This window comes from Heterodontus francisci, chromosome 15 (assembly GCF_036365525.1).
Source record: "Heterodontus francisci isolate sHetFra1 chromosome 15, sHetFra1.hap1, whole genome shotgun sequence".
In the NCBI taxonomy this organism is placed as follows: domain Eukaryota; kingdom Metazoa; phylum Chordata; class Chondrichthyes; order Heterodontiformes; family Heterodontidae; genus Heterodontus; species Heterodontus francisci.
This window is the reverse complement of record NC_090385.1, coordinates 70,653,443-70,941,800: the sequence shown is the minus strand read 5'-3', so window position 1 is coordinate 70,941,800 and position 288,358 is coordinate 70,653,443. Positions and strand designations below refer to the sequence as shown.

General features: G+C 43.4%; 1 long non-coding RNA gene across 2 annotated transcripts; it reads right to left on the bottom strand.

Annotated features, from left to right (window-relative positions):
• Window positions 1-96,252: 96,252 nt before the first annotated feature.
• Window positions 96,253-276,775, bottom strand: LOC137377728 (uncharacterized). Of its 2 annotated transcripts, none has more exons than XR_010976475.1 (6): window positions 276,470-276,775; window positions 183,155-183,278; window positions 177,843-178,005; window positions 175,324-175,481; window positions 100,841-100,994; window positions 96,253-100,729 (listed from the first exon to the last, which is right to left on the bottom strand). It is a non-coding gene; the product is annotated as an uncharacterized lncRNA (long non-coding RNA). The 2 variants fall into 2 exon arrangements; XR_010976474.1 differs by having other exon boundaries at window positions 177,852-178,005.
• Window positions 276,776-288,358: the final 11,583 nt, after the last annotated feature.

The following is a 288,358-nucleotide window of genomic DNA, read 5'->3' as shown; positions in this document are numbered from 1 at the left end:
AAGGCATGGTGATCAATAGTTGAGCAATTAAATTTGGGAAGGCTCAAGAGGCTGGAATTAATGAGTCCTAAAGTCATTTATGGCATAGTAGGAAGCCATTCGGCCCATTGAGTCCATGCTGGCTCTCTGTGGAGAACTACAGTCAGTCTCACTCCCCTCTCAATCCCATCAGCCGTGTAAGTTTATTTCCTTCAAGTGCTCATCAAACTTCTTTTTGAAATTGTTGATTGTTTCCACTTCCACTACCCTTGAGGGCAGTGAGTTCCAGGTCATTACCGCTCGCTGTGTAAAAAGATCTTGTCCATATTCCCCCTGCATCTATTGCCCAAAACCTTCAGACTGTGTTCTGAGTCCTTGTACCATCAGTTAATGGGAACAGTTTTTCCTTGACGCACTGATCTAAGCCTGTTATAATCTTGTACACCTCTATCAAATCTCCCCTCAATCTCCTTTGCTCCAGGGAGAACAACCCCAGCTTTTCCAACCCAACCTTGTCACCAGAATCCCCCTGGAACCATTCTGGTAAATCTCCTCTGCACCCTCTGAAAGGAGCTTCGTATCTTTCCTAAAGCAGGTGGCTAGAACTGGATGATATACTCTAGTTGCTCTAGTTGGAGCCTAACCAGAGCTTTATAATGGTCCAGCATAACCTCCCTGTTTTTGTACTCTATGCCACCATTTATGATGCCTCCATTTATGAAGCCCAAGATCCTCTATGCTTTGCTAACCTCGCTCTCAATATGTCCTCCCACCTTCAAACATCAATGCACATGCACTTCCATGTCCCTCAATTCCTGCACACTCTTTAGAACTGCACCAATCAGTCTATATTGTCTCATCCTATCCCTTCTGCAAAAATGTATCACCTCACACTTGCCTGCATTAAATTCCATCTTCCACTTGTCTGCCCATTCTGCTATTTATGTCCAGTTGCAGGTGGCTTGTATCATCCTCAGTTTGCCACTCCTCCATATTTGGTATCATCGGAAATCTTTGAAAAGCTACACTGTCTGTCAAGATCCACATCATTTATATACAGCAAAAAAAGCAGTAGTCCCAGCACTAACCCTTGGAAAACACCACTGTCTACCATCCTCCAGTCTGAAAAACAACCATTTACCACGACTTGCTGTTTTCAGTCCTGAAGCCAATTTTTTTATCCAATTGGCCACTGACCTTCCTATTTGATGTGCCTTAATTTTGTTAACCAGCCTTTGATGTGGTACTTTATCAAATACTTTCTTGAAATCCAAATAGAGAAGATCCACCACATTCCCTTCATCAACGTTCTCTGTTACTTCATAAAATTCAATTAGATTAGTCAAATATGATCTACCTTTTACAAATCTGTGCTGGCTATCCTTAATTAACTCAAACTTCTCCAAGTGCCTGTTGATTTCCTTTCCCTGATTATTGTTTTGAAACCCTTACCCACCACTACTGTTAAACTAACTGACCTGTAGTTACTAGGACAGTCCTTACACCCTTTCTTGAATAAGAGTGTCACATTTGCAACCCTCCAGTCCTCTGGCACCTCCCCATAACTAGGTAAAACTGAAAGATTATGGCAAGTCCTTACACTATCTCCATCCCCACTTCCTTTAGCAACCTGGGATGCAAGCCATCCAGACTAGGTGACTTATCTACCCTAAGCATAGCCAGCCTTTCCAGTACCTCCTTCCTCTCAATTTTTATCCTATCCATTGCCTCTATTATCTCTACTTCTACCGATATTTTGTCAGAGACCTCTTCCTTAGTAAACACCAATACAAAGTACTCAATAAGTAATCTAGCCTTACTCTGTACCTTTAAGCATATATTACCCTCTTTGTCCCTAATATGTCATACTCCACCTCTTACTACCAGCTTACTATTTACATGCAGGTAGAAGAGTTTTGTGTGCCCTATTATGTTGTCAGTATTATTTCCCTCTTTATTTCCCCTCTCAACTTAATGTATTTGGCCTGGTTCTCACTTGAAGAATTCACCTGACAAGCATCATACATCCTCTTTTTTTGTTTTATCATAATCTCTATCTTACTTGTCATCCAAGGAGATCTGTTTTTGGTTTCCCTTCCTTCCACCCTTGTTGGAATGTACCAAGCCTGCACCTGAAGAATCGCTTCCTAAAAGATAACCCATTGTTCCATTAGTTTTCCCTGTCAGACTTTGGTTCAATTTTATCCGAGCTAGATCCCTTCTCATCGCATTGAAATTAGTTCTCTTACAATCTAGCTGTTCTACCTTACATTATTCCTTGCTTTTCTGCATTACAAGTCTAAACCTTATGATATGATGATCACTCTTATACAAGTGCTCCTTCACAGACACTTGGTCCACCTGGTCTACCTCATTTCCCAGCAATAGATCCAACAATGCCTCCTTTCTAGTTGGGCTGAGAGCATACTGATCAAGGAAGTTCTCGTGAACACAATCCAGAAATTCCTCCCCCTCCTTTCCCGAATCAATATTTGGATAATTCAAGTCCCTCAATATCACCAAATTATAGCTTTTGCACCGGTCTGTGATTTTCCTACAGATTTTCTCCTCTATCTCTCCCTCACCATTTGGAGGCCTATAGAATACCCTTAGTAGTGTGATTATACAGTTTTTGCTTCTCAACTCTAACCAAATAGATTCTGTCCTTGCCCGCTCAAGGATATCCAACACTAAAATGTCTTCCCTAATCAGTACTGTCACCTCACCTCCCATTTTTTCTTCTCTAATTTTTCTGAACGCTTTATATCCTTACATAATAAGCACCCAGTCATCACCATTTTTAGCCAGGTTTCCATTATTACCACAACATCATATTCCCATACTACTATTTGTGCTTGTAACTCAGCAATCTTATTCACCACACTTTGCGCATTTACATACATGCATTCTAATTCTGGCTTTACACTCCTTGTAGCTCTTCTCAGTCTGCTTCTATCTAATTTGGAACTACTTCTTTCTTTAGTACTGTCCAACATTCTCACATTATGTACCTTATTCCTCTTTTCTACTTCTATATACTGGTGCCCATCCCTCTGTCAATTTAGTTTAAACTCTCCCCCAGTCCCAGTCCTGTAGAGGTGCAACTTGCCCCTTGTGAATAGGTGCCTTCTGCCCCGGAATTGGTCCCAATGCCCCAAGCATCTGAAGCCCTCCCTCCTGCTCCATGCTTCAAGAACACATCGATCCTCCCTATTTCTTCTCATGGTAGCACATGGGCATGGGCATAATCCAGAGATTACTACTTTCAAGGTCCTTTAAATTCCTCTTTAAATTCCTCCCTAGCTTCTGAAAATCTGACCATAGGACCTCAATACCTGCCCTTATCATGTCGTTGGTCCCAACGTATGCCACAGCTCCTGGCTCACTCCCTTCCTCCTGCGGAATATCCTGCACACTCTCTGTGATGTCCTTTACCCTGGCACCACGGAAGCAACACACCAGCAGGACTGATGATGATGGTTACAGAAATGCCTGCCTGTCCCCTGACTATGGAATCTCCTATAATGACTGCATTTCTACATTCTGCTGTTCCCTCCTGTACAGTCCTTTGCTCATTAGTGCATGGTGTGGACTGCACTCTTTCAGAGTACCATCACTCCGAGCATTCTCCAATACTGAGTGTCTGTTTGACAGTGGGACACACCACAAAGACTCCTGCACTTCCTGCCTCTTCCTAATCTTCCAGATGGCCACCCACCAAGTACCTTGATCTCATTCTACCTGTGGTTTGACCACCTCCTGGAAAGTACGATTCAGGAAACTCGCCTGCTCCCTGATGCTCCACAGTGACTCCAGCTGCCCCTCAAGCTCCGAAATCCTGAGCTTGAGCTGAAACAACTGGAGACACATGCTACTCACGTGGTTGCCCAGGACATGTGAACTGCCCTGGAGTTCCCACATGGCACAGGAATTGCAAGCAACAGGTTGTAGCTACCCAACCATGAGCTAAAAAAAACCTCTAACCCCTCTTTTAGAATCTAGTTGGTATCTTGTTTAAACCATCAATTTTCATTAATACCTCTAGACATGCTCTGAACTACTCTTATTAATTCACTCACTGTTATACTCACCCTGATTGAGGTTATTAATTTTCCAGTTCCTAATTTAGAAGAATGCCCTAGTTTAGAGAGAGAAAAAGATAAATACTCACCAACCAATTACTTACTTGCTTTCCTGTGACATCACACTTTGTTTATTTTTCTTTGCTTCCTCACACAGTGCCCTGTCTCTGCCGTTGCTTTATCGCAGCTGTGCGCTCAGACCTTCAACTGTTCTCATCGTGCAAATATGTCAGAGCATTGTGAGGTTGAAGGAGATTACAGAGATAGGAAGGGGCTAGGTCATGGATGGATTTGAAAGCAAGGATTAGAATTTTAAAATTGAAACTTTGCTTAACTGGGAACCAGTGTACGTCAGCAAGTACAGGGGTGATGGGTGAATGGGACTTAGTGTGAATAAGGGCACAGGCAGCGGAGTTTTGGATGACCTCAAGCCTCTTACCGTATACTAAACTCACCTAAACCTCACTCCAGTCTGAAGGCATTGTGGTAAACAATCACAATGACAATGTGGTAAACAGAAAAAGAATGATAAAAAACAGAAACATTGCTTTCAGGAATGAAAATTTTGGAAGGTTTTTGTCTAATTTCACAGACAGCATTTTAACTTGGAGACTGTTAGACTCACACAGGAAGCTTGTACAGTGTATACTCACACATTGATCACTCCAAGATAACCATCCAATCAAAAAAATATATGAATTATCTCAGATCACTGCAGAGAAGTTTTCTCTGAAAGGAATGCAATCCTGGATCCTTTATCACTGCATTTCTGATCAATATGGCATTGCCAATGCCCAATCTACCACTTTTTGATGTGCATTTAGAGCCATCATCCATATCCCCACGTTGGCAAACGTAGCTGCAACGTTTCGAAGGCGCGATGCCAGGTTTCGCAATCACAGACGACACAAGGGAAAAGGACTTACTTCTACACTATGGAGGTGAACAATTAGATGATATCTTTGAGATATTTACTCCTGAGCAAAATGACTACGACTTAGCAAGAAATGCACTGATGACCTACTTTGCACCTAAGAAAAATGCCATATACGACACCATTGTCTTCCGACATACTAAGCAAGAAACAAATGAGACAATTGACCAATATTGCATGCAATTGAGGCAAGTAGCAACCAAATGTGACTTCAGTGATGTTGAACATATCAACTGAGAAATCAAATCACAAATAATCGAAGGCTGGCCCTCTAGTCAATTATGCCAAAAAGCACTCGATAAAGACAAAAAGCTGTCAGAATGGTTGGAGATAGCAAGATCAATATTGCTCTCAGAGTCCAGAGCTACTGAAGTCGAGGCTAACAGTTACTACCACACTCCAAGTTCAACTCCTGTGAACACTGTTCATTGCTCACATACCAGGAAACCACCTGCAAATCAAAAACAGCCGTCTCACAAACAGAGCTGTGACTTATCCAAAGAATGTTTCCATTGTAGCGGTGCTTATCCCACATCGGACAGAGTGTCCTGTTATTGGTAAACAGTGTAAAGCCTGTGTAAAACCTTACCATATTGTTCGTGTTTGTCGCTCATCAACAAAATCAACTATTCAGAAGAATGTCACCTATGTGAACCACAGCAAAATGGCACAAGAATGCAACTAATGTACAGGCAGATGTCCCTGAACATACATTTGAGCTCTATCTCAGAAACATCAAAGTTCCAAGTGTGACAGTGACCACTGGCTGCTCGGATGTCGATGCTCTCATAGGTACAAGTGCGCCTATCAATGTCATGGGAGACAAAACATTCAACCAACTTCAGGATTGCCCCATTCTCTGCAAACCAGAGAACACAAAGATTTTCCCTTAAAACAGTAATAAACCACTGAAAATCCTCGGAACTTTTGAAATGCCAGTCTCACTCAAAGGCACTAGAATGAAAGCTGTATTCTAAATCATATCTGGAGAATGTGACACGCATATCAGTTTCCGCACAGCAAAAGATCTGCACATGATTGCAGTTACATACACAATTCCTTGAGATAACAAAAACATTCTCGAGCTGTATGCTGATCACTGGTATCGGCAAGCTGAAAGGTGTTACATACAAGCTGCATGTCGACCTTAATGTGACCCCAGTTGCGCTTCAACGGTGACGAATACCATTTCATGTCAGGAAACAGACAGAGAAGGAATTTCAATGTCTACTTGACCTTGACATTATTGAGAAAGTTGGGGATGAGCCTACCCCATGGGTCTCACCCATACAAGTCATTAGAAAAACCAAGAGCGAGAACCAGATTAGATTCTGTGTAGATATGCAATCACCAAACCAAACCATACAACGAAAAAGACACTTGACACCCACAATTGATGACATCATAGAGAAAGTGAAAGGTGCTAAACACTTTGCTAAACTTGACTTCAATGCAGGTTACCATCAAATCGAGCTTGCAGAAGAATCAAGATATCTTACTGTATTCTCCACTCACATCAGAATTTTCCGATACAAGAGGCTCAACTTTGGAGTCAGCTTACCAGCTGAGGTATTTCAGCACTTGATTTAATCTGCACTTCAAGGACTTGAAAGCATGTTGAACATCAGTGATAACATTCTCATCTATGGCCGCTCTGAAAAGGAACTCGAGACATGCCGACCTGCATGCCGACAATGTTTTAGAGAATGTAACCTCACCTTGAACAAAGACAAATGATTGATGAGAGAAGGGCGGTGGATGTTGTCTATATGGACTTCAGTAAAGCCTTTGACAAGGTCCCGCATGGCAGACTGGTGCAAAAGGTGAAGTCACACGGGATCAGAGGTGAGCTGGCAAGATGGATACAGAACTGGCTCAGTCACAGAAGACAGAGGGTAACAGTGGAAGGGTGCTTTTCTGAATGGAGGGATGTGACTAGTGGTGTTCCGCAGGGATCAGTGCTGGGACCTTTGCTGTTTGTCGTATATATAAATGATTTGGAGGAAAATGTAGCTGGTCTGATTAGTAAGTTTGCGGACGACACAAAGGTTGGTGGAGTTGCGGATAATGATGAGGATTGTCAGAGGATACAGCAGGATATAGATCGGTTGGAGACTTGGGTGGAGAAATGGCAGATGGAGATTAATCCGGACAAATGTGAGGTAATGCATTTTGGAAGGTCTAATGCAGGTGGGAGGTATACAGTAAATGGCAGAACCCTTAGGAGTATTGACAGGCAGAGAGATCTGAGCGTAACAGTAACAGTAACAGGTCCACAGGTCACTGAAAGTGGCAACGCAGGTGGATAAGGTAGTCAAGAAGGCATGCTTGCCTTCATTGGTCGGGGCATAGAGTATAAAAATTGGCAAGTCATGTTGCAGATGTACAGAACTTTAGTTAGGCCACACTTAGAATATTGCGTGCAATTCTGGTCGCCACACTACCAGAAGGACGTGGAGGCTTTGGAGAGGGTACAGAGGAGGTTTACCAGGATGTTGCCTGGTCTGGAGGGCATTAGTTATGAGGAGAGGTTAGAAAAACTCGAATTATTTTCACTGGAACGATGGAGGTGGAGGGGCGACATGATAGAAATTTACAAAGTTATGAGCGGCATGGACAGAATGGATAGTCAGAAGCTTTTTCCCAGGGTGTAAGAGTCAGTTAGCAGGGGACATAGGTTTAAGTGCGAGGGGCAAAGTTTAGAGGGGATGTGCAAGGCACGTTTTTTACACAGAGGGTGGTGAGTGCCTGGAACTTGCTGCCAGGGGAGGTGGTGGAAGCAGATACGATAGTGACGTTTAAGAGACATCTTGACAAATATATGAATAGGAAGGGAATAGAGGGATATGGGCCCCAGAAGTGCAGAAGGTGTTAGTTTAGGCAGGCATCAAGATCGGCGCAGGCTTGGAGGGCCGAATGGCCTGTTCCTGTGCTGTACTGTTCTTTGTTCTTTGTTCAATGAAAGCAAAATTGAATTCTTCATTCATGTGTTCAGTGATGAAGGAGTCTCACCAGATTCAGGAAAGTTGAAGCCATTGCAAGCACTACAGATCCTACTAACATGCAAGAAGTCCCGAGTTTCATTCCTGATCGCGCTATGCTATCTCTCCCCCTACGCAATCTGACAAAAGAGATCACCAATTGGGAATGGACTAAATCACACAAACCTGTGGTATAAGCAAGTTTCACAAATGTTTATTTTGACCCTGAGGAAAACAAACCAGCTGGTGATGGATGCAAGCCCAGTTGGCCGAGGTGTAATTCTCACACAGAAAGACAAGACAGGTAACCCATCAATTGTTGTGATGGCAAGCAGATCGTTAAGGCCTGTAGAGCAACATTATTTGCAAACAGAGAGATAAGCGTTCTCACTCATATGGGGTATCTTACACGTTCATTTCTACTATATGGAAGCGAGTTCAAAGTAATAACCGATCATAGACCACTAGTGAGCATGTTCAATAATCCACATAGCAAAACATCTATTCAAATAGAACATTGGCTACTCAAATTTCAAGAGTACAAGTTCCATGCTGAGTATCAGCCAGGCAAGCTTAACCCAGCAGGCTACCATTTGCGACATCTGTTGCTGACAGTCAGTCCTACTTGTTGTGAGGAAAAGGTTGCTGAACAACATCCTAATTACATAAGCCTAAATGCAGTGTCAAAGTTGCTAAAACTAGCCGACACCAAAGCAGCAAGGAAACAAGATGAGGCTTTGCAATTATGTGTGAAGGCTTTCGAATCACGAAACTGGAAAGACACGATCAGGAAAGCGTCAGCAAACAAAATAACTCACACACTACAAGGTCTTCACAATGTTCGCCATTGCAACCACATATGATCATGTATTACGCAACAAATTGTCATTCCACACTCACTGAGGGAATGTGTTGTCGATATCGCACATGAAGGACACCAAGGAATGGTTAAGACCAAGCAACTCTTTAGGGAAAAGTTATGGTACCCAGGAATTGACCGCATGGTAGAGCACAAAATCAATCCATGTTTACCATGTCAAGCAACCACAATGTCAAATCTTCATGATCCTCTCAAGATGTCTAAACTACCACCAGGACCATGGATTAACATTAATGTTGTCTTCACAGATTTGCCCACAGGTGAACACCTACTTGCTGTCACTTATGACTACAGCAGATTTTCAATTGTGGAATTAGTTATGTCAACTTCAACAAAAGCAATTATCCCAAAGCTTGACCACATCTCCTTCACACCCTGCCTCCTGTTAGGACTCCATTCTATTCTCCCAGTTTCTCCATCTCTGACGCATCTGCTCTGATGATGCAACCTAACACAACAGCGCCTTTGATATGTCTTCCTTTTTCCTCAACTGAGGATTCCCCCCACTATGGTTGACAGGGCCTTCAACTGTGTCTGGCCCATTTCTCACACTTCTGTCCTCACGCCTTCCCCTCCCTCACAGTACCGCGACAGGATTTCCCTTGACCTCACTTTCCACCCCACCAGCCTCCACATCCAGAGGATTATCCTCCGCCATTTCCACCATCTCCAGCACGATGCCACCACCAAACACATCTTCCCCCCACCCCCTGTCAGCATTCCGAAGGGATTGTTCCTTCCGCGACACCCTGGTCCACTCTTCCATTACCCCCGACATCTCATCCCCTTCCCATGTAATCACAGGAGGTGTAATACCTGTCCTTTCACCTCCTCTCTCCTCACTATCCATGGACCCAAACACTCCTTTCAGTTGAAGCAGCGATTTACTTGTACCTTTTTCAATTTAGTATACTGTATTCACTGCTCACAATGCGGTCTCCTCTACGTTGAGGAGACCAAATGCAGATTGGGTGGCCGCTTTGCTGAACACCTCCTCTCAGTCCGTAAGCATGACCCTGAGCTCCCAGTTGCTTGCCATTCCAACACTCCCTCCTGCTCTCATGCCAACATTTCTGTCTTTGGCCTGCTCCAGTGTTCCAGTGAACATCAATACAAGCCTGAGGAGCAGCACCTGATCTTTCAACTAGGTACGCTACAGCCTTGCAGATTGAACATTACATTCAATAACTTCAGAGCATGATTGGCCCTTTTTCAATATTTTATTTTTTAACCATGTGCCTGTTTTTCATTTAGTCATGTAGCTGCTCATTATTCCATTATTAACAGTCTCTTTGGACTAATGCTTTGACTTTCACCACAAGCATTAACACATGCTTTGCCGTCGTCCCAGGACAGCTTTGTCATTTCATCACCCTCTGCCCTATCAAACACCTTCTCCTTTGTTCTCTCCCCTACCCCACTCCCCTTCACTTGCTTAAAACCTAATTCTTTTCTAACATTTGCCAGTTCTGATGAAAGGTCACAGACCTGACACGTTAACTTTGATTATCTTTCCACAGATGCTGCCAGACCTGCTGAGTTTATCCAGCACTTTTTGTTTCTAACCAGATCTTTGTTTTGTTTGGAATCCCTCAAATGGTAAGAAGTGACAATGGATCCCCATTCAACAGTGATGCATTCAGCAAATTCGCATACTACCTGACGATCACTCATAGAAAAATCACACCCTGTTGGTCAAGAACTGATGGAGAAGTTGAAAGATTTATGCAAACCTTCAAATAAGTGATATGTACAGCTACAACTGAGAACAAATCATAGAAGCAAGAGCTATATCACTTTCTTCATAATTACAGAGCGACACCTCACTGAACTACTGGAAAACCTCCAGCTCCACTCATCTTTGCACATCCTATGTGCACATGTCTACCTAAGCTACACTGTGGAGCTAATGATCACCATGTATGCAAACGCAATTGAGAACAGTAGGATCGAAGGAAAGTACATGCAGATCAAAACATGAAACTTAGAGCAACACTGCTTAAGCCAGGAGATAAAGTACTTGTGAAATGTGATGGTCATATTGGAAAGGAAACAACCCCTTATGACATCCAACCATTTGTTGTGACCAACACTAAACATAAGAAAAGCATAATTCTTCAAAACACTGAAAACACCACTTGCAAGCATTGAATCCGATTCTGACATGGACACCTCAAATAAAGAACATAAAACAAATGAGACTACATCTGATGTCAGACGATAGCCTACTGATGAGAGAAAATGTCGATCATACATTAGTGACTAGGTTACAAGACTATTTATGTTTAAGTTTATTGTTTACAGCTTTAGAAACAATCCATGAAACCTGTTCTGTCTCTCATTTACTAAGAAGGGGAAGGATGTCTTGTTGTACTGTTTTAAAATTGTATTTGCATTGTGCATTGTGTACTCTAGAGGCTGCTGTAGAACACACAAGCTAGCAAAGAGAAAGTGAAACTAAGACAGAATAAAAGGAGAAGCCTTTATGTTCAGCTGCTGTGGTCTTTGTCTCTTTGTCTTTGCCTCATACTTAATACTAAACTCAGCTAAACCTGTCTCCAGTCCCGAGGAATTCTTTTTGGTTATGGTACATCTCAGTTTATTTTATTCCTTCATGGGATGTGAGCATCACCGACAAGGTGATCATCCCTACTTGCCGTTGAGAAGGTGGTGATGAGCTGCCTTCTTGAACCGCGGCAGTCCATCAGTTCCAGGAAGGCAGTTCCAGGTTTTTGACCCAGTGACCGTGAAGGAATGGTGATATGATTCCAAGTCAGGATGGTGTGTGACTTGGAAGAGAGCAGCAGGTGGTGGTTTTCCCATGCGTCTTCTGCCCTTGACCTTCTAGGTGGTAGATGTCATGGGTTTGGGAGGTGCTGTTGAAGGAGCTGAGCTGTTGAGTGAGTTTCTGCAGTACATCTTGTTTATGGTACACTCTGGTGTCACTGTGGTGGAGGGAGTAAATATTTATGGTGGAGGATGGGTTGCCAATCAAGCAGGCAGCTTTGTCCTGGATGGTGTCAAGCTTCTTGAGTGTTGTTGAAGCTGCACTCATCCAGGCAAATGGAGATTATTCCATTACACTCTTGACTTGTGCTTTGTAGATGGTGGACAGGCTTTGGGGAATCAGGAGATGAGTTACTCACCACAGGATTCCCAGTCTTTGACCTGCTTTTGTTTCCCACTGCAAACAATAGAACCTAAGCAATTAAAAATGAGGACATTACATGTATGTGGAGATATATTTATTGACTGCAAGTAAAGTTTCCAAAGCAACCCAAAAATATTGGTTATGTTTGTGCTCCATTGGAAGTTCGAGGAGAACATGTTTGATTGGCATGTTGCCCTCATTTTGTAAGGTTTAATCATTGAAATAATCTCTCTTGATGTGGAAATATTTCAAAAGAATGTTCTGAGCAACACACTGTGCTTCTGGACCTCACTCAGGGATTCTGAAAAGCTGACATCCTTTTGAAAATAATTGTGTGGTCTCCTGCGCACATCCATAATTAAAAATGTCAGCAAAAAATATCCAGTAGGCTTCGTAAATGAAGTTGACAAATTTAAGCCATAGTCTAAATTCTGTTCAATTTTTGTAGAACAAACAATTCGTAATGATTCATATTAAAACCTGAACCACACACTGAAGAAAATTTCGTTTATTAAGCAGCTCAGGAAATGGGAAGTCAAGCCCCAAGTTGTTTCCACACATAATCCACACATATTTCCATATTTTCAACTTTGTTCTCTGCAGTGCTCAACAATGGGCACTGAAGGATAAGAACAATTTATTTGATCAACCACGACTTTTCATACTCTTGGCTTGTAATGTATAGAATTTCTGACATCAACATAATTGAATATGTTCTGATTGGCACAGACCCAGAAAAGAAAAAATAGGAGTAAATGCAAAGTTTCTTCTCAAATGATCTTTACAATCTGACATCACTGGAAATAATTTTAAAGAGAAAAGAATGATGGGGAGAGTGAAAATCCGAGCAAATGCATGACCAAAAATTACACACGTATAATGATTGGCTATTGGCAGCTATTTCTTTAAATATTTGTTTATGGGATTTGAGCATCAGTGCAAGGCTAGCAGTTGTGAACTGCTTCAGTCCATCTGGTGTAGGTACACCCACAGTGCTGTTCGGAAGGGAGTTCCAGGATTTTGACCCAGTGACAGTGAAAGAATTCTGATGTAGTTCCAAGTCAGGATGATGTGTGACTTGGAGGGGAACTTGCAAGTGGTGGTGTTCCCATGCATCTGCTGCCCTTGTCCTTCTAGGTGATAGAGGTCGTGGATTTCGAAGGTCACTTACAAAGGAGCTTTGGTGAGTTGCTGCAGTGCCTCTTGCATATGGTACACACTGCCACTACTGTGCGCCGATGGTTGAGGGAGTGAATGCATAAGGTGGTGGATGGGGTGCTGATCAAGCGGACTGCTTTGTCCTGAATGGTGTCAAGTTTCTTGAGTATTGTTGGAACTGCAGTCATCTAGGTTAGTGGACAATATTCCATCTCACTCCTGTCTTGTGCCTTGTTGATAATGGACAGGCTTTGGGGAGTTTGGAGGTGAGTTATTCGCTGCAGAATTCCCAATCTCTGACCTGCTCTTATAGCCATAGTATTTATATGGTTGGTCCAGTTCAGTTTCTGGTCAACAGTAGCTCCCAGGATGTTGATGGTGGGGGATTCAGCGATAATAATGCTATTGAATGTCAGTGGCAGATGATTAGAATCTCTTTTGTTGGAGATGGTCATTGCCTGGCACTTGTGTGGCACAAATATTATTTGCCATTTATGAGCTCAAGCCTGATTGTTGTCCAGATCTTGCACCATGCAAACACAAACTGCTTCAATATCTGAGGAACTGTGAATGGTACTGAACACTGTGCAATTAGGAATAGTATTGTGTTGCTTGGTCTAACGTATCGGCAAAAAACTGGTTAAGAAGTTTGTATTTTTGGGTGATAAGCCATTCAAACACTTCCAAATTAATGACAATGCCAAACTCCATCAAGGTGTAGAGAAAAAGCATCAAGGAGTTATTAAATTTGCTAAGGGCAAAATAATTTCACACGTTTGATGAACACCTCACTGTCAGCGGTAGCTCCTAATAATTTGCCAAATTGCTCTCAGCAGTGAAGCTGAACGCAAGTTACAAGCTGTCAGACATCTTTGCTAGCTGCAAAACTCATATTTTGTCTCAGCTGTTGGACAAAATTAAGGAAGGTAGGATTTACTCTGTTCAACTTAATAGGTCAAAACGTATTGCTGGACTGGAACAGCAACTTGAAAATCTAGAAACGAAGCTTCAATGAGAAATGATTCCTGCTCAAGGACATTATGCTTTACCCCCTTTGGCTTCTGTCACAAAATGATGTGTCTTGCAGATCTGGCAACCTCTTAGCTTCATCTCAGTTAGTAAATATTGCACAGATATGACTGATCAATGACAGCAAGAAGAAAATCTTTAGAAGATGTTGGCCTGCTCAGTGATTTTTATTTAGTTTGTTATAATATGATGTATTTTTTTTTAAGAGATACAGCACTGAAACAGGCCCTTCGGCCCACTGAGTCTGTGCCGACCAACAACCACCCATTTACACTAATCCTACATTAATCCCATATTCCTTACCACATCGCCACCATTCTCCTACCACCTACCTACACTAGGGGCAATTTACTATGGCCAATTTACTCATCAACCTGCAAGTCTTTGGCTGTGGGAGGAAACCGGAGCACCCGACGGAAACCCACGCGGTCACAGGGAAAACTTGCAAACTCCGCACAGGCAGTACCCAAGAACCGAACCCGGGTCGCTGCAGCTGTGAGGCTGCTAGGCTCAATATTTCCATTTAAGACATTAGCCAATATCTTGACTCTTTGCCAGTTTGGTATGTTGTGCCAGGAATGTTTTGAATGACCAAACCAAAAAGGAAGAGGCCTATGGCATGTAGAGGCATTGAAATGCAATGCAGAAAGCACTGGTGTCATTATAAAAATGAACCTTGCTGCATTTTGTTTGAAGAAAAAAAAGCCACAGTAATACAGAGAAGACCAATGTTGGCTGTCATAACATAAAGACCCAAATTACATTGTCTAATTTAAGACACTTTGAAACATTAGCAGTGGAACTCACAGGAATGGCTTCTGCTATGATTATTGAGTCTCTCTCGGATGTGAGAAAGTTCTCAAGTGGTGAAGACTTGAAGCCAAATAAGAGGTAAGAGGAACTGGAAAAATATCTGATTGAGTTAGTAAAAGAATGCAAGCTTGCATTTATATAGCACCTTTCATGAGTTCATGCAATCCAAAGTGCTTCACAACTAATGAAGATGTAGTCACAGCTATAATAGAGGGAAACATAACAGCTAATTTTCACACAGCAAGCTCTCACATTCAATCATGAAATAATGACCAGAGCATCTGTTCTAGTGATGTTGGTTGAAGGATGTTAGCCAAGACATGAGCACAACTCCCTCCTCTTCTTCAAATAGTGCCATGGGATCTTTTACATCTACTAGGAGGACAAATGGGACAAACAATTTAATGTATGATCTGAAAGTTGGCACCTCTGACAGTGCAACACTCCCACAGTACTGCACTGAAGCTTCAGCTGAGATTATGCACTCTGGAATGCAGCTTCATCTCATAACTTCCCAATTCAGAGGCAAGAGTGCGGCCATTGAGATAAGGCTGACACATGCTCTAAGTGTCTACCACCATTTTTAATTATGTTAGCAACAGGTGATCAAGAAGATTTCAAATGACTAAGTGCATTTCAGGAGCAGGATCTTAAGTGTGGGAAACTCAACAAATATAGAGGATTGCAGTATGCCATTTAATCTGAGTCTGGCCATATCACATCTGAGTTGGATGTTGTCATCCGATGAAGAAAGTTCGCCAGCACTAATATCCTATACTTCAATGAACACTAAAAAAAACTATCAGCTATCAACAGTCTTATGTGTACCTTGCACTTCTTGGGCTGAATTTTATTGGGGAACTCGGCGGCACACCCGCATTCGCTGGCTGCTGCTGAGCCCCCACAATATTAATTGCGGGGGCTTATTTCCATACAGGCCGTGCGCAGCCCCCCATCTCCCCACCCCCCCCATATTACATGGGGAGAGACAGGACATTCGGCGCAGCGAGAGTTTCTGACAGTTGTGCAGCAGGTGCTGGGGCCCTATTTTAAGCGCCCCCAGCTCCTGCTTCCTAACAGCTGTCAAAGAATACTTACCTGACTGCTGAAAAGAGGGGCTGCTGTCAATCTGGCAGCAAAGCAGCAAGTGCTGCAGAAATCCAGCAGGTCAGGCAGCATCTGTAGAGAGAGAAACAGAGTTAACTTGTCCAAGTTCACAGACCTGAAAATTAACTCTGCTTCTCTCTTCACAAATGTTGCCTGACCTGTTGAATGACCCCAGCACTTTCTGTTTTGCTGCCACATACTTACTCTGCTGTGTCCCAGTGTCCTGTGAAGTTAAAATCCTCTTCTTCCACTCAAGTGTAACATTCCTTCTTGTAGGCATGCCGCACCTGGGTGAATAATCATAAATTTGCACATACCAGGACGTGAGACATAAATAGACCATAAAAGGTATTACAGAGGCTTACAGAGAACACACTGACACAAATGGGAATGCACGGGTGTCACAGCAATGTAAAGAAATCTTTCACTGAATGTTCCTCACCAACATATGTGTCTTTTTCTCTGTGCGAATGATGTGTACCAGCATGTAGCGCCAATGTCACATCCCTTTGCACCATTGGCCCTTCAGGAGAGCCAACATATGCAATAACATCATTGCCATGCCACCATTACTCATGAGCATCTCCACGGATGCAATGACATGGACATTGGCTCTGTCAGCTGCTGCCTCTAATGGTTTACACGGGGATGTTGCAGATGTGGACTGGTGCACAGCAGGTGAGTGAGGGTGATGTGTGGCTTGCGGAGCTCATGTCATTTCCTATGGAGCAGACAGCCTCTGTCTGATAAGCCACTTCTGTACATCCCTAGCTCACTGCTAGCCCTGCGTGCAGAGCCTGGATGCCATCTGCCCTCCCATGCGTCTTTCATGTTGTAGGTCCTCAGCGTCCTCATATCTCTCCGCTGCAACAGTGGTGGAGTCTCTCACTGGTGTCAGGAGCCATGTCTGCAAAGGATAGCCCTTATCTCCAAAAGCCACCCCTCTATCTGGGCCAGTTCAGTGAACAGCGGGGGCAGCCGGGACTGGTGCAAGACCCAGGAGTCATGGCAGCTGCCTGAAAAGCGGTCACACATTCGCAGCAAGCATCTGCGGTGATCACATGCCAGCTTCACCTAGATTGAGAGGGCTCCTTTAATGGTGACGTCTGCAGGTGGTAGCCTGGCAGGAGGCCTGATAGCCACATGAGTGCAGTCTATGAACATTACAACCTATGGTTCTCCAGCAATGGTGCCAGAACCAATGGCCCTCTGGGCCTGGTTGTGAGAGTCCATCCTGAAGCAGACATCCTCACTGGCCCTCCGGTGCAGGGCATTGGTGACCTCCCTGATGCAGGGGTGCACTGCTGACTGTGTGACCCCACAAAGGTCTCTGGTGGGCCCCTAAAAAGGTGCAGCGGCGTCAGATTTGAAGATCACTGCCACTATGAGGAAAAACGACATTGGATGTCCACTGGAGCCCACGGGCTGCAGGTCATCTTTGAGCAGGGCACAGAGACGTGTCAGCACCCTCTCCGCATGCGCAATCACCTTTGACGCTGGTGCTCTGACATCCGATGGCATGTCATGTGGGGCCTGTAGATGCACGGCAAACATAATGGCGAGCTCCCTTTGGGGCTGCTGCTCATAACCAGGGGCGTCTACATGGATCACACCTGCTAGTTGATATTGCCTCTTGCGCATACCGATCCTCACGAACAAAGGATCACACAATGTAGGATGAGTCATGCCTATTTCTATGTGATAAATAAAGTTGAACTCTTAATGTATTCGATTGTTCCTAACAAGGCATGGATTGATTTTGTTGGGTACTTCAGCTGCTTTCCTGGATAAACTATGTGGCATACCATGGCATTGCCCATCTTGGCTAACACTCAGTATGGCACAGCATGACCACATCAAGATCTTACCAGCTGAATCGATTGCCCTCACCATCCATACAACCTTAATGTTCCTGCCCTTTCTTGCACCCTCCCCACAGGGTCTCTCATGTTCCATTGGTCCCTCACAAACATAGAGCGTACACTGTTAACGGAGGGATGGTACACAGTACCTCCCTTCATGTCAGCAGTGCTTTCCCACCAGTAATCCCAGACCCTTTCCCTTTAAGAATGCAGAGTGAGACCCCTGTGTATCCCCCCACTTCCAGTATGCAGAATGAGACCCCTGTAATGCCCCTCTGCCACCTCCCTTTAGGTATGCAGAGTGAGACCTTTGAAAAAAAACTTACCTTCCTCTGCGAAACCTTCTGCCTCTGTGGACCCACAGCTTTTTCAATCGTGAACGGGACAGCACGTGACAGCCACCCGTTCATCGAAAAATCAGGAAATGTCAATGGAGAGGCGGTGGGCTGCATAATCAGCAAAGGTAAGTACCATTTACCATATGCTAATTGTGGTGCCACTGCTATGCGGCAGCAGGAGGGGGGGGCGCAACACCAAGGTCTCACCACCAATAATACGCGGCAGGCCCTTCTTGACATCACAGGTCAAGACAAGCCTCTCACCCCAACATTTTACCGGTCCCCACTCCGCAACCCGTAGCGTCGAGGGGCCGATAAAATTCAGCCCCTCGTAAGTGTCATATTTACCTCTTGTAACACATTCTGTATCACCCTATCATGCCACACTAATATCACTGTTTAGCATATATTTCAATTCTTTTGATATGACTACAAGAACAAGCACAGAGACAATGAATGTGGGCATTTTCTCAGTGTAGTGTGGCTATTTGCATCATATGTGCACATTCTCCATTTATCCAGGATTGTGTTTAGTATCAAGAATATTTTGAAATAAGCTATCCATTTAACTTCTTTCTATGATGATGTAGCTTTGTAATAAAACAGAAATAATATTGATGAAAGGTCACAGACGTGAAACGTTGGGCTGGATTTTACCTTAGGCAGATGGGAATTCGCCACCGACGTAAAAGCCGGCCTTAACTTTCTAAAGTTACACTTAACTAAGAGCCGGCAGCTTTTAGTATCAGCAGCGCCACTGGAAACGGTGGCCACTGCTGGGACTGCAGCCCAGCCGATGACATGGAGCCAGGAGCAAAGGTAAGTTGGGCATGACGCGCCGGGGGGATTGGTCGTGCCCTGGTGAGGCTAGGGTGGTCATTTGTGGGGGGAGGAGGCGTCTTGGGTCCCAGGGGTATGTTGGGAGGTGGGACAGCCCTCAATCGGGCATCCTGTGCCCGACTGCCATGACACCCCCCCCCCGGCGCGCGGAAAGGCTGGCAGCTATCGCTGGGCAGCCTTTCACGTCCCCAGCATGTCTGCTTGCCGTGGGTAAAATACCCGTGGAGGTGGGCAAGGGTCCTTAAATGGCCGTTAAGTGGCCACTTAAGAGCCTTGACTGGCCTTGGGCGGGCAGGCCATTTCCCCTATCCCCCCTGCCCGACTGCCTTAAAGTTTGCCAGAGGCGGGAGCAGGGCAGGAAGGCCTCCTGGCGCCTCCTGCTCAATTTTACGCCACCCCCATCCGCCCCCATGCCACCATCCGACACGCTGGGGGTGCGTAAAATTCAGCCTGTTAACTCTGTTTCTCTCTTCACAGATGCTTCCAGGCCTGCTGAATATTTCCAGCAGTTTCTGTTTTTATTTCAGATTTCCAGTATCCACAGTATTTTTCTTTTATATTATTGAGTTTATGTTTCACAGTTCCTTCAACTAAAAGCTTGCAAGTTTGATTAAAACTTATTAGTACTTAATTGTAGGCTCCTTATGCAGAATATATTTCTATGAAAATGGGCAGCTGACTTTCTAACACGTTATTGTGTCATGCAGGCACACAACCTCAGCCAACTGGACCCAATTATTCAAATAAACTGAACATTCTGACTCATTTTGGCAGAAATCGAAGCACATGTTGTAAACCTATTCTGCATGATAGTCATTGTGCAACAAGAACTTGTAATATTTCAGTATGTAACAGAAAATCAACGAGAACAAAATGATGAAGCTGTAAAGACACAGCTATATTTGTAATATTTTAATAATAGCGAAATTAGTAAGATACAGTGAAATGCACAGAAGAAAGTGACCTGAATTGAGAGTAATTGTATTTAATTATGAACATCTAACTTTGATCGAATTTAAAGCATCTCAGTTTTGAAATGACTTGTCTCTTAAATAAAAAGCTGGCACACATGAATAATGAACCAAAATCTCTCAAAGCTGCTGTCCATCATGCTGATAGTTCTGCACAGAGGAGTTAATATCCCTCTACATGCGCACTGCTATTTTTATTTGCCCCATCTGCAAGTTCCCACTGTCTCATTACTTTTTTAATCACCTCTACTTATTCTTCTCCTCTACCTCCTGTTCAGTATGTACAATTTTCATTTGAAATGCCTTTAGATGTGAAAGACATGAATAAACTGTAAGCAGTTGCCATGACTCAGGTTTGCATGTGGAGTTGGATTACAAACGTTATATTATTTTAATCTTTTGAAGCTAATAGTTGATGGTCAACTTGAAAATTTAAAGCCAGGATTTTCCACTGTGGTGGAATCCAGCCTAAAGTTGCTGGGGAGAGAATTGTGCCCACTCTTTTCTTGTGCCCCTGCCCCCAGAAGATTTTCCCAGGTTTGGGTATACTACCACCAACAGAGAGCCAGTCTGGTAAAGGGGGCCAATGGAAAATGATAACAGCAGGTGTATCCTTGCAGATGATCTTCATGGATGGCCCTGTAAAACAAATGAGCAAAATCCTTTAAAAATACCACCTCCCTTCACTGCCATAGTAACCATAGATATCAGAAACACAATAATAGACTGCAAATGATGCGCAATACATCAAATGACTTGTTTCCATCATTTGTCTTTAATCTGAAGGCCACTGCCGATATAAGGGCAAACATATTCTACATTTTCCTGTCACTTCCGGCAGAAAGTCCTGGAACTGGCAGGAGGGTACAGGAAAATAGAGGATTGGTTCCATGACTGATTTCCTGCTCCCATCGTCTTGAATTATGCCACTGAGTGGTCATAATTTCATCAGCTAATCCTGCCCTTAGTTTCTGACAATTCAATAATCAGTGTAAGGTGCTCCTGGTTATGTAATATGTGGATGTAGTAAAGTCACCTAATGGTCAGAAGTGAGTTCCTGCCATTATGAATGACAGATTAACAAGCGTGTTCAATCCCTGACAGGATAACAGAGAGATGGGATGTGTCCATTTTACCTGATGGTTGAATGGTGTTTATACAATCTTTTGTGGCCTAATGGATTGAATAGTGGCTGCTTCATTACATCCTGCTAGTTCACTCATGAATATGTGCCTAGACACTGGACTGATCATGATATCGGTCTCAGACTTCACAAAGATAAGTCTTTCAAAGTCAAAACTGAAACCCAATTATGTCAATCATATATTCAAAAATTCATTCATACTGATTTCTTGAAAGCAAAGTTTTTATTTCATGGAATGTAGATTTAAACCACTTCTTTTTCAAGCATACTCTCTGTCATGAGATTCTTTATTTATCTTAAGCAGCACAATGACGTATGTAGATCCCAGTTCCTTGAAGATCTCAGGAGTGTTTATTAACAGCTAAACTAGTACATACAATACAGAGCAAATTTCTACAGAACCTTTGTCCAGAGTATTACAGTGCGGAGTGAGCATGGCTTCTAGTTACATGACTACAACCTGGTTCTTAGCTCATTAGCATACTGAGTTCTTAAAGAGACATCACTCTTAAAGCGATTATAGAACACTCTCTGTCACAGCTGCTGTTCCTTGCAAGCAAATAGCAGTGCAATTGTCCCAAAGTAGGTATTTTTATTGTGTGAAAATTCACAATGAGAAGAGAAAAGAAAACATGAAAAAAAACCTTGTATGTGAAAAGGGAAGAGGAAGGAAGAGGAAAATATTTTCAGAAGAGTCAGGGTGAGGAACTGTACAATTTCCAATCCATCAGAAAAAAAAAGGATTACCTGATAATGGCTAAAATTTCCTTTGCTACACACAAATTAATAATCTGCTGCTACAATGCTGTTTATTTATTTATTTAGAGATACAGCATTTGGCCCACCGAGTCTGTGCCAACCATCAATCATGCATTTATACTAATCCTACATTCCTACCACATCCCTATACTCAGGACAATTTATAATGGCCAATTTATCTATCAACCTGCAAGTCTTTGACTGTGGGAGGAAACCGGAGCACCCGACGAAAACCCACACAGTCACAGGGAGAACTTGCAAACTCCGCACAAGCAAGACCCAGAATTGAACCCGGGTCACTGGAGCTGTGAGGCTGTAGTGCTAACCACTGCGCCACTGTGCAACCCTATCTCTTCAATTAGTTCTGATGCATGTTGTGTTTGTTCCATGGTTTTGAAGGTACCAAATTTTCTTTTCAAAATATCGTGGTAGGGTAGTCTACTCCCCCATCCTCTGCATCACTAAAGGGAGTGACCATATCATTTGTGAAATATGTTGTTAGAAATAGTACTGAGAGAGGTATTTGACCCGATTCATTCAGCATTAATAAAATCAATTTTCAGCTTTTAAAAATTTAAATCTTTGTTTTTCTGCTTTTTTGTGCTAATCAAAGTGAAGCATGTTACTAATTAGGAATGAAATACTTTTCCATTAAAAGTATCATGCGTCAGCAGCAAGCACTCTAGTCATTCGGCATAGCTAATTGTATAGTAAAGCTAGCTACACTTTGCCAGAGTTCCATTGTCACTATCGAAACACTGCCTTATTTCATACACTAGCCATCCAACAGATTTAACCCAAGGTCCCAGAGTTGAATGTTGAGTGTCTCATGTATTGTATCAATCCATTTACTCACACTTTAAGCCAATCTTAGCCACTTTCCCAATGGGGCCCGAAGGAGAACTACTGCTCTTCCTGGCTCCACAAAGGAAAGATTACCACTTACTTCCAAGGGCTTCTTCAACTTTCTGACAACTGCTGACCTGTCTCCAGTGCTTCTCACTCATGTTTGGGTTAAATGTAACCAGTGTTCTCTTGATGTAATGGGACCCTAATTTGCATAAATTTACAAGGCTCCCACCTGAGGATAGGGAGCTAGGAAAGAAACTAGAGAAAGATGTGAGTTCAGGGCTAGGGCAGTGGGGAGCATTTTAGGAAGTTTGGCCAGGTGGACTAGTGGGTAGGAGGGATGCAGCAGAGGCAGGTGTTCGGATGGTCTCGATCTCAGTGACAGTTCCAAGATATTTGCGCTCCTCTAATTCTGGCCTTTAGTGCATCCCTGATTTTAATCGCTCCATCAGGAGCACCTTCAGTTGCCTAGGCCCCAAGCTTTGGAATACCCTCCCTACATCTCTCCTCCTCTCCACCTTGCTTTCCCCCTTTAAGACACTCCTTAAAACCTACCTCTTTAACCAAGCTTTTGGTCATTTGATCTAATAGCTCTTTTTGTGGCTCAGTGTCATATTTTGTTTTATAATGCTCCTGTAAAACATCTTGGGATGTTTTATTACGTTAAAGACACTATATAAATATAAGTTGTTGTTGTTTGACAAGTTGAATTTGAGTTTAATGTGAACATCCAGCAAATTCATAAAAACAATCAGGAGGTTGAGGATGAACTGCCATTTTCACAAGGCTATTAAAGTGCAAATTCTCCAGCAACTTGTGGCATTATGCAATTCACTGGAGTATCTCTCCCTTGTCACAAGTTCCTGCGCAATTTATAAATTAATAATGGTCAGCACCATTAAGATTACCATCATTTTATAAACAAATTCTGGGCCTTTGTTTTTGAATGCACCCACAGAGCTGGATTTTGTTGGGGCGGCAGCAGAGGCCCTGAAAATGGACTGGTAGGCTGGCAACAGCCCCACCTCAGCCATTTAGGGGAGCCTGGCTGGATTCCATGCCAATTTAGCAGCTAATGAGTTGCTGCTGGGGATCCCAACCCTTTAAGGGACAAGGGTCCACCTGAAAGAGCTGCCGGCCAATCAAAGGGCAAGCAACTCCTCAGTCCCAGCAGTGCCACCAGGTGCAGTGGCCATTGTTGGGACTGCACCTAGATGAGAGAAGCAGCGACGGACGTCGGCCTTGCAGCAAGGGTAAATGGGGTCAGGGGGTTGGTTGGTGAGGGCGGGGGAGGTGTTGCATGGGGGCAGCCATTGCTGCTTGTGGCCCCTCCGTGCGCCACAGGGTAGCCAATTAGGTACCCCCACCCACCAAGCCCACAGGGAGGCTACCAGGGTTCATCAGAGTCTCCCCACGTGGTGGAGGGCCCACCCGCCATTGGTAAAATTTCAGCCGCAGTGGAAAGAGGTCCGTATTTGGCCACTTAAGAGGCATAATCGACCCTCTGAGCAGGACGGCCATCCTCCACCTTCTTCGCCGCTGACAAAATACCATGGCAACAGGAAGGCAATGGGCATTCATCCCTGCCCTCCCTCCTGATTTTTCGCCCCCCGCTACTTACTATCCGGCTCCTTCAGGCCCCATAAAATTCAGCCCACAATGTCACTACACAAAGCAGTCAGAGCAGACAGAGCAGTTCTTCCCCTATAGTGAGAGCCAAAGAATGTAATCTATAACCCTACTTGTAAATAATCAGGTTAGACACTCGTAGGATATAAATCATGTCGTACAGCTTCTTATTATGTATCTCCATATTCCCTTCTGTTGGCCTGTGAAGATTGTGTTGCCATCGTGTTACCTCTTGACTTTCAAATAGGGTTTTCAGCTGAGGCAATAAAAACAAAGCACCAGTTAAGACTGCAGGTGAAAACTAGTTTTCTGAAAATTTCCCGAGAAATTATAGACTTTTCTGGATGATACAGAACCTATCCATCTCAGCAACTAATTGGTATTGTACAACACATGCTGCGGTCACTCCAGTGTCAGTAGAGAGCAACAGTTATTAAATGTGTTCTTGGCTAACAAATTGTAATTAAAATAATGGATACTTGGAAGGGATTTGAAGACAGTAATCACTGGAGGGGTTCAGATATCATCCAAAACCACAAGTGCAAAGGACAAGCAGTTAATAACTGCTATCTGAACCTGCAGATTAAACTATAGCTTTCATATTGCTCTACGGTATCTACTTGTTTTTATATTTGGCAAGGGTACGAAGGGATATAGAACGAAGGCAGGTAGATAGAGTTAAGATATCGATCAACCATGATCTATTTGAATAGCGGGACAGGCTTGAGGGGCTGAATAGCCAATCCCATTCCTATGTTTCTATTAAACACTAATGGCAGTATTTAATGGAGGTGACTGGAGTCTCGCCTGCCGGCTGAAGAGCTGGCAAAAGCCCCTCGTCGCCTCTTTGCGGGAAGGCCCGTCACATCACATGCCATCAGGCACTTAACTGGGTAGCAGCAGGTTTTCGCCGGGATTAAGGACCCCAGGGACAGAAGATCCGCTTGCTGAGAGCTGCTGGCCAATCAGAGGCTCTTTTACTGAGCAACGCCACCGTGGAGGTGGTGGCTGCTGCTGCTGGTAATGCACCCACCTGAGGCCGAGGATTGTCGAGGGACCCAGGCCACAGGTGAGTGTTGGTGGGAGGAGTTTCATGAGGTGGAGATGGCGGGGGAGGGTGTGTAAGGGGGGTGGCAGCAGCAAGAGTAGGGGATGGCTCTGAGAAGGCCCCCACCCCCCAAATCTCCTGATGACAAGCCTCTTGATCACGCACTGTGCCTATTAATGAGGGCCACCCCCCCCGGGAGCCAGCAAGCAACCCGCAGGGGTTTTTTGTCATGCTCCCCATGTGGCGACAGGTCCGCCTACCGCTGGGCTAACAGGAGGAGGCCCTTAATTGGGCATTAATTGCCTCAACTGGTGGTGGGGCTGGATGGCTGTCCACGGGCCTTCCCACCACAGACTTAATTGGGGTGGAAGCGGGAAGGTGGCAGGATCTCCACCCACAACCATCCCGCCCAATTAAATGCTCTCCCCATCTTCAAACTCGCCATGAGGGAGCACATTAAATCCTGCCCTAGCTTTTCCTCTATGACATTGCTTATGGATGGTTTGGGGTCTGGATCTTTGCTTTTGAGTTTTAGTAATTAAACTGCCCTGTCTCTTTAAGGGCGCAACTCAGGTTCATCCTGCGGTTTAAGTGGATCAATTGGCAGTTAATTGTGGTCACCAGAAGTTTCTCGCGGAAAATAACTATTTGGCTTCTTTCTGGTTGGAGAGGCCAGTTACCCCAGTTCCATTTTCATCTGTTATCATTTGTACAAAATGCGACTTCTGGACAGTGAAATATACATTCAAAGCCTCTCTATGTAAATAGATGTATTCATTTTATGGGGTGATTTTATTTAGTCTTGGACGCATTGGCGAGGCCCATCATTATGCTTCACCTCATCATTTGACAACATTCAGACTGAAGGATGTATAATTATATTGCACTTTCCACCTGTTCACTGAGAGATTTGAAAAATGGGGCATTCAAGCAAGTTCTTTGGCTGCAGCATTTGGTTGCATAGCACCTGTTTTTTCAGTGCTATGGGTGCCTTTGCTGTTCTAAAATGGCATCCGTGTCATGCATGCATGCTTCCAATTTTGGTCACACCGGACGCCATCTTAGGTAGGGTGTGAGCACAAATGCAGGGAGCTTGCATCGCAAAATTGCAGAGTCGGAAAATTATGACGACAGTCAGTGTGTGACATTGATTTGACTCTAACAGTGCCATTTTGGAGCTCAGTGCTCCAGCTAACACACTCTCTTAATGTCATACAGCTGAACATGCATTCAGCAGTATGGAGGAAGCTCTCCTGTACCCCTGCAACTAAAGGGATCATCAAATACTTTCAGATTAGTTGCTGATTAATTTCTACTGGCTGCTGCTGATTTTGTGGAAATGTTTGGAGATTTGTATTGTTATTTGAAATTGCTAAAGTCGAGAAAAAGTGGTATTGCAGGTGCTGAAGGCATTGGTCCCGACTTCAAGGGTTCTGAATAAAACATGCTGCATTAATTTGCAAATCCCTTGGCCTCCAGCATGACAGGGAGAATGAGCAGAGGTACCACAGAGGAGGACAAGCTGCCAGAAGAGGAAAGAGGAGGAGAGGGAGAAGTATTCTCAGCAGGAAGCCATATTGGGCGCAGGGTGTTCAGGGAGCAATTGCCCTACCTCAGCCTCAGTGAGGAACAGTGTGTCAGAGGTCAGACATCTCACTTCATTAAGAAGCTGTCCACTGAAATCTGCCACCTGCAGCAGCCACAGCCAAAGTCCCACAACAGGACGGGGATGGCAATTTCAGTGGCAGTGGACTTATCTGTAGCTGTGAACCTTTATGCATCTGGCTCCTTCTGGACTGGAGCAGGCAACATTTGCAACATCTTCCAGCTCTCTGCCCAGTTGCATAAGGGAGGTCACTGAGGCTCTACATGCAAAGAGGGCTGAATGCATTTCATTCCCTCTGGACAGAGAGAAGCAGGCAGAGCAAGCATGCACCTTCGCTAGGATTGCGGGCTTCCCCAGGCTGTAGGGTGCCATTAACTGCACAGATGTTGCTTTGCAGGTGTGGCATGTGAACTCTGAGAAGTACTGCAACCAAAAGGCTTACTGTGTCCTCAAGCTGGTGTGCGACCATACATAGCAAATCATGCAGGTCAATGCCTGGTATCCTGGCAGCAGTCAGGATGCCTTCATTCTGCTTCCATCTGCTGTACCCTCTGCATTTGAACCACTATAACAAACCAGAGGGTGGCTACTGGGCAACAAGGACCACCCACTGACTACATGGATCATGACTCCGGTGCTCAACCCATGTGAGCGGCATGCATATAACGAAAAGCATGCTGCTGCACGAAATGCGCTCGAGCATTGGGGTGCTTAAGCAATGCTTCCGCTGCCTGAACTGTTCCAGTGGCGTCCTGCAGTGCTTGGCAGAGAGCGTCTCAAGATTTATTGTGATCTGCTGCATGCTCATGTGGGCACACCTCTTGCCATCAAGGATAAGGTGACCAGCTGAGGAGGAAGAGGAAGAGGAGGGGGCAATCAACACACCTCCATTCTGGTCGGGTTGTCTGTCATCAATTCATCTGACAGTGGTGCCAGTGAGCACAACCCAACTCCCCATTCACCAAGAGTCACACGCCTTCCCTTTCCTCTGATTCTATCACAGCATTCCTCTTTGCCACAGTGCTGAAAAAAAAAGCCACCAGAAAACATTCAAAACCAACTTTGTAAATCAAACCATCCAACATTCCATACACAAATCAGCTCTTCACCCTTGTGCATTCCCTTAGTGTCTGTCTAGCGGGTGCCTTTCTCTATTCTCGTGCTCCTATGCAGTGCTACTCCAGTTGTTGCATCATGGATAGTGGAAGGCTGCTGATTTTCAGTGGAGGAGACTGCAGATGGCCTTGCAGGACGACCTCAAGCAGCTTTGGGTCTAGAAGGCCCAGCTTCTGACTGCACCAGCTCAACATGGGCAGCAGCAGTCTGAGCTGGCTGGCTGACAGGCAACAGCAAAGGCACTGACAGAGTGGCAGTGGTGGGAACACGAATGTTGTCATCTTAAGAGGGGGCAGCATGGTGTGCTCCATGGTGCCACTGCTAATCTCACCAGGTGGCACCTCATTAATCTTAGTAACCTGTAGGAAGACAGATTGCTGGACTGCTGTGAAGTCCTGCAAGCCCCTTTGCACATTGATATCTGCAACTACGATGGTAGCCGTGTCAGCTGACTTTGCATTACAGATGACTGAATTTCCACTGTAGCACCCAGATGTTGGGTAGCTTCTGCTTATGTTGCAATGGAAGCTGAGAGATCAGCCATCATTGTTGGGTTCACAAGTCTTCTCGCTGTCTTCCTGTTCTTCCATCTCTTGCTCTTCCACCACTGCCTGTCCAGGTTGCAGTTTTTGGTTATCTGAAAGGAGAAAGACACAAGCGTAGGGTCGTGGTGAGGGGAGAGGGAAAGCAATAGGTGCATGCTTACACCATGTACAGCTTGTAAATCAGAAGATATTGTAGGATGAGGGAAAAGTGGAATATGAGAAGGTGGATTAGATATGAGGATACCATCATCTTCAATGGTTTCAGCCCCTCTGGCCTCAGTCATGGCCACTATAATGATGGCGAGCACCATCTCCTCCAGTGGGGTGAGCACATGCAACCATGTCTGTTCCCTGCCAGTTAGGTACTGCTACCTCCAGTTATGCATCACTTTGCCCTGCAAGAGAGAAGGAAGTGTGTCAGTGAGTGCAGTACAAAGTGTTTGGTTGATGTGGCTGTCATAGTTGAATAGTTGGCAATGTGTGCAAGCTGTGAGATGTGGGTGTGAGGCTTGCAGCAGTGCTCAATGTAAGAGGGTGAGGTGAAGCTATGAATGTGAGGTATGAGTCATGATTGATAGAGATTGTTGGTAGATGAGTGAATTGTGTGGTGGTGGATTGAGCAATGGCAGAAGCTACTGGTCAGTTTTAAGAATATGGCATTTGGTGATGAGCTCATTGCTTTGACCATTTGCGTGAGCTCATTAACTTCTTGTGGCACTGCATCCAGGTCCTCAGGGGTACACTGTTTGCATTGACCACAATGAATATCTACTCCCATTCCTTGCCTTCTTAGAGTTTGTCTGGAGGGCTTCCTGGCCCTGTGGATAGAGAACATTTCTCCTGCTTTCCGCTTCCTGCACCAAGATCTCCAGTGCTGCACCAGAGAAACTTGGAGCACGCTCTCTGCCCTGTTGCACTGTAGTCAATGTTCTTCCAGCTCAGAATGTCTTTCGACACTTCTAGCACCTGCTCCAACCAGCATGTGCCTCCCCTTTAAGATGTGCAGGCTGACTTTAAGTAGTGTGAGCTTCACATGAACTTGAGCTCCCTGCTGAGGTGTACAGCTAGTCAGCAGCTTGCGCGTTTCTTTGGTGCAGCACTGTAGGTCTTGGTGCAGGAAGCGGAGAGCAGGAGAAATGACGACATGCTATAATCATATAAGGCAGCATTAAGTTTGCGCTATGTCTGCATCAGACATGTGCCCATTTTCGCAGGCTATCGAATTTTGCCCGCATTAACTCTAATTATGGCTTGTCTTTTATTGTACTTTTGTTGTAAAATGTAACTTTTTATGGAGAGAGGATTGTTTTGTCTAGTTATTGGATTTCTTTTGGGAAATCATGATGTCATAAATTTTGGAAAGCACAAACTCAAAGCAGTAACTTCTTGTACAGCTCACTGGATTACTAATTATACCAATAAATTCCAAAAGCTCCCTTCTAAATGGAAACATTCTATCACGGCAGAATAAAATCTGTCGTGACAACTGCAGCAAGGTGAGGAGTTCTTTTTGGATTTCTTTACAATGTTTATACTGTTGGTACAGGTGGAATTTCTACTTCTGCATTATATGCTTGTCATCCATATGATAAATTATATCCATAAAACCTTCTAATGACACACAGCCAACTTCATCCTAACTGTGAATCACATACTCCTTTATGGCAAGGGATATGGCTCCATAGGGAGCTACAACCTTTAGCTGCCTCAACTCGGTTTTTTATAACTGAGGCTGGAAAGTGACTCAGTGGGCTATTTGACTGTGGGGTTTATCAGACCAAAAATGTGAATCAACCATCAATTGACATCTCTGTGCTTCCAGAAGCAGTTACTGGATATTGATCAGGATCCCCAAATAATGCATCTTCTTCTTTACCTGAGAATACTAAGAGCAAGACTACACCTTCTTCTGGCAGGGCAGGGATCCTGAAGAACCAAGACAGCATGGAGTGGGCTTCGCCATCAGAAACTCCTTGCTCAGCATGATAGAGCCTCCCTCAAATGGCTCGGAACGCATACTGTCCATCCGACTGCTCACCACCTCTGGCCCAGTACACCTACTCAGCATCTATGCTCCAACACTCTGCTCCCCACCTGAAGCTAAAGATCAGTTCTACGAGGAACTCCATAACATCATTAGCAGCATCCCCAACACCGAACACCTATTCCTGCTGGGGGATTTTAATGCCAGTGTTGGGGCCGACCATGACTCATGGCCTTCCTGCCTTGGGCGCTATGGCGTTGGAAGGATGAATGAGAACGGTCAGAGACTGCTTGAGTTGTGTACCTGTCATAACCTCTGCATCACCAACTCATTCTTTCACACTAAACCCTGTCACCAGGTTTCATGGAGGCACCCAAGATCACGTCGTTGGCACCAGCTAGACCTCATTGTCACAAGGCGAGCCGCCTTAAACAGTGTTCAAATCACACACAGCTTCCACAGTGCGGACTGTGACACCGATCACTCCCTGGTGTGCAGCAAGGTTAGACTCAGACCAAAGAAGTTGCATCATTCCATGCAGAAGGGCCACCCGCGCATCAACACAAGCAGAATTTCTCACCCACAGCTGTTACAAAAATTTCTAAATTCACTTGTGTCAGCCCTTCAAAACACTCCCACAGGGGATGCTGAGACCAAGTGGGCCCACATCAGAGACGCCATCTATTAGTCAGCTTTGACCACCTATGGCAAAAGTGCGAAGAGAAATGCAGACTGGTTTCAATCTCATAATGAAGAGCTGGAACCTGTCATAGCCACTAAGCGCATTGCACTGTTGAACTACAAGAAAGCCCCCAGCAAGTTAATATCCATAGCACTTAAAGCAGCCAGAAGCACTGCACAAAGAACAGCCAGGCGCTGCGCAAACGACTACTGGCAACACCTATGCAGTCATATTCAGCTGGCCTCAGACACCGGAAACATCAGAGGAATGTATGATGGCATTAAGAGAGGTCTTGGGCCAACCATCAAGAAGATCGCCCCCCTCAAATATAAATCAGGAGACATAATCACTGACCAATGAAAACAAATGGACCGCTGGGTTGAGCACTACCTAGAACTGTACTCCAGGGAGAATGTTGTCACTGAGACTGCCCTCAAGGCAGCCCAGCCTCTACCAGTCATGGATGAGCTGGACATACAGCCAACCAAATCGGAACTCAGTGATGCCATTGATTCTCTAGTCAGCGGAAAAGCCCCTGGGAAGGAAAGCATTACCCCTGAAATAATTAAGAGTGCCAAGCCTGCTATACTCTCAGCACTACATGAACTGCTATGCCTGTGCTGGGACGAGGGAGCAGTACCTCAGGACATGCGCGATGCCAATATCATCACCCTCTATAAAAACAAAGGTGACCGAGGTGACTGCAACAACTACCGTGGAATCTCCCTGCTCAGCATAGTGGGGAAAGTCTTTGCACGAGTCGCTCTAAACAGGCTCCAGAAGCTGGCTGAGCGCATCTACCCTGAGGCACAGTGTGGCTTTCGTGCAGAGAGATCGACCGTTGACATGCTGTTCTCCCTTCGTCAGATACAGGAGAAATGCCACAAACAACAGATGCCCCTCTACATTGCTTTCATTGATCTCACCAAAGCCTTTGACCTCGTCAGCAGACGTGGTCTCTTCAGACTACTAGAAAAGATTGGATGCCCACCAAAGTTACTAAGTATCATCACCTCATTCCATGACAATATGAAAGGCACAATTCAACATGGTGGCTCCTCATCAGAGCCCTTTCATATCCTGAGTGGCGTGAAACAGGGCTGTGTTCTCGCACCCAAACTTTTTGGGATTTTCTTCTCCCTACTGCTTTCACATGCGTTCAAGTCCTCGGAAGAAGGAATTTTCCTCCACACAAGATCAGGGGGCAGGTTGTTCAACCTTGCCCGTCTAAGAGTGAAGTCCAAAGTACGGAAAGTCCTCATCAGGGAACTCCTCTTTGCTGACGATGCTGCTTTAACATCTCACACTGAAGAGTGCCTGCAGAATCTCATCGACAGGTTTGCGGCTGCCTGCAATGAATTTGGCCTAACCATCAGCCTCAAGAAAACGAACATCATGGGGCAGGACGTCAGAAATGCTCCATCTATCAATATTGGTGACCACGCTCTGGAAGTGGTTCAACAGTTCACCTACCTAGGCTCAACTATCAACAGTAACCTGTCTCCAGATGCAGAAATCAACAAGCGCATGGGAAAGGCTTCCACTGCTATGTCCAGACTGGCCAAGAGAGTGTGGGAAAATGGTGCACTGACACGGAACACAAAAGTCCGAGTGTATCAAGCCTGTGTCCTCAATACCTTGCTCTATGGCAGCGAGGCCTGGACAACGTATGTCAGCCAAGAGCGATGTCTCAATTCATTCCATCTTCGCTGCCTCCGGAGAATACTTAGCATCAGGTGGCAGGACCGTATCTCCAACACAGAAGTCCTTGAGGCGGCCAACATCCCCAGCTTATACACACTATTGAGTCAGCGGCGCTTGAGATGACTTGGCCATGTGAGCCCCATGGAAGATAGCAGGATCCCCAAAGACACAATGTACAGCGAGCTCGCCACTGGTATCAGACCCATCGGCCGTCCATCTCTCCGCTTTAAAGACGTCTGCAAACGCGACATGAAATCCTGTGACATTGATCACAAGTCGTGGGAGTCAGTTGCCAGCGTTCGCCAGAGCTGGCGGACAGCCATAAAGGCGGGGCTAAAGTGTGGCGAGTCGAAGAGACTTAATAGTTGGCAGGAAAAAAGACAGAGGCGCAAGGGAAGAGCCAACTGTGTAACAGCCCCGACAATCAAATTTTTCTGCAGCACCTGTGGAAGAGCCTGTCACTCTAGAATTGGCCTTTATAGCCACTCCAGGTGCTGCTCCACACACCACTGACCACCTCCAGGCACTTACCCATTGCCTCTCGAGATAAGGAGGCCAAAGAAAGACTAATGACAATTCCACTATCATTTTTGACAGAAATTTGCTAACTCCGCTGATGTCAGAATTTAAAATCAGGTCCTTCTTCGTCTGCATGGTTCGTTGTCTCACCGCACAATGAATTTACCCACCATGCCAATTGAAGTTGTGAGTTGAAGTTTGGATATCAGATATTAGCACGGAATTTCCTGGAAGAGCACATTATATGATACACACCGTAAATCTCACCATATCAAACCCCTTCCTCTCTCTGTAGCCTCCTCCAGCCCAACAATAACCCTCCAAGAACTCAGCTCTCCTCCAAGTCCGGCCTCTTGTGCATCCCTGATTTTCAGCACTCCTCCATTGGCAGCAATGCTTTCGGTTGCCTCGGTCCTAAGCTCTGAAATTCCCTCCCTAAATCTCTCCACCTCGCTACCTCTCTCTCCTCCTTTAAGATGTTCCTTGAAACTTACCTCTTTGACCAATCTTTTGATCACCTATCCCAATATGTGGCTCAGTGTACCAAATTCTGTTTGATAGCATTCCTGTGAAGCACCTTGGTAGTTTAACTACAAAAAAGTTGCGATATAAATGCAAGCCATTGTTGTTGTAATCCTTATGCCAACATTTCCAGGAATACCGATTTGACTACGGCACATGAATGACAGATCAGGGATCTCATTTGCGCAGCCAATGTTTTACCTTCACAGACCAACCACATGGCACGAGATAAGGCTGAAAACAGGCACCTTGGGCTGAAATTTTACTTACTTGACCCGCTGGGATCAGGGGGGGTGGGGCTGGGGGAGGGGCAGTGGTCCAAAAGTCATGTGAAACCCAGAAGTCAGTATTTCCCTACACACCGTGGAGTTTTACCACAGCGTGTGCATGTGACCAATGTGTCTATTGGTCAGTTCCCTACCTGGAAGCTAAGTCTGATTGAGTGGCTTGGCTTCCAGTTGGGTAGGGAGCCAGTTGGTGAAGACTGCAGGACCAGGTAAGCCCACGCCAGGTGGATGATAGGGCAGGCTGTGGGTGGAGTGGAGAATGTGAACTTGGAACGAGGAAAGGTGAGTTGATAAGAAGACGGGGGTGGGACCAATCGGGTTGGCTGCCAATTCCAAGGTGTTGGGGGAGTGGGGGGATGTTGGGAGTTTTGGTGGTGGGAGGTTAGTGTGGGGGATTGAAGACCTGGGCAGCAGAGGTCGGGGTCCTGGGGAGGATCTCGGAGGCCTAGGCGGGTAGAATCAGAGGCCTGGTGGGGGGTACGGAGGTCTAGCGGAGTGGGGAGGTCGGAGGTGTGGACAGGGGGAAGCAGAGGCCTGTTGGTGAGGATCAGAGGTCTAGCGGGTGCAGTCAAAGGCCTGCAGGGCAGATAAGAGGCCTTATATGGGGAGGTTGGATGCCTGGTTGGTGGAGGGATTTGATGGGAGGGCTCGTGGGAAGGTCAGCGGAGATGGGTGCCCGGTGGTGGGGGTTCTTCAGGCAGGCACACTGGATCCAGGAGGTAGGTGTAAAGGCACTCAGCGCCTGGATCCACCAAGTCCTCATCTGGATTTTGCTGCCAGGTACCCCAAAGCTCAGGCAACCTGGCCGATCAGAGTTAAAGCTGAAAAGCTGAATGACAATAAGGTTCGCATCCAGATTATTATTATTTAAATTACCAATCCGCCACTTTTGAGTCTACCTACCCACCTTCCCGCCTCAGTTAAAGTTGTAAATGGGTAAGATGGAGATGGTTTTGGGTCAGGAATCTGATTTTTAAAATGTTACCTTTTGACCCAAACCTGCCCATTTTATAACATTCAAATTGGCCCCATACGTCAGAGAGAGGCTTGACATTGGGAGGTTCATGAACTCCACGTACTGAAATCAGCTTAAATCAATTTTAAAAAGCTAATTTTAGTTAAAAATTGTGATAAAGCATTATACAGTCAAATTTCCGTTTCGGCACATCCTCTTTTCCACAGATATGTCACAGAGTAAGGAAAAGGCGAAGGTAACGGCCATGAGCTTTAAGGATGTGGACTTGCAGGCCTCCCGCAATGAGGTAGAAAGAATGGCTAATGGGGGGATCCAGGGGGATGGCTGTCTATGATTTATGGTGCTGCATAATTAATAGCAAAACTCACTGACACCATTATTCCTGGAGCTTCTACAATGAAATGTTACTATTGATGTGTTTCCAGGATGTCCTAGGCCATTATTTTAGAAAGTAGTTAACCTCGTCAGTTAGCAATGATCTTGCAATGAACAGAACTTACTAATATCAATGAAATAGTGCTTGATTCTTGTGCACCGTTATGTTAAGATGCTACCACTGCAGCTTGTCAACAGAAATTTATGGGAAAAGAGCATTCTTAATCAAGGTGTAAAGATGAACTGTGCAGCTTGCACATTTTTTGTTGCTGAAATCATCTGTTTCATATGTGATGTCTCGCACAGAGAGGAAATCGTTGTTACTCTGACAGGTCATGCTGTGTATTGACATGTTTCCCCTTCAGACACTTCCAATTCTAACCAGCTCATCACATATTGAACATCATTGGGTGAATGTTTCCATCTTGTCAGACTAGGTATAAGAGTCTGATCACTTAGGTCAACACACTGGCAGACACACATTAGTTATTCAATTATAATCATCCCATCTGTGGTAACACTTTAGAGTGGCATAGTTATTCTTGCATTAACCATACTCTCAGAGTAATTACCTCAAACTTACATTTTGCAGATAGTTAATCAAAGTAATAATGTGTAACAAAATACCATTAGTAAAAATGTTTAAGGGCTCAACCTGACTAAATCAGCACAACATACAATCCTGCTCCATTTTCTGTGCAAGATAGATATGCTCCTTAATGCTCAGTTGCCATATATTTCCTGTCACTGACATTTTTAGAATGAATCAGATTCATTATGAAATATAATGTGATCTTGAAAAGAGTTTTTAAAATCGATTTCTGGTCAACCAACCTATTACACTACATTTTAGAATTTATTAAAGGGGCAGGCAGAGATAACACAAAACAAGTCACATGTTACGTATTCACATAAGGCAATGAGGACCTAAGGAGAAAGCTGCAGTAAATATGCAACATAGTTCAGAGTAAAAGTGCAGGACATAGGTCCATCTTGCAGCATTAACTTCACATTGTGTTTTTTTAAAAAACAGAATGAATATTGACATCACTGTTTCAGTCAATGAGTTAGAGGTGGGGTGGGACTTACAGCAGGAATTGTAGCAAACAGTATCATTTCACAGCACAGTCTAATTAAACAGAATCTCTCAGCACTACAGAAAACTAAACTCATGACCAATGTCTCAATAAAAGCAGAATTATTTCTCCAGCAAAATGTAGTAAGTGGACAAGCCTTACGTAACACAAATTACGTGCATTAAATAATCCCAGTTATTTACATTAATGCGGTGTTCAGCTGTGATTGACAGGGAAATACCCAGTCATCTTCATTCTGGCCAGGATTTGTGGTGTTACTAAATGTAGCCTTTTTAAAAATAGTTCACTACCATTAAGGAAGCAGGAGTGATGCAAAATGCCACTATCCTTCACAAAATTCCAACGGAGAAAAGTAACTGATATTTGTATATTTTTCTTCTTTTTCTTTTTTTCTTTGGCCTCCTTGTCTCAAGAGACAATGGGTAAGTGCCTAGAGGTGATCAGTGGTTTGTGGAGCAGCACCTGGAGTGGCTATAAAGGCGAGTTTTAGAGTGACAGACTCTTCCACAGGCGCTGCAGATAAAATTGGTAGTCGGGGCTGTTACACAGTTGGCTCTCTCCTTGTACTTCTGTCCTTTTTCCTGCCAACTGCTAAGTCTCTTTGACTCGCCACTCTTTAGCCCCTTTATGGCTGTCCACCAGCTCTGGTGATCACTGGCAACTGACTCCCATGACTTGTGATCAATGTCACAGGACTTGATGTCGCGTTTGCAGACATCTTTAAAGCGGAGACATGGACAGCCGGTGGGTCTGATACCAGTGATGAGCTCGCTGTACACTGCATCCTTGGGGATCCTACCATCTTCCATGCAGCTCACATGACCAAGCCATCTCAAGCACCACTGGCTCAGTAGGGTGCATATGCTGGGGATGTTGGCTGCCTCGAGGACTTCTGCATCGGAGATGCGGTCCGGCTACCTGATGCCAAGGATTCTCCGGAGGCAGCGAAGATGGAATGAGTTGAGACTATATTTGCATATAGTTAAACAGAAATGGTTAGCAGTTAACTTTACCATTGATTACCTTTAAATGTATACTCTGAATATTATTTGAAGTAGGGTTCGGGATATTGATCATTCATAGGGCTATTTTATGTTACCATGGCAGAACTCAAGGAAGTTTTGTCAATCCTGTGAGGATGACCATGAGTAGACTTTGGGAAGGTGTCAATGATATACTCAAGACCTGATCAAAAGAGTTGCAGATGAGAGACTAAAGTAACTATCAAATTCACAAATGAAACAATCTGCCTGATTAACTAGCTAAGTTGTGTACTGTAACATAATGATGTAGGTCTCGATATTAGCAGGGGCTGAGGGGCTGGTTACATAAGGGGCAGGGGGATGGGGGAAGGTGGGGCGGTGGTGTGTGGGCTAGCAGACATAGTGGAGCTTTCGACAGAGTACCCAAAAGTCCGTGTTTTCCCACATGTTGTGGAGTTTTAGATCCTCATCATGCGTTTTTTGTCATTGACTGGTTCCCCACCTGGAGGGCAGCCTGATTCACAAACATGGCTTCAGAGCAGGCTGCAGGAGAGAGTTGGTCCAATCTATGACCACAGTGGGAGGGGGAGAGGGAGAGGGGGATCTTATCTGGAGGGGCAAGGGTGTGATCCCTGACTTGGTGGGGTGGGGGGGTGGTATTGAGGGGTGGTGGGCGATCTGATCCTGGGGGATCCAATCCCTGATTCTAGGAGGAGGGGCTGTCCAATCCCTGACCCCAGAGTCCAATATTACGGGACTTTGTATGAGGCAGTGGGTGTCTGATGTGAGGGAGGAGCTTGCAGGGCCAGGCAGAAGCACTCCTGCTCCTCCTAGCCCACAAGCAATGGTATAAAGGCACTTGCCATCTCCCCAAAGCTGACCTTGCCGCCCAACAGCTGTTAAGTTTTCCGAGGCTGGGAAACACAGCCACCAAATGTAAACTCTGCAAATCAAGTTAAATCTGAGGCTGTCATCCTCAGTAATATAATTAATTTTCCAACCTGCCTCCTGGGAGCGGGGTGGCTGCCCATTCCATGTTCTGCCTCTGTCAAACCTGGTAATGGGCAGGTTGGGGTTGGGTTTGAGATTTAACTTCTGACCTGATCCCAACCCACCTATTTATGGCTGTTAAAATTCCACCTGGACAACTGGTTGAAGCATAAGGTCTCAGTGATCTCCTATCCATTTCTCTCTCTCGGTATGAGATATTGGCAATTCGGTGCAGGATCTGTAAATTAGCTCATTATTGGAGCTTTCTGTGTTTCATCACAAATTGATTTTTAGGTTTCTTCATAATATCACCTTTTTTATATAAGATCATTTGTTAAAATAATCTGTATCATAAGAACAGAAGTGCATAAGAATTTTTAAGAGGAAATGTCCATTGTACCCAAACACGTTCATTTTCCGCAAGCCTTGTGATAATATCCCTTGATCCTTCATCTCTGAAGAAGCAGAATGCATTTCCTCTTGAACTTTTATCTATCTTCTCTCTGCCTTTATTTGCTTTGCCAAACTTTCCCAAAAGTACATTCAACGTCTCCGAACTTTTCAATTTTTAACTTGCATTCTCTGGGATTCAAATTCTTTGTGTACAATTTGAATGGATCAATTTTTGTCAATTCCCTTAATTATCTTTTTAAATTTAAATGAGGACATCTCAAAGTGCCTCTTCCAAAGAAACAAGCTAAGCTTCCTTAATTTTTTCACCACCTTTGCTGAGACATTACCACAGCTATTAAATGCCTTTGTGGAAATTTGTCAAATGCTGTCTGAAAATACAAGTATATGTTTTTTTCGCCTAGTTTCTATTTAGTTAATATGCTTGTATACTGGCTGATATTGTAAAAGGTTTAATAATAATTTCATAGAATTAAAAAGATCAGTGGTTCAACTCTGTCTTGCACCGATAAGGCTTCACTCATGCACACCCATCCTTGTCCCTCGACATCATGTATCGATCACTTTCAACCTTGCCACTTTTTTGAAATTTTTCGGCTTTCCAAAATCCTTGACAACTTTCTATTTTTTATTTGTATTTTAAGTGAACTTTTACCCCAGCATTTGAAATGTACCAAGGAAAATGATACGCACGTGTTCAAATACTTCTTTTTTTGGTAATTTATTGCACTAAAATATAAAGCATGTATCTCCTGAATCATGCTTAATAGCATTTGGAATTTGGTAAATTGCTTTTTTAAATTCTTACATGGAATGTGGGTGTCACTGGCAAGGCCAACATTTTGTTGCCCATCCCTAATTGCTCTTGACAATTGAGTAGCTTGCTAGGCCATTTCAGAGGGCAGTTAAGAGTCAACCACATTGCTTTGGGTCTGGAGTCACATGTCGGCCAGACCAGGTAAGGACAGCAGATTTCCTTCTCCAGAGGACATGAGTGAACCAGATGAGTTTTTACGACAATTGATGATAGTTTCATTGCACGATTACTGAGACTAGCTTCCAATTCCAGATTTTAAAAATTAATTAAATGTGTTAATTAATTGAATTTAAATTCCACCAGCTGCCTGAGTGGGATTTGAACCCATGTCCCCAGGGTATTATAGTAAAAGCAAAATACAGCAGATACTGGAAATCTGAAATAAAAACGAGTTAACATTTCAGGTCAGTTCTGGTGAAGGGTCTGCTTCTCTCTCCACAGATGCTGCCAGACATGCTGAGTATTTCCAGCATTTCTTGTTTTTATTCCCAGGATATTAGCCTGGGCCACTGTATTACTAGTCCAGTGGCATTACCATTATGCCCCCGCCTCCCCAATAATTCCTTCCGAAAAATACATCTGGGCTGTTAGAAAAAAATGAAGAGGGTCATTTTAAATTGTTCACTAGTTAATTTGCATGAGGATAGTTGAAGTTAACACTACTGGTAAATTAACATATCAAAAACAGAAGGTGGTCTTCGAATGGTTTACCATATTACATATTCATAGTACTGTGTCATTCTACTCAAATAGCCCTAACAGCAACAGTCAAGATTAACCTGTCATTTGTTATCTTCTCAAAATGAAGCTCTATCTTTTGCAGAAAAAATCTATTCCATGTTATTATTCGCTTCAGATGCTTCCTTGCAGATTGAGTCCTTTCATGACAGCTAACTGAACTCATGAAACTATGGAAAAGCTGTAAAATATTAACTTTCAAAAAATCACTTCCAGTTTTGGAAACGTGAAATAAATCTTCAAAAAGTAATACATGTCCATCAACCAGCATAATACTAGGGTAAGGTATGTGAGAAATTTGAACTCTCTACATATTCCAATGTCAGATATTGGCTATAAAAACCATCATTGGAAATGCACTCAAGTGCATCTTTCCCATTGCATATTTAATGGTGACCTTATTCTATTTAGTTGCAGCAATGCCTTTGAATAAAGCTTTTGTCTACAAACTGGATCTCCACTAAAGTTGACAAGTTATTGCTTCTGGACTCATTTAGTCCCAGAATTCATTTGTACTGCAAATGTCCTCTAAAGTCAATTTGATGTCAATGCAACTGTAATATAAATCTGGAGTGATACTGGGTACCCTTTTAAATACTTTAAACAGGGGTTATGTTGACACAATCTGTAACCTCATGGCCCGGCACATCCCCCACTCTACTATTACCATCAAGCCAGGAGACCAACCCTGGTTCAATGAAGCATGCAGGAGGGCATGCCAGGAGTAGCACCAGGCATACCTCAAAATGAGGTGTCAACCTGGTGAAGCTACAACACAGGACTATCTGCGTGCCAAACTGCGTAAGCAGCATGCGATAGACAGAGCTAAGCGATCCCATAACCAACGGATCAGATCGAAGCTCTGCAGTCCTGCCACATCCAGCCGTGAATGGTGGTGGACAATTAAACAACTAACTGGAGGAGGTGGCTCCACAAATATCCCCATCCTCAATGATGGGGGAGCCCAGCACATCAGTCCGAAAGATAAGGCTGAAGCGTTTGCAACAATCTTCAGCCAGAAGTTCCGAGTTGATGATCCATCTCGGCCTCCTCCTGAAGTCCCCAGCATCACAGATGCCAGAATTCAGCCAATTCGATTCACTCCGCGTGATATCAAGGAACAACTGAAGGCACTGGATACTGCAAAGGCTATGGGCCCTGACAATATTCCGGCAATAGTGCTGAAGACCTGTGCTCCAGAACTTGCCGCGCCCCTAGCCAAGCTGTTCCAGTACAGCTACAACACTGGCATCTACCCTGCAATGTGGAAAATTGCCCAGGTATGTCCTGTACACAAAAAGCAGAACAAGTCCAATCCGGTCAATTACCGCCCCATCAGCCTGCTCCCATCCATCAGTAAAGTGATGGAAGGTGTCATCAACAGTGCCATCAAGCGGCACTTGCTTAGCAATAACCTGCTCAGTGACGCTCAGTTTGGGTTCCGCCAGGGTCACTCAGCTCCTGATCTCATTACAGCCTTGTAATGACCTCATTACAACCCTCTGCTGGCTGGAGTCATACCGAGCACAAAGGAAGATGGTTGTGGTTGTTGGAGGTCAATCATCTGAGCTCCAGGACAGCACTGCAGGAGTTCCTCAGGGTCGTGTCCTAGGCCCGACCATCTTCAGCTGCTTCATCAATGACCTTTCTTCAATCATCAGGTCAGAAGTGGGGATGTTCGCTGATGATTGCACAATGTTCAGCACCATTCGTGACTCCTCAGATACTGAAGCAATCCATGTAGAAATGCAGCAAGACCTGGACAATATCCAGGCTTGGGCTGATAAGTGGCAAGTAACATTCACACCACACAAGTGCAGGCAATGACCATCTCCAACAAGAGAGAATCTAACCATCTCCCCTTGACATTCAACAGCATTACCATCGCTGAATCCCCACTATCAACATCCTAGGAGCTACCATTGACCAGAAACTGAAATGGAGTAGCCATATAAATACCGTGGCTACAAGAGCAGGTCAGAGGCTAGGAATCCTGAGACGAGTAACTCACCTCCTGACTCCCCAAAGCCTGTCCACCATCTACAAGGCACAAGTCAGGAGTGTGATGGAATACTCTCCACTTGCCTGGATGGGTGCAGCTCCAACAACACTGAAGAAGCTCGACACCATCCAGGACAAAGCAGCCCGCTTGATTGGCACCCCATCTACAAACATTCACTCCCTCCACCACCGACGCACAGTGGCGTGTACCATCTACAAGATGCACTGCAGCAATGCACCAAGGCTCCTTAGACAGCACCTTCCAAACCCATGACCTCTACAACTAGAAAGACAAGGGCAGCAAATACATGGGAACACCACCACCTGCAAGTTCCCCTCCAAGTCACACACTATCCTGACTTGGAACTATATCGCCGTTCCTTCATTGTCGCTGGGTCAAAATCCTGGAACTCCCTTCCTAACAGCACTGTGGGTATATCTACCCCAAATGGACTGCAGCGGTTGAAGAAGGCAGCTCACCATCACCTTCTAAAGGGCAATTAGGGATGGGCAATAAATGCTGGCCTGGCCAGCGATGCCCACATCCCATGAATGAATAAAAAAAAAAATAAGTAGGAAGAGGGATGAAGTCCTGAAAGCAGAGTTTAGGGAGTTACGAAAGAAATTAAAAAGCAGTAATCTCATGATTACTGCTGGTGCCATGTGCGACTGAGCATAGGAATAGGAGGACTGAGCGATTGAACACGTGGCTGGAGAATTGGTGCAGGAGGGACGGCATCAGATTTCTGAGGCATTGGGACCTGTTCTGGGGCAGGTGGAACCTGTACAAGATGGATGGATTGCACCTTAGCAGGATTGGGTCTAACATGCACTCAGGGAGATTTGCTCGTGCTGTTGGAGAGGGTTTAAACTAGATTGGGGCAGGGAGCTGGGAACCTGAGAGGGAGCTCAGATTGGAGGGAAGCAAAACTGGTAACAAGAAGTAGAAAAGTAGTACGCAAAATTAGAAGACAGACAAAATGAAGGCAAACATGAAATAAGATGAGAATGAGGAATAATAAAAGTTAAGGGCACTCTATCTGAATGCATGCAGCATTCACAACAAGGTAGATGATTAAAGCACAAATAGAGGTCCATGGATATGATTTAATTACAGAGATGTGGTTACAGGGTGACAAGAACTGGAAACTGAATATTCAAGGATATCCGTCATTTATGAAGGATAGGCAGAGCGGAAAAGGAGGTGGTATTGCTGTTAATAAGGGCCAAGATCAGTATATTAGTGGGAGAGGATCTTAGATCAAAGGAGTAAAATGTAGAATCAGTTAGGGTGGAGCTAAGAGACAGCAAGGGGCAGCAACCACTGGTGGGTGTTGTTTATAGGCCACCATACTGTAGTGGTAATGTTGGGCAGGGTATAAATCAGGAAATTAGAGGTGTAGCATTGGCAATACAGTAATAATGGGTGACTTCAATTTACATATAGACTAGATAAACCTAATTAGCACAAATACTGTGAAGGATGAATTCCTGGGGTGTGTACGAGATGAGTTTCTGGAGCAGCATGGTGAGGAACCAACAAGAGTTCGAGCTATTTTAAATTTAGTATTCCTCTTCCTCTTTGGCCTCCTTGACTCGAGAGACAATGGGTAAGCGCCTGGAGGTGGTCAGTGGTTTGTGAAGCAGTGCCTGGAGTGGCTATAAAGGCCAATTCTAGAGTGACAGCCTCTTCCACAGGTGCTGCAGATAAAATTGGTTGTCGGGGCTGTTACACAGTTGGCTGTCCCATTGCACTTCTGTCTTTTATCCTGCCAATTACTAAGTCTCTTTGACTCACCACACTCGAGCCCCGCCTTTATGGCTGCCCGCCAGCTCTGGCGATCGCTGGCAACTGACTCCCACGACTTGTGAGCAATGTCACAGGACTTCATGTCGCGTTTGCAGATGTCTTTAAAGCGGAGACATGGACGGCTGGTGGGTCTGATACCAATGACGAGCTCACTGTACAATGTGTCCTTCAGGATCCTGCCATCTTCCATGTGGCTCACATGGCCAAGCCATCTCAAGCGCCGCTGGCTCAGTAGGGTGTATATGCTGGGGATGCTGGCCACCTTGAGGACTTCTGTGTTGGAGATACGGTCCTGCCACCTGATGCCAAGGATTCTCCGGAGGCAGCGAAGATGGAATGAATTGAGACGTCGCTCTTGGCTGACATACGTTGTCCAGGCCTCACTGCCATAGAGCAAGGTACTGAGGACACAGGCTTGATACACTCGGACTTTTGTGTTCCGTGTCAGTGCACCATTTTCCCACACTCTCTTGGCCAGTCTGGACATAGCAGTTGAAACCTTTCCCATGCGCTTGTTGATTTCTGCATCGAGAAACAGGTTACTGGTGATAGTTGAGCCTAGGTAGGTGAAATCTTGAACTACTTCCAGAGTGTGGTCGCCAATATTGATGGATGGAGCATTTCTGATGATCTGTCCCATGATGTTCGTTTTCTTGAGGCTGATGGTTTTGCCAAATTTGTTGCAGGCAGCCGCAATCCTGTCGATGAGTCTCTGCAGACACTCTTCAGTGTGAGATGTTAGTGCAGCATCGTCAGCAAAGAGGAGTTCCCTGATGAGGATTTTCCGTACTTTGGTCTTCGCTCTTAGACGGGCCTGTTATTTTGACATCAGTTGGAGGGAAATTGCTGGAATCTGTTAGAAAAGGAAGTAATAATTGAACATTTGGCAAATAATGATATGATTGTGAAGAGTCAATGTGGATTTATGACAGGGAAATTACGTTTGACAAACCTGTTGGAAATTTTTGAGGATGTTATTGGAGCGTAAAGGATAACGAGTGCATGTGGTGTATTTCAGAAAGCTTTTGTTAAGGTCCCACACAGGAGATTAGTAAATAAAATTAGAGCACATGGGATCGGGGGTAAAATATTGCTATGAATTGAGAATCGGTTAACAGACAGAAAGCAAAGTAGGAATAAACAGGTCATTTTCAGGATGGCAGGCTATTATTGGTGGGGTATCACAAGGATTCGTGCTTGGACCACAGCTGTTCACAATCTATATAAATGATTTGGTTGTAGGCACCAAATGTAATTTTTCCAAATTTGCTAATGACACAAAACTCGGTGGGAATGTAAGTTGTGAGGAAGTTGCAAGGAGGCTTCAAGGTGATTTGGACAGGCTAAGTGAATGGGCAAGAACATGGCAGTTGGAATATAATGTGAATAAGTGTGAAGTGATCCACTTTGGTAGAAAAAACAAAAATGCAGAGTATTTCTTAAATGGTGAGAGGTTTGGAAGTATTGATGTCCAAAGGGACCTGGGTGTCCTTCTTCATGAGTCACTAAAAGCTAGTATGCAAGTGCAGCAAGCAATTAGGAAGGCAAATGGTATGTTGGCCTTTATTGCAAGGGGGTTTGAGTACAGGAGTTAAAATGTCTTGCTGCAATTTTATAGACCTTTGGTGACACTGCACCTGAAATACTGTATATAAATTTTGTTTCCTTATCTAAGGAAGGGTATACTTGCCATGGAGGGAGTGCAATGAAGATTCACTCAATTGATTCCTGGGATGGCTTGATTGTCTTATGAGGAGAGAGTGCAGAAACTGGGCCTCTATTCTCTAGAGTTTCGAAGAATGAGAGCTGATCTCATTGAAACTTGCAAAATTCTTACGCAGTCTCAGAATAAGGGGTAGGCCATTTAAGACTGAGATAAGGAGGAATGTATTTACTCAGAGAGAGGTGAAACTTTGGAATTCTCTACCCCAGAGAGGTGTGGAAGCTCAATCTGAGCATGTTCAAGACAGAAATCAATAGATTTCAGGATACTAATGACATCAAGGGATATGGGGATAGTGGGGAAAAACAGCGTAGAGGTAAATGATCAGCCATGATCTATCTGAATGACAGAGCAGGCTTGATAGGCTGAATCACCTACTCTTGCTCCTATTTCCTATGTCCCTATGTTTCTATGATGTTGATGTTCTGAGAGACTTAGTTGTACTCATACAAGGAACACAGAAAGTTAGCATGCAGGTACAGCAAGCAATTAGAAAGGCAAATGGCATGTTGGCCTTTCTTGCAACAGGATTGGCATACAAGAATAAGGAAATCTTGCTAAAATTGTGTGGGGCATTGATGAAACCACACTTGAAGCACTGTGTGCAGTTTCGGTCTCCATATTTAAGGAAGGCTATACTTGCATTGGAGGCAGTACAGCGAAGATTCACTAGATTGATTCCTGGGATAGAGGGTTGTCCTATGATGAGCAGCAGAGTAAATTGGGCTTATACTCTCTGCAATTTAGAAGAATGAGAGGTGATCTTATTAAAATATGCAAAATTCTGAAAGGGCTTGACAGGGTAGATACTGAGAGGTTGTTTCCCCTTGCTGGGGAATCTATAGCACAGAGGTGCAGTCTCAGGATAAGGAGTTGTTCATTTCGGATTGAGATGGGCACGAATTTTTTCATTCACAGGTTTGTGAATCTTTGGAATTCTCTACCGCTGAGAGTTGTGAAACTTCATCTTTATTCAAGGCTGAGATAGACAGATTTTTGGTCTCTCAGGAAAGCAGGTGGGAAAATAGGTTTGAGGCAGAAGATCAGCTATGATGATATTAAATGATGGAGCTGGCTCGAGGGACCATATGGTCCACTCCAGTTCCTATTTCTTTTGTTCTTATATTGTAGATATGTATTTATCAGCATAAGAGCTGAAAGAATAAGGGGAGTCACACAATTCCAGGGATGAACTCACCAAGCAATGACAACATCATCTTGTAGAATTGGTTGAATGCACATGTTTGGTGCAAAAGGTCATGAAGTAACTAGAATTATTTCTGTCTTCAGCCTTTTGGCCAGTCTGTTAATGACTTCACTAAGATATGATAGCTTGAAAACAATGTCAGAAACCTGGGGAAACTACACATTAGGTAAATTTTATGATTCAGAATGCTTGGAAAATCATGCAGCCCACAAAATAGATACACTGATCATCACTTCCAACATTCCAATATGTGCTCCTGTTGACCAAACTCTGCACTGAGACCAGCAAATCATAAAATTTACCCCATCATCTCAGGGAAACCCCACCCCCCTCCACTCCCCCCACTCTCCCGCCATTAATTTTAAGCCAAGGTACTGAGCCATTCCTGGCAAAGGATGTAGTTCTGATTAACTTTCTCTGACAATTACAGATGGTACACCTACTGATTACTGGTTAGCCATTTGTGAGTTAATGTTCATGGATCAGGTATAACCTTTCCCCTCCACTCCGAAAATCATTCTTGAGGTAAACAGACCTAACATGCAATAAGTCACTCAGTTACTTTACTTTTATTGGTTTAAGTGCATATTAAGCAGCACTTAATGGGTAACATGAAAGTTTGTTCAGTATTAACTGGATTTGCATGTGACGTTAGCTACACACGACTAAAGGTGGATGGACCTTGGTCGTTTTCTCATCCAATAATTCCTATATAAAAAGAGGGCTTAACATTTAGCAGCTAAATAAGGGCCTACTTATAATTAGAGAATGTTTTTATGTTGCATCTCTTACTCCCAGTAAATGACATTTGAACAAATAGCTGAAATTATATGCCACTAAGGACTGAATTCATAGCATGAGATAATATATTTCAGTCATATTCTAAGCAATTGTTTTAATAAATCAGGTAGGTGTTTAAACTGGGCAGGTAACATCCCTGATAATGCAGTCAATGTGTAGTATGGTACTCAACCACCCAGATGAGGAAGAGTGTCCAAGGGTGGACAATCGGTCTGTTCCAAATTAACAGATCTTAGCAGCGTAACAGTGATGGCACATAATTTCCTTCTGCTCTGGGTTGAGGATTGTGTACAGCAGAGTTCTGTTCATTAGAAGTATAGCCTATTGAATGAAGTACCAGAGGGTTACTGGTGCTGATAGGACAATATTGCAACATGTTACATGTGGAGAAAGCTGGGGGTGGGGGGAGGGGGTTGATTAGGGGAACGAGGGAGATGCAGCCATACTACTATAGTGATATTCTACTTAGAACATTGAGCATAACTTGTTCACAAGAGTCCCTGACCCAATGCTAACATCAAATAGAGTGCAGGACACAGGTGCATACTGTCATGAAGACACCGCCTGCCAAAAATGAGGCATATTAATTTCCTCATATGAACATTAATTTTAAACTGTTGCTGGAAGGAAGAGATGACTTGTTTAAAGAGATCAGCAGTGGCTGGAAAACATTTTTGCATGCTAAGAGATGGTGCCTGGAGACAATAGAATGACTCCCTGATCCAATTAACCCAAATGGATTTTGACCACCAGACATTGAATGTGTAAGAAAGCCAGCATTCCAGGGTGACTGCTAAGATGGAGACTCCACAAATGCAGGAGCTTGTTAAAACAGCTAGTCACATGACTAACCTGCTGGCCCAGGTTTTGTTTCAACTGCTCACAGCACAGTTTGGGTCAGACTGCAACTGAACTTGAAAGGAGAGAGCCGCTTTCCTGGCTAGCTCTCTCTGTCTCATGAATTTCCAGATCGACTGAAGACACTTAAACCTTAAGAGAGAAGACTCCTACATCGAAACAAGTTTGAAAGCGTCCACTGGGCCCCAACGAAACGGCAAACCTGCAATCAAAAACTCAAAGGACAGTAAATAAATCCTGGCTATTGCTTCAAACTTTCCCCTTTATTCTTTCTATTTTTCTGTCTCTATTTGTATGTGTGTTTACCGCGTATGCATGTTAGCATGGGTGCGTCACATATTCATAGTCGTTTTAACCGAATTAGAGTTTTAAGGTTAATAAACTTCTGCCTTTCATGTTTAAATCTAAGAAAACCTGTCTGGTTGATTTATTTGCCTTACAATTGGAGAACAGTGAATAAGGGTTCACTGAGGGGGAGCTAAAAACACGGTGATTAAACCAAGCAAAGGTTGAGAGGGAACCCCTAGATCCATTTCTCACCTGGTTGTAACAATACAAACAACAATATTCTGAGATAGACAAATTAGCATTCACCCACCTTCAGCCACACGTAATTAGAGAGGCATTATCATTCAGCTTGCAAGTTATTTGCTTATTACTTTCTACTGACTGTACTGGAGTTTGTGGAAGAGCTGGCTATTTGGAGGAGTTGCTTACAGTTGGTGAAGTCTGCCATGAGTGGTGTTGTATGTGGGCAAGACATTGGTAGCTACCTTAAGGGCTCTGGGCACACTGCTTGATACCACTCATGGGTGGCGTAGAAACTGTTCCCTTGGGCCGGCAGTAAGAGAGGGAGATAGTGCAAAGGCAGCAAAGAAGAGGACAAGCTGCTTGCAGAGGGAAGGGGTGGCAGGAACATACTATCATCTTCGATGATCTCAGACCTGCAGCTTGTCACTGCCTCAGTGATGGCCACGCCAATAATGGCGTTCACTGTCTCCTTCATGGGGGTGACCATTTGCAACATGTGCCCAACCCTGCAGTTTAGCTGCGGCTGCTTATTATGGACCACTTTGTCCTTCAAGAGAGAGGGAAGTGTGTCAGTGAGTGGGTGCAATGTGTTTGGGTGATGTGCCTGCTACAGTTAAATAGCTGGCAGTGTGTGCAAGCTGTGAGGTCTGAGTTTGTGGCTCGCAGTTGTGCTAAATGGGTGTGGATGAGATGAGGCTATGAATGTGAGGTAGCAATCACAGTTGATGGTGGTTTTTGATAGGCGAGTTAAGGGCGTGTGGTGAATTGAGTATTGTGTGAGGATATGATATTTAAAGATGCAGTCAGTGACCTTGAGCACTTATGTGAGGTCATTAAACATCTTTCTGCATTGTAATCGGGTGCTTCGAGCTAGACAGCTTATGCTGACTGTAAGGCTGCCTGCTCCCACTGCCTTCTTAGTGTCTATCTGGAAGGACTCCTGGTCCCTGGAGGGAAGACGACCTCTCTCCTCCTCTGCCAAGGCCTCCAGCACTGCATTGGAAAATCTTGGAGCACACCCTCTGGCCTGCTGTGCCATTTCTGTAGTTTCTTCCTGCTGTTTAACAATGACTTGGCAGACACAGAGACTCCAGACGCAAACTGAGGATAATGGGTGTGAAAAACACCACTTTATCAAGATGGCATAGAAATGAGCAACATCCAAACTCATTGTGTAACAATGTCAATGCCATCAAAAACTATTTATGAAAACACAATGGGAGAGAAACCTGGGTGACCTGACAGAAACCAAGGGCTGGATTTTGTAGTCCCACCACCGGGGTGGGCATGGTAAATGGCGGCCATCTCCCATGGGACGCTTACTGCCGTGCCGCTGCAATTCTGTAGCGGGCCACTTTATATATTCACTCTTGGGTCGGGGGTGTGGTGGGGGGAGGAATGAACTCTGCATGCTGATGGTTGGGGGCGGGGAAGGGTGAACTCTGCACTCTGTGTATAGTGAGGCATGGGAAGGGGGTAACTCTGCACTTTGTTCAACAGTCTGCAGGGCTTGCAGCCTTTTTAAAATGGTGCCAGCACTTGCTTCCGCATCGACGACGGCGTGAATGGCATCGCCAAAACCCTCCCCACTACGTGATAGGGCGGGGCGACCTCTGTGAATATGTAAAGTGGCCATCCGTTGCAGAATCGTGTCATGTCCAGCAGCGCTGGTCTCATGGGGGACAACCACTATTTTCCACGCCTGCGGTACAACTACAAAATCCAGCCCACTGTCTTCAGTCAGTTGAGAGGTGAAAAGTGGGAACTGCCCCTTTCATTTCCCACCTGTCTGTAACAGTGTTCAATAAATTCTATCAGGCAGATTTACTGGTTCTGTGCATTGCAGGCTTTCTATTCACCTGATATGTAGCAAAGTTGTCTTAAATTTCCAGGCTTCTAATTAGAGATTTATAGTGAGTTCCTGGCCTGGAATGGTCCTCTTATTGACCAGTATTGAGTGAAACTACAGCACCTCGTTGACATCAGCAGCTATTTAAAGGAGAGGTGATTTTTTTCCCCCTGCTGCCAAAAGATGATCAGAACCAAGAAATAATTACTCAAAACCGCCAAAGGATCTCACGTTTAATTCTGGGGAATTTTTCTTTCATAAAACGTCCTACTTAAAGGTATCCACCCCACAGAAGAGCCACCAGGAGTGCATGGGAGAAGATAGTACAAAGAATCAGCACTATGACCAACATTCAGATGACCAACGAACAGATGAAAAAGGAAGTTGCCAGAGTCAGATAATCTGCCAAACCAAGATTATGCAGCATTTCCCCACACAAAGTAGGCAGGCAAAGAATGCATATCATAAATGTTACGGACAAGTGGGAGATGGTGCAGGTGATTTCAGCTTTTCACATCTCAAATAGCTAACTAGCTGCATATAGTGGGCTGAATTTTACAGCCTCCACCAACGTCGGGAGTCATGGCAGGGTTGTGGGGGGGGGATGGTCGGTAATTACCTCTGGCAGAGGCCTGCCATGGGCCTTGACACTGAGAAGGCCCGGCCCGATATTGCCAGCAGCGGCGAGGCCTCGTGGTGGCACCCCCCCCGCCCCCATCACACAGTGACGGAAGCCAAATTTGCATATGTTAAGTAATTTTAAGGAAGGAATAAATAACTTACCTGCTCCCGTCGTCCATTCTGGTATGATATTGGTGCTGGTGTCCGGGGATCCGAGGCAGAACACTGGTGGGGAAGGAGGAGCAGGTAAGTTTTTCAGTGCGGGAGGGGGGGGAGTGGCAACAGAGTCATGTTATTGGTGTAGAGAATGGTGTGAAGGGGTAAAGTTTAAAGTTTCTGAACTTTGGGGGGAATGGTCAGGTGCACAAGGTAAGTGTTTTGGAGGGGTGAGAGGGCAGGTAATTATTTCCATGGTTATTGCGTGGGTGGGTGGTCAGCATAAATGTATTTAACTTTTTAATTTCACTGCAGCTTTAAAAATTTAAATTAAATGGAAGGGCTCAAATCCCTTTAAAAATGGTGTCAGTGCCTGTGCAAAGGCTGCTGACGCCATTGCCGGGCACGGACAGCCTGCCTGCTCCATGTCATCGGGGTGGGTGCTTCTCATAGGTTAAAAAGGAAAGATAAGTATTTATTTTACACAATAACTGAAAAATGTTTGCGATATCACCCACTCACACATTCATCCACACACATACAACAAAAGATGGAGAGGGTAGAGTGGTAGCATGCAGTTAGAGTCCAATCGTGATAAAAGCGTTCACTGTTTTAAGAAAACCATGAGAAGGTTTTCAGGAAGAATTTGTTCAATGATGCAGGACTGTAAGTTCTTTTGTCTTATAAAAGATAAAGTGTTGCAGGCTCCTTATGGTTAAGCCTTAATCCAAAGTTTATGGTGGAAATCCTGATTCATTTTCACAGGTGGGGGAGTTTCAAAGTCATCTTGCAATTTCTCTGCTGTAATAGTTAAAGATGTTATCAGCAGAGCTGCTGCTTCATTGGAACTGTCTCACAGATGTTCTGGCTGGAAAAGACCTTCTGTGGCTATTCTGCTGTGCTGCCCCTCTCTCTCAACAGAGATACCTGTTAAGGTAGAAACTTGTCAGATTGGGATGCTGCTCAGGTGACTAAGGGCTCTCTCCCCGGGATGATTTATATAATGTTCCAGGATATGGGAACCATTGTTCCATGATGACATCTGAATGTGGTTCATTCTGATAAATAGGGGTGTTACTTCAAACCTAGTGTTTTAATCTTAGCTGTGGAGTCAGTCTATCTACAACAGACTTTGTTAGCTCCATTCCTGCAGATAGGATTTGTTTGCATGGAATGAGCTGTATTACATTTCAATGTGTTTTCCCCAAAGCTAATTCAGATGTGGATAATGGGTTTCATCTTCAACAGATAAATCTGTTTATTGACAATACAGAAAGGGTCACCTGACCTCTACTCCATTTTGTCTGTGGCACAAATGTGTCTATTTTCTTGTGGTTCAGTTCAACAGTTAACTTTTATTTCATATTTCCTGCAGTTCATTTCATATTTCCTAACTGTTCCTTCATTAGAGTGACACAAAGAGTTTCCTTTCACTTTGACTGAAGGCACTCAGAGAACTGTATAGCTCTTCCATAGCTTCACTTGCATATCAATTCACTGCCAATTCACGATTGGGGAATATAATAGCAACAACACTTGTTATTATATTGTGTTTTTAATACAAAGAAAACAACACAAGGCACTTTATGAGTGAAATGACTGAATGCTTGGTTGAAAAAATGGATTTTAAAAGATAGAGATTGAGAGAGAGGTGGAGAGGGTTAGGAAAGGAATGTTGGAGAGTAAGACTGAGATGGTTGATGGCACAGCCACCAGAGAGGCTTTAAACTAAATAGTGGGAGGGAGGGATCACATGAGGGGAGATATGGTAAGTTAAAGAGAAAGCACAAGGCAATAGGGCAGGGTGGCAATTTGGGTGATGATAACCAGAGAGTGGAAGGAATGAGCCGGAGCATATAAACTAAAGAGTGCACCATCAGGTAAGGCCAAAGTTTGAAAGAATGGAAAAAAGACAGAATTAAAGGCTCTGCATCTGAATGCATGCAGCATTCATAAAAAAAGGATGAATTGATAGCACAAATTGAAATAAATATGTATGACCTGATAGCCATTTCAGAGATGTGGTTGCAAGGTGGCCAGGGCTGGGACCTAAATATTCAAGGGTATTTGACATTTCGGAAGGACAGGGAGCTCAGAAAAGGTGGTGGGGTGTGTTAATTAAGGATGACATTAGTACAAGTAGTGAGAGATGCCCTTAATTCAGAAGATGAAGATGCAGAATCAGTTCAGGTAGAGATAAGAAATAGCAAAGATAAGAAGTCACTTGTAGGAGTAGTTTATAAGCCCCCTAACAGTAGCTACACTGCAGGACAGAGTATACAGGAAGAAATAATGGGGGCTTGTAAGAAAGGTAAAGCAATAATCATGGGTGATTTTAATCTTCATATAGATTGGACAAATCAGATTGACAAAGGTAGATGGCAGATGTGTTCATAGAGTGTATTCGAGACAACTTCCTAGAGCAGTACATTCTAGTGCCAACCAAGGAACAAGCTATTTTAGACCTGGTAATGTGCTATGAGATAGGATTAATTAATTACCTCATAGTAAAGGAACCTTTAGGCAAGTGATCATAACATGCTAGAATTTCACATTCAGTTTGAGGCTGAGAAGTGTTGGTCTAAGACTAGTGCCTTAAACTTAAATAAAGGCGATTATAAGGGTATGAGGACAGAGTTGACTAATGTGAATTGGGAAAATAGATTAAAATGTAACACAGTGGAGGAACAGTGGCAGACATTTAAGGAGATATTTCATACCTCTCAGCAAATACATATTCCTTCGAGAAAGAATGACTCTATGAGAAGGATACACCATCCATGGCTAAACACGGAGGTTAAGAATAGTATCAAATTGAAAGAAAACGTGTACAATACTGTGAAGATTAGTGGTTGGTCAGAAGGTTGGACAGATTTTAGAAACCAGCAAAGAATGACTAAATAAAGAGGGAGAAATTAGAGAAAGATAGCTAGAAATATGAAAACAGATTGTAAGCATTTCTACAAGTATATAACAAGTAAAAGAGTAACTAAAGTGACACTGGTCCTTTAGAGGGTGAAATTGGGGAATCAATAATGGGAAACACGAAATAGCGGAAGCGTTGAACAGGTACTTTGTGTCTGACTTCACTGTAGAAGACACAAAAAACATCCCAAGAATACTTAAAAATTAAGAGGTAAAAGGGAGGGAGGAACATAAAACAATCAGAATAACTGGGGAAAAGGTACTGGGAAAACTATGAGAACTAAAGGCTGACAAGTCCCCTGGACCTGATGGCTTGCATCCTAGGGTCTTTAAAAAAAGTGGCTGCCGAGCTAGTAGATGCATTGGTTGTGATTTTCCAAAAATCCCTAGATTCTGGAAAGGTGCCAGCATATTGGAAAATCATAAAGATAACACCTCTAGTCAAGAAAAGAAGGAACTAGAAAGCAGGAAAGTGTAGGCCAGTTAGCCTAACATCTGTCATTATTAAGTTGGTAATAGCAAGACATTTAGAAACCATAATACAATCAGACAGAGCCAACAGAGCCAACAGGAGCAAGGATGTCTTGCTGCAATTATACAAGGCCTTGGTGAGACCACATCTGGAGTATTGTGTGCAGTTTTGGTCTCCTTATCTGAGGAAGGATGTTCTTGCTATAGAAGGAGTGCAGCGAAGGTTCAGCAGACTGATTCCTGGGATGGCAGGACTGACGTATGAAGAGAGATTGGTTCGATTAGGCTTATATTCACTAGAGTTTAGAAAAATGAGAGGGGATCTCATAGAAACCTACAAAATTCTAACAGGACTGGACAGACTAGATGCAGGAAGGATGTTTCCGATGGCAGGGGAGTCCAGGACCAGGGGTCACAGTCTAAGGATAAGGGATAAGCCATTTAGGACTGAGATGAGGAGGGATTTCTTCACCCAGAGAGTGGTGAATCTGTGGAATTCTCTACCACAGAAATCAGTTGAGGCCAAATCATTAAATGTATTCAAGAAAGAGTTAGATATAGTTCTTAGGGCTAAAAGGATCAAGGGATATGAGGAGAAATCGGGAACAGGGTACTGAGTTTGGATGATCAGCCATGATCATATTGAATGCTCAAAGGGCCGAATGGCCTACTCCTGCTCCTATTTTCTATGTTTCTATGTTTCGAACATAGTTTTGTGAAAGGGAAATCGTGTTTGACTAATTTATTAGAATTCTTTGAAGAAGCAACATGCAAGGTGAATAAAGGGGAACCTGTAGATGTGGTGTAATTGGATTTCCAAAAGGTATTCAGTAAGGGTTACGACACAAAATAAGAGTTTATGGTGTAGGGGTAACATGTTAGCATGGATAGAGGATTGGGTAGCTGACAAAAAACAGAGAGATAACGGGTCATTTTCAGGTTGGCAAGCAATTATTAGCGGAATACCACAGGGATCAGTGCTGGGGCCTCAGCTATTTACAATCTAAAGCAATGACTTAGGAACATAGGAGCAGGAGTAGGCCATTCAGCCCATCGGGCCATTCCGCCATTCAATATGATCATGGCTGATCATCCGCTTCAATGCCTTTTTCCCACAGTATCCTCATGTTCCCTTATGTCATTTCTATTTCGAAATCTGTCAATCTCTGTTTTAAACATACTCAATGACTGAGCTTCCACAGCCCTCTGAGGTAGAGAATTCCAAAGATTCACAACTCTCTGAGTAAAGAAATTTCTCCTCATCTCTGTCTTTAGTGGCTTCCCCCTTATTTTGAAATTGTGTCCCTTGGTTCTAGACTCCACAACCAGGGGAAACATCTTACCTGCATATACCCTGTCTATCCATTTAAATATTTTGTAGGTTTCAATGAAATCACCTCTCATTCTTCAAATGTCTACAGAACACAGGCCCAGTTTCCCCAATCTCTCTTCATAGGACAGTCCTGCCATCCCGGGAACAAGTCTGGTGAACCATCATTGCACTCCCTCTATGGCAATAATATCCTTCCTTGGTTGGAGGGACTGAATGTATGGTTGCTAAATTTGCTGATGACACAAAGATAGGTAGGAAAGTAAGCTGTCAAGAGGACATAAAGAGTCTACAAAGGGACTTAGATAGGTTAAATGAGTGAACAAAAATTTGACAGATGGAGTAAATTGTGGAAAAATGTGAAATTGTCCATGTTGGCAGGAAGAATAGAAAAGCAGTATATTATTTGAATGGAGAGGGAATGCAGAACTCTCCAGTACAGAGAGATCTGGGTGTCCTGGTACATAAATAACAAGTTGGTATGCAGGTACAGCATGTGATTAGAAAGACAAGCCCACAGTGTCTGTGCAAAACTACCTGCATGTGGTTATTTCCTGCTGTCAGCTGGGTGGGGAAGGGGAGGGGAGGTGGATCTTAGGTGCATACCAGCAATGGAGGTGATATCTGTATCTTGATATTCCGAGAGGCCATTGTCTATGAGAGTTGTTGTGGACAGAGGGCTGCATTTTAAGAGCCCGCTGCCGAAATAAGGGACGGACGTAAAAAAATTGCGGCCTGCCTGCACGAGCACCGCGTCATGGAGCCACTGCGTGTTCAAACGCGGCGGCTCATTTGCATGGCCACGGCGCCTGCCCCCATGATGACATGGAGGGGGCGGGCAAGCCGTTGCTGACAGTGGAGTCGGGCACCAATGTGCAGGCGCCAGCGCCATTTTTAAACGGTTTATAACCCTCAATGGATATTTAAAATGTAAAGGGCCAGGTAAGTTAAATTTCCACAAAACAAAATTAAATGGCCTTTACCCATTCCCCCCCACCCCCGACCCTGTCCCCCAATGGCATTTCCAAACATTCATGCCCTATTTCCTCCCCCCGGAATTGGAATATTGAGAATTTGACCTTCCCCCACCCCTCCCCTTGCAAAGTTCGGCAACTTTGCCTTTACCCTTTCCCATCACCACCCCCCTCCAATCTATCCGCATCGTTGTTACCCCACTCCCCACCGAAAAGAAATCCTCGTCCCCTCTCCCCACAGTTGTCGCACCACGTTTCCCCAAAGGGGGATTCGAAGGCACGGCATTGTCGGTCACCCGAATGAAGATCGGGACAGCAATCAAGGAGGTGATGGGACCCTCATTAAATCAGTTATGTAAATTAGTTTACATATTGAAATGGATGCCCTGTTGCCGAACGGCGGGGCGGCTGCCACAAGACCTCAGTGCCGCTGCCAAGATTGGCACAGGGCCTGCCATTGTTGAGGTCGGTGGTGACCCTCTGCCGCATCAATCTTCATTGCCCTGTCCCCATCCGCCACTGTTCCAGACTGCGGAGGGGCTTTAAAATCCAGCCCACAGTGTCTGATGCACTCCATGTTTCTACCACCCATGAGCTCCACACTCTGGTCCACACCACAACTGGTTACATTTTACTTATAAACAGAAATGCAAGAGATATTAAAAATGCCTTACAACATAACAGAAGTACAAGAGATATCCAAGTACCTTACAAAGGAGAGCACAACTGTAATTGAGTCTGGAGGTGACAAAGCCATGTGTAACAGACTCAATGGCAGATGGACTAGGTTAGGTGTGGAGACAGAGGCTAGCACTGTTATAGAAGTGAATGTGAGTGTATGTCGGATTTCAAGTTTAGTTCACGGTCAAACAGGACCTCAGGGTTGTGACTCTTTTGGTTCCGACTGAGGAAATGTTCAATGAGAAAAATGAAGTCAGTGGCAAAAGAGCAGAGTTTGTTGCAGGGACCAAACCCAACAGGTACATGGTTCAGTTATGTGTTCCATAAAATACTGTCAGGCAACCTGTCTCAAATTTACTGCTGGCCCATTGCAAGTTCTCACACACCTTATTGGCCTTCCATTGTTGGTCATAGATACCTATAGGCAGTATAGATACCCATAGGATACCATAGTACAACAGTTTTACTTTTAGAAGTCTTCAAGCCACTGCAGTTGATGCAGCTTCCAGTTAGATACCAAGCTGCAACCAGAGAAGGTTTATGCCAGAGCCAGTTTATGGACGCAACCTTCTTCATAGATCTTCCTGTTCTTCAGAACTTTTCACAAGAGTATCTGTACAATAATTTTCTCTGTGATATCAGTAAAAATGATGTAGTTCCTTCTCTTATTACTCTAAGTAGTCCCACCATGGTCTGACTGGGGAAATGCAGAAGAGATTCAAGAAATATTAGCTGAAGAACAGCAATTGTAAACCTGCCTGTAAAGAAAATGAATTGTAAAGCATTTCGTAAATAATGGGTTCTGTGCAGGCTCACAGCAGAACAGTTGTCCACATCTGACTTCAATCCACACGCAAAAGAAAGAAAAATCCATGCAAATTCTTCAATTCAGGAACATTTAAGCCCCAGCAAGTGCTCAGGTACAGCTTCTAAAAATGTTATTCTCCTCTAAAAAAAAACTGTCTAAAACTATGTTATGATTTCACTATTATTAAATATAACAAGTTAATCATTAATCAGTTCTGAATAATTAGGCTTTCATGATGAATGCTCCTCATGCCTGATTTGTCCTTGATAAATATAATATTTAACCATAATAAATACAATACTTATAAAATATGTTTTAAAAATACAACATTAAGTGTACAGCTATTCAGAAGTCATCAGAAGAAATTCATTACACAGATTAAATCTTCTACTTTGTCACAAAATGTATGCTGAATAGGATTAATTAGCCTTGATCATTATTTTGTTAAATAATACGCATGCCTTACTCTTTACATTTCCAACATATTTTAGTTAAATTTTCTCAAGTTAAAATTCAAAATATCTTTTCGAAATATTAGCATTCAAAGACAGAAAAGGAACTTTTCCAAATTTGGACTTCTGTCAGGGCGCCTTGCCCACTGAGAACAAATTCTGGGCCTGGATTTTCCGTTAGGTTGCGTTGGTTCTTTCGGCGCAATTCTCCTGAAATTGGCCAAACCAGCGCAAAAGATTGAGGAATTTCATTCGCCAATTAATCCAGTGCAAATTGAGTTTCCGCAATCTGTTGTGCTAGTTTAAGAAACATTGTGCTTGAAGCTAGCCCTGCCCACACAAATCAACCACGTCCCTGGATCAAATTAAGCAGTGTGGCAAGTTTCTTTTCATTTTACCCATTTGTGGGCATTCGAGGAGGCTCTTAAAATTAAACATAGGATACTAATAGGTACCTTTTAAAATCTTATAAATATTAAAAATTATTTAATTCATTAAGAAATTGACTACTGTACTCCAATGAAACTAATAAAAGATTCTGTATAGTATTTTTAAGTCATTTTCAGTTATTTAAAATCAGGTTACTTACTAGTCATGGACTAGTCACAGATTAAAGATGCATATTTTTTGTGATAAACCCAGTTTTAGCTGTCGTAATAAAACTGCACCAGGGTATCACTCTTAAATGCATCAAGGATTTTTTTAATGCAAAAAATCATGTTCAAAAACACTGCCCGATTGTGCTGGTACATGGAAGAGTTTACAATTGACGATATGCAAATGAGTTTGAGCATAAACTTGAGCAAAAAAAAAATCACTTCTGAAAACTAGCGCAATTTTGAATGGCATTTGCACCTGCATTGCCAATTGTGTCCAAAACAGAAACTCTACCCCTAGTGTCGGAAAGTTGGATGAGCTTGTATTTTCAGCTTGTGCTCTCAGTGGTCAAGACTCTCTGCCAGAAGCACAAAGTCAAAGTATAGGCCTTTCCATGTGTTTGTATGATAATGCTTTGTTAAGTTAGCAGGTTAACGTTTCTGTTCAAATAGCCGAGAATGTCATTCAAGCATGTTTCGCATGATACAATCATAAAGTCATAATGGCACAGAAGGAGATCATTCAACCCATCGAGTCCATGCCAGCTCTCTGCAGAGCAATCCAATCATTCTCATTCCCCGGCTCTACCCCATATCCCTATAAGTTTATTTTCCTCAAGTTCCCATCCAATTTCCTTTTGAAATCATTCATCCACCTCCTCATAGGCAGCCAATTCCAGGTCATTACCACTTTCTGCATAAAAAAGTTCTTCCTCACAGACCTCCTGCATCTCTTGCCCAAAACCTTAAATTTGTATCCCCTAACCCTAACCCTAACGTACCATCAGCTAATTGGAATAGCTTTTCTTTATCTGCTCTACCAAGCCTGTCAGAATCTTGTACACCTCTATCAAATCTCCCCTCAATCTCCTTTGCTCCAAGGAGAACAACTCCAGTTTCTCCAACCTAACCTTGTAGCTAAAATCCCACATCCCTGGAACCATTCTGGTAAATCTCCTCTGCATCCTCTCAAGGACCGGAACTGGATGCAATACCCTAGTTAGGGCTTAACCTTAGCTTTATAAAGTTTCAGCATAACCTCTCTGCTTTTGTACTCAATACCTCTATTTATGAAGCCCAAGATCCACAAAGATCTTAGCAATCATTTATAGGCTATAATTTCTTGACATATAGCACTTTGTTCACAAATTTCTGACACTTGAATGAAACTTTGAAGATTTGTTGATGTCAGGAAATCAGCTTTTTACTGTTTTTATTGATCTCTGGATTGATACATGGGATCAGATTGTCTGCATACTATCTGGTAAAACATATAAAGAACAAAACACAAGTTTTTTGAAAATTTGGTGTCAGCAGTTGTGCATCTCACCTTGATGATATAACTTTCCTTGCCATTAGGGTCTATAAACTGCAACTTGGGTGTCGTGCTTTACATCTGAAGCTGCTGCCAGTTATGCTGCTAATAAGACTGTTAATTAGCAGTCACCAGTGCCTGTGATCTAGGTCTTCCATTGGGCACTAATTTGCCTCATGGTGCCATTCAGATGAGCATTAAAAACAACAGAACACAGAAAGGGAAACAAAACTCCTATCGACTCTACAAGTTTCAAAAAAGGTATGATCCCTCACTGGTGTAAATGTCGGCTGGGTGCATACTAGATGCCTTCACAGCCCCAATAATGGCCATAAAAATGTTTGTGATGGCTGAACCAGTTGTGGTTCTTGTAAATAACAAAGAGCTGATACCGAGACACTTACAGGCTGTACAGTACTAGATGGGAAGGAATCTTATTTGTTTCCTTACACTTCCGTGACACACCTCTGGATGTTTTCCACTTTAAGGATGTTATATAAATGCAAATCATTGCAGTTTGCTGTTACCGGGTGAAAGCAGCGCCATAGGCTGGGAGAACCCATTTGTTCTACATTAACAAAGCACTTCCTATAGCCCTTGGAAAACTAACACCTCATTTTCTCAGAAAAAGAATTGACTTCTTTTTTTGTAAGATAGTTAGACATGTGTTGATGTGCACAGAGAGGAAGATATCATGCCTCTTACAAACAAACAAGAGAGAATGAGATCAATGCCATTTCACAGGAACATTGCCTTTGAATATTGGGAAATACCTTGGTAACCATTGGCTTCAGTTACTAACCATACTTTTCCTATAAGTTGCAAGGCAGCATCAGTACTACAAATAACAAGGAATAGTTATCACAGCCCCATTTCAACATTTCAACAATAAGAGTATTTGCTGCTTGGGCAATCACATCAGATTTCTCCTTGAATATCCCCTTGTTCTTATCACCTGCTCATCTTTAGTATTTTACATGCTGATGCTTCTCTTGATTGTTATATTATGGAACACATAGAACATCACTGCTATCATCTCTTGGGTGTACTGTAAGGCGTCTGACTGTTTCCTGATTGACTGTGGCAGGAGAATTGTTGTTTCAGGATTGTAAAACACTGCTCGTGAACATCCTAGTTTTGGCACAGACCTCACCATATTTTTCCTCAGCTTTCTGGTTGTCTCAACAATTTGTCTTACACAATGTTGAAAAGAAGAGTTAGAATTCCTCAGCAGCTATATTTGCAGCATGGTATCTGCTTGGAGCAGGTCTTGAATGCTGGATGTTGAAGAATGGAAGGGACTTTGTAGCTCCCAGGATACCGAACATTAATGTGGAGGATAGCAGGTTGGCATCACACACTATCTGTACACTAACTGAGTAATATCCTCTTCTATTTTTGCATGACATGGTTTAGGCTCATGGACCTTTTAAATGGGTGGTTTTGTGAAACCACTGATATTCTGTATCCTTGAAATACTGTTAATGTTCTAGAAGCCTCGCTGCCTGGATCCACAATGCTCCATCCCTATGCCAAAGAACACATAGTGATGTGCATGCCTTAGCATTGGATGGTTTGTTGGATAAAGTTGGTTTGGAATGGTTGTTTTGTGGTTGCTTTTATTTAAGCATTACAGCCAAGAGGAAGCTGTGATGGTCAATATCAGAGAGAAGGTAAGGTGTGTGACTGGTATAGAATGGGGATTTGGGGTTTTGTTCAGTGGCATCATAGCTGATGAGGAGATCTCAGACAGCCCGGCTGGGAAATGGATGTTTTGATTGTCTGGTCCCTTCCTCTTTCTCCTCCTTTTCCTCCTGCTCCTTCTCTTCCTCCTGATCCTTCTCTTCCTTGTGCTCCTGAGCTGCTTGCCATATCCCTGCTGGCAAGGGCTGTGTGCTCATGTATGACGATGATCAGAACAACTGGTGAGTACTGCAGGGCTCCTCCAGATTGGTCCAGGCAGTGGAGATGTTCCTTGCACACCCCAATGGTCTGCTCAGTGATGTTTCATGTGGCAGCATGACTTTCATCATATACTTGCCACTCAAGTGCGATTGGATTGAACACCAGTGTCATAAGCCAGGTGGTCAGTGATAGTCCTTGTCACCCAGCAGACATCTTCTGGTTTGACGTGGCAGCTCAAATACTGAGGGAACGCTGGAGTGACACAGAATGAAGGCATATGTCTGCTGCCAGGATAGCATGATGCGCTGAGCATGGTTGCACACCAACTGCACATTCAGGGAGTGGAAGTCTTTGCACTTGTGGTGCATCTTTACATTTGGATGTTGTGCCTGCAAAGCATCATGTGTGCAGTCACTGCCACCCTGCACCACGAAGAAAGCCACTATCCCAACGAAGCCACCTACAAGCTCCCCCTGCTTCTCTATGGTCAGAGAGAACACATCGTACTCCCCTGACCTGGCGCAAAGAGATTCAGACACCTCTCTTATACAGCAGTGGATGGCAAACTGGGAGATGTTACAGATGTCACCTGCTTCAGCCTGGAATGATCTCAACGTGAAGAAATTGATGGCTATGGTCCTTTCACTGGCACTGACAGCATCGTTGTTGCTCTGCTGTGAGGCTGCAGGTTTGCCTGCCAGAGGTGGCAGATTTCCATGAGCATCATGGCTCCCACAAGCCAAAAGACTTGCAGGTTGACAGGTAAATTGGCCATTATAAATTGCCACTAGTATAGGTAGGTGGTAGGGAAATATAGGGACAGGTGGGGATGTTTGGTAGGAATATAGGATTAGTATAAATGGGTGGTTGATGTTCGGCACAGTCTCGGTGGGCCGAAGGGCCTGTTTCAGTGCTGTTTCTCTAATCTAATCTAATCATCTTCATAAAACGGAGACAATGCACATACTGTTCCTGGTTTAGGTTGGAGATAAGAGAATTACTCCCAGAAGATGCCGGGTGGATAAGGCCTCCTCCTGAGAGCCTTTCTCCTGCTCCTCCTCATCCCTCTGTTAGCAACTTGTCCTCTCTGTGCTGCCTCTGCTCCATTTCCCTTTTATGCCACAGGCCAAGTGAAATAATGACCACCCATGACTGGGAGCAAGTGAACATACGAATTTGGAGCAGAGGTAGGACACTCGGCCCCTCGAGCTTGCTCTACCATTCTACAAGATCATGGCTGATCTGATTGTAACCTCAACTCCACATTCCCACCTATCCCCAATAACCTTTCACCCTGGTCTGACAATGACCCTTGAAGTTAGAACCAAGACCTTATCCAGGTGCAGCATCACTGCCTCTCAACATCACTAACTTCAGCAATTCTGCAAACCACCAAACACCTCTGCAAACTCAGACAGAGCCAGCGCAAACAAATCAGCAACTAACCTGAGAGTGGTTGATGATGACTTTAAATAGCACAGCGGTGGGGGGGTGGGGGGATCTATTCCTTCCTGCTGCTGAATGCATCTTCAGCTGTGCGTGTTTAAGAGAGGGTGTCAGCTTCAGCAACGAGATCAAAACTGGCAGTGCTGGCATAAAATCAGCTTAACACGCTGGCTGGCGTCACAATCTGCCTACTCTGCATTCTTCTGGTGCATGCTCCTAATGTCCACGCTACTGACCTTCCCAAAATGGCATCCAGCATGAGTCACGCCAGAAGTGAGGGCACATGGCACGGACATTATTTTGGAACCACTAAAATGAGATTTGTATTCAAATATAATTTTGTTCCACTCTAATCATTATCTGTAACAACAATTTCTATTTAAATAGTACCTTTAACATATTAATGTGCTCCCTTCCCAGGAGTTCATCAAACAAAATTTGATGCTGAGCTACCAAAGGAGATATTAGGGCCAATGATCCAAAGTTTGGCCAAAGAGGTAGGTTTTAATGAATGTCTTAAAGCTGGTAAGAGGGGTAGAGGGGTGATGTGGTTTGGGGAGGGAATTCCAGAGCTTCAGGTCTTGGCAGCTGAAGCCCTGTGCCACGTGGAACACGGCTCCTCCATGCTCTGTGACAGTGACAAGAGGATGTTTGGCAGGCCTGCCAATTTACCAAACATCTCGGTGTACATGCTGAGCAGCATTCTCCTGTACACCGCCTCATTGAAATCCTCATCGGAGTCCACTGCAGCAGAACTAATCTGTGACCTAGCCTTCTGGTGAGCTGGCACATGAACAATCTTTTCCCCTTGGCTTTGCCGTAAGCCACATTTTCCTGGTGGCTCACCACATGCAGATCCTGACTCCATACTAGCCTCTAAGGTACACACAGTGCCAGTATCTGAGCTGGTGGCTACGACTGTAAAATCAAGTGACAGTGCTTCTTTATCTGAGGTCCGTAGCAGCTCACACGCCTCCCCATGAGGCTGCAGTGGCAGGCCAGGCAGCAGTTCTTGGGCATCTGAAATCAGAAATGCAGAAGGAGGAGGTTGGGATGAAGGAAGCAGGGTGGGGTAGAAAGCAAGGTGTCGATGATCACACCATATGCAGCTTTCACTTCATGCCAGAGAGCAGTATGAGGGTAAGATGGGTTTTGAGAAAGGGCAAAAGGCAGAAACATACCTATACCCTGAATGTTCTTGGTGACATTGAATGCAACAGGCTCTGTCACAGCCAACCCCATGATGCTGAGCACTCTCCTCCACAGAGCTCAGGTGATGCAGTGTGCTTGTCCCTTACTGGTTCAGCTCTGCTGCCTCTTATTATGGGGCACCTTGTCCTGCGAGGGAGAAGGAAGAATGTCAGTGATTCTGCTGTAGTATGTTTGGGTGATGTGCATGCCATAGCTGAATAGCTGGAAATATATGAAGCAGTGGGAGGTGGATATGAAGCTGGCAGCATTGGTACATTGGTGAGGTGGAGTATCTAAATGCGAAGAATAAGTCCTGAATGCTGATGGGTGAGTGAAGGGTTGGTGGTGCAATGTATGGAAGTTGTCCTGTGAAAATGCATTCACTGACCTTGACCACACGTGTGAGGTCATTGATCCTCTTGCGGCACTGCAGCCAGGTCCTCAAAGCCAGACTTTGGGAATTGACCTCCCAGGCCACCTGCTCCCATTCCCTTCTCAGGGTTTGCTTTGAGGACCTCCTGGCCCCATGTGGAAACATTGCTTCTGTCCTCCTTCACACCTACTGTACTAAGGCTTACAGTGTCAAATCAGAAAACCTGGAACCCCTCTGTCTTGCTTGCTGCTTCATTTGGTGTGCTTCTCCATGTTGCCACTTCCTTCACAGACAGTCAGATGCAGCTTCTGTTTAATGAATGCAGCTCCCCTTTCAGAGAGATGTGCAGGTTAGTTGAAACATGTGCTAGCTGTGCACGCTGCTGGCCTTCTGTTGAATATGCAGCCAATCAGCAGTGCATTCACCACTGTGCTGCACGCTGAAATCATTGAAATGAGAAGGCAGCACGATGTTTACATGCTACCTGCCTCAATGGGACCAGGCACGGAGTGATCATGAATTGCAACTCTCACACCTGAAAATTGGAATGCTTGAATCTTTTTCCCCTTGTGCCATGAAGGCTTTTGTTAGAATCATTGAAATTACAGCACAGAAGGAGGCCAAAGCATATAATAACTCTTCAGGTGGAACTATCTACTGTTAGAATGACTTTGCAGTACACAGGTAATTACAGTTACAATTCTTTGCTTACGAGTATACCGGTCTTAGCCAAGTCATTTGGTAGAGGCAGAATGATGGGAGGTTTAATCAACTTTCAGAACTCAATTGGCTAATGGCTGGTTACAGAAGAATGTGTTGAGAGAGGCTTGGCTGGCTGCCACCTGAGTTGCAGATTATGTGGTGTGAGGGTGACAAAGTTATGAAGCAATATTTAGACAAAATAAGATTTTAAAAACCCATCTATGTAGATTGAGAATTTCTTTAATGAGTGCATGTTAACCCAATTCTAAATTACATAATCATTGATATGCATTTGCTTGGTTCAGTTACACTGCAACACTTCAGAAAAGATGAAATGTATCAGATCATTTTAATAAGAGTCAATAAATTGGTCGGAGATCAGATACGCAAATTAAATTTTTCGAACATTGCAATGGTCAATAGCAATTTAAAAGTCCATCATTCAGGAAAAACTATTTGCATAGTTTGCCCCGAAACAATGAGGTAGATTTTCAGTTCAGTGCCTGGGCACAAAATTGGCCTTCCAGATCGGCTACCTGTTATATGATTTCCATTGGTCCACAAATGCAGTTTTATGCTCTTCAACAAAATGAAAATATACCCCAGTCTTTCTTCAACCCAATAATAGCATAAACAGGAATGTTTGAACATGATTGGTAGCTACAAACTCCACAATTGTCCTATTCAGTAATAAATGGCCACACTAGAGCAAATGATAACACTTAATCTATAAACAGTTGGCATGTTGAAAGTCCCCACGTTACACTTGCCAATGCCAATCACCATGAAAAAAAATGCAACCAATCAATTATCAATATGAATTGAAAACTTTAGTTGAGTGTGGAGGTTTTAAAGCACCAAACTGAAGGTTATTTTTTACTCTTCCCTCGCACCCCCTCCCCCTCGCACCCTCGACCTCCCCACCCCCTCCTCCCATGCACTCCCTTCCCCCTCCCCCTCACATCCCCCGGTCCCCCTTCCCCCCCGCACCCCCTTCCCCCTCCCCCCTTGCAACCCCTCCCTCCTCACACCCCCTCCCCCCTTCCCTCTCCCTCCATGAAATCACACAGTTTACTTGTAAGGGCCCCTGCTCAGGGAGAGGAGCTAACAACCTCACTGCCTTGTGGGCGTCTCGGGAGAGAGCAAGGCTAAGGGAGTAAACCCTAACAGAAAATCTGGAGCGGAACCCCTAAGGCGGTCATGTGTCACCTTTGGCATGTTTCCAGCAGTTCCTGCAGCCATATCGGTGCCAAACGTCATGCTGTGCACTCCTTTAGACCCCACTAGGAAGGCCGAGAGAGAGACTTTGACGCTTGGGCAACTCACAACCTCCATACATTCCACCCAGGCATGCGCCATGGACAGGTCACTCCATAGTCGCCTCACAGCGACCAATACAACATGGAAGGCAGCAGTTACGGATTATAAGTCCAGCTCAATTGGCATAGAGATTGGGCGCCACGGGCTGCCTTTGTCAGTGGGAAAGGTCATCGCATCTCACTGGACAGCTACCGCCCACCTCAAACCGTGCAGCCCCCGGTCAGAAAGGTTCTGTCCTGCCACAGTCCACCTGCTTCAATGGATGATTGGAGCTCAGGGTCATTGCCCGACAACTGGACTGTAACACCACACCAAACAGCACAACAAAAAAAGGAAAGAAGGTACCAGCCCTTCGTTTTGCAAGCTGGAACGTCAGAACTATATGTTCTGACCTGTCGGAAGACCTTACACAAATCAATGACTCTCGGAAGCCTGCCATCATTAACAATGAGCTTAGTAGACTCAATGTGGGAATTGCAGCACTTCAGGAGACATGCCTCCCAACGAGCGGATCTGTAAGAGAACTAGACTACTCCTTCTACTGGCAGGGTAGGAATCTTGAAGAACCAAGACAGCATGGAGTGGTCTTCGCCATCAGAAACCCTTTGCTCAGCATGATAGAGCCTCCTTCAAATGGCTCGGAACGACTGCTCACTGCCTCTGGCCCAGTATACCTACTCAGCATCCATGCTCCAACACTCTGCTCCCTACGTGAAGTTAAAGACCAGTTCTACAAGGAACTTCATAATATCATTAGTAGCATTCCTAATTCCGAACATTTGTTCCTGCTGGGGGACTTTAATCCCAGGGTTGGGGCCAACCATGACTCATGGCCCTCCTGCCTTGGGTGCTATGGCATTGGAAGGATGAATGAGAATGGGCAGAGACTGATGGAGTTGTGTACCTATCACAACCTCTGCATCACCAACTCGTTCTTTCATACTAAACCCTGCCACCAGGTTTCATGGAGACACCCAAGATCACATGATTGGCACCAACTGGACCTCATCATCACAAGGCGAGCCTTGGTAAACAGTGTCCAAATCACACGCAGCTTCCACAGTGCGGACTGCGACACCGACCACTCCCTGGTGTGCAGCAAGGTTAGACTCAAACCAAAGAAGCTACATCACTCCAAGCAGAAGGGCCACCTGCACATCAGCACTAACAGAATTTCTTATCCACAGCTGTTACATAAATTTCTAAATTCACTTGAAAAAGCCCTTTAAGACACTCCTGCAGGGGATGCAGAAACGAAGTGAGCCCACATCAGAGACGCCATCTCTGCAATGACCACCTTTGGCAAATGTGAGAAGCAGAATGCAGACTGGTTTCAATCTCACTTTGAAGAGCTGGAACCTGTCAAAGCCACTAAGCATGCTGCACTGTTGAACTACAAGAAAGCCCCCAGTGAATTAACATCCATAGCACTTAAAGTAGCCAGAAGCGCAGCACAAAGAACAGCCAGGCGCTGTGCAAATGACTACTGGCAACACCTGTGCAGTCGTATTCAGCTGGCCTCTGACACCAGAAACATCAAAGGAATGTATGATGGCATTAAGAGAGCTTTTGGGCCAACCATCAAGAAGATTGCCCCCCTCAAGTCTAAATCAGGGGACACAATCACTGACCAACACAAGCAAATGGACTGCTGGGTGGAGCACTACCTAGAACTGTACTCCAGGGAAAATGTTGTCACTGGTACTGCCCTCAATGTAGCCCAGTCTCTGCCAGTCATGGATGAGCTGGACGAACTGCCAACAAAATCGGAATTCAGTGATGCCATTGATTCTCTAGCCAGTGGAAAAGCCCCTGGAAAGGACAGCATTACCCCTGAAATTATCAAGAGAGCCAAGCCTGCTATACTCTCAGCACTCCATGAACTGCTTTGCCTGGGCAGGGATGAGGGAGCAGTGCATGCGCAATGCCAATGTCATCACCCTCTATAAGAACAACGGTGACCGCGGTGACTGCAACAATGGAATCTCCCTGCTCAGCATAGTGGGGAAAGTCTTCGCTCGAGTCGTTTTAAACAGACTCCAGAAGCTGGCTGAGCGTATCTACCCTGAGGCACAGCGTGGCTTTCGAGCAGAGAGATCCACCATTGACATGCAGTTCTCCCTTCCCCAGCTACAGGAGAAATGCCGTGAACAACAGATGCCCCTCGACGTTGCTTTCATAGATCTCACCAAAGCCTTTGACCTCGTCAGCAGACGTGATTTTTTCAGACAACTAGCAAAGATCGGATGTCCACCAAAGCTACTAAGTATCGTCACCTCATTCCATGACAAAATGAAAGGCACGATTCAGCATAGCGATGCTTAATCAGACCCCTTTCCTATCCTGAGTGGCATGAAACAGGGCTGTGTTCTCGCACCTGCACTGTTTGGGATCTTCTTCTCACTGCTGCTCTCACATGCGTTCAAGTCTTCGGAAGAAGGAATTTTCCTCCACACAAGATCAGATGGCAGGTTGTTCAACCTTGCCCGTCTTAGAGCGAAGACCAAAGTATGGAAAGTCCTCGTCAGGGAACTCCTCTTTGCTGACAATGCTGCATTAATATCCCACACAGAAGAGTGTCTGCAGAGACTCATCGACAGGATTGCGGCTGCCTGCAAAGAATTTAGCCTAACCATCAGCCTCAAGAAAATGAACATCATGGGACAGGATGTAGAAATGCTCCATCCATCAATACCGGCGACCACGCTCTGGAAGTGGTTCAAGAGTTCACCTACCTAGGCTCAACTATCACCAGTAACCTGCCTCTCGATACAGAAATCAACAAGCACATGGGAAAGGCTTCCACTGCTATGTCCAGACTGGCCAAGAAGGTGTTGGAAAATGGCGCACTGACACGGAACACAAAACTCCGAGTGTTTCAAGCCTGTGTCCTCAGTACTTTGCTCTATGACAGCAAGGCCTGGACAACGTATGTCAGTCAAGAGCGCCGTCTCAACTCATTCCATCTTTGCTGCCTCCGGAGAATCCTTGGCATCAGGTGGCAGGACCATATGTCCAATGCAGAAGTCCTCGAGGCGGTCAACATCCCCAGCATATATATCCGACTGAGCCAGTGGCGCTTGAGATGGCTTGGCCATGTGAGCCGCATGGAAGATGGCAGGATCTCCAAGGACGCATTGTACAGGGAGCTCGTGAGTGGCATCAGACCCACCGGCCGTCCATGTCTCCGCTTTAAAGACATCTGTAAACGCGACATGAAGTCCTGTGACATTGACCACAAGTCGTGGGAGTCAGTTGCCAGTGATTGCCAGAGCTGGCGGGCAGCGTAAAGGCGGGGCTAAAGAGTGGTGAGTCGAAGAGGCTTAGCAGTTGGCAGGGAAAGAGACAGAAGTGCAAGGAGAGAGCCAACTGCATAACAACCCCAACAACCAATTTTATCTGCAGCGCCTGTGCAAGAGTCTGCCACTCTAGAATTGGCCTTTATAGACACTCCAGGCACTGCTTCACAAACCACTGACCACCTCCAGGCGCTTACCCCCTCTCTCTCAAGACAAGGAGGCCAAAGAAGAAGCGTGTGGAGGCTTTAAAGCACCAAACTGAAGGTTACTTTTTACTCTGGTACTGACAAATAAGAGAACGTTCCCAAGAAGAACATTACATTCTGAGATGCTTGTTTGAGGAGTCCCACAAAAAAGTCATTGAAATTCTGCATGTCCACAATGATCTAAAAGGAATGCTTTAAAAAAAACTCAACATGTTGTGCCTTTTGTTACCAAAATGTTACAAGAATTTATCTCTGTTTTGTACCATGAAGTTATCTTGCAAATATTTGAATCTCCACAAAGAGCCATAAATTAAAAATTGCTTGCCCAAAGGCAGATTAGAACACTAAATTATAATGCTGCTTCACAAGATATAAACCTCTATTTACTTTTCTTGGTGGAGCCTGAGGTTGTCATTCAGCAAACATTTCATTTAGGTCATGGATTCAGAGCTAAGAATGAAGCAGATAGATTTGTATTATGTACTCTCATACTCTGGATTGGTTGAGACCTTATTGCCTTCAGCAAAGTGATAATTGCATTCTAATTTATAATTCAAATCTGAATCTCTACAGATCAATTAGGGATATTTTGATTGAAAAATTAGATTCTACTTCACTCAGAGTTGTTTGATAGGAGTGTGAAGATGATAGGAGATTACTGACATTCACAGCAGTCATCAAAGAATAATCTAGTTAGCATCGAAAAACAATAAGACAGATAATCAGCCAGCAATACCAAAAGTTTTAATGCAAATAATTGCTTACCCTTTTTATTATGTAAAATGTAAAATTCGTGTTGGCTAATTTTTCAGACCAAATGTGATGTTTTAAGAAAATTATGAAGAATCTAGTTGATCATTTAGCATGGTCATTTTAATTAGCTTTATTTTGTATTTCTCCTGTCTGCTGATGTCCTCGATATCATTTTGCGACAGGACAAGTGAACTTCCAAACTACCAATAGCATTTAGTTTTAGTGCTGTAGCAGTGATTAGCCAATAAGGAGCTGTGTATATAGAGACATTAAGACATTTCCAGCTGTTTCTCAAGGTGAAATGTTCAAGCATTCCAGCCTAGCTTCAAAATGAGTACTACTCAATTAGAGACAGGACATTGTTCATCTCCAAACCCAGGTCTGAGGTATGGACTGCAAGCAGTTCAATTCCAACACCAAATATAGGTTTACAACAATTCGCTGTGTATTGTATTCGGCCAAGTCCAAACACAAGAGGAGGAGGCCAGCCAGCCTGACCAAACAGGCGTGGCTGCAAGTTGCAGAGGCAGTAAAGAGCAGCAGGAGTGTGGTGCCCAGTGTAGTATAAGGATGTAAAGGGTTAATACTAAAGACAGTGATATTTACCTGGCAGGGGAGAGACCATGATCCTGCTTTGATCCTGCAGGTAGTGTTTCTGTGTTTTTAGGGTTTTTTGGGGGGGAGTTTCAGTGCATTTTCTTGTCATTTCGCCCTTTAGGATTGGGGATCTCCCGATGTTGTTGTTTTCCTGTTGGTTGGTTGGGGTTTTAGTGCCTGTCCTAGGAAAGCTTCGAGCAAAAAAATGGCTTCAACCAACACCAAAGCTTCAGGCCAGGGGGTGCATAACACTATTAGGGTGGCGGTGAAAGATAGCAAAGGAGGTGCACCCATAGACCGTGCCTTCTTCATTAAGAAAATCCTGATTGAATGCTGTGGATTCCAAGCTGAGGACATCTTCTGCCTGCAAGACTTCCCAAGCAGTGGATATTTCGATGTGACATTCAAGAATGTGGCGGCACAGTGGCGCAGTGGTGAGCACCGCAGCCTCACAGCTCCAGCGACCCGGGTTCAATTCTGGGTACTGCCTGTGTGGAGTTTGCAAGTTCTCCCTGTGTCTGCGTGGGTTTCCTTCGGGTGCTCCGGTTTCCTCCCACATGCCAAAGACTTGCAGGTTGATAGGTAAATTGGCCATTATAAATTGCCCCTAGTATAGGTAGGTGGTAGGGAATATAGGGACAGGTGGGGATTGTGGTAGGAATATGGGATTAGTGTAGGATTAGTATAAATGGGTGGTTGATGGTCGGCACAGACTCGGTGGGCCGAAGGGCCTGTTTTAGTGCTGTATCTCTAAACTAAACTAAGATGCATCAAGTTCCTGAAGGTGCTCAAGAAGAGAGGCACTGCTGTCGATCCTCATGGCGGAGTCACTCTTCACGCTGCCGTCGCAACAGAACCGAGTGGTGACAATCCATCTCTACAACCCCCATGTTCCTGTCGTCGATGTGTTCACCTTCCTCGCCAGGTACGTTGAGGCAGCTGGCAGCAGCACTGAGGTCAAGAACCCTTTGGGATTTGAACCTGCAAGCGGCAGGTCAAGGACACCTTGGAGTTCGACGCCAACGGAGCTATCCTCCATCCTCCCTCCAGCTTTGCTATCAGGGGAAGTCGAGGCGTCTTGGTCTACGTGGGGCAGCTCAGAGTTTGTCGGACCTGTGGCAAATCTGGTCATATGGTGGCCAACTGTAGCACAGTTGTCTACCAGAACACAAAGGACTGTAAGCTGAATAAGTGCTGCAACCTGTGTGGTGGGGCAGACCACTTCTACATGACCGGCCCCAAGTGCTGCCTCAGTTACGCACATGTGGCAAGGTCCAAGGAGAGGCTGGACGTAGGAACGGTGAACACACTTCATGCAGCAAAGGAGACCAACAACCCTCCCCACAGTGAGGACAGTCCATCTGAGAAGGAGAGGAAAGGGGAGGAAGTTGCAACCAACGACCCAACACCTATCCTGTGCCCAGAAACCCCTCTTCAACAGATAGAATCAATGAAGGAGCAGGCAGCAGTGGGACAATCAGATGAGTGGTAAGTGGTCAAAAGGAAAACCACAAAGAAGAAGCCCCCAAAAAAGGAACAGGTCACCATCCCCAAACCAGTCGCACGAGAGGCTACTGTCTGAGACAGACTATGGCAGCTGCTTCTCATCAGACAAGGAAGGGCCAGAAAGATGGCACATGCAAAAGAAGTGGCAGAATGCAAAGGAGCTGGAAGAGAATGCCCCCCCGGTTCCGAGCACTGGAAGCAGTGCTGAACCCAGCGAGATGCCCAGCACACCACAGCTCCAGGAGACCAAGAGCAGCGAAGCGTCCAGCGCACTCCAGCTCCAGGAAGCCGGGAGCAGAAACATCCTTGAGGAGGAACAGAGGGGAAAGACACCACTGGGACTAGTAAGGACACATGCTGTAACAAGCAACACCCAGCTTTAAATGAGTATAAAGATTGCTTCCATTAACATGCGTAGCGTTAAATCCACTCCGCAAAGTGTTTTGACCTTGGGTTACCTTGCCAAGTTCAAAGCCGACCTACTGTTTCTGCAGGAGTGTGGGATACCACACCTCAGCACCTACAGACAATGGTTGTGATGGTGGTCGTACAGGCCATCGATCTGGTCGGGGGAAATGATTCCCATTCCTCCGGCCTGGGTATTCTGCTGCAGGGAGGCAACTTCACCATCTCCGAAGTTAGGGAGGTGGTGGGCAGTCGCCTCCTCATAGCAAACGTAACGTAAAACAATTCTCCACTACGGTTAATCAACGTGTACGCCCTAGTCCAATACAACGAGCGGCTGACCGTCGTCCAGCAGCTCCCACGGCTGCTGGTGATTTCCAGGCCGGTCATTTTAGGCGGTGACTTCAACTACATTATTGATGCAACTGGACGATCCAGCAGTGACGACAGAAAACTGGACGCTACATCCAGATTCCGAATTGAAACAGTAAAAGATGCCAATCTACACAACATCTTCAGTAGCCCTGCAGATGGAGCACAGCGTAGTTATACCTGGTCAAGACCGGACGGGTCTGCTTGTTCCAGGACTGATGTCCTGTTTGTGTCCAGTGCTTTCATGGTCAGATACACTGACATCGTCGGTGTTCTTTGCTGACCACTGCTTCTTACTGGCCGACTGTCACTTACAGGATGACCAGCGGGTTGGCAGGAGTACATAGAAGTAGCACTGCTGACTGCAGAGAACATTGAGGAACTCAAAAAGGATTACAAAGGTTGGAGAACCGTGAAACCCCTCTTTGTGTCTCCGATGCACTGGTGGGAAGCGATCAAGGTGAATATGAAGAGGTTCTTTATCCTCAAAGGTGTTCAGAAGGTGAAAGAGAGAAACAAAGGGAAATGTCCCGACTCCAGAAAAGAATGCAGAATCTGCTCTGAGGACGAGGTTGAGGTCAAGGAGGATCTCCAAGAGATGAAGAGCCAGCAGGCCTTGCTCTTTGCCACGGAAGCCTCCAAGATCATCTTCCAGACCAGAGTCTGCTCCGTTGAGCAGGATGAGACGTCCTCGCGTTTCTTCTTCCAAAAGGTACAGAGAGAGAGCTCTGTGATCAGCAGACTGAAGGAAGAGGACAGCTCGATAACGTCATTGCAGTCTGATATACTAAAGATTAGCAAATCCTTTTATGCTGGGCTATACGACGGGATGCCCACGAGCAGCACAGCCTCCCAGTCCTTCCTGTCTTCTATCACTGAGGTCTTAGATGACTGTATGCAGGAGAGTCTGGACAAACTGTTAACTCTGGACGAGACGACAAAGGCCATCAGGTCCTTCAAGACGAGTAAAACTCCCGGAAGCGACAGCTTACCGGTTGAGCTGTATTGGACTCTGTGGGACAGGATCGGCCCAGACCTGCTGGAAGTGCACAAGAGTATGCTTCTGGCTGGCAGCATGTCAGAATCCATGAGGAAAGGCATCATCACCCTTATCTACAAGCGGAAGATGGAGAGGGCGGAAATGAGAAATTGGTGACCCATCTTACTGCTTAATGTATACTTCAAGATTCTGTCCAAAGTCATCGCCAGTTGGGTCAAGTCTGCTCTGGAGTTAGTGATTCACCCTGACCAGACCTGTACTGTACCCGGCAGGAATATCTCTGATAGCCTCGAGCTACTCAGGGATACGATCGCCTATGTACGGGATGGGGGGTGGTCACCTTCCTCATCAGCTTGGACCAGGAGAAGGCTTTTGACAGGATACTGCACACATACATGATGGATATGCTCTCCAAAATGGGGTTTGGGGAGGGAATCTGCAATTGTATCAAACAGCTCCACACAAACATCAGTAGCGAAGTCTTAATCAATGGGTGGGAATCAGAAAGTCTCCCAATCAAATTTGGAGTCAGGCAGGGCTGTCCTCTCTCCCCTGTCTGTTTGCTGTATCAAACCTTTTGCTAAGTCCTTTAGGATGGATGCCGACATAAGAGGGGTGACAATCCCAGGCAGCAGAAGCACTCAGGTCAAAGCCTTCCTATACATGGATGACATCGCTATCTTCTGCTCGACTCTGCTGTCCGTTTGCAGGTTGATGAGAATCTGTAACCATTTCAAACTGGCCTCAGGTGCCAAGTAGATCATGGCAAGAGCAAGGACATTTTCTTTGGGAACTGGACTAATCGATCCTTTGTCCCCTTCAACTTCAGGTCAGATTACCTGAAGGTGCTGGGGATATGGTTTGAAGGGGCCGGGGCATGCGTCGAAACCTGGAAGGAGTGAGTAGCCATGGTAAACTATAAATTGAGCATGTGGGAGGAGCGTTCTCTCTCCAATGTGGGTAAGAACCTGGTCATCAGGTGCAAGGCGCTCACGTTGTTACTGTATGTGGCGCAGGTCTGGCCCATACCCCAGTCCTGCGCCGTGGTGGTCACCTGAGCCATTTTCCGTTTTATCTGGAGATCCAAAGTGGACCATATCCAGAGGGACACAATGTTCAAACCTCTAGATAAAGGGGAAAAAAATGTACCCAACATCACCCTCATCCTGATGGCCACCTTTGTGTGTGGCTGCATCTAGCTGTGCATAGAACCCCAGTACGCCAACACCAAGTGTCACTACGTGTTGAGGTTCTATCTGTCCCCGGTATTGCGAAGGATGGGTCTGGCCACATTGCCACGCATCCAGTTGGACCGTGCCATACCCCACCAATCCTTCATGGAAAAGTTTGTGCAGAAAAACACCTTTGACCATCTATCCATCAGGCAGTGGTCTGCACGCAATGTCCTCAAGGCCCTATGGGAAAAGGAGATGGTGGATCCTGTCGGATGGTTCCCCGAGCAGATTGCCAAAGTCATTTGGAAGAATACATCATCGCCAGAACTTTCAAACAAGCACCAAGATGTAGCTTGGCTGGTGGTGAGAAGGGCCCTCCCCATCAGATCCTTCCAGCACGCCCGGAATCTCACCACCTCCGCACGCTGCCCTCGAGGTGGCTGTGGTGGGGAAGAGAATATTGCCCACCTCCTTCTGGAATGTGCCTTTGCAAAGCAGGGAAAGAGATGCCGTGGTTTTTGTCGAGGTTCATCCCGAGCAGCTCTGTAACTCAGGAGTCTGTGCTCTACAGATTGTCCCCAGGGACGCACACCGAGATAAACATCAACTGCTGCTGGTGAAAGACGTTCTTTGGTCTGCCCGAAACTTGCTGATCTTCCAGTGCAAAGAGTTGTCCACGACCGAGTGTTGCAGACTGGCACATTCCAAGGTCCAGGCCTACATGCTGAGAGATGCACTAAAGCTTGGGGCAGCCGCCGCAAAAGCTCAATGGAGTAAAGCCACTGTGCAGGTTTCTCCCACCATCGTGAACCGAGGGGCTAGAACCAGTTTAAACCACCTCGGGCTGTGTGCACCAAAATGTTTTTTTGCTATGGAATGCCAATGTACATTGCATTTAAAATGGAATGGCAAGGATTGTGGAGCACTTCATGTTTTTCTGTATCAAAGAAATCTGATCTCTATTGTACTTGAACTGTTATGAAGTGTTTTATACTGTATTTTTGCAAATGTTTATGAATTAAGTATATTTTTGGAAACAAAAATACTAAAGACAGAGAGAGAGCCCTCCCACTGTACAAACAATGATGTAACAGTCACATGAGATAGGCTTGAGAAGAAGATATATCAGCATGAAGGATGCTAGCTTAGGTTTCTTGCAGAGAGTGTGCATAGTAACTGTAAATAATAAAGAGTTGTTTGTTAACCTATATCGGAGTCCAAGACTTTCTCTAGAACACCCTGCAATGCTACCAATACAAACCCAACAACACAAACATCGTGGCAGTGGTAAACAACGGTAAACAGCGGTGAACGTGACCAGGAGAATTTGAAGATCTGTTTACCTTTGGAAGAAACAAGAGAGGTTGAAAGATAAATACAGGCCTGGTACAATAAGCAAACTACTTACTTGCAGAAGAGGCCTTGGAGAGCTGTGCAGCTGTGGCAAGTCAGAGCATAGAAATGCAGGCTGCACCACAGAACACAGCGTGGTGGCCTGCAAGTAGAATCCAGCGATCGGTAGTTGTGGTACTTTTCTAAAGGCATTGTGCTCAGAAAGTTAAAAAAAAATGGGGAAAAACCCAATCCTTCATTCGGGATGAACGCATGGTCAAAGAGCAGGAAACCTGCAAAATGTGCGGGGACTCCTGAGAAGCTTGGGAAACACCCCAATAAGCAGGGACACCTCCATTAAGGCAAGCAGGCCTTAAAAGAAACAAACTGCATTTCTCAAAGAAAGGGGAAAACACGAGAAAAGCCTATTAAAAGATCGGGGAACTCTCGAATACAGCTGCGACACCTGCATTAGGGCAACAAAGCCTGAAAAAAAAACAAGCAGAATTTCTTAAAGGGGAAGACCTTAAAAAGTCTGTTAATTGGGAATTCCGGAGAGTTTCTAGAATCAAGAGGGACCCAATCAAATTCAAAATTGGCTATTATGGAGAAAAAGCTTCCAAGGGTTTATAATTGCTTCGCAACTCCGTACAAAATCTGAAGTTGAACAAGTGAAGACCCTTCTTTATTCAATAGGTGCAATTGTGGACAACGTAATTGTCCAACAAGGGATCAACGAGGCTACCGATAAATTCGAAGGGGTGCTCCAAGCTTTTGAAAAATATTTTAATCTCTGTACCAATACAATCTTGGAAACAGCCAAATTTAATAAGCGGGCACAGATGATTGGTGAATCTGTAGACTCCTATAATAATGACCTTCATAGATTGGCAGAAGGTTGCAAATACGATGAATTAAAGGCAGAACTAATCAGAGACAGGATAGTCGTCAGCATAGCCTTGTCAGACCTGTTGCAATCCAAGGAAGACCTTACACTGGAAAAGGCCATTCAAATTGTAAGAAAAGCTGAAGTTCACAAACAGAATCAGGACATCCTACGAGCTGAAGACAAGTCGTGGATGAGAAGGAATTTAATGCCCGTCCAACTGGTTAAGCCAAAGCCATGGAGACACTTTGAGGAACAGAAAAAATATACAGGTGAGAAGGCGCATGACATAGCAAAACCTTGCCAATATTGTGGAGCCAAGAAGACCCACAGACAAGAGCAGTGTCCAGCAAGTAATGCTGAGTGTTTTAATTGTGGAAAAACTGGACACTATGGGAAGATGTGCCACAGCAAAATTTCTGTGCTTAAAGGTACAAAACAGAAGACCTTCACACAAAGCGCAGTGAATCAAGTATACCAATACCCACAAGAGAAAGAACCAGGAGAGTTATTGGGAGAAATCAGTAATCCAGACCAAGATTTCTGGACAGCAGACATCTATGTGAATGGACACTTCATGAATTTTAAGCCTGACACAGGGGCTAGCATCAGGGTATTGTCTGACCAACAGCCATGGGTGAAGAGACATTATTTGCAACTGACAGATATGCAGTTGCATGGTCCAGGAGGGACACAACTACGAGTAAACTGCAAATTCCGAGCAACTCTTCAGCATAAAGGCAGAAAGGCAGACAACCATAGAGACCGTATATGCCTTACACAATCAAGAATTTTCTTTACTGAGCAGGAATGCATACTTACAACTGCAGTTGATTGAGAAGGTAGCTGAAGTCAAGCAAACAAGTATAAACAATTCCTTCCAATTGTCAGCCGATGCATTATCGAGGGCAACTGTAGATCATCCATCACCAGAACAGCGCGAACCGCTGTAAACTAACCAATTTCCAACTGGACCTTGACAAAGTCTAGGGATGGATTTATTCATTGTTGGTGGGAAGTCATATATCATCATTATCGACTACTTTTCCAAGTGGATAGAAGTCCGATGATTACATCCTACAACCACCAAGGTAATTATTAGAATCCTTACGGACATCTTCGTGTGACATATGGGATTTCAGATGAAATATTATCAGGCAATGGACAATGGTTCGCAAACAAATGTTTTACCCAGTTTGCCATGAAGATGGGCTTTCAGCATCTTCCGAGCTCACTGAGGTATCCACAGTCCAATGGCAAGGCAGAACGAGGTGTGCGAACCATAAAATCTTTACTCAAGAAAAATGAAGATCTTCCTATCTTACTCCTAGTTTATCATTCAACGTCACTGCTGTGTGGATTATCACCAGCTGAATTACTAATGGGAAGAGCACAGCTTCCAGTATTGCCTCAACAATTAATGCCTGGAATGAAGACTTAAGACTACAAGAAAGTTCAAGAAAGAGAAAACTCCTATAGAAGGAAACAAACCTGGAGTTATAATAGATTTCGAGCGAGAAGCTTTCCCAAATTAAACAATGGTCAAAAAGTTTGGATAAGTGACCAGGAACGAAAAGGTACAGGAATCTATAAGCATGATGACTATCGGTGATTGTATGTGATATGAATGAATGAAGGGAAGATATGAAGGGATCGGAGGAATATCATTCCTATTCCACAAAAACAATAGCCAATAATTCATCTGCAAGATCCAGATGAAGATGAACAAACCCAAACCGAACGAAATATTACAACCTGTCGAAACGAAAAACCAAGTCAGCAACCCAGACTTCCTACAAAGACTACTGATCATCCCAGACAGATTACAATCAGATCAGGGAGAGTTGTCAAATCTCCAATGAGACTGAATATGTAAAATCAGAGACTTGCGGGGAGAGAGAGTAGTAGAGAAGTCATAAATGTAGATATGTTTGGAAAAATCTTGGATAAAGCCTTAGGGGAGATGTAGCATAAGGATATAAAAGGTTAATACCACAGATAGTGAGAAAGACCCCTCCACTGTACAAGTGATGATGTAAGAGTCACCTGAGATAAGCTTGAGAAAAAGTCATAGCAGCACGAAGTATGTTAGCTTAGGTGACTTGCGGAGAGTGTATATAGTAACTAAATAATAGAGTTGTTAGTTAACCTTTACGGAGTCTAAGACTTTCTTTAGTGCTTCTAACACAAACCCAACAATGCAAGGCAACAACGGATCCAGTGCAGAAAAAGGTTTAATGAACTCATGTAGTTCAGCAAGGTGAAAGTCCTATAATTCTCATCAGGCAGCCATCACTCTCTCACCATCCTAGCATTATCCTGCACAGCACTCCTCTGCCTGACACACCTTCCTGTCACACACATTCCTTTCTCACCAGCATCCTCCTCAAATCTCCAGCTCAATAGAAAACACTCAAACTTTTCCTCACCCCATTGCCCTCTCACACCCATTCTTCATAGTCACCCTCCGCAAATGTTCTCCGTCCATCCTCAGTAATCAGTTCACTTCTCACACTCATAACTCTTTGCCTTTTCTCATTTCAGGAGAAGAGACTCCACAACTCCAGGAAGAGGGAGAGAACCAGGGGTGGAGCTGCAGCCATTACCACCCTGATTGTGATGGAGGAGGAAGCACTTGAGATTGGCAGGGTGGCACGAGTACTGGTCATTTGTGATGGAGAGACAGGTGTGGCCCAGAGACCTGGTGAGAGCATTAGATGAAGCACTGCTACTTGGCACTTAATTGTCACTCATGTTGAATTGATGCCTCCAATAGATTAAATGTCATGAGCTGCATAATTCTAACTTTGAACCCTACTTCACCTAGGTTCAGCACTAAACCATGTCTTTCATCTCCCACAGGTGCATCGTGGGTCTTGATGAAGGAAAGGAGGGAGACGCCTGAGAAGTCCTCAGAGAAGGACCAGCACTCTGAGGATGCACGATCACATGACCCTTTTTCACCTTCCACCAGCACAGATGTACACACATCAGTGGGTCCAGCATTATAGATAGATATGGTGGTATATGGTGAGGAGCACATCACATGTGAGCAGGAGGAGGTGCTGGAGACCGGGACATTAGTGGAGAGTCCCAGTTGGAGGATGCAGGACTCTCCAATTTCTGCTCAGCTGGACCCAGACGTTTAGCCTCAGAGGTCAAACACTAAAACGGTACTTGCGGAGCAGCAACAGGAAATGTGTGTGCTTCTGTCAACATTTCCAGAGGCAATGTGCACCTTTGCACAGAAAATGGAGGAGTTCATCTTTAGCATGAGTGCCTTGATGTCTCAGGCATTTGTGCTGATGACCCCCTCCACTGAAAGAGTGGCCGTCCTCATGGAGGGTCAGATGCAGCAGGCCACCGAGTGCATGCTCCCCCTAAACAATTGCCTGTACGCTCTGGCTAACAATTTACAGAGGATCGAGCAAAGCATTGCCAAACGCCACACTGACATGCAGAAAAGAGCTCTTCCACTCTGTGCTAGCAGAGATGTGAAGCTGGGCCATGAGAGGGAAGATGGAGAAAGGGCACATGAAAGTGTGGACTCTGCTCAAGGTGCTCCCACTTCTCATTCCCCCCAACCCCTTCTGACAGAGGCCCACATGCTGCTTTCTGCCCCGATGACTGAGTTTGTCCTGGACTCACTGTGGCTTGCTTGTATCTGCGTTGACAGTAGCGAACGCTGATGTTCTCAAGTTATGCTAGTAATCCCCTTCCTTTTAATTTTCACATGCTCCCTGTGCATATAAAATGCTCACAGGGAGGTAGATCTGTAGAACCATTAACTCGGCTACTCACCAATAGGTGACTGATTCATGGTTGCAAAAGGAGAATCATCACTGTGAGATGATGCTTAATTGTTTGCAGCAAGGCCAATAGGAATGATTCCCTCTTTTTCAGCAGAGTGCTAAGATAGTGTCGTCACCTTTGTATATTGCTCCATCAAAAAAGGCAGAGCACAAATCTAAATAATGACCTTCAGGACCCTCAGTGAAATAGCACACAATGTATGGGAAAAAATCTTTAATTTCATGTAAGCTGTAGAGCACAATTCTAGCAGAGCACATGATTTCCTTTCTGATATGGACTGGTAAATTTCAGACTGCTGGCCATCCAGCAGGGTGGCCAACAACTGCCGCATGGCAAGAGAAGAACTTCATGAGCTGCTTCTTCACAAGGAAGTGGTCTCACATGCACCACTCCACAAATCTCCTCAAAGGAATGGTGCATTGCCAGAATATAGGCAGGTTCCATCAGCCAAGTTGTCGCCTGACATGAATCCAGCTGTTGTTCCAGAGACTTGAGCAAAAACCTAGCCTGACATTTCTGCAGTACAGGGGGGAACGCTGCACTGTCGGAGATGCTGTCCTTCAGATGAGATGTTAAATTGAGGCCCCTGTGTGCCCTCTCAGGTGAATGTAAAAGACCCCATGACTCTATCTTGTCATCATATTACTACTGTTTGTGGGACCTTGCTTTACACAAATTTGCTGCTGCATTTCCCTACATTATAACAATGACTACTCTTGAAAAGTACCTCATTGGCTGTAAAGCACTTTGGGGCATCCTAAAGTCATGAGAGGACAACAGTTTAACATTTGGATTAATTCTATGCCTTCTATGAAGATACGGAGAATCAAGTAGACACTTACCTTGGCATTTTTCCTGATGCCACTAAGCTTACTCTGCATTGTTCTGCAACTATCACCCATACAGTGAGGAGCTGGGATTGAATAAAACGTAAACTTCAGTACCAATAAGGGTCGACCTCCTTTGCTGTATCGTTTGTAGCCACACCTCTCTCAGAAAAGGAGGATGTTTTTAATCATTGTCATTTGCAGTTGGACAATGGGTCTGCTGTTATCATGTTTTTTCCTATCCTGTCTTTGGCTCATATTGATTGTTTGCATTTAAGGCTGAACAAATATGTACAAATAGAAATTTGCAGGCAAAATAGAAATTATTGTTGAGAAAAGATGAGTTTCTGCTTTATTAGTGTTTTATGGAATTTCTAAGACAGCCTGATTGGTAAATAAAGAAATAGTATTATGTTGTCAAATTGTACGCAAATTTAGTAAAGTTTAAAGCAAAGTCAGTGAGGAGAAGAAAATAACAACAGATTCAGAGATAATTGTAGAAGCAAAGAACTAGAGTGTTTTCTCACTTTTAGGTCTCACTGTGTGACCCTCAATCTAGCCAGCAAGGCTCAGTTTTGCAGATTTCTGCTAATGTCACAGTGAGGTCAGCCATGAGGTACATGAAAGCAGCCCAGAGCGAGTTTCCCTTCACTTTCTCTCTGTCACTCTAAAGAAACACCTCACCCCCATTTGGTACATAATGGAATGAAACTTTAAAACTCACCGTTCGGGAACTCGGGCACAGGCTAAAGTTTATTCTTCAATGACACAATTCTTTCAAATCCCAAATCCCAGCAAATCATTACAGCTGGAACAGGCCATTCGGCCCTCCAAGCCTGCGCCGATCTTGATGCCTGACTAAACTAAAACCTTCTGCACTTCCGGGGTCCGTATCCCTCTATTCCCATCCTATTCATGTATTTGTCAAGATGCCTCTTAAACGTCTCTATGGTACCTGCTTCCACCACCTTCCCCGCAACAAGTTCCAGGCACCACCACCCTCTGTGTAAAGAACTTGCCTCGCACATCCCCTCTAAACTTTGCCCCTCTCACCTTAAACCTATGTCCCCTAGTAACTGACTCTTCCACCCTGGGAAAAAGCTTCTGACTATCCACTCTGTCCATGCCGCTTATAACTTTGTAAACCTCTATCATGTCGCCCTTCCACCTCCGTCGTTCCAGTGAAAACAATCCGAGTTTATCCAACCTCTCCTCATAGCTAATGCCCTGCAGACCAGGCAACATCCTGGGAAACCTCTTCTATACCCTCTCCAAAGCCTCCACGTCCTTCTGGTAGTGTGGCGACCAGAATTGCATGCAATATTCTAAGTGTGGTCTAACTAAAGTTCTGTACAGCTGCAGCATGACTTGCCTATTTTTATACTCTATGCCCCGACCGATGAAGGCAAGCATGCCATATGCCTTCTTGACTACCTTATCCACCTGCGTTGCCACCTTCAGTGACCTGTGGACCTGTACACCCAGATCTCTCTGCCTGTCAATACTCCTAAGGGTTCTGCCATTTACTGCATACTTCCCACCTGCATTAGACCTTCCAAAATGCATTACCTCACATTTGTCCGAATTAAACTCCATCTGCCATTTCTCCGCCCAAGTCTCCAACCGATCTATCATTCGAGCATCCTAATTTTCCTATCATAGATAACATCCAGCTACATTTTGATTTTCTGCTTTCTGCTTTCTAAGAGTTTTTATAAATTGTGGAGAGAAGGTGTAGCTCACGTTTACCCGCAGCCCAGGTGCAAATACTCAAACTGTTACAAAATTATCACTTTATGGGTACTTGTACTATTCAAAAGCAGCCTTAAAATGCTTTTTACTGAAGATGGTGATCATTAATTTACAAACTAAGCAACATTGAACTGAGATCTGTATTTTACTATAGGTATTAGCCCTGTGCTCGCTGACCTACGTTCGCTTCCGGTCAAGCAACATCTTAATTTAAAAATTCTCATCCTTGTTTTCAAATCCCTCCATGACTTTGCCCCTCCCTATCTCTGAAATCTCCTCCCACACCACAACCTTCCAAGATATCTGCGCTCTTCTAATTCTGGCCTTTTGAGCATGCCCGATTTTAATCACCCTACCATTGGTCATGGTGCTTTCAGTTGCCTAGGATCTAAGCTCTGGAATTCCCTCTCCTCCCATCTATTTCAGCTTCCCCTTTTAAGAAAATCCTTAAAACTTAGCTCTTTGATCAAGCCTTTGGTTATCTGACCTAATATCTCCTTATGTGGCTGGGTGTCATATTTTGTTTTATAATGATCCTATGAGGAGACTTGAGACATTTTACTAAGTTAAAGGCACCGTATAAATATAAGTTGTTCTTGCTGTTATTGTTGAGAGTGAATTTAGGTGATTTTTTTGAATCTCCAGTTCGGGCAGTATTAATGACAATTGTAGTATTCCAACCACAGCTCTGCTTGAAATCAGTTCAATCAGCCAAGACATCCTCGCTGGGACCACCTTGACCATTTATGGTTCATTAGCACATCCAACAATCCATTTATTAAATGAGCCATAGGGAACTCTTGCAAGCTTTTTAAATTTGAATTTGCTGTGCATAACTATTTGTGTACACAAATTAAATTATTGGAACTTTTTGATCCAATTACAATCATTCTTTAGGCAAAATATATATTTAATTAAATAGTTTGGTCAACCTATTCTTACTGAAATCTTGCCCACCTTCACTTCGTTGACTATGCATGTCAATCATTAGTTGGGCAAAGGTGCAAGTGTTCTTGCTGACCCAGTAGAATTGACCTCTGTAACTTTGAAGCATTTAAGAAAAAGAAAGGAGGCAGAAGCGTGATGACATGAAACAGAAAGATATGTCAAGATTCAATATAAAACTGTCTCTGTCTCTGAAACTCTCATCTGAGGACTTCTTAACTGAAAGGCTACAACATCAAACCACCACCAGATTTGTTATTTTAATACTTTATTTGCAAGAATATATCATGAATTAAGACCACTTCCATTGTTCTGCAGGTTGCTATGTTGCTAGTTCATAACATTCAAGATTTCGCAATAAATAGACAATCTTTATAATTATATATTAAAAATTAGACTACATTTTGAGCACTGTAAAAGGTTATTGCACCTTCAGTAAAATCAGCAAAATTAAGACAAGTTTATTTGCCATTGGAGTTGATATAATTACTTCTGATCATTTTTCTTTCAAAAATATTCTTATTTTAACAGTTGCAATCTACTGATATGTATATATGATGATTAATTGGTTAAGGTTGAATACACTGCAATTTCTCATCTCAGTGTTCCCCCAGGAGGCGACATGCCTGTCTGACTTGATGCCTACAGTCAATGTCACTTTGTGATCAGTTAACAGCAGACTTAGTGCTGATATGGTGCACCACTGGGAGATGAACAGCTAACCGCTCTGTTGAAGGAACTATTGCCAACCATGGCAAGTAGATTTTAGTGACAAGCAGCCATGGGATATGATCCTTTGACCATTTGATTGATGAGTCATCAGTATAGCCTGTAGGCCTCCCCTCTTATACTCTTAACTCTGGCCTGAACCTATTCGGTAGGGAAAAATAGTCAAGGTTCACAACTCAGTACACTCGGTATTCTTTTAAGAGTATTATATCACCAATAACTTGCAAACATCAGTACCTTGCTTCCTTCAAGTTAAGATAATACTCACAAATGCTGTCCCACAATTTCTGAACTGCACTCACCCTGTCGATCACTCAGAGGAGTACGTTCCCATCTGTGCGGATGATCAATCCCACCTGCAGTTACCTTGCAGGTCGCTGCTCTTGTCCTTGAACACACATTTCTTATAGTATAAACATCCTTTTTCTCCTTCTTTGGCCTCCTTGTCTCGAGAGACAATGGGTAAGCGCCTGGAGGTGGTCAGTGGTTTGTGCAGCAGCGCCTGGAGTGGCTATAAAGGCCAATTCTAGAGTGACAGGCTCTTCCACAGGTGCTGCAGATAAAATTGTTTGTCGGGGCTGTTACACATTTGGTTCTCTCCTTGTGCTTCTGTCTTTTTTCCTGCCAAATGCTAAGTCTCTTCGACTCTCCAAGCTTTAGCCCTGCCTTAATGGTTGCCCGCCAGCTCTGGCGATCGCTGGCAACTGACTCCTATGACTTGTGGTCAATGTCATAGGACTTCATGTTGCGTCTGCAGACGTCTTTAAAGCGGAGCCATGGACGGCCGGTGGGTCTGGTACCAGTGACGAGCTCGCAGTACATGTGTCCTTGGGGATCCTGCCATCTTCCATGCGGCTCACATGGCCAAGCCTTCTCAGGCGCCGCTGGCTTAGTAGGGTGTATATGCTGGGGATGTTGGCTGCCTCGAGGACTTCTGTGTTGGTAGTACGGTCCTGCCACCTGATGCCAAGGATTCTCCGGAGGCAGTGAAGATGGAATGAATTTAGACGTCACTCTTGGCTGACGTACGTTGTCCAGGCCTCGCTGCCGTAGAGCAAGGTACTGAGGACACAGGCTTGATACACTTGGACTTTTATGTTCTGTGTCAGTGCGCCATTTTCCCACACTCTCATGGCCAGTCTGGACATAGCAGAGGAAGCCTTTCCCATGCGCCTGTTTAATTCTGCATCGAGAGACAGGTTACTGGTGATAGTTGAGCCTAGGTATGTGAACTCTTGAACCACTTCGAGAGTGTGGTCGCCGATATTGATAGATGGGGCATTTCTGATGTCCTGTCCCAAGATGTTCGTTTTCTTGAGGCTGATGGTTAGGCCAAATTCATTGCAGGCAGCCGCAAACCTGTTGATGAGTCTCTGCAGACACTCTTCTGCAGCATCGTCAGCAAAGAGGAGTTCCCTGATGAGGACTTTCCGTACTTTGGTCTTCGCTTTTAGACGGGCAAGGTTGAACAACCTGCCACCTGATCTTGTGTGGAGGAAAATTCTTTCTTCTGAGGACTTAAATGCATGTGAGAGCAGCAAGGAGAAGAAGATCCCAAACAGTATAAACATCACACCCATGATAATGGTTGATGCAAATCTCTCCCGCCTTTGATTGTAACTTCTTAAATCTTGCAACAATTCGATATCCTGGATTTATGAATTATCCATTAACATATGAAAGTGTTTTGATGGGGGAGAATCTGGTTTATCAGCATCATCAGATTGGTGAATGAGTTTCACCCTAATGAGACAGTTTTTGGGATTAGCACTTCCAAGGGATGTGTTTGTCCACCCAAACATACAGAAACCCACAGCTCATTAGCTTGCAAATGCTACTTACATTTTGGCAATACAAGCTCAATGGTTGAGGTCAGTCACTTAAACCTTGATAGCTGCATGCCATAGCGTTGTCTGATTGCACCAGCTATCTCTTGACTAGTATATTCATGAAGTCACTCAATTGTGTCTGTGTCTCTAGATGAATCATTTCTTATCAGCTCCCAGTTTAAGAGTTCAGTTAAAAGTCCTGTTGGTTCCTGGGATACGAAACTTGCCCCATTTCTGACAATTGTCAAATTACAAATTGCCTTCGCAGTACAGCCACTTGATCCTTTAATGTGCATTTACTTTAAATTAAATGCGCTCTTGCTGTAAGACTGGCTACAAGTCACTTAGCTTCCAAGCTGTGATTATTAAAGTGTAAAAGCAAGAAAAGACCAGTGGAATGGTAACAATATATATTGTTTTGTTAAGGGCCAGGAAATGTGCTGCCATTTTTGTTAAAAAGGTGACATTCAGGCCTTTGATGGTTGGCTGAATTTTGACTGCATGAAATCACCCAAATCTTGTTTGATAAAGAGAAACTGTAGTCAGTAATTTTAATGCCTTAAAGATTCCTCATCATATTTATCCTGTCATTTTTTTTGAAATGATTGATATTGAGGTTCCCATATTCACCCATCACAGGGCTGAGACCTGAGACACCAGATCAATTCAATCGGCTGGATTTTACCAGTCCCCCAATGTCAGGTCTTGGTGGGGGCCTGGAAAAATACCTCCGGGAGAGGCCCACCATGGGCCTCGACACCGGGAAGGCCCCACCTCACATTACCGGTGGCGGAAAGACCACGTGGCGGCGCCCCTGCAGCTCGGCGCTGGGAACAAAACTAAAATATGATAATCTATTTATATGAATTAATTACTACATATCTCATTGCAACGGCCTTCCCGCTGCGATATTCCGGCTAGTCGCCGGAACTCCTGCGCCTTTGAATCTCCGGTCAGAGATGTGAGGCAGAACATAGATTGGGAAGGGGGTGCAGGTAAGTTGTCAGGGTAAGTTGGGGGGGACGGGGAAAATTCTTGTGATTGGTGAAAGGGATGGTGGGAAGGGGTTGAAGGTTAAAGGTTATAACTTTGGGGGGGAGATCGGGATCGCAATGTTAGTTTTTTTGGGGGGAGAGAGCAATTAACAAATTGTCTAGTCATTGGGGGCTGGGAGAGGGGTTTGCAACTTTTATTACATTTCCCACTTTAATTTTTAAACTGCTGTAACTTTAAAAATTTAAGTTACACTGAAGGGCTGGAAGCACTTTAAAAATGGCACAACGCCTATGCAGTGGCGCCGAACACTGTTGCCGGGGATGGAGCGCCCGCCCCCTCCATGTTTTTTTAAATTTTTTTATTTTTTGTTTTAGAGATACAGCACCGAAACAGGCCCTTCGGCCCAACGAGTCTGTGCCGACCATCAACCACCCATTTATACTAATCCTACACTAATTCCATATTCCTACCACATCCCCACCTGTCCCTATATTTCCCTACCACCTACCTATACTAGGGGCAATTTATAATGGCCAATTTACCTATCAACCATGTCATCGGGGGTGGGCCAACTTTCCCAGCCATGTAAATGAGCCACCGTGCTAAATATTGCGGCGGCTCCATGGAACAATTCTCGCGTGTATGCTGCTCTTGAAGCTTGCCGAGATCGGTGGTGAGCTGGAAAAATTCAGCCCAATATCTCTTCTGTGCACTATTAACAGATTTGGCAACACGGTAACAGTTGTTGTCCAGTATATGGTATGACACAAGGATACAATAGGATATTTTTCAGGCTGGAGGAATGTTTGTACTGGAGTTCCCCAGAGATCAGTGTTGGGACCCTTGCTTTTCCTGATATATATTAATAACCTAGACCTTGGTGTACAGGGCACAATTTCAAAGTTTGAAGATGATACGAAACTTGGAAGCATTGTGTACTGTGAGGAGGATAGTGTAAAACTTCAAAAGGACATAGACAAGTTGGTGGAATGGGCAGACAGGTGGCAGATGAAGTTCAATGCAGAGAAATGTGAAGTGATGCATTTTGGTAGGAAGAACATGGAGAGACAGTATAAAATAAAGAATACAATTCTAAAGTGGGTGCAGGAGCAGAGGGACCTAGGTGTATATGTGCATAAGTCATTGAAGGTGGCAGGACGGGTTGAGACAGCGGTTAATAAAGCATACAGTATCCTGGGCTTTATTAATAGGAGCATCGAGTACAAGAGCAAGGAAGTTATGTTGAACTTGTATAAGACATTAGTTCGGCCTCAGCTGGAGTATTGCGTTCAATTCTGGGCACCGCACTTTAGGAAAGACGTGAGGGCATTGGAGAGAGTACAGAAAAGATACACGAGAATGGTTCCAGGGATGAGAAATTTCAGTTATGAAGATAGATTGGAGAAGTTAGGACTGTTTTGCTTGGAGAAGAGAAGGCTGAGAGGTGATTTGATAGAGGTATTCAAAATCATGAAGAGTCTGGACAGAGTGAATAGAGAGAAACTGTTCCCACTCATGAACGGATCAAGAACGAGAGGGCACAGATTTAAAGTATTTGGTAAAAGAAGCAAAAGTGACATGAGGAATAACTTTTTCATGCAGCGAATGGTTAAGGTCTGGAATGTGCTGTCTGAGAGTGTGGTGGAGGCAGGTTCAATTGAAGCATTCGAGAGGGAATTAGACAGTTATATGAAAAGGCAGAATGAGCGGGGTTATGGGGAGAAGGCAGGGGAATGGAACTGAGGAAATTGCTCTTTCAGAGAGCCGGTGCGGACACGATGGGCCAAATGGCTTCCTTCTGTGCTGCAACAATTCGGTGATTCAGTGATTCTTTTCAATTTAGTGGAACATTCCTGTTTTAGTCTGTTGTTGGATAATGTTTAAAATGCTTGATAGCTGAATGATTGACTTGCAAACGCTAAAATGACAACACCCTGAAGCAGAAGTGGCCAATATTCTTTTTCTGATCAAGTGAGCTTGGCACACGAGTCTTGCTGTGTATGTTTAATACATTTCCTCCCCGATTTACCTCAAAGTACCTTTGTATCGCTGAATGATGATGTCCTCACATTTACTATTATCTGAAGTTGAAGTAGTAAAAGCTGTACTTCCATTGCATTAGAGAAGACCAGGTTTAATCAGCTCGACAGTTATCAACTCAGAATCAGAATCACTGAAAAAACGTTAAGGGCTGATTAGATTTGTCTTGATTTCATTATATCTGTTGTGTAGGGTTGGATTCTGTTCTCCCCAGGGGTCGGGTTCCGTGGCACGGGGGGAGAGGCGCCAGAAGATGGCTCCGGATGAGGCCTGTCACAGACCTCAAAGCTGTGAGGGCCTGGCCTGATCCTCCCAGCAGTGGCGAGGCTCCGTGGTGCACCCCCCGCTGTGATCTTGAGGGCCCCCCACGATCTTTGGCACGGCGGCCAGCACTATAGTGCCTTCAGATCCCCATCCAGGGAAACGCGTGCCACAATGGTGGGGAGGGGGAGTGAAGGTAAGTTTGTCAGTGCAGGCGGTGGGGGGACAAGGACAAATAAACATAATGGGTGTAGGGGATGATGGGAATGCTTGAACCTTAAACTTTGTGCAGTTTGGGATGGAAGGTCAGGTGTAAAAGATCATTGTTTGGGGGGAAGGGCAAATAGTTACTGTAATTGTTATTGGGGGAGTGGGAAAGGGGCGTTAGAAATGTATTCATTTAAATTTGGGGGGGGTAGGACTTTAAACATTTAGATTGGGCGGCAGGGCTGGCTGCCCTTTAAAATTGACGCCAGCACCTGCGCACAGGCAGCTGACTCATTGCCGGAGACGGAATGCCTGCCCCCAACAATGGATGTGGGGCGGGGTGTGGTTGGGCCCCCAAACTATTTAAATGAGCTGCCGTGCTTGAGATTGCGGCGGCTCTTTGGCGTGCGTCCCGCATGGGTGGGCTGCCATTTTTTGAGCTCACCGCCGAGATCTATGGCAGGCTCTTAATATCCAGTCCATAATATTTAATTTCTTCCTGCCTTTCAGAATTCATTGCTTATTAAATGTCCTGTTATCATCTCATTAATTACAGTTAATTCTCTCTCTGGAATTTAATATGTTAAAATATGTTACAAATATTCTTTGGCCTCCTTGTCTTGGGAGACAATGGGTAAATGCCTGGAGGTGGTCAGTGGTTTGTGAAGCAGCGCCTGGAGTGGCTATAAAGGCCAATTCTAGAGTGACAGGTGCCACAGATAAGATTGGTTGTTGGGGCTGTTACACAGTTGGCTCTCTCCTTGCGCTTCTGTCTTTTTTCCTGCCAACTGCGAAGTCTCTTTGACTTGCCAGACTTTATCCCTGCCTTTATGGCTGCCCGCCAGCTCTGGCGATCGTTGGCAACTGACTCCCACGACTTGTGATCAATCTCACAGGACTTCATGTCGCATTTGCAGACGTCTTTAAAGCGGAGCCATGGACGGCCGGTGGGTCTGATACCAGTGATGAGCTCGCAGTACAAAGTGTCCTTGGGGATCCTGCCATCTTCCATGCGGCTCACACGATCAAGCCATCTCAAGTGCCGCTGGCTCAGTAGGGTGCATATGCTGGGGATGTTGGCCACCTCGAGGACTTCTGTGTTGGAGATATGGTCCTGCCACCTGATGCCAAGGATTCTCCGGAGGCAGTGAAGATGGAATGAATTGAGACATCACTCTTGGCTGGCATACTTTGTCCAGGCCTCGCTGGCGTAGAGCAAGGTACTGAGGACACAGGCCTGATACAGTCAAACTTTTATGTTCCGTGTCAGTGCACCATTTTCCCACACTCTCTTGGCCAAACATTGATCTCACAGTATATACACTGTCCAATGTGAAATGAAACTTCATAGTTAAGGAAAATAGCTTGCGAATACATGGAGTATGGTATGTTGCTCACTTACAAATCGAGGGCTGATTTAATTTTTAAACTTATTAATAGCATAAGGATAACATTGGCAGGAATTTCCCTTGGTCCGTCAATGGGAAAAATTACTGCCCATCATCTTTTTATGTTTTTATATCTCTAGCTTTTTTCTTTCTGACATGTTGTCTCCTTGTATTACTTGTTCTGTGTGCTGTGCATTGCCTTGCACCTGCTGGACAATATCTCACTTGACTACAGAAGGTTGAAGCACAAGACTCACTTCAAATCAGACTAAATGTTCAAATATCCAGAAAAAAATGCCTTTGCAGCCAATTAACTAATTAAGCAAAGTACTAAAATCTGCAGAAAGACAATTTACCTGCTTTTCTACACTGTGCAGTTATTCTAAGCCAACAGATTCCCTTCCAGTCTGATTTCAGGACAACTGATGCCAGAGGTAGGCTGATATTTGCACAAAGTACTTGAAAAGAATGTATCAAAAATATTGATCTGGGATTATTGTGTATAGTTAAGGAGGGGGAGGAATTCAATGACAAAATTGAAGACATGACATGTGAGCTCCTTATCTCTTCTGCAGGCGAATGTGTCTAAGTTAATTAATGCGTGTTTGAATAGCAGTTAAGGACACTGTTTGTGTTGTCTTGCCAAATTAAGATAATTAAGATCAGGTTGCACAGTTGATGGAGGATAACCTTTCGTCCTGCTCTTCAGATGTCCAGCTGTTCCTGCACTTGACAAATACACAGAAGTTGCTAAAGTGATATAATGGTTTATGAATGAATTAACTATATATATTTATCTATCACTTTTGCAATAAGTCATTATTTGAATATACGTGTCTATATATATAGAAATTGTTCTTTGTGCTAATGGAAAGTTAAAAAAGCTACATAATTAATTAACAATGTGAAAGATTTGAGCAACTGCAAGAGGATATTTGCTTGAAAGAACTGCATAATAACTAGTGTCAATGGCAACCGATTTATTGAAAGTACTATGTGATATGAAGTTGGAAGAATTACATGTGTATACATTTACGTTCCTCAAATTGAAAGTGCAAACAGTGGAACATTATTAATTCCAATTATATGGTATTGACCAGATGAAATGCAGCTTCTCACCATTGCCCTGTTATACATAGAAATTACAATATGAAAATAAGCCATTCAGCCCAACCAGTTCATTCGGTGTTTACTCTCCAAACAGTCATCACCTTTATCTGTCTCATTTCCATATCCCCTTTCCTTCATCCACCAAACAAATTTACATGGTACTGCATTCATTCTAGGATGATCTAGAGCCAGATCACCAAGATGTTAATAAACACTTTTGCAAGCCCTGGTGCATCGATTTGCCAATGACCATTTTGGTTAGTAAAGAGGCAGATGCGGAGGTATCTACTGCACAGGCACTTGCTGCTACCATCAATCAGAGAACTGGTACCTGAAGGGAGAGCAACTATCTGTTGTGGCCTGTAACTCTTCTGCATCTCCATGCAGGCCTGCCACAATGTTAACCCATGGGGGTGGTGCTATGAAATGGCTCAGAGGACAAGCCTGTTTGCAAGCAACTCATGTAACACCATCTTGATTTCCATAACCATCAAGATGTGTTTGTGTTGGGCTGTCCATCACTTGTCTTCAAGCTCATGTCTGCACTTAGGGTTCTATTTCCTTTCATTTTTTACTGGCCATTTAAGCCTATGTGCCTTTCAGCCTTGGAAAAGGTTGTTACTGGGTTGAGATGCCTTTTATAGCTTTACAAAAACGTTGTCAGTTTTTACATTCCCTCTGTTTGTAGAAATCCCTTTTAATTGTCCCCAATTATTAAACTGGCTATTTATACTTGATCTATTATGTGGGATTTGTACTAATTTGCAATCATTTAGCACTGACCGAGGCCTGAAAATGGAAATTAGCCCCAAAGCCAATAAGCCTAACCCTCCTTAAGAGATAGATTTCTCTATGTAAAATAATTCTTTTCTAAAATATGGAATTCCTGGTAAGTGGAATTGAAGGCTAGTCTCAGTAATGGTGCCATGGAATTATCATCGACTGTCGTAAAAACCCATCTGGTTCCCGAATGTCCTTTAAGGAAGGAAATCTGCTGTCCTTACCTGGTCTGGTTTACATGTGACTCCACACCCACAGCAATGTGGTTGACTCTTAACTGCCCTCTGAAATGGCCTAGCAAGCCATTCAGTTGTCAACGGCAATTAGGGATGGGCAACAAATGCTGGCCTTTGCCAGCAACACCCACATCCCATGAAAGGATTTAAAAAAGCAAGTACTTTTATGTATGAAAGAGTTTTTTTAAGTACTAGTTCCCAATTACTAAAATGACCATATGCTGATTTCTTCAAATGTCAGGTGCGCTACTTATTCTTTTCACACATTTTGGTTTTATTTTTGAAATTGCTGTCAGGGATGACCACAGAATTAAAGTATGAATTTGGAGTGGGGCATCATCCTGAAAGACATGAATTAAGACAACTTGCATCACTTTGGATCCAGATAATATCAGGCAGCAAAACTAGTAACAATGTTTGAAGGGTTAGCATCCAAGGAACCCTCACGGTATAGAGACTTATTAAGATCATAACCTTATCTCCCTTTAAATCCTCTTAACAAGAGCTGTAAAATAAAGTTTTTAAATACTCTTCGGCTATTTCTTATCCAATATCGCAACACAAAAAATTCTGTGTCAAGATGGTTACTCGTTTCCACCGTTATTGCAGGTACTGCAATGGTATCTTCAATAGCGGCACAGTGGTGCAGTGGTTAGCATCACAGCTCCAGCGACCTGGGTTCAGTTCTGGGTACTGCCTGTGCGGAGTTTGCAAGTTCTCCCTGTGACTGCGTGGGTTTCTGCTGGGTGCTCCGGTTTCCTCCCACAGCCAAAGACTTGCAGGTTGATAGGTAAATTGGCCATTTTAAATTGCCCCTAGTGTGGGTAGGTGGTAGGAGAATGGTGGGGATGTGGTACAGAATATGGGGTTAATGCAGGATTAGTATAAATGGGTGGTTGTTGGTCGGCACAAACTCGGTGGGCCGAAGGGCCTGTTTCAGTGCTATATCTCTAAATAAAATGTTTAAAAATCGTATGAATGTCTGCACTGCCATTGATTTTCTCCATTCTTAGTGGATTAGATTGTGCATTGTCTGAAGTGTATCCAAACTAATGGCACTGATTCTGTGTATTCTGGCAAAGCCAACATTTATTGCCCATCCCTAATTGCCTTTGAGAAGGTGGTGGTGAGCTACCTTCTTGAACTTCTGTAGTCTATGTGGTGAAAGTACTCCCACAGTGCTGTTGTGTAGGAAGTTCCAGGATTTTGGCACAGTGACCGTGAAGGAATAGCAATATATTTCCAAGTCAGGATGGTGTGTGATTTGGAGGGGAAATTGAAGGTAACGGTGTTCCCATGTGCCTGCTGTCCTTGCCCTTCTATGTGGTAGAGCTTGTGAGTGTAGAATGTGCTATTGAAGGAGGCTCGACGAGTTGTTGTAGTGCATCTTGTGGAATAAACACACTGCATCCACATTGTGCCAGTGGTAGATGGGGTGAATTTGCTGCTGATCAAGTGGGCTGTTTTGGCCTGGAAGATATCTAGCTTCTTGCATGTTGCAGCTGCACTCATATAGGCAAATGGAAAGTATTCCATCATACTCCTGACTTGTGCTTTGTAGGTGGTGGATAGTCTTTGGGGAGTCCGAAGGTGAGTTACTCTCCACAGAATGCCTAGCTTCTGACCTGCTCTTGAAGCCACAGTCTTTATTTGGCTGGTTCAGTTAAGTTTCTGGTCAATGGTGACCCCCAGGATGTTGCTGGTGGGGGTTTTGACAATGGTGATGCCATTGAATGCCATGGGAAGGTGATTAGTCTCTCTCGTGTTGGAGATGGTTATTGACTAGCATTTGGGTGGGAATGTTACTTGGCATTTATCAGCCCAAGCCTGGCTCTTGTCTAGGTCTTTCTGCATGCAGACATGAGCTGCTTCATTACCTAAAAATTACAATTGGATCTGAGCACTGTGTAAACATCAGCAAACATCCCCATGTCTGCCCTTATGATGAAGCAAAGGTAACTGTTGATACAGCTGAAGGTGGTTGACCTGAGGATACTGTCCTGAGGAAGTCCTGCAGCTTTGTCCTCGGGCTGGGATATTTGGCCTCCAACAACCACAACCATCTTTCTTTCTGTGAGATATGACTCCCGCCAGTGGAGAATTTTACCCCTGATCTGCATGGACTTCTATTTTACTAGGGCTCATTGGTGCCACAGTTGGTTGCCTTGATGTTAAGGGCAGTCACACTCACTTATTTTATCCCAAGGCTGTAAAAATTTCTGGAGCTGAGTGGTCCTGGCAGATCCCAAACTGAGTACATTGCTGGTGAATAAATGTCTGGTCTGTGGGACAGCTGTCCCAATTCTGCCAGAAGTCCCCAGATGTTAGTAAGGAGTACTTTGCAGAGTCAACTGGATGTGCCTTTTTGGCATCTTCGAATTTGATGATTGGTGGCCCAACCGGTTTTATTCTTATTGTACTGGTTTGACACAACTGAGTGGCTTGCTTGGTTATTTCAGAGAGAAGTTACATAAGTCACATAAAAGACATTATTGAACCAGCTGAGTTTTTACAACAATCCATTAGCTTCGTGGTCACTATTACTGACAGCAGCTTTTTATTCTAGACTTATTTACTTAACCAAATTCAAATTCACAAACTGGCATAGCGAGATTTGAAATAACATCCCTGGATTATTAGTCCAGATGTCTGGATTACTAGTCCAGTAACATAATCACTATGCTACTGTTCAGATTGTCTTACTGATAAGCAATTGGTTGGTACTGAGCATTCTTTTTTAAATCCACCATATCGCTGACTTTGCCTATCGAAGGGTTCAGGAGTATTAACTGAACCTTAGTTCTTTACTATATAGTTGTTGCATTCAGGATCTATAGGTTATTTCTGGACCTATCCAATACTCTTGATGATACATAGCTATTGATATTTGTACCCTGTCTTAGCAACTTTGCACACCATCTTGTTGATGGCAGCTACCATTTGGTCATCGTGATCTGCAGATCGAACGTGAATGTGTTGTCTATTGCAAACATCAATTAATAGATAATAAGAAAGTTACAATCTAACTGAATTGAGAAGTTCAAGTAACATCAAACTGCGAAAGGAAATCTTAACTGCTTTAACATTAAAAAAAAGAACATAAGAACTAGGAGCAGGAGTAGGCAATTCAGCCCCTCGAGCCTGCTCCGCCATTCAATACGATCATTCCATGCGATTCAATATGATCTGGAAGTTACATCACATGCAATATATTTCTTAGCTTACAGTGGGTTGTAAAGATAGAAGTCAAGTTAGAACTTAGGGCAGAAATGGAGTTTTCTGCCAATTGACCAGTTGGAGTCTTGCACACTGTTGCTGCTTTGCTCATTGATACTGTTTAATTAAAACAGGACAGTTGGTTAGCAATTATTTTCTTTTTTCTATCATTGCTAATATTTATAACACATACCAATATTTCTGTTTATCATGATCTGTCTGCCTCACCAGTTTTGGTCATTATCCTATGTCTGAAAGCTGTGTCAGCTAAGCAAGCAAAGGATGAGTTACACCACAGAACTCCCATTGGCAAATTCTTGTTTTCCTTCTTTCTTCCTTATTGAGTGTTGCAACTCTTAAGGGTTAACATATTTATCTTTCCCTTGACAGAAGAAAAGCATGTTAATGAACATGCTGTTATAATAAAAGATCATCCGATATTTCTTGAAGTGCTTCCTTTCCATCGTGAATTCCTGGAATAAACTGATAACTAAGATTAATCCAGTTTGATGCTTCCACAAGGGTATTAAAACTGCATGTGACATCATTACCACAGGTTTACAGTGAAATCATCTGTAGTTGATTGCAGAAAAATTATAACTCAATTAATTAAATATTATTTGCATTTCCCGATCCTTGTTTAAGCAGTGCTCCTTTTGGATTAGAACATAATTAATTTTTTACTGAGAAATGTGTTGTATTGAAAGATGATAGGAAAGGGTAAAATATAGAGGGCTCAATATGACAAGTGATTTCGGTGGTCAAGTCACACCCAGAAGGTCGTGGATTTGAGCTCTAAGGTTACCTGTCGTTCCAATTCACTTTCACTGGTTGACTGAGCTTTGTCAGTTGTCAGCTTTGTTATTGGATGAAGCATCATGTGCAGTAAAGCTACTGACCTGGAATATTTTGTGTTGCCTGACCTATGGCTGCTGCTGGCTGACCACCTGGAGAGATTTGTAATAAAGACCATCTAGCCTTCTCATGAGGAGAAAGATGCATAATGCAGAGGGCACCTTTTGGAAGAAAAAGTGTTCAAATTGCCATAACAAGAAGAATGTAAGTACTCCAGAGTAGAAGGCTTCTGATAACTTGTGGCAATTGATAGTTGTCTGGGTGATACCATATAGTGTTTTATTCCTGAAAATGGCACTGCTAAACCAACTCAATCCTCTCCCAAAATCACAAGCTTGATTGTGACATCATGAAATTTAATGTATAAAATTAGCTAATAAACTGACAGCATTTCTTTTATTTTATAAGACTTAGAATGAGTTGCCTGTCCTCCTGAGTTGAACGATCATTCCACTCTTTAAAATATTTCATGAAATAAACTATTCTTATCAACAAATATATTACCATGATAAACATTGGAGGAGTTTGGTATGTCCCATTTTTAGTTCGATTTTCCTGAATAAAAGTTCCTCACTGCAAATTTAACTCTGCATCACATTTTATGTGGTATCCAACAACAGGGAAATTTTTATGCTTTGTTCCCCTGTCTACTTGCGCAAAACCAATTTGTATCACAACAAAAGTATCGTTGGTAGCAGTTACTTGAATATACTACATTAATAGCATTATCATCATCTTCATGTAATTTCTATTTTTCATTGTAGTGTATTGAAATTTCTTCAACGTTCTGTGATAGACTATAATTTCTCTTTCTCTTTCACTATTTGTTATCTTTACAATTTGAACACTATTTCTAATACAAATTAATTGTAAATCCAACTGGTTTAGACTCTATTTAGACTCTAAACTTTGCTCTATTGATTAATATGTCAAGGTGCTTTCATAGATAACATCAACACAGGACAGCTTCTCCTATTTGTCCTCTAAATCATAGCAATGTTGAAGGTGCAAGAAATCCACAGTATCTCTAATGTATTCTTCATTTTTTATCCTTTGTATTACTTAAGAACAGCTACTTATTCTATAGATTTGATTTTAATAACAAATCTTAAAATATTCAGTTTAAGTTTTATATATCCAATGTCCATTTTTAAAAGGGTTGACATGCCCGTGGGACTAAGGCTATAATCAAACTACTAACCAACTACCCATTGAAACGTATTGGGTTCAGCACAGTTTAGCACAGTGTTCCATATAATGCCGCCGAAAGCAATAGATGATAACAGCTTGTGTGTCAGTGCTGAATAACTGCTCTGGGTAATTTTACATCATGAACACTTTGATTTTCTTTTCCCTCTATTTTACAGATATCAGACGTGATTGTTGAAGGCTTACATTCGATGGTGATGCAGGCCTTCAGTGCATCGAAGTTAAAACGTCCATTTTCACTTCTTCAGGCTGGCCCTTTTATATTGCCAAAAAAAAGATACATGTAACCTTATTTCTCATTCAAGGCAAACCTAACCTCACAGGCCAGGCATGATTTTTCGACCTAAAAGCTGAATTCAGTGATTGTAACTGTTCTTTCATCTTGTTGCCTTACCCAGGCACCTTCGGTGGATACTATCTTGTCAATAATAATGCTTTTATTACTGCAGTGACATAGTATCAGAGTATATTGTTGAAGATCTGGATATGTCAGACCAGTTTATGTTTGATGCCTGCACACTCTGCCAGTTTCTGAAATATTCATTATGGAGTAGTTTTATGAGGTCATTGAATTTAAAATTTGACCTATGGAGGTAGCTCTGTACTGAATTGAATATAGGATAGTGAAATGGATAAAATACAATTTTAGGTCAGTAGACAGCTGAATGAAATGGGTGAACTGTGTCAAAGTAAAAACATGAAGAAATAGATGAATCATACGAGGTAAAACATATGCTGAGATGATAGATTAATGGAAATGAACAATCAAATTAGCAACAAAAGTGTGTGTAAATATGTGGTTGAATCCGAAGCAGACCTCTGCATGAAATTTGGACAGAGCTGCACACAGACACATTTTAAGAACTAATTTTAAAGGTGTTCCTGCATCTGTGATTGATGTAAACATCTAACCTTGCTTCATACTGCAATAGGTGATTTTGCACTCATTCAGGCGAAGAGTCGTAGCTCATGTTTTAATCTGCTGTCTATCATTGACTTAGTACAACACCTACTGCAATATTTGTTAAAACAACAAATACCACATATTTTCCTATTACAGTGCAAGTTTTACCCATCTGGGTGACAGAACAGAATTTTCACTTTGGGCACAATTGGCAATTCCAACACAAATTGCGCCCAAAGTTGGGCCTAATTTGAAAAGTGATTTCCCCATGCCTCTTTGATGAAACATATTTGCATATTCGCAAAGGCAAAACCTTCCATGAACCAGCGGAATCAGGCAGCATTTTAAAACATTATTTTTTTTAAAGATTTTATTTTAAATAGTAGTTTTGATATATTTAAGTGTGGTAATTTGGTGCATATCAATTAATACAGCTAAAGATGGGTTTAATGCAAAAAAAAACATTTTTAATCACAGTGTCAATCCACCACCTGTGAGTGACCTGAATTTAGATTGCTGAAAATGACTTTAAAACTATTTTCTAGTTAGATTGGGGTATAGTAGTCAGTTCCTTAGCAAAACAAAAAAAAATCCAAACATAACTATCAGTATCTTGCACCCAAAGAATCCAGCTCAATATTTGGAGCTTCCTTAAAGGTCTGCAAATGAGCTTAATTAGCGGAAACTTCCAAAAGTGACTAATTCACCCTGGGGGTGTGGCTAACTTTGTGGGTGGGGCCTGTTTCCAGTACAGTTTTTTAAAATCTAGCTTAATAGATCATGGAAACTCAAGTTGCGCTGAATGCAATTTGCACTTCAAATTCTGCAATCCTTTGCACTGGTTACACCAATATCGGGTGAGTTATGCCAAAAATGTGCAATCAAATGGAAACTCCAGACTGCTGTATCTATTTTAACACATTACCTTAATCAAAAGTTCAGCACATGTTGAGTATGTATTTCATTTAGCACAAATTTGATCTAGGTGCAGGTTAGGTATATATACCTCAACATAGATTTAGCCCTTTCAATGTATATTTTAATCATTTTCAGAATATATTTTACCTTTTTCACTGTACTGCTTATTAATAAATCATACATTTGCTTCTGAAGTGTCACCTGTACAACAGGGAATTACTAAATAGGACTATGCATTTTCCTCACTGCAATATATTTCCTTCGTTTGCTGCATTCTCTCCTCTTCTTAGTGTCAGGCAAATCTCTCGACCTGCCAAGACTGAAGCACACATGATTTAGCCCATGAACATTAAAACTTAAAATTGCAAGCCCCTGATTAGAAAGACATTTGCATAGTAACCGACCATCTCTTTCCCATCTCTTTGTCTTTCAACACACCATTAATATATTGTTTGCTTTTGCTCCATGACCTTTTGGTCAGCTATGTGGCCTGGTCCAATCTAGACCTCCTTTGTTATCTCTTGCCACTCCCCCACCTCACTTGCTTATAACCTGTGACTTTTCTAATATTTGTCAGTTCCGATGAAGGGTCACTGACCCGAAACGTTAACTCTGCTTCTCTTTCCACAGATGCTGCCAGACCTGCTGAGTGGTTCCAGCATTTCTTGTTTTTATCTCTTTCCCATGGAACTGAACCTTGTGAAAACATGTGAACCTCAAAGAGAGACTAGTCTCCTAAATGAACATGGTTTAAGAAGAACACTGGGCCTCAATGAACAGCAAGACTACTTACAATCAAGTGAGCTTGAAGCACAGTAAACAAGAAACTCTACTGATATTGCCTCAAACCCCTCTATACTATATTTTCCTCTCCTCTTTTCTGTCCCTATTTGCATGTGTATATCGCATGTGCATGCTAATATGGGCGCATCGTATATCCATAGGCATCAACCATATTAGAGTTTAAGTCTAAGTTTTAATAAATGTCACTTTTCTCCTTTAAACCTGAGAAAACCTGGTGTGTTGGTTTCTTTGCCTTATAATTGGAAAGCTGTGAACAAGGATTCACAAAAAGGCAAGCTCAAAACACAATGTGTTTAGAAAGTACCCCGTTACAATAAGACCAGGTGAAGACAGTAACAGACCCCTAGACACCTTTCTCACCTGGTCGTAACAGAAATTTGGGTGCTAGCATCTGGGATTTTACCCACAGACCAATGAGAGAAATTGGAAGTGGGAAGCCAAATTGTTCCCAATCAAAAAGAGCAACATTTCAAAGCAGGTTTCCTTGTGGTTGTGTGTGATTGAAAACGAGCATGTCTGCAACTGAAGCAAGTAGCTCTCCAAGCCAGGGTGAAGTAACTTGGAATAAGTTAAAAGCACTGTCTATGGAGAAGTTGAGGAAAATGGCTGTGTGGGATCACTGTATGTGGCAAGGCTAGGAAATCTGAACTCCTAAGGCTACTGGCCAACCATTTTTCCGTTGAATCTGAAGAAGCAGAAGCAGTGTTAGAAGTAGACCCAGACAGTGTACTGCTAGCAAAGATACAATTGGAACAAAAGAAACTTGAATTAGAAGACAGGAAAAGAGAAAGAGAGAGACAGGAAAAAGAGAGAGAGAGTGCCTTCCAAAAGGAGCATGAAGAGAATGAAAGGCAGGAGAGAGAGAGAGAAATAATATTCCGGAAATAATGCAAAAAGTTGAAGTGGCTTGAGCTAGCTAGGGCGTGACAGATTAACCCTAGTGAAAGCATGGCTAATATGGAGGAGCAGAATTCAGGGCTGGGTACAAGATTGCTAAAGCTCACTCAATTAATTCTAAAATTCAATGAGGAAGATGTGGAAGTATTTTACGTGTCTTTTGAGAAATTGGCAAAGCAGCTAAAATGGCCAGCTGAGACCTGGTCTCTCTTATTGCAAAACAAACACACTGGTTTATTCCTTGTTGCCAGATGAGAATTCATCAAATTATGCACTGACCAAAAATGCTATCCTCGGGGCATATGAATCAGTACCCGATGCCTATCGCCAAAAGTTTAGAACCCTCAAAAAGCAAGCCAGTCAAACTTATCTGCAGTTTGAAAGAAGTAAGCAGCTGGCCTTTGACCAGTGGCTGAGGGTTTTAAAAATATAGCTCAGTTATGAGATTCTCAGAGAAATAATCCTGTTAGAGGAATTTAAAAACTCTCCCTCACTTTCAATAAAGACCCATGTAGAGGAGCAGTGGGTTCAGTGAGCCTGGCAAGCGGCTGTACAGGCCGATGAGTTGCTTTAATTTATAAGTCGGTTTCCCGGGAAAATCTTTCCTAATCACTCCCACAAATCCAAAAAGGACAAAGGGTAGAAAGGTGACATCCACCCAGGCAGTCCTGGGAGACAAAGGAAAGCAGAAGACATGGGGGCTTTCTTTCAGCCAAAAAGGAAGGTGAGTTGGACCCGGAGACCTGTGTGTTTCCATTGTAACAAGGCAGGGTATTTAAAAGCTGACTGCTGGAAATTAAAGGGGAAACCGGAAGGGTTAATCAGGGCACACCTGCTCAGTGAAGACAGAACCCTGATGGAAAACACTGAACAAGTTGTGGCTTTAACTGCAGTAAGAGTGCAACCCAGAAAGCTTACGACAGCCAGTGCAGGCAAACTTAATAGGGTTCCTGAGGGTTATCAGAGTTTTGTATTTGAAGGGAAAGTAAGCCCATATTCATCGAGTGGGTCAAGCAAGCCCATAGTGATTCTCAGGGACACAGGGGCCACCAGATCCCTTTTACTGGGAAAAGGCCTAATGTTTTCCCCAGCTAGTGAAGTGAACACCAGAATGGTGGTGAATGGTATTGGAGGGCAGTGTATGCTTGTACCTGTACACCAGGTGCACCTGGGGTGCGACCTAGTTTTGGGGACGATGACCATAGGGATTGTCCTTAGTTTGCCTGTGGGCGGGTTGACCTGCTCCTCGGTAATGATCTGGTGGGGGTGAAAGTGGTAGCCCCCCCATTAGTGAAAGAAAGACTGTAGGGCGGCACAGTGGCGCAGTGGTTAGCACCACAACCTCACAGTTCCAGGGACCTGGGTTCAATTCTGGGTACTGACTGTGCGGAGTTTGTAAATTTTCCCTGTAACTGCGTGGGTTTTCGTCGGGTGCTCCGGTTTCCTCCCACAGCCAAAGACTTGCAGGTGATAGGTAAATTGGCCATTGTAAATTGCCTCTAGTGTAGGTAGGTGGTAGGGAATATGGGATTACTGTAGGGTTAGTATAAATGGGTGGTTGTTGGTCGGCACAGACTTGGTGGGCCGACGGGCCTGTTTCAGTGCTGTATCTCTAAATAAAATAAATAAAGGAAATCAGAGACACAGGGCAGTGGCAGGAGACAGTCCCCTGCAGAGTCCCAGAATGTGTAGTGGGTCAGGCCATGATCAAACTAGCTTCCCCAGAGGAGACTGCATTGGCATTGCAGGCAGATGACCATGAGGTTTGCCTGACCAAGACTTTCTTTGGAAAGTTAGGAGACCGAGGGAATTAATTAAATGTTTTTTCCCTAGCTGAAGCTCAGTGAGCTGACCCAGTATTGCAAGAGTTAGCACAGGCTGCCCAGTCTGAAAGTGAAGCAGAGGGAGTCCCTGATTACTACTATATAAAGAATGAGGCACTGATGAGGAAATGGACTTCTCTTCACAGACCTGAGGGCAAGGAGTGGACAGTAGTGCAGCAGTTCATGGTGCCACAGAGGTACCAGGGAGAGATATTAAGAAGGGCCCACAAGACTACAGTGGCTGTACATGCTGGTATACGAGACCAAAGCCCGCATAAGGCAGCAATTTGACTGGCCAAAACTCCACAAAGATGTAGTGGAGTACTTCAGGAGTTGCCACATGTGCCAAGTTGAGGGGAAACCCCAACCTGCAGTGAAACCTGCACCCCTAAGTCCTGTTAGGAAGACCCTCCAGCAGAGGGCTGGTGAACTGTAAGGGACCCCTGCCGAGAACAAAAGGGGACAGGCAGGCACACAGCTGGCAAAGGTTTAGAAAGAGAAGGTGAAAAAGTGACTAAGTGGGCAGGTTAACAGAAGTCCAGGAAAAATCCTGGATGCCAACTCCTACTGTCTGGTCAACCAACCCTAAAAAATATGAAAAGTTAGACCCCACATCCTCCAATGTGAATGTAGACCCGAGAAGCATCCCACAAGAGTGGCAAACATCTTTTACAGGAACCTGCAAAGACATACAGAGACCTCTAGGGGGCAGAGAAACCATGAAGGTGATGCCTCACCTAGTTGAAGTGCCACAGGAGCGTGCAGCAAAGCCTGCACAAATACCTACAGCTGGAGTGTCCCAGAGAACAAAGAGGAGAGTAACAAAGAATCCTCCCCCACAGTCAGAGGACCAGAAAGACATTTGCATGGTAACCGACAGTGTTGGAATAATGGGGACCCAGTCATTGCTTCCCCAATACACTAAAGATGTGGTCAGACCAGTTTTGGTCATAAAACTGACTGACGGTTGGAGGTTTTGAATTTGCAGAAAGGCATATGCTCCCAGTTGGAAGAGAACCTTCTCTCCTGTCCTGCCTGGCTCCATTTCTTTTCCACAGAACTGAATCATGTGAAAACACTTTTGTTTTTCAATCATGGGATGTGGGCATCGCTGGCCAGGTCAGTATTTATTGCCCATCCGTAACTGTCCTTGAGGAGGTGGTGGTGAGTTGCCCTCTTGAACTGCTGCAGTCCATTTGGGGTAGGTATACCCACAGTGCTGTTAGGAAGGGAGTTCCAGGATTTTGACCCAATGACAGTGAAGGAACGGCGATATAGTTCCAACTCAGGATGGTGTGTGACTTGGAGGGGAACTTGCAGGTGGTGGTGTTCCCATGCATTTGCTCTCCTTGTCCTTCTCGTTGGTAGAGGTCGTGGGTTTGGAAGGTGCTGTCTAAGGAGCCTTGGTGCATTGCTGCAGTGCATCTTGTAGATGGTACACACTGCTGCCACTGTGCGTCGGTGGTGGAGGGAGTGAATGTTTGTAGATGGGATGCCAATCAAGCGGGCTGCTTTGTCCTGGATGGTGTCGAGCTTCTTGAGTGTTGTTGGAGCTGCACCCATCCAGGCAAGTGGAGAGTATTCCATCACACTCCTGTCTTGTGCCTTGTAGATGGTGGTCAGGCTTTGGGGAGTCAGGAGGTGAGTTACTCACCTCAGGATTCCTAGCCTTTGACCTGCTCTTGTAGCCACGGTATTTATATGGCTACTCCAGTTCAGTTTCTGGTCAATGGTAGCCCCTAGGATGTTGATAGTGGGGGATTCAGCAATGGTAATGTCGTTGAATGTCAAGGGGAGATGGTTAGATTCTCTCTTGTTGGAGATGGTCATTGCCTGGCACTTGTGTGACGCGAATGTTACTTGCCACTTATCAGCCCAAGCCTGGATATTGTCCAGGTCTTGCTGCATTTCTACATGGACTGCTTCAGTATCTGAAGAGTCACGAATGGTGCTGAACATTGGGCAATCATCAGCGAACATCCCCACTTCTGACCTTATGATTGAAGGAAGGTCATTGATGAAGCAGCTGAAGATGGTTGGCCCTAGACACTATCCTGAGGAGCTCCTGTAGTGATATCCTGGAGCTGAGATGATTGACCTCCAACAACCACAACCATCTTCCTTTGCGCTAGGTATGATTCCAGCCAGCGGAGGGTTTTCCCTCTGATTTCCATTGACCTCAGTTTTGCTAGGGCTCCTTGATGCCATACTCGGTCAAATGCTGCTTTGATGTCAAGGGCAGTCACTCTCACCTCACCTCTTGAGTTCAGCTCTTTTGTCCATGTTTGAACCAAGGCTGTAATGAGGTCAGGAGCTAAGTGGCCCTGGCGGAACCCAAACTGAGCGTCAGTGAGCAGGTTATTGCTAAGCAAGTGCCACTTGATGGCACTGTTGATGACACCTTCCATCACTCGACTGATGCTTGAGAGTAGGCTGATGGGGCGTAAATTGGCTGGGTTGGACTTGTCCTGCTTTTTGTGTACAGGACATACCTGGGCAATTTTCCACATTGCCGGGTAGATGCCAGTGTTGTAGCTGTACTGGAACTGCTTGGCTGGGGGCGCGGCATGAACCTCAAAGAGAGAAAAGTCTCCTAAGTGAACATGGTTTAAGAAGAACACTGGGTCCTAATGAACAGCAAGACTACTTACAATCAAATGAGCTCAAAGCACAGAAAACAAGAAACTCTACAGATATTGCCTCAAACCCCTCTCTACTATATTTTCCTCTCCTCTTTTCTGTCTCTATTTGCATGTGCATATCATGTGTGCATGCTAGCGTGGGTGCATCATATATCCGTAGATGTCAACTTTATTAGAGATTAAATCTAAGTTTTAATAAATTTCACTTTTCTCCTTTAAACCTGAGAAAACCTGGTGTGTTGGTTTCTTTGCCTTATAATTGGAAAGCTGTGAACAAGGATTCACAAAAAGGCGAGCTCAAAACACAGTGTGTTTAAAATAATGCCCTGTTACAATAAGACTAGGTGAAGACAGTAACAGACCCCTAGACACCTTTCTCACCTCGTTGTAACATTAGCATGTGGCATTTTTGCATCTGCTTTTTATTTCAGTGTACGTTTTTCAATTTCAGAATCGGTTTCCTCAATATTGTAGCCAATATAGAAGTTAGCTACAAGTCCTGAACTTCTAATTGAAAAATGCCTCACACTATCTGGTTTAGAAAGAGATAGTCAACATTGAAAATTATAAGTTTAGTTGGGAAGGAAATGAACACTCTCAAACAGGGCAGTAAAATGAGATCAGTTCTAACAAAAAGTTCTCCAGCAGGCAATATGAGATGGCCTGAGTCTTTTGATGTATGTTTTCCTGGGAACTGGTATGTGGAATTGAGGGAGTGGGGGGGGGGGGGGGGGTGATTTATTATAATTCAATAACAATTCCTTCTGTACGCCTTTGTATCAAGGCATCATGCCTTTTCTATACTCACTGTCATCACAATATTAAGGCTGCTGGATAGGAATGGATGAATTTTGGAATATAAATTACAATATGAATTATTCAAATGGTTTTAATGTAATGCTTAGAGGGCACAACAGTTTTTAATATATTATTGGTTCAATTGATAGTTTGAGAACATGTAAAAATGAGCAATTGATGTAATGCCTTTTTACCAATTTATCATAGTTGTACAATTAAAATTGTTGTGCAATACTTTTAATCGAACTGAGGCTTTCTAAACTAAAGGAATTGCTAAGTTGCTAACTGTCATGCTAGGTCCCCACCTGCCAAGAATGAGGCACATTAATTTTGTCATGAACACTGATTTTAAACTATTACTGGAATGAAGAAAGGACTTATTAAACAGATCAGCCGTGGCTGGAAAAGACATTTGCATGTTAACAGACAGTGCTTGGAAGGACAAAGGACCATTCCTTGACACATTCAACCCACAATGGACCTTAATCACCAGGTATTGTGTGTAAGAGGAGCATTCCAGAGACTGCTAAGGTGATACAATCCAAGATGTGGTCAAACCAGTTAGTCACATGACTAACCTGCTTGGCAACCTGGGTTTTTCTGAATTGTACAAACAGTTTGAATTCAAAGTGTCTGTTTGCTCCTGGACTGAGAAGATTTCTCCTGTCTGCTCCCATCTCTTTCTCACAAACCTACGAATTCAGTGAAGACACATGAACCCCAAGAGAGAAAAGTCTCCTGCAGTGAACAAGGTTTAAAAAGAATACTGAGCGCCAATGAAAAGCAAGATCTACCTATAATCAAGGACTCTACAGTGAACTCGAAGAACCATAACAAAATCTCTTCAGATATTGCCTCAAACTTTTCCACTTTATTTTTTTCTTCTGCTCTTTTCTGTCTCTATTTGCATGTGTGTATTGTGTATCATGCTAGTGTGGGTGCACTGTGTATCCGTAGGCATCAACCAAATTAGAGTTTAAGTTTAAATTTAATACATTTCAACTTCTTTAAAACTAAGAAAACCTGTCTGTGCTGGTTTCTTTGCCTTATAATTGGAAAGTGGTGCACAAGGAAGCTAAAAACACAGTGTGTTTAAAATAAAACCCTGTTACAGTAAGACCAGGTGAAGGCTGCAAGGAACCCTAGACCTCTTTCTCATCGGGTTGTAACACTAACTGTTAGAATTTTCCAGAAAAAGTATAAATTGTGATTTATAAATAAAAATACAATTTCCTGTGGATTTATGCTAAATGTAACATGGAATAACCAAGGGCTTTGGCATTCATATTCCAGAACAATGATTCAAACAAAGTTAGAGAACAAGGAAACAAATTCTCTTTTGTAAAAGAGCTACCATAACTTAAAGAAAAACAAAGTATTCACACTGGTTTTGGACATCAGCTGAAGTTATTAAAACATTCTGCTCCTTTAAGAGAATTAGGTGTTGTGATAAATGTTTCTTTTGATTAGTCTAAAAACATCAGATGGTCAAAGCAATGAAGAAAGGGCTTTTAACAATAGGTATTTTTTTGTGCAACTATAAAATCAAGCTTGTAATAAGTAGAAGAATGCCTAAGTATTATGTGTGATCAAGTGCATTGTACTGATGTGAAAATTGAACCTTGCACGCTGAAGTAAGAGGAAAACTGGAGGTGTTTGGATTATGGAGTCACAGATGTACATAACAAGTAATTGGAGAAATATAACAAAGAAGGTTTTTGAACTATGTCATAGTCCTATCGTTTTTTTTTCTCCGGAAATATGCAGTTTGCATTTAAGGCTTGCAAAGAATCAGTATTGCTTTAAGAAGCAGCAAGCCTCAGGAGTTATAGGAAGGTGCATTTTTGTTGCCTTGGTACAATCATTTGGAGACTGCAATTCAAAGGGTGCATTCAAAGGGAAATTAAAGACGCATGCGATAAAGGAACATCTGTAATTATGGGTGACTTAAACCGTATATAGATTGGGCAAATCAAATTAGTCATAATACCATAGAGGAAGAATTCATGGAGTGTATACGGGATGGTTTTCTGGACCAATACATTGAGGAACCAACTAGAGAACAGGCTATCCTAGATTGTGTAATGAGAGAGGAATAATTGACAATCTAGTTATGCGAGACCCCTTGGGGATGAGCGACCATAATATGATAGAATTCTTCATCAAGATGGACAGTGACGTAGTTGATTCTGAGACTAGGGTCCTGAATCTTAATAAAAGAAACTAAGAAGGTATGAGGCATGAGTTGGCTATGATGGATTGGGAAATGTTACTTAAAGGGATGACGGTGGATAGGCAATGGCAAACATTAGGGAGCCAGTGGGTGTCGTTTATTTGGACTTTCAGAAGGCTTTGAACAAAGTTCCACATAAGAGATTAGCATGTAAAATTAAAGAGCATGGGATTGGGGGTAGTGTATTGCGATGGATACAAAATTGGTTGGGAGACAGGAAACAAAGAGTAGGAATAAATGGGTCTTTTTCCGAATGGCAGGCAGTAACTAGTGAGGTACCACAGGGATTGGTGCTAGGACCCCAGCTATTCACAATATATTTTAATGATTTCGATGAGGGAATTAAATGTAATATCTCCAAATTTGCTGATGACACAAAACTGGGTGGGAGGGTGAGTTGTGAGGAGGATGCAGAGAGACTTCAGGGTGATTTGGAAGAGCTGAGTGAGTGGGCAAATGCATGGCAGATGCAGTATAATGTGGATAAATGTTAGGTTATCCACTTTGGTAGCAAAAACAGGAAGGTAGATTATTATCTGAACGGCTATAAACTGAGGGGAAGATACAATGAGACCTGGTGTTCTTGTATACCAGTCGCTGAAGGTAAGCATGCAGGTGCAACAGGCAGTAAAAAAGGCAAATGGTATGTTGGCCTTCATAGCGAGAGGATTCGAGAACAGGAGCAGGGATGTCTTGCTGCAATTATACAGTGCCTTGGTGAGGCCACACCTGGAATATTGTGTGCAGTTTTGGTCTCCTTATCTGAGGAAATATGTTCTTGCTATAGAGGGAGTGCAGCAAAGGTTTACCAGACTGATTCCTGGGATGGGGGGATTGACGTATGAGGAGAGATTGAGTTGGTTCGGATTATATTCACTGGAGTTCAGAAGAGTGAGGAGCGCTCTCATAGAAACCTATAAAATTCGAACAGGACTTGACAGGGTAGATGCAGGAAGGATGTTCCCGATGGTGGGGGAGTCTAGAACTAGGGGTCATAGTCTAAGGATACGGGGTAAACCTTTCAGGACTGAGATGAGGAGAAATTATTTCACCCAGAGAGTGGTGAGCCTGTGGAATTTGCTACCATAGGAAGCAATTGAGGCCAAAACATTGTATGTTTTCAAGAAGGAGTTAGATATAGCTCTTGGGGCGAAAGGGATCAAAGGATATGGGGAGAAAGCGGGAACAGGTTCCTGTGTTGGATGATCAGCCATGATCATAATGAATGGTGGAGCAGGCTCGAAAGGCCGAATGGCCTACTCCTGCTCCTATTTTCTATGTTTCTATCTTTCTACCATGGAAACAGCCACTGGGATTGAGTATCAAGCGATACATTTGTTATAATTCAATTTTGAACTGGCTTTTTAGTTGAAGACAATTTGTACTGACAGAACACACAGACAGACAGCTGTGGTGTTTAGCACCTGAAAAAACAGCTCTCAGTCATTTAAACTGAAGGAATAGGATTTTAGTTTGTTTAATTATGATTATCGCTCAAAATTCTAAAAAAAAAGTCAAGCCAAAACGGAGATCTCTGGTAATTTGAACTGAAGGAAGGGAAGTTAGACTGTGACAATCTTTTATCTACCAAAAACTCTAAAGCCAAATTGATTCATTTAAAAAGTGTTTGCAAGTTGTTAATTGTTGAAATTTGCAGAAGGAAGGAAAGCGTCACATACTGCTGGAATTTGACTAAGGACTGTTACACTGTGGAAGAACCTTTTATCCCCATCGGACGGCTATGAGGACTTCAAGCAACATTGGACTGCAAATTTGCAAGGACTCTAATTTTTTCTATTTCAAATGTTGTTTATTTCTTCACAGTGTTTAAGAATTTAGTTTTTGTGATTAAACAGTTAATTTGTTGATTTAAGGACACCTGGTTTGGTTAGCCTCATTCAGCGGTTAATAGATAGTGCAGTTTGGCTGGGTCTTCTTTAATTTGGAAAGTTTAGAATGATATGTTAGGCAATCTGTGGAGTGACAGGGTTGAATTAACAGTGTGTTTCTCCCACCACAATCAGAATCGTATATTTTAATTGAGGGCTTTGACTGGAGCGCTCGGTCTTAACAACCAGTACAAAAAAAAGAGATAAATGACCAGGCTGATGATGGAAGAAGACTTAATTGTGGATACAATATTCAGCAGTCACAGAAAGTTGGGGGTGTGGATGGTAGTGGATCAAATAAGGATGTGGCTAAATGAAGAAACTGGGGCATATGTTACTTCAAGGGCTGGTACAATCCATCTCTGTTGAAACTGGAAAGTATGGAGTGCCCTGATTACCAACCTGTATATTGAAAAAGGCATGAAGGGACGGAAAGTGGTGATAGTGAAGCTCAAACAGTTTGCGAGTGTCATCCCAGAAAGTGACTCAATACTTACAATAAAGCATTTTCACTTTCACGACTGATACTGGATTGTTTCACATCCAATATAGCAGGCTTCTGCCAGACAGAGAAAGAAAGGGAAGAAAGTGCAGGAAATTCTCGAGCAAGATAGGTTGTGGAAAGGAAAAAGAGAGAAGACAAGATAAAAGAGAAAGATTGCATCAATTAGTATTAGATTTTTGCAGGAATTATGGGCTTCAGAGGTACAAGTTACTTTGCAACACAGAATTATGGAAATTCCATAATGGAAGCTCCAGACGAGTTAAATTTGGTACATGCATTCAAAGACAAATGTCTCTGAGCTCAGTGATGTGCCTCTAATTTCTATGCATTGTGACCTAACTGCTTGAGTTGGAAACTGAGAGGTGTGATAGTTATAGGTATTTTATATTTGCCAAAGCTTACACAGTATTCAGTCCAAATGGCTAGACTGAATTAAATTCAAAGTCCCGCATTGTTATCTGTTACAATCTAAAATACTGCTTCTTTTTATGTGGAGGTCTTTTCCTGTTTCTAGTCACATTTTGTGCCAAAGGTGATGTCTTTTTCTTGATTAACTGATGCCTGTCAGCACCTAATGAAAGGTGCTTTGGAAACCTGGTCCGGATGGCTTGCATCCCAGGTTGCTAAAGGAAGTGAGGGTGGAGACAGTGGAAGGGCTTGCCCTAATCTTCCAATCTTCTCTGGGTATGGGGGAGGTGCTAACGGATTGTAGAGTGGGAAATGTGACACCCTTATTCAAGAAAGGATGTAGGACATTCCAAGCAACTACAGGCCGATCAGTTTAACATCAGTGGTGGGTAAGGATTTAGAAACAATAATCAGGGAAAAATCAAAAACTGTTCTTTGAAAAACTGTAACTGATGGTACAAGGATGACGGTTTTGGGCAAGAGATGCAGGGGGAATGTGAGGAAGAACTTTCTTATGCAGCGACCTGGAACTTGCTTCCCATGAGGGTGGTGATGATTTCAAAAGGAAACTGGATGGGCACTTGAAGGAAATAAATTTGCAGGGCTATGGGAATCGAGTGCGGCATTGGGACTGACTGGATTGCTCTGCAGAGAGCCAGTATGAACTTGATGGGCAGAATGGCCTCCTTCTATGCCATAAATGACTCTATGACCTTTCATTGCTTATCCCTCATTGGTGATCTAGCATAAAAGGACTATTTTATCAGAATTCTGTTTATTCTTCAGAAGAATTAAACTATGTCAATCTGCATCGTAATTTAAAATGTGTGCCCATACATTTATTTGCTTCCTCAGATTAGTGGGAGGGGTTACTGAATGGTCCAGTGAATTTGTTATATTCACTAAATGATTCTTTACTAATTGAATGCAATAAGTACAGGCTCTAACCTTTGACCATTAATTAGGTATGTGTTCATTTGGAATGTGTCAAGGTAATTAGTTTTGGATGGTGTAAAAACAGTGAATATAGGTCAACAATTAGACTCAGTCATATTGACTCTGTGACTTTGGAGTCCTTGAAAAACTGAAAGATCAAAGTATCATCTGGATTCTAAAGTACTAATAGCTAATCATTGCTTTGTTCCAAAGCATCATTGTTAATGAGGACAGCTGGAGAGCGTGTAAAAAAAACCTAATTGGACATCTTTTCTAATTTAATACAAAACAAACTTCCTAAGTAATTAAAAAGCATATATATGTCATAAAATTTAAACATTTGTGTATGATTTCTCAATAATTTTGAATCAATGATATAGAAATGAATATCATTGCACATCAATGATATGTGACATAATGGGTTTTTTGAGGAGAGGGATAATAACATTAGATTTGAAGGAGCAGGGGACAGTAGCTGAGGCAAGAGAACCAATAACAATATCATTTAACATGAGAGACAGGAAGGAAATCTGGGTGTTCAGCAGTTTATTGGCAATAGGGTTGAGGGAGCAAGAGGTGGGTCTCGTGGAGAAGATGGGCTCAGAGAAGGCATGAGGAGATAAAAGGAGAGAAGCTAGATAATGAGGCAAAGTCAATGCTCAGACAGAGGGGAACCTCAGAGGAAGTTTGGCCCAGTTGGCTAGTGGAAGGGAGAAGGTGGCAGAGGCAGCTGATCAGATGGTCTCAATCTTAGTGACAAAGAAGTCCATGAACTCTTCATACTTATCAATGAAGGTGATAGGAAGAGGGGTTTATGAAGATGGTTTGCATTAGAGAAAAGAAGGTGGGGGTTATGTTTGCATTCCAGGATGATTCTGAAATAATGAGGAATTTTGACAGATGAGAGCAGGACCCCACCATAGTGCATTATGTGTTTCAGCAAGATCTGGTGGTGAATGGCCAAACCAGTTGCCTGCCATCTCTGTTTAAGTCTGCATCTCTTGGACTTAAGGGAGCAGTGATGAGGACCATAGTAGGGGGAATAGCCAGGGTGAGAGAGAGCAATGTGTTTTTGGGTTCTGGGTCTTTATAGTTTGAAGTGAGAGTGTGGTTGAGCAGATCGGTAACTGCAGAAATGTTATGGTGAATGGAGAGTCAAGGACTAGACAGTTGGGACCTTTATCCACCCATTCCCCCAAAGAATTAGCGGGAACATTGGTTGCACCAGAGAAAGATGGGTGGTTGGGGTTGCTGCTTGTAAGGAGGCAGTAATGAGTGCCTCACTGGGCCCTGAGGAGGATGATGGAAGAAGATTTGCTCTGGATAATATTCAGAAGTTAAAGAAAGTTGGGGTTATCGATGGTAGTAGGGAATGTGTAGGCTTTTCAAAAAAAGAGTCAAGCTTAGATTAGTGGCAGGAGAGTAAGAAGGTTGAGGAGTGCTGTAGAGATGGGGTAGGGGTTTGGGAGGGCTGAGTGCCTGAGAGGAAAGAAAAAAAGGAGAGATGACAATTGGATAGAAATGTTCCCCACACACCTAGGGGTCTGCACGCTTTTGAATCTGCTAACCTGCATTCAAGTGTTTAGCCTACAATGTGTGAGGGTGCACTTCATATTAGGCAAACAGAAATTCTGCATATGTGGATTTCTCAGTATTTTGATTTGGAGACATTTAATCATGCAAGTGATTATGCTATGTCCAGACTGGCCAAGAGAGTGTGGGAAAATGGCGCACTGACACGGAACACAAAAGTCCGAGTGTATCAGGCCTGTGTCCTCAGTACCTTGCTCTATGGCAGCGAGGCCTGGACAACGTATGTCAGCCAAGAGCAACATCTCAATTCATTCCATCTTCGCTGCCTCCGGAGAATACTTGGCATCAGGTGGCAGGACCGTATCTCCAACACAGAAGTCCTCGAGGCGGCCAACATCCCCAGCTTATACACACTACTGAGTCAGCGGCGCTTGAGATGGCTTGGCCATGTGAGCCACATGGAAGATGGCAGGATCCCCAAAGACACATTGTACAGTGAGCTTGCCACTGGTATCAGACCCACCGGCCGTCCATGTCTCCGCTTTAAAAACGTCTGCAAACGCGACATGAAATCCTGTGACATTGATCACAAGTCATGGGAGTCAGTTGCCAGAGTTCGCCAGAGCTGGCGGGCAGCCATAAAGACGGGGCTAAAGTGTGGCGAGTCGAAGAGACTTAGTAGTTGGCAGGAAAAAAGACAGAGGCGCAAGGGGAGAGCCAACTGTGTAACAGCCCCGACAAACAAATTTCTCTGCACCTGTGGAAGAGGCTGTCACTCTAGAATTGGCCTTTATAGCCACTCCAGGCGCTGCTTCACAAGCCACTGACCACCTCCAGGCGCTTATCCATTGTCTCTCGAGATAAGGAGGCCAAAGAAGAAGATTTAGAGTCATAGAGTCATTTACGGAAGGAGGCCATTCAACCCATCAAGTCCATGCTGGCTCACCATGGAGTAGTCCCACTCCCCCACTTGATTCCCGAAGCTCTGAAAGTTTATTTCTTTCAGTGGCCATCAAATTTCATTTTGAAGTCATTGATTGCCTTCGCATCCACCATCTTTGTGGGCAGCGAGTTCCAGGTTATTACCACCTGCTGCGTAAAAAAGTTCTTCCTCATATGCCCCCTGCATCACTAGCCCAAAACCTTCAATCTGTGTCCCCTTGTCCTTGTGTAATTAGTTAATGGGAACAGTTTTTCCTTGTCTAACTTATCTAAGCCTGTCATAATCTTGTGCACCTCTATTAAATCTCCCCTCAATCTCCTGTGCTCTAAGGAGAACAACCCCAGCTTTTCTAACCTAACCTTGTGACAAAAATCCCTCATCCTTGGAACCATTCTGGTAAATCTTCTCTGCACCCTCTCAAGCACCCTTACATCCTTCCTAAAGTGTAGTGACCAGAACTGGATGCAGTACTCCAGTTGGGGCCTAAGCAGAGCTTTATAAAGGTTCCTTTTAATTCCTTGCTTTTTTCCTTATGCCTCTATTTATGAAGCCCCAAATCCCACATGCTTTGCTAACCACTCTCTCAATATGACCCCGCCATCTTAAAGATCATTGCACATGCACCCCCAGGTCCCTTTGTTCCTGCACACTCTTTAGAACGGTGTCATTAAGTCTGTATTGCCTCACCCTATCCCTTCTGCCAAAATGCATCACCTCACACTTCTTTGTATTAAATTCCATCTGCCACTTGTCTGCCCATTCTGCTAGCCTATCTATGCCATGTTGCAAAAGGTTCATATCATCCCCATTGTTTGCCAAACGTCCAAGTTTGGTGTTATTGGCAAATTTTGAGATTCTACTCTGTATTCCAAGATCCAAGTCTCATTTATTTATAGCAAAAAAAGCAGTGATCTCAGCTCTGACCCTTGGGTAACGCCACTGTCTACCATCCTCCAGTCTGAAAAACAACCATTTACCATGACTCGCAGTTTTCTGTCCTTAAGCCATTTTTTTTATCCAATTGGACACTATTCCATGAGCTTTAATTTTGTTAACTACGCTTTTACGCTATCCATTCCCTCTACTCTGTCCACTTCTACCGATATTTTGTCAGATTCCTCTTCCTTAGTACATACCAATACAAAGTATTCACAGAAGAGCACAACAATTTTCTTTAGACAAAATAAATGTGATTGCGACTGAATGACACCATCTTAGAAATATTCTACCACTTATATGGTCTGATGAAATGAAGTAGCACACTATCTTTTTGTTTCTCATGAAACGACTAAAGCCACTTCCTGGATGTGCAACTTTAACACCAGATGAATTCAGAGTGCTTTGACAGTAGAAAACCATTTGATGCTTTGCTGCGTCGTATTGATTTGGGGTGGGGAGTGAGATCAGGGATGAAAGGTGTCCCCGAAAAGTGGCTACTTAAGCTTCTTGCAAGTATTTTACAATTAGTTTTACAATGCTCGCATATCTGATATATTTCCCATATCATTCAATCCCAGCAAAAAGAAATGAGTCTGCCATCTGAGCTGCTACTTTGCATCAGTTCTATGATACTGGAAAAATAATGTTTATTCCATATCCAAACTACCATGAATTTGAACTAACCACCCATCCCTTCAAGGATTTTTTTGAATCCTTTTTTCTGCATCACCAATAACAAAGCCACCCAAGTTCAAGTGGCAAATTGTCTTACTCCGAATGAAAAGTGAAAATGCAATTCTCTAAATAAAGCTGCAACTTCAATTATCACAGTTAAGGACTTCACTGAATAATTACAATAAAAACATAATTGTGGATGTTTCAGAAACTTGCACCAGGCCATATCTACATTCTCCACAGTGCACCTACACTTCACTGCTATTCAAAATTAAATCACCAGTAGTCCTATCAATTAAAACAAATTTAGGACAAATCCCATCAGCGGGTACATGTTAACTGACAGTTCTGCTGTTAAGGAAGTGTAATTTGCAAAAGTTTTAAATGGAGCACAGAATGATTGCGAGCATGCTGATGTGATGTTGGCAGATGAAAGGTGCTAACGCTCCAGATACCTCAAGTAATGCAAGTACACTACCCACTGGGTTGGTAAAAATAATTCTAATGTTGCTGTTAAATGCATAGGAAATGCTATGGCTATTACTGGCAGTCCTTTTGTTAAAGCACTTCAGGCAATGGTGTTAGATGTCAAGGGAGTTATCTTGATCTGTTACCAGCAAACACTATCAATCAGAAACCACAGATGTGTAGGTTTTACTCAATGCCTTTGAATACGAGAAATTAGCATTTTACCAATCTGCTGTGCATATGAGCTCTGGGCAAACATCCAAATCTGAGATCCCTCCCCAAGGATTTATTTTATTCAATGCCTTCTCTCAAATATTTATTGCCTCCTTTACATCGAAGATAATTCTCTGCTTTGACCACTTTGAAACTAAATAAAGGCATACGCATTAGATTTTTATTTGCAGGATATATGTTATTATACTGTGAAAAGCATCTTTGACACCTAAACCATGTCCTTGTTGGTCAGATAAGACTCAAAAATAATCAGTTTATTTTTGATAATGGAAATGAATAATGCAATGAACCTGGTGTGGTAAACAACACCCAATTTTAAAATGGGTATAAAGATTGCTTCGATTAACGTGCGCAGCGTTAAATCCACTGCATGATGTGTTTTGACTTTGGACTACCTCGCCAAGATCAAAGCCAACCTGCTGTTTCTACAGGAGAGTGGAATCCCGCAACTCAGGACTTACAGGCAATGGTCGCGATGGTGGTCCCATGGGCCATCGATCTGGTCCGGGGGAAATGATTCACGTTTCTTCAGCCTGGGTATTCTGCTGCGGGGAGGCGCAGGAGGAGATGAGCCAGCAGGCCTCGTTCTTTGCCACGGAGGCTTCCAGTCCAGAGTCCGCTCCATTGAGCAGGATGAGATGTGCTCGCGCTTCTTCTTCCAAAAGGTACAGAGAGAGAGCTCTGTGATCAGCATCCTGAAGGAAGAGGATGGCTCGGTAATGTCTTCGCAGTCTGACATACTAAGGATTAGAAAATCCTTTTATGATGGGCTGTACAACGTGAAGCCCATGAACAGCATGGCCTCCCAGTCCTTCCTGTTATCTATCATGGAGGTCTTAGCTGACAACATACGGAACAGTCTGGACAAACCGGAAGCGACGGCTTACCGGTTGAGTTGTATTCAGCTCTGTGGGACTGGATCGGTCCAGACCAGCTGGAAGTATACAAGAGTATGCTTCTGGCCGGCAGCATGTCAGAATACATGAGGAAAGGCATCATCACCCTCATCTATAAGCAAAAGGTGGAGAGGGTGGAAATTAGAAATTGGTGGCCCATCTCACTGCTTAATGTAGACTACAGGATTCTGTCCAAAGTCATCGTCAGGCTGGTCAAGTCTGCTCTGGAATTGGTGATTCATCTTGCCCAGACCTGCACTATACCTGGCAGGAAGATCTCTGATAGTCTCGCACTACTCAGGGATACGATCGCCTATGTATGGGACAGGAGGGTGGACACCTGCCTCATCCGCTTGGACCAGGAGAAGGTTTTTGACAGGATATCACACATCTACATGCTGGATGTGCTCTCCAAAATAGGGTTTGGGGATGGAATCCATAATTGGATCAAACTGCTCTACACAAACATCAGTAGTGCAGTCTCAATCAATGAGTGAAAATCAGAAAGTTTCCCGATCAAATCTGGAGTCAGACAGGGCTGTCCTCTCTCTCCTGTCTTGTTTGTTTGCTGTATTGAACCTTTTGCTGAGTCCATTAGGAAGGATGCAGGCATAAGAGGAGTGGCAATCCCAGGCAGCGGAGACACTCAGGTCAAAGCCTCCCTGTACATGGATGACATCACTATCTTCTGCTCGGATCTGCTGTTTGTTTGCAGACTGATGAACATCTACGACCAGTTTGAACTGGCCTCATGACCCAAAGTTATTCGCAGCAAGAGATTGGTCATGTTCTTTGTGAACTGGGCCGACTGATCCCTTGTCCCCTTCACCATCAGGTCAGACTACCTGAAAGTGCCAAGGATGCGGTTCGGTAGGGCTGGTGCATGCGCCAAAACCTGGAAGGAGCAAGTAGCCATGGTACACCATAAACTGAGCATGTGTGAGCAGTGTTCTGTCTCCATTGCGGGTAAGAACTTGGGCATCAGGTGCGAGGCGATCACGTTGTTGATGTATGTGGCGCAGATCTGGCCCATACCCCACTCTTGCACCATGGCGGTCACCCGAGCCATTTTCTGCTTTATCAGAGGATGCAAAATGGGCCGGGTCCGGAGGGACACGATGATCAAACCTCTGGATAAAGGCGGAAAAAACAAACCCAACGTCGCCCTCATCCTGATGACCACCTTCGTGTGCGGCTGTATCAAGCTGTGTGTAGAACCCCAGTACGCAAACACCAAGTGTCACTACGTGCTGAGGTTCTATCTGTCCCCAGTGTTGCGAAGGATGGGTCTGTTCACATTTCCGCCAAATGCTCCATCCAGTTGGACCGTGCCATACCCCACCTATCCTTCATGGAAAAGTTTGTGCAGAAAAAACATCTTTGACCAACAATCTATCAGGCAGTGGTCTGCACGGAATGTCCTCAAGGCCCTACGGGAAAAGGAAATGGTGGTTCCTGTCGGATGGTTACCTGAGTAGACTGCCAAAGTCATTTGGCAGAATGCCTCATCACCAGAACTTTCAAACAAGCACCAAGTTGTAGCTTGGCTGGTGGTGAGAAGGGCCCTCCCTGTCAGATCCTTCCTGCATGCCTGGAATCTCACCACCTCCACACGCTGCACTCGAGGTGGCTGTGGTGGGGAAGAGACTGTTGCCCACCTCCTCTGGAATGTGCCTTTGCAAAGCAGGTGTGGAAAGAGATGCAGTGTTTTTGTTGAGGTTCATCCCAAGCAACTCTGTAACGCAGGAGTCTGTGCTCTACAGACTGTTCCCAGGGACGCACACCGAGATAAACTGCTGCTGGAGGATCATCAATTCGGTGAAAGATGCTCTTTGGTCTGCCTGAAACTTGCTGGTCTTCCAACGCAAAGAGTTGTCCCCGGCCAAGTTTTGCAGACTGGCACATTCCAAGGTCCAGGACTACGTGCTGAGGGACGCACTAAAGCTTGGGGCAGTCACAGCAAGGGCTCAATGGGGAAAGACTACTGTGTAAGGTCCTCCCGCCATAGTGAACTGAGGGGCTGGACCCATGGGAAACCCCTCGGGCTATATACACCAAATATGGGTTTGCTGTAAAATGTAAATGGCATGTAAAATGGAATGGAAGGGTTGTGAAGCAACTCATTGCTGTTTTGGAGAAAACTGATTTCCTTTGCACTTTCTGAAATGTCAACTTGGTGCTGTTTTGAACTGTTTTGTAATTTATTTTTTTTACAGATTTTTATGAATAAAGTATATTTTTGGGGAAAAAAATGCAATGAACCAAACAGAATATTCCTCTGAGTATACACTCGTACCAAATTTGCTTACACTAGAAAATTTTATGCATTTGATTAAGCACCAGACAGAATATCAGCTGAGCAAAATGGTAAAGAAGTTGAACCAAACTCTGCTATTGTCCTATATTGCATTACAGTGGTTAGCACCGCAGCCTCACAGCTCCAGAGACCAGGGTTCAATTCTGGGTACTGCCTGTGCGGAGTTTGCAAGTTCTCCCTGTGACTGCGTGGGTTTTCGCCGGGTGCTCTGGTTTCCTCCCACAGACAAAGACTTGCCGGTTGATAGGTAAATTGGCCATTATAAATTGCCCCTAGTATAGGTAGGTGGTAGTGGGGATGTGGTAGGAATATGGGATTAATGTAGGATTAGTATAAATGGGTGGTTGATGGTCGGCACAGACTCGGTAGGCCGAAGGGCCTGTTTCAGTGCTGTATCTCTAAATAAAATAAATATGCCAGAGGAAGTTCCTGAATGCATATCAGTAAGGGATTACAGGAAATATGCAAGTATGAAATAATGGACAGCAGAACCACTAGCAATATTATTATGATGATTTGAACATACACAGAAATCATTTTAGTGTGTATTGTGGCGAGGGGTTACCTGCAGACAAGGAGACTTACTGTACTGTTTGTTATATATTAATCCCTATGGTATATCTTGATCGGTTATATAGGTTTGCTTGGTCAACCTACATTTAGTACAATTTCATGGAGTTGTACAGGCATTTTAAGTCAATGTGGTTGCCAGTTTTACAATGCTGGATGTTTTAGCCTGACACAGAGGTGCCAAGTCATAATAGTATACAGGCTTATTCTTTGTTATGGATAGGTGAGGGATGATAGGGATGACTCTCCCTTATTAACCTCTTGACTGACTGAAGACGGCATGTTTTTTTTTTAAAGTGTTTGAGCTCCTGAGTGCTTTAATTGTCAGGAACAGACAAATGACTGGTTTTCTCCTAAGTTTTAAAAGAAAGATAAATGTTTATTGTTCAACACCCGAATATATGCAACTACATCTACTCTCTCATACAGATGCACACACTTTCAAGAAAAAAATTGCAATTATAAAAGTAGCATGTGTATAAGTCTTATGATTTTAAGCATTCTCTGTTACACATGCTTTTTCTTGGGGTGAAGACTTGAAACGATGGTGGCCTGTAATCCTTTTGTTTTCCACTGAAGAAAAACTCTTGAGGTTTCGGAGGACAGATTCTCTGCTGTTTTATATTCACAGTAGCATATTTCCCTTGTTATATTCCAATCAAGGAGTATGGTATGATTCTGCAGGTGGAGAGTTCAAGGCAACTCCACTCTCTGCCTATATGTGGCTTCAGGCTGGTGGTCTTAGGCAGGGTCCTTTCCCTTTGTTGGCATATATGTTTCTGTCTGTCTACTCAGAATATGCCTTATTAAAACCCTTTATCAGAAACCTAGTTTCTACCATGTGACCAGAGCATCGCTTTCCATTGTCCTTGTAAATAGTTTTTGATGGTTAGACCATTATTAGACAATGGAGTCTGGGTATTACTCATCCATATACCATCTTGATAAAATAGAGATTTTCACACCCATTTTCTGGATTTCAATCTTGAAGTCGATGAATCTGCAGCAGTATTGTGAACCCAGTTTTTTTTTTAATTAGTTGGAGAAATGCAGCCATTACCACACGAATGGCCATTTGCATTTTGATGATTTCTGAAAGAAATGTCCAGAAAGGTCAATTACATTTTAATGACTTTGCCAAGCTTTGTCCAGACATGAAAATTAGCTTGGGGTTCTTGCAGTTCCATGTGTATTGGCAGGAAAGAAAAGGTCACCTGACCTCTCAACTCCATTTTGTTTTACAGGAAAATGTCCATTTCAGGTTCATATTTATAGTTCATAAGCTCAAAGGAAGATGGTTCTGGTTGTTGGAGGTCAATCATTCCAGCTCCAGGAAGTCACTGCATGAGTTCCTCTGGGTAGTGTCCTAGGCCCAATCATATTCAGCTGCTCCATCAATGAGCTTCCTTCAATCATAAGGTCAGAAGTGGGGATGTTCGCTGATGATTGCATAATGTTCAGCATCATTGGCGACTCTTCAGATACTGAAGCAGTCCGTGTAGAACTGCAGCATGACCTGGACAATATCCAGGCTTGGGCTGATAAGTGGCAAGTAACATTTGTGCCACACAAATGCCAGGCAATGACCATCTCTAACAAGAGTGAATCTAACCATCTCCCCTTGACATTCAATGGCATTATGATCACTGAATCCCCCACTATCAACATCCTGGGGGTTACCATTGACCAGAAACTGAACTGGAGTATAAATACTGTGGCTACAAGAGTAGGTCAGAGGCTAGGAATCCTGCAGCGAGTAACTCACCTCCTGACTCCCCAAAGCCTGTCCACCATCTGCAAGGCACAAGTCATGCCTGAATGGGTGCAGCTCCAACAACACTCAAGAAGCTCGACACCATCCAGGACAAAGCAGCCTGCTTGATTGGCATCCCATCCACAAACATTCACTCCCTTCCTACAGTGGCAGCAGTGTGTACCATCTACAAGATGCACTGCAGCAATGCACCAAAGCTCCTAAGACAGCACCTTCCAAACCCACGACCTCTACCACCTAGGAGGACAAGGACAGCAGTTGCATGGGAACACCACCACCTGCAAGTTGCCCTCCAAGCCACATACCATTCTGACTTGGAACCATATCGCCATTCCTTCCCTGTCGCAGGGTCAAGATCCTGGAATTCCCTTCCTAACAGCACTGTGGGCGTACCGATTGCAGCAGTTCAAGAAGGCAGCTCACCACCACCTTCTCAAGGGCAATTAGGTATGGGTAATAAATGCAGTCCTAGCTAGCGATGCCCACATCCCATGAATGAATAAATAAAAAAAAGTTTGTATTGCGTGAGCATGACAACTTGTCATGAAGTCAGTTAATGGCTCTTAGTCAAAATGAATGCTATTTGTTGCTGATGTGGATTAATCATGTACCTATTTTTACATTAAATATGGATCAACAGAAAAAGAGTAAAGAAGGGGAGTTTTCTGAAATCGATGCAAGCACTGACAGGTAAGCCACTGGCCCAACATGCATGGAAGAGTGATGAGGTGGTTTCTGTCACCAAACCTGGTTAAGAAAATATTGAGCCAAGAAAACATCAGGAAAGTATAAAGTAAGCATAAAGCATTATGTTGTAAAAATAAATGATCAGTTGTCAACAAAGCACTAAAGTGTGAGTGAAGAATATATGAAGCAGAGTGACAGGTGACGACCAGGCACATGCTGAATTTTTGGCAAAACTGAAGATGTGATAGGCATCTTTGTGCTTATATGGCATGTAGCTTTGTGCTCATTTAGCACCTTCTTGTTGTTTTATTGTTTCAACTTAAGACAATTGAGAACCAGCCTGAATATAGAAGGTTCCGAGTGGAAGTGAAAAAAACAAATAAGAGAAGCAAAAAGAGTATATGAGAAGAGACTTGTGGCTAACATAAAAGGGAATCTAAAAGTCTTCTATCAGCATATAATTAGTTAAAGGGTGGTAAAAGGAGGGGTGGGCTATTAGGGACCTAATTTATGCATGGAGGCAGAGGGCATGGCTGAGGTATTAAATGAGTACTTTGCATCAGCCTTTACCAAGGAAGAAGATGCTGCCCAAATTATGGTGAAAGAGGAGGCAGTTGAGACACTGGATGGGCTAAAATTTGATAAAGAGGAGGTATTATATTGGCTGGCTGTACTTAAAGTTGATAAGTTACCAGGACAGGATGAGATGCATCCAAGGATACTGAGGGAAGTAAGGATGGAAATTGCAGAAGCACTGGCCATAATCTTCCAATCCTCCTTAGATACAGGGGTAGTGCCAGAGGACTAGAGAATTTCAAATGTTACACCCTTGTTCAAAAATGGGTGTAAGGACAAGCCCAAGCTACTAAAGGCCAGTCAGTTAACCTCAGTGATGGGAAAGCTTTGATAAACAATAATTGAGGACAAAATGAATAGACACTTGGACAAATGTTGGTCAATTAAGGAAAGACAGCATGGATTCATTAAGGGAAAATAGTGTTTAACTAACTTGCTTGAGTTTTTGATGAGGTAACAGAGATGGAGTAATGAGGGTAATGTTGTTGATGTGGTGTACATGGACTTCCAAAAGGCATTTGATAAAGTGCCACATAACAGGCTTGTTGGCAAAGTTAAAGCCCATGGATAAAATGGTCAGTAGTAGTAAAGATACAAAATTGGCTGTGTGACAGGAAACAGAGTAGATGTGAAAGTTTGTTTTTTGGACTGCAGGGAAGTATATAGTGGGGTTCCCCAGGGGTCGGTGTTGGTATCACAGCTTTGCTTGATATATATTAATGACCTAGACTTGGGTGTACAGGGCACAATTTAAAAATTTGCAGATAACACAAAACTTGGAAGTATTGTGAACTGTGAGGAGGATAGCGATAAACTTTGAGAGGACATGGACAGGCTGATGGAATGGGCAGACAAGTGGTGAATGAAATTTAATGCAGAAAAGCATGAAGTGAATCATTTTGGTGGCAAGAATGAGGAGAGGCAATATAAAATAAAGGGTACAATTCTATAGGGGTGCAGGATCAGAAGGGCCTGGGGGTATATGTGTACAAATCATTGAAAGTTGCAGGGCAGGTTGAGAAAGTGGTTAATAAAGCATGTGCGATCTTGGGCTTTATAAATAGGCGCATAGAGTGCAAAAACAAGGAAGTATGATAAATCGGCATAAAGCATTAGTTCGGCCTCAACTCTTGTGTCCAGTTCTGGGCACCACGGTTTTGGAAGTCTGGTAAAGCATTGGAAAGGGTGCAGAAAAGATTCATAAGAATTGTTCCAGGGATGAGGAACTTCAGTTACATGGATAGGTTGGAGAAGCTGGGCCTGCTGTCCTTGGAGAAGAGACGATTAAGAGGAAATTAGATAGAAGTGTTCAATCGAGGCCTTCAAAAGAGAACTGGATAATTATCTGAAGAGAAAAGGTTTGCAGCACTAAGGGGAAAAGGCAGGGAAGTGGAACTAGGTGAGTTACCTTTGCAGAGAGCCAGCATGGACGCAATAGGCTGAATGGCCTCCTTCTGTGCTGTAACCATTCTATGATAACTTAATCACCCTGGGACAGTACAAAATAACTAGTTCTCATATACTGATTGTAGAAGGATCATAAAAGATATAGGCCTGGAACTGGGGAAGGAGCATACCATGTAGATGAGGCACGTGCAGCAGCTGGTCTACCTACAAATCATGAAGAGATCTTCATTGATTTAAAACACGTTTAAGCAGCTTTTTAGCATGTGATTATTTCATAGTTCTATGAGCTATTGATTGTAAGTTTTTAAAAGAACAGAGCCAGAACACAGATTGTTGATGTATTTTTTGGGAGAAAAATGACTAATATTTAATAGTTTAATTTGTGAAGTACATGTCTAGCTATATACGACATAAGCAAAATCAGTAGGATGGATTTTAACTCCCATTGCCTGGCAGAAACCATTTGAGTCATACAAACAGAACAGTTGAGTGTGTGCTGACTCTGTGCAAGAGCAGCTCACCTAGTCCCACTCCCCTGCCTTTTCCCTATGGCCCTGCAATTTCTTTCTCTTCAGGTCATTCTCCTGTTCTCTTTTAAAGGCCTCAATTGGTACAGATTAATTTCAAAGTGGCCCACTTACTTTTTTTTCCCACTCCTTGGCTATCTTAAAATCAGGGGACTGAGGTTCTCAACTGATTTAGGTGGGAGCCTGATTAACTTATACTATTCAGGGTCCTGTTATGTAGATAGGATCCTCATGCCATTTTTATAGTCTGCCGGATGAGCATCTACCATGGACACTCCACTCAGTTGAATCTCTCGGACTAGAAGTGGAGGCTTTCTGAGGTAAGTCATGTCATATTTTTATAGGGCCAGGAGGAGCAAGAGTGCTTCTCTAAACCCCACAAAAATAGATTGGGTTGCTTCCACCCTCACCCTGCTGCCAAACCCGTGCATTCCAAAAACCCTAGTCCAACAACTTACCTTGCTGCCAGATGAGAAGATTCTGGGCTCTCTGATATTTGCTGGTTCAAACCCAATAAGTTTCCCCTGTGTAATGTTTTTGGTGGGCAGCTCGCTGGCTCCATTTAAATAAGGCCTGTCCATTGTCATGCAGGCCCCAACCTGCCAAGAATGAGACATTAATTTTGCCACATGAAGATTGATTTTTAAACTGTTACTAGAGTAAAGAAAGAACTTGTTTTAAAAAAAGCCCAGCGGATCCTTGACTGGAAAGACATTTGCATAATAACAGACTGTACTTGGAAAGGACAAAGGGGCCACTCCCTACTCCAATTTAAATCTACAATGGACTTGTGATTACGAGACATTGAAGGTGGAGAGGCTAGCATTCCCGGTTAACTGCTAAGATAGCCGAATACATAAACAGACATGGTCAGACCAGTTTAGTCACATGACTAACTGGCTTTTGGAGTTTTTTGAATTTGAATTTGCCAAAGAGAATTTGAACTCAAAAAGCTCTTTGCTCCTGGACTGAGAACATCTCTCTCCTGTCTTCTGCCATTGAAGACACATGAACCCCAAGAGAGATAGGTCTCCTACAGTGAACAAGGTTTAAGAAGAATACTGGGCCCCAACAAAAAGCAAGAATTACCTACAAGCAAGAACTACCTACAAATGGACTACAGTGAGCTCGAAGCACAGTAACGAGAAACATTTCTGATATTGTCTCAAACCTCTCCACTATTTTACTTCTGCTCTTTTCTGTCTCTATTGGCATGTGTGTATCACATATGCATGCTAGCATGGGGCGTGGCATGTATCATAGAACATAGAACATAGAACATAGAACATAGAAAAATACAGCACAGAACAGGCCCTTCGGCCCACGATGTTGTGCCGATCCTTTGTCCTCTGTCAAGGACAATTTAATCTATACCCCATCATTCTCCTTTATCCATATACCTATCTAAAAGCCGTTTGAAAGTCCCTAAAGTTTCTGACTCAACAACTTCCCCAGGCAAGGCATTCCATGCCCCGACCACTCTCTGGGTAAAGAACCTTCCCCTGACATCCCCCTTATATCTCCCACCCTTCACCTTAAATTTATGACCCCTTGTAACGCTTTGCTCCACCCGGGGAAAACGTTTCTGACTGTCTACCCTATCTATTCCCCTGATCATCTTATAAACCTCTATCATGTCACCCCTCATCCTTCTCCGTTCTAATGAGAAGAGGCCTAGAATGTTCAGCCTTTCCTCGTAAGACTTATTCTCCATTCCAGGCAACATCCTGGTAAATCTCCTCTGCACCCTCTCCAAGGCTTCCACATCCTTCCTAAAATGAGGCGACCAGAACTGCACACAGTACTCCAAATGAGGCCTTACCAAGGTCCTGTACAGCTGCATCATCACCTCACGGCTCTTAAATTCAATCCCTCTGCTAATGAACGCTAACACCCCATATGCCTTCTTCACAGCCCTATCCACTTGAGTTGCAACTTTCAACGATCTATGCACATAGACCCCAAGGTCTCTCTGCTCCTCCACATGCCCAAGAACCCTACCGTTAACCCAGTATTTTGCATTCGTGTTTGTCCTTCCAAAATGGACGACCTCACACTTTTCAGGGTTAAACTCCATCTGCCACTTTTCAGCCCAGCACTGCAACCTATCCAAGTCCCTTTGCAGACGACAATAGCCCTCCTCGGTATCCACAACTCCACCAACCTTTGTATCATCTGCAAATTTACTGACCCACCCTTCGACTTCCTCATCCAAGTCGTTAATAAAAATCACAAACAGGAGAGGACCCAGAACTGATCCCTGTGGCACGCCACTGGTAACTGGGCTCCAGGCTGAGTATTTACCATCTAAGACCACTCTCTGCCTTCTATCAGTTAGCCAATTCTTAATCCAACTGGCCACATTCCCCACTATCCCATGCCTCCTGACTTTCTCCATAAGTCTACCATGGGGGACCTTATCAAATGCCTTACTAAAATCCATGTACACCACATCCACTGGTTTACCCTCATCCACTTGCTTGGTCACCTGCTCAAAGAATTCAATCAGGCTTGTGAGGCAAGACCTACCCCTCACAAAACCGTGCTGACTGTCCCGAATCAAGCAGTGTCTTTCCAGATGCTCAGAAATCCTATCCCTCAGCACCTTTTCCATCAACTTGCCTACCACCGAAGTAAGACTAACTGGCCTGTAATTCCCAGGGTTGTTCCTATTTCCTTTCTTGAACAGGGGCACAACATTTGCCACCCTCCAATCACCTGGTACCACCCCCGTCAACAGAGAAGATGAAAAGATCATTGCCAGCGGCTCTGCAATTTCATCCCTTGCTTCCCATAACATCCTTGGATATACCCCGTCAGGCCCGGGAGACTTGTCTATCTTCAAGTTATTCAAAAACCCCAACACATCTTCCCTCCTAACGAGCACTTCCTCGAGCTTACCAGTCTGTTTCACACCGTCCTCTTCAGTAATACACCCCTTCTCATTCGTAAATACCGAAGAGAAGTACTCATTCAAAACCTCACTTATCTCTTCCGGCTCAACACACAGTCTCCCGCTATTGTCCTTGACCGGACCTACGGTCCCCCTAGTCATCCTCATATTTCTGACATACGCGTAAAAGGCCTTGGGGTTTTCTTTTATCCTACCCGCCAAGCATTTTTCATGCCCTCTCTTAGCTCTCCTAATCCCTTTCTTCAGATCCTTCCTGGCCATCTTGTATCCCTCCAGAGCTATGCCTGTGCCCTTTTTCCTCAACCTTATATACGCATCCTTCTTCTTCCTAACAAGACTCTCAACCTCTCTTGTCAACCACGGTTCCCTCACATGACCATCCCTTCCCTGTCTGACAGGGACATGCTTATCAATGGCCCCTACTATCTGCTCCTTGAAAAAGTTCCACATTTCGACCGTGCCCTTCCCTGCCAGCATATGCTCCCAACTTATGCTCCTCAGTTCCTGCCTGACAGCATCATATCTACCCTTCCCCCAATTGTAAACCTTGCCCTGTTGCACATACCTATCCCTCTCCATTACCACAGTGAATGCTACAGAATTGTGATCACTATCTCCAAAGTGCTCGCCCACCAACAGCTCTATCACTTGCCCTGGTTCATTACCTAGTACCAAATCCAATATTGCCTCCCCTCTGGTCGGGCAGTCTACATACTGAGTCAGAAAAGCTTCCTGGACATACTGCACAAACACTACCCCATCCAAACTATTCGATCTAAAGAGTTGCCAATCAATATTTGGGAAGTTGAAATCCCCCATAATTACTACCCTGTGACTTCTGCTCCTTTCCAAAATCTGTTTCCCAATCTGCTCTTCCACCTCCCTGCTGCTATTGGGGGGCCGATAGAAAACTCCCATCAAGGTGACTGCTCCTTTCCTGTTCCTGACCTCAACCCACAGTGCCTCAGTCGGCAGATCCTCCTCGAAAATTCTTTCAGCAGTTGTTACACTATTTCTAACTAACAATGCCACCCCCCCACCTCTTTTACCACCATTCCTAATCTTATGAAAACATCTATAACCAGGTACCTCCAAGAACCATTCCTCCCCCTCACCTATCCACGTTTCAGTGATGGCCACAACATCGTAGTCCCAAGTGCCCATCCACGCCTTCAATTCACTCACCTTATTCCTGATGCTTCTTGCGTTGAAGTATACGCACTTTAACCCTTCTCCGTGCCCATCTGTCCTCTGCGACAGTGCTACCTTCCCCAATACCTCACTACACTCTTTGTCTTTCTGAGTGGACCCACTGGTCCCTGGACTACAAGTCCGGTTCCCATCCCCCTCCCAAGCTAGTTTAAACCCTCCCGAACAGTACTAGCAAACCTCCCTCCCAGGATATTGGTGCCCCTCTGGTTCAGATGCAGCCCGTCCTGTTTGAACAGGTCCCATCTTCCCCAGAATGCAGTCCAATTATCCAAGAACTGGAAGCCCTCCCTCCTACACCATTCCTGCAGCCACGTGTTCAGCTGTGCTCTCTCCCTATTCCTAGCCTCACTATCACGTGGCGCCGGCAACAAACCAGAGATAACAACTCTGTCCGTCCGAGCTTTCAGCTTCCAGCCTAACTCCCTAAACTCACTTCTAACATCTGTGCCACCCTTCCTTCCTACGTCGTTGGTGCCAATGTGCACCACGACCTCTGGCTGCTCCCCCTCCCCTTTAAGGATCCTGAAGACGCGATCACAAACATCACGGACCCTGGCACCAGGGAGGCAGCAAACCATCCGTGCGTCTCGCTTGCGCCCACAGAACCGCCTGTCGGTACTCCTCACCATCGAGTCCCCGATGACTAGTGCTCTCCCGTTCTCCCTCCTTCCCTTCTGAGCCACAGTGCAGGACCCCGTGCCAGAGGCCCGTTCACTGCAGCCTGCCCCCGATAGGCCGTCCCCCCCAACAGTATCTAAAACTGTATACTTGTTGCCGAGGGGAACGACCACAGGAGATCCCTGCACTGACCTCTTCCCACCTCTAACTGTTACCCAGCTGCCTTTGTTTTGTGGAGTAACGACATCCCTGTAGCTTCTATCGATCACCCCCTCAGCTTCCCGAATGATCCTCAGTTCATCCAGCTCCAACTCCAGTTCCCTAACACGGTCTGATAGGAGCTGGAGACGGATGCACTTCCAGCATGTGAAGTCGGCAGGGTCACCGGAGGTTCCCCTTACCTCGAACATACTGCAGGAGGAGCACTGCACTCCCCTGGCTGCCATTTCTTTTACTCAATCACCCCTTAATTAAGTACAAATATAGATATTAACAAAAACAGTGAAATAGCTTACCTGTTCAGTCCTTTTTGGTTAGAGGAGGAGGGTAAAAAGGGTCTTATTATTAGGTTAGAGGAGGAGGATGGGTGGGAGACACTACATGTGTAGTGTCTCGGGTTAACTCTGCTCCGCACCTTTAAAGAAAATACCTACCCAGGAGTCCTTGCTGCCGTCCAGCTTCCGGTTCCTCCCGCGCCAAAAGTAGCTTGAACACAAGGAAAACAGTAAGTACAACTTTAAAAACACAGTTCCTGATGCCTTCACTTACCCACCGAAGAGTCGCTACCTTCTCCTGCTGCTCCGCCGGGAAATGAGGCCGAGTCCACGGAGCTCCGCACCTTTAAAGAAAATACCTACCCAGGAGTCCTTGCTGCCGTCCAGCTTCCGGTTCCTCCCGCGCCAAAAGTAGCTTGAACACAAGGAAAACAGTAAGTACAACTTTAAAAACACAGTTCCTGATGCCTTCACTTACCCACCGAAGAGTCGCTACCTTCTCCTGCTGCTCCGCCGGGAAATGAGGCCGAGTCCACGGAGCTCCGCACCTTTAAAGAAAATACCTACCCAGGAGTCCTTGCTGCCGTCCAGCTTCCGGTTCCTCCCGCGCCAAAAGTAGCTTGAACACAAGGAAAACAGTAAGTACAACTTTAAAAACACAGTTCCTGATGCCTTCACTTACCCACCGAAGAGTCGCTACCTTCTCCTGCTGTATCCGTAGGCTTTAACCAAATTAGAGTTTAAGTTTAAGTTTTAATAAATTTCACTTTTCTTCTTTAAACCTAAGAAAGCCTGTTTATGCTCATCTCCTTGCCTTATAATTGGAAAGTGGTGAACAAGGATTCACCAAGGGGGAGCTCAAAACACAGTGTGTTTAAAAATTAAACCCTGTTAAAATAAGACCAGGTGAAGGCTGAGAAAGACCCTTAGGCACCTTTCTCACCTGGTCATAACAGAATTTGGGTGCGAGCATCCGAAAGTTTACCCATGGACAAACGAGAGAAATTGGAAGTGGGAAGCCAAATTGTTCCCAATCAAAAAGAGCAAGATTAATACAGGTTTTCTTGTGGTTGTGTGTGATTGAATACTAATATAACTGCAACTGAAGGGAGTAGCTCTCCAAGCCAGGGTGAAGTAACTTGAGATAAGTTAAAAGCACTGTCTGGGGAGGAGTTGAGAAAAATGGCTGAGCAGTGTGAGATCATTGTACGTTGCAAAGCTAGGATGTCTGAACTCCTAAGGCTAGTGGCCAACCATTTTTCCCTTGAATCTGAAGAAGCAGAAGCAGTAATAGAAGTAGACCAAAACAGGGTACTGCTGCAAAGATACAATTGGAACAAAAGAAACTTGAATTAGAAGACAGAGAAAGAGAAAGGCGAGAGACAGGAAAAAGAGACAGAGGCAGGAGAGGGAGAAAGAGAGAGCCTTCCAAAAGGAACGTGAAGAGAATGAAAGGCAGGGCAGAGAGAGAGAAAGACTATTCCAGAAAGAATGCAAAGAAAGAGAGTTGAAATGGCTTGAGTTAACTAGGGGGCGACAGAGTAATCCCAGTGAAAGCCAATATCGAGGAGCAGAATTCACGGCTGGGTACTGTTAAGATCGACCGCTCGTGTCAAAGCCCCCAATCAAAATAGAGGATTCTGATTGTGGTGGGACCAACGCACTGTTAATTCAATCCCATCGCCCCTCAGATCGGCTAACATATCATTTAAACTTTCCAAATTAAAGAAAGACCCAGCCAAATTGTACCATCTATTAACCCCCGAATGAGGTTAAACAAACCACTTGTCTTTAAGTCAACAAATTAATTCTTTAATTAGAAGAACTAAATTCTTAAACACTATGAAGATATAAACAACATTTAAAATAGAAAAAATTAGAGTCCTTGCAAATTTATGGCCCAATCTTGCTTGAAGTCCTCACAGAATGTTGCTTTCCTTCTCCAGCGAATTTCAACAATTAACCACTTGCAAACACTTTCAACAGAATCAATCTGACTTTAGAGTTTTTGAGGGATAAAAGATTGTCATAGTCTAACTTCCCTTCCTTCGATTTAAGTGACCAGAGATCTCCATTTTGGCTTGACATTTTTTAGAATTTTGAGAGTTAATAATTAAACAGACTAAAATCCTATTCCTTCAGTTTAAATGGTTGAGAGCTCTTTCTTCAGGTGCCAACACCAGCTGTGTCTGTATGTCTCTATGTCTGTGTTCTGTTAAAACAAACTGTCTTCAACTAAAAGCCAGTTCAAAATTGAATGGTAACAAATGTATCGCATGAGACTCACTCCCAGTGGCTGTATTCATGGTAATGAGAATGCACCGTTTGACTTGCAATCTCCAAATGGCTGATTCTAAGGCAACGGAAATGCAACTTCCTATAACTCCTGAAGCTTGTTGACTTTTAAAGCAATACTGATCCTCTGCAAACCTTAAAGGCAAGCCACATATTGCCGGATAAGAAAACAACAGGACCATGACACCTCCGCCCTTAGTGGAATGAAATGTCATTCCTGAAATGCGTTTCATTACAATTGGTAAAAAAAAATTGAAAACAAACACTAACTTTTTTTCCCCAAATTTTACAGATATAGTCTGCTAATAACTTACAGCGTTTTCATCACCATCCACATAGTTAAATGCACGACAAAGCGTCAGCCATAACATTATTTTTCCCTGAAATGTGTACAACCGTCAGATGATAAGGCTGTAACAATAGACTCCATCTAAAGATTCTAGCGTTTTGGCTCTTAAACTTTTCCACAAATGTTAATGGGTTATGGTCAGTGTATATTAATATCTCCTTATAATCCTGGCGGATATATACCTCAAAATGTTGGAGAGCTAGTAGAGTCCCAATGTTTCTTTTTCCACAGTGGAATATTTTTTCCGATGACAATTTAGTTTTCTAGAAAAATACCCTACTGGCTTCACTAAGCTGGATTTGTCATTTTACAGTAGGATTGCACCAACCCCCAAGTCACTAGCAGCGATCGCTAATTTAAAGGGTTTAGTGAAATTTGGAGCAACCAACACTAGTTCATTAATTAGGATTGCCTTTAGCTTTTCAAAAGCTGCCTGGCATTCATCTGACCATACCAATTTGTTTTTCTTTTTTTGTAGAAGGTCGGTTAACGGAGCAGCCACAATACTAATGTTTTGTACAAATTTCCGATGAAACCCACACTTCCCTAATAATCTCATTATTTCCCACTTAGATTTAGGGATAAGGAACTCCATTAAGGCTTGCACCATTGCTGTTTTTGGTAATACCTGTCCTTGCCCCACTATGTGTCCAAGGTAAATTACTCTTGCCTTTCCAAATTCACTTTTTCCCAAATTTACCACTAAGTCTGCAGCTCATAACTTTTTAAACAAACGTTTTAATTGGTTTAATTGTTCTGCCATGTGTTACTATATATTAGTCCATCATCAAGATATACCACACAGTTGGGAACACTGGCTACCACCTGATTCATTATTCTTTGAAAAGTTGCTGGGGCATTTTTTAGCCCGAATGGCATCACCCGGCACTGATAATGACTGTTACAAAAACTGATATCTCTTTGGCTCGAGGTGTCAAAGGAACTTGCCTGTATCCCTTTAACAAGTCAATCTTGGTAAAAAAAACTTAGCGCTGTCTGCTCTGTCGATGCAATCATCTAAAAGTGGAATTGGATAGGAGTCTGCCTTTGTTACAGCATTAACTTTCCTATAATCTATACAAAATTGGGTTGACCAGTCAGGTTTAGGTACTCGAACTACTGGCGAACTCCAGCTATTCTGACTAGGTTCAACTAAATTGTTTTCCAGCATGTACTGGATCTCTGCTTTCACTTGGGTCTGTTTGTCTGGACTCAAGCGGTAAGGATGTTGTTTTAAAGGAACAATTCCCCCTATATCCACACCATGTGTGGCTAAGGTTGTACATCCTGGCTTATCCCTAACCATTTAGCAGGGTATTAGTAGACTGTGTACAACCCTTGCCGAAAACAAAAGCAGGGCATTAGTACATACTATCATGGATATGGTTACTCGATTTCCCGAGGCCATTCCTTTGAGGACAAATACTGCTAGAGTAGTGGTAGAGAAGTTAACCCAATTCTTTATGAGATATGTGTTACCACTTGAAGGTCAATCAGATCAGGGTTCGAATTTCATGTCTAGGATATTTCAAGAAATTATGGACAATTTGGGGATTAGACAGCCTCAATCACTGGTATGGGAACTAGCAGTACTGGTTTTATGATAGGTTATGGTTTACCTACCATGGGTATGGCATGTCCTACAAAATTGTCTCACATCCTTTGTAAGACCTGGCCAGTAGTAATGTTGACTTATGTGTGATTTGGTCTTCTGAATTCCCCTATGTCCTGCAAAAGGAATATCGTGTGCTAACCTTAATAATCTTTGTCGATATTTAGGTGGTACCACTGTCTGGTCAACAACTGTCCAGTCTTTTGGGATGTGGGGGGGGGCGGGAGGTAACAGCACAAGTCAACAATTCGCTCACTGCCCCTGAAATGAGACCTGGGTGATTTTAAATCCAGCCAGTGAGTTTCCCATCTGTTCTGGTTGGGAAGTCAGCTGGACATGGTGGAAACTGACACAGCCAAAGGCCCCTTGTCAATACCAGTTGGGCTGTGGAACTGGCTGCATTGCCATCTTGTGGGGATCTTGTGATGGGTAAGAGGAGGGAGAAGTGGCAAGACTGTAGCTGTCTGTGTCTCTTCTGGTCCCGCTCAGGTTATCAAGTTACAGTTGAGTGTGATCCCAATGACATCATCAGGATCTAATCTGTATATGTAAAAAAATAGGATTCTGCTGGGTTTGGACTGATATCTTTGCCACCTGCTCAGTAGAAGAGGTTAAAGTTGGGAATGTTTGGCTCCAAGTGACTCCAGGGTGGGTAAGTAACTTGGCAAATTTGACTGCCCAACCACCCTGTTTCTGTAGGGTGGGTTTGGTTAAACTTACCCTCAAGTTAGCCTCAAGATTAGAGGGAGCAGATTTAGGACTGAATTAAGAAGGAACTTCTTCACCCAGAGGGTTGTTAATCTATGGAATTCCTTGCCCAGTGAAGTAGTTGACGCTTCTTCAGTAAACATCTTTAAAGCTAAGGTAGATATCTTTTTGAACAATAAAGGAATTAAGGGATACGGTGGGAGCGCGGGTAAATGGATCTGAGTCCACGAAAAGATCAGCCATGATCTTATTGAATGGCGGAGCAGGCTCGAGGGGCCGGATGGCCTACTCCTGCTCCTAGTTCTTATGATCTTATGATAACTTTCTTCAGAAACAAATACAAGATGAAGTATTGGTATTGAGACATTGTCATCAGAATATTACATGAAATATTTTAATAAATTGAGGGAGTAGCAAACTCGTTTTAAATACGACATGGAAAAGTCTGCAGACCCAACTTGCTATCCATTTACCTGCGGGGAGAGCAAAGGTAGTCTGATGTAAGACTGGAGCATTGCAAGATCCTGTTGTCTCTTCTGTAAATCGTGTTTTACCCACATCATCAAAGCTTGGAATATTTCCTCCTCATCAGGAACATTAATGTCATCACTAGAAAGGAGCTTCTCAATTTCACTGGCAGGGATCAGAAGAAACTCCTGGTTCTTAATCACTTCCATGAAATGTTCCTGCACAGCAATTCAATGAAACACTGAAATCCATTTCCTGCTCAATACCCCGTTTGCCATATAATAGCCTTCTGCAACTCCTTTCACCTCAGCTTCGGACAGAGCCGTCTGTGCTATTTGGTAGATCTCTGGATCAGCTTGCTGTGCTGCAATGATAGATGATCTGTTAAACATCTCATTTTGATTATCTATATCCCCAAATAAGGTTTCAGATATTTGCCTATCTGTTTGTGGTGCCCCTTTTACCTCTGGCAATGGATCCTGTTTAGCCATTGCTCGGGTAACTACACACGCAGGAAATATTCCTGGAACCTGCTCCTGTAATTGCTCTGTTTCCTTAATTTCACTTGGTTCCTCTGTAACTACAGGAGAAACTCATACTTTTGATCCAGCCAAATTGTTTCCTAGGAGTAGATCAATTCCCTTTAATGGCAAACTGTGGACAACACCCACAGTTACTATCCCAGATATCTCACTCTCTAGGCATACATTATGCAAAGTTATGGGCATATACTCCCCACCAATTCCATTTACCAAAACTTTAGCATTCAAGGCACTCTCTGGAAACCTGATATCTTTCCCCAGCAAGAGTGTTTGGGTTTCTCCTGTATCCCTGAGTATAATGATAGGTTTTCCTGCCTCACTTACAGGATATGGAGTTACTCTCCCATTAACCTCTACACCCCTCTTAGTTTTAGTATCTGGTTTTGCATTCACAGCTGTTGTTAAAGCTATAGCCTGGTCTGGCATACTCTCAGTCAGAGTCTTTTCCTCTGCACTAACTTTGCGTACTCCAACAAGTCCTATGGGTTTACCTCACAATTTCCAGCACTCTGAACGAAGATGACCCATTTTGTTGCAATGATAACACTTTGGCTTGCGAACCTCACTTCTACCTTAAGCACCTTCCTTTCTGACCTGAAGAGGTGATCCTGGGGCATTCCCAGTTGTTCCTTCTTGTCCCTGGCTACTTGCCTTCCTTTCACTCCCCCACTTTCTATCCTTCTCGGGTTTATGGGGGTGACGGATAAAATAGTTTGGCTTATTCACAAGCTCAAATTCATCAGCAATCTCTGCTGCTTGCCTAGCTTTCAAAACTTTCAGGTTATCTATATGAGTTCCCACAACTGAAGGAATGGAGTTTTCAAACTCTTCTAAGAGAATTAACTCTTGAAGGTTCTCATATGTGGTTTCTATCTTTTATGCCTGTATCCAATGGTCAAAATTCATTTGCTTCACCGTCTCAAATTCTAAGTATGTCTGCCCAGTCAATCTCTATAAGTTCCTAAACTTCCGACGATAAGCTTCAGGGACTAACGCATATGCAGAGAGAATAGCCTTTTTTGCCATCTGATAATCTGCAGAAGCCTCTTCAGAAAGCATGGCTTAAGCTTCATTAGCTCTGCCTACCAGCCTGCCCTGCATGAGCAATGTCCAGCTTTCTTTTGGCCATTTCATCTGTTTGGCTATTTTTTCAAAAGATATGAAAAATGCCTCTATGTCCCTTTCCTCAAACTTAGGAAGAGCCTATATAAATTTAAACAACTTCTCGCTGGGTCCTGATCTAAATTCAGATTCTTCCTGCCCCAAATTTTTCCTGGATTTACGACTACATCTTTGTCTTAGTTCCATCTCTTTTAACTTAAATTCCCTCTCTTCTCTTTCACTTTCCCTCTGAAATGCTCTCTCTTTCTCCCTTTTCTCCAATTCAAATTTTCTCATTGCTATTGCTTTTTTCTTTTTCCCTTTCTTTTTCTTCTTTTTCTGCCTCAAGTTGTTTTGTTTCTTTTTCCTGATGAAGCTCCTGTTTTTTTCATTTCCAACTGAATCCTAGCCAATTCCACTGCATCAGTCTCTATTCTATTACCTTCATGTCGCTCATATTCCCTTTCTTGTTCCTCGTATTGCCCTTCATCTGTATTATCATCATCATCTTCGACTAATTCCAGATGTTCAGCTATTAGTTCAATTATCTCTGCTTTTTTGGCACCTGATTTCAATTCCAACCCCAATTTCACTGCCAATTCTTTTAATTTGTTCTTCGTTAAAGTTATCAAGTCACTCAGGGAAACATTCTGCTTTCCCAAAAACTCTCCTGCAACCACTCATGCCATAACAATGGTATTAACTGTACCTTATTCTACCAGAGACCTGGTTCTTTTTATTTCTTTGTAATTGGTGTCAAATTTAGGTCCCAACAATCAAGTTTCCAATTGATAAGATCCCAGACTTGAGAGCAATTAATCTGATGCTAAACGCAAGCTCCAAATTTAAATGTATTCCCTCAGAGATTAGTAATTACTATGATTCCAAATGCGAGCCCTCCAGATTAGTCTGATTCTGATCCCAGACGCAAGCCACCAAATTAAATATGATTCAACTGCGAGTGAGACCCCAATTAAGATACGATTTAAATCCAGAAATCCAATTAATATGTGATTCAAATCCCGAACGAGCCCCCAATAAATATGTTCCAACTGACCGCTCCTGTTAAAGCCCCCACTCAAAATATATGATTCTGATTGTGGTGGGACCAACACATTGTTAATTCAATCCCGTCGCTCCACAAATCGGCGAACATATCATTTTAAAATTTCCAAATTAAAGAAAGACCCACCAAATTGTACCATCTATTAACCCCCGAATGAGGTTAACCAAACCAGGTGTCTTTGAATCAACAAATTAATTCTTTAATTAGAACTAAATTCTTAAACACTAAAAAGATACAAACAACATTTAAAATAGAAAAAATTAGAGTCCTTGCAAATTTACAGTCCAATGTTGCTTGAAATTAGAATTAGAACATTACAGCGCAGTACAGGCCCTTCGGCCCTCGATGTTGCGCCGACCTGTGAAACCATCTGACCTATACTATTCCATTTTCATCCATATGTCTATCCAATGACCACTTAAATGCCCTTAAAGTTGGCGAATCTACTACTGCTGCAGGCAGGGCGTTCCAGGAAACTACCTCTCACATCTGTCCTATATCTATCACCCCTCAACTTGAAGCTATGTCCCCTCGTGTTTACCATCACCATCCGAGGAAAAAGACACTCACTATCCACCCTATCTAACCCTCTGATTATCTTATATGTCTCTATTAAGTCACCTCTCCTCCTCCTTCTCTCCAACGAAAACAACCTCAAGTCCCTCAGCCTTTCCTCGTAAGACCTTCCCTCCATACCAGGCAACATCCTAGTAAATCTCCTCTGCACCCTTTCCATAGCTTCCACATCCTTCCTATAATGCGGTGACCAGAACTGCACGCAATACTCCAGGTGCGGTCTCACCAGAGTTTTGTACAGCTGCAGCATGACCTCGTGGCTCCGAAACTCGATCCCCCTACTAATAAAAGCTAACACACCATATGCCTTCTTAACAGCCCTATTAACCGGGGTAGCAACCTTCAGGGATTTATGCACCTGGACACCAAGATCTCTCTGTTCATCTACACTACCAAGAATCTTCCCATTAGCCCAGTACTCTGCATTCCTGTTACTCCTTCCAAAGTGAATCACCTCACACTTTTCCGCATTAACCTCCATTTGCCATCTCTCAGCCCAGCTCTGCAGCCTATCTATGTCTCTCTGTACCCTACAACATCCTTCGGCACTATCCACAACTCCACCGACCTTAGTGCCATCTGCAAATTTACTAACCCACCCTTCTACACCCTCTTCCAGGTCATTTATAAAAATGACAAACAGCAGTGGCCCCAAAACAGATCCTTGCGGTACACCACTAGTAACTAAACTCCAGGATGAACATTTGCCATCAACCACCACCCTCTGTCTTCTTTCAGCTAGCCAATTTCTGATCCAAAGCTCTAAATCACCTTCAACCCCATACTTCCGTATTTTCTGCAATAGCCTACCATGGGGAACCTTATCAAACGCCTTACTGAAATCCATATACACCACATCCACTGCTTTACCCTCATCCACCTGTTTGGTCACCTTCTCGAAAAACTCAATAAGGTTTGTGAGGCACGACCTACCCGTCACAAAACCGTGCTGACTATCTCTAATGAACTTATTCTTTTCAAGATGATTATAAATCCTGTCTCTTATAACCTTTTCCAACATTTTACCCACAACCGAAGTAAGGCTCACAGGTCTATAATTACCAGGCCTGTCTCTACTCCCCTTCTTGAACAAGGGGACAACATTTGCTATCCTCCAGTCTTCCGGCACTATTCCTGTCGACAATGACGACATAAAGATCAAGGACAAAGGCTCTGCAATCTCCTCCCTAGCTTCCCAGAGAATCCTAGGATAAATCCCATCTGGCCCAGGGGACTTATCTATTTTCACACTTTCCAAAATTGATAACATCTCCTCCTTGTGAACCTCAATCCCATCTAGCCTAGTAGTCTGAATCTCAGTATTCTCAACAACATTTTCTTTCTCTACTGTAAATACTGACGCAAAATATTCATTTAACACTTCCCCTATCTCCTCTGATTCCACACACAACTTCCCACTACTATCCTTGATTGGCCCTAATCTAACTCTAGTCATTCTTTTATTCCTGATATACCTATAGAAAGCCTTAGGGTTTTCCCTGATCCTATCCACCAATGACTTCTCATGTCCTCTCCTTGCTCTTCTTAGCTCTCCCTTTAGATCCTTCCTGGCTAGCTTGTAGCTCTCAAGCGCCCTAACTGAGCCTTCACGTCTCATCCTAACATAAGCCTTCTTCTTCCTCTTGACAAGCGCTTCAACTTCTTTAGTAAACCACGGCTCCCTCGCTCGACAACTTCCTCCCTGCCTCACAGGGACATACTTATCAAGGACACACAGTAGCTGCTCCTTGAATAAGCTCCACATTTCGATTGTTCCCATCCCCTGCAGTTTCCTTCCCCATCCTACGCATCCTAAATCTTGCCTAATCGCATCATAATTTCCTTTCCCCCAGCTATAATTCTTGCCCTGCGGTATATACCTGTCCCTGCCCATCGCTAAGGTAAACCTAACCGAATTGTGATCACTATCACCAAAGTGCTCACCTACATCTAAATCTAACACCTGTCCGGGTTCATTTCCCAGTACCAAATCCAATGTGGCATCGCGCCTGGTTGGCCTGTCTACATACTGTGTCAGAAAACCCTCCTGCACACACTGGACAAAAACTGACCATCTAAAGTACTCGAACTATCGTATTTCCAGTCGATATTTGGAAAGTTAAAGTCCCCCATAACAACTACCCTGTTACTCTCGCCCCTGTCGAGAATCATCTTCGCTATCCTTTCCTCTACATCTCTGGAACTATTCGGAGGTCTATAAAAGACTCCCAACAGGGTAACCTCACCTCTCCTGTTTCTAACCTCGGCCCATACTACCTCAGTAGACGAGTCCTCAAACGTCCTTTCTGTCGCTGTAATACTCTCCTCACAGATTGTTGCTTGAAGTCCTCAAAGAATGTTGCTTTCCTTCTCCAGTGAATTTCAACAATTAAACTTACAAACACTTTCAACAGAATCAATCTGACTTTAGCGTTTTTGAGGGATAAAAGATTGTCACAGTCTAACTTCCCTTCCTTCAGTTTAAATTACCAGAGATCTCTGTTTTGGCTTGACTTTTTTTTAGAATTTTGAGAGATAATAATTAAACAGACTAAAATCCTATTCCTTCAGTTTAAATGGTTGAGAGATCTTTTTTCAGGTGCCAACACCAGCTATGCTTGTATGTCTCTATGTCTGTGTTCTTTTCGAACGAACTGTCTTCAACAAAAAACTAGTTCAAAATTGAATGGTAACTAATGTATCGCATGAGACTCACTCCCAGTGGCTATATCTATGGTAACGAGAATGTACCCTTTGAATCGCAATCTCCAAATGGCTGTTTCTAAGGCAACGGAAATGCACCTTCCTATAACTCCTCAGGCTTGCCAGCTCTGAAAGCAATGCTGATCCTCTGCAAATCTGAAAGGCAAACCACATATTCCCGGAAAAAAAAACTACAGGACCATGACAGTGCAAAATTGCTAAAACTCGCTCAATCAAATCCAAAATTCAATGAGGAAGATGTGGAAGATTTTTTGTGTCTTTTGAGAAACTGGCAAGACAGTTAAAATGGCCAGCTGAGACCTGGTCTCTTTTAATAAAAAGCAAGCTAACTGGAAAAGCCCATGAGGTTTATTCCTTGTTGTCTGATGAGAGTTCATCAAATTATGAACTGACCAAAAATGCTATCCTCAGGACATTTGAATTAGTACCCTAAACCAGCCACCAAACGTTTAGAACCCTGAAAAAACAAGCTAAGCAAACTTATCTGCAGTTTGAAAGAAGTAAGCAGCTGGCTTTTGAACAGTGGCTGAGGGCTGTTAAAATACAGCTCAGCTACGAGACTCTCAGTGAAGTAATTCTGTTAGAGGAATTTAAAAACTCTCTCCCACTCTCAATAAAGACCCATGTCGAGGAACAGGGAGCCCAGCAAGCAGCCATTCTGGCTGATGAGTTTGCTTTAATTTATAGGTCGGTTTCCCAGGGCAGAACCTTTCCTAATCATCCCCACAAATCCAAAAAGGACAAAGGATGGGAAGGTGATCTCCATCCAGGCAGTCTTGGGAGAGAAAGAAAAGGAGACATAGGGGGCCTTCCTCTAGCCAAAAAGGAAGGTGCCGTGAGCAACAGTGAGACCCGTTTACTTCCATTGTAATAAAGCAGGGCATTTAAAAGCTGACTGCCGGAATCTAAAGGGGAAACCTGTAGGGTTAATCAGGTCACACCCACTCAGTGAAGATGGGGACCTGATGCAAAGTGCAGCGGAACAAGCTGTGGCTTTAACTGCAGTAAAAGTGCAACCCAGGAAGCTTACTATGCCAGTGCAGGAAAAGTTAATAGGATTCCTGAAGGTTATCAGGGTTTTGTGTCTGAAGGGAAAGTAACCCCATTCCCCTCAAATGGGGCAAGCAATCCCATAGTGATTCTCAGGGACAGAGGGGCCATTAGATCCCTTTTACTGGGAAAAGACCTGACTTTTCCCCCAGAGAATGCAATGAACACCAAAATGGTGGTGAATGGTATTGGAGGGTAGGGTACGCCTGTACCTATACACCAGGTGCACCTGGAGTGCGACCTATTTTCGGGACTGGTGACCATAGGCATTGACCCTAATTTGCCTGTGGACGGGATAGACCTGCTCCTAGGTAATGATCTGACAGGGGTGAAGGTGGTAACCCCCCCAGTAGTGAAAGAAAGACAACAGGAGATCAGAGAGACAGGGCAGTGGCAGGAGACAGTCCCCTGCAGTGACCCTGAGTGTGTAGTAGGTCACACCAGCTCCCCCAGAGGAGACTACATTGGCACTGCAGGCAGATGACCATGAGGTCGGCCTGTCCGAGACTGTCTTTGAACAGGTAGGATATCCAGGGAATGAATTAAATGGATTTTCCCTAGCTGAGGCTCAGCAAGCCGACCTTGTATTGTGAAAGTTAGCATAGGCTGCTCAGTCTGAAAGTGAAGCAGAGCAAGGCCCTGATTGCTACTATTTAAAGAATGCGGTACTGATGAGGAAATGGAGTTCTCCTCACAGAGCTGAGTACCAGGAATGGACAGTAGTTCACCAGTTAATGGTGCCGCAGAGGTACCGGAGAGAAATATTAAGAAGGGCCCACAAGACTACAGTGGCTGTACATGCTGGTATATGAGAGACCAAATTCTGCATAAGGCAGCAGTTTGACTGGCCAAAACTCCACAAAAATGTGGTGGAGTACTACAGGAGTTGCCACATGTGCCAGGTTGAGGGGAAACCCCAACCTACCATGTACTGGTGTTAGAAGGACCTTCCAGCTGAGAGCTGGTGAACTGTAAGTGACCCCCACCGAGAACAAAAGGGGACAGGCAAGCACACGGCTGGCAAACGTTTAGAAAGAGAGGGGAAAAAGTGACCAAGAGGGCAAATTACAGGAAGTCCGGGAGGAATCCTGGATTAAAATATTACTGTCTGGACAGCCAACCCAAAAAAATTTGAAAAGTAACACCCCCACATCCTCCTATTAAATACAGACTCTAGAAACACCCCACCAAGGTTGTTAACAGCATTTACAGGAATGTGCAAAGACAAACAGAGACCTCTAGGTGGCACAGAAACTTTGAAGGTGATGCCTCACCAAGTCGATCAGCCACAGGAGAGTGCAGTCAAGTCTGCACAAATACGTGTAGGTAGGAGTGTCCCAGAGAACAAAGGGGAGATTAACAAAGAATCCTCCCCCACAGTCAGAGGAAAAAGGAACCACCCATCCCCTGAAGCCAAAGCACTGAAAGAGAGTTCAGGATAGACCCTCCCACTGCTAACTGTCCTGGAAAAAACATTACCTCAGCAGGCACAAAACTCTGGGCAGTCATGGCAACAGGCAAACTGAAGAAATGCTTCCCCACAGAACCACATGGCGACTGGGATGACAAAAAAGGGGAAATTAAAGCAGCTCTGGCATGCAGAAAAGGCAATTCTAGTAGGCTTCAAGATTGATGAATGAATGGAAATGAATGAGAGAAATGCATGTTTTTTTCTTTCTGTATCTTATATTTCGATCAAACCTTTTAATGAAATGTGCCATTTCTTTTCAAATCGCATTTCATTCCCTTGGGTGTCTAGGTGTCATGCAAACCCCCATCTGCCAAGATTAAGATATTAATTTTGCTACATGAACATTGATTTTTAAACTGTTACTGGAGTAAAGAAAGAACTGGTTAAAAAAAACACCAGACCCTTGACTGGAAAGACATTTGCATAGTAACAGACTTAGAAAGGACAAAGGGGCCACTCCCTTCTCCCAGTTAACCCACAATGGACTTTTGATTACCAGACGTTGAAGGTGGAGTGGCTAGCATTCCCAGTTAACTGCCAAGATAGCCGAATACACAAACAGACGTGGCCAGACCAGTGTAGTCACATGACTAACCGGATGTTGGAGTATTTTTGAATTTGAACGTGTCACAGAGAATTTGAACTCAGAAAGCTCTTTGCTCCTGGACTGAGAACATCTCTCTCCTGTCTGCTCCCATCTCTTTCTCAGAGAACTGAAGACCCATTGAAGACACATGAACTCCAAGAGAGAAAAGTCTCCTACAGTGAACAAGGTTTAAGAAGAATACTGGGCCCCAATGAAAAGCAAGAATTACCAACAAGTAAGAACTACCTACAAAAGGACTACAGTGAGCTCAAAGCACAGTAACAAGAAACTCTTCAGATATTGCCTCAAACATCTCCACTATTTTACTTCTGCGCTTTCTGTCTCCGTTGGCATGTGCATATCGTATATGCATGCTAGCGTGGGGCGTGGCATGTATCCGTAGGCTTTAACCAAATTAGAGTTTAAGTTTTAATAAATTTCACTTTTCTTCTTTTAACCTAAGAAAGCCTGTTTATGCTCAATTCTTTGCCTTATCAAAACATAGAAAAACAAGCCTGCAGCGCCATTCATTACGATCATGGCTGATAGTCCAAACTCAGTAACCTGTTCCCGCTTTCTCCCCGTATTCCTTGATCCCATTATCCCTGAGAACTATATCTAAATCTTTCTTGAATATATTTAATGATTTGGCCTCAACTTCTTTCCAGGTAGTGAATTCAACAGGTTCATCACCTGGGTGAAGAAATCTCTCCTCATCTCAGTCCTAAATGGCTTCCCCTTATCCTTAGACAGTGACCCCCTGGTCCTGAACTCCTCTGCCATCAGGAACATCCTTCCTGCATCTAGTGTGTCCAGTCCTGTTAGAATTTTGTAGGTTTCTATGAGATCCCCTCTCATTCTTCTAAACTCTAGCGAATACAAGCCTAATCGATCCAATCTCTCTTCATACGTCAGTCCTGCCATCCCAGGAATCTGTCTGGTGAACCTTCGCTGCACTCCCTCCATAGCAAGAACATCCTTCCTCAGATAAGGAGACCAAAACTGCACACAATACTCCAGATGTGGTCTCACCAAGGCCTTGTATAATTGCAGCAAGACATCCTTGCTCCTGTATTTGAATCCTCCCGCTATGAAGGCCAACATACTATTTGCCTTCTTAACTGCCTGCTGCACCTGCATGCTTACTTTCAGCGACTGATGCACAAGGACACCCAGGTCTCGTTGCATCTCCCCCTTTCCCAATCTATCGCCATTCAGATAATAATCTGCCGTTCTGTTTTTGCCACCTGAGTGGATAACCTCACCTTTATCCACATTATACTGCATCTGCCATGTATTTGCCCACTCACTCAACCTGTCCAAATCACACTGGAGCTTTTCTGCATCCTCCTCACAGCTCACACTTCCACCTAGCTTTGTGTCATTTGCAAACTTGGATATATTATATTTAATTCCCTCATCTATATCATTAATATATATTGTGAATAGCTGGGGTCCTAGCACTGATCCCTGCAGTACCCCACTAGTCACTGCCTGCCACTCAGAAAAAGACCCATTTATTCCTACTCTTTGTTTCCTGTCTGCCAACCAGTTCTCTCTCTATGTCAGTACCTTACCCCCAATCCTATGTGCTTTAATTTTGCATGCTAATCTCTTATGTGGGACCTTATAGAAAGCTTTCTGAAAGTCCAAATACACCACATCCACTGGTTCTCCCTTTTCTGTTCTACGAGTTACATCCTCAAAAAATTCCAGTAGATTTGTCAAGCATGATTTCCCTTTTGTAAATCCATGTTGACTTTGTCCGATCCTGTCATTGTTTTCCAAGTGCTTTGCTATTACATCTTTTATAATGAACTCTAGCATTTTCCGCACAACAGATGTCAGGCTAATAGGTCTATAATTCCCTGTTTTCTCTCTACCTCCTTTTTTAAATAGTGGGGTTACATTAGCTACCCTCCAATCCATTGGAACTGTTGCAGAGTCCATAAAATTTTGAAAAATGACCAGCAATGCATCTATTATTTCTAGGGCCACTTCCTTAAGTACTCTGGGATGTAGATTATCAGGCTCTGGGGATTTAATGGCTTTCAATCCCATCAATTTCCCTAACACCATTTCCCTATTAATACTGATTTCATACAGTTCCTCCTTCTCACTAGACCCTATGCCCCCAACATTTCTGGGAGGTAATTTGTGTCCTCCTTTGTGAAGACAGAACCAAAGTATGTATTTAATTGGTCTGCCATTTCTTTGCTCCCCATTAAAAATTCCCCCGTTTCTGACTGTAAGGGACCTACATTTGTCTTCACTAATCTTTTTCTCTTCACCTAGCTATGGAAGCTTTTACAGTCAGTTTTTATGTTCTCTGCAAGCTTACTCTCATACTCTATTTTCTCCTTCTTAATCAATCCCTTTATCCTCCTTTGCTGAATTCTAAACTGCTCATAATCCTCAGATTTGCTGCTTGTTTTGGTCATTTTATATTTCTCCTCCCTGGATCTAATACTATCCTTAATTTCTTTTGTAAGCCACGGTTGAGCCACCCTTCCTGTTTTATTTTTGCGCCAGACATGAATGAACAATTGTTGTAATTTATCCATGTTAGCCTTTGCCTATCCACTGTCAAACCTTTAAGTAACGTCCCCCAATCTATCATAGTCAACTCGCATCTCATACCTTCATAGTTTCCTTTATTTAGATTCAGGACCCTAGTCTCGGAATCAACTCTCACTCTCTATCTCAATGAAGAATTCTATCATGTTATGGTCGCTCTTCCCCAAGGGACCCCACACAACAAGATTGTTAACTAATCCTTTCTCATTACACAATACCCAGTCTAGGATGGCCTGTTCTCTAGTTAGTTCCTCAACATATTGGTCCAAAAAACCATCACGTACTCACTCCAGGAATTCCTCCTCTACTTATAATTGGAAAGTGGTGAACAAGGATTCACCAAGTGGGAGCTCAACAAACGTGTATTTAAAAATTAAACCCTGTTACAATAAGACCAGGTGAAGGCTGAGAAAGACACCTAGACATCTTTCTCACCTGGTCATACCACCGTTAAATAGGAGACAGCCTCCTGCTGCACCCACCCCCACGCCCCAAACCCCCGCCCCCCCACCCCCACCACTGACAATCTGCTGGCCAGGAATTTATAAACAAGGAGGACATTTTCAAATTTAATGCATTGGGGGCAAAGAGCTGCTGAAGGTCAGCAAGGATGGAGGGAATGGGAGATTGGGAATTAGGACAAAACTGAATATGAGCGACCGAGTTTGGAACACGTTGAAGCTTATGGAGCTTATGGAGGGAGGAGGATTGAACATCAAGAAAGCTGTATTGGAATAATCAAGTCTGGAAATGACAGTGGTGGGCTGACATAGGTAGGCAGAAGCTGGAAGCGAGCTCCTTCAAGCCTATATTTCCTTGTGAATGTTTTATTCCTCTGACTCTATTCTCCTATATAACTCCCTTCCCTTTGCCCCACTATTACCATAGAAGCCCTCAGTAGCTCTACTCTTTGAACACCCTCCCTAAATCCCGCCAACTTTAAATATGTTTTCACCAAGCTATCACAGCAATCAAAGATTTTTTACACAGATGCTGCCTGACCTGCCAAGCATTTCCAGCATTTTCTGTTTTAATTTCAAATTTCCAGCATCTGCAGTATTTTGCTTTTCTCTGCAACTGAATGTTTGGTTCGCCTTCCTAATTTTTCCCTTCCTGGTTTGGTTTCCATTGTCGCTTGCCCATCTGTGAAGTACCTTGTATGTTTCTTTATATTAAAGGCTGTTTACAAATGCCAGTCTTGTTACTTTGTGACTAGGTAGCATTTTCATGGAATCCATTACAAAGAGTTCGAGCATGCAATACAATGGTCTGCTGTAAAAAACATTTCTTCCATTTTACTTTCGTACACTTATACAGTCCTCAAAGGAATGTTCGTTAAAGAGATTATTTTCCTCGAATTAGAACTAAAGTATAACAGAATGGTCAACACTATTTTTTTAATTCAATTGGTATAATTTGACTATTTAACATTTTTATCAATTTTAAGAAGAAAACCCTGCTATTGTCATTCCATTTCCACTAATGCACCTAATACAATGGGTTAAATGTCAAAAAATGAACTGCAAATGCTAAAAATGCACAGAGGGCTGGTCAACATTTATAAAGAGAAAGGACAGGTGAAAGGTAACTTGGGGTAGAGTTTCCACTTTGGGCACAGTTGGCAAGTTGTACTCAAAATGTACTCAAAGTTATGCTGGTTAGGCTACAATACATTGGTTATATGCTGTACCAAGTGTGCATGATGCAGAAACACATACTATTTGAACAAGAAAACCTTGTTAGTAAGACAATAACGGCAAAGCATGAAGAATAGAAATGGTGAAGTAAATTAGCAGAGGTGATTGTGAACCCTGAGAATACACTGCAAACACAGACCTGGAGTTTCTGTTAGGTTGTGTTATTTTTTCTGCACAATTTGCCTGAAATTGGTCAAACTAGCTCAAAAGATCACAGAATTTTGCAAGCAAATTCAATCCACCACAAATTGAATTTCCATAATCTTTAAAATCATCGTGCTGTAAGCTGCTCCTGGCAACCAAACTGGTCATGGCCCCAGATCGAATTAACCATTAATTGCGAGTTTCTGCTAATTCCAATCCTTTGCAGCCTTTGAGAAGGCTCTTAAAATTAAGCTCTTTTGTTCTTAGTGCAAGGACACTAACAGGCATCTTCTAAAAGCTTTTGAATATATATTTTAATTGACTGGGAAACTGACTACTGTACACCAATCTAACCAGAAAATAACTGTAGTTATAAAGTCATTTTGAGTATTTAAAATTGGGTTAGGTATAGGTGCTGGACTAGGCATTCTGAATAAAATGTTTCTTTTTATGATAAACCCATTTTCAGCTGTATTAATCAAACTGCACCAAGTTATCACTCTTAAATATATCGCAGAATATTTTTTAAAGGAAAAAAAACTTTATTTAGAAAAAAATAAGTTTAAAGCACAGTCCATTTTCACTGGTTCATGCCAAATTTTACGTTTTATGTGCAAATGAGTTTGAGCAGACACTTGCGAAAAAGTAAATACTTTTCAAAGCTAGCACAATTTTCTTTCTTTCTTTCTTTTGGGCCTCCTTATCTCGAGAGACAATGGATACGCGCCTGGAGGTGGTCAGTGGTTTGTGAAGCAGCGCCTGGAGTGGCTATAAAGGCCAATTCTGGAGTGACAGGCTCTTCCACAGGTGCTGCAGAGAAATTTGTTTGTTGGGGCTGTTGCACAGTTGGCTCTCCCCTTGCGCCTCTGTCTTTTTTCCTGCCAACTACTAAGTCTCTTCGACTCGCCACAATTTAGCCCTGTTTAGCCCTGAGTTTGAGCAGACACTTGCGAAAAAGTAAATACTTTTCAAAGCTAGCACAATTTAGAGTGCGAAATACACCTGGATTGTGCTCAAAGTGGAAACTCCAGGTCTTTTGTTTAATTCTAGCAATGACTTTTGGAACTCTGAGAAAATCAGACTTACTAGTTTCAAGTGCATCGAATCCATGGTAATTCATCAACTGTAAACTGCAAAAATATCCCCCAATCCAATTAATACTGGAGGAAGGTCAGACACTACCCCAACTTGTTTCAGAATAAATTGAAGCAATTGTAGGCCCTATGTGGAAAAATACATGAATTGTTCTTGATTTTGAAATCTAGCGGGCCTGATTTTAACTTTGTGTGAGTGAATGGATTTCACATGAATTAACATCGGGACTCTAGTATCCATATGCCAGTTCAAACACAGCAAAGGACTGACGGTTATTTGTGACACACCACTGTCAATAGAACACAAGAACACAAGAATTAGGAGCAGGAGTAGGCCATTCAGAGACAGTCTTGACAAGGTGGTTGTGGAAATGATGTTTCCTCTTGTGGGTGAGTCCAGAACTAGGGGACACTGTTTTAAAACTAGGGATTGTCCATTTACGACAGAGATGAGGAGAAATTTTTTCTCTCAGATGGTTATGCGACTTTGCCTCAGAAGGTGGTGGAGGCGGGGTCATTGAATATTTTTAAGGTGGAGGTAGATAGATTCTTATTAGGCAAGGGAATCAAAGGTTATCGGGGGTAGATGGGAATGTGGAATTCAACACACAAACTGATCAGCCATGGTCTTATTGAATGGCAGACCAGGCCCCTCGAACCTGCTCCACCATTCAATAAGATCATGGCTGATCTGATTGTGGCCTCAACTCCACTTTTCTGTCTGTACAGGAACATAGAAGTTAGGAACTGGAGTGTGTCATTCAAACTCTCGTGACTGCTTCACCATTCAATTAGATCATGGCTGATCAGCACATCATTAATCCATCTTTGCTCCATATCCCCTGATACCTTTACTTAACAGAAAGCTAACTATCTCAATCTTGAAGGCTCCCAATGTCCTAGCAACCATAGCCTTTTAGGAGAGAGAAAAAGTGGTTCCTCATTTTGCTCCTGAACAGACTCACCTTAATGTTAAGACCATGGCAGGAATTTTACGCCACCCCAGCGAGCTGGATGGTAGCCGGGGGGTGGGGGGGGGATGGGAGGGGTGGCATAAAATTGAGCGGGAGGCACTCCGGGAGGCCTTTCCAACCCACTCCCGCCTCCTCCCCACTTTATGTGGGCCGGCGGTGTGCACGAAACGGTCCGCCCGCCCCAGGCCAATCAAGGCCAATTAAAAGCCTTCGCCCGCCTCCAAGGGGATTTTACCCATGGCAAGTGGCCGTCCGGGAGATGTGAAAGGCTGCCCAGTGAAACCTGGCAGCCTCTCAGCGCACCGGGGCGGGGGTGGGGGTGGGGTCAGCCCAGACAAATGGGCACAGGGTGCCTGATTGAGGGCTGCCCCTGCTTCCTCAGCCACCCCCTGGAGCTGAGATGCCCCCCCTTGCTCCCAAACAACCATTCTTGCCTCGCCGGGTCATGACCAATTCTCCCGGCGAGGCAAACCCCAACTTAGCTGGACTCATGGCTCCATGTCCTTGGCTAGGCTGCAGTCCCAGCAGTGGCCACCGCTCCCGGTGGCACTGCTGGGAATAAGCGCTGCCAGCGCAATGATTGGATGGTAGCTTAATGAGGCGGGACTTCCTCCCTTAAGTGGGTGGAAGCACCGCCTCAGAACAATTAAAGCCCGGGGACCCATAAAATGTGGGATGGGTCCCCGGAAGAGGCGGAAGCGGGTTTGCACTGACTTTTATGCCCAACGTAAAATCCAGCCCTATGTCTCCTTATTCTTGATTCTCCTACCAGAGGCAGTGATTTCTAGGTGTCTATCCTATCAAATCTTTTTAACAGTGCATAATACCAGCAGTGGCAGGAAGAGGCCCTTAATTGGACACTTAAGGACCTTAATTGGTCTCTTGGTAGGAAGGCTGTCCTTGACCTTCTCCGCCTTTGGTGAAATTCCATGACATCAGGCAACAGTCCACCTTCTGCCTTCCCTCGCCATTTTATGCCCCATTTCTGCCTCTCAACCCATCCCTAGATGGCTGGTAAAATCCAGCCCAATGTTTCCGGTTGATGAGTTTTCATCAGTACTGGAAATAATTAAGAGATGTAGCTGGTTTAATGCAAATTCAGTGGCAGGAACAGAGGCCAGAAGAGGAAAAAACAAAGAACAAAAGGGAAGGTTTGTGATCGGGTGGAAAGCTGGGAAGATTGAATGACAAAAGGGATGACAGCGTCAGGCAAAAGGGGATGGTAATGGGACAAGTAAAGAAACAAAAGATGGGTGTGGATCAATGTAACTGGTAATAGCAGAATCATTACCAACAGCTGCTATCCAAAAAAAAAGGGAGCAGTGGTTAAGACCTGAAATTGTTGAACTCACTGTTGAATCTGGATAAAAGATAAGGTGCGGTTCTTCGAGCTTCATTAGAACAGTGCAGGATACCAATCACAGAGAGGTGAGAGTGGGAGTGAAGAGGAGAATTATAATTACAGGCAACTGGAAGCTCAGGGTCACACTTGCAGACTGAATGGAGGTGTTCTGCAAAGAGATCATCCAATTTGTGTTGTGTCTCCCCAATGGCACTTATCATTTTAACAGCATCATGCATGAAATGATTAAGGTCTACTTAGTAGAAAATATAAATAGAATTTGCATTTGTATTGCATTACTTCTTGAGATAGACTTGACCTTTGTTAAAGTATTAATGATTGCATAGCAGATTGAAGCCGCCATGGGTAATGTTAAATTCATTACTGAGAGATATATGCTTCAGCTTTATGGTATTTGCCAAATACAGGTACTTTTTATTAGCTAACAACATTAAAACAATGATAAATCTAACCTTAGATCCAAAGAGAAGGTGACAAGCTTTCTCTTTCCATAACAGGCCATCTGATAAATAGCTCAACAATCCCTACTAAGAATACTAAATGTTAATTATATGTGAAACAGGACATATTTCTAGATTCTGCATTCATTCTTGCATCCAATGAATGAAGCGACTGTAGCTGAAGTTATCATGCAAGTCATTATAATTACACTTCCAATTGAATGAAGGATAATTGCCATACAAGTCAGTTTTGGTTTAATAGATAACACGCTCTTCTTGTAGCCAGAAGATTTTGGGTTAGAAATGTACCTTAGGCAACAGCACTGCGAATGGGGTGGTATTACATAGGCTGACCCTTATATACCCTGCCTAATATTCTGTTCCATTAACTTTAATTTCTATTCCTTTGTCTTTAAGCCTGCCTTCATGAAAATGTAATGTAAGGCTTACACGTTAGTGTAGCTCTGAGGGAGATCTGCATTGTCAGAGAAGCTGTCTTTCAGATCAGATGTTAAATCAAGTCACAGTTTTCCCTCTCAGGTAGAGATTAAAATTTTATGGGACTATTTGAAGAAAAACAATGTTCTTTGGTTATTACTATTTCTGGGACTTTGCTGTGTGCACATTTACAAAAGGACTCTGATATTAATGGGGTGCCGAGGAGAGCTTGAGGAGATTGTAATCAGCTGAGGAATCTGAGAAGGCTGGAGACATGGAGGTGGTGTTGGGGCGAGGTGAGAAATTTATTCATGCATCCCCACTTCAAGTGGCGTTACACAGACTTGCATTGATGCCCTGGGGGCAGACAGTGTCACCAGCCAATACCTGTGTGGCCCAAGTGGGTTTCCTCATTGACATCATTGAAGAAACTCATCTGAACCTTGTAGATTCAGGCCAATGGTACGGCCTGCCCCTGAGGAATCGACGTAAACTGCATAGCATTGCTTCCAGAAGTGCTATGCAAACTAATTTCTCCCCCTCGGAGTTCCTGCTGATGTTGACGACAGGCCTTGTTACAATCTTGTTGGGATGCTTCCAACCCAGCAGCCGGCCAAGTGGACTCAGAGGATAGGAGTGAAAACTAGCAGCAGTAGGCCGCATTCAAGAACCCATGGGGACAGTCCGTGGCACTGGGAAGGGAGCATTAGCTCCAGGCTCATGATCAGCGGGAGAGGGATTAAGCTGGAGATCAGGGTGGGGAGGCCGGAGATCAGTGTGGGAAGGGTAGCTAGCAAGCTGGAAATCAGCGAAAGAAGGGTAGGAAGATTGGGGGAGGGAATGGAAATCGGGGGAGAGAGTGGAGATCAGGGGAGGGAATGGAGGTTAGTGAAGGGGAGGCTGGAGATTGGGGATGGGAGGGAGACTGGAGATCATGGATGGAGGGTAGAGATCAGAGAAGGAAGCTGGAAATAGTGGGGGGGAAGCTGGAGATTGTGAGGGAAAGAGACTGAAGGTTGGGGGAGGCGAGATGGGACATCAGAGGGAGGCTGAGGATTGGGGGTTGAGAGTAGCTTGTGATTGGGCGGGGGGAGGCTGGAGATTGTCGGGAGCAATAGGAGATCCAGGGAGGGAAGGCCGTTGATCAGTGAGGGATGCTGGAGATCACAGGGGGTAGCTGGAGATCCGGGGAAGGGGTGTGTTGAGATCGGGGAGGGGAGGAGACTGGGGACGGGTGCACAGATGGTGGAGATCAAGCGTGGGGAAGATTGAAGGTCAGGGGAGGGAAGAGTGGATATCAGTGGGAAACTGGAAATCATGGGAAGCCAGCTGCAGATCTGAGGCAGGTGGAGGGGAGTCTGGAGATTGTGGGGGTGGAGAAATGCATAAGGCTTTGTACAGTGATTGGGGGGAAGCGGGGTGATCTGGCCACAATTGGGGTCAGGCAGGGGTGGGAGATCAGGTGGAGGGGTCACTTTGCCTGTGATTGGTGGGGGTGTGGTGTAGACTGGTTCAAGGAAAGTTCTAGGCTCTACTACCATTTCAGACAGTGAGCTCCAGACCTCCACCACCCACTGGGTGAAAAGAATTACTCCTCAACTCCTCTTGAATCCTTCTTCCAATTACTTTAAATCTATGACCTCCCTGCTAACAGAAATAGTTCCTTCCAATAGATTCCATCTGCGCCCCTCATTATTTTATGCACCTCAATTAAATCTCCCCTCAGCCTTCTCTGTTCCAAAGAAAACAACTCTGGCCTATCCAATCTTTCCTCATAACTAAACTTCTCCATTCCTGGCAACATCCTTGTAATTCTTTTCTGTACCCTTTCCAGTGTGATCACATCCTTCATTGACTAGAACTATATATAGTACTCCAGCTGCGGTCTAATGTAGTGTTTTATACAGTTCGAACATAACCTCCCTGCTCTTATACTCTAGGTCTCGGCCAGTAAAGGAAAGTATCCTGTAAATCTTCATGACCACTTTATCTATCTGTCCTGCTAATTCTAGGGATCTGTAGACATACATTCCAAGGTCCCTCTGTTCCTCTACACTTCTCATAATCCTACCATTTATTGTGTATTCACTTGCTTTGTTTGTCTTCCCCAAATGCATTACCTCACACTTCTCTGGATTGAATTCCATTTGCCACTTTTCTGCCCTGCCATGCTGACTGCCCTTGATTAATCTGTGTCTCTCCAAATGACAACTTATACCGTGTCTCAGAATTTATTTAAATAATTTACCACCACCGCAGTTAGGCTGACTGGCCTGTAATTATTCAGGTTATCCCTTCCACCCTTTTTAAACAATGGTACAGCGTAGTAGTCCTCCAGTCCTCTGGCACCATGCATTCAGCCAAAGAGAATTGGAGAATGATGCTTAGGCCCTTCTCTATTTCTTCCCTTGATTCCATTAGTAGCCTGGGATCATTCATATTTAAAACAAGACCCCAGTTTCTTCCTGTGCATTTCCTGCTCTGCTGCTCAAAATAATAGGTTAATATGGGGAAATGCTGGGAGCAAAGAAAGTCTGTGGGTTTAAATAACTATTTTAACTGCCCTGCACATCCCCCACCACCACCAGCCAGGTTTCTACAAGGTGAGGACAGTTAAAATCAGGGCCTAGATGTCAGCAGTGACTCACTGAGTAGCACTCTTGCCTCAGAGTCAGAAAGTTGTGGGAATAAGTCTCACTCCAGAGACTTGAGCAGGAAATTTAGGCTGACCCTCTAGTGCAGTACTGAGAGAGTACTGCAATGTCGGAGGTGCCATCTTTCTGGTGAGACGTTAATCCAAGACCCTGTCTGCTCTCTGAGGTAGATGAAAGAGATTCCACAGTACGGTTTCAATAAGGAGCAGAGAAGTGTTCTGTAGTGTCCTGACTATTATTTCTCCCTCCCTGTTGTGGTAACTTGCTGTGTGAAAATTGGTTGCCATGTTTCCGACATTACAACAGTGCCTACACTTCAAAAGTGCTTCATTGGCTCTAATGCACTTTGGGACCTCCTGAGATCATGAGAGGTGCTATCTCAATGCAAGTCTTTCTTTCTGACTGAACCTAAGGTCACACAATCATAGCAAACCTTACAGGTCAAGAAAAGACACAAGGTAGTGAATTGTTACATTTTGAATCACTCTATGTATAATCAAGGGATGAAACTTGTACCTGTTCTTCAATTCCATTTCAGCAGCCAAATGTGCCTGGCTCCAGTCTCATGGATGTAGGCTCCGATAGAAATCAGAAAAAGACCTCTTGGCAGAACAGTGTATCTTGAGGCTATGATTAACATGTCAGGTGATTACACACAACCGCAACCTCCTGGAAGACCTGCTTCGTATTGGACCTGGTGGCCACACAAACCAATGTCTGTGAAAGGCACCACTACCCTGAACATTTTTTGCCTCAGGTTCCTTCCAGTGCATTAAAGGCAATGTATTCAGGATCTCCCAGTCAGCTGCATACAAATGCATAAAGCAGATGGTGGATGGATTGTTTGCCAGGGCTGGCAGGTATGTAAACATCCCATGGTGACAGGCACTGAGATTTGCATCTCTGGCTGACTTCCCACAGTTACAGAGGGCCATCAATTGCATGCAAGTGGCAATCTGAGCATCTCCAGATCAACCAGGAGTATTCATCAACCATCGGGGATTTCATTCCATCGATGTCCAGCTTCTGTGCAACCACAAGAGATGGTCCATGCAGGTTTGCACTAGATTCCTCAGGGAGCTGCTATGATGCTTTCATACTGCAGCAGTCCAATATCCTCAACCCTTTTATATCTGAAAGCACTCTTAAGGGGTGCCTGCTAGGCAACTAACAAAGAATATCATCTTCAAAGTTGGCTGATGAACCTCAGCAATTAACCACAGCAACGACAGCCATATGACAACCAGATGTGTCATTGAACAAGCTGTTAGAATGCTCAGGATGCTCTTTAGGTGCCTGGATAGGTCTGGAGATTCTCTTCAGTACTTGCCAGCGAGGGTCTCTAGGATAATCGTTGTGTGCTGCATTCTGCACAACATACTACAGCAGTCAGGACCAAAGGTCGAGGAGGAACAAGCCACTTAGCACTCTTTGTCTAACAAATATGTAAGCCCACTGACTCCCACAGCAACCTCAACTGCACTTCCTCACACAACACAAATGCAAAACACTGCGATGCTGGGAAAACAAAAAATGCTGGAAATACTCAGCAGCTCATGCAGCGTCTGTGAAGAAAAGAAACTGAGTAAACATTTCAGGTCGATGATCGTCAATTAGGAAATACAACATGTGCCCTTTTACCACCTCTCTCCTCACTGTCCAAGGACCCAATCACTCCTTCCAGGTGAAACAATGATTCACGTGTACTTCTCTCAATTTAGTATACTGTATTCTCTGCTCACAATGCGGTCTGCACTATATTTGGGAGACCAAACATAGATTGGGTGACAGTTTTGCGGAACACTTCTGTTCCGTCTGCAAGCATGACCCCAGCTTCTGAAGGCCTGCCATTTTAATTATCTATTTTGCTCTCATAATGATCTCTCTGTCCTCAGACTACAGCAGTGTTCCAATGAAAATCAATGCAAGCTCAAGTAACATCATCTCATCTTTCGATGAGGCACTTTACAGACTTCTGGATTCAACACTGAGTAAAAAATTTCAGACTGTAGCCTCTCTCCCCTATTTTGTTTCCTTTGCTTTTCATGTTTTGAGTCTTAATCTTGTTTTCTCTTGTTTTGCTTATGGACGGCAGCTGTTCATTATTCTGCCATTCATACCTCCTCTGGACACATCTTTTGTTTCTATTTTTGTCCCATTATCAGTCCCTTTGGCTCTACCTCACCAACTCTTTTGTTATTTAATGTCTCTCATCTTCCCTATCACAGACCTTCACTTTTGTTCTTTTTCCACTCTGCCCATTTGACTCACTTAAATCCTTTTACATTTCTAATTTTTCCTCATTCTGATGAAGGGTCATCAGCCTGAAACATTAACTCTTTTTCTTTATCTATAGATGGTGCCAGACCTGCTGCGTATTTCCAGCATTTTATGTTTTTATTTTGGATCTCCAGCAACTGCAGTATTTTGCTTTTGACAAAGTGTTATACTCCTGCTGCTGACCATCTCAGCCACCTCTATGACTTCTTGGTGGCAACTGTAGGTCTCTTCTCACCATTGTTAGGGAATTTTTTTTTAATTCTTTCATGGGATGGGAGCATCACTGGCAAGGCCAGCATTTGTTGCCCATCCATAATTGCCTTGAGAAGGTGGTGGTGAGCCGCCATCTTGAACCGCTGCAGTCCATGTGGTGTAGGTACACCCACAGTGCTGTTAGGAAGATGGTTCCAGGATCTTGACCCAGTGACAGTGAAAGAATGGTGATATAGTTGCAAGTCAAGATGGTGTGTGGCTTGGAGGGGAACTTGCAGGTGGTGGTGTTCCCATGCGTCTTCTGCCCTTGTCCTTCTAGGTTGTAGAGGTTGCGGGTTTGGAAGGTGCTATCGAAGGATGCTTGGCGAGTTGCAGCAGTGCATCTTGTAGATGGTACACACTGTTGCCATTGTGCATCAGTGGTGGAGGGAAGGAATGATAAGATGCTGGAGGGAGTGCTGATCAAGTAGGCTGCCTTGTCCTGGATGGTGTCGAGCTTCTTGAATGTCGTTGGAGCTGCATTCAACCAAGCAAGTGGAGAGTATTCCATCAAACGCCTGATTTTTGCCTTGCAGATGATGGACACACATTGGGGAGTCAGGAGATGGGTTACTCACCGCAGAATTCCCAGTCTCTGACCTGTTCTTGTAGCCACAGTATGTATATGGCTGGTCCAGTTAACTTTCTGGTCAATGGTAACCGCCGTTGATGGTAGGGCTTCGGCAATGGTAATGCCAGTGGAATATCAATGGGAGATGGTTACATTCTCTTCTGTGTGGTGCAAATGTTTTTTGCCACTTATCAGCCCAAGCCACTTATTATTTACTTCCTGCTCCTTACTGCACCTCGCAGTACATCAAGGTGAAATGGGGCACAGCCTTTGAATGCCCTGACTCCCTAGTCAAATTTTTTTATGCCTTTACAGATGCTCCCAAGTCCTCCAAATTTTTCATTAGCCCTTCAAATATTTGAGGTGAAATTGTGTTAATCCAGCTCACATCCCACCCACTCACATGCATTAGAGATGTGAAACCCAGAAGTAAAATGATAATGAGGTACTAATGATAATGTTGAAATTGGACATTCCCATACGTCTATACATCTTCAAGGTTTCACACCCACTATTGCTCCTGAACACACCCACCCCCGACCCCACTCAATTCCAACCTCTGCATTCTTATTGGACCCATTAACATAGGATTCTGCATCACATAATTCTGTCAATGTAGAAAGGTCCTGCCTTGCAACTGTCAATATATGATAAACTTTAGGAATGATATATTGATACACAAGAACAACACATATCACCAAACATTTTTAACATAATACAATGGCAGGAGGCAAATATTGTTCTGACCGAGGCGGGAGGAGTGCACTGTTAATTCAGTTCCACTTCTCCACAGGTCACAACATCTATTTAAATTTTCCCACTTCCTAAAACAGTCAATCAGATACTCTATTTTCCCCCAGAATAAAGCACACCAACCAGGTTTCTTTAATAAACAACTAAATTATCCATTTATTATAAACCAAGTCTTAACAAATAATGAAGCAAAACATATGCACGAATGGAAATATCAAAGCCCCTTATATTATCCTAGCCCTCACACATACGTACATACACAACTGGTTAACCGGGGAAAAAAAGGTGTTACAACCGGGTGAGGAGGAGGTCTCAGGCTCCCCTTTCGCCCCTTCTCTGGTTTGACCACAATAGGGTTTATCCTTTGAACATAGTAATTTAACTTACCAGCTCAATGAACACTTGCTCCTGCTCCTCTAATTACAGTTGTAAATGAACCAATCAGACAGGTTTTCGTGAGTTTAAACAAGAAAGATGTAAGTTTATTAATCTTATCACTCTAATCCGGTTAAAATTATTAAAATATGCAATGCATCCATGCTCACATTCATACGAGAGGCACACACACACACACACATACAAATAGATACAGAGAAGAAAAAAGAGTTGGGAGGTTGGAGTAGAGTCCTTAATAAAAATGGAATTTAAATACAGAACTGTAGTCCCAGTGTCCTTAGTTGAAATTGAAGACTTGAAGTCCTCGCTGGGCCATGTGCACAATTTGGGCTTGCTTCTCTGGTTCCAGAAGGCTGAAGAGAGGCTTTCTCCATCCTCTTTTGCTGACTGTGAGGATCTGTAGATTTGAGGTTTAGCTGCAGCTGAGGCTCCCCTGGGACTTTGCTGGAGCGGAATAGGGAAAGAGAGAGGTGCTTTTTTCCTTGGAGTTCAGTTACTGTCTGCTTTCAGAGACACAAGACACATTCTCAGAGTTACACAGGAAGGTCTGTCATGTGACTACGTCTTTGTTTGAAACAGAAGTTTCTGGAAGGTTTTTTTGAAATTCAAAGTTCTCCTCTCAAGCTGTGCAAATGTACTTGGTGTGGGGATGGGGTTGACTCTTTCAAAGTCAATGGGTGTGGCTGGCTTTTGACAATCAACATTGACAAAACCATTCTAGGTAATTTAATCTGAGAGCACCCCCATTGTTCTGGATAGACTGGGTAATCAACTTTTTCTCCAGTCAGCCTTTGGCTTTTCATGTGCAAATTAATGTGTGGCCATCCTTGCTACTCTGTTCTTTTTTTAAGTTATTTGGAACCATTTAAGTAAAAGTCTCAAGCAAAGTTCTATACGATGAAATTAATATTTTCCATTTGGCATGCAGGATTTCCATCACAAAGGGATTTTTGTTTACAGCTGTTACAAAGAAATAGAAGTAATAAAACAAACACTTAGACTGAAAAGAAGGTAAGGAAATCCTTTGTTTTGGCGAGGTATCCCAAAAGCGGTTGTCAAAGAAATATTTCTAGAATAGTTGTTTCCAGGCAATGTTGATGATTAATCTGGGTAGGCTTCACAAAGATACAGAACAGAAAGCTCCAGTCAGGCTTTAAAGCAGGAAGTAGCAACAAGGATTTTTCTTAGATCTGATAGCAGCAATATAGCAGTAAAGGTTTCTTCAAATACAGGAGGAAATAGTAGAATTTGATGCAGGAATTATTTAAAGATGCAGGGATTCTTCAAATACAGGAAAGATATCAGCTGTCTTCTCCTGGCAGGCACACAGCAACTCCTTCCTTCTCTTTTTAGCCAATCCAACTGGCTTTTTAACAGTTTAAAATGGAACCAACTTTTTTCAGAAACAAGTCCTATGACAACCATAAATCCTTGCCTGTCATTCCCTTGCAAACATCATTTCAGAGTCACAAGCACAACCCCCTGCTGGGTTATTTGCAAACAGATGCTTTCCAATAAGACCTGTCCACAAGCCAACCTTGTGTTGACCATTCCTTTTGTTTTTTAAAACACAAAGTTCAGCAATCTCCATATGACTCAATGTCCAGAATTCAACTATAAGTTCTTTAAGATATATTTTACAGAAGAAACAGAAGCAGTTTCATAACAACATTTTTAAACACATTAGGTTTTTGCTTCTTGAAAATCAGCCGTGGAAGCCTGAGGCTTGCTGTACATCCAAGATACACAGTGCACCTCATTGCAGGCAGCAAGCAATAAAGGTGGCTAAAGGTCAGCACACAAGTTATGCAAGTCATTAAGGCACCAATTTCTATTTAAATGAGTGTATGCCTCAAAATGCAGCTCAACCGTCTGAGCAATGCAAGGGTGTATTTTCCTCCACTGATAATTTAAAGCAAGAAAATGCCACCCACAGTTTTTATTCTGCAGTGCAGACATTGACCAGGCATGTCAAATGTGTCAACCAAAGGACAGAAAAGCACATAAACAAAAATACCCTCTGTGACATGCACTGTAAACCTCCCACTGCACTAACAACCATTTTCTTGAGATATGTATAATGGTGTTTGATTTAATCTTTCAAGCAGAAGAAATATTAAAGCAACATAAAGTGTCTAATTGCCTGAAAACTAAGTCTAACCAGGAATTCAAATACATGTCTTTTATCTTGATGTGTTTTAGAATAATTGATTGTAAGTTTGGTTTTTGATTACAGCAAATGTTTTGTTACTTTCAGCAGCATTAACAATATCCAAGGATTTTCCCTTTAGTGGTCACATCATTTCACTAGACTGTGTGCTCGATGACAGAGAGATCCTGAACTGTTGTCTACTCACATAGTTTTTGATGCAGGCGTATTGGTGTGGAAATTAGCAGCCATAGTGTTGCACAGTAAATCATACTGCGGAGTGGGACTAGCAGACAGACTGGAAAATAACAGATAGAACCACCAACACTCCCATGTTTAATGGATCTTCTATGGCATTGCATGTAGGGAAATCAAGACCAAAAGTACTCCAAGTAACATAGGATTATAGGGCGGGGGATAATTGGACCGAAGGCACACAAATGTCATTCAGTTCCCAATTTTAAGTCATACATTCTGTTCCGATTTATACATAATATTTTGATATAATAATATTATCTATAATATATGAAAAATCTTTTATCTGCGTGCACTTCCTGCCAGTATAAATGCATAAAGGAGACTGCCTATGTAAACTTGTCATGCTGTATTTAAGCCTTCCCAGCATTGGTGGTGCTGGAGATGTTTTTAAATATATTATTTCGATAGTATTATTCGACCAGATCCAATACTTTTCAGTAGACACTAAGATTACTTGGATGCCAATATACTTGCTGACACCATTCTGGCTTTATGGAAACCACTAAAAACTGAAGTACTTTATTTTTCTTTTAGAGATACAGCACTGAAACAGGCCCTTCGGCCCACCGAGTCTGTGCCGCCCAACAACCACCCATTTATACTAACCCGACAGTAATCCCATATTCCCTACCATCTACCTACATTAGGGGCAATTTACAACGGCCAATTTACCTATCACCTGCAAGTCTTTCGCTGTGGGAGGAAACCGGAGCACCCGGTGAAAACCCACGCAGACACAGGGAGAACTTACAAACTCCGCACAGGCAGTACCCAGAATCGAACCCAGGTCCCTTGAGCTGTGAGGCTGCAGTGCTAACCACTGCGCCGCCCAGTAGCTGTCATTGCACTGAAATGTTGGCAGTTGCTAAACTGCTCCATAGTTTCTAATTATTGAATATTGCCATGCTATTTTTCCTGCATGTCTTCAGTCGGCGATGGCTCATCACACATACTGACATGGCACACATCTGAATGCACAAGTCTGAAGAAAGAAAGACGCTTTGCAGAAAATAACATTAAAAATGCAGGGAAGAATTTGCAAAAAGATTGGGAAAATGCAAGGAAAGAAGTAAAAGCAAGAAAAAGAAGAGATCAAAAAATCAGCAGAGAAAAAATTGAAGCCAAGATGGACCTGGGTGTCCTTGTACACCAGTCGCTGAAAGCAAGCATTCAGGTGCAGCAAGCAGTTAGGAAGGCGAATGATATGTTGGCCTTCATTGCAAGTGGATTTGAGTACAGGAGCAAGGATGTCTTACCAAAGTTGTACAGGGCCTTGGTGAGACTACGTCTGGAATATTGTGCGCAGTTTTGGTCTTGCCACAGAGGGAGTGCAAATAAGATTTACTAGGCTGATTCCTGGGATGGCAGGATTGGCGTATGAGGAGAGATTACGTCGACTCAACCTATATTCACTAGCGTTTAGAACAATGAGAGGGGATCTCATAGAAATCTATAAAATTTTAACAGGACTAGACAGGCTAGATGCAGGGAGGATGTTCCCAATGGCTGGGGTGTCCAGAACCAGGGGTCACAGTCTCAGGATATGGGGTATGCTATTTACAACCGAGATGAGGAGAAATTTCTTCACTCAGAGGTAACCTGTGGAATTCTCTACCACAGAAGGCAGTGGAGGCCAAGTCATTAAATATATTCAAGAAGGAGATAGACATATTTCTTTATGCCAAAGGGATCAAGGGATATGGGAAGAAAGTGGGAACAGGATACTGAATTAGATGATCAGTCATGGTCTTTTTTGAATGGCGGAGCAGGCTCGAAGGGCCAAATGGCCTGTCTCTGCTCCTATTTTTCTATGTTTCTATGCATGAATAATGAAAGTAAAAGAAACATTAAGTGCATTGTAACACATTATGGCAAATAAAAATCTTACTCATTGGAAAATGGGTCTCTATATTCAATGTGATAAATGTATTTATTAGGCAATCTCCTGCAACATTGCTCAGTGTCCCAGTTTTTAGAGGCAGGTTTTGGAGCAGAAATTTTAAATGACCATGTCGGCATCTCTCTCTCTCTTTGGCCTCCTTATCTCGAGAGACAAAAGGTAAGCGCCTGGAGGTGGTCAGTAGTGTGTGGAGCAGCACCTGGAGTGGCTACAAAGGCCAATTCTAGAGTGACAGGCTCTTCCACAGGTGCTGCAGAAAAATTTGTTTGTTGGGGCTGTTACACAGTTGGCTCTCCCCTTGCGCTTCTGTCTTTTTTCCTGCCAACTGCTAAGTCTCTTCGACTCACCACACTTTAGCCCTGTCTTTATGGCTGCCCGCCAGCCATGTAGGCATGGCCAATGTGAAACATAATGGTTTTGAGAGCAGATTTAAGGCACTGATAGAATGGCAGAAGACAAGACCAGGAGGAAGCAGGCATTGCCTGAGGGACTGAGTAATGAGGTAGCAGGCAACCAATGTCATAAGTTATAGCAGGAGAGTGCAGGCATGTAGCTTGGCAAATGCTGGTTTTGTGGTCAGGTAGTCAGAGTCACAATGATGCACACAGAAATATAGAATCATACAAAACAGAGGCGATTGTTCAACCTATTATGTCTGTGCTGACTCTGAATAAGCTACCAATTAATACAACTCCCATGCTCTTTCCCCGTAGCCCTGCAAGTTTTTCATTTTTAAGTATACATCCAACTTACTATTGAATCTGTTTCCACCATCCATTCAGGCAGTGCTTTCCAGATCATAATACACTAAGCAAAAAAAAATTCCCCTCATCTCCCCCTTTGCTTTTGTACCTATTATCTTAAATCTGTGACTTCTGGTTTGAACTATTCTGCTGGGTGGAATCATTTTTTTTCCTTTCTCCCCTACCAAAACCCTTCATAATTTTGAACACCTTTATTAAATCTTCCCATAACCTCCTCTCTTCTAAGAACAATCCCAGCTTCTCAAGACAATCCCTCATCCATGGTACCATTCTGGTAAATCTCCTCTGCACCCTCTCCAAGGTCTTTATATCCTTTCATAGCATTCACCTTCATCTTTTGACATGCATCTGGGGCTAGTTGTAAAGGTTGAAGGTAAAGCTGGTAAGGAATTAACATTGCAGTTTTTTTACCTCTTGCTTTGGAAATAGATTGGTCCATGCTAATGATATATTATTGGCCCTGTGGTCAGCACAGTTCAATCAGTCATGCTTCTGGCATTATACAGTCATACAGTAACATACAGATATAAAACTTTTAATCCAGATATCTGTTGGGCATTTTGTATTTTTCTATGTTCCCTTTTTATCAGTCTCCCAATGTCAACTAACTTTCCTGAGCATAAAGATGGACTAATTGTGTGCTGACAGCTGAATGAACTATTTACACTTCCTTAATTGTATCGCAATGAATCAAGGAATAAAGAAAAGGTTGCATTTATAAATGCTGTTCATGACTTCGGGATATCCGAAAGCGTTTGACAGCTGATGAAGCAATTTTGAAGTGTAGTCATTGTTATAATATTGGAAACATGGCAGCGATTTGTGCAGTTAACTTCCACAGTTAGCAATTAAAGAAATAACCAGATAATCTGTTTTAGTGGTATTGTTGAGGAATAAGATATCTGTAGAACCCTCCTGCTCTTCTTCAAGTAATGCCATGGAATCTTTTACGTCCACCTGGATGTGATGGATGTTCAGGACTTGGTGTGGGTTAGGATACAGGCAACAGAGTTTTGGATGAGCTCAAGTTTATGGAGGGTGGAGAATGGGAGGCCAGTCAGGAGAGTATTGGATTATTAGCGTGATCAAGGCATATATGAAGGTTTCAGTGGCAGATGTGCTGAGACAGGGCAGGGAGGGGCGATGTTAGAGAGATGGAAGTTGGCAGTCTTCATGATGGAGAGGTTATGGGGTTGGAAGATGAGTTCATAGTCAAAGTTGCAGTATGCTTCAATCTGAGACAGTAGTTTGTATTGGGAATGGAATCAGTAGCAAGGGAGCATAATTTGTGGTAAGGGCCAAAAACAATGGTCTTCCCTAAAGTCAGAAATTTGTGGACTCAAGTCCCACTCCAGGATTATGGCACATAATCTAGTCTGACACTGTATTACAGTATTGAGGGAGTGCAAAGAATGCCAAGTCAAAGATGACACCCTCTGGATGAGATGTTATACTAAGGTTTTGTCTTTAGTTTGGATAGACATTGAAGATTCCATGACACTACTTGCACAAGAACAGGGAACTCTCCAAGTACTGACACACCTTTTTTTCTCAAGTAACACAACCAAAAATAAAAACTGGTCATTTGTTTCATTGCTGTTTGAAAAAAATGGCTATTTTATCCACTTATCTAGAACAGTGACTAGACTTCAAAGTAATTCATTGCGCGTGAAGTGCATGCCATGGACCAGTGACGAGTTGCATGATGAGGTGCTGCATAAATGCAGGCCTTTCTTTCAATCCTATCAGACAGAGCTGAGCACAGAAAGCAGAAGCTGCCTGAAGAAATTCACCTTTTGATCTTCATTCCATCCTAGGGGAAGATACCAAGACTCCAATTACACCACAGCTGTAGTGTTAGAGCAAAGTTTCATTAACTTCACATTGACACTATAATTTTAACGGTAAATCTAACAGTGCTGCACTCCCAGAAGGAAGTGTAGGTCAAAGATAAGGCTAAAACACTTCAGTGCTGATTATTTAGCCTGCACTCCTATCAAGCACTGTTCCCTTTCAAAGCATGACATTGGCGTATTTGTCCTGTTGTATAAATCTGAAGTAGAGAGGAGAGAGTCGCACTCATAGAACTGCATAGAAATTACAACATGGACACAGGTCATACAGTCCACCTTTCTGTGTTAATAAAGTTTCTCTGCTTTCTGTTCTAAATCTCTTACATTTAATATTATACATTCTAGACTCTACTATCACTGGAAATACTCAGTTTCTATCTACACTGTTCCATTCCTTCATAATTTTTAACACCTCTGCTAAATCATCCTTTGTTCTACTGAAACCAGACACAGTTTTACAAGTTTTTCCACATACCAGGCAGCACCCTAGTGAACATTGTTACAATGATTTTGTTTTTGTATTAAAAACTTAGGATTCTCTGTCTTTTAAAAAACTGAAAAAGGATTTCACTGGACATTGAGACGCTTGAACTTTATGGATGTTTTGAAAGGAAGTTCAACAAAAGCTGAACTTGTAAACAAGGACAGGAAATCAGGTAATTTCAAGGAAACCAGTAAGGGGTTTGACCTCAGAACTACTCTTTGAGTGGCAAGAGAGAGAAGTTTCAGTTTCAGTTTCAGTTTTGAACTTTAAAAAGCCAGTGAATTTGGACAAAAAAGCAGGCATTCTGAAATTTGATTCTGACCTGCCTGGAGATCAGAAAAAGACCCAGAAAAAGTATTACCTCTCTGTAAAGGAATCCTGCATCGCTTGAGAAAACCCACTATTCCAAATGTGGCAGCTTCCTATTGCCTCCTGTCTCTGAAGAATCCCTGCATCAAGTTGTACTGTTGCCTCCTATGTTTTAGGAACTCCTGAAATTTGAAGAAATCTTCTACTGCTGTACTGCTGCTGTAAGACCTAAGAAGACCTGATGCTACATCCCTGATGGAAGACCTATGCGAAGACTGCTGCAGTTGAATTTCCTTGAACACCTACCCATCACAGACTGTTCATCAACCTTGCCTGGAAAGACTTAGAGTGGCATCCAATTATTCGACTTTGGGACACCTCGCCAAACTGAAGAACTTCCTTCCAGATCATGACAGACTAAGTTATTTTATTATTCCTTTCATTCCTATGAAACAGCTGAAAACCAAAATCCTTTCTTTCGCAGTTAACCATTTTTTTGGATGTATGTGTGTGTTCTTGAGGACTTGGGAAAATAAGGAGCTTTAATATCTCAATTCATATATCGATTTATGTCATTATTGGTTAAGACTTGGTTTTAATATAAATAGTTAATTTTGTTGTTGATTAAAGAAACGTGGTTGGAGTGCTTTATGCTGGAGACAAGTAGAGAGTCTAATTGACTGTTCTCGGTAATTGGGAAAAATTATTGATATGCTGTGACGCATGGAGAAGTGGGACTGAATTAACAGTTCACTTCTCCCTCCTCGGTCATAACAACATGCACTGTACCATCTCAAACACATCACCATTACATTTCAGGTGAGGCCCTAAATCCAATTTCTCAGTGTTGATGTGAAGTACTTTCACTTTGCACTGACACTACAGTTGTAGTTCAAATGCAATTATAATCATCTTGCTCTGATGAAATAACTGAGATTGTAAATACACTTTCTCAACAATCATGTGAAAAGCCACATTTTCCAGCTCTGCAGCAGAACGTGCTGGAACACCTACATGCTGCCTTGCAGTCCTATTCCTGACCTCCACCCTTTCTCTTCCCACACTGCTGTTCCATAGTCACTAACTTATCATCCCTGCTTCTCAAATGATAAAACAGTATGCTATTCAACCATATAGCAAAATGAAAAGTAATTAATCATTTGATTAGTGCTCAATGACATTTGACTAAAAAGACTGTATCAACTAACCTGCTAAAGGAATGTTTTCAGCTGCAGCCTGTCACTGTTCATCTTCCAAGAATAAATATGTTCTGACAGTCTGACAGTCTGAAAGCTTCAAATGATGATGTGATTGTACTTATTTAAAAAAAAATCATGTTGACTGTTGACTAAAATATCAAGAATAGCTAAAAAAAAAAGTAAAAAAAAGAAAAAATTTGAAACAAAAGAAATGCTGGAAATGCATGACAAGTTCATCAGCACCTGTAAAGATGAAAGGACAAGTTGATGATTTGGGTGTGCACCCCTCATGTGAAGTGAAAAGTAAGTGACTAGGCCATGGCTCAATACCTTGAATTAGAAGGCGATGGGTTCAATTCTCACTTGAGAGATATCAGTGCACAATCTAGGCTGGCAAGACCGAGGGAGTACTGCATTGTTGATGGTTCTTTTTTTTCAGAAAAGATGTTAAACCCTCGGCCCCGTATGTCCTCTCAAGTGCATGAGAAAGATCCCATGGCACTATTTCGAAGAATAACAGGGAAGACCCAGCCAATAGCAATGCCTCAATCAAGATGATGGTGTAGTGATGGTGTCACTAAACTAATATCCAGAGGCCTAGGCTAATACTGTTGGGGCATTGGTTCAAATCTCACCATGTCAACTGCTGGAATTAAAAAAATTCAGCTAATTAATCAATTCAATTATTTAATAAAAATCTGAAATTGAAAGCGAGTCTCAGTAATGGTGCCATGAAACTATCATCGATTGTCGTAAAAACCCATCTGGTTCACTAGTGCCCTTTGGCAAGTAGGTCTGGCCAACTTGTAACTCCAGACCCACAGCAATGTGGCTGATCTTAACGGTCCTTGGAAATGGTCTAGTAAGCCATTCCCTTGTCAAGGGCAATTAGGGATGGGCAACAAATGCTAGCTTTGCCAGCGATGCCCACATTCCATTAAAAAAAATTTTAAAAATGATCTGGTCATTATCACATTGGCCTGTATTTTACGGTAGGCGGACAGGAGCCAGCCACAGACTGAAAGGTTGGTGGCAAACCCGTTTCCGCCTTGCCTGGGGATCCGACCTGTATTTTGCAGGTTCTCAGGCTTCAACTGGTGTGAGGCGGGACTTCCACCCGCTGAATAGAGCTGCTGGCCAATCAGCGGGCCGCAGTTCTTAGTCCTAGTAGCAGCACCTGGAGCGGTGGCCACTGCAGGCACTGCAGCCCGGCACGAAGACAAAATGCCTGGGAGCTGGGAGGGAAGGTAAGTTTTGGTTGCCTCGCCAGGGGTAATCGGTCAGGCCCTGGTGAGGCAAGGGTGGTTGACTGGGGGGAAGAGGGGAGTGTTGGGTCTTGGGGGTGGTTGGGGTAGTGGGGGCAACCCTCCATCGGGCACAGGGTGCCTGATCATGAGGGTCACCCCGGGACGCTCGAAAGCCGCATGCTTTAGTTAGGCGGCTTCTTCCGGCTCCAGGGCGTCTACTTGCCATACATAAAATCCCCGTGGAGGCGGTCGAAGGCCCTTAAGTAGCCGTTAAGTGGCCAGTTAATGGCCTTGATTAGCCTTGGGAGGGCGGGACGTTTTTCGCTGCCTCCGGCCTGCGTAAAGTGGCAGCGGAGGTGGGAGCGAGTCAGGAAGGTCTCCCAGTGCCTCCTGCTCCATTTTACGCCACCCCACTCATCCCCCATCCCCCGCCACCAACCCACTCTTGGGGTGGTGTAAAATTCTGGCCATTGCTCTTTGTGGCACTTTGTTATGCTCAAATTGGCTGCTGTGTTTTCTGCATTACAAAAGTGACCACACTTCAAAAGGAATACGAAGCGATAATAATATACTGAGGTTGTGGATGACACTATATAAATGCAAGTCTTCTATCTTTTTTAAAGCTTAAGTGAGCACTTTAATAAAATTTATGATCTCTTTTGATACCAAACTTTCAACAGCATTGAAAGAACAATTTCTTACACTTTTTAAGTCTTGTTTATTTAAGTAAGACAAACTAATTGGCCACTAAACCCTCCATATTAAAACTCAACTATTAATCTTTCAATATGTTCTTCTCTAGTTATGCAAGATTTGAACATTTAAAAAAAGTGATGGGAAGCAATAGCTGCTCAAACACTTTTCACTGGGTTATGTTGGGGTATTATGCATCTTTTCTGATGTTCAGTTATTCACTGGATTTCAGACATCAAACCATTTACAAATTATTCTATATATAGGTGACTTATAAACAAGTTTAATTTTTTTTTAAAGAAAGGATGGTGATACTCATGATCACCAGTGCCCTGAAGCAATGGGAGGTAATCAGATAAGATCCAAAACTGGGACCTTGAAAATCCATGGAGGTTCCACCAGTCTCTCACTGGAAGTCTGGTCAGAGACCAGCACAGCCCAATTGTTCAGTATCTCCACCGTTGTTATGAGAAGCTTTTTATGTTGTCTGATGCAACATAAATGAGATGCGTGGAATCCAGGTTGTTGAAGATCTCAAACAGGTTGATTTATAGCTAACAACTATCTACAGAACAGAGCACTACTTACAGGACTTGCCTCTTGGTGTTACAGTTACAGAGTGAGACTGGTATGTAGTCATATGGCAGCATCCTGGTGCTCAGCTCATTAGCATACTAAGATCTTAAAGGGACATCACTCTTAAAGGCAATTACACAACATTCCCCTCTTTTCCAAAGAGATGTCTTGTTTGCTAAAAATAAAAAAAACATAAAATTAGATAACATCAAAATTATTTACATAGATATAGAGATTATGAACTATAGAGGCTCAAAAATCCATTCATCATCTCTTTGGTTTGACATCTCTTACTCGGGGAGTTTGCGTCTCATCTGTTGCTGTTCTTTCTGATGTTTCTCCCTCTCTGCATTCAGCTTCTGTTGCTCTGTCTTCAGCCCGCTAACATACTCTGTGATCTCTTTACCTCTCACTCCTCTTTTAGAGCATAAGAAATAGGAGCTGAAGTGGGCCATTCCGTAAGATTATGGCTAATCTTCTACCTCAGAGGCACTATCCTCCTATTTCTGTATGCACTAGTGTGTGATACTGCAAGTAATGCAGAGGTAACTATGGCAATTACACAACAGCTGCTTCTGGGATTTTCTGTTGTGCAGAACCAAGGTGCTACTTACAAGACAAATATTGGCAGTGTGGCAGAGCAAGGGCCTGGCTTCAATTGCCTGATATATTACTGGAGGCCAGTCTTCTTCTTTGGCCATCCTTGTCTCGAGAGACAATGGGTAAGCGCCTGGAGGTGGTCAGTGGTGTGTGGAGCAGCACCTGGAGTGGCTATAAAGGCCAATTCTAGAGTGACAGGCTCTTCCACAGGTGCTGCAGATAAAATTGGTTGTCGGGGCTGTTACACAGTTGGCTCTCCCCTTGCGCTTCTGTCTTTTTTCCTGCCAACTGCTAAGTCTCTTCGACTCGCCACACTTTAGCCCCGCCTTTATGGCTGTCCGCCAGCTCTGGCGAACGCTGGCAACTGACTCCCACGACTTGTGATCAATGTCACAGGACTTCATGTTGCGTTTGCAGACGTCTTTAAAGCGGAGACATGGACGGCCGGTGGGTCTGATACCAGTGGCTAGCTCGCTGTACAATGTTTCTTTGGGGATCCTGCCATCTTCCATGCGGCTCACATGGCCAAGCCATCTCAAGCGCCGCTGACTCAGTAGTGTGTATAAGCTGGGGATGTTGGCTGCCTCGAGGACTTCTGTGTTGGAGATACGGTCCTGCCACCTGATGCCAAGTATTCTCCGGAGGCAGCGAAGATGGAATGAATAGAGACGTCGCTCTTGGCTGACATACGTTGTCCAGGCCTCGCTGCCATAGAGCAAGGTACTGAGGACACAGGCTTGATACACTCGGACTTTTGTGTTCCGTGCCAGTGCACCATTTTCCCACACTCTCTTAGCCAGTCTGGACATAGCAGTGGAAGCCTTTCCCATGCGCTTGTTGATTTCTGCATCTAGAGACAGGTTACTGGTGATAGTTGAGCCTAGGTAGGTGAACTCTTGAACCACATCCAGAGCGTGGTCGCCAATATTGATGGATGGAGCATTTCTGACGTCCTTCCCCATGATGTTCGTTATCTTGAGGCTGATGGTTAGGGCAGATTCGTTGCAGGCAGCCTATAAGGTATACTGGAGGCCTGTATACCTTTTCTTATCAGATGTGCATATGTGAGCTCAATTGGCTGAGGCGGGAGTGGGGTGCAGGCGGCCTGGAAAATTACCTTGATCGTCCCCACTTACACTGGGGATTGAGGGAAACATAGCTGGGCCTCGAGCAATCCCTTCATGAGCAGTTGCTGGATGTGCCACTGCATTTTTCACATTTGATTTTATTTTATTTTCATTATATTTTATGGTCTGGGATATTTCATGGACATAATGTTGCTTTAAAATCGCAGGAGTGGTGTAATAAAGTTTTTCACGAGAGTTCAATTTTACAGGGAACTGGCAAACATGATGCCCCAACTTTACCCAAGCAGGACTTTAATTTATATTTGTATTAGATGCAAATGCTAAGTTTATGATTGTACATTCTCAATTAATAGAAAGTTTCTGAAACGTTTTTCTGTGCCTACGTCATTATTGTGCAAATCTCTTTTATATAATTGCTGTCTGGAAATAGAAGAAACATTGGTTGGGATTTAGTGAGGAGGTTGTGGCCCTGGCCACTGGATGGAAAGTCAGGGGCAAGCCCACCTACGCCAGCCCAGGAAGCCGCAACGCTATTTCGTGTGGCTCATTGCCTGAGGTTGTGGCTTCCACCCCTGAGGTAGGATGTCCAATCAGAGGGCCAGTAGCTCTTCGGTGCCAGCAGCACCACCGAGAGTGGTGGCCATTCCCTGGAGTCAGCCAGAGAAGAAGGTAAGTGGGGTCAGGACTCGCCAGGGCCAATCAGCCAAGCCCTGGTGAGGGGGAGGGGAACGGGGGGGGTCAATCACGAGGGCAGGTGGGTTCTTGCAGTGGGGACAGCCAGTGACACTGGGGGAGTCCTCTGTGGGACACAGGGTCCACCTGCACCAGCCTGCAAGGAGGCCAGTGGGTTTTACTCGGTGGCCTCCCCAGGTGACATTGGTGGTATTGGTATTGGTATACCAGCAATGGCTGGTAATGGCCACTTAAGGGCCTCAATTGGCCTAAAGATGGACGGGTCGCCCAACACCTCCCCGACACTAGTAAAATACCAGCAGAGGCGGGTAGGTGATGGTCAGTGCACCCCCATCCATCCCACCTGATTTTACACTCCCCCCCCCCCCCCCCACACTGCCTCCCAGCCCACTCCCAGGGAGGGCGTAAAATTCCAGCCATTGATTGCCGAGTTGAGAGATCTTTTTTCCTATGTGGGGCTTCTAAATATGAGCTGTGTTGAATGGTCTTCAAATTTTCCAGCTCTCATCTTACATCCTTAAACTCTGAATACATCTGTACACAATAACACATAAGCATAAGAATTAAAACAAATAAAACGTAAATAACCAGAATTTCAGAAGAGAAGTTTCAATAGTATTTTAAGTGTAACCGGACAGATCCAATAGTTCAGAGAGAGTCATATTAATGGTGTTGAACGACAGTTTTGGCAGGCAACTCTATCAATCTCAGGGTCCATTATTTATGGCTCTATTTTTAAGTAGTAGCTTGTTTAGTGATATTGAGAATTGATTCATCTGGCAGAACCCATAAGCAGTAATTATCAGGGAACTTATACCATTGGCCATATCGATTAGCCCAAGTGATGGCCACTAAGATATTTTTCTTCATTCAGACACTCCAAATTACTGTGCCGCTGTCAACTGTAGCTGTTATTTCTAAATCAACCATATGCTGAAGCTTGTGTGTGCTGCAAATAAGAACATAAGAAATAGGAGCAGGAGTAGACCATACAGCCCCTCAAGCCTACTCTGCCATTCAATACAATCATGGCTAATCTTCTGCCTCAACTCCACTTTTCCACCCACTCCCCATATCCCTTGATTCCCTGAGAGACCAAACATCTGTCTATCCCAACCTTAAATATATTCAGTAATGAAGCATCCACAATCCTCTTGGGTAGAGAATTCCAAAGATTCACAACCCTTTGAGTGAAAAAATTTCTCTTCACCTCAGTCCTAAATGATTTGCTCTTTATCCTGAAACTGCACCCCCTGTTCTAGATTCCTCAGCCAGGGGAAACAGCCTCTCAGTGTTTACCCTGTCAAGCCCCTTCAGAATCTTTTATGTTTCAATGAGATCATCTTTCATTCTTCTAAACCCCGGAAAGTATAGGCCCAATTTACTCAGCCTCTCATCATGGGACAACCCTGTCATCCCAGGAACCAGTCTAGTGAACCTTCACTATCCCACCTCCAATGCAAGTATATCCTTCCTTCAATATGGAGAACAAGTGTGGTCTCACCAAATCCCTGTACAAGTGTAAAAAGACTTTCTTATTCCAATCCACTTGCAATAAAGGCCAAATTTTGCCTTAACAACCTTACATTCCTCTGTATAACATTGACTGGATCTGGTCACAGAGCAATGAAATGAATGTTTCAGTCCCAACCACCTCTCAGAAATGTAAATGCCATTAGCTGTCGGCACACTTCTAGCAGTTACCATTTCACCTCATCAAGCTTTCCAGCCGTGCTGACTCTGGTTGCCCTGTTGAAAAGATCAACTGCATCTCATCTTGTTTTCTGACCCCAACGCTTCCACACTTGTTACTCATGTGTCCAATTAAATTTCAATGTCATAATTGAAGTTGGATTTATTTTTTGATCATGTTAATTCTATTTCAGCATGGTACCCTGTCAGACTAATCGGGATTTAATGTGAATCAAATAGTATTTTTTATCACAAAGCTGGAATTTGCCATTTTATTTTCTCTTACAAGATATTCTAACTGCCTATCTTAGTTTCACAACCTCTTTGGATCAGAAGAGTGTGCAAACTAGTAGCAATCAGGAGGCATTACAAAGAAGAATGTAAAGCTACTGAGGTGCATTTGCTAATTGAAGAAAATCACTTGCAGTGAGAAAATGTTGTTCAAAACTTTCTGCAGATAGCAAAGAAATCTCTGAGGAACTTGAATTAATACATATTCCTAGGTACAAAGGGTTAAAAATTAAGCAGAAGTACTTTAACAGGGCCTTTCAGTGTGTGTGCACACAGATATTTCCCTTGCTGGTATTTGCACAGAGGAATATTTAAGTTGATGCACTTAAGATGTGTCGTGCTCGTCAGGGAACAGCCACATTTCCGTACAGTTTTATTATGATGATCTTAGCTTTTTTTCTGCTGTTAAGCTATGAAAACATGAGGTAAATCAAAGACGGAGGGGCACTGTCAATTGCACTACGAAGGGTACTGACGGTGCGCTTGTTTTCACTCATCTTGCATGTCACAGGTGTTATATAAGAAGATGAGATAGGATTGTAAATACCTGGATGAAAAACAGTCTGGTAGTAAATACTTGAAAATGTCAACACCTTTGAAGCAGAGAGCTATTACTATCTGTTTGTATAATCTAAAGTCCAAGTTACTGCATCATAAATCTCTGAACTCAATAAAGGACAGACAATTCAAGGTTGCCATAATGCATGCTGCACAAAAGTACAATTGTAATTGTGGATTCATAAAAATAGTATTTAAAAATATATATATAGTTTAGAATTTGGTAGATTTGCATTAATTTGTGGGGTATTTGCCTTTTTATTTACCTCTTCCCTGGAATTGCATGGCATTTGCTATCTGTGGGCAAATAGGTTCCCCTCTGAGCTTTGGCAATATTGTTTGGCTCGAGATGCAAGGAAATGTGCAGCTTTAGCCAAGGTTCAACTCTGCCTCTGAATTTACCTTTCTCCCCATAGTGGATGATTGCCCATGAGTGATGTTACCGAGATCAATGTCTCTTGCCGAGGAGAATTAAACTGCCTTCCCACTGGAGATTGTTTCTTGAGTTTTATGAAGAAGGTGAGTACTGATGATAAAAAAAAAATGTTACAAACACACAGCAGGTCAGCATTTGAACATAGAGGCTGATCAACGTTTTGGATAGTCATTCATCTGAAACTGAAAGACTCAAAAAATTAACAAACTTTCTAATAGAATCTAAATAAAGAAAACACACGTAAACAACAGCTACAGCACTCCAAAAAGGAACTTAATGATTAATGGCATTAACCCATTTCATTCTTCAGTTCTGCTGAAGGGCATTACCCATGTTGTTAACCTATCCTTTGCTCTCTACAAATAATGAATAATGTGCTGCTTGTTTCTCACATTTTCTGATTTTTTTTTGTTTCCATTCCAGCCTTTGGAGTTTTTATTCTATGTATTCCAAACAGTAAAATATTTCCGTAAAATGAGAATTAACAATTTTTCCCAAGGATTACTTACACTTCCAGCACAATTGGGCAAGGTTAAACAGTATTGTATGAAAGTACCAGTTTTATAAGTTTATGGTTAATTAAAGGTAGTATTCAGAATTAATGCAAAAGAGTTTATTGTTAATTCTTATTTGTAACTATCATGAGCATCTTCAGGTTAATAGTATTAATATTTAGGTTCGGGAAGCCCAGAGTTAGGAGGAAAGAAGCCTGAATCTGCATCTAGATCTGAAATATGAAAGAAACCTAAGCAGTCAGCTATCAATAGTTTCACATTAATAATGTAAGGTGAGTGACAAACTGAAAAGATAGCACAAATAGGTCTGATTTTGGTGATACCAAATTATTCATGAAGGTCTGTATTTGGGGCAGTTTGGTTCATCTCAATTTAAATGCACTTCTTTCTTTCAAGATGAATGCCAAATATGCGCAGAACTCCTTCTGAATCTTTCTAAAGCAACTTTATGCGCCCACTATGGCAGCACAGAGGACAAAACATTCCTTTGGGTCTATCTGGTCAGTGTCAAGTGTAGCTATAGGTCGCCATAAAGGCATGGCTTTGGGGGTACAGAGTGGGGTTGTCAAATATTTTCATATCTAAAAAAATAAGAGTATACAATTGCAAACTAAAGGGTCTATTGTGATATTACTATGGCAGCTATACATCTAGCATGTGATTCAATAACCCAGTGGAGAAACAGATGAGGTTATAAGTGCATTATTATAATATTATGGCATGAAACAAAAGCTTTAAAATACAGTGAGCTCTGGTTGAGGTGGGTTTGATAGCAACTAGAAAGAGAAAGAAATTAAGAGTGGAGAAGTAAGTTAAGATTATTTAATCTAGTACCATGATTCATTTTCTGTTTCAATGCAACCTTAATGTCCGATAGACCAGTTCTATGGGAGGAGGTGCCCTCAGCACTCCATTGTTAGGTAACAGTAGGGTGGCAGATATGGAAAGTATTCATTCCAAATTCCCAAAGCTGCTTTTGACAAAGGGGAGGAGGTAATGGAAATTACCTTGGAGAACCATCCCACAGACTAACAATTCACTTTGAAGCTGCTCTTCTGAAGCTGGTAAATAGGATTCTGTTTTGAGGTACACATTCTGTCAGTGCAGGTGATTCTTTGGGTTATTGCAGTAAGCAGATCAAATGTTTTGTAAATCTGCAGAGTAATCAGAAAGGAACAGTGTGCATTTTAACCCTTTTGCGTGTGTAGATTATCATAAGACTTGGGGATACTCCGCTAACTTTGCTTGCATTAATTTTTGTTAAGCTGGTTACCTAAAGCCTGATGTAGCTCTCATGAAGAAACTGCGGGCTATAACAGTATAAGCCCAAAGCTTGGATTTCACAGAGAATGGGTCCTCCAACTTCCTGTAATGTTGATGAAAGAGTCACTGAACTTATTTTTCTCAAAAGAGGAGTGAGAAAAGATTGTTTACTGTCATCCATCCTATTTGGTATCACTGATATTGTAAGGGCTGACCTCAGAACTTCTGTTTCAGGCACGTTTGAAATATTAAAGTGCTCCTTTTTGTGTTGCTTTTGGATCTGATGGGTTGCGATGGTGATTACCCTCAGGTATAGATTATAGGTTTTCCCAGATCAGCAGAGTATCTTAAATGTACTGTTTCAGCCAAGTGAGGAGGGGTCAAAGGGTTTACACACACACAAATAGGTTACAGAGTGGGGAAAGGTAGATTGGTTGAGTTAGAGTCCACAGAAAACAAAGATATACAATCTGTGAAGTTTGGTGATTCCTCTGGTTTCTAGCTGAATTCAGTGGTCCTAAGGCTTTTAGTCTGAAGAGGTAGATGACTGGTTTGATGAGTTTCTTGGAGATAATGATGTAGATCATTTCTTCCAATGGCGTTTCTGATTGTAGCCAGAGTATGCAAAGCTGGTCAGTCAAAAAGTAGGATCTGAAAGCTTTCAAGCTGGAATGGAGAGAGAGAGAGAGAGAGAGAGGGACCCCCACTTAGGATCTGCTCATGTCAGAGTCCAGTTGCTTCTCCTCTGCTGCAGAGAAAACACCAGCTTAAAACCACAGATGGGGAGGGGCTTGTCACATGACAATCATTCAGTCATTCAAACATAACAGTTAGCAGTATTTCTCTGCTTGAGGAGAGAGCAGGTAGTTCCTTTAAACTCCTGTGTCTTGATCTTGCTGGGGACTTAGCAGACATTTTGTCTTCTCCTCACAAGCATTGCAGTGTAGGATAGAGTGTTGCAAATTAGGTGATTATCTTAAGCTGAAAGGTGATTTTGCTGGCAGTTTGTCTTTTTAAAAAAACATCTTTTTATTTAAAAAAATACAAATTCAGATCTCCAGTAAGTGGATTAAATAAAACTATCATTCAACAAAGCATATTGGTGTAACAGTACATATTATAATACCTGAAGGGGCATCTGCTCCAATTGTTGATTTATATCAGTAAATGGGGCCAAATTCAACCAGGTCACAGACTTCCAGGATCACACTAAGAAAGGGCTTTGCTATCTTTCTTGAGTGACAGCAAAGCCCCATTGCAAATTAAGCTTCTGATATATAAGACATATGGCTAATCAAATCTTCTTCATGGTTCAGAACTTCGAGGCAAGCAATGGAAAGGCTTCCTCTGGCCCATCGGCAGTATCTAGAACTAAACTGCAAGGTGAATTTGTGGAAAAATTACAAAAAGATTGTGGAATGAAAGGACTCTGAGCTTTCACCTTTAAATGTTCTAGAGGAGGAGAGCCATGTGTCAAGCAGGTTGATAGGGTGAGATGAAATGAGCTGGGAGGAGGCTCATGTGGAGCATAACCATGGCACAGACCTGGTGGCCATATGAAAGGTTCCTGTGCTGTAAATTCTATTTACAGGCAAATCTTTGCCAAAGCCCCTCACACAAGGGCCTGAATTAAGCATTAGCTAGCAATAGGATATGTATAATATCAAGCTGTAATTATGCATTTGTGTAGGTTATTCCACTATGCCAAAAACAGCTGCAGGAAGGAATTACTTGGAAGCCAGATATGATGACACATGCTCAAATATCCAGGGCTTGGGTTGCACCTGCGATGGATAGAACCATCATTCAATGGGATATGTTATATATATCCATGCAATGACCAAGATGCTTTGGCATTGCATCACACATTTCTACGGTAAGCTATGGTGCTCATTATGCCACATGTGAGGAGCTCCTGGTAACCTACAGTTCATTTACTTGAGCACAAAATCGAGGCTGAAACTCCTGTGCTGTACTGTGGAAGGAGCTTTCATCCAGATGACGTTTAACCAAGGCCCCGCCTACTCACTCGAGTGACATTAAAGCTCCCATAGCATAATTTCATGCAAGAACAGGGAAGTCCTGGCCAATATTTACACCTAAACCGACACCACTAAAACAGATTATCTGGTTATTATCACATTGCTGTTTGCCGGACCTTATTGCACTGTTACGATCAGGTGATAAAGAGGTCTAGGGTTCCTTTCAGTCTTCACCTGGTCTTACTGTAACAGGGTTTTATTTTTAAACACACTGTTCTTTTAGCTCCCCTTTGGTGAATCCCTGTTCACCTCTTTCCAATTATAAGGCAAATAAACCAGCACAAACATGCTTTCTTAGGTTTAAAGAAAAAAAGTTTAAATTTATTAAACTTAAAATAAATCTCTAATTCGGTAAACTCCCGCGGATATACGCCGTGCCCCACGCTGGCATGCATATGCGATACACACCTGCACATAGAGACAGAAAAGAGCAGAAGAAAAATAAAGTGGAAAGGTTTGAGGCAATATCTGAAGAGTTGTTATTATGGTACTTGGAGCTCACTGTAGAGTCCTTGATTGTCGGTAGATCTTGCATTTTGTTGGGGTCCAGTATTCTTCGTAAACCTTGTTCACTGCAGGAAATGTTTCTCTCTTGGGGTTCATGTGTCTTCAGTGGATTCAGAGGAGAACGAGATGGGAGCAGACAGGAGCAATCTTCTCAGTCCAGGAGCAAACTGCTTTCTGCCCAAACTGTTTGTACAAATTCAAAAAACTCAGGTTGGCCAGCAGGTTAGTTATGTGACTAGCTGGTTTGGCCATGTCCATTTGTGTATTTGGCCATCTTAGCAGTCAATTTGGAATGCGAGCTCCCCCACCTTCAAAGTCTGGTGATCAAAAGTCCATTGTGAGTTGAATGTCAGGGAATGGCTGTTTTGTCCTTCCAAACACCGTCTGCCAATATGCAAATGTCCCTTCCAGACCTTGCTTTTCATTGGGCCCACTATTCTTCTTAAAACTTGTTCGCAGTAGGAGACTTTTCTCTCTTGGGGTTCATGTGTCTTCAGTGGATTCAGAGGAGAAAGAGATGGGAGCAGACAGGAGAGATCTTCTCAGTCCAGGAGCAAACAGCTTTCTGCCCAAACTGTTTGTACAAATTCAAAAAAACTCAGGTTGCCCAGCAGGTTAGTCATGTGACTAACCAGTTTGACCATGTCCATTGTGTATTCAGCCATCTTAACAGTCAACTCAGAATGTGAGCTCCCCCACCTTCAACGTCTGGTGATCAAAAGTCCATTGTGGGTTGAATGTCAGGGAATGGCTGATTTGTCCTTCCAAACACCACCTGCCAATATGCAAACGTCTCTTCCAGCCATGGCCAATCTGTTCAACAAGTCTTTCTCTCACTCCAGTTAAAATCAATGTTCATACCAAAATTAATGTGACTCATTCTTGGCAGTTGGGGGCCTAGCATGATATCACACAAGTTAGCTGCTGTGTTTCTGACATTACAACAGTGGCCATGCTTCAAAAGTGCTTAATTGGTTGCAAAGCACCATAGAATGTCCTGAGGTTATGAAACATGCTTATTAAATGCACTTCTTTCTTGCTTTTACTAGTCTCTTGAAGCTTGGCTTTTCAGGTATCTAGTGACCTGGTCACAGATCTCCAAGATCACACTAAGAAAGGGCTTTGCTATCTTTCTTGAGTGACAGCAAAGTCCCATTGCAAATTAAGCTTCTGGTATATAAGACATATGACTAAGTAAATCTTCTTCATGGTTCTTGGGAAATGGCCAGTAAGTTGGGTCTCTTTAGGGTCAAGATGGCTCCAAGATGACATGCCTGATGATGAATGTTTAGAGTCAAGACAACTGTTCAGGGAACACTTGATAATCCAGTACCTCAACCAGGTTATTTATTGATCTAGCAACCCATCTGCCTTATTAATGGAATGTGGAGGAGTAGACCTGTCAGTGGGGAATATAGTTCCTCTTACCACCAGCTGTAGTAAACTTAACAGTGCCCATGGCGGGTGGGCGGACCAGTTACAAAATGTTCTGAAGAAGGTTGTAGAAATTATGGTCACAAAGTTCCATTCCCTATTTCTTGGCACTATGAGTGCTGCTTTGCTTCCAAAATGTAGTCTATGGTGAGCCCACACTTCTGGTGAGGGTGTTAGCATGCATGCAGGGAGCACCTGCTAGAAGTATACAGCGTATGAAGATTGTGATGTCATTTAGTGTAGAACACTGATTTGATGCCAGCACTGCCATTTTTCAGTTCAACACTCTCAGCTAATGCCCTCCCTTCAGCAGTAAGAAGGACACCCCTCCAATAGTGCTATTTAAAGGGAAAATCAACTACTTACAGGTTAGTTGTTGATTGATTTCTACTGGCTGTTGCTACAATTGCAGAAGTCTTTGGCAGTTTCTAGAGTTCTTTAAAGTTGCTGAAGTCTACAGGGAGTGATGTGTCACATTCTGAAAGACTTTGTCCTGACTTCAACGATTCTGCACAAACCACTTGCTCCCAGACATGGGTGCAGTAGTATACATCTCCCTTGGAATACTGCTTGATAGAGAGAATGAGCAGATGTGCCACAGAGAAAAAAAGCTGCTGGAAGAGGGAGGAACAGGAGGGGGAGAAGGGCTCTCAGCAGGAGGCCATATTCACTCAAGATGTTCAGGGAGCAATTCCCTAATGTAAACCTCAGTGAAGAATAGCGAGTCAGATGTTAGTAAGGATGACCTCACTGAAATCTACCATCTGCTGCAGCCGCAACTGCAACCTCAGAGCAGGACGAAGGTGGAATTGCCAATGGCTGTGTCAGGCTTGAGCAGCTGACATTTGCAACATTTTCCAGTTTTCTGCCCACTGTTGCATGAGGGAGGTCACTGAGGCTCTGTATTGCAAGAGAGCTGAAAACATTTTATTTTCTCTTGCCAGACAGAATCAGGCAGAGTGAGAATGCAGCTGTGCAAGGCTTGCAAACTTCCCCATGTGCAGAATGCCACTGACAGCACACAGATAGCTTTGCGGGCACTGCATTCCCATTCTGAGATGCATCACAACCAAAGGGATTCTGTTCCCTCGAAGTGCAGCTGGGGCATGACCACACGCAGTAAGTCATTTAGGTCAATGCCTGGTATCCTAACAGCAGTCATGATGCCTTCATTCTGCAGCAGTCCACTGGGCCATCTGCATTTGAGCCACCACTATAAACCAGAGAGTGGCTACTGGGTGACAAGGGCTATACTTCGATGATGTGGCTCATGACTCCGGTGCACATCCCAGGCACACGTGGGCAGCAAGCACACAATGAAAGCCATGTCACCACTTGAAATGTGATCTGAAACAATGCTTCTGTTGCCTGGAATGCTCTGGAGGAGCCCTGCAGTACTCACCGGAGCTCATGTCAAGATTCACGATGCTCTGTTCCATACTGTGCAACCTTGACATCTTGAGGGCACAGCCCTTACCACCAGCTATATATTTTTTTTTCCTTTGGCCTCCTTATCTCAAGAGAAATGGGTAAGTGTCTGGAGGTGGTCAGTGGTGTGTGGAGCAGCGCCTGGAGTGGCTATAAAGGCCAATTCTAGAGTGACAGTCTCTTCCACAGGTGCTGCAGAAAAATTTGATTGTCGGGGCTGTTACACAGTTGGTCCTTCCCTTGCGCCTCTGTCTTTTTTCCTGCCAACTGCTAAGTCTCTTCGACTCGCCACACTTTAGCCCCACCTTTATGGCTGTCCGCCAGCACTGGCGAACGCTGGCAACTGACTCCCACGACTTGTGATCAATGTCACAAGATTTCATGTCGCGTTTGCAGACGTCTTTAAAGTGGAGACATGAATGGAGACCAGCTATATGGTGATCAACTAAAGACATGGAAGAGGAAGAGGAAGAGAGGAGGCAAACGGCTCAGCCCCTTTCTGGCCAGGCTGTCACGAATGACTCATCTGACAAGGAGGATGCGGAGGAGGGAGATGAGCAAGCAGCACTGGATGTTGAAGCCCTTGCACCGTAGGCCAGACAGATTAAGCCAAGGAGGCAAGAGACAATCTCATACTCGGAGTGCCCTGAGGGGAGCCCCCAACTGTGGAGGTCAGCCTGTCCTCCTCCCTTTCAAGGCTTGCTTGAACTTCCCTGCTGACCAGAGAAGGAAGAGGAACTGGAGAAGACTCCAGGCGCCTCATCCTTTTCTCATCTTGCCACTGCTGCATTGAGCTCATGGCCAAGGTGATGGTGTGCAGGTTTGTGCGTATTTGTGGGATCTGGCTCTCCACAAGGGTCACTGGCAAATCCCAGAGGTTTCAAATTGTCCACAGCAGGGTGCATAAGTCAGTGACTACCTCCCTAGAGAGCTGTAGTCTTCACTGACAATGCCGCTCAGACATTTGGAAGTAGATGGTTCCAGTCCGATACACTCTCTGGTGCAGGTGAGCCCTTCTTGGCATGACAGCTGATGTTGCTGTCATCATGGAACTTCACAGGCAGGCACAGCTGCTTCCTGGCCCTCCCTCCATCAGAGGCGCTACATCATGTCATGGAGTCCAAAAAGACAGGGTGTATGAGACCCATGTCAGGTGATCAGTTGGCCTCCAGAGTGCTGTCGATGCAGGGATGACCCTGCCTTGGCAGCTATGCCTTTACTACTTCTCCTGGCAGACTCCCTGATGGCCCTCAGTGCCCACCCTTGCTGATAGCCGATCCTCTCATCCAGCAGTACGGGCAGCCAAATATCTCACCCAAAAATTTGGTCTCCCAATTCAGCCACCCAAACCTAAGTCCCCCCTCGCACACCACCCGAGACCCTGCTCAGCTGATACTCCAACCCGAGACCCCGATCCCCCTTGCAGAGCAACTGAGACTACGAACCCCCTCTTGCAGTGCAATCAAGACCACGACCGCCAACCCCCCCTTGCAGAGCACCTGAGATCTGACCCACCTTGCCAGAGCACAGAGCACAGCAGGCCGACAATGGCCTCCACTCCCCCCTCTTCCCCTATGTAGTGCTGGACATGGCTGCCTACCCAACATGGCACTGAGGCCTCGCCTTAGAGCCGCCAGCTTTCAACAGTCGGGAATCCAATGGCACATGAGAGCCGCCCATCGTCCACTTAATCTCAAGCCCCTCATGGAATCCCCATGAATTAGATGCTAATGTATCAAAAGTAAGTGCCCAGCAATTTAAATTACATTTACGTTGCATCGGGGCATCAACGCTGCTTTGGTGCTTTCCCGCTATTGACTAAATCCGGAATTGATGTCACGACGCTAGATTTCTGGGTGGATGCTTCCAATGTGATTTCCGGCCCCCGTGCCTCCATTCCCACTCCAAACAGCTGCACTAAATTCAGCCCTATTTGTTAGAATAATAGCCCTTCCTTTTGGGGAAATTGCAGGATTGTTGATAAGTTCACAAATGGCTACTCACATACAATTGCCGGAGCAGAAGCCACATTGGTGTCAAAATGTATGCAAGTGGGTGAATCGCAAAACAGCATCCAGTTACATATTTGACAATTGATAGCATTGAGCTGAATCCTGCAAATGGCCGCCTGACTGTTAAGGGCTGTGGCGGCCTTCTCTACTACTATTATTGCAGTGCAGACTTTATTTGTAGGTAGTACATCTCAGCAACAGCCTCCCTACTGAAGCAGTCTCATAATAAAACAGTCCTTTGTCATGTCCAGATAAACAGGAACAGGAGTAGGCCATCCAGCCCCTTGAGCCTGTTCTTCCATTCAATTAGATCATGGCTGATCTGTTACTTAACTCAATTTACCCACCTTGATTCCATATCCCTTCATACTTTATCTAACAAAAATTTAGCAATTTCAGTTTTGAAATTTTCAATTGACCTAGCCTCAATAGCTTTTGGCAGGTTGCGGGGAGAGACTGTGCAGTCGATCCTCTCAGGGTTATTTTGTTTGGTAATTATTGTGCCTCTGATGCCTCGTCTACTCCTCGGCTAATCATTTATACAGCTCCCACTAGATTATGAAGTATCTGATAGTGCCTGGTGCACCCATTTGTGTAATTAGAAAATCCTTTGTACCAGTTACTTCTGACAATGCTATGTTCATACATCCAGACTGTGTTGTGCTTAAAGATCCAAATCTTTCCCTTCATTTGTATGAATAACCCTCATTCTGAGGGTGAGTTCAGGATTGACGTTCTGTCCAAATTTTTCCCTCACTGCCATCCTGCAGAATTGCAGTAGGCCTTTAACCAGTTCTTCAAGCTTTTTAACAAGCAATTTGTTGGGCTAATTTGATTACACACCTTTCAGGCGACAAGCAAGACTCTGAACAGCAGTAAAGAAGTCTGTTATTGCTTTCTACATATCTTGCTCTCCGGTTTACTGACACTGACTTTCTTGTTCAAATTATTACCCAGAGGAAAATATATCCTCATATCGCTTCATGCTAACTGTTTTTATTTTACTTTAAATAGTATCAGCAATATGCAAAATTAAAAAAATGAAACTAATCATGAATTCATTAAATATAAAAGGTCTGCAAGTAAATCTCTTTTAATTATTTCAGCTTTTAATTACTGAGAATTGCATTCTTGGCATCTTTAATGACATTTCGAGGAAACGTAAGTCGTGATTGAATTTGCTGGCTCTCAGAGTTGCAAGGTGAATTTGGCAGCAGTTCACAAGGACGCCTGCTGGGGATATATAGCTAAATCACTTAAACAATTACATTTATAACACATCTGTTAAGTTATTTTTCAATGAAGGTCACTACATTTGTTTTATAGTCATCTTTGCATTAGATTACACCAATACATTTCACACAGATAAGCATGCAAAATGGCTTTTAACTATATTAGGAAGGCACTGTGTTGCCTGTGTCCTTGCTGTGATTTTTTTTCTATGTTAAACCTAATTCTTAATGGAAGTGAAAAAATAAACATTGACTGGTTGGCAAGGAATAATGAGGATGGGCTTCGCAGTTCTGCTACATCTGCCCAATTTGATGATGTTCTGCAAAGCAGGCTTAGAAGCATAGACCCATACAAAAATTACAGCACAGAAGGAGGTCATTCAGCCCATCGTGTCTGTGCCGGCTGAAAAAACTAGCCTCCCAATTTAATCCCACCTTCCAGCACCTAGTCCATAGCCTTGCCAGTTTCAGCACTTAAGGTGCATGTCTTTTAAAATTCTTTTCAAAGAATTGAGGGTTTCTACCTCCACCACCATTTCTGGCAGTGAATTCCAGACACCCACTATCCTCTGGGTGAAAAAGTTTTTCCTCATGTCACCTCTAATCTTTCTACCAGTCACCTTAAATCTGTGTCCCCTAGTAATTGGCCTCTCCGCTAGGGGAAACAAGTCCTTCCTGTCTACTCGATCTAGGCCCCTCATAATATTGTACTGCTCAATTAAGTCACCGCTCAGCCTGTTCTAAGGAAAACAACCCCAGCCCATCCAATCTTTCCTCATAGCTGCAACTTTCAAGCCCTGGCAACATTCTTGTAAATCTCCTCTGTACTCTCTCCAGAGCAATTATATCCTTTTTGTAATGTGGTGACCAGAACTGTACGCAATGCTCCAACTGTGGCCTAACCAGTGTTTTTGCAATTCCAGAAATACATCCCTGCTTTTGAATTCTATATCTCGGCCAATAAAGGAAAGCATTCCATATGCCTTCTTCACCACCCTATCTACCTGTCCTGCCACCTTCAGGGAGCTGTGGACATACACTCCAAGGACTCTCACTTCTTCTACCCCTCTCAATATCCTCCCATTTATTGTGTATTCCCTTGCTTTATGTGCCCTCCCCAAATGCATTACCTCACACTTATCCGGATTGAATTCCATTTGCCACTTTTCCGCCCACTCAACCAAACCATTGATATATTTCTGGAGTCTATGGCTATCCTCTTCACTATCAACCACTTGGCCAATTTTTGTGTCATCAGCAAGTTTCCCAATCATGCCTCCCACATTTAAGTCCAAATCATTACGGCGCTTGAGATGGCTTGGCCATGTGAGCCGCATGGAAGAAGGCAGGATCCCCAAGGACACATTGTACAGTGAGCTCGCCACTGGTATCAGATCCACCGGCCGTCCTTGTCTCCGCTTTAAAGACGTCTGCAAACGCGACATGAAATCCTGTGACATTGTTCACAAGTCGTGGGAGTCAGTTGCCAGCGATCGCCAGAGCTGGCGGGCAGCCATAAAGGCGGGGCTAAAGTGTGGTGAGTCGAAGAGACTTAACAGTTGGCAGGAAAAAAGACAGAAGCGCAAAGGGAGAGCCAACTGCGAAACAGCCCTGACAAGCAATTTTATCTGCAGCACCTGTGGAAGAATCTGTCACTCTAGTATTGGCCTTTATAGCCACTCCAGGCGTTGCTCCACAAACCACTGACCACCTCCAGGCACTTACCCATTGTCTCCCGAGACAAGGAGGCCAAAGAAGAAGATTACTATATATCACAAACAGGAAGGAACCCCAGACTGAGCCCTGTGGAACGCCACTAGAAGCAGATTTCCATTTGCAAAAACATCAGTTGACTACTACCCTTTATTTCCTGTCCCTGAGCCAATTCTGGATCAAACCTGCCACACTCGCCTGTATCCCATGGGCTTTCATTTTACTGACCAGTCTGTCATGTGGGACCTTGTCAAATGCCTTAGTAAAGTCCGTGTCGGCCACATCCACTGCACTACGCTCATCAATCCTTCTTGTTACTTCCTCAAAAAACTGAATTAAGTTAGTAAGACATGACCTTCCCTTAACAAATCCATGCTGACTATCCCTGATTAATCTGTGCCTTTCTAACTGGCAGTTTATCCTGTCCCTCAGAATACATTCCAACAATTTACCCACTGCCAAGATGAGACTGGCCAGCCGACAATTATTTGGCCAAACCCTCGCACCCTTTTTAAACAATGGTACAACGTTCACAGACCTCCAATCGTCTGGTACCTCTCCTGTTTCTAGTGAGGATTTGAAGATGATCCTCAGCGCAAGTGCTATTTCCTCCCTGGCTTAAAAGACTCTAAAGTGAAGCAAACACAAAATAATGGAAAATAATATAATGTACTGAATTTAATTAGTATTCTCCGTTAAGACACTCAACATTTACAGTGAAAGTCATTAACTACATTGTTGTTGTATCAGTAGGTTATTTTCCTGTAATCTTTGATGCAATGATTTAATTAATTTAGAACTTTTACTGCAAGTTGATAAATTTATACCAGAATTCAGTTATACTCTGCAACGCAAGAATCAGTGTATATACTGTAAGATGAACTTAAATCTCAGAGAATTAAACAAAATGTAGCACTTTCCCTTTGTTGGAAGGACAGCATTACCCCTGAAATAATCAAGAGTGCCAAGCCTGCTATACTCTCAGCACTACATGAACTGCTATGCCTGTGCTGGGATGAGGGAGCAGTACCTCAGGACATGCGCGATGCCAATATCATCACCCTCTATAAAAACAAAGGTGACCGCGGTGACTGCAATAACTACCGTGGAATCTCCCTGCTCAGCATAGTGGGGAAAGTCTTTGCTCGAGTCGCTCTAAACAGGCTCCAGAAGCTGGCTGAGCGCATCTACCCTGAGGCACAGTGTGGCTTTCGTGCCGAGAGATCGACCGTTGACATGCTGTTCTTCCTTTGTCAGATACAGGAGAAATGCCGTGAACAACAGATGCCCCTCTACATTGCTTTCATTGATCTCACCAAAGCCTTTGACCTCGTCAGCAGACGTGGTCTCTTCAGACTACTAGAAAAGATTGGATGCCCACCAAAGCTACTAAGTATCATCACCTCATTCCATGACAATATGAAAGGCACAATTCAACATAGCGGCACCTCATCAGACCCCTTTCCTATCCTGAGTGGCGTGAAACAGGGCTGTGTTCTCGCACCCATACTTTTTGGGATTTTCTTCTCCCTGCTGCTTTCACATGCGTTCAAGTCCTCTGAAGAAGAAATTTTCCTCCACACAAAAACAGGGGGCAGGTTGTTCAACCTTGCCCGTCTAAGAGCGAAGTCCAAAGTACGGAAAGTCCTCATCAGGGAACTCCTCTTTGCTGACGATGCTGCTTTAACATCTCACACTGAAGAGTGCCTGCAGAGTCTCATCGACAGGTTTGCGGCTGCCTGCAATGAATTTGGCCTAACCATCAGCCTCAAGAAAACAAACATCATGGGGCAGGACGTCAGAAATGCTTCATCCATCAATATTGGTGACCACGCTCTGGAAGTGGTTCAAGAGTTCACCTACCTAGGCTCAACTATCACCAGTAACCTGTCTCTAGATGCAGAAATCAACAAGCGCATGGGAAAGGCTTCCACTGCTATGTCCAGACTGGCCAAGAGAGTGTGGGAAAATGGTGCACTGACACGGAACACAAAAGTCCGAGTGTATCAGGCCTGTGTCCTCAGTACCTTGCTCTACGGCAGCGAGGCCTGGACAACGTATGTCAGCCAAGAGCGATGTCTCAATTCATTCCATCTTCGCTGCCTCCGGAGAATACTTGGCATCAGGTGGCAGGACCGTATCTCCAACACAGAAGTCCTCGAGGCGGCCAACATCCCCAGCTTGTACACACTACTGAGACAGCGGCGCTTGAGATGGCTTGGCCATGTGAGCCGCATGGAAGATGGCAGGATCCCCAAAGACACATTGTACAGCGAGCTCGCCACTGGTATCAGACCCACCGGCCGTCCATGTCTCCGCTTTAAAGACGTCTGCAAACGCGACATGAAATCCTGTGACATTGATCACAAGTCGTGGGAGTCAGTTGCCAGCGTTCGCCAGAGCTGGCGAGCAGCCATAAAGATGGGGCTAAAATGTGGCGAGTCGAAGAGACTTCGTAGTTGGCAGGAAAAAAGACAGAGGCGCAAGGGGAGAGCCAACTGTGCAACAGCCCCGACAAACAAATTTCTCTGCAGCACCTGTGGAAGAGCCTGTCACTCTAAAATTGGCTTTTATAGCCACTCCAGGCGCTGCTTCACAAACCACTGACCACCTCCAGGCACGTATCCATTGTCTCTCGAGATAAGGAGGCCCAAAAGAACTCTTTATCACAACAGCATGCACACATTTTCAGCATTATTGCAGATTTAAAAAAGGAGCTTGCTCTCTCCTAGCCTTGAAGTACCAATTCACTTTTGGGACAATTAGGTTTTATTTGTTACTTTTGAGAGAAATATGAAGCAACACAGTAACAATGCTCTCAGAGTACAGTAGCAGAGTGGTTATGTTACAAGACTAATAATCCAGAGGCTTGGACTAACAATCCAGAGCTATGAGTTCAAGTCCCTCAATGGCAGCTGGAGAATTTAAAATTCAATTAATTAAATAAATCTGGAATACAAAGCTAGTATCAGTGATGGTGAAAATGAAACTGTTGGATTGTCGGTAAAAATCCATCATGTTTACTAATGTCCTTTAGGAAAGGAAATCTGTAGTTCTTGCCTAGTCTGGCCCATATGTGGCTCCTGATTCACAGCAATGCGGTTGACTCTTAACTGTCCTTTGAAATGACCTAGCAAGCCACTCAGTTGTATCAACCACTCTGAAAAAAGTCTAAAATAAAATCAGACATACCACCTGACATAGACCACGGCGCCAGAAATGACAAAAGCATGCACAGTCAACCCTGCAAAGTCCACCTCATTAACATCTGTGCCAACATTGGAGAACTGTTCCACAGACTAGTAATGCACATAGTTATATTCACAGAATGATACCTTTCAGCCATCGTCACAGGCTCCTCCATCACTATCACTGTCCCATCGACAGGGCTGACCTGCCAGAGGAAGCGAGGAAAAGGTGGTGAGGTAGCTCTGTTAATTAAGGATGACATTTGTACAATGGTGAGAGATGACAATAGTTCTAAAGATCAAGATGTAGAATTAGTTTGGGTAGAGATAAAAAATAACAAAGGTAAGAAGTCACTTGTGGGAGTAGTTTATAGGTCCCCTAACATTGGCTACACTGTCGGACAGAGTATACAGGATAAAATAATGGGGGTTTATGAAAAAAGTACAGCAATAATCATGGGCGATGTTCATCTACATATAGATTGGATGAATCAAAATGGCAACGGTAGCCTGTACGATGAGTTTGTAGAGTATATTTGGGGCAATTTCTTAGAGCTGCATGTTCTCGAGCCAACCAGAGAGCAGGTTATTCTAGACCTGGTTATGTGCAATGAGACAGGATTAATTAATGACCTCACCGTAAAGGAGCCTCCAGGCAACATGATCATAACATGATCGAATTTCACATTCATTTTGAGGGTGAGAAATGTGGCTCCAAAACTAGTGTTTTAAACTTCTTTGGCCTCCTTGTCTCGAGAGACAATGGGTAAGCGCCTGCAGGTGGTCAGTGGTTTGTGAAGCAGCGCTTGGAGTGGCTATAAAGGCCAATTCTAGAGTGGCAGACACTTCCACAGGTGCTGCAGATAAAATTGGTTGACAGGAGTGTTACGCAGTTGGCTCTTTTCTTGCGCTTCTGACTTTTTTCCTGCCAACTGCTAAGTCTCTTCGACTCGCTACGCTTTAGCCCCGCCTTTATGGTTGCCCGCCAGCTCTGGCGATCGCTGGCAACTGTCTCCCACGACTTGTGATCAATGTCACAGGACTTCATGTCGCGTTTGCAGATATCTTTAAAGCGGAGACAAGGACGGCCGGTGAACCAGTGACGAGCTCGCTGTACAATGTGTCCTTGGGGATCCTGCCATCTTCCATGCGACTCACATGGCCAAGCCATCTCAGGCGCCGCTGGCTTAGTAGAGTTTATATGCTGGGGATGTTGGCCGCCTCGAGGACTTTAGTGTTGGATATACGGTCCTGCCACCTGATGCCAAGTATCCTCCGGAGGCAGCGAAGATGGAATGAATTGAGACGTCGCTCTTGGCTGACGTACGTTGTCCAGGCCTACACTTGGACTTTTGTGTTCTGTGTCAGTGCGCCATTTTCCCATACTCTTTTGGCCAGTCTGGACATAGCAGTGGAAGCCTTTCCCAAACGCTTGTTGATTTCTGCATCGAGAGACAGGTTACTGGTGATAGTTGAGCCTAGGTAGGTGAACTCTTGAAACACCTTCCAGAGTGTGGTCGCCGATATTTATGGATGGAGCATTTGTGATGTCCTGTCCCATGATGTTTGTTTTCTTGAGGCTGATGGTTAGGCCAAATTCGGTGCAGGCAACCGCAAACCTGTCGATGAGTCTCTGCAGGCACTCTTCAGTGTGAGATGTTAATGCAGCATCGTCAGCAAAGAGGAGTTCCCTGATGAGGACTTCCCGTACTTTGGTCTTTGCTCTTAGACGGGCAAGGTTGAACCTGATCTTGTGTGGAGGAAAATTTCTTCTTCTGAAGACTTGAACGCATGTGAGAGCAGCAGGGAGAAGAAGATCCCAAACAGTGTAGGTGCGTGAACACAGCCCTGTTTCACGCCACTCAGGATAGGAAAGGGGTCTGATGAGGTGCCGCTTTGCTGAATTGTGCCTTTCATGTTGTCATGGAATGAGGTGATGATACTTAGTAGCTTTGGTGGGCATCCAATCTTTTCTAGTAGTCTGAAGAGACCACGTCTGCTGACAAATTCAAAGGCTTTGGTGAGATCAATGAAAGCAGAGGGGCATCTGTTGTTCACGGCATTTCTCCTGTAGCTGTCGAAGGGAGAACAATATGTCAATGGTGGATTTCTCTGTTTGAAAGCCACACTGTGCCTCAGGGTAGACACGCTCAGCCAGCTTCTGGAGCCTGTTTAAAGCAACTCGAGGTTATTCTGGACCTGGTTATGTGCAATGAGACAGGATTCATTCATGACCTCACCGTAAAAGAGCCTCCAGGCAACATGATCATAACATGATCGAATTTCACATTCATTTTGAGGGTGAGAAATGTGGCTCCAAGACTAGTGTTTTAAACTTAAATAAAGATAATTACAAGGGTATTTTTATGACCAGGTAAGAAAGGAGTCTATGGGGTCCCTCTCAATCTTTGCCTGGTTTAACTGTAACAGGATTTAATTTTAAAAACATCGTGTTTTAGCTCCCCCTCAATGAATCCTTATTCACTGCTTTCCAATTATAAGGCAAAGAAATCAGACAGGTTTTCTTAGTTTGAAACAAGAAAGGTGGAAGTTTATTAACCTTAAACTCTAATCTGGTTAACGACTATGAATACGCGACGCGATCAGGTTAGCATGCATATGCAATAAACACAAATGCAGATAGACACAGAAAAAGTAGAAAGAATAAAGGGGGAAAGTTTGAGGCAATAGCTGGGTGTATTTACAGTCCTTTGAGTTCAATGTGGGGTCTTTAGTTGCCAGTAGGTCTTGCTGTTCGTTGGGGCCCAGTGCACGCGTTAATTTGTTTCGATGTAGGAGTCTTTTCTCTCTTGAGGTTTAAGTGACTTCAGTGGGTCTGGAGGCTTGTGAGAAAGCGAGAGAGAGCCAGCCAGGAAAGAGGCTGTCTTGTTCCAGGTTCAGTTGCAATCTGAAATCTGTCTTCAAACTGTCCTGGGAGCACAAGTCAAAACTCCAAGTTGGCCAGCAGGTTAGTCCTGTGACTAACCCCTTATTTGGGAACAACCGCTCCTGTAGTTTGTGGATTCCGAAGCTCTCAGTGGGTGGGTGTAATGCTGTCTCTTACACCGACAAGATGTGGATCACCATTGCCCAGACCAACCTCTGTTAATTGAATCAGTGAGCAACTCTTTTGTCTCTCCATGTACTGTGTCTTAGTATGCAAATGTCCTCCAGCCAAATGTCTGGTGATCTCTTTAAACAAGTCATTTCTTCACTCCAACAACAGTTTAATATTAATGTTCATATGACAAAATTAATATGCCTCATTCTTGGCAAGTGGGGGTCTTCATGACAGTATGATGACGGTGTTGGTTAAAGTGACTTAGGAAATTAGGTTAAAGGGTAGGACAGTAGAGATGCAGTGGCAGCCATTTAAGGAGATATTACAGAACACTCAGTAAAGATATATTTCGGAGAGAAAGAAAGACTCTAGGAGAAGGATGCACCATCTATGGCTAACTGAGGAAGTTAAGAATAAGATCAAAATTGAAGGAAAAAAGTGTACAATTCTACCAAGATTAGTAGTTGGTCAGAAGACTGGACAGAATTTAAAAAACAGGAAAGAATGACAAAAAGGGAAAAGTTAGAGTATGAGAGAAAGCTTGCAATATAAAAATGGATGGTAAGATTTTCTACAAGTATTTAAAAAGGAAAAGAGTAACTAAAGTGAACGTTGGTCATCTAGAGAGTGAGTCTGGGGAATTAATACTTGGAGATAAGGAAATGACGGAAGTGTTGAACTAATATTTTGTGTTGTTCTTCACTGTAGAAGACACAAGTAACATCCAAAAATACTTGTAAATGAAGAGGTGAAAGGGAGGGAGGAACTTAAAACAATGGCACAGTGGCACAGTGGTTAGCACTGCAGCCTCACAGCTCCAGGGACCCGGGTTCGATTCTGGGTACTGTCTGTGCGGAGTTTGCAAGTTCTCCCTGTGTCTGCGTGGGTTTCCTCCGGGTGCTCCGGTTTCCTCCCACATGCCAAAGACTTGCAGGTTGGTAGGTTAATTGGCCATGATAAATTGCCCCTAGTATAGGTAGGTGGTCGGGAAATATATAGGGACCGGTGGGGATGTTATTGGAATATGGGATTCGTGTAGGATTAGTATAAATTGTTGGTTGATGTTCGGCACAGACTCGGTGGGCCGAAGGGCCTGTTTCAGTGCTGTATCTCTAAACTAAACTAAACTAAACTAAACTAATTACAATGACCAGGGAAAGGGTACTGAGAAAACTATTGGAACTAAAGGCTTACCAGTCCCCAGGATCTGATGGCCTGCATCCTCAGTAGCCATTGAGATAGTAGATGCATTGTTTGTAAATTTCCAAAATTCCCTAGATTCTGGAAAGATCCCATCAGATTGGAAAGCAGTGAATGTAACTCCTCTATTCAAGAAAGGAGGGAGACAGAAAGCGGGAAACTACAGGCCAGTTAACCTATCACCTGTCACAGGGAAAATGCTAGAATCTATTATTGAGGAGGTTAGAGCAGGGCGTTAAGAAATTCTTAATACAGTTAGGCAGAGTCAACATGGTTTTATGAAAAGTAAATCCTGTTTGAATAATTTATATGAATTCTTTAAGGAAGTAACAAGCAACGTGGTGTACTTGGATTACCAAAAGGTATAAGGTGCCATATCAAAGATTACTACACAAAATAAGAGCTCATGATGTAGGGGGTAACATATTAGAATGGATAGAAGATTGATTAGCTAACAGGAAGCAGAGATTAGGGTTAAAGAGTCATTTTTGGGTTGGCAAGCTGTATCTAGTGGAGTGCCACAGGGATCAGTGCTGGGGCCTCAACTATTTACAATCTGTATCAATGATTTGGATGAAGGGACTGAATACATAGTTAAATTTCCTGATGATACACGAAGATAGGTAGGAAAGTAAGTTGTGAAGAGGACATAAAGAGTTTGCAAAGGGCTATGGATAGGTTAAGTGAGTGGGAAAAAATTTGGCATATGGAGCATAATGTGGGAAAATGTGAACTTGTCCACTTTGGCAGGAAGAATAGAAAAATAGTATGTTATTTTAATGGAGGGAGATTGCAGCATTCTGTGGTATGGAGGGATCTGGGTATCCTGGAACATGATTCACATAAAGTTAGTATGCAGGTACAGCAAGTGCTTAGGAAGGCAAATGGAATGTTGTTGTTTATTGCAAGGGGAATGGAATATAAAAGTAGGGATGTTTAGTTGCAGTTGTACAAGGCATTGGTGAGACCAAATTTGGAGTACTGCTACAGTTTTGGTCTCCTTACTTAAGAAAGGATTAGAAGCAATTCAGAGAAGATTCACTCGACTGATTCCTGGGATGAGGGGGTTATCTTATGAGGAAAGATTGAGCAGTTTGGGCTTGTATCCATTGGAGTTTAGAAGAATGAGAGGTGATCGTATAAAAACATATAAGATCCTGAGGGGATAAAAGCAAAATACTGCAGATGCTGCAAATCTGAAATAAAAACAAGAAATGTTGGAAATACTCATTAGGTCTGGCAGCATCTGCAGAGAGAGAAGCAGAGTTAATGGGCTGAATTTTACCTTAGGCGGACGAGAAAGTAGTTGGCGAACCCGCTTCAGCCTAGCCTGGGGATCCATCCCGCATTTTACGAGTCCCCGGGCTTTAATTGTCCCGAGGCAGGACTTCCACCCACTTGAGGGAGGAGGCCCCGCCTCAGTGAGCTGCCGGCCAATCAGCGGGCCAGCAGCTGTTAGTCCCAGCAGCGCTACAGGGAGCGGTGGCCACTTCTGGGACTGCAGCCCAGCCAAAGCTTTTGATCCAGGAGGGTAGGTAAGTAGGGGCATGCCTCACCGGGAGATCGGTCCTTTTTTGGTGAGGCTGGAGTGCTCGTTTTGGGGGAGATGGGCATCTTGGGTCCCGGGGGTGGGTAGGGAGACGGGGGCGGCTCTCAATCAGGCTATCGCTGGGCGGCTTTTCACGTCCCCAGCACACCCACTTGCCACGGGTAAAATACCCGTGGAAGCGGGCAAGGGCCCTTAAGTGGCCGTTAAGTGGCCACTTAAGGGCCTTGATTGGCCTCGGGCAGGCGGGCTGTTTCCTACCCCCCGCCCGACAGCGTAAATTTGGCCAGTGGTGGAAGCGGGGCGGGTAGGCCTTCCGGAGCCTCCCGCTCAATTTTACGCCACCGTCCGACCCGCTGGGGTGACGTAAAATTCAGCCAATATTTCAGTTCACTGGTCACTGACCTGAAACGTTAACTCTGCTTCTCTCTGCACAGATGCTGCCAGACCTGCTGAGTATTTCCAGCATTTCTTGTTTTTATTTAAGATCCTGAGGGGACTTGACTGAGTGGATGCTGAAAGGATGTTCCCCCTTATGGATGGATCTAGAATTAGGGGGCACAGTTTAAGATGTCGATAAGGAGAATCTTTTTCTTTCAGAGGGTTGTTTGTCTGTGGAATTCCCTTCTCCAGAGCACAGGGAAGCAGGATGATTGAATTCATGGCTGAGTTAGATAGATTCTTGATTGACAAGGGAGTCAAAGGCTATTGCAGGTAGACAGGAAAGTTGAGTTGAGGTCACAATCAGATCAGCCATGATCTTGTCAAATAGCAGAGCAAAGTGAAAGGGTCGAATAGCCTATTCTTGTTCCTAATTTGCATGTTTGCGTGTTCGTATGTACGTGTGCGACACAATGGTATACAGGAGGGAGTCGCCACCTTTCTCATGGCATTAAGTCAAATATGGGCAAGGAAACCTCCTACTGATTACCACCTACTGCTCTCCCTCAGCCGATGAATCAGCCCTCTTCCATGTTGAAAAATTACTTGGAACATGCACCAAAGGTTGCAAGGGCACAGAATGTACTGTGGGTGGGGGTGGGCTTTGATGTCTATCTCCAACACCGGTTTGGTAGCACCACAACTGATCAAGTCCTGAAGGACATAGCTGCCAGACTGGGCTTGCAGGAAGTGGTGAGAGAACCAACAAGAGGGAAAAATCTACTTGGCCTCATCCTCACAAATCTACCTGCCACAGATGCATCTATCCATGACAGCATTGGTAGCAGTGACCCTGTGGAGAGGACGTCCCATACTCATACTATATATGGCCTCCATCATGCTGTGCGGCACTACCACCATGTTAAATAGGATAGACTCAGAGCAGATCTAGCAGCTCAAACTGGGTATTCATGAGGCACTGTGGACCATCAGCAGCAGAAGAATTGTATTCAACCACAATCTATAACCTCATATCCCTGACTCTACCATTGCCATCAAGCTAAGGGACGAACCCTGGTTCAATGAGGAGTATAGAAGAGCATGTCAGGAGCAACACCAGGCATGACTAAAAATCAAGTGAAGCTGCAGTACAGAACTACATGCATGCTAAATAGCAGAAGCAGCATGCTATAGACAGAGCTAAGCAATCCCACAACCAAAGCTCTGCAGCCCTGTCACATCCAGTCGTGAATAGTGATGGACAATTAAACAATTAACCATAGGAGGAAGCTCCAAAAATATCCCCATCCTCAATGAAGTTGGAGCAAGAGATGAGGCTGAAGCATTTGCAACCATCTTCAGCCAGAAATGCCAAGTGGATGATCCATCTCAGCCTCCTCCTGAGGACCCAGCATCACAGTTGTCAGCCAGTCCCATTCATTCCACATAATATCAAGAAATAGCTGAGCACACAAGATACACTAAAGGCTATGGGCTTGACAATATCCTGATTACAGTCCTGAAGTCTTGTGCTCCAGAACCAGCCACACCCCTAGCCAAGCTGTTCCAGTACAGCTACAACATTGGCATCTACCAGACAATGTGGAAAATTGTTCAGGTACTTCATGTCCACAAGAAGCAGGACAAATCTGCAACCTCTACCAACTAGAAGGACAAGGGCAGCAAATGCATGGGAACACCACCACCTGCAAGTTCTCCTCCAAGTCACTCATCATCCTGACTTGGAACTATATCGCCGTTCACTGTTGCTGGGTCAAAATCCTGGAACTCCCTTCCTAACAGCACTGTGGGTGTACCTACCCCACATGGACTGCAGCGGTTCAAGAAGGCAGCTCACCACCACCTTCTCAAGGGCAATTAGGGATGGGCAATAAATGCTGGCCTGGCCAGCAATGCCCACATCCCATGAATGAATTTTTAAAAAATAAATCCAATCCAGCCAATTACTGCCTCTTCAATCTCCTCTCAACTATCGACAAACTGATAGAAGGTGTCAAAGTGCTATCAGACAACAGTCACTCAGCAATAACCTGCTCACTGATACACAATGTGGGTATATACACACTCGGCTCCCCATCTCATTAAAGATTTGGTACAAACATGGACAAAAGAGCTAAATTCCAAAGGTAAGGTGACTGCCCTTGATGTCAAGGCAGCATTTGACCAAGTGTGGTATCAAGGAGCCCTATCAAAATTAAAGTCAATGGGAATCAAAGAGAAAACTCTTCATTGGCTAGAGGCATACCTAGCACAAAGGAAGATGGTTGTTGTAGGCCAATCATCTCAACCCCAGGATATCACTGCAGGAGTTCTTCAGGGCCAACCTCTTCAGCTGCTTCATCAATGACCTTCCCTGCGTTATACAGTCAGCAGTGTTTTTGTTTGCTGATGGATTGCACAGTGTTCAGTTCCATTCACAACTCCGCAGATAATGAAGCAGTCTGATCCCACATGCAACAAGACCTGGACAACATTCAGATTTGTGCTGATAAGTGGCATGTAACATTTGCGCCATGTGAGTTCCAGACAATGACCATATCCAACAAGAGAGCGTTTAACCACCTCCCCTTGACATTCAACAGCATTACCATCACTGAATCCTCCACTATCAACATTCCATTTACCAGAAACCAGCCATATAAATATTTTGGTACACGAGCAGACCAGAGGCTGGGTATTCTGTGGCAAGTGACTCACCTTCTGACTCTTCAAAGCCTTTTCATCATCTACTAGGCAGAAGTCATGAGTATGATGGAACATCTCCCACTTAACTGGATGAATGCAACTCACCATCACCTTCTCAAAGGCAATGAGGGATGGGCAATAAATGCTGAGCCTTCCCAGCAATGAAAAAAATTGAATTGCGAAGAAGGTTTTAAATTATTTGTGAATTGTTTACTTTCCTTTTTAAATGTACGCAAACTCCATTGAACAGCCTGAACATTTTAGGCTCCAAAATTACAAAGCTGGCTTTGCATGATTTGCAGTTTTCCCAGAGTCAATGATGCCAAAGCTGAGCACGACTACTTGACCTTCTGGGGGTAATCTGCTACACGACATTAAAGAGCTGAATTCCTTCTACAGGTCTAATAGTGATTTTCCCACCACATTGCTACAGCCAAGTGAGCCAGTGAAGTGAGGAATTGACTGTTCACAATCCTTCACTTCAACTTATTTAAATTTATATTCATAGCTGCCTCTGCAGCTTTGGCCTTGTGCAAGGAGCCAGCCTAAGAAAATTCTAGCCGAGAAGTTAAATTTAAGGTATGTGAATGTTTCAATATGTGTATGTGAACAAATAATTGTTCCTTACTGTAACAAAATTCAAGAATAGTCTTAGAACCTTGACCAAAGGGCAGTTAGGGAGTGGGGTGGAAATTGATGTTATTGGATATTAATTGTGTGTAATTTTATGCAGATATTAACTGGGCATTCACTTGAACCACCTGTAAATAGAGACAGACTAAAACTGTTGGGTTGGGAGGTGTATGTTTGTAACTCTGTAAATAAATATAAAAGAGTGTATAGGTTGGCGCCAGTTCTATACTTCACCAACTGGCTTTCTGGAGTAGAAGAATTCAGACATGCATAAAGTGAAAAATGAAGAGGCTAAACTGATTTGTGGCCAATTGACAAAGTGGGACAGCATCAACTCTTTGTTTGATGAATGGCAATTGGCATGAGAGAATGCAAGGAGAACAACCCAATTTGGCGCTTCAGTGCATTGTTCTCAGAGGGCAGCAATGTACTATTCTTGGCAACAGGTGGTAAGTAGGCTCAATGTTATCCATGATACCTGGGAACTGTGCAGGAGGAAATGGCATACACAAAGGAATCTGACATGGCAATTGTATCCTATAGTGTCATGTTTTTAGCGGATGACCCATAGATAGATTGCCCTGAAGCTTTACCTATCACACTCTTTATATATATCATGCCCTGACACAACCTTACAGCTTGCTCTTTGCATCTCACATGTATCATATCTCAGCATACTTTCAAGGTACAACATACAACTGAAAACCTTGCCACAATCTCATTTTCCAAGACCATGAAAGAAACTCATTGCAAAACAACCTGGTTGCCTGATGCACAGTCACTTTACTGACACCCAGGTTGTTGTGCAGGTGGTGTAGAGTTTACCAATATCTTTGTTCTCCTTCAATCGCCAAAGCTTGTTTTATCTGTTGGTATAACAAGCTGGCACAATCAAGGATAGTCTTAATCTGCAAAAACATTTCCCTCATTGAGTCTCTTCTGTTATCCCCAAGGTCCTCATGTGGATTCCATGGAACAGTTAATGTGTATGATAATAGTTCTTTATTTTATTCATTCATGGTATGTGGACAAGTATTTATTGTCCATCCCTAACTGCGCGTGAGAAGTTGGTGATGAGCTGCCTTTTTGAACCGCTGCTGTCCGTGTGGTATAAATATATCCACAGTGCTGTTTGGTAGGAAGTTCCAGGATTTTGACCAAGTGACGATGAAGGAACGGCAATATATTTTCAAGTCAGAATGGTTCATTGTCACATGGATCAGGTATAGGCAGACCTTCTACTGACAGAAACCCTGAAAATCCTTCTTTTCCCCAATCTCCCAGAGGGCGAGAGAAATTCCAAAGGGAATACACATCCTACCTGCAGGGGCTCCTGTAAACTCCTCTGACTGGTAGATGGTGAAAGGAGAAATAGTAATGCACAGGAGAGTAAAGTAAACTGAAATGCAACAAAAGCCAATTAAAGAGTTTTTTCTAAAAATAAGCTCCCAAACCTAAAGAAGCACCATTTAAGAGGAACAAGAGGTCACACCTGTCCAGTTCATACCTCACTGTGCTGGAACAAACTACTGAGGATACCACACCTTCACTTATTTTTGAATAATTTTTATAGATCTTTCGTGGCTCACCCACCGGAACAGTATGAAGCTCCTGCTCTCCCAGTACAGTCCAGTCGAGATTATCCAGCAGTATGTTCAGAGAACATATCAGGCTTAAGGCCTCCAGTTTTATGCCTTCTGGGCCCAGTTCCATCAGTACATGGAAGCAGAATTTTACATTTAGATGCCAAACTGGTGGTGGCAGATCTGACTTGGACTTAATTTCACCATCCTCAGTTGTGTAATTCTATGCAAAACCTTGATACCTGAGAGTTGCACAAAATTCTGAGAACAGCTGTTTATTTGGTCTATTTTATTTGTTGTTAAAATATGCAAGCTGAGGAAAAGATAACTCTTTGAAGGAAATTGAAATGCTTCCTTCTGCAGGGGTTGAACTTCGCTTGGAATGTTGCATGTCCATGTTGAATTGGTGTTCCAGCCCTCCGGGTCTAAAAGCACCAAAAAACAGATTACTTTTTCAATCATTTCATCTGCTGTTAGTGGAACTGCACAGTGCACTGATTAGTTTCTGTGTTTGCCTACATAACAATAGCAACTGCACTGAGGATATGATAAAATACTAAACTAATGTAAGAAACCATCCACATTTTATATATACAGAAGGGTGGTAAGAAACATTTGAAAAATAACTAAACAGTTTTTGTTTGAGAAAGCTGTGAAAATGGATAGCTATTCCAAGTCTTTGTCAAGCTTTTATTTCTCTAACAAAATTTCTAGCATCTATTATTGACAATAAAACACGCTAGGATACCAACAAATTGAAAAAGACAATGTTAAATTAAATTGCATTTTTACTAGAATTTAATGCAATTTCCTTACACTTTAAACGTTAGACTTTTATTTGTTGCACTAAGCTGGTTATTACACAAGAAATGTGTTTAAGACCTCAGTCACATCTTTGAAGAACTAAGCTTTCAAGCTGTAGATTGTGATAATTTGGGTGGCAGTCAGTCAGGGAGACGTTTGGAACACAGAATCAATATAATCTGCAGATCTCAGCCACTGCATTCAATTCTGTTCATACACTCTATCACCTGGGATTCATTACTTTTAAAACAGCTTTATACAAGGCAATTTGATTTGTAGGAAAGGGATATAATAAAGACTGAGACCAGCAAGCACCTCAGACTCTCCACAAATTTAGTTTGTAATACAAGTCAAATAGAAATTAGTGAATAGAAGGCAGTTTTTTCTTTAAATTCTGTCTTTTACTTTTGTCGAAGTCAATTTATCTTGCTCAGCAAGCTTTCTGATAGTCTGTTGAGACACTTCTATTTCATAGTAAAGTTTTATCAGGAACATAAAGACTAAAATAGCAAATTGACAGCAGTCGAGATTATGAGAAATATATAAAGAGGTAGCAAAAGTGATTATAATTATGTCTACTGTATTTTTGTGGTCTTTTTATTGTATCTATCAAAAGAAATAAGCAAAGGAGTATCAAACAAAATATAACATAGAACAAATAGGATGATATTTATATGACAGCATCAGTGAATAGCTTCAAATCAAGCTTCCTTACTGCCTGACCTTGATGCAAAGACATGAAAATTAGACCTTTTGGTCTTCGAAACAGGACACAGAAACAGTCACTGACTAAATTCAAGGAGGATCAGTGCCATGGAAATAGCTAGGTTGGGTTATGTTTGACAGATTTAATCAAATATTTTATATGTGTTTTCTCATAAGTGGATTGTGATAATCAGATTTTATGTCTCAGTATGGCCAAAAATAAAGAGGTTGGTGAATTGTTTCCATATCTGTAACTCTATATGGAGACACAAATATATCAGTAGAGTGTCCTCTGTCACACTGATGACATGCATTGCCTTCTGATAATATGTATGCCCTGAAGTAGCTTCTGTATGTATTATCCCCAGACACAGTCTAGAAGTAACCCAGGATACAGTTCATTAGATTTAGTTGCAATTCACATCCTATTACTGAGAGATCACAGAGGTAATCTCTGATCAGCAAAGCTTTCATGTTGGGACATCTCCAACACTTTCTCCAGTGGAAACTAGGAGCACCCAGGTAAATTGTACTTGGTGAAATACTGATGTGTTATACATCAGGAAGGAAATAAATATAAGTTCTAAGTTATGAAGAGGGAATTGCAAAAATGAACCCAGTGCAGAAATAGAGGTTAAAAGGGGACATGATAGGTAAATATGGGGAATAGTTTCCCAGGAAATGCAGTTCATTTGGTAGTTCTTAATTACGTTTTCAAAAATCTGGATAAATACCTTATAAGAAATCACATCAGGTATCTCAAGGCTAAGATCAGAAACAGATAAATGAATACTAATTCCATCATAATTCCAGAGCCACTATGAGCATAGAAATGTTACGTCAAGAAAAGCAAATAGTCAAACTTGAATAATGTGAATTTTTCTAATGGCTCAGTATCTTCTAGTAGTGAGTAGCTGAGCCAGACAGATTAGAAAAATCCTGGGTCTGACCTCCAGCTTTTGCTGAGGTTGCTGATCTCAAGACGGTTTGCTACAGTTGGTCCCAGATCCGCTAGGGTAGTAAAGTAGATGATTGTTCAGGGTTTCCATACTTAAAAAGTAATCAAAAAGGCTAATGGAAAGTTGGTCCTTATTACAAGGAGGTTGGATTACAAAAAGTAAGGAATTGATTCTTCACTGGTACAGAGCCTTGGACAGTCCCCATCTGGAGTGCTGCATTCACTTTTGGACACTGAACCTCAAGAAAGATATGCTGGCCTTGGAAGGGTGTAATGAAGATCCACAAGGATGATATCAGGGTTTAAAGGGTTCCTGCTCCTAATTCGTAAGTTTGTACATATCAGGTGCCCTGTGATAGCAGGATTGACAGGATTCTTAAGCTAGCCTTGCATTTCCCAATTAAGCTGTAGATGGTACATATGGAGGTCAAATTTGTATCATAGTGGTTAGCGTCTACTCAAACCAGAAATCATCTTAATAATGTAATATTACTTATGATTCTTAATGGATTTAATGTTTTACTGGAGACCTGTAAACAGCAATAGAATCTTGTTACATAATAATAAGACAGCCGAGAAAGTAGCATGGTGGAAATGAAAAGAGACAGTGAGAAAAAGACCGAATTCAGTGCTTTACTTCCTCCTGAAGATTTCTAAGTTCGGTTAGCTTCTTCGTACAGCTTATTTGACCTAATAAACTATCCTGATTCTTTTTTAGTAATCATTTTGCTTTTGATCAGATGAAGCTCCAGCTTGCAGACACATTTAAAAAATAATTATTCTCAGGATGCAGGGCTGGCATTTACTGCCCATCACTGGTTTCCCATGAAAAGGTGTTGGTGAACCTTCTCCTTGCAATCTAGCAGGTCACTTCAGAGGGCAATTAAGAGTCAATCATGTTGGTGTAGGACTGGAGTCACATACAGTCCAGGCTGCATAAAGATGGCAGGTTTCCTTTCGTAAAGGACATTATATGAGACTTTTTTTTCCAATATTGGAATAACTTCTTGATCACTCTTATTTTAACCCTCAGTCATGCCTTTGTTACCTCTAGACTTGACTATTCCAATGCACTCCTGGCTGGTCTCCCAAATACTACTCTCTGCAAATTTGAGGTCATCCAAAATTCTGCTGCCCGTGTCTTAACCTGCACCAAGTCCCGTTCCCTTATCACCCCTGTTCTTGCTGATGGTTGCCGGTCAAGCAACAACTTGATTTTAAAGTTCTCAACCTTTATTTTCAAATCTCTCCACAGCCTTGTCTCTCCCTATCTCTGTATTCTCCTCCGGCCTCACAATCCTCCAAGATAGCAGCGCTCCTCTAATTTTGGCCTCTTATGCATTCCTGACTTTAATTGCTCCACTACTGGTGGCTGCACGTTCAGTTGCCTTGGCCCAAAGCTTTGGAATACCCTCTCTCTGCCTCTCTACCTCTCTATCTTGCTTTCCTCCTTTAAGACACTCCTTTGACCAAGCTTTTAGCCATCTGTCTTTATATCTCCTTCTGTGGCTCAGTATCATACTTAGTTTTATCATGCCCCTGTGAAGCCTTAGGACATTTTATTAAATTAAAGGTGCGATATAAATATAAGTTGTTTTTGCTGTTGTTTACTAATATTAGCTTTTTAATTTGCAAAAAGAAAATTCAAATGCTGAAACAGCTGTGATGGAATTTGAATGCACAATCTCTTGATTACTAGTCCATTAGAGTCATAGAGTCATAATTGCACAGAAGGAGGCCATTCAGCCCATCGAGTTCATGCCAGCTTTCTGTGCAGCAATCCAGTTGGTCCCATTTCTCCACTCTATCCCCGTAGCTCTGCAAGTTTATTTCCCTCAAATGCCCATCAATTTTCTTCTGAAACTATTGATCAGCTCTGCTTCCACCACCCTTGTAGGCAGCCAGTTCATTATGGTCATTATGACTCATTGTGTAAAAAAGTTCTTCCTCGCACCCCCCTCCCCACCCACCCTCCCCCCCCACCCAGATATCTCCTGCCTAAAATCTTAAATCTATGTCCACTAATCCTTGTACCTTCAACTAATGGGAACAGCTTTTCTTTGTCTAATTTATATAAACCTGTCATAATCTTGTACACCTCTATCAAATCTCCCCTCAATCTCCTTTGCTCCAAGAAGAATAACCCCAGTTTATCTAACCTATTGTTGTATCTAAAATCCCTCATCCCTGGAACCATTCTGTAAATTTCCTCTGTACCCTCTCACATCCTTCTTAAAGTGTCGTGATCAGAACTGTTCGTAAGACTCTAGTCGGGGTCAAACTGCAGCTTTATAAAGGTTCAGCATGACTTCACTGCTTTTGAACTCAATACCTCGAATTATGAAGTCCAAGATCCCATATGCTTTGCTAACTACTCTCTCAATATGTTCTGCTACTGTCATAGATCTGTGCTCATGAACCCCCAGGTCCCTCTGTCCCTGCAACACTTTAGAACTGTGCCATTAAATCTAGATTGCCTCTTCCTATCCCTTCTGCCAAAATGCATCACCTCATGCTTTTCTGTATTAAATTCCATCTGCTAATTGGCTGCCCCTTCTGCTAGCCTATCTGTGTCCTGTTGCAGATGTTTGGTATCATCCTGAATGTTTGCCATTTTTCCACATTTGGTATCATTGGCAAATGTTGAAATTTTACTTTGTATTCCAAGATCCAAGTCAGTTATATAGTTTTTGCACTGATCCTTGGGGAACACCACTATCTACCATCCTCCAATCTGAAAAATAACCATTTACCACAACTTGCGTTTTCTGTCCTTAAGCTTTTTTTTCCAATTGGACACTGACCCTCCTATTCCATGAGCCTCAATTTTGTTAATCAGCCTTTAATGTGGTACATTGTCAAATACTTTCTTAAAATCCATAAAGACAACATCCACTGCATTCTCTTCATCAACCTTCTCTGTTACTTCATCAAAAAATTCAATTAGATTAGTCAAACAGCATCTGCCTTTTCAAATCCATGTTGTCTTGCCTTAATTAACTCATACTTTTCCAAGTGCCTGTTAAATTTTTCCTTGATTAGTGCCTCGGTTCTTGTGGACCCAACAGCAGTGAAAGCTGAGACTTTCACCGCTATCGAGGGCTGCGATGGCACCGCAACTGCTGGCAATTGCACTTGTGCCAAAAACTGAAATTTGCAGTGCACCTCAAAGGACTCCGGCACAGCCCACATTGATGGCTCCGCCAGGCCAGTTTCTAAAGGGCCAGGGACTTGTAAATTGGGAACTTGGGCTAATTGTCCAGCAGTTACACATGTTTTTACAAAGACCTGATAGGACTGATACTAGCAGGCACAGAGCCTGCTCAGGAGCACATCTTTAAACACAAAGCAACAGAAGTGTTGGAACACACCTGTTCCTCTGACTCCCCAGCAGCCCACCAGCTACCCACCCACTCCCCCCGACCCCCCAAATCCAGAGCATCCCCCAGCTCACCCCGGTTCCACCCACCCACCCACCCCGGCACACCGCTCCCCCATCCGGCACCACCATCTAACCTCCCCCCGGCACCACCCCCCCACCACCCCGCCCAACCCCAGCTCCCCCTCGGCACATCTAGCTTGCCACTAATACCCCAGCTTACTCCACCCCCCCAAATTCCCCCACTTTCCCCTGGCATCCCCCCTTCCGTTTCCCCCTCCCCCAGTCTCCCCAGTTCCCCCATCCCCAACACCTATGTCCAAAGTTGTATGCACTTTCTTTTCAAATGCACGTGCAAGTTCACAAGAATGCCATTCTTCAGCGAGTTCACCTGGTCGTAGGTTAAGTACAAGTTTTTGTGGGGACGTTTGTGCCCTTTTCCCGTCCCTCTTCTCACCGCTCAAGCTTAAAGCTTCGCTTCTTCTAATGTTAAGGTGGAAACTTCTATAACTCCAGGGTACATTCTCGCAGTAAAAGATTGTCAAGGGTGTCACATCTTCCACCAGAGCTTGAATGCTCACTGAAGTCCAGACATAGACAATACACATTTCATGCCAAGATCTAGTCATCGTAAAAGAAATGTTTTCGAAAATAGAACAAGGCTGGAAGTGTCAAAGAATTTTCAAGTCTGCTAACAATCACATTTCCTTTCCTAGCATTTTTAGGTATGCCAAATTGTGGCTGTATGATACCAATAAGGAAAACAATAATATTCAAATTGCCAAACCAACATTCCATTTGAATTCTCCAAAATATACTTCATGTTTTTGAATATCAGCAAAACAGCTTCAAATGAATTAGAGCTGCAGGGTTTGTGTTATAATTTTTGTTAATATTGATATTTGCAATACATTTCTACAATTCAAAGATTTGTGAATATTTTATATTTACAAGGAACAGGAGTATATTCATGTCAGGGATTATTTAATGGATGTTCTCCGATCACATTGGAGGTTACTTTGCACAATTTTAAAACTGTTATAAAAGTGTTAAATGTATTTTAAAGTTTAGAACAGTTTTTACAAGTCTCCGAACACGAAAAGCCCACGCTGCTTGTCCAGACGGTAGACCCCGCTGTAGGAAGAACTGAAGGGTCTCCCTGTAAACTACGAACCAGGTAAGTGTGTACTTTTTCGGCAGTCAGGAGCGTAAGCCACAGCTTTACCACTGCCAGAAAGATGTGGGCCATTGTTTCTAGGACCTCACCCACCATTGATATTAAACCTATTGGCCTGTAGTTCCTAGGAATATTCTTACACCCTTTCTTGAAGAAAGGTGTCACATTTGCCACTTTCCAATCATCTGGCACCTTCCCTATATATAGGGAAGTTTGGAAGATTATGCCAAGCCCTTCTGTTATCTCAATCCACACTTCCCTTAGCAACCTAGGACTCAAGCCATTAGTACCAGGCAGCTTATCCACTTTAAGCATAGCCAGTCTTTCCAGTACCTCTTACCTGTCAATTTTCACCCCATCCATTATCTCCACCAACTTTGCTTCGACCGATATTTTGTCAGCATCTGCTTCCTTAGTGAACACCAATACAAAGTACTCAATAAGTATTCTAGCCTTGCCCTGCACTTCGAAGCAAAAATCACCCTCTTTGTCCCTAATAGGCCCCATTGTGCCTCTCATGACTCGCTTACTACTTACATGCTGGTAGAAGATTTTTGGGTTCCCTTTTATGTTAATTGACATTCTATTCTCATATTCCCTTTTTGCCAGTTTTAATTTTCTCTTCATTTCCCCTCTCAACATATTGTATTTGGCCAGGTTCTCGCTTGAAGAATTCACCTGACGTGTATCACACACCCTCTTTTTATTTTGTTTCATCATATTCTCCATCTCCCTCGTCATCTAAGGAGCCCTGGCTTCGGTTCCCCTACCTTTCACCCTTGTTGGAATTTACCTAGCCTGTGTCTGAAACATCTCCTCCTTAAAGATCACCTATTGTTCTGTTACAGTTTTTCCTGTCAGTCTTTGGTTCCATTTTACCCTGGCTAGATCTCCTCTCATTGTATTGAATTTAGCCCTCTTCCAATTTAGAAGTTCGCCTTTAGATTGTTCCTTGCTCTTCTCCATTACCAATTTAAACCTTATGATTATGATGCTCACTCTTACCAAAATGTTCCCCACAGCCTTGGCCCACCTCATTCCCCAGCACCAGATCCAGCAATGCCGTCTTCCTAGTTGAACTGAGAACATAGTGGTCAAAGGAGTTCTCCCGAGCACATCTCAGAAATTCAACCCCCTCTTTTCCCTTATCCCAGTTGATGCTTGGGTAAAATTCCCAATATAACCACTTTGTAGTTCTTGCACATCTCCGTGATTTCCCTGCAGATTTGCTCCTCTGTCTCTCTCAATATTTGGAGGCCTATAGAATACCAGTGTGATCATACATTGTTTGCTACTCAACTCTAACCAAATAATTCTGTCTTTGCCCCCTCAAGGACATTCTCCTTTTCCAACACAACAATATCTTGCCTAATTGGTACTGCCATCCCACCTCCATTTTTTCCTTCCCTATCTTTTCTGAACACTTTGTATCCTTGAATGAACTCAATCCTCACCATTTTAAAGTCACATTTCCGTTATTGCCACCACATCATATTCCCACACAGCTATTTGTTTTTGTAGCTCACCAACCTTATTCACCATACTTTGTGTGCTTTCACAACCGCTACTATCATGCTCAATAGATATAAAAGTCAATGGGTGTCTTTCTTAATAATACTTTTTTTCCCATTTGAAATGTACTAAGTGCCTGTGTTTAATTCTTCCGGATGACCTTGAGCTGATCTCAGTGACTGTGTAGAACAGTTAAGCTAATTAGATGCAAACTGTGAAAAAACTGAAAAACAGGGTGCGATAGTAAGTGTCTGTGCCCTGCCTGTCCTCAAGTCCCTGATTGCCATTTCCTTAAGAAGCAATTAGCACTGGCAAGACAACCAAAATCTCTGTGCACAATGATGTCATTTTCTGTATATTGGGCATCATAATTAATGAATAGATTACAAATTGTTGTCACGGACCATTCCAATTACTGAGATCACCTCTACTGCTCCCTGGAAACCCGAGAGAAGGATTTAACAATGAAGCATTCAGCAAAGAGACAGAGGAGCGTGCTATCCTGCTTGTTATGAGGTGATTTCAGTTCCAAGATTGGCATGCAAATGAACCACAAGATTTATGGAAATTTGATAGAGACTGTGGACAACAACTGAACAAATGCCAGTGCTCGAAGATGCTTCCTCACCGTGAACAATCTCAGAATTCATTTGAATTGTATATCCTGTTTATTTAAGTTGCAAAAATCTGTAGAACTCTATGAAATATATTTTGATGTAAATTGTTACAGAATATCCACTGAATAGAAGGGAAGTAATCTGTTGGGAATTTTGAGGGTTTTTTCAAGTGTCCAAGCATAGCTGGCATGAGCTGAAATGCAAATTTTGGAGTACTTGTACATCTGTGTGTTATTTGCAATCTGTTTTGAAGGTATCCATTATTTTACTCCAGATTGTCAAGTGGCTTTGCCAGTGTTTCAATTATTTAGAATTTAAATTTACAGTGGTAAGCACAGAAAGTCATAAGTCTGTGACAGACAGATTTCTCTGTCCCCTGACTCGTCACCATCATGCTTACGAATGCTATCTTCGTACCTCTCTCCCTGTCTCATTTTGAACACATCTCTTGCTAGGTGCTGGTGGCTTTCTCTGCAGATCCCTGACTATACGATAGAGGAAGATAACATTTTTACCCCATTATCCTAAGAAGTTTACACATTCTATCTTCTAATAAATTAGCCTGACAATTAATATACTTCCTAAGACCTGAGGAAACACCAAAACAAATTTGTATACTGCCAGATGACCTGAGCACTATGAGAAAAGGGAACAAATAATGTCTTGTTACATCTCAATTCTTCGTAAAATAACTATCAGCTGGCTTTTTTTGCAAACAGATATACTATTTCCTCAAGCTATACTATATGTTGATAAACAAGTAGACTACAATCTGCACATAATGACAGTTTGATGGCATCATTCTGGCCTCATATGTAAACTTGTAATCTTTTACATTCATTTTACAATGAGATTTGTTGAGAAAAGGTTTGTGAATGCAATCACTGAAAAACATTAAGTAGTTTGGGGGAATCAAATGCAGATGGCAAGGGTCATTCAGCATAAACTCAGCTAAACAGTATGGTATTTATATACGCTGCAATGCTTTAGGACGACATTAAGAACAGATTACATGTGCAGTCTACAATCAAGGTGCAATGGCCATAGGTTTCCTGCTATAGCCTCCTTAAAGTGCTGGCTCATGCTGCTACATTGCATACAACAACAAGAAGCACAATAAATTGCATTTATATATTGCCTTTAACATTGTAAAATCATCCCAAGGTACTTTACAGGAGTGTTATCAATCAAAATTTGACACTGAGTCACTTAAGGAGATATTGGTATATGTGATCAAAAACTTGGTCAAAGAGTTGGTCTTTAAGAAGCATCTTAAAGAAGGAGATTGAGGTGGTCGTGGGGGTGGGGGGTGGAATTCCAGAACATTGGGCTTAGGTAGCTGAAAGCACGGGTGCTAATGGTGGAGCAATGAAAATCAGGGATGTGCAAAAGGAAGAATTGGAGGAGCGCAGAGATCTCGGAAGGCTGCAGGACTGGAAGAGCTGACAGAAATAGGGAGGGACAAGGCCATAGAGGGATTTAAAAACAAGGATGAGAATTTTAAAATCGAGGCATTGCCGGACAGGATGTCAGTGGAGGTCAGTGAGCACAGGACTAATGAATAAATGGGATTTAGTGCGAGTTTGGAGACAGAGGGCAGCACAGTGGTGCAGTGGTTAGCACTGCAGCCTCACAGCTCCAGCGACCCGGGTTCAATTCTGGGTACTGCCTGTGTGGAGTTTGCAAGTTCTCCCTGTATCTGCGTGGGTTTCCTCCGGGTGCTCCGGTTTCCTCCCACATGCCAAAGACTTGCTGGTTGATAGGTTAACTGGCCATTATAAATTGCCCCTAGTATAGGTAGGTGGTGGGGAAATATAGGGACAGGTGAGGATGTGGTAGGAATATGGAATTAGTGTAGGATTAGTATAAATGGGTGGTTGATGGTCGTCACAGACTCGGTGGGCCGAAGGGTCTGTTTCAGTGCTGTATCTCTAAAAAAAAAGAGAGCAGAGTTTTGAATTGGGTCAAATTTACAGAGGGCACAAGATGGGAGGCTGGGCAGGAAAGCTTTGGAACAGTTGAGTCTAGAGGTAAAAAAGGATGAAGTTTTCAATAGATGAGCTGAGGAAGGGCAAAGATGGGCAATGTTACTTGAGTGGAAGTAGGAGGTCTTGATAATGGAGAGGATATAGGGTTAGAAACTCAGCTCAGGGTCAATGCCAAGCTTACATGATCGGATTCAGCCTCAGACAGTGGTTAGGGAGAAGGATCAAATTGATGGCTGGGGAACTGAATTTGTGATGAGGATCAAAGACAATGGCTTTGGTCTTCCCAATATTTAGTTGGAAGAAATTTCTGCTCATGCAATATTGGAAGTCAGACAAGCAGCATGATAAAGCAAAGGCAGTGGAGGGCCCAAGAGAGGTGGTACTGAGGTAAAAGTGATGTCATCATTGTGCATTTGGAACTTGTTTTTGTGTTTTCAGTTGACGTTGCCAAGGCGCAGCACATAGATGAGAAATAGGAAGGGTCCAAGGCCAGATCCTTGGAGGTTCCAGAGGTAACGGTGCGGGAGCACCTATACTTCAGGATCATCCTCAAGGGACAAAGGAACTCCAAGTCTCCTTTTCAGAAAAACAAACCATGTACTCCAAGTTCTTGTCCCTATTTCTACCATCTTCACAACTGATTGGATTGCTTTGTCTTCAAAATGTATTCAGCTTCCTCCAGCTCTTCTGAACTTCCTGCTGATTGCTGACCCCTTATCCTAGCTCTGACTACATAACTCTCTATAGGCTCTCCATTATTTCCACCTCAGGCATCATCAGGCTCATCTCTTCTATCAGACCCTCCTTCATTCCCCCCACCTTCAAAACTGCAGTGATTATCCATTTTTTAAAAAGCCTTTCCTAAAGTCTATGGTCTTGTGCTAATTACCGTACCATCTCCATCCTCCCTTTCTACTCAAAGTGGGGGAGGTGGATTTTATGTAGACAGACGGGGGTCTCAGCCTCCAGCTGAATAGCCAGCAAGAGCCCTGCAACACTCTTCTGGGGAAGGCCCGCCACATTATGTGCCACTTCGGCACTTAAGTGGACAGTGACAGGCCTTTCCTGGGATTAAGGCAATCGAAGTCCCGCCTGCTGAGAGCTGCCAGCCAGTCAGAGGCCAGCAGCTCTTTGACTGAGCAGTGTCACTGCAGAGGCGATGGCTGCTGTCAGTAATGCACCCACCTGAGGCCTAGGATCATCAAGGGACCCAGGCCACAAGTGAGTCACGGGACAGCCCCTCCCGAACCCCGGAACCGACAAGCAATCCACACGGGTTTGCTTGATGTGTCCCCAAGTGACAACAGGCTCACCCACTGCTGGGCTAATACTGGCAGCGGCACGATGAGGTCCTTAATTGGGCATTAATTGCAGCGGGACGGGAAGGCCATTCATGGGCCTTCCTGCCACCGACTTAATTGAGGTGGAGGCGGGAAGGTGGCGGGGACCCCCATCCGCCACCATCCCAGCTGATTAAATGCTCTCCCCGCCTCCAAACTCACTGTGGGGGAGAGCATAAAATCCCCCCCAAAGATTCTGGAGCTTGCCATTGCCATCCAAATAAATGTGCACTTCTCCCTCTAGTATTGAGAGTGCCCTGGCCAAAGTTATTAATGACATGCTGTGTAACTACAAGAAGTTTTACCATTTCATTGCCAACCTTGATTCCCCCTTGCTCTCTCTTTGGTCTTTGATTTGGTTTACACATCATTTGCCTCCTATCTCTCGTAATGCACTACGATGGTACTGCCCCTCATGACTCCATCTATACCCGTTCTAGGTTTTTCAACACATTTCCCGCAATATCCTCTCCTCCTGTATCTGAATGGCCATCTCTGGTGTACCCCAGGTTTCCAGCTTTGGTCCTTACAATTCTTCATCTATATGTTACGACTCAGTGAAAATTGAAAAGGCGACTTTTATTTGTGTTCTGACAATATCCAGTTTTACTCCTCCTCCAGCACTTTTGATTCCACAACTGATTGCTATGCTGTCAGAGTGCTTGTTTGACGTTGTGGACGAAACATAACATGTTGCAGTTTAACATCTGAATACAACCTGCTCAAACCCCTAAAGAAATTCCTCAACCTAATTCCTCTGAGTCACAAGTCATGGGCTTTGTTAGAATATCTTAAGATGAGTTAAAAAGTCAATCTATCTCAGCATTAACCTTCAATCTATATATAAACAATTGTCTAGAGAACAGGATAAACATTTGGTTGAAGCACTTACTGTGCTATAAACAAAGGCGGCACAGTGGTGCAGTGGTTAGCACCGCAGTCTCACAGCTCCAGTGACCCGGGTTCAATTCTCGGTACTGCCTGTATGGAGTTTGCAAGTTCTCCCTGTGTCTGCGTGGGTTTCCTCCGGGTGCTCTGGTTTCCTCCCACATGCCAAAGACTTGCAGGTTGATAGGTTAATTGGCCATTATAAATTGCCCCTAGTATAGGTAGGTGGTAGGGAAGTACATAGGGACAGGTGGGGATGTGGTAGGAATATGGGATTAGTGTAGGATTAGTATAAATGGGTGGTTGATGGTCGGCACAGACTCGGTGGGCCGAAGGGCCTGTTTCAGTGCTGTATCTCTAAAAAAAAAGCTTGTAGCACAGAAGCAAAGGCTGAAAAGATTATAAACTATGGTCTCCACTAAATGCACAAGCTAGGTTAGGTAAGCACAGGCCAAGGTTGTATTATAGTATAAGAATGGAACCAGGTTCCTTTTAACTTCAGGGCATTCTCAGGGTCAGGGGCAATGCAGTCATGCAGAGGGTGGTAGCTAAGCACTCTAGGTCTTGTGTTGTTCTCTGACACAAAAGAGTGTTCTTGAAGGTAGCTGGAGCCTAGGAAACAGGTTGTATTATTTGCATGTCTTTTACTATAAATGGAAGACCAAATCAGTACACTGTAATAATAATGTTATCATAAAACCCACTTGTGTGTGAATTATAAGGGGAGTTATTGTCACCAGACTAACAATCCTTTGTTGTGACAGTAACCACTGAGAAATCCACTAACTGACTTAAGCCCCACAACAGAGGCTTAAGCACAGAATCACAGGCTAGTGCAATATTGATCAAATGTACATTACCAGAGGTGCCATAGATCAGATGAAACATTATTACAAATCCCGTCTGCCCCTCTCAGATGGACATGAAAGATCCCTTAGCAGTATTTGAAGAAGAGCTGCCTATTTCAACAGTACAAGTATTTTGAAAGTACTTCATTGGTTGTAATGTGCTTTGGGACATCCTAAGGATATGAAAGACACTACATAGTGTGAGTTCCTTCCTTTCCTTTACCCCTCTGAAACTCCACCATGAGCTTCAACTCATTTAAAATGGAGTTTAGAAGAGTAAGAGGTGACTTGATTGAAACATATAAGATCCTGAGGGGTTTTGACAGGGTGGATGTGGAAAGGATGTTTCTCCCTGTGGAAGAATCTCAAACTCGGGGTCACTGTTTAAAAATAATGGGTCGCCCATTTAAGACAGAAATGAGGAGATATATTTTCTCTCAGAGGGTCATGAGTCATTGGAACTCTCTTCCTCAAGGTGGTGGAAGCAGAGTCTTTAAATATTTTTAAGGCAGAGGTAGATAGATTCTTGATAAACAAGGGAGTGGAAGATTACTGGGGGTGGTGGAAATGTGGAGCAATCAGTTCAGCCATGAACTTATTGAATGGCGGAGCAGGCTCGAGGGGTTGAGTGGCCTACTCCTGCTCCTAATTCGTATGTTTGTATGTAAAATTCCACCATGCACAGGAAGCTAGGTTCAATCTGTTCAGTCCAGTGGATCCTCATCTTCACATTTAAATCCTTGCATTGCTTTGCCTCACCCTATCTCTGTAATTTTCTCCACTTGTTCATGCCTGCACACTCCTTAGCCGGAATTTTGTCAGCGCAGCGAGGGCCTGGGAACAGGCCCGAAAGCCGGGGAGCAACCCCATCTCAGCTGTTTGCGGGATGCCTGGCTGCATTTTTCAGTCGTCCGGCAACTATTTCGTTGCTGTTGGGAGTCCCATCCCTTTAAAGGACATGAACCTACCCCCCAGCAGCTCAGGAGTCTCAGCAGCACCAATGGGAGCAGAGGCCACTGCAGGGATTGCACCTGGAAGAAAGGATACTATGGGAGCAGGCCGACCTCCCAACCAGGTAAGTGGGGTCTGGGAGCACCAGGACCAGTCAGGCAAGCCTAGACGAGGAGGGGGTGGTTGGTGAGGGCAAGTGGGAGCGTTGCCACAGGGTTGGCCATTGGCACCGGAGGGCCCATCCATGAGCTACAGAGTGGCTGAATAGGAGAAGCTACCCCACAACTCCAAGCCTGCAGTGAGGCAATCTCCCCACATAGGAGAGAGCCCACCCGCCGATGGTAAAATGCCAGCAGTGGCAGAAAGAGGCCCTTAATTGGCCTATACAGACCAGACGGGTTGCACCTGAACAGAGCTGGGATAAATTTCCTTGTGGGGCGATTTGCTCATGTCATTAAGGAGGTTTAAACTAACTTGGCAGGAGTGTAGGAAACAGGAGATAATACAAGATAATACACCAAGGTGCACAGAGAATTGGAATAGACAGATAGCACTAGAGTAGGAAATTGTAAAGTATTAGGTGTGGTCAGAGTGAGAGTGTGAGACAGTGCTAGAGAGGGGAGTAGGTCCGTATTAGATAGGAGTGGACTGAGAAGACGACAAGGAATGCAAAGATAGAATTATAATGCATGTGTGTAAATGCACCAAGTGTGGTGAATAAGGTTGATGAGCTACAAGCACAAATAGTAGGTTAGATACATTCCAACAAGGGCAAAAGGTAGGGGAACCAATAACAGGGTTCCTTTGATGATGAGGGAGATAGAGATTATGATGAAACAAAAGAAGAGGGTGTATGATGCATGTCAGGTGAACTCCTCAAGTGAGAACCAGGCCGTATACAATAAGGTGGCAGGGGAGGTGAAGAGGAAAATAAGACTAGCAAAGAGAAATATGAGAACAGAATGGCAGACAACGCAAGAAGGGAACCCAAAGACCTTCTACCAGCATGTAAATAGTAAGCGAGTAGTAAGAGGTGGAGTGAGGCCTATTAAGGGCAAAGAGGGTAATATATGCTTAGAGGCGCAGGGAAAGACTAACATACTTAATGAGTACTTTCTATCAGTGTTTACTAAGGAAGAAGAATCTGACAAAATATCAGTAGAAGCGGAGAGAGTAGAGGCATTAGATAGGGTTAACATTGAGTGGTGTGCGGTACTAAAAGGTAGGCTGTGATTAGGGTAGATAAGTCACCTGGTCCGAATAGCTTGCATCCCAGGTTGCTAAAGGAAGTGGGGATGGAGATAGCAGAAGGGCTTGCCATAATTTTCCAATCTTCCCTGGATATGGAGGAGGTGCCAGAGGATTGGAAAGTGGAAAATGTGACACCCTTATTCAAGAAAGGGTGTAAGGACAGTCCTAGCAACTACAGACCAGTTAGTTTAACATCAATGGTGGATAAGGTCTTAGAAACAATAATCAAGGGAAAAAAATCAACAGAAACTGGGGTTTGAGTTAATTAAGGATAGGCAGCATGGGATTTGTAAAAAGCAAATCATGTTTGATTAATCTAATTGAATTTTTTGATGAAGTAGCAGGAAAGGTTGATGAAAGGAATGCAGTGGATGTTGTTTATATGGTTTTTAAGAAAGTGTTTGATAAGGTACCACATAAAAGGCTGGTTAACAAAATTGAGTCTCATGGAATAGGAGGATTGTTGTCCAATTCAATTTAAAAATTGGTTTAAGGACTGAAAACAGCGAGTCATAGACTGGAGGATGGTAGATAGTGGTGTTCCCCAAGGGTCAGTGCTGGGATCACTGCTTTTTTTGCTGTGTATAAATAACTTTGATCTTGGAATACAGAATGGAATTTCAAAAATTTGCCAATGACACCAAACTTGGAGGAGTGGCAAACAATGAGGATGATATGAACTGCCTGCAACAGGACATAGATAAGCTAGCAGTACAGGTGAAGAGGAAAATAATCAGATGCAATTTAATACTGACAAGTGTGAGGTGATGCATTTTGGCAAAAGAAAGGCAATATAGACTTAATGGCATAGTTCTAAAGTGTGTGCAGGAACAGAGGGACCTGGGGGTCCATGCGCATTGATCTTTGAAGGTGGCAGAACATCTTGAGAGAGTAGTTAGTAAAGGATATGAGATCTTGGGCTTCATAAATAGAGGCATAGAGTACAAAAGCAGGGAAGATTACGCTGAATCTTTATAAAGTTCTGGTTCTGCCCCAGCTGGAGTATTGCATCCAGTTCTTGGTCACCACACTTTAGAAAAGAGGTGATGGTCCTTGAGAGGGTGCAGAGGACATTTACCAGAATGGTTCCATGGATGGAGGATTTTTGTTACAAGGTTAGGTTGGAAATCCTGCATATGTTCTCCTTAGAACAAAGGAGATTGAGAGGAGATTTAATAGAGATGTAGAAAATTATGACAGGCTTAGATAAGTTAGACAAGGAAAAATTGTACCTATTAACTAATGATACAAGGACTAGGAGACACAGATTGAAGGATTTGGGCAAGAGATGCAGGGGGAATATGCAGAAGAATATTTTTACGCAGTGGGTCGTAATCTCCTGGAACTCACTGACTTCAAGAGCAAGTTAGATGGCCACCTGAGAGAAATAGACTTGCGGGGCTATGGGGATTGAGTGGGGGAGTAAGACTGACTGGATGGCTCCATGGAGAGCTGGCATGGACTCAATGAGTCAAATGTCCTCCTTCTGTGCTGTAAATGACTCTATGACTTAAGTGGCTCCATTGGCCTCTCTGGGAAAGGGCCATCATCCACCTTCCCTGCTGCTGGTAAAATGGCATGGTGGTGGGAGGACAACAGGCCCTCCACCTACTGCATCCCCTCGCCATGTTATGATCCCCCCCCTCCCCAACTGCCTCTCAACTTGTCCCCAGAGGTCTGGTAAAATCCAGGCCCTTATGCTGCTTGGACAGTGGTCTACTTATTACATTTTCATCGGTGGCCATTAATTCAGCCACTATACATCTGCCCTGACGAAACATCTTCCAAAATTCATTAATCTTTTCCAATGCTTTCCCTGCCTTCTTAAACCTCTGCCCTTTGATCATGCATTTGCTCCGACAATTATTTTCATCTCCCTATTTCTTTTCTTTCTGGTCTCCACCTTTCCATAAAATGCTGTAAGATGGTGTTTTTCTCAGTGGGAAGTACTATATAAATATAAGTTGTTATTAAGCTCAATTTCCCCAACTGCCATTTTACTACTGCATGCCTCAATTTTGTTTTCTGTGACAGTCACCATTTTAAATCAAGCCTAAATGTTTCTTATTCTCACATGAATGAAATGTCAGTGCAGAAATAAAGACAGTTCAAGCTAGGTCTAAAATTTTGCTAAATTTTATGATGCCTTAATTCATTCGACCGTAAAAACAGGTATGGGGATTGTGATGTGTGATGAACCCATACCTTTTGATTGCAATACAGGCAGTGTCATGCTCATTTCAATTATTTCAATATCCAGCCAGCATTATCCATGTTGTTGATTGGCTAGATGCATCAGCAGGGGGCCAATATTGTGAGTGGCAAGCATCACTTAAATCTAGCATGCACTGCTAAAAGCTAGCCTGCACCCCTTAAAGGGGATGTGCATCGTGGCTGGAGCAGATGTTGGCAGTCGTGCAGGAAGTGGATCTGACCTGGGAAGCATTGAAGAAAAGTACAACATGGAAGACAGCGGGCTCCAAGGTTTTGGATGCTGCGCTGGAGGCCTTGGTGGAGGAGATGGAAAGTAGGAGAGATGACCTGTGTCCACATGGGGTCAGGAGGCCCTCCATAACCATGCTGAAAAAGCAGTCAGAGCGATAACCACGGAGGTCAATGCCCAAGAGTCAAGAGTCAAGAACTTGTATGCAGTGCTGCAAGAAGTTCAATGATCTTACATGAGTGATTAACATCAGTGAATGCATCTTCAAATGCCGTATCCTACTTACTGCACTGTAAGCTTCATACACTCTAATCATCACACCCCCATTACTCACCTAACAATCAGCTCTATCAATTAAGATTCATACCTGACATTCATATACTCCAACCTACCCTCACATACTTAGCACTCCTGCAAATCTCACTCACATCTCACAGCTATTCAACCATGACAGTCACATCACTCAAACGGACTGCACGACATTGACTATCTGTTGCTGGACAAGGTGATGCACAACTGGAGGCAGCAGGAACCTATTTCTCCTCCTTGTACTATTGCTTCTGCTCCTCAGCTGGTTGCCGTATAGCTGGTGGCAAGGGCTGCTCCCTCATGATGACGAGGTTGTACAGTATGCAGTAGACCATGAAGAATCTTGACACCCGCTTTGCAGAATACTGCAGGGCTCCTCCAGAGTGATACAGGCAGTGGAAGGATTGCTTCAGTACACCAACAGTCTGCTCTATCATATCTCATGCAGCAGCACTACTTTCATTGCATGGGTGCTGTGTATATGTGCATGGGTTTCGCACTGAAGTCATAAACCATATCAACACCAGAAACTAGTTGTTGTCCAGTAGGCACCCTTTGGTTTGCTGTGGTAGCTTGCACAGTGGACTGCTACAGAATGAAGGCATCATGACTGCTGCCAGAATACCAGGAAATGTCCTGCATTATTCACTGCCTATGGTCGAACACCAGCTATACGCTGAGGGAGTGGAATCCCTTTCAGTTACAGTACATCTCAGAGTTGATATACAGCACCTGCAAAGAGATGTGCATGTTGTCAATGGCGTTCTGCACCATGGGGAAGCCTACAATCCTCACAAAGCTATGTGCTCACTCAGCCTGCTTCTCTCTGGCTAGAGAGAATGAAATATAGCTAGTTATCAATAAATAGAGAGCCTTCATGACCTTCCTTTTCCAACAGAGCAAGGCAAACTGTGACATGTTGCAAATATCTCCAGCCCGAGCCTGGAAGGAGCCAGATACATAAAAATTGTAGTTGTGGCGACAACAGGTGGCAGACTTTGGTGAGGACATCCTTACTGACGTGCAGACGTCTCATACATTGTTCCCTGCTGAAGTTCAGGTGAAATTTCCTCTTGGCCACCCTGGGTGGGTATAGCCTTCTGAGAGCCTTTCTCTCCACCCTCCTCCTACCTCTTCCAGCAGTTTATCCTGCTGTCTGTGAACACACAAGAACACAAGAAATAGGAGCAGGAGTAGACCATATGGCCCATCGAGGCTGCTCTGCCATTCAAAATGATCATGGCTTATCTTAGGATTCAACTCCACATTCCCACCCACGCGCCATACTCCCTGAGAGACCAAATATCTGTCGAAACCAGCCTTAAATGTGTTCAATGATGGAGTGTCCACAACCCTCTGGGATAGAGAATTCCAAAGGTTCACAACCCTTTGAGTGAAGTAATTTCTCCACATCTTGGTTCTAAATGATCGGCCCCTTATCCTGAGACTGTGCCCCTGTGTTTTAGATTGCCTGACCAGCGGAAGTAATCTCTCACTGTCTACCCTATCCAGTGCCTTTAGAATATTATATGTTTCAATGAGATCACCTCTCATTCTTCTAAACTCCAGAGAATACAGGCCCAATTTACTAGTCTTTCATCATGGGACAATCCCCTCATCCCAGGGACTAATCTAGTGAACCTTTGCTGCACTGCCTCCAATGCAAGTATATCCTTTCTTAAATCTGGAGACCAAAACCGCATACAGTATTCCAGATGTGGTCTCACCAAAACCCTGTACAATTGTAGCAATATTTCCTTATCCCTATACTCCAATCCCCTTGCAATAAAAGCCAACATGCCATTTGCCTTCCTAATTGCTTGCTGTACCTGCATGTTAATTTTCTGCATTCCTTGTATAAGCATACCCAAGTCTCTTTGAATATCGACACTTACAAGCTTCACACCTTTAAAAAAAATTCTGCTTTTCTATTCTTTCAACCGAAGTGCATAACTTCACACTTCCCCACATTATACTCCATCTGCCATCTTGTTGCCTACTCATTTAACCTGTCAATATCTCTTTGCAACCACTCTGTGTACTCCCCACTAGCCAGTTCTTCCTTCATGCCTACATAATTGGCTTTGTTTAAGTTTAAGATTCTTGTTTGTGATTGGAGCATGTCACTTTCAAACATGGAATTCAATGGTATTATGATCACTGTTTCCCAGTGGATCTTTTACTATGACTTTGCTTATTAACCCTGCTTCATTGCACAATACTAGATCTAAGATAAATTTATCCCTAGTTGGCTCCACAGCGTATTGCTCCAAGAAACTGTCCCGAAAACATTCTACAAACTCATCTTCTAGACCACTCCTGCCAATTTCATTGTCCCACTCTATATGAAGTTTAAAGTCTTCATTCTCCAAGTCATGCTGTATTACAAGTAGGATGCATATTACTGCACCCATATCTGGGAGCAACTGGTTTGTGCAGAAAACTTAAAATCAGAACAACGTCCTTCAATACCTGGCAACCACTGCCTGTAAACATTTGCAACTTAAAGCAACTATAGAAAGCACCAAAACCTTGTAGGATACAAGCAACAGCCAACAAAAATCAACCAGTAACTAACCTGTAAGTTGATGATCCCTTTAAATATTGAGGTTCCTTCCTGCTGCTGAATGCATGTTAAGAGAGGGCATTAGCTGGAGTATTGAGTTCCAAAATGGCACCCCTGATGCCAAATCAGCATTGCACATTCATTGTGCTCCTGCTACAACCTTCACCAACATGGCATCTGATGCAATTTCCCCCCTCACCCCCACCCCCAACAAGTATGTGCATGTGCTGCAACAGCCATTTTGGAGCTCTAAAGGCACCCATAGTGCTCCAAAATGGATGCAAACGATCCAAATTTCTCGCTGTCTGCATTACGGTAAGACACACAAGGGCAAGTAATTGTCTCAATTACAGAAGCATGCACATGGAGGTTGACAGCGGTCCCTAGATAAAGCAAAGTAGAATGACTAATACATCATCCTTTCTCCAGAGATTTAACATTTGATTTGATTCTCAATGTCAGTATTTTCCTAAAGGTATTGTGTGCTGAGATGAGATAGAATCTTTATGCAGGTGCATTTTAGCCATGGACCTGTACAAATTATCAGTCAAAGAATGCTGGGAATTGGCTTTGTGACAATTCTTTGCTATTATTGCTAATGGAGTATAATTTTTTACTTTCAATCACATTGTTTTTAGTTTTATTATAGATTTCAAAAGCACATATAGCCTGGTAGCAGAGTTTGTTTATTTCACACATTTTAAATAGCTTTCCAGGTATATGCGTGCAGTATGTGTAAACGGTACACAAATTACAAAGCAGCATTGGAACCACCCTTATTGCATGAATGTGATGTTTCTATTTCCCATACCAGCCATCCTGTGGCTTTTGTGGGAAAGACTGCTAAATTGTGCTGAATTTTTGACAGTTTTATGCTGACTGGGAACTTGACTGAAAAATATCCAGAAGGCAAAATACTGCAGATGCTGGAAATTTGAAATATAAACAGAAAATGATGGAAATACTCAGCAGGTCAGGAGGTATTTGTGATGATAGAAACAGAGTTAACGTTTTAGGTCTGTGACCCTTTTTCGCAACTGGAAAATGTTACAGATGTAACAGGTTATAAGCAAGTGCAGAGATGGAGGAAGAGGGTGGGGAGAGGCAGGAAGAGCAAAAGGGAAGGTCTGTCTTAGGGTGGAAGACAGGAGCGATTTAAATAACCAGAGGGATGATGGTGCATGGGAAAAGTGGGTGGTAATAGGACAAGTAAAGAAACAAAAGATGGGTGTAGAGGAGGTGTAAATGGCAAGATCAGAACCATCACCAACAGCTGTTGTTAGAAATAAATGGGAGCAGTGGCCATGGTCTGAAATTGTTGAACTCAGTGTGGATCTGGAAGACTGCAAAGTGCCTTATTGAAATATGAGGTTCTGTAGCTCGAGCTTACGTCGAGTTCCATTGGAACAGTGCAGGAGGCCAAGGACAGAGAGGTCATAGTGAGAGTGGGACAGTGAATTAAAATAATAAGAAACTGGAACCTTGCAGACTGAATGGAGGTGCTCAGCAAAGCGATCACCCAATCTGCATTTGGTCTCCCCTATTTAGAGGAGATGGTATTGTGAACAGCGATTACAGTATACTAAATTGAAAGAAGTACAAGTAAATAACTGTTTCACCTGGAAGGAGTGTTGGTGACCTGGATGTTGGGAAGGGAGGAGGTGAAAGGATAGATGTGCATCTCCTGCATTTGTATGGGAAGTTACTGTGGAAGGGGAACAGTTGTTGAAGAGTGGACTAGGATGTTGTGGAGCGAACAGTCCCTTTGGAATGCTGAAATGGGGGTGGAGGTCAAGTTGTGTTTGGTGTGGCATTGCAGTGGAAATGGCAGAGAATAATCCATTGAATGTGGAGGCTGGTGGAGTGGATGGTGAGAACAAGGGGAATCCTATTGTGGTTCTGGAAGGAGGGAAAAGGGCGAAAACAGGAATGTGGGAAATGTGACGGACACGGTTGAGGTCCCCATCAACCATAGTTGAAAGGAATACTTGGTTGAGGAGTAAAGAGTACTGTTAACCAATGGCTTTATTGAACAATAATTTTCTTTAATCCACTGGCTGGAGATCTGAATTTATATTTTTTTAAAAAGGCATTTTTAAAAGACAAGCTGCCAGCAAAGTTATCTTTCAGCTTCAGATGATCACCATTCTTGCTACACTGTATCCTACATTGCAAAGGACTGTGAGGAGAGAGACAAAATGTCTGTGCATTTCTCAGCAAGAATCAAGACACAGGAAGTTTAAAGGAACTACCTGTTCTCTCAGCAAACAAATAAAATACTGTTAACTACTACATTTGAATGACTGAGAGACTGTCATGTGACAAGTCCTTCCCCATCTGTGTTTTTTTTTAAGATGGTGTTTTCTCTGCAGCAGAGGAGAAGCAACTGGACTCTGACATTAGCAGACCCTAAGTGGGGGTCCCTCTCTCTCTCCATTCCAGCTTGAAAGCTTTCAAATCCTGTTTGTTGACTGACCACCTTTGCATACTCTGGCTACAAGCAGAATCCCCATTGGAGGAAATCATCTGCATCACTATCTCCAAGAGACACACCGAACCAGTCACCTACCTCTTCAAACTAAAAGTGTCAGGACCACTGAATTCAGCTAGAAGCCAGCCGAATCACCAAACTCCATAGACTCTATACCTTTTTTTATGGACTCTAACTCAATCAATCTACCTCTCTGTAACCTATTTGTGTGTGTGTAAACCTCCAGAGTTTGTGTGAGTGAAAGTTGGCACGTTGTTTGTTATTTCATTAGTTCGGTTTAGGTACAATAAAATTAACTTCTTTCTTCATTAAACTCAAGAAAACCTGTCCAATTGGTTCTTGTTATGATCATAGTAAGTAAGTAATCAAACACCTACTGAATTGGCCAGTACATCCACTTTAAGATAGAAACCTGTTGTAGTCTAACAGGGAAAGGGAAAAGAGGGAAACCCTTCAACCCTTCTCACTTGACCGTAACAGTACATATTGGAAGCACTGGCAGGTAGGGTAACATTGTCAAAATGGATGAGATGGAGAAACTGAGAGAATAAGTCCTTATTCTCCTTGCAGGAAGCAGGTGGAAGGAAGTTAAATCAAGGTAGCTGTGGGAGTCAGTGGACTTATAGCCAATATTGGTCAACCCAGAAATGGAGATATAGAAGTAGAGAAAGGAAAAGGAAGAGTTGGAGATGGACCATGTGATGGCAAAGGAGATTTGGAAATTTGAAGGAAAGTTGATGAAATGTTACAGTTCAGGGTGAGAGCAGGAAGCCATCCTGATAAAGTACTGGAAGAAGAGGTGAGGGAAAGGACCTGAGTAGGACCAGAACAAAGAATTTTCTGTGTATCCCACAAAAATGCAGGGACAGCTAGGACTCATATGAGTTTCCACAGTGACACATTTTATTTGGAGAAAGTGAGAGGAGTTAAAGGCATCTTCCCATGCAAGCATAGGAGTTCCAACACCTGCTCTTTTACTTCCTCCTTCCCACCATCCTGCTTGCCCTCCTCTGCTCCTCCACACACCACCCCCCACCCACCGCCACCACCTACACCCACTCACACACCTGGGCCCAGCTACCTAATGGTTTTGAACCTGCTTGAATATTGGATTTAGTCTTGACTTTCCTTACTCAATGCCATGAGAGATCAACTGGTAAGCATAAACGTTCTGTTCTTGCTGGTGGGGAGGTCCCTCATCACCAACACAGAATCAGAATGTATCCAAAATGTTCTCATTTCACTGAGAAATGAATGATCTGACGTTCAAATTCATTTTTAATCCTTTCTTTTACACAACCCTCCTCTCCTGGCCAGTGACCCTGACATTTACAGTGTATTGCAGGAAAATATGTACAAATGGTTAAAGTTTGAAATTGTACCCTTCACTCACATTTAGTGGAAACCTTAACCTTTTTGAAATGAAATAACATCTCAGTTAAAATAACAGAGACAAGTTTTACCTTAAGCATTCAAATCTTTTACCTCATGGCATTATTTCAGGGGTAGGAAACCTGAAAGTTGTGGGCTCAGAAGGAGGGAGGGTGGGTGGGGGTTTCCAAATTTAAATAGCCTGGATGGACACCTCGTCAGTAGGGCCACATCTTGGGCACTTGCCCACTGAAGAAAGCAAGAACCTCTAGCAGAACCAATCCTCCTCACTGCCCCCAGGAATGAGTGTATGACTAGTCACTTGACCAAAGAAAATTCAATCTTACCAAAATCCTTGGGGGGTCCCAATTTCAAACCTGTACCTTCAAATGGGCCCTACTTCCACCATTTGATATCACTTGATGTACTAACCTGTCAATTCTATGCCATGCTCACAACATGGGAGCTCCTGGCCTAAGAGCCCCTGTGCCCCTTCACCAGCTTCATCTCCTGCAATGGTAATTTGGGGTGGCTGGAGGTTTCACCTTCACAAGACCATTCGGAATCTCCGATGGAAAGTCACGACCTGGTGTATCTGTATTCTGGACTAACCTGAAGCCCCTCCACCTCACTTTGCTGGAGTTACAGGGGACTGCAGATTTTTGACGCAGTTTTTTTTTCCTTCTTTGTTTTAGTTTTCAATCCAGCGATTTTCATTTATAACCTCGTTAATATAATTGAAAATGAGGATGACAAAAACAAGTTCTACTCTGTCGACTTTTACCACATTATGTCAAATTTATTGTTGAGTCCAAATTCTTAATGTGTTTCTACACCTCTTTCTTTTCTGCTAGTTTGGAGTGACTGATAAATGCTCTGAGCTGAGCTTTTCATAAAATTACTCAAATACATGACATTTAAATGTCAGTCTGCAAAGTGACAGCGGAAAATAAATACCTTTTTAGAATGGAGTTTCCACAGAAAACAAAAACCCTGGGCGAAAATACAGATCAAAACCAATGTGCAGGTGCCTTTTTAAATTATAATTGCCAGCCTATCTGCAGCAGATTTCCTATAAGCTGATTCTCTGTGTATGGCGACAAGAATGTGTAGCTTCGCCACTACTACATTCTGCAATAAGGAAAAATTTATTCAATCACTGGACCAAAGCCGCCACAGGCAACTCCTTCCTAATGAAAGCATTGAAATCAATCAGATTTTACAGGTCTTATCAAAATATTGGAACTCCTGTGGTATAATTAACCTTTTTGACAATCGCAAAAAATTAGTTTTCAACATATGCAGTGATTATTTTCAAACTACAGTGATGACTGTTCTGAATGAAATTATTAACACATAACTCAAACGATGGGCCCAATTTTTATTATTTTCTGAATAATATTTATGTTGATTTTGCCACCTAAATACATCTGCAGGCTTTCAAGATTTATTCAAGGACTTTGTTCAGCATTTTACAGTGATTTAGATAATACTGTTGCTTTTGTAGTTTTGTTTACGTAACATTGTGGGATCATACACTAACTCAATGGGGGATATTTTACCTTAACCCGCCCACTGGGAATCTGACGGGATCAGGTGCAATCAAAACCAGCAAAGCTGGTTTTACACACCAGTTATACTCTCCAGTGAAGTGAATGGAGAGTGATATTGTTTTAAAACCAACATTCCACTTGTTCCTGTGGGTTTCCCACCTGATGAGTTGGCTTAAAATTACCAAGCCTATTGATGCGTTTGTACATATAGAAACATAGAAAATAGGAGCAGGAGTAGGCTATTCGGCCCTTCAAGCCTGCTCCGCCATTCATTATGATCATGGCTAATCATCCAACTCAGGAACCTGTTCCCGCTTTCGCCCCATACCCTTTGATCCCTTCAGACGCAAGAGCTATATCTAACTCCTTCTTGAAAACATACAATGTTTTGGCCTCAACTGCTTTCTGTGGTAGTAAATTCCACAGGCTCACCACTCTCTGGGTGAAGACATTTCTCCTCATCTCAGTCCTGAAAGGTTTATCCCGTATCTTTAGACTATGACCCCTGGTTCTGGACTCCCCCACCATCGGGAACATCCTTCCTGCATCTACCCTGTCAGGTCCTGTTAGAATTTTATAGGTTTCTATGAGATCCTTCCTCACCCTTCTGAACTCCAGCGAATATAATCCTAACTGACTCAATCTCTCCTCATACGTCAGTCCTGCCATCCCAGGAATCAGTCTGGTAAACCTTCGCTGCACTCCCTCTATAGCAAGAACATCCTTCCTCAGATAAGGAGACCAAAACTGCACACAATATTCCAGGTGTGGCCTCAAGAAAGCTCTGTATAATTGCAGCAAGACATCTCTGCTCCTGTACTCGAATCCTCTCGCTATGAAGGCCAACATACCACTTGCCTTTTTTGCCGCCTGTTGCACCTGCATGCTTACCTTCAGCGACTGGTGTACGAGAACACCCAGGTCTCGCTGCATTTTCCCGTCTCTCAGTTTGTAGCCATTCAGATAATAATCTGCCTTCCTGTTTTTGCTACCAAAGTGGATAACCTCACATTTATCCACATTATACTGCATCTGCCATGCATTTGTCCACTCACTCAACTTGTCCAAATCACACTGAAGCCTCTCTGCATCCTCCTCACAACTCACCCTCCCAACCAGTTTTGTGTCATCTGCAAATTTGGAGATATTACATTTAGTTCCCTCATCTAAACCATTAATATATATTGTGAATAACTGGGGTCCTAGCACCGATCCCTGCGGTACCCCACTAGTCACTGCCTGCCATTTGGAAAAAGACCCATTTATCCCTTCTCTTTGTTTCCTGTCTGCCAACCAATTTTCTATCCATCACAACACATTACCCCCAATCCCATGCACTTTAATTTTACATGCTAATCTCTTATGTTTGAATTTGCCGAAAGCCTTCTGAAAGTCCAAATAAACCACATCCACTGGCTTCCCCTCATCAACTCTACGAGTTGCACCCTCGAAGAATTCTAGTAGATTTGTCAAGCATGATTTCCCTTTCGTAAATCCATGCTGACTCTGCCCGATTCTCCCACTGTGCTCTGCTATAAAATCTTTGATAATGGACTCTGGAATTTTCCCCTCTGTTGACATCAGGCTGACAGGTCTATAATTCCCTGCTTTCTCTCTACCTCCCTTTTTAAATAGTGGGGTTACATTAGCTACCCTCCAATCTGTAGGAACTGTTCCAGAGTCTAGAGAATCTTGAAAGATGACCACCAATGCATCCACTATTTCTAGGGCCACTTCCTTAAGTACTCTGGGATGTATACCATCAGGCCCTGGGGACTTATCGGCCTTCAATCCCATCAATTTCCCCAACACCATTTCTCTACTAATACTGATTTCCTTCAGTTCCTCTCTTTCACTAAGCCCTGTGTTCCCCAACATTTCTGGTGTGATATTTGTGTCCTCCTTTGTGAAAACAGAACCAAAGTATGCATTTAGTTGGTCAGCCATTTCTTTGTTCCCCATAATAAATTCCCCTGTTTCTGACTGTAAGGGACCTACATTTGTCTTCATCAACCTTTTTCTCTTCACATACCTATAGAAACTTTTACAGTCAGTTTTTATGTTCTTCGCAAGCTTGCTCTCGTATTCTATTTTTCCCTTCTTAATCAATCCCTTGGTCCTCCTTTGCTGAATTCTAAACTGCTCCCAATCCTCAGGTCTGTTGTTTTTTCTGGTGAATTTATATGCCTCTTCCTTGGATCTAATGCTACCTCTAACTTCCCATGTAAGCCATGGTTTGGCTACCTTTCCTGTTTTACTTATGCGCCAGACAGGGAGAAACAATTGTTGCAGTTCATCCATGCGCTCTTTAAATGTTTGCCATTGCCTCTCCACCGTCATGCCTTTAAGTAACGGTTCCCAATCCATCCTAGCCAACTTGCACTTCCTACCTTCGTAGTTTCCTTTCCTAAGATTCAGGACTCTAGTCTCTGAATCAACTACGTCACTCTCCATCTTGATGAAGAATTCTATCATATTATGGTCGCTCATCCCCAAGGGGTCTCGCACCACTAGATTGTCAATTATTCCTTTCTCATTACACAAAAACAAGTCTAGGATGGCCTGTTCTGTAGTTGGTTCCTCAACGTATTGGTCTAGAAAACCATCCCGTATACACTCCCTTCAGCAGAAGAAGGGTCACTGACCTGAAACATTAACTCTGCTTCTCTCTCCACAGATGCTGCCAGACCTGCTGAGAATTTCCAGCATTTCTTGTTTTTATTTCAGATTTCCAGCATCTGCAGTATTTTGCTTTTATTATATAAACTTGACTTGTATTCTCTTAAATTTAGATTTTTGAGGGATAATCTAATTGAGGTCCTTAAAATAGTAAAGGGATTCATTGGGGTAGATACAAACAAATTATTTCTTCTGGTAAATATAGGAAAAATATTTCAATTGGTCATGGCCTTTGTATAAACCCAGACAGCTCTTTTTTTAATTCATTATTCGGCTGTGAGCATCACTGGTAAGGCCAGCATTTATTGCTCATCCCTAATTGCCTTTGAGATGGTAGTGGTGAGCTGCCTTCTTGAATCATTGCATTCCATGTGGTATAGGTACACCCACAATGCTGTTTTTCTGTAGCAGTTTGATACAACTGAGTAGCTTGCTACACCAACCCAGAGGGCAGCTAAGAGTCAACCATATTGCTGTGGATCTGGAGTCATGTGTAGGCCAGACCAGTTAAGGACCGAATCTTTCCTCCCCCGAAGGACATGTGTGAACCAAATGTATTTTTATAACAATCTCCATGTTTCATGATCATTCTTACTGAGACTAGCATTTTATTCCAGATTTACTAATCAATTAGTCAAATTTAAATTCCCCCAGCTGCCAAGGTGAAATTTGAACTCCTGTCTTTGGAGCATTAGTCCAGACCACTGCATAACTAGTCCAGTAACATTACCACTATACTACCATCTGGAATGATTACATTCAGCGGGCATGACCAGGTGGCATATAAAAGTACATTCATCTGCCTACACCTCTTTGGAATTAAATCACTCAAGGAGAGGTACATTCTGTAAAACTTGGCCCGGGATTTTACTGAGCTCATGATGTCGGGCTCTGTGGTGGGGGGGGCCCGATCGTTCCGGCAGCGGCCCGCCACGGAGCCCGACGCCGGTATGGCTGGGCCCGATCTTCCCAGCGGCGGCAGCAAGGATCGGTGGCAGTCCCCCCACCGTTGAATGACGGGTCCCGGTTAACATATTTAAATTAACAAGATGAATACATTTAAATCCAATACACCATGATCTTACCTTCGGACTGCGATCTTCTGAGCGGTGGCTGGCACTCATATACCTTCACTTTCCCATCCAGAGAAAGCAGGTGCAACTGTGGTGGGGAAGGGAGGAACTTATTTTTAGTGCAGTGGGGGGAGGGGACGGGGTCAGATTTACATTACTAGTGTAGGGGATCGTGGGAAGGGGTGACCTCTGCACTTTGTTCAGTTTGGGGGGGCGGGGTGAAAGGTCAAGTGTTGAAGGTAAGTGTTTTGGGAGGAGAGGACAAATATTGAATTTAATTGTTATTGGGAGATGGGAAAGGGGCAATAGATGTTTAATTGGTATATGGGGGAGAATTACTTTAAAAATGTAAGTGAACCGGCAGAGCTGGTTGCCCTTTCAAAATGGTGCCAGCGCCTGCGCACAGGCAGCTGACGCATTGCCGGCGTCGGTGACCCCACACCCTCCATGTGATTGGGGGGAGGGGGTGGCCTGACCGGCTCATTAACATGGGTTGTCGCGAGGAAGATCGTGGTGGCATGGCGGTGCAGGCAGGCCGTCATTTATTTTGCTCGCTGCTGCTCCTGGCAGGGGTTGAAGATAATCCAGCCCCTTGTGTGGGATGCAATAAATGGCAATCAAGATGATCCTTCAGGATCTCCAGCATTACCACAATCATATACTGCTTCTAGACACCTTCAGCTTTTTTTGGTGGGTTGGGAAGTGCGGTTGATGGAGGAAGGGGCACAGGGGTGGTCACAAAGTCCACGGAGAAAATTGTTCAGAAGCTTGGGCTAAGACGCTTCAGCATTTACCTCTTCTCATGAAATAGCAATAGGGTGACTCTTGAATTTAAAACTAACAAATGGTGAAGTTCAAAACCAATAGCCATCTGGAATACAGCTGTTTAAACAGTAAAGTCATCTAACCAGTCTTAAAATAATTATAAAGAGAAACGTCATTATTTATTATTTGCACTGAATTGCTGCTATAGGAGATTTGGTTTCAGTTGTGTTGTTTTGGAGAAGTTACAGGTGATATGGCTGAGATGTTCTGTCCCTATGGAATAAGATTGCTACTTCCTAGTAATTGGGCTGCTGTACCCTGTCCATCAATTCCAACTGATGTCGAAGCGGAGGCATTTCAGACAATTGCAATGGCTGCATTTTCAATTATTCATCTTAGAATTCTCCACCAACAAAAGGCCTCAAAGATCATTTACAATAAGGGACAATATAGGGCTATTTGGTTCCACAATAGCAGCAGAAATTGACAATCTCCCCAAAAGAATAATATAGGTCGCTTTGCATTTGATGAGCATCTACTTTTTAAATGCACCAACAGCAAATCTGCAGCTCGTCTGACAGTGACTCCTTTTATCACAGATCAAAGTGGTTCTCATATGTCGCAGTAGCAATTTGCAACAGCTTTGTGTGGTGTTCGGCTGAAGCTCATGTATTGCAGATTTCTGTACGTTTTGACTTACATTTGCCAGAGACAGAGGAGTGCAATAATCTTCCTTGACAATACCAACAAACATTGAAGGTGATTTCCAATTAACAAAACACAAAACAGGATTTCTTTGTTCTTTAGTAAACATAGCATTTTCCCACATTATTGTATAAAACTAAGCAGACCTGAAATATTTATATTGACACCTTCCAGTACATACACAATTTCTAAAATGCTTTTAGTTATCTCTATTCCCTTACAAGATTAGATCTTAAAATTCAATTAAGCTCAACTATTGTACAATCAAATTTAGGGTAGCACTGTTGGGCATCCCTGAGGCTACTGAACATATTTAAGACATTATATTGTAATTGAGAAAATTAGATTCAAGGAGATGGAAGGAAAGTTCACATTCCTGGAATTATTGTCAGTCAGCTATTTGGGTTCTGTTAACAGGTTTATTTTAAAAGGAATTTAGTATTTTAAAGAATTTATTTTCAGTGATGTACATTGCTATTTGTCTTTTATTATTCAACCCAAATGTAGAGTATTGACCTTAGGAAAAATAACACACATGAGCAGATATTTCGATCTAAACATCAAAGGTGTCACCAATTAATGTGATAACCCTGTGAACTTTGACCAAAAAAAAATTTAGAATGCTGCTGGATCAGCCCAGGCAGGATATCAACCAAATAGCTTGCTAAACCTTGGCTCATTAGATCTATGTATATAATATGTGATCTCATTATTTTTTACATTAAATCTAGCTGTCTTCCATGCAAATCATTATAAACATACTACAAATTAGCAGTGAAAAGAATAGTTGACTCCATTTACTGCAAACTTAAATAGTGCTGATCATCTTTGATAAGTAAAGGGCAAGAACATTGGACTGGATTTTACGCTTTCCCCATAGTGAGTATGGCAGCGGACAGAGCATTTAATTGGGCAGGATGGTGGCGGGTGGGAACCCCACCACCTTCCTATTTCCACCCCAATTAAGTCTGAGGTGGGAAGGCCCATGGATGGCCTTCCCGCGCCGCCACCAATTGAGGCCCTTAAGTGGGCAATTAATGTCCAACCACTCCTAGTATTAGTCCAGTGGCGGGCAGGCCCATCGCCACGGGGGGAGCACAACAAACAAACCTGTGTGGGTCGCTTGCTGGGTCCCAGTGGAGGGAGGGGGAAGGGCGCTCCCTTGTTCAAAGGCACTCAGTGCCTGATCGAGGTACCTGGCATCAGGAAAGGGGGGGGGGGTGCAGCTGAGAGCCACCCCCCTACCCTTGCTGCTGACCCCCCTGCACCCACCTCCCTTGCGACCCTCATCCCACGAAACCCCTCCCACTATCTCTAACCTGTGGCCTGGGTCCATTGACGATCCTGGGTCTTGGGTGGGTGCATTACTGGCAACAGCCACCATGTCCCCCAGTGGCACTGATGAGTAAAAGATTGGCCAGCAGCTCTCAACGGGCAGGACTTCTGTCCCTGGGGTCCTTAATCCCAGGGAAGGCCTGCTGCTGCCCAGCTAAGTGCCTGATTAGCATATAATGCGGTGGGCCTTCCCGAAAAGAGGCGATGCGGGGCTCTCGTCGGCTCTTCAGCCGTTGGGCAAGACTCCCTTTGCCTCCATTAAATACTGCCTGCAATGTTACAGAAATTCATTTTACAATATTTCTAAAAATACCACAATTATTCTGAAGTTCAACAAAATACAGCATAGAACCACATTTGACATACAGTTCTAGTCTCCATATTTTAATAAGGATATAAAGGCATGGGAGAAGGTGCAAAAAAGGTTTACTAGAATGATACTAGAACTGAGAGGTTATACCTATCAGGAAAGATTGAACAGGCTGTGGCTGTTTAGAAAAAAAGAAGACTAAGGGGTGATCTAATAGACATCTTTAAGATTATGGAAGGGTTTGATATGGTAGACATAGAGAAGGTACTTCAACTTGAAAAGGAGACCAAAACTAGGAGCCATAAATATAGTGGCTCATAAATCCATTAGGGAATTCAGAGAACTTTCTTTAGCCAGAGAGTGGTTAGAATGTGGAACTGGCTACCACAAGGAGTAGTTGAGGTGAATAGCATAGATGCATTTAAGGGGAAGCTGGATGAATACATGAAGCCAAAAGAATTTTAATAAATTTAGCTAAAGATTGGTGGGAAGAGGCTCCTCTGGAGCATAAACACTAGCATGGGCTTGTTGGGATGAATGGCCTGTTTTATGCTGTAGTTAATATGTACCTATGTAATACCCGTCAGGAATGTGATGGAATATTCTCCACTTGCCTGGATGGGTGCAGCTCCAACAACACTCAAGAAGCTTGACACCATCCAGGACAAAGCAGCCCGCTTGATTGGCACCCCATCTACAAAAATTCACTCCCTTCACCACGACGCACAGTGGCAGCAGTGTGTACCATCTACAAGATGCACTGCAGCAACGCACCACGGCTCCTTAGACAGCACCTTCCAAACCCACGAACTCTACCAACTAGAAGGACAAGGGCAGCAAATGCATGGGAACACCACCACCTGCAAGATCCCCTCCAAGTCTCACACCATCCTGACTTGGAACTATATTGCTGTTCCTTCACTGTCGCTGGGTCAAAATCCTGGAACTCCCTTCCTAACAGCACTGTGGGTGTACCTACCCCACATGGACTGCAGCGGTTCAAGAAGGCAGCTCACCACCACCTTCTCAAGGGCAATTAGGGATGGGCAATAAATGCTGACCTGGCCAGCGACGCCCACATCCCATGAATGAATTTTTTTTAAAATGTTGTGCCGATCAGCCTTAAAGATTAGTCTTTTGCTACTTGAGAGTTCATCTTTATTCAGTAAAGAAAAACACACAAAATTAACACGTTTATCCACCTCTAAACTTTCTCACTTCCAAATGTGGCAAGGTGCATGCATTCTATTGCAGGAGAAAGAAAAATGAATAGTAATTCTAATGTCTCATTGTGAAAATGGTTAATATATAGAATTGTGCTTATTGTAGTGAAACTCAGGTAGTACAGCTACTAATGGATGGGGTACCACACCACTGAAACAAAAGCAAAATGCTGGCAAGCTGAAATAAAAACAGAAAATGCTGGAGAATTCAGCAGCTCTGGCAGTATCTGTGGAGAGAGAAACAGAACTAATGGTTCAGGTCTGTCACACTTAGTTTGCATTGGAAAATTTGACAGATGTAACAGATTTAAAACAAGTTCTGGGAAATGAGCTGGGGGACAAAAGAACAAAAATCTGTGATAGGGTGGAAAATGGGAGTTATGTAAATGAGCTAAGGGCTGATGGTGCACGACAAAAGGAGGTGGTTTTTCCTCAACTGAGGATTCCCCCCCGCTGTTTAGTTTAGTATAGTTTAGAGATACAGCACTGAAACAGGCCCTTTGGCCCACCGAGTCTGTGCCGACCATCAACCACCCATTTATACTAATCCGACACTCTTAATTTGCACTCCTGACACAGTGTGAATCCACCGTGGTCATCCAATAAGGTCCATCTACCATCCTGTTGACAGGGCCCTCAACCGTGTCCGGCCCATTTCTCGCACCTCTGCCCTCAAACCCTTCCCCTCCCTCCCAGAACCGTGACAGGGTTCCCCTTGTCCTCACTTTCCACCCCATCAGCCTCCATATCGAAAGGATCATCCTCCACCATTTCCGCCACCTCCAGCGTGATGCCACTCCCAAACGCATCTTCCCCTCCCTTCCCCTGTCAGCATTCCGAAAGGATCGTTCCCTCCGCGACACCCTGGTCCACTCCTCCATTACCCCCACCACCTCGTCCCCATCCCATGGCACCTTCCCCTGCAATCACGGAGGTGTAATACCTGCCCATTTACCTCCTCTCTCCTCACTATCCCAGGCCCCAAACACTCCTTTCAGGTGAAACAGTGATTTACTTGTACTTCTTTCAATGTAGTATACTGGATTCGCTGCTCACAATGTGGTCTCCTCTACATTGGGGAGATCAAGCGCAGACTGGATGACCGCTTTGCAAAACACCTCCGCTCAGTCTGCAAGCAGGACCCTGAGCTTCTGGTTGCTTGCCATTTCAACGCTCCCCCCTGCTCTCATGCTCACATCTCTGTCCTGGGATTGCTGCAGTGTTCCAGTGAACATCAACGCAAGCTCAAGGAACAGCATCTCATCTACCGATTAGGCACACTACAGCCTGCTGGACTGAACATTGAGTTCAATAATTTCAGAGAATGACAGCCCCCCATTTTACTTTCATTTTTAATTATTTTTTTCTTCTTTTTTCTTTTTTACATTTTTTACAGTCTTTTTTTTGCATTTTTTTTTGCATTTATTTCATTTCATCTTAGTTTGTTCAGTTTGCTTACCCACTGTTTTTTTCATGTTTGCACTTGCTGCTGTTCAATATTCAGTCCGTTGACACCTTATCTGTACTAATGCTTTGTCTTTCAACACACCATTAATATATTGTTTGCCTTTGCTCCATAACTTTTTGGTCAGCTATGTGGCCTTGTCCAATCTACCCCTTCTCCTTTGTTATCTCTTGCCCCACCCCCACCTCACTTGCTTATAACCTGCCTGTGTGGAGTTTGCAAGTTCTCCCTGTGTCTGCGTGGGTTTCCTCCAGGTGCTCCGGTTTCCTCCCACATGCCAAAGACTTGCAGGTTGATAGGTTAATTGGCCATTATAAATTGCCCCTAGTATAGGTAGGTGATAGGGAAATATAGGGACAGGTGGGGATGTGGTAGGAATATGGGATTAGTGTAGGATTAGTATAAATGGGTGGTTGATGGTCGGCACAGACTCGGTGGGCCAAAGGGCCTGTTTCAGTGCTGTATCTCTAAACTTTCCATAGATGCTGCCAGACCTGCTGAGTGGTTCCAGCATTTCTTGTTTTCATTTCAGATTTCCAGCATCCGCAGTATTTTGCTTTTATTTGTTGTTTTTATTATAAAAGGAGGTAGTAATTGGACAAGTTAAGATACAAAAGATGGGTCTAGAGGAGGTGTAAATGGCAACAGCAGAATCATTACTGGCACATATTGCCTGAAAAAATGGGAACAAGTGATAATGATCTGAAGATATTGAAATCAGTGTTGAATCGAGAAGTTTGCAATGTGCCTAATCGAAAGATGAGTTGCACCTGAACAGTGCAGGAGGCCAAAGACAGAGAGATCAGAGTGGGAGAGAGACTGATTATTTAAATGGAAAGCAACTGGAAGCTCAGGACTGCCATGCAGACTGAACAAAGGTTTTCAGCAAAGCGATCACCCAATCTGCGTTTTGTCTCCTCAATGTAGAGCATCATGAGCAGTGAATACAGTATACTAAATTGAAAGAAGTACAAGTAAATCACTATATCACCTTGAAGGAATGTTTGGGGCCATGGACGGTGAGAAGGAAGGAGGTGAAAGGGCAGGTGTTGCATCTCCTGCACTTGCATGTAAAGATGTCATGGAAAGAGGAGCGGGTGTTGGGGGTGATGGACGAGGGGACCAGGGTGTAATGGAGGGAACAGTCCATTCAGAATACTGAAATATGAGTGGAGGGAAGATGTGTTTGGTTTTGGCACCTTGTAGTTCTGGAGGGAGGAAAAGGGGGTTAGGGCAGAAGTGCAGCAAATGGGGCAGACACAGTCGAGGACCATGTCAAGCACAATGAAGGGGAAATCCTCAGTTGAATCATAGAGTTATAAAGACACAGAAGGATGCCATTTGCTCCATCAAAATATTGAGGATAAGGGAAAACATATTGGACTGGTGTGGATGGTGGCATCATCAGAACATATGTGATGGAGATGGAGAAATTGGGACAACTGAATGGAATTCTTACAGACAACAAGGTGGGAGGAAGTGTAATCCAAGTAGCTATGGTAAGGCCTTGTAGAGGATCAGCCTAGTCCCAGAATTGGAGATAGAGAAGTGAAGAAGGAAAGGGAAAAGTCGATGGAACATGTAAAGACAAGGCAGGAGAGGAAATTGGAAGCAAAGTTGAAATTTTCCAGTTTGGAGGAAGAGCAGGAAATGGCACAGAAACAGTTATCAATGTATCAGAAAAAGAGGTGTGGGAGAGGACCTGTGAAGGACTAGAACAAAAAATGCTCCACATATCCCTCGAAAGGACAAAAATTGCTAGGACACATACAAGTTCTGAAATCAAGATTTTTTTATTTGGAAGTGAATGAAGTCAAAGGAAAAGTTGTTTAATTTGAGAACATATTCATCTAAGCAGAGGAAGGTGGTGCTAGATGGGGACTGGTTGAGCCTCCGTTCAATGAAGAAGCAGATAGCCCTCAGCCTTCCAGGTGGGGAATGGAGGTGTAGCCGGATTGGTCATCCATGGTGAAAAGGAGATAGTGAAGGCCAGAAAACTGGAAATGGTTAAAGTGGTGGAGGTCATCAGAAGAGTGGCAGATGTAGGCCAAAAGAGACTGGACAAGAGGAGAAAGAATAGACTTGAGATAGAAAGAAATAGGTTCCTTGGGGCTGGAACTGGTTGAAATGATGTCTGCCAGGGCATTTTGATTTGTGGATCTTAGGAAGGAGGTAGAAATGGGCTGTGTGGAGTTGGAGAGCTGTGAGGTCAAAGACCATGAAAGGGAGGTCTCCCAAGGAGATGATGTCAGTAATGGTCTGGAAAACAGTGGCTTGGTATTTGGTGGTGGGGTCATGGTCTAGGAGGAGGTGTCACAGAGTTGTGTTACAGTCAAGTGAGGACGGGTCAAAGAGCTTTCCTCTTTTCCCTCTCCTTGTTAGACCACAACAGGTTTAATTCTTTCTTAAAGTGGATGCACTGGCCAATTCAGTAGGTGTTTGATTATTTACTTGCTATGATCATAACAAGAACCAATTGGACAGGTTTTCTTGAGTTTAACAAAGAAAGAAGTTAACTTTATTGTACCTAAACCAAACTAATAAAAATAAATAACTATGCATCAACTTCCACCCTCACACACACTGGAGGTTTACGCACACACACAAATAAGTTACAGAGTGGGGAAAGGTAGATCGGTTGAGTTTGAGTCCACAGAAAAAAGGGTATACAGTCTGTGGCATTTGGTGATTAGGCTGGCTTCCAGCTGAATTCGGTGGCCTGAGGCTTTTAGTTTAAAGAGGTAGATGACTGGTTCAGTGAGTCTCTTGGAGACTACAATGCGGATGATTTCCTCCAATGGGATGTCTGATTGTAGCCAGAGCATGCAAAGGTGGTCAGTCAACAAGCAGGATTTGAAAGCTTTCAAGCTGGAATGGAGAGAGAGAGATAGAGAGAGAGGGACCCCCACTCAGGTCTGCATGTGTCAGAATCCAGTTGCTTCTCCTCTGCTGCAGAGAAAACACCAGCTTAAAACTACAGATGGGGAGTGGCTTGTCACATGACAGTCACTCAGTGATTCATACATAGCAGTTAACAGTATTTCTTCTTCTTCTAAAAGAAAGAGAACAAACTGTTCCCTTAAACTTCTTGGGTCTTGATTCTTGCTGCAGAATTAGCAGACATTTTGTCTCCCTCCTCAGTCCTTGCATATAGGATACAGTGTTGCAAATTAGGTGACCATCCTTATCTGCTAGCAAAGTCATCTGTTTTTAAATGTCTTTTTAACAAAATATATAAATTCAAATCTCCAGTCAGTGGATTAAAGAAAATTATTGTTCAACAAAGCACATTAGCGTAACAGTTGGCATTCAGTCTCTGCAAGGTAGAGGTCTGTACATCAACCAACAGTAGCACTACTCTTGACAGCAAGTTTAATGAAAAGATCAGGGTTGGATCAGAGGGAGCTGAGTGCTGCAAGTTCAATTGGAGCTCTATTAGAGTGAGCAAGGGGAATAGAGAAATTGAGATGACAGATGTCACACTAATAGTTCCCTTTGAAAAGATCAAGACAGAGTAAGAGGCCAGAGAATGGGGTCCAGGTGGAATGAGAATTCTGATGATGTGAGAAAGGGCCTGCTGTATGCTGGTTGGGGGGTGGGGGAGTCTGTGGGTACAGAGAATCCTGGTCAAAGAAGTGGATGCGGAGGCGAAGGTGATAAAAGAATAGCTCAGCATCGTGTCGAACTCCTAGTTAACAGTAAGGCTGTAAGGAGATAAAGCAGAGACCAATACTCAGAACTGATTGTTCAGGGTCAGAGAGGGGAAGGTCAGAGGGGATAATGAAAGGATGACAACTAGGGATGGGCTCAGAGGAAACTGAAGGGGAAGAAGGATCTGAAATTCAGTGCTGCTGAAGAGCGAGGTTGAGAGTGTGCATGTGGCAGTGCGTGACATTGAGCATGCATCACAGGAAGTGGCAGGAGTAGTGCTTTGAGGAAGACTGAATATCATGGAGATCGCTATTATAATGGATGGATCTAAAACATGAAAGATGGAATTTAAGTTGGAATCTACATGGAATAAGTCCCTTTCTTCTATTCTTTTTAAATGTTATTCGGCCGTAATTTATTAATTTCTGATGAAAGGTCTGTACTTGAAATGGTACCTTATCAGTTCTTTCCCAGATGTTGCTTGACCTGCTAAGTATTTCCAACATCTTCTATTTTTGTTTCAGATTTCCAGTATCCAGCATTTTAGCTTCCCGGAAAATATTATCTGTTTGCAATCTTAATCACAGGAGAATCTATATTTATTTATATGAATTTTCAACTCAGCAGATTAAAATATTTCCCACAGTGATTTTAAATGTAACTTTTTCTTCTTTTTCTAATTTATTTCCTTCCAATCACTCAGGCACAAACCATAGGATCTGCAGCCTCTGGTACCTCATCAAAATAGCTGCTCTTCCTGTGTGAACCTGGATAGTGAGTGTCAGAAGTCTACTGAACTGTGAGGGAGGCCAATCCTGTCCTCAAATTACTTTTGTTCATTTCTAGTAGGGATCTCTAGATAGCAATCAGGATTAGGAACCTTTGCTGATGTGTTTTTTCTTCCCTTCCTAGCTTATGGATGATGAAGCCACTTCATAGAATCATGCAACACAGAAAGAGGCCATTCACCCTATTGAGCCAATACAGTCTTTTTGAAAGAGTTGTCCAAAGAGTTGCCCTCCGCTGCTCTTTCCTCCTAGCCCTGCAGGTGTTTCGTTTTCAATTTCATATTCATTATCAAATCTACTTCCACCACCTTTTCAGGCTGTGCATTCCACTCATAAAAAAATTCTCCTCTGCAATTGTAGGATTCCAATGACTGCCTTGACTAGGATTAGCTCAGTCAACATGGACGGTAAATGGAAACCGGACATCTTCCTTAACTAAATAGCTAAGTCATGTAAGTGGTGCATCTCCCCAGGAAGGCAATTAATAGAACATTCTTTTTCCTTTAGTCCTAACTGCAGCATACAATCTTCTAAGGTCCGAAAATATGCAACAGACACAGTGTCATGCCAATGCCAATTCAAAGAGCACATGTGAGGCTGATCTGACCTATTTAACCTTTTTTCTCTCTTTATCTGTGAGGATGCATCTGGCAACTTATTGTTCATGGGCTCAAAGTTGTATTGAAGTATTCCATGGCACGGTACTTAAAAGCTCAAAGATATCATGTGCCGTCATAACAGCAATATTAGTTACTTATCTGTGCTGAAATGTGTCACTGACTATGGCTCACATCTTTAGGAATATATAATTGATCTATTAAGGATTGTTGCATACTTTAGGAGAATGCATGCTTACATCTTGCGATTATCTAATTAGTTTTGCATGTATATCAGATTTAGCATATTATTTCAGATGTTATACTTGCTGATATTTAAATTTCAGAAATGCACCAATTAAAAATAGATTGAAATTTCTACTAAAAATGTAACAGATTTGATTACGTATTTGACAAGTTATGCAGATTTGATGAAATTTCCATTAGTTATCAGCCTTGTCAATCACTGTAGCTAGTGCATATCAAGTGTAAACTAATTGTACTCCTTCATCCCTAACTACTCGCTTTAAGTGTCAGTTTATCACTTAGGAACATAGGAGTTGCAACACTGCATTACGGCCTGGTGTCCAATCAAATTGTCATCATGCATGTCATATTCAAACTGTATTGATTACCCTATTTGAGCTTTAACATGCATCAAAATAAAGAGTTGTCAGTAATTGTGTTAAGCTTTAATCGTCATCGCGGTAGATAAGATACAAATCGGAATTTACTTCATAGAATGACTTGGAATTTACTCAGAAACAGGTCATTCAGCCCAACGGGTCTATGCTACTGTTTATGCTCCACATGAGCCTTCTCTCACCCTATTTCATCTAACTCTATCAGCATTTACCGCTAATTCCATGAAACTAAACATAGCAAAGTCAACTATCAAGCAAGGTATGTCTGTTTAATGCAAAATACTACAGTGTAGAAAGATAAGAAAGGACAATTTTATATTTAAAAACATTAAGGGAGATTTTCCTCTTATTATGCTTGGGTGTAAAAAATCAGCTGATTGTAGCACATAAAGTAAAATCAGACAGTGAGGAATCATAAATGTCGAATGGAACTCAACTGATTTTACATGCCTTTAAACGAATGGATGGAAAATCGATTGGGCTGTGTCACAGACGTTTGAATCTCCTGCCCAATATTCTTTTATGTGCTGTTCCAAGACAATTCTTTCCACTCAGCATAAGAGAAAATTTGCCCTATGAAGTCCATTGTGAACTTGGGTGGTAGGGAATATTAATGAGCTGTCACTCACTAAACACTCACTAAATTGCACTTAATTAAATATGTTTGCATATTATATTAGCTTTGAGACAAAATGAAGTAATTAACTGCATTCCATATCAGCTTGCAGCTTGTTGCAAGAATGGATTTTCATTCAATATGTCTTGGGAGTGAGGAGGTTGGTGGTAACTTAATAGGCAATGCTGGCAACACAGACTTTCACATCAAAGGGGCAGCCAGCCATTAATTCAAAGTGGTAACTTTGATAGCAGCATAGCAGGCCATTCCTCATCATTCAACGTTAAGACAAGAGTCAGAAGATAACCTTTGTCAGTCCATCTGTCTCTCACTTACATCTCACTCACACTCCCTCTCTGTCTTTCTTTTTCTTTTTGCCCCTCTCATTCTCCCTCTGGAAAGGTCACTTTAGGACATTCTGGAATAGTCAGAGGCAGAGCTGGTGGTGATCTTTGGCAGTAATGCAGTATGGACAATAGCAAGTCAATAGCCTGCTGTATGCACTGCCCGATGATATGTTCTAACTATAGAATAGTGCCATTATTGTGTCGTCCATCGTGTGCCACCATTAACATTGAAAACATTTATACTTACAGGAGTAATAGTGTACTGCGGGTACTTAGAATGAATTCTCAATGAAACACACAGTCCATGTATTTATTTTAGTTTGTTTTAGTTAACAAAAAAATACATTTTATCAGGAAATTGTACCAACTCTGATATTCTGGCTTATCATGGTTTGACCTGCCATTCTTGATTTTTATGCAAAAACTATTATTAATCCAAGATGAAACTGCAATACAGTAGTATTAACAATCAGTCTGTTTCATTGTATGGAACCGATAGCTAAGGTGTTCATTTTTTCTGATCAATTGCATGGATCATCAAAAGTGTCATTTGATATAAATATAGCAAGGGTTTCAAAATGTAAAAATTAGCAAGATTTCTTTTCCTTTACCCATTACTCTTTTTCTAACTTTTTTTGCTTTTGCCTCCTGAAAATGCACACAGCTCACTAGGGTTTGGTTCACTAGGGTTTGGTTCCACAAGTGCCAGAAACCCCCACCCCCTCCCTCACACTGTTCCTAAGCAGCCAGTATTCATGCATTCGCATCGACAGTGAGTGTCCATAACTATTAGACTGAGGGTGGGAATCATAGCTGATCCCCTTCCTGTGCTCGCTTGCATATTCTTCCAGCAGAGGCTGTTGAATGGCCTTCTGGGACAGGAATCTTAACCATTCATTGTTCTGCCACTCCTGTCCCCCAAGTTCAGTTTAGCTAGTTCAGCACCTTGGATCAAACCTGAGACCTTCCTGGTCTGAGTGGCTCAGCTACTCACTGGATAAACTTGCTGAACAATAGAGGAAATCACAAGATTTTTACAAGATTAATAAATTTAAAAAAAACTTGAGTCAAAATATTTGCAATGTATTTACCTTTTGCAGTCTTACATATTAAAGTTATTAAAATGCTGCTCACTGTGTATCATTATATGCATGTCAATGAAATTAACAATAAGTAAGCAAAGGCTAAATGCAGCCACAACTGAAACATGATTTCTAGTCCAGTCACATAAATGTAGAATGATTCTATGCTTATTGTGCACTAAAGTAATTGATACAGACTGGAATGTTTGTCTTTCCCCTACACTGTCTTTGATATTCCTCCATTTTCATGTACTGATAATGCAAATTAACTCCAACATCTTGCCTCCAGCATTGTGAAATTTCAATATTGGGTAATCAAGGAGGAACTTAAATGTGTAAATCAAGTTTGACATTAAAAAAATATTATATGCAAATATATTTTTTCAACTGAACAACTTCATATTTAGAGTACATGTTTATGTGTGTGTATAGATATTGATGGGGAGGGCTGAGAGAAGAGTGGGAGTGCATATTTTTGCAAGTGATCTTAGTGCTCAATAGGATTATTTTTAAGCAACATGGATGTTTGAAAGATTAAATTGTGTAAATGAACATTTCATGCAGATTTAATAATAGAATAATAGAATCCTCACTTCAAATATTTAGCTCTGTCCGAAACTCTTCTGACTAAAAATTCGACTTCCCTGAACTTTCTTCCCCCTCTGATTGGCCAGCAGCTCTCAGAGGGCAGGACTACTGCCGCCGGGGTCCTTGATCCCGTGTAAGGCCTGCCGCTGTCCAGTTAACTGCCTTATTGGCACTTGATTCAGCAGGCTTCCCACAGAAGGGGCGGCGTAGGGTTCTCACCAGTGCTTTTGCCAGAGGTCGAGACCCCATCGCCCGGATAAAATCCCGGCTCAGGTCCCTCTGCTCATGCTCCACCTTTTGAATTGTACCCTTTATTGTATATTGCCTCTCCTCGTTCTCCCTACCAAAATGTATCACTTCACACTTCTCTGTGTTAATTTTCATCTTCCATGTGTCTGCCCATTGCACCGGTACGTCAATGTCCTCTAGAAGTCTATCACTATCCTGCTCACAGTTCAGAATACTTCCAAGTTTTGTGTAATCTGCAAATTTTGATATTGTGCTCTGTACACCCAAATGTAAATCATTAACATGTATCAAGAAAAGCAGTGGTCCGACTTCTAGGACCATTGTCTGGCAACGAGCTGAGAAGCAGGAGGGAGCATGAGGTGGAGGAAGAGGAAGAGAGGAGACCAATCTTTCTGTCTGGGTTATTTATGAAGAACTCAGCCAAGTATGATACCGTAACTGCAATCCCAATTCCCCATTCACGATTAGTTCCACACCTTACTTTCTGTCTGTCACTGACCATCACAGCATGCGCTTGATGCAAAATGCAACAAAAATAAAAGTCACCACAAAACAAGCATTCCAAACCAGATTTATAGATGAAATCATGCTATATTGTATACAAAGGTCAGTTAATCATTCTTGTGCTTTCCCTTAGTGCAAGTACTCCATGAGCCTTTGCCTGTCCTAATGCTGCTACACAGTGCTACCCCAGTGCCTGCAGCATAGCTGGTGGAAGGTTGCTGACTTTCAGTGGAGGAGACTGCAGAAGGCCTTGCAGAATTACCTTGAGTAGCTCTGGGTCTAGAAGGCTCTCTATGCATTGCAGCATCTCGGCATGGGTAGCAGCAGTCTGGGCTGGCTGGCTGACTGGCAACAGCAAGGGCACTGGCAGAGTGGCAGTGTTGGGAGGACGAATACTATCATTCTGAGAGAACAGCAGTTTCATACTCCATGGAGCCACTGCCACTCCTCTGGATGGGGCCTCACTAATCCTAATAATCTTTTCGAGGGCAGATTACTGTGAAACCCTACAAGCTCCTTTTGAGCACTGAGACCTGCAGCTATGATGTCTGAGTCTGCATCTCAACAAGCTAAAATTTGGCCTCAGTCTGAACTTCCACAGCAGCACTCAGACATTGAGTGGCTTCTGCTTCTGCTGCAGTGGAAGCTGAGACTTTGGCCGTTAAGAGCTACATCATGGTTTGATCTCCAAGTATTATCATAGAGTTTGTCACCATGTCTATGCTGGAAAGGATGGGCACCAAACTCTGCAAAGCCTTTTGCCAAGTTGGAGCTAAATTCTTCTATGCTCCTTGACAGTGACAATCAGCTTTTTGCCAAGCCTGCCAATCTATCAAGCATTTCTGTGAGCATAGTCATCAGCCTTTATCTGTACGCCGGCCATCGACGTCCTCATCTGTGTCTTCTGCAGCAGAACTCATAGAGTCATAGAGTCATAGATTCATACAGCACAGAAACAGGCCCTTTGGCCCATCGTGTTTGTGCCGGCCATCAAGCATCTATCCATTCTAATCCCATTTTCCAGCACTTAGCCCGTAGCCTTGTATGCTATGACGTTTCAAGTGCTCATCTAAATACTTCTTTAAATGTTGTGAGGGTTCCTGCCTCTACCAACCCTTCAGGCAGTGTATTCCAGATTCCAACCACCCTCTGGGTGAAAATATTTTTCCTCATATCCCCTCTAAACGTCCTACACTTTACCGTAAATCTATGCCCCAGGTTATTGACCCCTCCGCTAAGGGAAAAAGCTTCTTCCTATCTAACCTATCAATGCCCCTTATAATTTTGTATACCTCAATCATATCTCCCTTCAGCCTTCTCTTCTCTAAGGAAAGCAACCCCAGCCTTTTTAGTCTCTCTTCGTAGCTGAAATGCTCCAGCCCAGGCAACATCCTGGTGAGTCTCCTCTGCACCCTCTCCGGTGCAATCACATCCTTCCTATAGTGTGGTGACCAGAACTGTACACAGTACTCCAGCTGTGGCTTAACCAGCATTTTATACAGCTTCATCATAACCTCCCTGCTCTTATATTCTATGCCTCGACTAATAAAGGCAAGTATCCCATATACTTTCCTAACCACCTTATCTACCTGTGCTGCTGCCTTCAGTGATCTATGGACAAGTACACCAAGGTCCCCCTGCCCCTCTGTACTTCCTAGGGTCCTACCATCCATTGTATATTCCCTTGCCTTGTTAGTCCTCCGAAAAGGCATCACCTCACACTTCTCAGGATTAAATTCCATTTGCCACAGCTCCGCCCATCTTACCAGCCCATCTATATCGTCCTGTAAACTAAGGCTTTCCTCTTCACTATTTACGACACCACCAATTTTCATGTCATCTGCGAACTTACTGATCATACCTCCTATATTCACGTCTAAATCATTAATGTACACTACAAACAGCAAGGGTCCCATCACCGATCCCTACGGTACACCACTGGTCACAGGCTTCCACTCACAAGAACAACCCTCGACCATTACCCTCTGCCTCCTGCCACTAAGTCAATTTTGGATCCAATTTGCCAAATTGCCCTGGATCCCATGGGCTCTTACCTTCTTAACCAAGAACCCATGCAAGACCTTATCAAAAGCCTTACTGAAGTCCATGTAGACTAAATCAACTGCCTTACCCTCATCTACAAATTTCGTCTGCCTCAAAAAATTCAATCAAGTTAGTCAGACACAATCTCCCCCTGACAAAGCCATGCTGACTATCCCTGATTAATCCCTGCCTCTCCAAGTGGAGATTAATCCTGTCCCTCAGAATTTTTTCCAATATTTTCCCTACCACTGATGTTAGACTCACCAGCCTGTAATTACCTGGTTTATCCCTGCTACACTTCTTGAATAATGGTACCACATTCACTGTCCTCCAGTCCTCTGGTACTTCTCCTGTGGTCAGAGAGGATTTGAAAACTTGTGCCAGAGGCCCTGCAATCTCCTCCCTTGCCTCACATAACAGTCTGGGATACATCACATCTGGGCCTCGGGATTTATCCGCTTTTAAGCCTGCTGAAACAGCTAATACTTCCTCCCTTTCAATGCTAATATGTTCAAGTATATCACAATCCCCCTCCTGGATCTCTACACCTACATCGTCCTTCTCCATAGTGACCTTGCCCTCTGCCAAGCTGGCACATGAACTATGCTTTCTCCTACCCTGGCTGCAAACCACCCATGCACATCTCACCTCTATGTAACCTCTAAAGTATGCGTAGTGTCAGTATCTGAGCTGGTGGCTGCGAGTGTGAGATAGCATGACAGTATTTCTTCATCTTCAGTGCCTTGATCCACTAGGTCTTCCTGCTCCTGCACCACTGCCTGACCAGGTTGTAGTTCTTAGGCATCTGAGAGGGCAAAGGTACAAGGGTAGGGTTGGCATGAGCGGAGGTGGGAGAAAGTAGGTAATGTATGCTGACCCCATTTGCAGCTTGCACATCAGAAAAGAATGTGGGATGAGGGGGAAGTGGGATGTGAGAAGGTAGACCAAAATGGGAGCATGCCCTCATTTTCTTCTATGGTCTCAACCCCCCGCTGGCCAATGCCTCAGCTATGGCCACTCCTATTATGGCGACCACCATCTCCTCCTCCATAGGGGTAAAGACATAGAGCGTGTTCCCTGTAGAAAAGTGCTGCTACCTCTGGATATGTGCACCTTGTCCTGCAGAAGAAATTGAAGTGTGTCAGTAAGTGTGGTACAACATGTTTGGGTGATGTGTCTGATATGGTTGAATAGCTAACAGTGTGTGCAAACAAAGAGATGTGGGATGAGGTTTGCAGCAATGCTAAGTGTTTGAGAGTGAGGTGGAGCTATGAATGTGAGGTATGAATTGTGCAGGTGAGTGTAGTTCATGAGCACTGTGTGAGGCCAGTGGCTCAATTGTAAGGATATGGCATTTGAAGATGAATTCGCTGACCTTGGCCACTCATGTGAGTTCATTAAACCTCATGCGGCACTGTATCCAGGTCCTCAGGGCGACATTGTTCCTATTGACCTCAGTTGATAGCTGCTCCCATCCTGTTCTAAGTGCTTTTTGGGAGGGTCTCCAGGCTCCCTGTGGGAAGGGGATTTCTCTCCTCCTATGCACCATCTGTATCAAGGCCTTGAGTGATGAATCAGAAAATCTGAATGCTTGCTCTCTGCCATGCTGTGCCATCTTTACTCTTCTGTAGGTCAGAAACTCTTCCAGAGCCATGCATGCACTATGTCTGCTTTTCTGCATTCAAACAAAACACAATAAACTACCCTTTCTTGACATACAGAGTCACGTTTCTCCTGCAGCAGTGGATGGCAAACTGGGAGGTGTTGCGGGCTACAGCCTGTAAGGATCCCGACATGAAGAAATTTAGGGCCACAGTCACCTTCACTGTCACTGGCAGCACCATCCCTGCCCTTCTGTGAGGCTGCAGGTCTGGTTCCAAGAAGTGACAGAGTTCTGTAAGCACCTCCTTTGTAAAGTGGAGATCACCCACACACTGCTCCTGGCTTAAGTGGGAATAGAAGCGCTCCTGCAAGACTCTAGGTGAATAAGACATCCTGCTGATAGCCATTCTCCCCATGAGCACCTTATCCTCTTCTTTGCTGCCTCTGCTCCATCTCCCCATCATGCTACAGCCCAAGGGAAATATAGCACCCAGGTCTCTGAGCAAGTGGTGTGACCAGAACCCTTGCAGTTACAACTAAGGCCTTATCTATGTGCAGCACCACGCTCTGCAGACTTCACCAACTTTAACCAACTCCTCAAACCACCAAGCACTTCCACAAACTCAAACAGAGTAGAAAATAATCAGCAACTAACCTGCATGTTGTTGATGGTCCCTTTATATAGTGCTGGAATGGGTCGGGAGGGGGGTCTTTCCTGCTGCTGAATACATGTTCAGCTGTGCGAGGTTAAGAGAGGGGAATAGCCAGAGCAGCGAGGTCCAAAATGGCAATGCTGACATCAAATCAGCATTGCAAACCGACTGACGTCACAATCTGCTGAAGGTGAGCAACACTGCACAGATGACATTTTACTATGAATGTGATGGAGCCCAAATTTGTGGTCTTCAAATCCAGAGATGATATATTAATAGTGGAGAATTAGTAAATGGAAATCATATATTTCTGCAAGTAATGTTACGACCGACCGCTCCTGTCAAAGCCCCCAATCAAAATATATGATTCGGATTGTGGTGGGACCAACGCACTGTTAATTCAATCCCGTTGTTCCACAGATCGGCTAACATATCATTTTAAAACTTTCCAAATTAAAGAAATACCCACCAAATTGTACCATCTATTAACCCCCGAATAAGGCTAACCAAACCAGGTGTCTTTAAATCAACAAATTAACTCTTTAATTAAAAGAACTACATTCTTAAACACTATGAACATTTAAAAATAGAAAAATTAGAGTCCTTGCAAATTTACAGTCCAATGTTGTCTGAAGTCCTCGCAGAATGCTGAAGTTGCTACTTTATTCCAATTTTATCAGATTGTTACTATTAGCCACTTACAAATAATAGGTGAGTATTCATGGCAAGGCAACAAAACATTTTGACTGGTGACACAAAAGATTAAATACTAGTCTCAATTCAGTAAGCACAATTGATAGCTGACAAAGACAAAATAACATGGAAAAATGCTACTTTAAATGATATAAGGAATATCATTGCTTTAAAAAAAGGTGGTAACATATCTGAATATTGCAAAACTTGGAACAAAAAAACATTTTTGACCTATCAAGCCTGCTCCTTTCACCATCCATACAAGGGTATAATTAGTTATGATGCAAGAGAGTGAAACAAAAAATTGTGGTTGCACTTTGGCACCCATTTTGTGCTATTTCTGAAGGCAATTTTTAAAAATTCATTCTCAGGTTGTGGGAGTCGCTGACAAGGTCAGCATTTATTGCCCATCCCTAACTTTCCTTGAGAAGATGGTGGTGAGTTGCCTTCTTGAACCATTGCAGTCCATATGATGAAGGTATCCTACAGTGCTGTTAGGTAGGGAGTTCTAGGATTTTGACCCAGCAACAGTGAAAGAATGGTTATATAGTTCCAAGCCAGGATGGTGTGTGACTTAGAGGGGAACTTGCAGGTGGTGATGTTCCCATGCCTCTGCAGCCCTTGCCTTTTAAGTGGTAGAGGTCGCGAGCTTGGAAGGACTATCAAAGAACCGTTGATGAGTTGCTGTAGTGCATCTTGTAGATGGTACACACTGCTGCCACTGTAATCCAATGGTGGAGGAAGTGAATGATTAAGGTGGTGGGTGGGGTGCCGATCAAGTGGGCTGCTTTGTACTGGATGGTGTCAAGCTTCTTGAGTGCTGTTGGAGTTGCACTCATCCAGGCAAGTGAAGAGAACTCCATCACACTCCTGACTTGTGTCCTTTGGAGAGTCTTTGGGGAGTGGGGAGGTGAGTCACTTGCAACAGAGCACAGAGAGTACCCAGCCTCTGACCTGCTCTTATAGCCACAGTATTTAGTTAAATTTCTGGTCAATAGTGACCCCCAAAATGTTGATAGTGGAGCCTGGAGAGAGATTACAGAGGAGGTCAGCAGCCATGGCATCACCCTGAGAACATGGGTGCAGTGCCACAAACGAGTCAATTACCTCCTTCACTCCACTAAGGTGAACTCTCTACACTGCTTTCCTCTTTGGTGTTTTCATGCGGCAACATGAGAGGGTGTGAAATATGGGAGGGAGTGACTGCCCAGCCATTGGCAAGGCTGCTGAACAGGCTGCCTCATAGCTTGGGAGACCTTGGCAGCTGTCCTCTGACTGCATGAGGTCTGGAGGCCCCTGGCATGCTGAGGGACTCCTGCACAGGTGTAGAACTTTCCTCTGTTGCCGTGGCTACTGGAGGCGCTGGGGTCACTGCCAGAGGGGCAGAGGAGCCACTGTCCACACGAGGAGTGCACTGACAGGAGCCCCCAGATGCAGAAGATAGCCATTCCTCCTCCCTTGCAAGCCAATTGCACCTCCCTGCTGACCTGAGAAGGACGAGCACCTGGTGGAGATTCTAGGAGCCTCCTCCCACTCTTGCCTTGCCACTGCTGCATAGAGCTCATGGACAAAGCTATGGTATGCAGGTCTGCACACATCTCTGACATCCACTGAGTGGTTTGCTGGATCTGGCTCTCCAGGAGGGTTGTTTCAATGGAGGAAGCCATGCGTATACACACCAGAGACATGGAAGCACTCGGCCTGGATGGACTCCTTCATCTTCTGCAGATGGGTGCGCAAAGCCTCTGACAGGTCCACCAGATGTTCTCTTAACTTTCACTTCAGCTCCAGCAGGCGCTGTGTTGCTGATGACTCCAAAGGCATGTCATTCACCTAGAGCTCAGCATGGGCCTGGCTTCTCATAGTCCTCTGACTATCAGTGGTCTCGGCAGGCACTTCTGCGATGCACTCACCAGCTTGTGACCCTGAATCTAATCGCGGACTCATCCCCACCAACGTGAGAGCATCTGTGCTGTTGGAATGGAATGATGCGATGGTGCACTCTCTGAGGATCCCTCCTCTTCCTCAGAGGTTGCCGGCTGGCCCCTGCTCTCTCCAGCTGCGTGTCCATCAAGATTACCGAGACCTGCATGAGAGAACACAAACGTTTAGGGGTTAGGGGCTTTGTTTCGCTTCATCCCAACCATGCCTGATGTGGAGCTCCATGTTTCCAGTGGTGGACACATGAGCACTGTGCTTCATGTGTGGGCCAGATGTACCCCTTGTGCCCCTGCACTTGTTCACTCACTCTCCTGTGATCGCACTCCTGTTTCACCATCAGCAATCACTCGGCTGCCCTGTGATCCAGACAGTTCGAGGGCCTCCTCCTCCTCTGCTGAGGTCAGGATACGCAGGTTGGGAGGCCTTCACTGCAAGCGCAGGGGTGCACCTCATAGGAACTCATGTAAGTGAGTTAAGAAGAGCACCTAGATACGCTTGGGATTTATGGGTGATTAGACGTTGTACATGTTAAGACTTTATTATGTTGTGTCACTCAATGAATGTTAGAGGCACTGATGTTGGTCATACTTTCCATTCTTGCTGCTTTGTTAGATGCCATCAACAGCCTTGGTCCCTCAATGGGCTGCTCGTTTGGAGTAGGCTACGTCTGGTCAGCTGATCAGCTTTGTCCGTGCGCGCTGTGAACCTGGTCGCTAGGCGATGAAGTGCGAGATGAAGGAGGCGACAACATGTTCACATAAAGGTGTGTCTTTATTGCACTGATTGTGAAAGGGCCTCAAGGTAACAAGAAATGGGTATGTATGAGATTGTCTTGAGCCTCCCTCGTGCATCTCTCATTTCCCATTGCCTCTGGTGCAAGGAGTTCCTTATCCTGTGCTGCTTGCTCAGCAGCCTCCTCTTCATCTGTCTCATTGGATGAGGAATGCCAATTGATAATGTCCTCATTATTCAAGGCTTCTCCCCTCTGCTGTGCTAGGTTGTGCAGAGCACAGTAGAAAACCACAATGCATGAATATTGAAGGCCTCCAGCAGATTGATCCAAGCACCTGAATTGCATCTTCAGGAGACCAATGGCCTGCTCAATGGTTGCTCAGGTGGAGCCATGGTGAAGGACAACAAGGGGTTAACTCCTTTGAGAGTCTGCTGAAGTTAAAAGTTTCAGTGGAACAGTCACATAGCCCTGTCGGGAATTAAGGGCACAATAGCATATATGTCTTGCAACCACAATAAAAGAAGGGACTAGCGCCTGATGACCTTAAGAAACAGACAATGGAAGGAGATGGGCTCAAGTACTGTGTAAATCTGAAAATTGAAGAGGTATGAAAGACTGGCCTTCCTGAAATTGATTATTAGCTGGAAATAGGTGATTCTGTGTCTTTCACAGAGACCTTTTTTTAAAAAAGGAATATCAACAATGAGGACATAAGTTGCCAATCAGAACTAAAGGTTTGCAGTATTGCCAAATTTGGAGAAGAGCTAGCCAAAGATCAGGGTATGCTACTGTTCCTGCAGGCAGTCAAGGAAGACGGTAGAGCTTGGTCAACTCCATCAACGGACCTACGAATACTCGTCAACTGACTAACCGAGGGGTGATTGTAAGAATTAAGTTATGAAATTAAGTTAGGAATAGGGGGTTTATCCTTTTAAAAGGACAGGGTCCTGGGTAACGTAATTGTAGTTGCAGCTGTTACTTGTGATTGCTGAGTGTAACCCTTCTCTAAGGATTGTGGGTAATTCAATAAAGTGATTGTGAGTTGTCAGAAGAAACTGGTCTCGCTGGTTATTCTGTTCAAGTCAGACATTTGTAATTCTGGTGTCACAAACTCGAGTGTGTGGGGAGGTGGTGGTGGTGGAGGGTGGTTTTTGAGCAAGGAAGAGAATCCCCTGCAGTGGCAAATATTCTAACTTTCCTCTGCTGCAGTGTGTGGGTTCTGTTGTGTGTGTACATATTGAAGAGGTGTGGTGACAGGATCATGTTAGTCATGTCAGAGCTATGATGTAACACACCATGTGATTCTGAGTGTTAGGCAGTCTTGAAGCTACACCTGTACAGTAACCAACTCAATGTACTAGCTGCTCTCAGTAATCAATAAAGAACCCACAATATTGCATTACTGATCCCATATGGAGTGGTCAGTCTTTGTGTACAGTCTCTACCAATATAGAGGTTCAAGGAACAGGCAATAGATTGGCAGCGGTGCGATTTCTAAAGACCCAAAGATGCAACACATTAGAAGAATTAGGCACTTTACAAGTTGGTAACAGTTAGGACTCTGACAAGAGCACACTTCTTCTCCTCTATTTTATTTATTTAGAGATACAGCACTGAAACAGGCCCTTCGGCCCACCAACAACCACCCATTTATACTAATCCTATATTAACCTACATTAATCCCATGTTCCCTACCACATCCCCACCATTCTCCTACCTACACTAGGGGCAATTTACAATGGCCAATTTACCTATCAATCTGCAAGTCTTTGGCTGTGGGAGGAAACCAGAGCACCCAACGGAAACCCACATGGTCACAGGGAGAACTTGCAAACTCCGCACAGGCAGTACCCAGAATCGAACCCGGGTTGCTGGAGCTGTGAGGCTGTGGTGCTAACCACTGCACCACTGAGCCACCCGATTGGAAGATCAGACCATGTTGCAAGTTTTTTTTCTCTCAAATTTGTTCAGCATCGATCTGGATCTCCAACAGCCCAACCCATCCAGCCTTTTGATCTTCGAAGCAGTGCAGTTGGCTGCAGCTTCTTTTCACTTCAGGCTGTGAAGTCGGTTGGCTGCAGACTCCTGTTGACTCAATTGACACAGTGATTTTGGGATCAGTGTTTCACATCAAGAGTAACTTGAGGAAGTCTGGATGAGCAAACACTGTACAGAGGTAAGAGACGCCATTACGTTTGCGAGGTGCGTCAGACGGTTCAGCGCCATCATGGCAGTGGGCTACCGGGTCAAGCAAAAAATTGGCATATTTTCGATATGGGGAATGCCACAATCTTTTGGTGAACAGCGGAACGGGCAACAGTCAAGACACGGAACAGAGGAATGTCTTTGTTGTTGCTTCAGGAGGAACGATTGCTATTGCTGTTTTTAAAAAGAAAATCGGCATTAGTTTTGGACCTTTGATTTTTTTTTCTTTGCACCAATTGCATCCTTCGTGGTAGGGCTAATCCAAAAGCACGCAAAATCAGCAACAACACCACAACCTCTAAGCCTGTTCATTAGTGGTACTACAACAAGGCTCCACAGCAAGTGACAGCACCACAACCTCCAAACCAGCTCACCAGTGGAATGGCAATTTCTTTTTTTTCCCATTGCAAAAGACAGTACCACACCATCCAAGTCTGTTCAGAAGAGATACTGCAAATCTTTCTGTTAGAATCATAGAATCATTGAAAGTTTAAGACACAGAAAGAGGCCACTTGTCCCATCTTGTCTGTGTTATTTGCATTCACAAATTATATTTTCTTCTGTACTCAGAATCATTGCAATCATGGCAACACCTTTCCATACCATTAATTGAAAAGTATCTGACCTGCTTTTAGAATTTCTTCTTTTCAAGCAGAGAGTCAAGCTTTGTTTCAATGACTTAGCCATTGCTGATCCACAGAAGCAAGCAATAAAGATAGACATAGCTATTGGCAATGAAGGTCTGCATAGTCTTAATATATCTGGTCTTAAAGATGAAGAACAGTAGGCTCCCACAAAGATCTGGTTCACTCTAGAAGACCAATTATGCCTCAAGATCAATTTTTGAGTGCACCAACTCCAATTTCTGTCTTTCTAACAACAGGCTAGTGAATCTATAGACTAGTTTGTTAGTCTTTGTCGTGCCAAAAGGCCAAGAGTGTGATTTTACTGACACCGAGCTGGCACATTGCATCATCAAGCGCATCCCGACTGCATTTTACTTCCCCCACCACCCTCACTGCCGACCCCGCCCTCAGTGGCTCAGTAAAACTCCAGCCTATATCTCTAAAAGAAGCTGGATCATCATCCCAACCAGAAACATAAAAAGAGGAGAAATAAACTGAATAAACTTTCTATTAGAAGCAGAAGACCAATTCAAGTGATACCCTCTCACTTTTTTCAAAATGTATCAAAATTATGGAAAGTCAATGATATCGTTAAGAGCAATGTACTGTACTCTGCAGGTACTAAAATTGAGAATGATTAAGCCTTGTCAAAAGATGTTCATTGAAAGCAAAAAATAATGATATAACCCTAAAATGATGAGAGCATCTATCCTATAACTTGTACCAGTAATTCAAGAATAGAATCACGTATGTACAAGTGAATGTGGCAGACTTAAAACTAGTTTTGGTGCAGTAGTCAGCCCCTCAATCCAAACAGTATGTCAGCACGTATATTGGTTGAGGAAAATCTAAAAGGAAAATACAAAGAAATGTCAGACTATTGGGAAACCCATTTAGATAAGTAGTCATCTATCCTCTAGCAGTGCTTGATAAATGATTTAGTTAGCGCTTTGAAGTTCAGTAGTACAACTGAATGGCATTGATTGATGATTTGCTGAAATGTAATTAGAACTTTAATTAATGACCTGAATGACTGCATGTTCAAATAAGAGAACATTAAAGAAAAATCTCATTGAAAAAGCTTTAAATAAATAGTGTGAATATTAGCAAAATTGCCTCAAGTCGAATATTAGCTACAATTTTCTATCATGCATTCGTTACATTGCAACAATGTTTACCTTTGGTTGAGTGTGCCAGCTTTTAAAATCTGTAAAAAAAAAACTACTTGCTTTGAAAATGGTATGTTCAATGAACGCCAAATACCTAAACAAGCTCATAATTCCAGAGACACTTACTTACAAGTTCATACCTCTGTGGATCTAAAAGCTCAATCCAAAATGGGCACTGGAAATCACATTTGCCTCTGTCCCCACCTGCTTACGGGTAGCAGACAGCTAAACTGGATTAGCAAGGGAAGTCAGGAACATCTGACAACATGTCAGAGTGTTTTTATAGCTGACAGCATCTGAAAGTTACTTCCATTAGTTAAATAGGGAATGTCTCACTGGTGATGGTGAGATATTGCTGTTCTTTTACAAGGTCCATAACCCACAAGCTGCTTGCACAAATGAATGATCACAGCCTTTCAGCAGAGTAAACAAACACTTAGAACTTTTAGTCAATTGCTGAGGTAATCTAAGCATTGAAAAGTTTCTGGTAGAATCTTAGGCGCATCTTCAAATTAACCTTTTGGTTCTGAACCCCTTCCCTGCCTCCTGAACTGCTTCTCCTCCTTTGATGGTTTTTAACTTTTATTTCTATGGAACATCAATCTTATGAGCAGCAATGGAATAATTATGCATCGCCTCAATTTTGTGCAATAGTTTACAGATCTTTTAAAGGATTTACTAATTCCACTTTTACTCCAATCTCTACCAGGGGTAGAGGGAGTAGATATTTGCGCTCTTGGGCCATATTTCAGATCACTTCCATCGATAATTCTGTATTTATCAGTGGATGTCACACAAGGCATCATTCACTCTGAGTTGGACAAAATGTTGTTGCAAAGAGGTTAGTTGCTTTACTGTGTAACTGGACGAGGATTGTACATTGCCACTGAAAAGGTGTGGAAAGAAATTTGTAAGAGGTCTGCTATGAGATACTGAAGTAAGTGTTTTGTATTGATTCTTGAGAAATAAATACCCAGTGCTCTGCTTACCTACTGCAGGTAGCTAACTAATTAATTTATTCTCCAATACCTAGTTATATAAATAACAAAATCTGCCCATGCCACGTGAGGAAAGGGGAAAGAATTTTTCACTTCTTACTAAGAAACTGATCATTTGGTTGTTCAAAAAATACACTGAATTGTTTTTCTGTAGCATTTTGATTGATTTTCTTTTGGCAGGCTGGGACATTTTTCTAACTGTCACTCACAATTAGATATGAGAGTCAACTGCAAGCAGTAAAGCAACTGCTTTTATTCAGCCAGATAGACAATTTCATTGAGGCTGGGCCACCAATGCCAGTCACAAGTTCAAAGGGCTAGACTATTTAAAAAGTAGTTTTGTTTTCCTTGAAAAGCAATCGACAGATATTATTCTAATAAAAAAAATCTACAATTATCAAACTTGTACTTCACAAATTAAACACATGATTCAGGTTCCGGCTGTTCCTGTTCCAACCAGCATTTTTTTATTAATTCATGGGATGTGGGTGACGCTGGCAAGGCCAAATATATTGCCTATTCCTAATTGCCCTTGAGAAGGCGGTGGTGAGCTGCCTTCTTGAACCGCTGGAATCTGTGTTGTGTAGTACTATACTGTAGTACCACAGTACTGTTAGATTCCAGCCAGTGAATCTTTTTCCCCCCGATTCCCATAGCCTTCAGTTCTACTAAGGTTCCTTGATGCCACACTCAGTCAAATGTTGCCTTGATATCAAGGGTAGCCACTTTCACATCATCTTTTTTCCATGTTTGGACCAAGGCTGTAATGAGGTCTCGAGCCAAAAGGTCCAGGCAGAATCCAATTGAACATCAGTGAGCGGGTCATTGGTGAGTAAGTGCCGCTTGAAAGCATTGTTGATGACACCTTCCATCCCCTTGCTGATGAATGAGAATAGACTGATGGGGCAGTAATTGGCTGGATTGGATTTGACCTGCTTTTTGTGGACAGGACATACCTGGGCAATTTTTCACTTTGTCAGGTAGATGCCAGTGCTGTAGCTGTACTGGAACAGCTTGGCTAGAGGTGCAGCTAGTTTTGGAATACTATCTTTCTGCACGACACACAGGATGTTTTCAGAGCCCATAACATTTGCTGCATCAGTAAACTTAGCTATTTCTTGATATCACATGGAGTTCTTTTTTAAACACAGTTTTAAACATTAGTAGAAAAATAACTATTAAAAGCTGAAAATTTGACTTAAGTACAGAAAATGCTGGAAATGAACATCTGTAAAGTGCAATGACAGGCTCTAACATTGCAGGTGTGTAGCCATCTAAAGACATTTTTTTGCTTTTATTTTAAACAAGATTGCCTTATCGTGCCTTCAATGCTTCCTTCATGCATAGAGGTGTAATATTTTGTGGGAGAAGAATAAAATTATAATTCCTTTCAAAACTTTTCTTGAATTTGACTCAATGAATATTCGCAAATGTATAGGGATGGATTTTCTGTCGCCCCTGACAGCGAGTACAGGTGCATGCGCATATTGAAAATAACGTTCTGGGATGGTGTCGCTGGATCTTCAAGCCTCTGGAATGCAATGCTATTTCCAAAGGGTGGGGGGAGCTGGCAACCCACACGCCTCCAATTAACTGGCTGTTGAGCACACAGTGAAGCTCATTAACTGGCTTTTGATCAGCAGTTTAAGGTTTTTCAATCAGGACGCACAGGAAAATGGAGAGTCTGGGACACGTTTGGGTGCAGCTGTCGTGAACTCAGCAGGAAGCCAATAGGGCTAATGGATTCACTGGTCAACAAATTTAAGAAATGGAGATTTATACTTAGCTGCTCAGCCAGTGGCAAAAAGTTGCCATCACTGAGGCTGAGAGACTTGCATTTGTGAACAGTGAGTGTTTGGACTCTTTAGAGGAATGAGAGGCTGCTGGCATCAGTTGGGCATCAGAGGTTTTAGAGAACGCCCTAGTGAATGAATGAGTGGCAGCTGAGGGAGTTGAAATGGGAACAGACTATTCTGACATTGGACAGAGTAACGAGGAAGAGCTTCAGCAGATGCATCCTCCTGCCCAGGAGGAGGCCAGAGGAGCACTGTGAGGGGCTGCAAGGGAAAGAAGGTGCTATCCAAGACATTGGCTGTACTGCCCAAGAATCAGCTACCTACAAATGACAGAGTGCAGTGCTGTACGAGGCTGCACTTATCTAGGTAGATGATCTTGGACAATTTTGTTCTGATTCACCTGTGGCCTTGCAGCATAATGGCAGTCCCTTACCTGCAGCAGTCAAATTCACCATTGCCCTGCATTTTTATGCATCCAAGTTTTTCCAGGATCAACTGTGGACCTGGGTGGCATCTTCAGTCGGCAGCTCATCACGTCATCGGGCAGGTCATGGATGACCTCTTCCTGGGGTGGGGGAATACATCCATTTTCAGACAGATAGGCCAGTGCAGGCACAGAGGGCATTGGGTGTTTCCGCCATCAGTACATTCCCTCAGATCCAGGGAGTCATCAAATGCACCCACGTAGTCATTAAGGCACAGACAGACCAGCCAGCCAGATTCCTGAACAGGTAAGGCTTCCACTCACTGAAGGTCTGTGACCACAGGAAACACATCTTACAGGTCTGCGCTCAGTTCCCAGGCAGCTATCATCATGCCATTACCCCGCAAGAGTTCCAGGTGCCACACCTCTTCAGGCCAACATCCAGAGTCTGTGAGTGGCTGCTGGGGGATAAGTGTTATCCCCAGAAGAAGTGGCTTCTGACACCTGTCCAGGATCCAGCAAAAGATGCAGAGAGGCGGCACAATGAAAGCCATCTACTAGCACCTACCTGCATTGAGCAGACCATTGACCTCTTGAAAATGCGCTTCCGTTGCTTTGATTGCTCGGGTGATGCCCTCCAGTACAAGCCAGCCACAGTGCCTCATATTATGGTTGTCTGCTGCAAGCTGCACAACATGAAAATACAAAAAGGCCTGGAGCTGGATGAAGAGGAGGACCTGGATTGCCACTCTTCCTCAGAGGAGAACTGGGAGGAGGAAGAAGAAGAAAACGAAGGGGACGCTCAGAGGAGCCCGGTGCCCAGACATTGAAGGTATTACTGCCGAGGCCATCCACAGGCATCATTGCAACTGACAGGCTGGCCTAGCTGCAAGGGCTACACTAATTCAGTAACGTTTTACTTCTGTGGCTCTTAGCCCTATGACCGATGATTCTGTAACTCACCTTCCATCAGAGAGAGAAATTATCCAGCAAACACACACATCTGAATAATCTCATTGCCACACAAATAGATTGAAAATGCGATCTTCACCACCAACATTCTCCCACAATACAGTCCATGGCACCTCAGCAAACCCAGCCCTCAACTCCATGTCCCTTTTGACATCAAGCAATAATATCACACAAAGCTAATCATAGGCGAAGGAAATGATTATTAAAGGAAAACTTAATAATGATACAAACTGAAAAAACATCACCAGATGACTCATAAAATGGCACCTTATGTTTCCACCCACTTCCACGAGGTGCTCCCCCTGTGGCTGAGGATGAGGTGGAGGCAGCCTGCTTCCTTGTCTCTGCTCACTGCTGAGATGCCCATGGCTTCTGTCCTCATCGTTGAGGTGCCTGTGTGACTCCACCACAGGCTGCTGTGTCTGCGTCCTTGCAGGAGCAGCCTCTGTCACAGGTTCTTGCGGCATGGATGGTTCCCTCGTCGGAGGGGACGAGGAGGCGAAGGATGGCGCCGGTGCCCCCTGAGAGTTGGCTCCCTAATCATCTTCTTCGACTGCCTGAGCCCTTTTGTGGCACTCTGGCATGCTGGATGTGGCCACTGGCTGGGACTTCCACTTCAAGCACCTCTGTGCCATCAGCAATACTGAACGATCAATGCTATAGAGAGTGTCACTCTTTCTGTGCATGCCAGCACGCTGCTGCTGCATCCATTCAGAGTGGTACTGCATATGGATCTCCAAGAGGTTGGCTGCTCTCTCAATGGAGGAGCTGGTGCGCTCAAAACTCTGAGTCATAATGGAGCACATGCGATGCATGGTTCCTCCATTGTCTGCCCAAGGCTCCACAACGCTTCAGGGATCTCCAACATTCAGGAACTCATCTGCCTCTGATTCTCCCAGTGGAGCATGACTGTGTTTGTCCTCGGTCCTCTGAGGGAGACTGCCTACAACTGACTCTGCCTCACTCTCTTCCTCCTGTTCACACATGATGTGCTGCTCACCTGGTGCTCCCAGTTCTAATCTGGATTGAGGCCCAACCAAGGTCCGCGTGTCTGTGCTGGTGGATGGTGCGAAGGAATGATGTGATGGTGCAGACTTTGGAACATCCCTTCCAACTGAGGAGGCTGGAATGACTGGAAAGGGACACTCTATTCTCGCTCCGCTACTGGCTCTGTGGGAAACACAAGGTGGTGATGAAAACTTGGGGTATTCAGCAAGTGCCTCAGGATACCTAACTCCATAGAAGACAGTGCTTGTACAGCCACAGCGCACATTGGGCAGGAGTTTCCTCCATGCCCTTCACTTGAAGATAGAGTTACAAAATGACCCTGCTCTTTACAACCAATCGTCTTGCCGTCGTCCACGGCCTGGTGCAATGACACCCTTGTGATCTTCAGTGCTGCCTCCTCCAAAGGGGTCAGAGTGTGGAGATGCGGCACGCTGCCACCGTTTGAGACATTTCCTCAAATTATGCTTTCTCTTCTCCTAGAAGATGAAGAGAGAAAGATTTATGAGTAGGCTACACTTGCTCAGCTATTCCAGCATGATATCCACATGAGACATTATGCTCCTCAGTGATGCCCCCTGTTCAATTGCACCCCATATGCTAGATGCTTCAGTAATAAAATTGGCCACATGATCTGGCAAAGTTAAGAAGAACTGTGGGCACACAGACTGCTCACCTTGGTGTGTGCTGTTGTATACAGATTTAGAGACCTGTCGCCTGGGTGTCACTTGCCATTCACCTTTCCAGACCGTATCAGGTTATTAAATCACTTTCTGCACTGGATCCACATCTTTCTAATGACTCCTCGACTGCTGAACTCTGCCACCACTTTCATCCATGCCCTCTCTGTTTCTTTAGGTGGATTTCTTCTTCCAGAAGCCGTCAACAAAACAGCTTCCGAAGAAGGGTCACTGACCCGAAACGTTAACTCTGCTTCTCTTTCCACAGATGCTGCCAGACCTGCTGAGTGAATCCAGCATTTCTTGTTTTTGTTTCAGATTTCCAGCATCCGCAGTATTTTGCTTAAATAAAAAGGAATGCAGTTTCTCTAACTATTCTAACCAATAAAACATGGAAACATTTCCAAGTGCAAAGTATTAATTCTTCCAGGCCACTCAAGGAAGCGTTCAGTCTCCCCACAGCCCTCCCGATCGCAGACCTCCCACCAGTCCTCATGATCACTCACATCCCCCTCCTCCTACTCTTTGTTGCCTTGAGCTGATGCCTCCCTCCCAGTGCCAGGGACCATGCTGCAAGTTTGGCTGGCTGCTGGGCAGGAGGCGGCCGTATAATATGTTAATCCATATCTCTTGCCTTGCTAGATTCTTCGGCCAATTTGACCTCCCTTGCACCCTCACTGTTTCCCCAATTTCCCCATACACATAGGACATAGATACTTGATGCCTGCTATTTAGAAATTCAAATAATGTTAATAGGCCACTGAAGTTCCTTGTTTTGTGGTTTTTGATTTCCTTACAAATACTGAAAGATTTACCATCTAGTAACAGAGTGCTAGCCTTACATTATCCACTGTGTGCATGTGTGTGTATATATATGTAGTTTGTATACAATACACACATATATGGCCAAATTAAATCAATGCAAGTAAACTGTTCAAACCTTTCTGCCATTAGTTATACACACTATTTTTTTTCCAATGGTTAAAGAGATAAGCCACCTCTTCTAGAAAGATATTAAAATTTCTCTGTTTGATGATCCAAGCATGTGGTGAACTGCCTTATTTTTCACAGTTGTAAATAGATGACTCAGATTTTCATGTGCAACATTAAGGGACGATTTTAGTGATAGATTGCCTCAGCTCTAAATCTGAATGAGATTGGAATTCTCAGTGCACATGCGCTGAAATATATTTTATTTGGCAGTAAATTAATTTATTTCTAGTTCTCGTTCTCTTCTGCATTATTGCTCAGGGAAAAATGGCTTCATATATTACAAGAAATGTCTTCCTTTGGTGTGAAACAAGAGAAAAGCAAAATGCTTCTTCAAAATTGCAGTAATAATAACAGGAGCCTACGTCTCCTTAAGGCAGTGTGGGTTACAAAACCTTTAAATTATGTTGTTAGTAATACACTCGCATAGTATACACACCTCATCAGTGTCCCATGGTAGTGCATAATACAATCCTGCACTCTGCATAACAAGGGGCATTAAAATATGATGCATGTTTGTGTACTCCTAAATGCATTAATGCAATAGTTTGTAGCAATAATAATATTTAACTGTAATAAATTTAAGCAATGTTTTTGCTGCATTTTATCACATCAATCCATACATAATAATTAATCAATAAAAATCATAGTGGCAAATATTAGCCATGGCAGTGAAAGTATAACGTTTATAATGAGAAATTAGATTTATCTAACATGACTGAAAAAAGAGCCATGCTTTTGAATCTTTTCATCTTGCACTCATCAAGACAGATACAAGAATGCCAAATTTCAAAGAGAGCAACAATTTGTACTGCATGAGAAGAGGGTGCTGATTGGTTGGCAAGTCAACTCTGATTGGTTGAGGCAATGCCATGGAGACCGTACCAGGGAACTATTGTCCCCACACTTTGTTTAATTCAAAAAGGCGCAACACCTGGACATGTTCCTTTTGCCTGCAGAGGACAGGTCCCTGTGTATGAATATATGTAGCTTCTAGCAAGCACAAGTGAGCCACATTGCAAGCCTGACTGATAATCTTAAATTGTTCGTTAGTGTAATTCTTAACACACTTGGGATTGTCCAGTCAGATCCAATCGCCAAATCACATCTAACATTATATATGGTGTTCTGAATGTTACAAGTACGGGCTGGTTGAGTATGGTCAGTGCTCTGGCTTTTTTGAACAGCTGAAGGGACGTGCTGTTTGATACAATCCACCAGTCATTGGGATGTACATCCTACATACCTGGCATCACACCAACACTAAAATTCATATGCCACACTACTCATTTGTGTGGTAGACAGAACGTCTTTTTGGCTTGAAGGCAACATCCTGTTAGTGGAAAAGAAAAGCTAGCCATTTCACACTGCTACTATTTTCTATGCAGTAGCAACATGAGTGGCATTTTACACTAACAGGATGCTGTCAATAAGCCAAAAAGACGTTCTGCCTATCACACAAATGAGTAATTTGATATATAAATGTCAGTATTGGTGTGATGTCAGGTACATAGGCCGTACATCCCACCGACTGGCAGGTTGTATCAGACAGCATGTCCCTTGGGCTGTTCACAATAGGCAGAGTATTGACTGTACACCACCAGCCCGTACTTGCAAAATTCAGAACAAAATATATAATGTTAGATGTGATTCCTTGACTGGACAACACTTACCGAACAATCCCGGGTGTGCTAAGAATTACACTAACAACCAATTTAAGATTATCAGTTGGGCTCACAATGTGGCTCATTTATGCTTGCTAGAAGCTACATATATTCATACACAGGGACCTGTCCTCTGCAGACAAAAGGAACATGTCCAGGCATTGTGTCTTTTTGAATTAAACAAAAGTGTGGGGACAATAGTTCCCTGGTGCATTCTCCATGGCAATGCGTCAAACAATCAGAGTCAATTTGCCAACCAATCAGTACCCTTTCTTCATGTAGTATAAATTGTTGCTCCCTTTGAAATTTGTCATTCTTATGTCTGTCCAAATGAGTACAAGAGGAAAAGCTTCAGCAGCATGTCTCTTTTTTCAGCAATCCTCAAGTTCTGTACTACCAAGTGACAATTTATCTAACAATAGGGATAATTTTATTCTCTCCCCGCATCGGATTTGGAGACAGAGAGAGCATATAATTGGGTGGGAGGGTGGTGGGGCTTCCCCCCGCCTCCCCCCACCCCCACCTTCCCACCTCCGTCCAGATTAAGCCATCAAATGAGACCCATAAGTGGGCAATTAATACCCAATCAAGGGCCTCATCCCACCACTGCTGGAATTAGCCCAATGGTGGACGGGCCCATCGCCGCATGGGAAGCATGCCAAGCAAACTCCTGTGGGCTGCTTGGTGGCTCCTTGGGCGGGTGGGGGTGGGGGGGTGTCCTTCATTCAAAGGCACAGTGCCTGAACAAGGGACCTGACATTGGGAAAGGTGGGGGGGTGCTGCTGAGCGCCACCCCCCTGCGCTTGCTGCTGACCCCCTACACCACTCTCCCATGACCCCCACCTGGCAAAACCCCTCCCACTGAGACTTACCTGTGGCCTGGTTCCAGGGCCTCAGTTGAGTGTGGTGGCACTGCTCAGTTAAAGAGCTGCCAGCCCCTGATTGACTGGCAGCTGTCAGCAGGCAGGTCTTCCGCCATCGGTGTCCTTGATTCCGGGGAAAGCCTGCCACTGTCCACTTAAGTATCCAACTGGCACTTGATCCGGTGGGAATTCCCCAGAGGAGGTGAAGCTGGGCTCTCGCCGGCGCTTTTGTCGGTGGTTGAGACCTCTGTCGCCCAAATAAAATCCTGGCAATGACTTTCAAGTACTTTAAGGAGCAACAAGGTCTATGAACGAGTATCCTGCCTGACAAATTCAAGAGGGAGCTGGATTAATGTTTGATCAAGTAAACAGCATACAGGTGCAAAAGACTAATCCTTGGAAGTGGACTGATGAACCTCAGTAGTCTCTTCCAGTCCTATAGATTCCTACATTCCTATTACGACCAGCTTAAATATTTGAATTATCTCGTAACATTTTATTTCTTTGGAAAGCAGAGCAGTTTGGACTAATTTTTTAAAGATTGGTGTTACTGTCAGTTTGGTTGGAGCTTCGGCCCAATTTCTTCACAGATCATTAAAGATCTCCCTTAAAGCTGATTTTAGAAATCAAGCAAGTACTTGATAATTAGATAATAAATCAATGACCCAAAAAAGCATGAGAATATAATTCACATCGTTCCAACTAGCATCAGAGGTTTAGTAAATATCACATGAGCTACTAATATTGTAATTCGCTGACTTTGAACCTGCAGTAGGAAGTTGAAATTTTAGTAATGACATGATTTCTCCTGTGGCAGTGATCTATATAATGCCTGGTAAAGTAATGCAATAAAGTTTGAAGATTATGTGCTAAAATTAAGCAGTGTTTTGGTGAAGCTGGTGAAAAGGGTACAGGGAAAGGGCAAAGCAATGGGATGAAATGAGTATCTCTTTCAGAGTTCGGGCACAGGCACAATAACCTTCTTCTACCCCGTAAAATTCCATGCTTCTTTGGATCTTCAGTGCGACACCTAGTTTTGGTTACCAAGCCACAAAACGAGACTAAAATGGGACCTTATAGAGAAAAATGCAAGATATTAAACAGTAAAAGAAAATACAGAGCATGACGGCAGCACAGTGGTTAGCACGACAGCCTCACAGCTCCAGCGACCTGGGTTCAGTCCTGGGTACTGCTTGTGCGGAGTTTGCAAATTCTCCCTGTGACTGTGTGGGTTTCTGCTGGGTGCTCTGGTTTCCTCCCACAGCCAAAGACTTGCAGGTTGATAGGTAAATTGGCCATTGTAAATTGCCCCTAGTGTAGGTAGGTGATAAGAGAATTGAGGGAAGGTGGGGATGTGGTAGGGAATATGGGATTAATGTAGTATTAGTATAAATGGGTGGTTGATGGTTGGCAAAGACTCAGTGGGCCGAAGGGCCTGTTTCAATGCTGTATCGCTCTATGACATAAAGATAAGGCAGCATAATGGCATAGTTTAAAACTGGTCAAGGGAAAATTTAGGCTTCATGTCTGAAAGAATTTCTTCATGCAGCATAAGCAATACTGTGAATAGATTTCCAAGTAAATGGTGTTGTTCCCAGCTGGATATTGTAATGGATGAACTATAGGATTTCTTCACAGTTGGACTTGCTAAGATGAGCCAAACGGTCTTTGTTGAATGGATTTATTTTGTGACCTAATGAAACACTGAACAGATTTGGGTTCACCCTGAAAACAGGCTAGTGAGAAGGGTTCTCAGAGAGTGTGGAAGTTAGTGTATGGTATGCAAACCGTGAGTCGAGAATAATTCAAATTAAACCATGATAGTAGGACTAGATTCAAACCGTATCAGGTTCAAATAGTGAAAGACAAATTTAGGACTTACATCAGTAAGTTCTTCACACAGCTTGATCAACAGTTGGAATGGACCTCCAGATGTGGTGGTAGAGACAAGAACTTTGGAATCATTTAAGACACAGTGGATGCTGTGTTGAATTGCTGTAATGGTGTTTATTGATTCTTCTGGATGAACTAAAGTGGCCTAAATGAGCTATTTCATCCTCATTTATTTTGTAATCATATCCATATTTATTTGTTACTTGTAAGTGGTAACTTATATTCCACAACATCAGAAAAACATTTAAATCAGGATAATATTGAATGAGATTTGCATTAGCCTGAGTAAGTATTAGGTACGATATGATAGCATGGATATGACAAATAGGCTAATTGAACAATATTATGTCGTGATTTCTGCATGATATTCAAGTCCCTTTAACATAGAGCAGAATAGAGAAGTTACACACCATTAGATAAAATGCTGCTGGATTAAATTGGTCCCTAAAGTACTGCCTCTATCAAGGCCATGTTCTGCATCAGTGTAGAACTACATTTTTGATCCTTCCCGGTTGGAAGAACCTAATATATCCTTAATACATTAGTCCCATAGTACATGACAATGCTATGGAGAAAATAGGATACAAATAAAAGTATAGCATAACTTCCAAGTTGCATGCCAAGTACGCCTATCAGCTAATTCAAATGTCATCCATGATTTAAGATCATGGTCACTAATGTCCTTTAGACAACCCTTGCAGCTCCCTCTAAAAATTCCTATGAAAATTAAGCAGGATAAATGAGGATCCTACATATAGAACAAACACAATCATGAGGATATTCTTTCCATCCTATTGTACCTGCATGTTCTTTTGAGCTTTTCAAAGAGGAGAAGTGATCCACACTGAAACAAGGTATATGTTGCTCAAAATGTTCCACCAGTGGTTTCCAGGATCCAATGGCAATCTAGAACTGGCATACAAAATTTATTAAAAAAATCAAAGTGTGACATCACAGGAAAGTGATGGTGTGTTGTCTCCCTGGTGCCAGGGTAAAGGACATCACACAGAGGGTGCAGGATACTCTATAGGGCGAAGGCAGTGAGCCAGAGGTTGTGGTACACATTGGTACCAACAACATAGCAAGGACAAGGTCCTACAGTCAGATTTTCAAGAGTTAGGGAGGAAGTTAAAGAGTGGGACCTCAAAGGTAGCAATCTTTGGATTACTCCCAGTGCCACACACAAGCGAGAGTAGAAGAAGGAAGATAGGGAGGATCAATGCGTAGCTTAAAGTATGGTGCAGGAGGGAGGACTTCACATTCTTGGGGCATTGGGACCAGTTCTAGGGCAGAAGGCACTTATTCAAAAGGGACGGGTTGCACCTTAACCAGCCTGGGACCAATGTCCTTGCGGGCAGGTTCACTAGTGTGGTTGGGGAAGGTTTAAACTAAATTGGCAGGGTGGTAGGCACCAGCATATAGAAGTAGAAAAGAGGAATAAGATGCATAATGTGAGAGTTTTGGACAGTACTAGAGAAGGTAGTAGTTCCATATTAGGAGTAGACTAAGAAGGGATATAAGGAATGCAAAGACAGGATTACAATGCATGTATGTAAACGTACAGAGGGTGAATAAGGTTGATGAGCTACAAGCACAAACAGCAATAGTGGCAACAATGGAAGCATGACTTAAAAATGGTGAGGACTGGGCTTAATATACAATGATATAAAGTGTTCAGAAAAGATAGAGAAGGGAAAAAGGGAGGTGATGGCAGTACTGATTCGGAAAGACATTGTAGAGTTAGAAAGAGGGGATGTCCTTGAGGGGACAAGGTCAGACTCCATTTGGTTAGAGCTGAGAGGAAAAAAGGGGATGATCATGCTACTAAGGGTATTCTATAGACCTCCAAATAGTGAGACAGAGATAGAGGAGAAAATCTACAGGGCAATCAGAGATGTGCAAGAACTATAAAGTGATGATATAAGGGATTTTTAATTACACCAATGTCAATTGGGATAATGTTAGAGTAAAGGGAGAGGAGGGGGAGGAATTTCTGAAATGTGTTCAGGAGAGCTTCCTTGATCAGTATGTTCCTGGCTCAACTAGAAAGGAGGCATTGCTGGACCTGGTGCTAGGAAATGAGGTGGGAAAAGTGGACCAAGTGTCTGTGGGGGACCACTTGGGTAAGAGTGATCATCGTATCATAAGGTTGAGACTCATAATGCAGAAAAGCAAGGAATGATATAAGGTGGAACAGCTAGATTGCAGGAGGGCTAATTTCAATGCAGTAAGAAGGGGTCTAGGCAGGATAAAATGGAACCAAAGTCTGCCAGGAAAACTGTAATGGAACAATGTGTTTTCTTTAAGGAAGAGATACTTCAGGTACAGGCTACGTACATTACAACAAGGGTGAAAGATAGGGAAGCAAAAAAGGTCTCCTTGTATGACTAGAGATTATGATGAAACAAAAAAAGGTGCATGATACATGTCAGGTGCATTCTTCAAGCGAGAACCAGGCCAAGTACAATAAGTTGAGAGGGGAGGTGAAGAGGAAAATGATACTGGCAAAGAGAGAATTTGAGAATAGAATGGCAGTCAACATAAGGGGAATCCAAAAATCTTCTACCTGCATGTAAATAGTAAGTGGGTAGTAAGAGGTGGAGTGGGGCCTGTTAGGGACAAAGAGGGTGATATCTGTTTAGAGGCACAAGGCAAGGCTAGAATATTTAATAAGTACTTTGTATTGGTTTTTAATAAGGAATAGGAATCTGACAAAATATCAGTAGATGTGGAGAGGGGGAGGCAATGGATTGGGTAAAAATTGGGAGGGAGAAGATAGTGGAAAGACTGGCTATGCTGAGGGCAGATATGTCATCTGGTACAGCTGGTTTACATGCCAGATTGCTCAAGGAAGTGGGGGTGGAGATAGTGGAAGGACTTGTCATAATCTTCCAATCTTCCTGAGATACAAAGGAGGTGCCAGAGGATTGGAGTGTGGCAAATGTGACACCCATATTCAAGAAAGGGTGTAAGGATAGTCGTAGCAACTATCGGCCAGTTAGTTTAACATCAGTGATGGGTAAGGTTTTAGAACAATAATCAGGGACAACTTCAACAGGTATTTGAAGAGGTTTGAGTTGATTAAGACTAGCCAGCATGAATTTGTAAAAGACAGATTGTGCTTGACTAATGTAATTGAAATTTTTGATGACGTAACAGAAAAGTTTATGAAGGGAATGTGGTGGATGTTGTTTATATGGATTTTAAGAAAGTGTTTGATAAGGTACCACATAAAAGGCTGGTTAACAAAATTGAGGCTCATGGAATAGGAGGGTCAGTGTCCAATTGGATAAAAAATTGACTAAAGGACAGAAAACAGCAAGTTGTGGTAAATGATTGTTTTTCAGATTGGAGGATGATAGACAGTGGTGTTCCCCAAGAGTCAGTGCTGGGACCACAGCTTTTTTTGTTATATATAAATGACTTGGATCTTGGAATTTAAGAGTAGAATTTCAAAAATTTGCTGATGATACTAAACTTGGAGGTGTGGCAAACAGTGAAGATGATACGAACTGCCTGTGCCAGGAAATGGGCCAGCAGAATGGACAAGTGTAGGATGGAATTTAATAGAGACAAATGTGAGGTGATGTATTTTGACAGAAGTGAGGCAATACAGACTTAATGGCACAGTTCTAAAGAGTGTGCAAGAACAGAGGCGACCTGGGGGTGCCATTGATCTTTGAAGGTGGCAGGTCATATTTAGAGATTGGTTAGTAAAGCATATGGGATTTTGGCTTCATAAATAGAGGCATAGACTACAAAAATAGGAAAGTTATACTGAACCATTATAAAGCTCTGGTTAGATCCCAACTAGAATATTGCAACCAGTTCTGGTCACCACACTTCAGGAAGTATGGAGGATCCTCCAGAAGGTGCAGAGGAGATTTAGCAGAATGGTTCCAGAGATGGGAGATTTTAATTATAAAGTTAGGATGGAAAAGTTGGGGTTGTTCTCCCTGGAGCAAAGGAGATTGAGGGGAATTTAATAGAAGTGTGCAAGATTTTGACAGGCTTAGATCAGTTAGACAATGAAAAACTTTTCCCATTTACTGATGGTACAAGAACTAGGGGACACAAATTGAAGGTTTTGAGAGATGCAGGGGGAATGTGAGGAAGAACATTTTTACACAGTGAGTGGTAATGACATGGAACTCGCTGCCCATGAAGGTGGTGGAAGCAGCGACAATCAATGATTTCAAATGGAAATTGGATGGGCATTTGAAGAAATAGGGCTATGGGGATTGAATGGGGGAGTGGGACCATCTGTATTGCTCCATGGAGAGGTGGCATGGAGTCGATGGGCCCAATGGCCTCCTTCTATGCTGTATATGACTCGATGACTAACAACTGTTCCTGTTGCTTTTTTTTTTAACAGTAATATATACGGAGATGCATTTGCCTTGCTAATTGAAGGTAACCTGTTGAAGACATCTCTACACTGTGACTGGCTGAGACCAGTTAAATTGCTGTTGAAAGTATAAAAGTTGATCATCGCTTTCGCTGATATTGACAAAGCTGTCCTTACTGATCCCCTCAAGTTTGGCAATATCTTAATAAGCCACCTGCTTCTGTTTGATATGATTACAGGTGGGTTAGAGTGCACTAATGGGTAGATTATGCATGCTGTCTGGAAGGAATGAGCATTTTTTGGGGGTTTTTTTTAGTGCCATGGCATAGCATGGCCATTTTTTCAAATATTGCTTTTATTGCAGCAAAGGTCCCACTAAATAAGAAGACATTGGCCCAGATTTTGCAGTCTGCCACGAAGGAACAGTGCTCACTGTTCACTACGCTAACAGCTGCCTGCAGAGTTTTCACCGGCATTTGAGTGGAGACTTGTAGGGCAGAAATTCTCTAAGGTTACGGGGCCGCAATGTACGATTTGCAAACTTTGCACTGTCTGCTAATCCACATGCTTGTAGTATGCAGCCAAATAAGAAATGCGCTGCTGATTGGCTGCATGCTCAACAGGGGGCCCAGGAGCGTACTTGACTAGTATGATGTAGCGCTGGACAGCACTTCTTAAAAGCAACCTGCATCTCTTAACGGAAAGGTGCACTCGGGTTACAGCAGCTGCTTTGGTGGAAGGCAAAGAACTGGCGATGAAGCAAAAAGGCCAGAAAGAGGTCTTTCCGATTCTTGAATGCAGTGCTGGAGGCCATCGTGATGGAGGTGGAAAGGAGGAGAGAGGTGATGTTTCCACAGGAGACCAGAAGACTCTGAAGGCACAGTCTGCAAAGGGAATGGGAGCAGGTGGTCACAGAAGTCAAATCCTGGAGTCTGGCCCTGTGGACTTGGCTGTTGTGCCAGAAAACATACAATATCCTCACAGGGGTGGTCAAGGTTGGTGAATGTATCTTCAAAGAAATCTTCTACCTACTGCACCACCAAACTCTGATGCTGCTCAATGCACTACAACCCCATCACTCACTCATATGCAATCAAGACTCATGCCTAACATTCAGATGCTCCACCTTGCCCTCACACACTTACCAATGTCTCACACCCATCTCTCCCTGCCTCCACGTGCCTCCAACTATTCAGCTATGGCAGGAAAATCACCTAAACACACTGCAATACACTCACTGACATTTTTCCCTCTTTCCTGCAGGACAAGATGGCACATAACTGTTGTATATTGTTGTGAGCATTTTAGATGCTAGGTTGAGCTTGGTTTACAGAGATCTTGGAGTTGTTGTAAATATAAACAGTAACTCATTTATTATATTTACATGGACTATATACATTTTGCAGAAGCCTGTCTAGATTCTGCTACTTATGATGCTTCTTGCTTCTCCCAAGTTATTACACGTGTGATCTCTTACATCGTCATCACAGTGGAAGGTGTTACTCTCATGGTTCCAAACATCAACCTTTTCAGACCCTTATACTACATCTCCCCCAAAGTCTCTGAAGTTTGTGGTATCTGGTTTTCTCTGAACTGCAGGATCAACATCTGGTTCATCCCAATATATAACTGATTGACGTCTTTGAAGAGTAGGAATAAGGTTTCTCCTATTTCGTCTTATAGTACCTTCTGGAGTATGAACTAAATAAGATCTCTGATGATTTTCATCTCTGTGGATAATTGTTTCTTCTCTGCCTTGGTCTCGTATCCATACTTTTTGTCCTTCCAACAACTTGGGTAGGTTTCTGGTACGATATCTCCTGTTGTTGTTCTGAGCTTGTTGTTTCGTATAAGACTTCTCTCTGTCTTGAATACTGATAATCCTAGACTTCTAGCCCTGGAAGTAGCTTTTTGGGTAAGATAGGAAGTTGGGTTTTGAGCTTCAACAGCTCGGACGGTGCTATTCCACATAGCAATGGAGTAGATCTGTAGTTTAAGAATGCAGTTTGAAAATCTTTATTTTTCTTCAACAACATTGTAATAGTTCTGACTCCTCTTTCAGCTTCACCATTAGATTTAGGATATCTGGGGGAACATGTGAGATGTATGAATCCACATTTTCCCCCAAATTGCGTGAAGTATTCGTTTGCAAATTGTGGTCCATTATCTGACACAACCCCGTCAGGAATGCTATATGTCACAAAGATCTCTTGTAAAGCTGGAACAACAGATTTGGTAGATGTCGTGTACAGCCTTTTAACTTAAATCCATCTTGAAAAAATAGTCAATCCCTATCATGTAGGATTTCTCATGAAGCAAAAATAGATCATCCCTAGACATCCCCAAGGTCTGGTTAGAAATGGTGTCGATATAAGGGTTCTCAGTAGTCTGGTCTCTGCACTGCGCATACCTGGCAATTAGAGAACATTTGTTCCATATCTCTGGATATTCCTAGCCACCAGATGGATGACTGAGCCCGTGCTCAGTTCATGATATCCATGTGGCCCTGATGTATTATTTCCAAGATATCTGTACGGAGTGAGACCGGAATCACCAGCCTATCATTTTTCACTAACAAATCATCCACAATAGTGAAGTGTATTCTGTGATCAAAGAAAATTTTCATCACTGTACTGCTAGGCATAAAGATGTATGCCGGTTTAGCACCTTCTCTTAGTGTAGTGCTGTATTCAATCTTAAGTCTTCCTAGACCCGAAAATAGTTGGTGAAGTCTGCTTGAAAGATGCTCTTGGATTTTTGTTGCTTGATTTCATCCACCTTTTGATAAGATGAAGATCTACACACACTCTTCTGCTCAAAAGAGAAACTTCTTGATTCTGTAGAACTTACAGTGTTTCCAATATCTGTTTTCCCTTGTACTGGAGTGTTGCCTGTAGCTTTCCCTTGACTTTCAGTTCAATCCCTCCTGGACTGAGTAACTGAGTGTAGGTTGCAAGGAATGTGTTGATAACCATGGTTCGTTCTCTGACAAAACTGTGACAATTGCTCAGTGTCTAATTTAAAATTGGTAATATGGCAGTTGACATAAATATCTGCTGTCCAGAATGCATGATCTCCCCCCAAGGAAATTTCCTGATTTTTCTTTCAATGTAGCTTGTTCCACTTCATTAACTGCTCTTCGCATGAAGGCTTTTTGTTTGGAATCTTTGCAAGTAGAGATCTTGCTTTGCATGCTTTTCCCATAATGGCCCACATTCTTACAGTTAAAGCATTCTGCTTTATTTGCAGGGCACTGTTCATGCCTGTGGGTCTTTTTGGCACCACAGCACTGGCAGGAAATTATGGCATCTTGCGCCTTCCCTCCCGAGTATACCTTCTTGTCTGGCGACTGTTTTTCCGTCCTGGGCTTCAGGAACTGTATGGTCATTGGAGTTTTCCTGACTCAAAATTTCTCTTCCCCTCTCAGGATTGTTCTGTTCTGTCTACAGGTCTATGTACTCACATCCTTTAACCAGTCTGTGCATGTCATTAATAAAAGCATCCACCGATTCACCTAGTTTCTGGACCCTTCTATTAAACTTGGCCATTTCTAAGATCTTATTGCTTCTTAAGTTAAAATACTTATCGAAGGCTTGTAAATCATCATCAAATTAATCGGAAGCCTCATTGATCCCCTCCTTGTGATCACATCATCAGCTATTGTACATATTGAGTACAGCAATGTATTTGTTTATTCAGCTTCAGACTTGCTGTGCAGCTGGGAAGCTATTCTGTATCTTAAAAATCTTCTCCACAGAGACCAATTGTGAATCTGGTTAGGTCCTTCCAAATTCCCAAACCGTTCTGGCGTTGTATATTTTGGATCCATATCCTTTCTGAACTCTGTAGGTCATTTCCTTTTATAAATGTTTGTTCCCACAATGGAAGTGTTCCCATGCTTTTTGTAGGTTTCCTGCTATTTTCGGAAGTTTCCCGCACTTCATCCTCAAGGTCTCCTTGAGTAATGGCTGCTGACGCCAGATCTGTCCTTTTATGAGGATTTGGCTTTTTTCCCCATTTTGCCTGCCCAGTGCACAGTTAGACAATGTTCATACCCTTTTCTAAAGGTTGCTCACCTGATCCTCGACTGTCGCTCAGTTTTGTGACTCGATGTCTGTGATCACTGGATCTGAATTTTTCTCACCACCACGCTTCTGTGGTGCAGCCTGAATACTTGTGCGGCTGACTCACCAACTCTTTGTGTCCTTTCATCATCTACAGAGCAGTTCTGGAGCTCTTTGCAGCCTCTACCCAAGATCTACAGTCTTTTGATGTTACTGTAGCAGGTTAGGCTTCTCAAAATCTTCTGGGTATGTTCACCATTGCCACCATATTGTATATTGTTGTGAGCATTTTAGATTCTAGGTTGTGCTTGGTGTACAGAGATCTCGGAGTCATTGTAAATATAAATAGGAGCTCATTTTTTATATTTACATGGACTATATACACTTTCCATATGCCTGTCTCGATTCTGCTACTCATGATGCTTCTTGCTTCTCCCAAGCCTATTACACATGTGATCTCTTATGTCATCATCACAGTGGAAGGTGTTACTTTCACTGCCCCAAACATTATCCTATTCAGACCTTTATACCGCAATAACGGAAGGGAGCAGCACTGAACTGGTGAGGGATAGGCATGCCTGCATCTCCTGAGCCCTTTGGAGGAGACAATGCACTGAATTATAGGGATGGCAGTCACTGAGGGCATTGCATGTGACGTCACCAAGAACATTCAGGATGATGGTATGTTCCTGCCTTTTGCATCTTCTCAAATCCCACTTCATCCTCATCCTGTTATCTGGCGTGGTGAACAAGCTGCAGATTATGTGACCATGGCCCTCTTCCTTTTCACCTCCCTGCATCCCTCACCCAAACACTGTCTCCTCCCCAACCACCCAACACCCACCCTCCCCCCACCAGCAACCCCCCACCCCCCCAACCACACACACACACACACACACACACACACACTCCTATTTCCACAGTTTTGCTTTCAGATACCAAACATTTGTCACCTGGGCACCAAATGCAGCCTCACACTGAAAGGCGCGAGTAGCTGCAGACTTTTGATGAAGCAGCACCATCACTTGATCTGACAATCACAGTCACCAGCTCAGATACTGGCACTGCATTTATGTTAGAGGGTACTACAGAGTTGAGATCAGCACATGGTAAGTCACTGGGAAGGCATGGGCTGCAGCAAGGACAGGAAGAAAGGGTAGTGTGTGTGCCAACTCACTGAAAGGCCAGGTTGCAGATGAGTTCCACTACAGAGGATTCAGATGAGGACTTCAATGGGACAGCATACACAGCCACTGGCATGTCGTCCTTACCCTGCTGTGGGACTGTAGGTCTGGTTGGAGAAGGTGAGACAGTTCGGTGACCACCTCCTTGGTGAAACAAAGCTGCCTCAGTCACTGCTGCTGGCTGATATGAAGGTAGGAGAAGTGCTGTCTGAAGACCTTTGGTGGTTGTGCCTTCGATTGAGAGCCCTCCTCCTCCACCCTTTGTGCACAGCTTCCCCTCTCTGCTGCTTGTGCTCCCTCTCCAAGTCAAGCTGCAGACCAAGAGTATCTGGAAGTATAGCCCCCATTACTGAAAGTATGTTTTCTCCTGACAGACCTTCCAACTCCTCCGACCCCCTTGTCAAAGTCC